Raw genomic sequence first — 279,717 nt, forward strand, 5'->3', positions numbered from 1 at the left:
TCGTGTTAGTGGCTTATTGCCTGCCCGTGGGCAGCTTTTCTGGATGCACCTGGCAGTGTTTAACCTGTTGGGGCTGTTCAAAGTTGCAGGTCCCTACGTGCTCCTAATAGTGAACTTCAGCCGTGCTCAAGTCCAACCTTGCCTCTTGCTGTCTGAACAACCTGCACGCCTGGTTTTTGAGGGTGGCCTTGGGCTGCCTGTAACAGGCAGGACAGGCAGGCTGGGGAGGGACAAAACGCCCAAGCCTTGTAAGCGGCATCCCAAAATGGTCTTGCAGCTCTGGGCTGCTTGTGCTGCACCTGCCCAAATCAAAGCTTCACCCAGCTTCTATTTCACTTCCCACCTCCCTGACACACGTTCTTCACCTCCCGCAACTCAGCCAACAGGCAGGAGCTCCCACAGGCCCTGGTCCTACTGTGAGCGCACCAGTGAATGACAATCGGGCCATAATCGTTTGCTCTTGTGCGAGAATTTAGTTTGCGTGTGCTTGGTCTGGGATGAGCTTTTTTGGGGTTTTTTTTGTTTTTTTTTTTTGAGGTCTGGAGAAAAGTCTGCACTAAGATCGGGGCTGTAGTATCTGGGCAGTGGCCGTTTCAGGCCGAGCCACCAGTGCCGCGCTGAGGGCTGCGCTCTCCCACCTCACGTTTTCTCCCTCGTACCGATTTCTGTTCCTCAGGCACCACCGGGGCCTCCCTCCGCTACCGGGGCACCGCCGCCCTCCGCGCCACACCGGAGCGCAGAGACGAGGGCGGAGGTGGGCTGCTCTGCCCAGAGTCCTCGAGGAAACGCCGCTCACCGCCACAGTAAGACGGGAACGGGTGTCGGTTCCACCTTTCACAGATCACAACTTCGGGTCGCGCCGCGCAGGGACCGCCCGGCCCCGGCAGCCACCGCCCGCTCCTTCCGCCGGCAGGCCCGCCTCCTCTTCCCGGCAGGCCGCGGCCGGCATGGCAGCGCCCGGCGTGTAGGGCCGCACGTGTGGCTGTCGCTGTGGGGCCGCGTCTGCGGGGCCCGGGCCTCCATCCGCCGCCATGAAGAGCAAGTCCTCAGCTCACAAGTCGGGGAACACGCACCGGGTGAGCGGCCGCCCGGCCGGGCCGCGCCGCGCCGGGTTTCCGCGGCCGGTGGCCGGGTCTTTAGGTTTTCGTTGTCGGTGTTAGTTTAATGGTAGTGCCCGGCTCCCGAGGCGGTGCTGAGGGAGGACGTGTGAGGGCGGGTGGTGTGGCGGAGCCGCGGGGAGCCGCACCGGGTCTCAGCAGCGCAGTGAGGGGGTCCGGCCGGGCCCCCCGCGCTGGCGTGCGGCCTCTCCCTTTCCCCGGCCCTCGGTGACACCGCCGTGAGTCAGGTCATCGTCCCTGTCGCGCAGCAGGCACACCACAGCCTTAGTGTAGAAAACTGACACAATTTAATAAAAAAAAAATCTACTGCGGGGGTATGAACTTAGGCGTTGTTTCAGGAGAGGCAAGAGCCGTCCAGTCTGTTGAAATCCGGGTAGATTTCTCAGCACCTTTTTCACTGTGTTGTGGAGACGTGGGGTGCGAGCCTTGCCAGTGGAGAGCGAGAGGGGAGAGGGCTGGTCCTACTCATGAGCCTTTTATGTATTTTTTTTGTCTTAAAATTCTGGTCGGACTGTTTACAGCCTGACAGGCACTTACCTGCCCACCCGTCTGTAGAAGTGGGGTTTCTTTTTGCAGTGTGCATGCTATTAAGAGGGACTTGGAAGGGCTGCTCTCAGAATAGAGCAAGAAACATGTACGTCCTTTTGTTTTACAGTTTCTTACCTTTTCGGAGCGCTTAAGCAATGTTAATATTGATATTATTCATCGGATTGACAGAACTGGAAGCTACGCTGAGGTGAGGACAGCAATTGTCATTTTCTGAAATCACATCACAAGTAGATCTGCTCCATGAAAGACTCACAAAATTTATTCAGGGGTAAATTGGAAACAAGCTCCTGGAAAAGTTGCCTTTCCCGGTAGAGCCTTGTTTCATGCTTTGTTCTTCTTTACTTGTTGACCTGCTTCACAGTATTGCTATAGAGACTCTTTTGACAGCGTCACCCTGATGGCTTCTGTGTGGCTGGTGGGCCTGTGGGTGTTTCTGAGCATGGAAGTTGCTGCTGTGGCAGTCAGCAGTTCTAGGGCTGGACCTGCAAAGACTTACAAGTTCTGAGTAGTTGCAATACTTGCAGCATGTATGCAAAGCGTGTGCATGTGTCTTTATAAATCATAAAGAAGGGTCATCTGTATGTGTCCTGTAGATCATCATTGTGAACATAGTGCTTTGCATGTTATTACCTCCTGGCCTACTGGCTTATTCTTCTGAACTTCCCACTCAATAGCTGTGAGGATGCCAAAAGAACTCCCAGAGCATTTATGCTGGGTGAGCATCTTAGATTATCAAGGCCAGTCAACAGAAGTCTAAAAAGCAATTACATAAACAAGTCCTGTCACCAGAAAATATTTTCAAATGTGTTTTGAGTATAGAAAGAAAAGTCTCTATTTTCAGGGAAATTCCATGGCACCTTTGGAAATGAAGTCCTCAAGATATCTTGAAATATTCTTCAAATATTGAAGAGGCATGATAGTTTTCTTCATTTGAACCTCTCATCTTTGCAGGCTACATTCATTAGGGTTGGTAGCTATTATTTTATCTTTGTTTTGACAGGAGGTTGAAACCTACTTTTTTGAAGGACTACGGAAATGGAGGGAACTGAACCTCACTCAGCATTTTGGTATGTCATTCTTATTCATGTTTCCTGCTTTCCTTAAACTGTTAAAATACATTTCTTCTGCATCCAGAACCCAATGGCAGATTTTCTATTGACTTTTTTTTGATTGGGCTCTGGCGGACTATTATTCTTTAACATCCTACATGTTTACCAGGAACTGGGCTAGTTTTCAGGGTTTCTCTTTTGTGCTTTGAACAGTGCAATTCTACAATGAAGTGGTCAACAAATGCCAGTCCTTCAACCAGCTGGTCTATTACCAAAGTGCCATTGTGCAGAGCTTGAAGACACATTTGCAAGTTGAAGGCAGTCTTGCTTATCAACCCCTATTAGAGTGAGTATATGGTGACAAAATGTAGTCAGAACACTATTACAAGTCAGCATGAATCCTGTTGTGAGTGTTCTTTTTCTTTATTGTACCTGAGAAAAATATAGCAATGGGATGCCCAAAGAGTTCGTATTTCCCTGATAGAGCTTTATGGTTCTAAGTCTTAAAAAAAAAAAACAACAAACAAAAAACTATGACAAGGCAAGCAAATCAGCCTGAGCTCTTACTGCGTATCAGACAGAATATTAATGTGCTTTGTTTTATGTTAATCGTTTATGTCTCCTTGTTTACTGTTATTTGCTTGACCTTTTTAAAAATCTTAAGATTCTTGCCATCCACAGCTGCCTAATAGGCATTATGTAAATAAAAGTGAGAAGTAAAGGTGATGCTCTCTTTCCTTCCAAAGAGACTGTGCTGGATTATGCAATGTTTGACTAGGTTTTTATTGGTTTGTTTTTGAAATGCTCTAACACTGGTGTATTTTCTGAAACACAGTCTAGTGGTGCAGCTGGCTCGAGATCTTCAGGCTGATTTTTATCCTCACTTTCATGACTTTTTCCTGGCCATCACCAAGTTACTGGACACACAGGACACAGAGCTGCTAGAATGGGCTTTTACCTCTCTTTCCTATCTCTACAAATACTTGTGGAGGTTGATGGTGAAGGACATACACAACATATACAGGTAAAAGCCATGTTTAATGTCTGTCTTGACCAGCGGTTATTAGATGCTATAGATATGTAAATGCCACACAAATACATGGCTTAATGCTTCAGTGTACTTGTTAGCATGCTTTCCATGCTTTCTGAGAGACTCTGAGCCATGTTAATCATACACAGCTCCTTTGAGATCCTACTGACTTTCATGGGCCACTGTATTGGAGGAGGGATGTGAGTTGGGCTGCATGTTTGGGCCTTTGGTCCTCTTTTCTTCTGTGTGGGTAGGAGAGGAAGCATCCACCTCAGCTGGGTAAACAAAGCTCAGAAAGACACTGGATTGTCAGAGTAATCTTGGAAACTTGTGTCCAAGTCTAAATTCAACAGGTCTTGAGTATCTGTCAAGTACTTAACCATAGTTTTATCATTTCTCTCTTTCCCAATTGCAGACACCTAGACTAACAATATTGAATGGATTCCTTTGAGTCCTTCCATTGTTCACTTTCCCCTTTATGTTTTTCCCTTCTTCCTTCCAGTCTGTTTAGTGAGAGAGCAGATAAGGTATGCACAGTTTTGTATGCTTTGAAACTCCTTGCCATGGAATGCTGTGGATGTGGAAGGTTCACATAGGTTCAAAGGGAAACCAGCCAAGTTGTAACAAGTTACCAAATGCATAGGAGCCACCTCTGGCTTGGGGAGTCCCTGAGCTGCAGGTGGTTGAAGGCTGATGTTGTATGTGCATGCCCTGTTTTTAAACCTTTCCCAGGCATCTGCTTCTGGCTGCTGCTGTAGACTGAATATTGGGCTGGATGGACCTGTGGCCTGATGCAGTATGACTGCTTGTTCAGTCTTACATTGCTGTGGTAGCACGTCTCTTCTTTTTGTCATAGCCAGTGGGTCCATGTTGCTTCCTCCTATTTTCAGTTTGAAACAGATGGAGCAAAAGAGGGGTTACAGATTTCCTCCCCAACCCAGCAACACCTGTCGGGCATATTGAAAAAACATCTGCTTGGCTGTGAATCTGAGGCACCAGTCACTCTGCACTGAACATGTGCTGAGCCACCTGTAACTGTTACTGATACTTGCCAGAGAACTGCAAATATTTATCACCCCTGTAAATTGTATCTTTAGAAACTTTTAAGTGCACAGGAGACCCTTTTGGCACAAACACAAATCTGGCTTGTCAAATCAACTTTGGTTTCACTTACTGCTGCTGAGTATATATGTTGAAAATCTTGATGCTGTAGTTGAATCTGTGTGGATACAGAGATTTTAGAGGTATTTCTGAATGCAGCTTAATTTGCCTGGCACTGTCCTTTGATCTTTTTTGCAAAACTCTGTCTTTTATCCAGGGAGAGGGAAGGAACCGAGTTGAGGAAGGTATTTGCCCTCTCTAGGAGGACACATACTTAGTGTTTCTAAAAGGTGGCAATGTAAACTGAAAACGTAAGTTTTAAAACCAATTGGTGGCAATTCTTGCATTGCCTTTAAGACAGTGGATTATTTTGTGTCTTTGTAGCATGTACAGCACCCTGCTGGCTCACCACAAACTTCACATCAGAAACTTTGCTGCCGAAAGTTTTGTCTTTCTAATGAGAAAGGTAAGTGAGGTGTTCGTACTTTGACGCTATCTCTATTCTGTGGTGGCTCTTGGATTCAATGTGCAGTATTAGCTTTTCTCCAAAGAAGGGTTAGCAAGGCCTGAACTGGCATTCAGCATGTCCTGAGTTGTCATTTTTATTGAGTATTTTACTGAGAATGTCGTGCACTTCATATCAGCAGTGGCAAATAGAAGCCTTAGCACTCTCTGTTTTAAGAGCAGTTAAACTAAATGTCTGTGGTTGTTTTACCTAAAATAACTAGAGTGTGTAAGGTAATCTTGCGAAAGGGAGACTTTAATTTGTAAATGCACATTTGGTCACTGGCTTTTTCACTAATGCTTTAAGGCCTTTGTAGAGCTGAAATTCTTGTGACAACCTTTTTGCAGTCCTGAAAATCACAGTACATAACGTTCCCAGGCAGATCAGGCAAGATCAGACAGCAGCCTTTCATGGAGTAAAGAATGAGAGGGATAGTTGTTGGTTTTTATTTTATGTATTTTCAAAATACACAAAAGCCAGGATTCCTGAGACTGGCTAGCAACTTTGAGTATACTCATTTTTGTCCTACATTGGTAAACCTTAATAAAGCACATTTGTTTGGTGGTTTTCAGAAATTGCTGAACTTCAAGTGAAGTCCTCAGAAATGGAGAGTTTTAAAATCTTGGGCCAGAAGTCCTTGCAATATTCCCAAGTGTGGTTATAGTTTTGGATGACTGGATTCTGTGTTCAGCTGATAACACATCTCTTTCCACACCAGTGCAGTGACCTTTGTGTTTCAGTTGGGACCAGTTTAGTGGTGCATTTATGCACATGTTTAACTCTAAAATCATAAGAATAATCAAAACCACATATTTTGGCTGCAGTGACCTGAGCAGACCTGTGTACGTCTTGGGGCAGGGGGGCTGTAGTGACTGAATAGCTGATCATTTTTCTCCGTTCAGTTTCCTTGTGTGGTTGCAGAAGTAATGAGTTTGAACTGTTACGGGAAGGCAGGACTAGGAAAGTAATGTGGTGCTATGGAGCCATTTAATTGCCTCAGTCCCTCTGGCAGCTCTGAATAGAAGATAACTTTTTTTTCTCCTTATTTTTTGTAGGTTTCTGATAAAAATGCAATCTTCAATTTAATGCTCTGTGACCTGGGGGAGCACCCTGAGAAGGTGGAAGGTGTAGGACAGCTACTTTTTGAGATGTGCAAGGGTGTTCGACACATGTTCCATTCTTGCACAGAGACGGTAAAGACAAGAAAAGATTGCCAATTTAAATGTTTCTGTAATGGAGCCTTAGGCAGCGCTCAGTGAAACCATTGAGTGTTGTCGTCTTCACCTCAGTGGAATCTTGGTCATAAGTATGTTGTTCATTACTTGCTAGGATCTGAAAGCCACCTTCTAAGAGTATTCTTTGAGATAGGAAGGTTGTTTTTAGTAATTCCTATGGAGTATTCCTATATATGGAAATAGTACTGCTTGCTGATATTCCAGATTTTAAGTGATGGCCTTTTTTTTCCCCTCTGTAGTCATTCTAGAAAGAATTGAGATCACTGGAATATTTTAGCACTAACTAATTTTAGGATTGCTAGATTGTATAAGGACATGATGTGCTCTTTTCCTGTGCAGGCTATGAAGTTAATTCTGTTAAAGCTGGGGCCTGTTACTGAAGAAGAAATTGAACTACCGTGGGTAACTGTAGGAGAAGCCTTTGAGCAGATGATCAGATCAGCTGTAGTGCATATTCATAAGGAGCATTTTGACATTGTCTTCAAGTGCCTGGAGGTACACTGAGTTTTTTAAATATTTTTTTTTATTCATGAGAGACTGAAAAAAAACCAAACCCTATGCACTTCTCTTGATAAGTATTTGTGTTTTATTGGACAAGAACTGTGCTTTTTTTCTGCTTTGGAAATATTAAATACAGTGTCACGTGCAGGGGAAAAACCCCATCCTTCTTTTCTAAGCTCAGAGTGGCCCTGGCAGCTGTGCTGTGCTGTGAGTGAGAAAGGAACTGCTGTGTGTGAGACTTGGAGCTCAGTCCCATGGCTGGGCCAGGAGGGTTTGTAGGATCTGCCTTTACAGACATCGCAGACCCCTTGCTGGGGTAGAATGCTGGGACTTGTTTTATATTGCCGAACTAGGTATATTAGTGGTTCCAAAACCACTTTGTGACAGTAAAGGGGAAGCTTTTTGCCCTGCAGCCTCTCTTTACAGCAAAGACCTGGGCTGAAGCTGGAGATCCAAGTTTAAGCCTTGGAGCCAAGTACTGAAAATCACAGAGTATTTTCAGTCTGGGTGTTCCTGTGTTGCTGCTTGGGGTTACACTCTGAGGTTTGAGGGAACACAGTTGAGTGCCATCGGTTTACTTTAGGGTAGTCCTTCCAGCATGGGTAAGTAATCCTATTTGTTCCTTCTTGGAACTCCCTCCCTGTGACCATAGTTTCCCAGAAAATCCCACCCTGTTCATCCTACATCATCCAGTATGATAGTCAGGCAATAACTACTGTCATTAGCTACAGAATTGTTTGCCACTGGGTGTTTTGTATCCCTGGGATCCGAGTCACTCAGCATCTGCAGTTGTGATGAAATCTTGGTAATTGGTCATATAATTCCCTTTATTTTTAATAAGCTTTGCTTTTTTCACCCTGGGAACTGGTGAGTGCATGGGTTATCTTTCTCAGAGAGAAATATTCACATAGTCTATGATAGCTCTCTAAATTGAGTTCAGTTTACAGGATCAAGGATGGGAGTTTATATCCTCTGGACAGAAAAGGACACTAATGGGAGTGATCCAGAGCAGCTCCATTGTCTGTATAATGTAAATGATATGAGTAACCTCTCAGCATCTACATTAGCATAATGATACAGAAAGTGTAAAAGTACTTAAGTTCTGATAATTCTGGTGAAAGCTGGGTGCTCCTATACCATTGTGCGTCTGGGGACAAGTATTTCTTTCTCTTCCTCTTTCCTATATTTCCATGTGTTGGCCTTTCAGGAGACCCTGGTCTTTGGAGGTATTTGTATTTCTGTCCAAGGAATCTGGGATGTGTGTTTTTACGTAATGGAAATCGTGTAGTGTTTTTGCAAGGTTTAGTTTGTTGAACATGAATGAGAGGGTCAACAATAGTTTTTTGGGCAGATGAGATGATTCTTTAGAAAGCTTTTCAAATAGCAGTAAGTGAAACAGGTCTGGTCATTTCTCTGAAACCTTTTGCTTTCCTTTTTTATTTGAACAGGAGTCACTCTTAGACTTGCAGAGGAAAATAACTAAGGCCAACTGCTGTATGGCTTCAGAGCAGATGGAAAGGATTCTACAAGCTTATCTGATCCTAGTAGAACATGCAAATGGATCCAAAATCTCACTGCCTGAAGATGTCTGTCAGGTAGGTCAGACCATCATTGTGGCTGATGTTCCAGAGAAGTATCAACTGAATATGGAAGAGATGTGGTCAGCTGAAGCACTTGTATAGATTTCTGATGCGTCGTTTGGCTTAGGATTTGAGTTGGGTGAACAGAGACATTTATTTTGAGTATTGCTACCTCTCCAATCCCATGAGTATTTACCTCTGTACCGTAACGCTGAGGTAGTCCTCCTTTAAGTGAGCAGGGGGAAAAGCAGGCTGCTGCTTCTAGAGACAAGTTCCTGCCTCTGTGGAGGAGACCTAGACTTCCATATCAGTGGTAGAGCAGTTCTACCAGCTTCACATACATTTGACCCCATTGGGTTCAAATGTAGGCTTAGTGCCCTGAAACTTCAACAGGACGATTAGGATTTGTTTCTGTGGGTTGAAGCTGAGAACACCATGCCCTTCTGATCTAGGGACTGTCCAGGCCATTCAGACCAGGCAATCATCTTCATAGATGAATATCAGTTCTCTCTCTTTCATTTCAGATTTTAATAAAAATGTTAGAAACACCAGATCTCTCATCATCTTGCTGCAAGACCCTGCTGAACACCATTTCTGCGTTCCTGTTGGCCGAGAATGTTTTCTTGCCTGATTCTTTGACCAAGGAAGCTGTTGAGAAGGTAACAAGGACTGCTGCTTACAGGAGAAATCCCAGAGTTCAAGTTTCCTAGAGCAGGCTGATTTCAGGACATTCCACTTCAGGTTGAGGAATATACTATAAGGTTCCCTTTAGCCTTCTTGCACAGATAAGGGGGAAGCTGCCCAATGCCTTAAATAACATCTGCTGAGGTCATGGGACTCCTTGTCAGTCTTACACGAACTGTTAGTGTCGCAGTGTCACTGTGGCAGACATCTTTGCAATGAAAACCAGGCTCTGATTCAAACACCTACAGCCTCTGTAGAGAAAGGAGGGAGAACAGAGAAGGGACATGTTCTGCCTTGGATTATAAAGCAGGTCAGTGGGTTGGACTTAGTGAAAATAGTATATTTTTCACTGAGCTGCCAAGCATTTAGTGAGCATGTCTTAGCCTTGTGAACAAGGTTCAAGCAAGTGCAGTTTGATGTAGAAAGTATGGGGGTAGGCATATTTCAGTACTACCATTGCTCCTGAAGCATTGACAGGATTAGCTCCATACTTTCCTATCAAATGCAGTGTTGCAAAGATTAATAGGAGATGCTACTGTGGAATCTGATTCTTCAGTTTTGCTGTTACAGTACATTATAATTTTGCAATTTACAGTGTGGACCATAGTTGTACTGTATATGTAAAAAAATATTTGAAAGAAAAGATGTCATGTGATTTACAATGGGAGAACAAGGCTCTTGCAATTGTTTAAAAAAGATCAAATTTCAGCTGGTCTTCAGTGTTGACTTGTGTTTAAATAAGATTGGTTCTGCCTGTGACATGATTCCAGTTTTGCCCAGGAGGCATGGTCCTTCTAACATGTGAGGATTTTTGTGTGGGCTCCTGTTAAACTGGACGAGACTAAAAGCTGTTGTTGTCTTCTGAAGGGTCTGGGAAAGGGAGATCTGGGTGTGTATTTCTATGTTGCACATCACAGTGTTGAGGAGCACTGATCCTGGGTATCTCAAAGGACTGTTCCTATCTGGGGTCCTTCAGAAGCAGAGAGGTTGGCCCTGCCCATGAAGTGGTAAACTTTCTGCAGCCTGCTACACAGAAAAATGCTGAGTTGAAACATCTTTTGTGTCTAAGCTTTTTCCTAACAGTTGGTGTGTCTATGCTGCAGTCCTAGAACTTTCAGTTTACATTTTCCACATCACACTAAAGAGATATCGAAGCCGTCTTTGCACAGAGCCAACTTGGATCCAGCAGCGTTTGTTCAAAAGGATTGTGTCAGCAGGGTTTGATAAAAAGGACAGTCACAGGATTGCTGTGTGTGGCTGAACTAACAAGCCCTGCTAGCCGTGAACAGACAGCCAGGCTAGGTGTCTCCGAGTTCAAAGCATGGCTGATTCATAAACCAGAAAAAATGTCCCATGGGTAATGGAGAATTGACTATGAAATGTCTTTTGTTAATGCGTTCCTGTCAACCTTTCATTTGCATCTTGCAGGTATTTGCAAGTGGATTTGAACGGCACTTTCTTTTGGACTTCTCTGAAGCAATGTTCACAATGAAGCAATTTGAGAGGGTAGATGGAAGCTTTTTTGCATTTTGATTATTTTTGTTGCCAAAGGGAGCAACTGGGAAATCCATAGTATGTTTACCTGCCTTGTATGTTGAAGCATTTTCATTTATTGACATGATGTTTATTTAAACTTCTGCCATGATCTGGTAACAGTGAAAGAGGTTACTTATACCATTGTATTGAAGTTTGATAGTGGTGCTCAGAGTTGGAGAAGGTGACAAGTATCTGTGCTCACAAAAGAAGTTTGTTGGGAATTGAAGGGGTGGGCTTGTTATGGATGGGATGAAGGGGTTCTGGAAAAGGTAAGTGGAAATGAAGAATAAGGGATGTCTGATAGGTCAGGCCTGGAACTGGTGATCTGAGAGTGGGAGGTGAAAGTAAAGTCAGGGATCTGGAATGTCCTGATGAGACTAGATTTGGGGCAAACTGAGTTTTTACATCAAATCACTGTCTCTGCTGGGGTAAGAGGATGTCTGTGTGCTGGTGACTTGGGGCACCAGGACTGGTAAGTCTGGTGCTTTGCTGGCTTGTTTGTGAGGTTTGGATTCCTCTGTGGCTGGTGTGTCTTTTTTGTGGATTTGATGGTGTGTTTTTTGTGGATTTGATCATGATTAAAGAGATTTACCAATCCTTGACTTTTTTTTTTTTTTTGGTCCCTTCAGCATTTTCTTCCATGCTTTCTAGAGTACATTGAGCATTGCTTCTCTGGCACAGATGCCATCACAAAGGATGAGGCGATGGCAATTCTGGCTAAACTCATTCTGGTCAAAGCAGAGCCTCCTACTATTGGTTCAATGGCATTTGAAAAGTATCCTCTTGTTTTCACTGAATCATCCATCAGGTGAGACTTCTCAAGTTTAACAAACACTAGATATGTCTGCATGGCTTCAAGCCTGAAGGCAGTGCAGAGCTACGTAAAAGTTGCCCCCCAGTATTTGCTGGAGTTGTGTAAATGGCAGTGTTGCTGGCAGATTTGCAAACCAGGTGATATGGTAGGATCCCATTTTTCTTTCTGAGATTATTTGAGAAGAGCTACTGCTCTGTAAAGGCTATAACTGATATAAAAAGACTAGCAAGTGTTGTGGTAGGTGTGTGATGGGGATTTATTACACCAAGATGCACGCCGCATCCTTGAGCAACTAATCTTGTAGTGAGTGCTGCAGTTTAGGTTCTCATCATTACTAACCTCCTGCCTATACCCCATCTTTCTTCCCTGTATGCATACTTCTTGTCCAGGAGCTTTCTTGGCAGCAGTACTGTAGTCTTACCACAGACCACAGCTGGGTACCAAAGGGCATGTAATTAATCCAGATACAGCATTGTGCTGGCACAGCTTGACTGCTTCTAGTTACAAAGCTAGCTTTGTTGCAGTGAAGGGTTGCTTTCCCCCTGGAGACTCTTTGGAAAGATTTGGGGGTAACCACTGTCAAGCACAGAATGATGGTTGCTAATCTACTGATAACGATTGTTCTAATCAGTCTAGCACAGATAATTGAAAACTTTCACCTGCAGAGTGGGGACTTGTATTGCCTTTTATGTAAGGTTTTATCTTTCCTAAAAGTAATCCACTCTGTGGGTTTTTCCTGCTTTTATTTAATAGAGTGGAGGTATTTGGGTTTAGGGAACAGAAGTTTGAGTCAAAATAATTGTTTTTCTTCCCTTTTTTTTCGCTGTCTGTTGTTGTCTCTGGATTTTCAGTGGTATGGAGTACATAGCTGGGAGGACCTTGGTCCTGCTTGGGACTTTTTTGTGCTCCTGCAATGTCAACGGTAGAAGTTAGGGCTGGGAGACATCTCAAGAGTTGCATACTCTGTCTCCTATCTAGGATGGAATTAGCAAGTCCTGAACCAGTCCTGAAAGATGTTTGACCAAATTGTTATTAAATACTTCAATTCTGGAGATTCCCAAGCTGCCCCTGGCAGTCTGTGCCAGTACTTTGCTGTCTTCATGGTTACACAGGTGTTTGGTTTGTTGGTTTTTTTTTTTCTTCCCAGTCCTCAGTGCATCAATTAAACTTCCTTTACTGCAGTTTAAATCCATTGCTGCTTCTCTTATCTGCAGGGAACATAAAGAACAGATTATTTCTTACTCTCTGCATCCAGCTTTTGCAGATAACAGGCTTTGATCATCAGAAACATCTGAAATCTTCTTTCTCTGGACCAATAATCCTAATTCCTTGAGGTTTATCTCGTAAATTTTGTTTCTTAAGCCTCTAATGATTCTTGATGCTATCTTTTTGTTAGCTTCTGTATTTCTTGAAGGGTGGAGCCTATGCAGCCTTCTAACTGTGGTCTTGCAAGCACTGGGTGGAATGTAAAGATTGCTCTCCATGGGGTGTGAAGTACTTTTGTTCATATGTTCCAGTATGGTGTCAATCCTTTCTTCCTGCAGATGGGCTTGTTGATTTAGGCTCAGTTTGTGAGTCCTTTTAAGTCCCTAAACCTTTACCTGACTGGTTGTTTTCTGTCATCCATTAGTCTATTGTCAGTGTGATCATGGTTTTTTAATAGTAATCACAGAGATGACTCTTAGGTGCTCCTAGAGGCTATATGTCCTAGTTGTGAGGGTGTCCAACTGAGAATTAGTGCGTTCCCTTCTAGGAATGTTATTTGAACTTGAAATAAAGACCTGACATTTCATGTGGGCCATGTTTTGTGGTCCTCAGCATGACTAGATGATATTTTGTACTGTGGAGGACATTAAAAAGAAAAAAATCCCTTGGGTTGTCTAAGTTCTGCTTGCTAGAAGTAACAAACATAATTTTTCAATATCATGGGAGGAAAAGGAACAATCTCTGATACGCAGTGGTGGGTTATTAAAAAGTTTGGTTTTATTTTTAGCTCTAATACAAGGCAACAAAGAAGTAAAAGACAAAGAGGAAAGGCAGAAGTACTGGTGTTGGATCATGTACTGTCTTTAATCCATTTACCAGAGAAGGAAGACATCACTGACCTTTCACAGCCTTGGGTTGCCTTGGTTGTACTGCCACATATTAGGTAAGCGATGTTCTAAGGTACTATTGTCATGTGCTTCTGCAATACTGCCTAGCTCACCATCTGTCAGAAATCATTTTGCTAAAGGAAGGATAATAATTACTAACCCTAGTTTGGGGAAACCAAGGTTAGAAGGCAAAAAAATACTGTGTGGAAATACTGAATCAATAGTAGAATCAGGAATAGAATATCAGTTTCTTGATTGCTTACTGCCTAAATTTAATAGTGTAGTACATAGAGATGTTCTTGACATGTTTCAGTGTTTGTGTTTTAAGCACTGTCCTCTCTAGCCAGTGGTTTTTTTCAATAATTATGATGATCTTGTATGGAAGGAATAGTTGGGAAGAAGGTGCAATGAATGCTACCACTTAAACTCTGAATCTGAAATAGCAAAAATGGTTTGCTGCTGGTTTCAAACTTGGGGTGAGTTATCCATAATTTAATACAAGATAGATGTGAAAGAAAGCTTTAGTATGTGTGTAGGTGTAAGTGTAACATAGAGATAAAAGTCTTCTCATTTGTTTTGGACAGACCAATGGACAAAGAAAACATTCTGCCCCATGTGACAAGTTTTATAGACTCTCTCTTCACAGCCATTGACAAAGGAAGCCTCTGCAAAGGTCAGTTACAGTGATTTCCTGTTTATTTGCTTTTTGATCATATATGAAAAAAAATATAAAGCAGTTTTTCTGATGACACAAAGTATGAAAATTAATAGCACTAGATTTGTATTGAAGTTTACTGACCAGCTCAGGTAAAACTAGAAGAGCAAAGCTTGGGAGGAAACACCCTCCAGGAAACGATTCTGCATTTGTTGTTGGTAATAATAATGGGGCAACAGATGTTCTGCAAAGTGGAGGACAGAGATAATTGGGAAGGAGGAGAAGAAAGCGAGGGAAAAAAAAAGAGGATGGAAATCAATCTAAACCAGATCCAGGCTGAAGCAGTCAAGTGAAGGAGAGACTGTTGACTCACAAGCTCCAATTATACTATTCCAAACTATAGTGCAAAGTTTGGGACATTACCATCTCTGACCTAAGTGACAGCACCAATTCTAGTATGCTGCATCTTTCCTCCAGTCATGGGTGGTCACTAGTTGTCTTTCCTCTCTGGCCAGAAAAAAAATGTTTTAAGTGTGCTTGCATTGGGCAGGGCAGTTGTTCCTCAGGGGGATTGCAAGTATAGGGATTGTGCCAAAGTATGAGCAGGTATTGGAATGCCCCAGGTTCAGTGTTCATCATTCTTTGGTTTGAAAGGACTTGTCTGGAGTCTGGCCTTTTCCCTTTATAATGCCCTTATTACCATTCCTAAATGTATCTGACAATTGGCTCTGTTGCTTTTTCTTCTCCAGTCTTTGTCAGGCATGGTCCTTTCTGATTTAGCCCTTTCTTCTATCCTGTTTGCAGAGTTTGCATGCTGTGATGATTATTTTAGTGGCAATGTACTACTTCTAAGAAAGTAATACCCAAACTTTTTTTGGGTCTCATCTTTGGTGGCAGTAGTAGTAAGCTGTGCACCAGCTCTGTGTTTGCGTAAGAGTCACGTTGCTATTTCTTTCTTTGCCCATAAGAGAAAAGAAAACAAATGCAACTTCTGTCCTACACTCCTGCCTCCTATTGTCCCATCCTACACTTCTTTCCTTGATTTTCCTCACCATACTCCCAAACTAGGGTTCCTGGACACTTTTTTCATCCTCAGGCATTCTTTCCAGCTCCACACTCTCTGCAGTTCCTTCAGCTTCTGCTAGGACTTCAGTCTCCTCTCACTGCCTGTGCAAGGCATACCGCAGCCCTGTGCTCCCTGTTTGACCTGCCTGGCCTCTCAGGCCTGAGGCAAAGTGCAAGTGCCAGAACTGGGTATTTTTCTACAGTTGCTGTGGAGTGCAGGGAAGCTGGCTTGTGAACTGGGACAGATCAACAGCAAGTTATGCCTGGCAGCTGGGGGTAACTGCCTGTATGGAAGTGCTTATCCTGTTGATCATATAGGTGTGTATAGTGAGGTGGGAGCCTCTATTTTTGTCCAGCACAGATGTACTACTACCAAATGATATGTAGATTACAGTTTGGGGACCTGTGCCCTTACACTAATAGATGCAGAAGGCTTCAACTTGCCATTACTTGCTGTTTCTTCTCCTCTCTTTGAGGAGCTCCTTATTGAGGTTAATGGTGAGCAGGACTCGGCACACACCTGGGGAATTAATCAACTTGGAATAGAGGGACATTTTCAAAGGAATAAATGGGAAATGAATGCTTACTTCCTCTTTTTTTTCATGGCACCTGGCAGCATGTAAGGAAATTATATCCTTTAAAAATGTTCTTCAGTTTAAGCCTGGTTTAAGAACAGTGTTTCTTCTGCTTGGGAAGAGATGATGGACAAGGGAATTTTTAAATTTTTTTTTTTAAACAACCTACTTGCTAATTTAGGAGTGTTAGGGGGAAGGGGTTGCCCTTCCCTTTTCTTGTCTGGAAGGGCTTTGGCTTTCCTGTGCTTCAGGGAAACCCTCCATCCCTAAAGGAGGCTGAGAGTTTAGGAAGGAGATGCGACTGCTGTAACAAAATTCAGCAAACTCACCTTCCGTTCATGAACAAATATACAATCTTTAAGTACTATGGGGCAGCTTTGAAAATCTCATACTGTAGTGCATTGCTGAAGTGCCAAAGTTTATAGGCACAAGTCATTGAGAGCTGAGTAAATATACAGGCTGTTCTTGTTCTCTCTTTGCTCCAGGAAGCCTGTTTGTGGCCTGCCAAGCTGTAAGTACCCTTCTTAGTTTGGCGGAGTCTTCTGAAATACTCCATTTATTACCTGTGGAGCGTGTCAAGAGCTTGGTGACGTAAGTAAATGCTGCCTGTTCTGTGATCCTTTGTGGTTCTCCTTGATACAGCAGAGTTGACTTTGCCTTTATGTAGGGGCTTGTTAAGCTTGTTAAATGCCTCTTTGTGTGTTGCCCGTTCTGTTGCGCTGATGCATTGCTTCATTATTGTGGTTATGTGAGGTAGCAATGTTGTAGGCACTGTTTGTTTGGAGAACCAGGTAGATGTAGTGCCTGTTCAGTGACATTTTCTCTGCAAACTGAAGCTTTCTTAGACAGCTGCAGGGTACTGTGTCAAATAAGTTAGTTCTAGTTTTACCTAGGAGTGCTATGCTTAGTAACTGTGTTACATTATAATGATAAAAGAGACAGGAACAGTGCTTTGAGTTGTGTGAAAAGCCTGAACTTCTGCAGTTTGCTTATGGCGTTGGGATTCCACTATGTCCTTACATACCAGTATGCTTTTTCCACAGTAGGAGGGAGGATTTTTATGCTCCATTTTATTTATTGTATCTCTATTCTCCTTATAATTAGCACACATAACTGAATGGATGGAGGGATTGAGGGAGACCATTGATGTCTCTCCAGCAAATTCTGATGAACTTGTCATCTCCCGTCACTGTTGGGCTGGAGCATCTCCAAGTCTTTGGCAACTTGAGCTTCAAAACATCCTGTTCAGTTAGGAAATCATGGTGCCCGTGTCTGAGGCACGACAGAGATGAAACAGCTTGCCCAGATCAGGCAGGGAGCTTCAGTTTAGTGCTTTTCTGCCAGCTTTGGGCTGGGGGTGTGAAACCCACTTGGAGCATGGGATATACGATAGCCGAAGGAGGTTTCTCTGTGGGCAGGTAGGATTCCTGGTGTCTCACCTAAGGTAAAGTAGCAGCAGCCCTTGTCTGACCTATGCAGATTTGTTTTCTGCAGCTATGGGTGTGGGGGTCCGGCCTGACAAGCCTGATTAATACAAAGGAAGAATCTCATGCATCTTGGGCTGTCATAGGTAATTGGGCTTCGAGGCTGCAAGCCAGTGTGCTGGTGAAGCCTGACTTCACTGGCCTGCTGGTGCCACCAGAGTCTGAAGTCAAGTGGAATTTTTCCCTCAGTATTGTTATCGTCACTACTGCCTTATTTTCAAATATCTGTATTGTTGCGGTGCTCTCTGTATGCTAATAAAACACTCCATTGTTTTAGCACTTTCCCTTCAGACCCCTCTGCATTGCTGCTAGCTGACCTCTATTACACGAGGTTGGTATTGTGTGGCTGCCAGGAACCGCTTTCCCGAGGGAATCTAATGGAGTTGTTTGAGAAGTTGCACCCTAATATTTCCACTGGTGTTTCCAAGGTAATCTGCTTTCTTGAGCACATGCAAGGTGATTTGTATTTTAACAATGCAATTTAAGTAACCCAAGTTAAATTACAAAGGCTAAAGGAGAAACAGGAGACTATGTAAAGCAATTACTTCCATAGTATCTTTTTAGGCCTTTGTCCATTTCTAAGAGGCTGCCGTGGGGCATGAGTTAACAGGTTAACTTTTAGCCCTAGGAGGCTTGCCTCTCCCTAGAGGTGAATCAGACCAGGAGCCTAATGTGTTCATTTTGAATTGCCTGCTAGACTGCAGGAGCTCATCCGTTTCCCAGCTCCTGGAGGAACCTAGTGAAATCAGCCTCCTGTGCAAAACGTTAACATCTCTGTAGGTGTGTATGTGCCTGCATATGTAGCCTGCATTCTCCCACATGCTTCTGACATACGTTTCTGCTTTGGATAGGTCCGACTGTTGACCATCCGAATTCTAAACCATTTTGAGAATCCACCTTCTACACAGATTGAGGTAGGGCTAGAACTTTTAATTTAACATTTCAAAGCCATCTGTGTTTGATGTTGTGTGTGAACTGTTTTCCACTTTGCAGAAACAAAGCATATGTCTGGTAGAGGTTGTCCTCTGCTTTTGTGCTTTCACATTCCAGTTTTATCTCTTTGTCCCCCTGATGCCTGATGTTTTCAGATGTGTGAGTTTTGATGCCTGGTGGAAACCAGAGCAAGTCTCTTGACTTTGTTCTTTGGTCCGTAATGGCTGGAACTCTGTGTAGTTTTGTTGAAATATCTTTCAATGAGAAAAGGATTCTTTAAGAAAATGCATGTCACTTGTTTGTTCAGGGTGATGGCACAGCGGAACTCCAGCCAGTATTTGCCATATTGCTCCAAGCAGAACTTGTGCCAGCAACAGTGAATGATTACAGAGAGAAACTTCTCCATTTGAGGAAACTAAGATGTGATCTAGTGCAGTCTGCAGTACCAAGTGGATCTTTGCAGGAGGTAAGTCGTTATTGTCAAAAAGCAGTTGTTGCATTCCTTTATTGCAAGAGAACATTCTTATTCCATCAAAAGGATTGCAGAGTTTTTAATAAGAGTTCATCAAAAAATCAGTTAGCTCCCACATTAGGTTTTAGAAAATGTACTTGTTAGTAGGGATCACAGCTCCCATTGTCCTTGGGACTATTGCGTTCTCTTGGCTATTCAGTAGAACAACAGTGCTCTCCAGATAAATGGCCCACAAGCAGATTAATCAGATTTTGATGGAAAGGAAGACAAATGATTCCAGGCAGAAGCAAGTCATGAGCAAATTTAAAACCATGACCTTGCCATACCCTCAGCATGGTTGAACGTTGGTAGGATTTCCATTGGCCACTGGAGAGCCTAGCTTCTGCATCTTGTTGCAGGGTGAAAATCTTGTATGCCTGTGACTTGAACCTCCTCTGCTGCTGAGCTAAAGGGGACCTCACCTTCTAGATGTTGGAAGGGTCACAATTTTACTAGTTAAATGATCATGGATTTGGTGGGAGGGGTTTTTTTATAATTTTTCTGGCTGTTGCTGTACCTGTACAATTTTTTTTTACCTTGACTTGTAAGCTCCTGTGAGGAAGGGTTGTAGGTCAGTCCTGCTGCATGTAGGTCAGCAAGAAACCAGTCCAGAGGACATGCTTCTAGGCCTAGTGCAATAAAGACTCCTCAGGGCAAACCTTCCTCTTTCTGAGGTCCCTAATGCTGCTATGGCAGCCATGAAGTTAAACAGGGAGGCAGGCAATCCAGATCATCTGCTATGCTGAACTGATTTTTGCACATTCATGGTATGGGGGTATGATGACTAGATCTCAGTGCAGCTTACAGTAAATGGGCTCTAGGTTTCCTCATGCAGCTACAAGACAAGGAATGATGATGTGTGTGACTTGCTTCATTACTTGTGGTACTTCTGAGAATGTCTTTGATCAAAGTTTCATCTTTGAGAGAAAGAAAGGTTAGAGGAGGTTGGTTGGTCTTTAACGATTGTTTTTTACATCTCAACAAGATGGTATTGTATGTCATTCTAGGTGCCTCTTCGGTATTTACTGGGAATGCTTTATATTAACTTCAGCCCCCTCTGGGATCCTGTAATTGAACTCATAACGTGAGTATATGCAGTTGAATTCTGCAATCTGTGGTTGTCTCACAGAACATTCCTTCCATTGTTCTGTGAACAAAAGCTAAGGTTAAAATGTCTGATTTGGAGAGACCTGTGCATGAGCACCTTTGTGTGAAATCTTCTGAAACTAATTGATCTCTCAAATAAATTGCAGCCTGTGTAGACTCTTACTTTGTAAGTTAGTTTCTGATTTTTCTTACTATTAAAGGGAACTTGCAACAAACAGAGTCAAATAGAATTTTGAGTCAAAGGTAGCAGGATTTGAGTAGTGTTTCACAAGTGCTTAAGGGAGTAAGAAGTCTCTCTCAGTTTCCCTGTCTCTGACTTTTCTGTCCTTACTGGAAAACCTCTAAAGCCTACTAAAGAGTAGGGAAGACTTACCATAGTGACAGCTGAACTAAATACAGAAATGAGTGTCTGCTTTCAGCATGACTTTATCTTCTTGGTTTGTCCCCTCTGTTGTATGATATAAAGGATGGGGTTTTCCCCTTCAAACTAGTAAATTAATAAAAAAAAAATTGAGCCAGCTCTTCAAAAGATACGTCCATGCTAATTCTTCCTTTGGTTCTATATGATGTTACTGTGCAGAAGTCAGTAAAAAACTTCAGAACATTTTTATGCAATTTGAGTTCATGAGATACAACCAGATTATTTTAATAACAACTGACATTTGGGATCCATGAGTAAAGGCAAGGAGTTGCTACAGCTGTATCGTGCAGATGTCCTGTCTTCAGACACTCACATTAAAGCAGTGATCAAAGCCTCTGATTCTGTTAGTTGTTAACTTGCTAGTGACACATGGCTTTTATTATTTTCCTTTTAATTTCACGTCTTATGCTTTGTTAGTTCTCATGCAAAGGAAATGGAGAATAAACAGTTCTGGAAGGTCTTATATGAACATTTGGAGAGGGCTGCTACCTATGCTGGTAAGTCACAGCTCCTAAACGTCATGACAGTAACCCAGCTAATTGTGAATGACATGACTGTGTTTTTATGTGCCCCAAATATAAGTGTGATGGGGGAATTCAGAACCAGAGCTCTTGACTATCAGCATCATGTCCTGGGCAGGAATGGAGAGGCTTGGGAAAAGACTGTGTCTCCTTCTGTCCTAAACACCAAGAAGTAGATAGAAAAGGCGCCTGCATTACAGAAGGGAGTTGAAGGTTGTGGGAAGCCATGCAGCAGTTCTGTCCCTGCTTACGGCTGGCTCTGCCCAGACTGATCAGGAGCAATGATAAAACCTGTACAATGGAGCTAACAATCTTTCTGCTCCATAAATTCACTGGAATTCCTGCAAACACTGTTTTTCTTAGGTGTGTCTTAAGGTTTACATATGGGTGTATGGAGTCTATGATTTCATGACAGAGCCATGAGCATGCAGCCATTTGTGGACTTCTCTGTTAGTCAAGAGAACTGAGCTTAACTGAGATGCGTCATGGCTATAAGGCATCCTAGAATACTTTCTAAGCAATGCAGGTCTTTCAAGTCAGTGTTAAATACAGTTATCTAAGCAGGTACACATCAACAAAAGTACTACTTCTGTAATGGGGGACTGATCCCTTGCTACTGCTGATTATGAAATAACCTGAAGAGATTTTCTTCATCTGTTCTATAGAAATGGAGCTGCAAAATGAACTAGATGAAGAGGAGGAAAGGATTTCTGAAACAGAAAGCGAGGAGATGCCAGAGGGAGGGGTGGGGACTGTCTTCCTGGAGAAGCTGAGGACTAGAACAGATTGCAGTGAGCGGCTGGACCACACAAACTTCCGTTTTCTACTGTGGAAAGCACTGGATAAGTTTCCAGACAGAGTGGAGCCTAGGTCGAGGGAACTTTCTCCACTTCTTTTGAGATTTATTAGGTAAGTAAGATTTATTTTTCAGTTGAGAGGACACTTTGCTTTCAGTGTGCTGCTAACTTTTAAGACTGTGTCTATCCCATTATAGATTTTATTTCCTGAATGCATGGCTGACATGTCTGTTTCCAGTTAAGATAACCTTTTGATTGAAGTGTTAGAAACATCATGCAAGAAGCAGGCTGAAATGAAACTGGCAGTAAGTTTCTGCTGCTCAGTCTCTCATTTATTGACTTGCGACTGTCACAGCCTCATTATTCCATTAGGGAGCGATTTCAATGGAAATAAAGATCCCCCCTTTTTTTTTTTTTAAGTGAAAATACATTTTAATTTGGAATCAGAAGACCAAAATATTTTCTCCCAAGATGGAGAAAATGCTGGTTTTCAGAGGCTGATGCAGTTTCCTGCCCCTGGAAGGACAGCAATGGTGTGCTTGTGTGTGCACATATCAGATAGTATGATACACACAGAGTAAATGTGATCTCATGGAAGGGGGAGGCTTCTGATACTCCTTTTCTATGATTAGAAAACCTATTTTTTGCTTGCATTCCTGGAAAAATTGAACCAAACTGTAGCAGGTAGGGTAGTTTCCTCACATGCTCTCTTACTGACATACTCACTGTTCCCCTGCCCACTCAAGCAAACACAACCCCTATGCCCTCCACATAACCTCTTTACAGACTGCTAGTAGTTCAGTGATTTGGTTTCTCTTCTCCTCTCCACCAGGTACCTCCAGTCTCCTTTTAGTGTATTTGGTCACTGCCTTATATCTCTGCAACTTGCAGGCAAAGAAGCATATACTTGCTGAATACGCTTCTTTGGGAATTTTTAGTCATATAGTGTCCCAAGACACAGTGCCATTAATAATGAGGATGGTAGATTGTGGAGTTTTTGGTTGTTCTTGCCCTGAAACCCTGAAAAATGCTATGCTTCTTAATTTCTTCCTTCCTCCTTTTGTTTTTTAAACACAGAAATGAATACTACCCAGCAGATTCATTAGTGGCTCCATCTCAGGATCTTAGAAAGAAAACTAGTGGTGCAGTAGCAGCAAAAGAAATACCTGGTGAAGAGGTGAATGATGTTGCTATGGAGGAAGAGGAGGAGGAAGAAGAAAAGGAAGAAGGGGTACTGATTACTGTAGGACTACCAAAAAAGAAAACAAGAAGAGCTGCTGCTAAGTAAGTATTGTTAGTTTTCCCTTGCTAGTGCTTTCACAGAAAGGCAGATTCAGCAGCTCATGTTGAGAGGAAAGCTATATTTTTATATATATTCCTTTTTCTTCTTTTGCTTGCACTTTATATCTTTTCAGTGGATTATAACACTTTAGAGTCAGAAACTCTGCCTGCACAGTACTAAACACCCAAAGACCCCGCCTGGATTTTATCATCATCTCATTACCTGCTGACAGTCTATGGTTTGTGTTACTTCAAGTAAAAATTGTGTGGTATTCTGAAGTTTTTGGAGGCCATTGTACCTGCATTCCACTGGCTTCTCTGCGTGTGCCTGTTGATCTTTTAAAACCATGGTCATTGCCAAACACTTTGAAAAATTAGACTATTCTTTTAGGTGTTTTAATACGGCAATTCTGCCATTGCCTACCTGTTATAAATCTCGGTCCCAATATTCTTGGGGACAAAGAATTTCATTTGGTGGTGTTTTAGACTGAAGCTACATGCTGATGTAATGTCATTGTTTGCAGTGATGAATACATGGAGAAAGTCACCCTCTGTATGAATTCTCCACAATTTCTCTGATCAGAGTCTTTTTAACCCTGACGACCTCTGTCAAATGTTCTTTACAAGTACATCACAAAGATTTGTATTTTGCCACTTCTTCTGCAAAGGATGGCCCTTACAATGACAGAGAACTTCAAAATGTCACCTTACATTTTGGAACACGAGTATTTGATATGTAAGCTGAATTGTCATTTAATCCCAGGTGTTTTATAGGTGTTCCATTTTGTTCCCAGATTCTGGCTTGTATCTGCAAATTAGCAGCAATTAAAATACAGTGACAGTCCAAGATTTTTTTTTTTTTTCCCCCCAACTTCCATCCCATGTCCACATATTTAAGTGGAAACATTAGTTCCTGGTAGCAGTAACAAAGGCATAAAAGATTTACCAGAGGTGTGTTAATGAGTTCTGGAGTGACCTCTCCATCTTCACCCTGGAAAGTTCATGCAGTCAGGCCTGTGCTGCGGTAGGAGAGACCTTGTGTGGCTGCACCCTGCGGCCCATGAGGTCTGGCTGAGGCAGCGGGAGGACCCATACCTGCCCCCAAGCTTGGCGTGGGGTTGCCAGAAGGTGTCATACTCATCCTTTGGCTGAGCCCAGCCATGGAGGAGGGTGGCCCAGCTAAGTCTGGAGAGTTCATTGTAAACTACCAGGGGGAGCAGCTGGATGAGGACAGCCTCTGCTAGCCCCACAGCACACATGGTAGAGGAGATCTCACACCTTCCTTATCCTGATCACCTCTCTCCCCTCCCACAAAATGGAGGTGGGGCAGATGTGGGGTGACACAGCCACTTCTAGAGGAACTGACTCCCATCTGTACTTGTAGTCTGGTATAAGTCCAGCACAGTCTGTGGCTAAATGCAGCGCTTCATGTTGATAGAAGTGAAACGGGCACCAGTTAAGCACAAGTGAATAAATACAGAGGTAAATTCACCTGTTTGGTGTTCCAGGCTGGGCTGGCAGAGAGAAGTAGGCTGCGTCCTGACTGTTTGTATTCCTTTCTCATCAAAAGCTGAGTCCATCTAGTGCTACTGAGGAAATGGCCTTCTCTGTGCAGTGAAGTGACATCTGGAAGGAGCTGTTCAGGAGAGGGAACAGGATACCTCTTGCTGTGTTTCTGAAATGGAGGCCTGTAGACTTGGGATCCTCATGTGTTGGTGGTGGTTTTTTTTTTTTCCTTGTTAATCAATTTTATTGAAAGTTCCCTATTTGTTTATGATAATGCAGGATTGTATCTTCTGTTCATTTTAAAAAATAATTGGTTTGTTTTGTTTTACAGGCAACTAATAGCCCACTTACAAGTTTTCTCTAAATTCTCAAATCCTCGTGCATTGTATCTGGAGCAGAAGTTGAACGCATTATATACCCAGGTGATGCTATTTGCTGGCTTTTAAAATTACTGCTAATAAGTGAACTCATTCTTACTTGAATGGAGTGTCTGAGACTGCAGAAACCTGTCATTTTCTGAACTCAGTCATGATACCTGAAAAAGCAGCTGTCCTTGAGAGGGCCTCCTAGCAAGCTTCACTTGAAATGAACCCGTTTAGTACAGACCTGCTTGAGATACCTGGCTTAGTTTGACAGGAGTGGCTCATGCAAACAGATTTTGCAGACAAGTAGTAGTCTTTGGCAAGGTGGAGAAGTGGCTGTAGAGGGAGTCTGTTCCACTTGCACAGCAGGATTTGGAAGAGGATTTTGAATCCAAACCTTAGGGAGGCCTGACGAGATTGGTCCTACAGTGTTGTGTCTGCAAAGAGTATGGTCCGTGTGAACAACAGATCATTTTTCATCAACAAAAGAAAACAGAATTTCTTCTTGAAGAATATTGAGCTTGATAAGATTCCTTTTTGAGGGATTTGCCTGAAGGAATGAATTGTCAAAAATATGACTGTGAAGAGGGTTTCTGAGTCTTTATCCTATTGTCCTTAAAAGGGTATTTTATTAATTTTAGTGGGTCCCAATTTGTATTCATATCACTGGGGTTTGCTCTAATTGTTCCCAGTTTGTGTTCTCTGAGGCTGCAGTCAGTGGGCTGTAGAACTGTATTAAGTGGTACAAACCTGCTAGTTCCCTGCGTTTTACCTGGCAGCCATTGTGGGAGTTCGAGGGTCCATTCATTAGTCCCCAGATTTGAGAATCTCTAATGAAAATCCACTCTGTTTTAGTCAATCTGAGAGTTTTGCTTAGGGAAAGAGTTGGCCCATGTGTTTGCTTGCCTGTATTCTTAGGAAATACTGAACAGATGTGTGGAGGTCAAAACAGTAGATGAAGAACAGCCTGACATGAGAAGAGCGATTACTTCATCACTTACTGTTTGCCATTTCTGTGTCTTAGCATATGTATTGTCATGGCTGGTGTGTCCATCTGGCATAGGGACATCATGGCGAAGTGACCTTTGATGATTCTAGCCTGTGCTGCTTGGTAGGAGACTGAAGAACTGATAAGGATGCCACTTGGGGAAATGATCTGTATTTCTTAGTGCCTGGGTTATGAGGAGTCATCTTCGAGAAAGGGTGAATCTCAGTGAGACTTTGCTTATTCAGGACATGATTTAGGGATCGTGGTGGCGCTGGATTAATGGTTAGACTTGATGATCTTGAAGGTCCTTTCCAACCTTAGTGATTCTGTGATTCTGTATCAAGTCTTACGAGTATTTTGTGTTTGTCATGGGAGAGAAATACAGGTGTCTTGGGATGGTTTGGGTAGTCTGCTTTTTAATCCAGTCTTCCCAGATGCACAACTGGTAACTGTTTTTGGAGGCTGAAAATGCAAGCTGACAATGGTCCAAAAGACAATTACGAAAAACCAGATATTATAACTATCCTGTGAAGATGGAGGGGGAAAAATACATATGAACTACCAGCAACCATGTCCGCTTTTTATGAAAGACAGTTGTGTATTCACATCTTGCCAGTGTAAAACCAACACATACGTTCTGTTTCCATTTTGATAAGTTAGTCCAAAACTTGCTTGAATTTGGAGCCGTTGGGTTGTTCCACTATTTTCAGTAAGCACTTCTGTCTTCTAGATAGGACTCATTTTCTTTCTTTTGTCATTTGCAGTTACTGTCTCATCAAGACCAGAATGTACAGAGAATAGCTCTTGACTGTATCATGACATACAAGCATCCTCATCTACTGCCATACAGGTGAAAGCTTTTGTATTATTTCAGCATTGGTGAATGAGCCTGCTGTCATAACAGAAGCCTGCTTGCGGTCAGTTGCCTCAAGGAGAGAGCCTTTCCTGTATTTGTTGAAGACACATGTATACATTTTAATTTTAGCCAGCTGTATATTTCCTATCTAAAACAGGAAATAAGATCTTGAGGTTGGTCAGTGTGTGTCTTTTGTTTACAGGAAAATGGCAACACTTTAAGTCTGTCCCACAATAGCATGTGCTTAGTAGTTGAATCATTTTGAAAGAGGTATTTTGTACTGATGATTTATAACCACCCAGAGAAAGTGACAGCATAAAGCTGTAGTTTGTGGCTGAATAATCTCTTCAGAATGTCCAGGAGGTACTTTCCTACATAATTAGCTTGAACTTGCTGGCTTTTTAAATATTTTTTTGATAAAAGGTGGGAACATAATACTTCAATATTTTATATACAGCATAGATTAGATACATAGGTAATTAATACAGATGCATGTGTATGTGTGTGTCTGTCTATTTTTATAACCATTACTTGCCTTCAAATAATGTTTATTACTCTCAGGGAGAACTTGCAAAGGCTACTGGAGGACAAGAGTTTTAAAGAAGAAATAGTCCATTTCAGTATTTCTGAGGAGACTGCAGTAGTAAAAATGGAGCATCGACCAGATCTCATCCCTGTTCTTATGAGGTGTGTCATGAAGTGCAGGTTTAAAAGTTTCTTGTCCAAGAACCATGAACAGAGATGTAATGCTGCTGCTTCTCACTTTAAACAATTGAGAAAAACCTATGGTTAAGGGTATAGTGTGATGACTTAGTTTGTGATGTTCTGTATGGTTTCCTTATTAACACATTAATGTAATGTGTTATGCAAATGCTGTTTTCTTTAAAAACATTTTGGTAAATACTGTTTCTGCTGAGGCTTACAGAGAACTGTGAGAACATTTCCGTTCACTCAGTATTGCCACTTATTTTTATTAAGATACAGTGATGCAAGTTATCATGCAGATAGTTAGTTTTATACCTGAAGTCTCCAGCAAAGTTTCCATTGTAGTAGCAGAAGCTGATCTTTCACTGGGTTGTTTTTGAGCAATGCATAGTAACTCAGTAGAGACCATGAAGGGGGGACTTCCACTCAGCTTGCTTTCACTAGAGAATATTTTTAAATGGAGTTTCTCCTGCATAATAAGAGGCTAGGAAACAGATGGCCTGCTAAAAGCTAATGCAACCTCTTTTTGGCTCTTGAAGAATTCTCTATGGCAGAATGAGAAACAAAACAGGAAGCAAAACACAGGGCAAGTCTTCAGCGGGCACTCGCATGTCGATCGTTCTGCGATTTCTTGCCGGCTCATTGCCAGAAGAGATACGGATGTTCTTGGATCTACTCTTTGAAGCTGTGAAGCAATTCAGTGATGGTAGGTACAGGCAATAGAACCGGGGGTATGGTACTTTCTGACCTGTAGAGATGTGGGAGGTTACATACACTTAGTACTGTTACGTGCTTCAGTTTGGCTCTAAAAGTGCCTTGGAAGGGTGAAAGCAAACTTTTGATAAGGACTAGGATTCCCCTGAGCTTTTCCTTACAAAGCACGATTGCTCTCTTTTACAGGTCCAAGGTCAGAAAAACTGAATGACTTGCCACAGCTGTGCAAGTAAGCTGTAGCAGGCCAGGAATGAGCAATCGCTGGCATTGTAGGCTAGCCTGTGTATGATGGCAATAAACAGAGGTTGTAAGGTGCTCTGATAATGTAGCAGTGGGAGACATCTGAGTGTCACAAAGAGATGGAGACCCAGAGGTGTCCTTATTTAAAAAGCTGAATGTGAGGATCTGTAATTTAGGGCCAGATTTTACTATTTTTCATTGAATATTATTTTTGGTCGTGGGTATCTTCATGGTCCTTCTGATAAGTTGCTGTCCCTTTGCCTGTTGTAGGGCCTTGCCAGACTGCAGTGCTTCGAAGTATGTCAGAGATGGATTTAAGTAAAGTCCTCCCTCTTGGGCGTCAGCATAGCCTCTTCAACGGTCTCGAAGTTGTGTTGAAAAACATGGGACATTTGATCCATCAGTACCTGCCTGAGATTCTGCAGATTCTGCTCTGCATGACGGCTGTGGTATCCTGCATCCTCCAGCAAAGAGAGAAGGTACGATATATGCAAATGATATACAAACAAACATGTAAATTAAATTCCTTTCCCTCCTCCTTCCCTTAGCTTGCACATGTGCACACACCTTCACTGCTTCAGGTAAAGAGAAGTTTAATGCCAGCATGAAGTGAACTATAGCAATTAGATGTCTGTCAAAATGGAGGCCAGTGATATTTGTCTGAAAGTGCTGCAGGGCTCAGGCAGTGCAGGCAGAGTTAATGTATTTAGAAAACTGCTTTGGACTGCATTTTTGACTGAGTTACTGTAGAGAGAGTTGGAGGTTGTCTCTGTGCGTTGCTACCTGCCTGCTCTGTGGAGAGAATCACAGAATCACTAGGTTAGAAAGGACCTTCAAGATCATCAAGTCCAACCATTAATCCAGCGCCACCGTGTCCCCTAAACTATGTCCTGAAGCGCCACATCCACATGTTTTTTGAACACTTCCAGAGATGGTGACTCCACCACCTCCCTGGGCAGCTTGTTCCAATGCTTGACCACCCTCTTGGTGAAGAAATTTTTCCTAATATCCAATCTAAACCTCCCCTGGCACAACTTGAGGCCATTTCCTCTCATCCTATCACTAGTTAGTTGGGAGAAGAGACCAACACCCTCGTCGCCACAACCCCCTTTCAGGTAGTTGTAGAGAGCGATAAGGTCTCCCCTCAGCCTCCTCTTCTCTAAGACTAAACAACCCCAGTTCCCTCAGCCGCTCCTCATAAGACTTGTGCTCCAGACCCCTCACCAGCTTCGTTGCCCTTCTTTGGACACACTCCAGCACCTCAGCATCCTTCTTGTAGTGAGGGGCCTTAGAAGGGCATGAGGGAGAGCTAAATGATTGTTGTAAGGATGTAGCAAGATCTTATGTCTGGAAGTTGAAAGTGCCTAAAAGATATAGTTTCTTGGCTGCAAGGATAAAATATTTGAGCAGGGAAAGGAGAGGATTTAAAATTCCTTGCCTGAGGACTTCAGAGCAAAACTTGTCTTTGAGGTGTTTTGTTGCAGTGCTCGACCCCAGGGGAGCTCAGCATTGTAGATGATCACAGTGATTATCTACAGTGATTGTCTCCTGTTACGGGACACAAGGAGAACATGGCTACCAGCCATGCTTTCAGCACACTAGAAGCATGTTCAGCTCTGTATCAGAAGTAGTCATGCTCATCCAGTGTCACAGTCTGGGTCTCAGCCAGGTATCTGCAGAGCACTGCAAATGTTTTTTCCCTTGCTGTGCAATGGCTGTGCATGCAGAAAGGGTCAGGTGAGGAAAACATTCTGTTAAAGATTCGCTGCATCTAACGACAGTGCTTGTTGGCTTACTGCTGCCCTGTGCCCAGGAGAGCAGTGCAGAGATCCCTAAGCTCTAGCCCATAGCTGTTTGGAAGCTATGACACTGAACCAGGCTTTTCTGTCTTTCTGAAACGAGTGCCTTTGCCAGGCTTCAATCCAAATAGGAAAAGAAAAACTCGAGTCTGTTCTGGTGCAGAGCCTGATCGCATATTAGGTGTGAAACAAGAAAACTGCACAGTCATCATCATCACTGTGGTGTTGAAAGGAATTATGAGATGATAGACTGAGAAGTGATGTTAGGTAATGAATGTTCTGTCACGATGCACGTGTGTGCTTGCCAAGACCCATCTGTGAGCATTCGAGGTTAGAACTTGCCTTGAAAACGATCCATCAAACAAAGCAAGCCTTCACAGTCGGGCAGCATCCAAGGTCCCGTAGTTGCCTGCAGGCTGCACAGAACCTTGTACCTCTCTTCATTTATGTAGGGGATGAGCAAATTTTAGGACAGCAGTATCCCACAGTCTGACTTAAGCAATGGATTGCATATGCCTACATGCTTTAGACTGGGAAAAGTGTTTAAAAGCTGCTTCATTCATTGCTGGGATAGTCACATTTTGCTGGGGTTACTACAGTAATGCTGTCATTGTTGTGTGATGTGCGCAGTGACAGTCTGTCATTTGTCTGAACTTAATTTAGCACTTCATTAGTCCATGAGATGTTAAAAGCTCAGGGAAGAGTGTGAGAAATCTGTTTATCTTGGCTAATGATTAGAAGACATTCTTGGAGTTCGAGAGTAATTTATTACAGACTGATACTGCCTGGAGCATTAAACATCAACTTTGACCATTTTAAGCCAAGTTATTAATTTACCGTTTCCTACTGATTGTGTTCAGTACTGAGTTTCTTTGTGCTCTCAAAGACTTAATCTCAGAGGACAGCTCTTATGGTGATTGAACAGTGGGGGACCCAAAATTATTTCACTTGGGGGTCACCATTAACAATAGCAGCCTGGTTTATGCTTTCATTGGCCTTTCAAGCAGGTCATTTGCTGCCTGGAAGGTGATTACACACCATTAGGTCACATTCAGCACAGCTTGGGAGGTCCTGGGCGAGAGCACGTTTGGTTCCTTTTCCACCATCTCCTCTTTGTCTTTTTACCTGTGATTTTGGGTGCAAAGGGAGTATAGAATTTTATTGCATGACAGAGGGTGGTGTCTTCAGAAGTCCATAGGTACATCAAATAAAAAAATTATGATGTCTTTCAGTGAGGCTTTGACACCAAAGCTGCTTTGTGAAATAAGAGATACAAGTGTTTATTCTGTGTGGTGGATCATGATATGTACTGGAGACACTGAGGAACCCAAGACATAGCTCCAGTCTCGAACAGAAGCCTTTACTTGCTCTGATGTGGCTCTGTTGTTTTGGAGATTAGAGTTCAGTACCTCTGCACTGTGGAGCTACCTCATGTGTTTGTGCTGTAATCTGCATTGCACAGTATGGAAATAATTTACGTTACTCAAGTCAAGACTCTTCTCAGGGAGACCAGTCAACATGCAGCAGTGCATGAATAACTTCATGATTAGCTGTGTGGCTGATTTCCTTACTGAAACGTTTTCCCCAAGAAAGGCTATGGAACGTAACCGCTAAATGGGCACAAGAAGCATCCTCCTGTAACCAAATGCTATACTCCCCCTCCCCGTGCCATTGGAAGAAGTGATTCACATTCTTGCCTTCTCTATTCTTCCCCCTTTCTCCTTTGATTTATTTTCTTTCCAGTAGATCTCAATGTACAAAGTACAACTTGGCTTTCAAGAGCTGATTTGGGTCCTTACCTGTGTAAAACAGAATTATTTAAATGTCAGGGCTGGAAATGTAACTGTGGTGTAGCCTTCTGTGTTTTGTCCAAAAAGGGCAGACACTACTTCAAACCTGTCAGCATGGATTTTCATGAGGTGAAGGAGTCCTCTTTAGCTGACTCAGTGCAGGCACCCTTTAGAAAAATTTAGGTCAGCTGTGAGAGGTACATTGCTACCATGAGCAAGTTACAGCAGAAAACAGAAGAACATTGTGATAGTTCCAGCAAAGGTTGTATCTGTGGTCATTTAAATTGTTGTATTTAATTTCAGAGCAAGTAGTTAGTTGCCCTGCAAAGGTCTTACTGGGGTGGGTTTTTTTTGTTTTGTTTTTACAGGTCCAACCTAGATTGATTAATCCACTGAAGAATTTGAGACGTCTTGGACTCAAGCTTGTGGGGGAGTTTTTTTCTGATTATGAGACCTACAGCTTTAGTGTGGAAGAGATTGATGCAGTTTTCCATGCAGTGGTATGGCCTCAGGTAAGTATTTCTTGTTTTTCCAAACAGTTTGTGTGTAAATGTACCATGCAGACAACTCCAGCTGCACTGGCGTCCATTGTGTCAGCTATGTCCATCACAAGATTGAGTGCAGCCTCAGACAGATTCTGGCATTCTGATGTGTCTGTGCCAGGTGAGTTTCTTGGCTCGTGTCTGATTAGTCCTGGAATAATCAAGTCACAGGCTAAAGTACAAATTGATTCATCTGAATAAAACGGATGCCATTTCTTTGTTCTTTAACCACAGAAGCAGACTTCTTCCCTGGATGCTTCAGGGAAACAAAATAATACCAGTCACTTCTAGGTGCATTTTCCCACTTTTCTGTGTGATAGTTCTTGGGCCTGTGGTTAGGGAACTGCAGAAACAAACGCTGCTGCAGGAAAGGAAGGACCCAGCAGGGGCTGTCAGTGGGCTGTGTGCTCTTGTGCATGCCTGCTGGGAGTCCTGTGTGAGCACAGTGACAAAGCACAGGGTTGTGGCCTTCATCAGAGAAATTCAGATCACCTATGAGTTGGGAAAATGCACTGTTGTGAGAGGAAGAGACAACACACAGTATTTAAAATGAAATTGTGCTGGCTTTGTCAGTGCACTGGACTCTGAGGTTATCAGGGAATTCCTATGCCAGCTGCTGGGTTGTCTCTGCTCTAAAGGCAGTCACCTCCACCCAGGGGGTAACTGAGCAAAATGGGCTGACTCCAACAGAGCTCTTCCACTGAGGCTTTTGAGGTATCCAAATGTCCAACTTCCTTGCAGCAGAAAAGGCTGTCAAAGAGCACCAGGACTAACTGCTGTGGTCTGTGAAACTCCAGGTCTGCTTCTCGAGACATTGTGTTTGTTTACTCCTACCCTGTTTCTCTGCTCTACCAGTAACAATATGTGATATGTAGTATGTGTATGTGGACAAACAGTAGATAAAATAGTTTCAGGCAGTGCATATAGCTCCGTATTGCACTGGGCTGAGCAACAGGGAGTTGTATGTTCCTGGTTTGTCCATGGAGTCTTTTCAAGGCCAGGGTGCCACATGAGCAAAGCAGTCCCAGAGCAGCTCAAGCACTTAAAGCTTTCAGAGGGCATTGTGTTTCGAAACACTGAGTGAATCTGAAAAAGATGTGAGGTGGTTGTTAAATAGCTAGAATTCCTGTTGTCCTTACAGACGTCAGGAAGACAGAGCTGGTTTTGGAGCTGGGATGGTAGTATGATCCCGAAGCTCCCTCTAGAGGGAGTCTCTACCAGCGAACTCCATTAAGATTCGGTTTTGGCAGAAGAATCGTCCAACTTGTGTGCTTTCCTTTTTTAAGGCTATGGAACTGAGGTGTATAAAAACTCGTGGAGAGAGCAAATTGTTTTAAGCCTATTGTACTTGGAACTGGAGTTTGCTGCTCTTCATACCCCAGGAGTTTGCTGCAGAGGCTCAATATCATTAGCCTGCACAGCAGCATTCCTGCAGGATTGAGTTAACGGTTTACTCTTCATTGTACATCATTCAGAAGAACTCTTGTTTTATGTAGAGCAATAACATCACCAGCCGTTGGGGCCATGAGAAGAAGCTTTCGAAGACCCTGGCTATGATGGTCAGACCTGCCACCTTTACTGTTATGCTCAGGTCTTAAGGCCAGACTGAGCTAGTCCAGACATCACATGTGCCATCCTGGCTATTGCCCACAAATGCATAGGAGCCTCCCCTGCCCGTATGTTCAGTAGTGGTGCCCTGCTGACAGTCCAGCTGTGGTCAGGGTGGAAACCCAGCTGTGTGACTTGCGTGTAGCCTGTTGGGTTGTGGAGTGGCAGAGACCTGTGCACTGGATCTCTTTTGCCTGTGTCCAGTCATGTGAAGGAGGAGCAGCTACGGTGTGGGGCTTAGGCTCAACAGCTCTTAGGTAGGGTTGGTTTGGACACAGATCCTTGTTAGGAGATCCTATTCCTGGGCTGTGGTGCAGTGCCTGAGCAGAGAAAGTGCTTTTATAGCAGTGAGTCTGTGGAGATATAGAGCAGATGCTGGGATGACAGGTGCTGTGGCCAGGGGACAGGAAGTGTGGGAGGAGTGAGTCTTGGGTGTTGCACTTGAGTTCTCATGGGCACGTCCGGGAGAGGATGCTAGATCTCTGTGACAAATGTGAGGATCCATGGGGAGCCAGTTTCAAGGGGAGGGCAAAAATTGTAGCTGGAATAGTGTATAAATAGGAGTAATATAATCTTAGAGTGATTCCACAAATACTGGAGGAAGCTGGAAAAATGATGAAATTACTTTCAAAAAAAAAGTAACTATAGATTGTAGTGAGGTCTTTGTTAGAGATGAGGTTTTTAAGTGGCTTTACCTGCTTGTGTTACATTGGTATCTGATTTTTATCTCCTTTAGGTCTGCAGATTGGCTTCAGAGAGTCAGTATTCTCCAACTTTTCTGCTCAAACTCATTCACACCTGGAGTAAGAATCCCAGGTAAGTGTAAGCATAAGTATTTCTCCTGACTACACAAAATTCAAGGAAGAAAGAGCACGCTAAGAGGTTATGAATAATTGTGTCAAAACCCATATTTTCTTTTTCCATTAGACTGTTATTCTTGTGAATAGCAGTCCAGATGCAGTTGAGAAGCTTTCCAGTTTATGCAAGTACTCTCTTTTTAGTGGTCTGGTTTTCCCATTTATTAACAACTAAGCACATATGTAGCCCAAACCCAGCTGACAGGTGAGGAGGAGGGCTGACTTCTTAGAATATGTCTGTGTCTTGACCAATGACTTCTTAGTCTTGGGAGGTGGGAAGTCAATTTTACAATATATAATTTCATTCATGTTTTTTGATTCCCTATTTCTTTCTGTTTTATGAAGGAACGTGGGTAGGTTCAGCACAGAATCTGACACTGAGATTCTAATACTGAAAGTTCTGAGAGTGCTTTTTTTAATGCAGACACTGTGAGAAGTTCCAACTCAGCTGCCTTGAGTGATTTTTGCCTCTTCCACAGACTCACTGCTTTTCCTTTGCTAAATGATCCGGTATCTGTTTTAAGACACATCATTTGTAGGCATGAAGAGCTTATATACAAACTTGTGTAAAAAATGGTACTGAATCATTAGGTTAGGAGCAAACTTAGGGGAAACTTGGACAAACATTGGTGGAGAAAGGGTTAGATTTAGATGATGCTATCTTGAAGCAAGAAAAAGGACTTGACCTCTCAACCTCCATTCATTCTATTTTCCATAATACTGTCATTCTGTAATTTTTTTTTCCACTTTTGCCTTGTTTGAAGTAGAAGATGTCATTATCTTTTGTGTGACTTTTTACACAAAAGAGTTACGAAGTTCTGAACTGAAATTATCACCCAACCTTATTTATTATCTTTCTCTCAGGTATTTCCCCTTGCTGGCCAAGCAGCAGCCAGATCACCCAGAGTGTGATATACTGTCAAATGTGTTTGCTGTGCTGTCAACCAAGAATCTGTCTGAGGCCACATCCAGTCTTGTGATGGACATTGCTGATAGCCTTCTCAACAGCCCTGATTTTGAACCCACGGAGCAGGTCTCCAGTTTGAGTGTGACTGACTGTGTTGTCATGGTCACTGGAGACGTGACAGAAGGTATGCCTGCGTAAGAGTCGTGAGAGGCCCATTGGATGCCTTGGATGGAGGTGTTAGATTATGACGAGGTTGTCTTTGCACACTCTGAGAGTACTGGGGAACAAGACCTCTCAGTGGAGATGGAAACATCAATGTACAAATTTGTCTTGGCATGCTCAAGAGCTGTCAAGTCCCGCTTGTCTAATGACTAGTGAAATCCACATTTGAGTGTCACGGTCCTGAGCATGGTGAAATTCCTTATGAAGAAGGAAAATGTTTGTGTTGTCTTTTCACAGACCTGTTTTGTCTGTGAAGTTTTGACTAATATAGCTTCAAGAACTGCATTGCTGACTTGACTCTGAGCCTAACACCAAGTTTTATATAAAGACCCGCTCCTTGTATGTGCATGGTCATGTATCAGTTTGATGTTCAGTCTGTGCTCCCTGACAAGAAAGACTTGCCACTGATTCCTTTTATTTTTGAGTGGTAGTAGACAGGAAGGGTGGTCTGCTGTGTTTGATGCTGTGGAGCTGTCTTTCCCCTGTAACACTCAAAGGTAGTGGAAAGGCGAGCAATTATAACTGTGCCCTTGTTATGGCAGCTTTGGTTTGCACAAGAGGTCAGTGGTAGAATAAAGAAAACTACATCTATAAATGCTCCAGCCATTTTAGGACATGGTTACTACCTTGAGGAACTTCCTTGGTACCTTTTGATAATCCCACGCTTACTGCAGCTGTTGCTGAAATCTGTGAGGAGAGCTTTTATTCTTTGTGTGTGCTTTCTTGTCTAATGCATCTGTCCCGGCTCAGATGCATTAGCCTTGGTCTCAGCAAGTGCTGGTGCATGTTCCCAGCAGCCAGCTGCCCTGCACCTGCATAGCTTCCATTGATTTTTTTCTCCCGCTGATGAAATCTTTGTGTGTGTTTCCCCCTTTGTTTGTGTAGGGTTGGGTCTCCCTTCTGTTGCTTGCAGCTGAGAGTTGGATGTTGCTAACTGTTTTATCCCTTACAGAGACCCTCAGCCTAGGTTGCCGCTTGGTTCTGCCTCATGTTCCTGCCATACTTCAGTACTTCAGCAAAACAATGTTAAATGTGGAGAAGGTGAAAAAGAAGAAGTATAGAGCTCAAGTCAGCAAAGAACTGAGTATACTTTCCAAGTAAGTGATTCTTCAGAGCTCGAAACAGTTAAAACGTTGGAAAGAGGGAGGAAGAAAGACTTTTTGTAATAGCTTCCAAATTAAAAAACATTAAGTCTCAAACTATTTAAATTTAGAACAGTTGAAAATACCTGGATCTGTCATTGACCTTGCAAGTTGGTGGTGACTGAGGTGAAAAGTTTTCAGAAATTGATTCTAGCTGTTTCTGTTGCTGATACTCAAAACCAATGCCTCTTGAGGGTAGGAAAAGATACAGAAATTCCTGCAGTCATGTGAAACTGGATACTTGGGCTGATACCACGGTTTTGGTGGGTACACTCTATTAGCCTGGATGGGCTGACAAAGCCCTGTGGTATGGCACTAGTGCTGACTGAGTTGTTCTTTGCTCTATACTGGTGATTGGATTGATATAAAATAGTAAATTACCTTGTCTCCTTGTGCAGGATCAGCAAATTTATACAAGAAAAGAGTCAGAATTCAGTGCTTGTGAGCCTTCTCCTCCCTTTCCTTTATCATAGTAACATGGAGCAGGTGGGTAGAAATTATTTCCCCCTCCTGTTAAACATATGTTTTTCTTTTAATAAAACATATTTGGTAAGATGCAGTTGAAGTTTTATTGATTACTTACCATTTCTCATGATTAGCCTGAAATCAAGTCTTCACGTGTTTGTAGTCTGCTCAGAGCACTGTGCCATTACGTGTTGAGGTGTACAAGTCACTGGATACTTTGCAGGGATGCCAGTGCCCAGGCTGACTCTGTTCCCCCTTTTCATGGGGAGGGTCTGCAGAAGTGTTTATGCAGTCTGCCTCCTTTGCCACTGCAGTCGATCCACCAAATTCCTTGCAGTGTTTGAAATAAACACTCTCTGCTGCGGATTTTATGCACCCCAAATCCAAAGCCACAACATCTGGACAACAGTATGAATATATACAGTTGAGCATACAGTACATGCTGTGTAATGGGCAGCGCTACATTTGCCTCTTGCAGGATGAAAGGCAAACTTTATAGAATCATAGAATAATTAGGGTTGGAAGAGACCTTTAAATGTTATACAGTACTATTAACATGCTCCCATATCTCCTGCTTTTATTCTGTTCTCCTTCCACTCTTAAGGAATCCATCTGTGGGTAGAGAAGTGTGTCTCAGAACTGAAATTTCCATAAAATACTAAATTCCTTAGGCATGCAAATCAGGGGCTGCAGTTGAAGGAAGCAGAGCTCTCCATGGCTTAGGCTTTTGTAAACTGTTAAATAAATCAAGCATTGAGGATATTGGTAGACTGTTTTGACTGGATTTCCCTTGCTGCCAAACCTTGTTTTCAGAAACACAGTCCCATCTAGAGTGCATGAATCTATTCATTATTCATCTTGATTTCCTGAATCCTTGGATCAAGGCTTGGGTCTTGTTTTTCTTAAAAGACATACAGTTGCTCAATAACAGATTTTAGGTTTGCAGAAATAACTGCTAGACAGCAACCTGTAGCTTCTGATTTGCAAGTGGTCATGTAATTGTTCATGGAGGTTTCTTGGGTTTTAAACCTGCGAATCATTAGGGGACCGTATAGGATTTCCATTCAGGGAGATTATACAGGTATATGGTGCGGTTAATGTTCGTTTCACAGGTTAAAGAAAGACTACTTTTTAAAGGTCTATTAGTTCTCCTGACCTTTGAGTCATTTGAGGAAAGACACAAAAAAGAAGTCTTCATCGTGATGGCACTCTTCTCTAACACTGTGCTTGTGTCTGATCGAAAGGTTGCAAGTGCTTCTGAGAGATTTGATGATTGCATTGAGTGTGTCCTTCTAATTCTTTGTTCTCATTCAGTATCTGTGGTCTGAATTAAAATACAGCAAAGTGGTTAAGTTCACTTTGTGTCTTGAAGTATTTCCCAAAGAAATGAAATAATCTCATGAGATTTCAGTATTTATTGACAGCTGTCTACCTCTTTCAGGGTACAGAGATTGACATTCTGGAGACAGTGCAGAACTTGCTGAGGCATTGCTCAAACCCCACAGTCTTTCTCAAACCACTGGCAAAGCTTTTTTCTGTCATCCAGAACAAACTGTCTCGTCATAAGTTGTGCTTGGTATTTCAGGTATTGCATTTTTACGTGTCTTTCTGTGCTTTTTTTACTTGTCCTAAGAGATCTAGAACAAAATAAATAGCAGTATTTATCTTGCACATGAGCTTAGAAACTTTTTAAATCTACATCATCTGTTAAGTGAAAGTAACAGAATTGTATATGATAGAAATTAATAGCTGCACAAAGATTTGTAAAAGTTTTAGCTTACAGCCTGGTTGATGTGAGCATCACCAGGCTTCTTCTGTGTAAGAGAAGCCAAATGAAGCACATTTTATCTGTAATGAATCCTGTATCTTTATGAAATAAGAATGGATTTCAGCATCCTGAAGGTGATTTTTATTTGTATTCTTCTCTCAGATTTATAGCAGTCAGGCTGTTTTGTACTTCTTTGAAGTGACTTACATAACTTTTTTTTCAGCAGGAAAACCCAGGATACACTCAGTGTAGGAACTTAAAACACACATCTTCCAGCTTATGGAAGAATGGCTCTTATTAAGCTTCTAACCAGAAAAAGGTTGATGCTGTTGCTTGCTTTATTTTTTGTCTCGAGTGGTAAAGTCTTGAGTTCTCCAAATGTTTAACAACGATAACAGTTAAACTATTTTCTTTTACGTTTCTTTTTAGACTTTATCTGATTTGGACAGTGAATTGAAGTATATAACTGATGTGGTTAAGGTATGCACGTTTTCTTTGCTCACTTTTCCTCCAACATTGTATTGTCATGTTTCTGGCCTTTTTCATGAATGACTTGTTGCTGTCTCTTAGCTGAATGCCTTTGATCAACGACATCTCGATGATATTGACTTTGATGTACGTCTGTCAGCATTCCAGTCAATCACAGCCCACATCAAGGAAATGCGAGCAGTGGATATCGACTTCCTCATCCCTGTTATGCACAACTGCTTCTATACCATCCAGGTTGGCTGAATGTTCCTTCTCCTACTTTATGCACCATGTGTCTGTGATGAATCTAATTTCTAAACTATTTCCATTGGCTATTTTTTGACATTGTGAAACATTCAACAAATATATTTGAGTCTTCTTACAAACACCTGTTTTTAAAGTTTTGTCTGCTTGCCTTTTCATCTGTGTATCCAAACGGGCAAATACAGTGCAGCAAGAAGTCTCACCCAAGCGCAGTGCACCTTTCTATCAGTGAGCCCTGGAACTATCTGGTCAATATACTGTATAAAAGTGTCCTGGTTTCAGCCAGGATAGAGCTGGTTTTCTTCACAGAAGCCAGTGTGAGACTGTGTTTTGGATTTGGGATGAGGAACTGTTGATAATGTGCTGATGTTTTGGGTTGTTGCTGAGCAGTCAAGGACAGTCCAGCTTCTTGTGCTGGCCTGCCAGCAGGCAGGCTGGGGGTGCACGGGGAGCTGGGAGGGGACACAGCTGGGACAGCTGACCCAGACTGGCCAAAGAGATATTCCCTACCATACGACGTCATGCCCGGTACATAAACTGGAGTTGGCCGGGGGGTGGAAATCGCTGCTCGGGGACGGGCTGTCAATCACGGGGTGGTGAGCAATCTCTGTATTGGGCCTCACTTGTTCTTGTACATTCCTTTGTTGGTATTATCATTATTGTTCCCTTCTTTCTTTCTGTCCTATTAAACCGTGTTTATCTCAACCCACGAGGTTTTTCCTAATTCTCTCCCCCGTCCCACTGTGGGAGGGGGAGTGAGTGAGCGGCTGCGTGGTGCTTAGTTGCCAGCTGGGGCTAAACCACGACAAAAAGGCTTATTACACTCTTGAAAGGCTGCTTTTCTTTTTGTTGCAGCATGTTCTGGTTGTGTGGGCCTGCTGGTAAAATCTAAAAGCATTTTCCCTGATTGGAAGGGTGGGCATTAATTCAGGACTGAAACTTCTACAGGAAGGGTCTCAAGAGTTACTGGCTCTCTGCAGGCCTTGTTTTGTTGTGTCCAGTGGTACTGTTCAGTCCAGTCTTTTGGGGAGAAAAGGTGTTGCATCCAGACTCACGTGGTGCAATTTCTTCATCCACTCAGCTAGGGGATATGGCTCTTAGTGACAACGCAAGCCTTTGCTTGACCAGTTTTATCCACCGACTGGCAGAAATCAACCACACCGAAGATGACTACAAGGAGCTAATCCAGCACACTCTCCTGGAGTCTGTGAGAAGGGGGCTGAAGAGTAAGACTGAGGTAAGGCAGTGCTGTCTGGTCAGACTTTTCCAGCTGCCTTCAGGATACCAGGGTATATGAAACATTTTATGGATGCGTTCTGAGAGTCCGTTGCTGGGATAAGCAGTGCAGATACCCATTGTAAACTTACCCTTCATTTGAAATCTTATAAAAATCTAAAAAGTTACAGAACTCAGCTGTCTTGTGTTTCTTTGCCATTGTTCAGCTTTTCTTAGTTGTAGCTCATTCTTTGGAGGGGAGACTTTATGTGCAGTCCAAGTGTATTTGCTGTTACCAAAGAATAGGACGTGTTGGCCTGAAACACTTGTGAATGGCAGCACTGCTATTCTGAGGAGTGTGTAGCAACCTCTCTGAGGGGTACTTAACATTCACTGCTTGCTGTTTGCAGAGCATCCAGCAGGACTACACATCATTGCTTTCCTGCCTCATTCAAACGTTCCCAGCAAATCCCGAATTCCGGGATTTGGTCCAGTTGACCAACCGCCATGATCCCGACATGGACTTCTTTGAGAACATGAAACACATGCAGGTAAAAGGCAACAGGCATTCCCCAGTGCCTCTCTTCCCCTGCCAAAGCAAAAGCGTTTTACTGTGGGGTAATGTTTTCTAAAGCATCTATGCACTGTCTTTGCAGAGAAATTGAACATGTGTCACGACATACTGTTAAAAAAAGGGATGTGGGCATTGTCCCATGGGTGATTGTGAATCAAAGACATATTTCTATCTAGAAGTTTTTTGGGTTTATGATTTAACAGCAGTGGTTTTTACCCCCTCCTAATTTAGCTAAAAGAATTGCTTCAATTTTAAGTGATTGTTCATGATCTTGAGCAGGCAACTCCACTCTTACAACCTGTGTGTGAGCCAGCAACAGTGTCCTGAGGATCCCTCTGGCATAGGGAGGGAACAGGTCTTTTTGTTTTTATTAGTCTGTTCCCTGCTGCTCTCTGTCTGGAGGCTCTGCAGCCCCTTTTCATTCACAGACCTCTGTAATATAGATATTGCACAAAGCCTGGTCTCTTGGTTCTTCTTGCAGTATGAAAATACAGCATTTCTCCTGCTTTCAGAGATGCAATCAGAGAGAGCCTTTGTTACATTTGTAGTTACACAGAGTCTAAATTTTTGCCTTGCAATTTTATCAGGCCTTCTCATCTTGTATCAGTTGCCTCCCTTGTCTGATACCTGAAGATGGCACAGTCTTATGATTGTGAATTCACGTGAAATATCCCATTGAGTTAGAATATTTATTGAGGCAAAAGGCTAGTGAAAGCCCAGAGACTGAAAGAAAAAGGCATGGCCTGTCCTTGGAAATGACCATAATATGTTTATGTCATTACTTAAAACTGAATCATTTTCAGAACTGCTGAAATGTATGCGCTCCCTCGTGATAGCTGTGATTCAAGCATCACCTCATTCACTGTCTGTCATGTTTGGCTCAGATCCATAGGAGGGCACGAGCTCTGAGGAAACTGGCTAAGCAGCTCACTGAAAGAAATCTTGTGCTGTCTTCTAAATCCCTGCAGAACTACATCATGCCTTATGCTACTACTGCCATTTTTAATGAAAAAATGCTTAAGGTAGGCTTTTAAATCAAATGCATCCATTTGAATATTTTCACCTTACTTGTATGCCATTCTCCTTAAAAGACTAACCACTTTAAAAGGGTGATTTTAAAGGTTTAAAGGTTTAAAAGGGTGAAAGATGGAGCGAGTGTTCTCCATCAGACGAGAGCACTGTGCTGCTTTTGGTGGCAGAAAGAGGATTTGGGAGGTGCAGATGCAGTCTAGGCCCAATCCTATATCTGCTAAACCTGTCCTGTTTCTTGTAGGTGGATCTCTCAACTGTTTGGGGATTGGTGGTTTTTTTTGTTTGTTTTGTTTTGTTTTTTTTTTACTCAGGGTTATGTTTGTTTCCATTTTTTATAATCAGGTTATTTTTTTCCCTCTGCCTCCAAACTGCTCTCTTCCTTGTTCACTTGTGAGATTAGTCACTGTTTGGCAGCAGAATGTATATGGTGGGGAACATGGGCTGTGCCTAGTAATTGAGGTGGGAATAAATGCTGTTTTCTCTGGACTTATGGGGGAACTGCAGGAATTGGCTGAAAACCTCTAAAATCATTAGCAGCTTTGTAATTAAAGTTTGAAGGGTGACATTTTGTTAGTCACTTTATTGAAAATATATGCGGTGAAATTGCTTGTAATGTCAATGTGGATAGACTTTCTACTTGTGACTTGGAAAAGCAAGTTTTCACACTTCTGTAGTTTCCTGCAGCCTATCAGGAGAACAGCAGAGCTGCTTATGTCAGACCAAGCAAATGTCTAATTCACTTACTGTCAAACATATTCTTCTGAAGCTGAAATAATTAGAGCTTAGGCACAGGACCCAGCACCTGCAGCTGTACAGACTGCGCCCATCAGTAGAGTGACTGCAGTCGCTCGTTGACCAATGAAGGGTAAAATGTGTTGATTGAAACTTTGGTGAAAAAACAAACACATTTTATTTCACATCAGAAATGGGTTAACAATGTGTATTTCTAGTTGATCAGCATAGCCTAGCAATGTGCCATGTTTCTGTGGTTAGATATCTTGACTGTTTTTTACTTCTTCACACAAGTGAGCCCATAGATTTAGTTATGTGAGAAAAGTTAAATGTGTGCAGAAATATTTGGAGGAAGAGGGTCTGGAGAGCTGCTTGGTGAGCTGTGATTGTTTGTTTGTTTGTTTGTTTGTTTGTTATTGTTGTTGGGGTTTTTTTGTTAACCTGGTGGTCAGGAGGAGATCTAAAAGAGCTGAATACCGAGCGTCCCCGCTAGACAGACATTATTTCTTTTGGCTCTTGTTGCTTTGAGTAAAGTATGCTTTAGACACATGTTCATCATGAATACTAACTAACAGCAACTGAATTCCTATCTTTTGGGCAGCATGAAAATATGGTAACGGCCTCAGTTGAAGTTGTTGGAGCTGTCTGCCGACATCTCTCCTGGTCAGCGTACTTATACCACTTAAAGCATTTCATCCATGTCCTGCAAACAGGACAGGTCAGTCCGAAGCTGGGAGTCAGGTAGGTCCTGTGAGTGATGCTGCTCTAAGTTTCTCCAAAGACTGCTAAGGCAAAATTTGGTGTCTTAAGGATCATCACAGGGATTTTAGCCTGTTCCCTGGCATGAAAGATTGCTGACTTTGAAGTGGGCTTATTCAAGTTAAAGTGGGCATGGCCTTGCAGCCTGCAACTCTGAAAGTCATTACTTTCTCACGCTGTCTCTCACTGAGTACATGGCAGCATTAGCAGCTTCTGCTTCTGTGAGTCTGTCACCGCTCCTGCGGTACCTCCATTGCTCCAGTACCACTGTCTGTGAGGTTTCACGGTGAGCTAGGTCACAGAATGCATCTAGCTGAAAAGCAACCAGTTTTTATTTCCTGGGTTGTTATTTCAGGGTAAACCTCCTTTTGCTGCAGTGTCACTGAGTCTGAAGTTTTCCAAAAAGTGCTTTTAAGATTTTCTGTTGTGATGGTCTATACAGCCTCTTCTTTTTGTGTGAAGGGCTGATCTTTCTTTGTGTTTTCCTTCCACAGCTTGTTAGAGACAGTGCTGGAAGCCTTTCACTTTGACCATGAAACACTTGAAAAGCAGCTTGTGACCATTGACAACCAAGGTGAGCTTTCTGCTCCTGACTGCAGTAACCCTACCTCTAACTGCTCAAAGTGCACGTAATTAAAATTTTGTGGTTTACTCTTGAGGTCACCTACTCCCCGCTTTTTAAAATGTGCATTTTGGAAACTAGTTTTTACTTACCTCCTTAGGAGCAATGCAGATTTGTCATCCTGTGTGTTGACAAAGTGGGGAGAAGTGGGGGGAACGATCTCGCATATTACCTCTCAATCCCAGGTCTACATAAGCCAAAACAGCCCCGGCTGGGTTTATGCAAATCTGGGTGGTTCTCCAAGATCTGCACCCATCTGTGTGGCTGCTGACACATCTGAGTTTTTTATCCTTGATGTTGATTGCTCTCATGGTTATCTGCAGCCTCAGAAGGGTGCTGTATGTCCTTGCCTTGCTTCCCCTGCCATTTCATGGGAAGGACTGGTATCTTTGGCTTCACCATTGTGGTTACTTGTGTTGTGGCCTTTGGGATGTCCTGAGGAAGGAGGACGATATCTCACAGCTGTGCTTTTCGGTACTACTTGCACATTGACCTTTGATAAGCTGTCTATGATGTTCAGCTGAAAAGTAACCTAGTCTTTGCTTTAAGTCTAGCCCTGAGAGGTGATTATCAGAAACCAGCATGCCAGAGCTTCTCTAGCCAGTAAAACAACTCTGATGCTTACTGATTGTTTGCTGTCACTGATGATAGGTAGGAGCTTTGTCCAGAACAAAGCCATCACAAGAGTTTCTTTTAAGGGCTCCATTTTTGTGGCCTCCTATATTTACCTGTGCTTTTGACAATTACTTGGCAGAAGCTGCTGCTGTGGAACTTGAGCCTGTGGTGGAGGCTGAAGAAGCCATGGAGCTGGAGCAGAGTGAAGGGGAAGAGGAGGTGGTTGAGGAAAAGAAAGGGAAGAATGTCCCTGAGGAGCCAGCAGAACCTGAGCAAGCAGCTGAGACATCTGAAGAGGCTGAGCAAGTGACCAAACCTGTTTCTTTCTTACCCCGAAATAAAGAGGAGCTGGAGTGTCTGATCAAACACATTCAAGATACAGTTACAGTCAACATCTTGCCTAAATTGCACAGGTGTATTGTTGCAAAGGTAAGGACTTGGCATTGTAAAGGTGTTTTGCAGGCCTGTGCTGCTACTATAAAGGTTGGGGTGCGACTTCAGAGCCCAGTGGAAACGCAGCACATGAAAAAAAATAGATGCAACTGGAGAGAGACCACCTGAGAGCACAAAAGACACTTCATCCCCTTTGATGTGTCATGGAGATTACTGGCAGACCTTCTGGTCATTGTGGGTGTGGTGTCTTTACTTCTCTGCTGAAAACTGGCCTGAACCACACAAGTGAAATGATTCACTTTGTGCAGCCTGTTGAAAAGTTTTCAGCCACTTGCTAGCACCCAACTTAGCTTCTGTATTGAAAACATAGGGATTCATCTCACCTGCCCTTTAGCTGTCTGGGTTTTTCCTGCAGTCAGCAGAGGATAGCAGCTTGCCTTGTTGGCCTCTTCTAGGCTTTGTTGAGAAAAAGCAGGATTTGTTTATGTATATTAAAAGTGCATTGTGTCTTGCTCTCTTAAAAAGGTTAAAAGAGATGAGGAGCACAAGCTTGTGAAATCCAATGTTGTGAATGATGATGAGGTAGTTCGTGTTCCATTAGCTTTTGCAATGGTCAGGATGATGCAGTGTCTTCCCCAAGAAGTGATGGAAGCCAACCTGCCAAGGTAAATCCCATCAGAGCTCCTTAAATGCTGTTCTTTGTGCTGGGAATGAGTGCAGGCACCTTTCTCAAGCTGTGGTGACATACAAGGCTAAATCTAAGAGGGGCCTCCTAACAGTCCTTAAATACTTTTTTGGGAAACTCATTTTCCTAGTGACATTCCCTTCTGTCAACATTTGACTTCTGTAAAGCTAAGACTGAAAGAAACTTGGTAAATCCATAAGTAAGGGTGGCAGAACTGGGGAAAGAATGATGTACAGAAAGGACAATTGGTCTCTTGAAAGACAGTAGGGGAGTGTGTGTGACGATAAAGCCTTTCTGTGAGGCTGGCTTCAAGTAGAGCTCTGGTTGTGAAACAGCCCTGAAAAGCAGCCCCCTTAGCAGTGTAATTAGTTCTGCTCTGTTTGGGGGTGAACTAAGCTGTCTATCTCTGTTTCCAGCATACTGCTGAAAGTCTGCACATTTCTGAGGAACAGATTTCAGGAAATCCGGGACATCGCTCGCAACACACTCACTAAAATCATGGAAGTGTTGGGAGTGCAGTACCTTCTGTACATCTTAAAAGAGATGCAGTCCACTCTCGTCCATGGGTACCAGGTAACGCTGAAATTCTTCCTCTCCTGCTCTCTGTAGGCTTTTTTTAATGTGTTAAGAGGAGAATCCAAAGGGAAGTTGCTGCTGCAATTGTTTTGCACTGGTAGAATACCTTGATACAATACAACTAAATACTATTGCTAGTGTCTACATCAGTCTTTGTTACGCCAAGTGTCAAATGAGGGTCTGTACCCAAAGAATAGTTAGGGTCTGAGCAGGGAAGAAGAGAGGATCTCCATTTTTCCAGTGAAGAGCTGTGGTGTGGAGGTGAAGGATGAATTTCTGGTTCCAATAAGATTAGTGGAAATCTTTCCAGTAAGGTCATTAGGGCCAAGCATCATCTGATGTGAGTTGCCACAGAGACTGCACAGGCAGTATGTGGTGATGTTTATTGAAGTCTTGCTTCCTAGATCCAGAGCCAAGTCTCTGACTATTAATTCATCTTTCCTCTTTCCAGGGTAGTTGAGGTTAAAAATAATTTTCTCTGTGGATTACCACAGTGGAATAGTGTGAGCTTATAGCTGCTATAACATTGAAAGTGCCAATTAGCACAGCCTAAAAATATCAATAAGAGCAATCTGGAAAGAGGAGATTCCAGCCCTCCTGCCAGTATGTGGAGGGACAGGTCATCTTCCTGCTGCTGGTACATGGATTCCCTTATTTTCCTATAATGAGAGCTCGGGTGTAGTGTGTGAATTGTGATGTCTCTGCTCTGGGAGTCTCCCCATCTTGTATTATTAAAGATGTCTATGCAGGGATTTGGAGACATGATCTATTCTCTTTTTCTCTAGCTCCATGTGCTGACTTTCACTGTGAACCTGTTACTGAAGGGCCTTACTACCAGGCTCAGTGCTGGTGATTTGGACCCCTGCTTAGATATCCTGATTGAGGTAAAAGTTATTCAAGATTGAAGGAAAAAGCATCATGAAGTATGTGGGGCAGGTTCTGGGAGGAGAAGGTTTTGTGTAGATTGTCTTGGACTTCATGGCAAACAGGGCTGATTGTGTGTCAAAAGGAGGAGACTGTTTTCTGTTGAGGCATCAGCAGACCCCTTGTGGAGTAGCTAAGTATCTCTGGGGCTGTATCCTGAGCCCTGCATCCTGAGAGGGAATAGGTTCAAGATTGTTGCGGTTTAACCTAACTATGTTTCTCTGTACTATAAATGGCTCAGCAAGTCAACAGACATCTAATCAGTGCAGTCCATGGAGTCCAGGAGCTCAGCTGGCCACCCAGATGGAGTATATCTGGATGTCTTGGTCTGATTACAGTCCCAGTCCTTGTATCACAACACCACAGGGGGGTGTGAGAACACCGTCCTCATACGGTATGCTCAAACTGGGGTGTTTTGTGTTGACAAAGGAAAGGTAGACGTGATTTGTGGGAAACCTGGAGAATTGCTTTTTCTGTGAGTGGAGAAAGATAGTGTTGTTCTGCTACTGAAGAAAATTGGCTCTGCTTTCCTGCTCCTCTTACTCACTTCTCTTGCCTGATTTCCAAAGATTTTCAACCAAGAGTTGTTTGGAAATGTAGCTGAAGAGAAGGAAGTGAAGGGAATTGTCTCCAAGGTCATGGAAGCGCGCAAGAACAAGAGTTATGATTCCTATGAAATTCTTGGAAAGTTCATAGGAAAGGGCCAGGTCACAAAACTTATTCTGCCACTGAAAGAGGTAAGAAAAGTCAACCAGAGTCTTTCTTAACTCTGAGCACTCTCAATTCTGTATGTCTTAAAGAAACTCCAGAGCCTCTGAGTGGCTACTATTAAACTACCTATATAATCCTGCTTTGGCTTCCCATTTTTCTTTTGGAAAACAGTATTCACCCAGCTCATAAAATGAGACTTTACTGTCAATGTCCAGGGCAGGGAATGGCATTCTGGGAAGCTTTCAACCCCTGCTAGAGAAGAAACATCCCACTATGAGTTCTTCATGCCCTCTCCATCTGCCTGCTCTTGTTTCCTCTGGAGCTCCGAAGTCCTGCAAGGCTGCTTTGTGGTTTGGTCTCTTATGTATAAAGGAAATGTCACCAAAATGTATTCAGGGTCTGTCCATGTGCTATAATTGCCTTTTCAGAGATGCAGTTTTTTGAGTGGAGTGCAAGCTCATGCAGAAATGGAGCCCTGGTTTGCTCATGTGCTTTTGAGTGTCCTGGTGGCGATAGGTGAATTGTCTGGAGGCTGAGAAGAGGCTGGAGGGAAAGGGAGGGATGTTGGGACAGAGCTGAGGCAATGGGATGCTGTTCTGTAGGAAGCTGGGGACTTAGCACAGCATGTGATGAGGGAAGAATTGCTCTGGCTTTTCCCATGATTTCTGAATACAGATAGCACGTCATTGCCCTCATGTTGCCCTCCTGACTCTCATGGTTGTGCCTTTGCAGATTCTAGAGAGCACCACAAGCTTGAAGGTAGTCCGGAAGGTGCATGAGGCACTGCGTCACATCATGGCAGGGCTGATCTTCAATTCAGACATGAATGCAGAATCCCTCCTCCTCCTCAGTCATGGTCTCATCAGTGAAAACTTGCCTCTGCTCACTGAGAAGGCCAAGTGAGTTCCAGGATGTTATCCAGATGGTCTGTTATCGGTTGGGAGGTTTGCTTGCAGAAATGGCAGCTCTCAAATCCAAACGATTAAATGGATGAGAATTTCCTTGCTTTCAGTTGCCTTTTGTTTTCAATGTAAGTGAATTATTTGGGCAGTCAGAGGGCAAGGAGGAAACTTGGAAATAGGACTGAGCACTTGCTGAACTCATGGGATTCTACTCCTGCAAGTGCTCAGGGCCTTCAGCAAGGCTTTTTCACCATCTGGTAAGCTGGTGCGTGCATTTGGGTGTTTGGATGAAGGAACTAGGGCAGCGTTTAGAATCGAGCTACAAACAGCCATATAAGACATGTTTGGGGTCTTGGACATTTCCATGGGGTCAGGAACAAGAGAAACTCTGGGCTGTCACTTTATCACTTTGGTGGTGGAGCAGATATCGGGGAGAACGATCAGACTTCCTCTCTGTCTGGTGGTGTCACTGCTCAAGAGCTGGGTCTGGGTGTCTTGCATTTCCTGTGTTATGTAGTCCAGCTTACTCTAGGATCTGACAGCTGTTTGCAGACTTCTTGGAGCAGTTTTTATAAGCCGTCAGAAATTGAAGTACATATCAGTAAATTAAGTGCAGTGGGCAGTGGCGGGGGTATATTTGTTTGAAGGACCCACCACAGTTGGTCTGTTCACTGAAAGAAAAAAGTGGGGATGTCATGCAAATCAGTGTGTATTTGTTATCTTCGTAATATTGATACTGTTCTTGTCTGAAATTTCCGTCTGTCATGCTGCTGTCAAGTTCATTTTATTTCTTTTTTTTCTGGCTGTGACCTGCTTTTGCTTGCTGTGTGGGTAGCAGCTGAGCACAGTCCAGCTCTTTTTACTCCTAACACCAAGCTTGTTGTGGAGAGGGTTGAAATCTGAATATTCTTCTTTGCTATACACTGCTTTTCAGAAAAAAAGTTACCCCTCCTCCAGATCCTCGGCTGCAACCAGAGAGCTGCCTGCTGCTCCAACCCACTCCCACAAGAGGAGGGCAGAAAGCATGTGTCAGCAGCAGGACTAACACGTATATCTTGGTTGATTCAGGACTTCGGGTAAGGATCTCCTCCGATACAAAGGTTTGCAATTGAAATTTTTAGAGTATTTAAAGGAAGATATTCTGGGTATATTGTGTTAACAATACAGCCACTAGCCTTAACCTTATTTTGCATGTGGTAACTCCGATGGTGCCTCTTATAGAGCTATAAAAAGCCCTCAGCCTGTTGCAGATATTTGAACGGGATATGGCATAAATTCAACTACAGCCTGAAACGATGTGGCATCAACCTTACTTGACTGATTTGAGTCCCAGGCTGATGAATGTCCTGTGTTTTCTACACCAGCTGCTGCACATGAGCCTGAAGAGGTCCAAAGTAAATTCTTCTGAGGAGCATGTTTTGGAAATGTTAGACCCTTTTGTTCGGGTCCTTATAGACTGCCTGAAATCTATGGATGTCAAGGTACAGTTCTGAGCTGGAGTCTGTCTGTTCTACTAAGAAGGGTGCTGCCCACAAATGTCATCTTGCACTTGATCTGCAAGAGAAGAGAAAGCCATCCCGTTTTCAAACCTCATTTCATAGGTGGGCAGATTAAGTTGTTTGAGGACATGATATCCCAAGATGGGAGGTAGGATTGTGGCTGATGGAGGACTGAATGCTCTGTGCCTAGTGCTGCAGGTTCATGTATGGACAAGTTCTCCTGGAGCATGTTCATACAAGGACTTCGCAGACTTTGTAGGCCCTCTGTGAGGAGGTTCATGAGGTCCTGTGGCTGCTGGGAGCACTGTTGTCACAGCTGTGGTTTCTTTTGATTCACTCTAATGTGTTTATTCCCAGCACCATAGGCAGCCTCCTTTTTGGGCAGCTTTGGGTTTGAGTGAGCCTAGGAGGGAATCTGTTAAACCTTGAGTTTCCCAGCAATGGAAGGCATGGCTCATACACTATCAGATAATTGGAGCAGGGCTTTCAGGTGACCTGGTTTTTAGCAGAGCAGCTTCTATGCCTTGAAGGCACCTCTGCTTCAGAAAGAGTTCCTGCCATCTGCTGAATCAGCACTGTGTTAATGTCTTTACCTAGTAAAATCAAAGTTGGAGAATTAGGAAGTGTTTTTTGAACTGAGAAACCCTTTGTATTACATATGGATGGTTTGAAAGAGATTGATTTTGTTAGCTAACTGCCTTTACCACAGCTGCAGATAGCTGACCCTGTCTGTAAGAGTGAGAAAAGTGTTCTCTCAGTGTCACTGTACCCACGTGCTGTCCCTTGGCTCTTTCTTACAGGTGATAACTGGTGCTCTGCAGTCCTTGGTATGGATTTTGAAGTTCCCTTTGCCTTCTGTCAGTACAAATCTGGAGCCACTGATCAAGCAGCTTTTCCTCTTGCTGAAAGAATTTGCCAAGACAGGAATAGCCAAAGGCCAGAATTTCCACCTGGTTGTGAGCTGTTTCAAAGTAAGTCAGACCCAACTCTTCTTTTTACTTTATGATTAACTTTGTAGAATGAGACTCTTCAAGCTGCAGATCCCTCCTGCAGCTGTCCCTGGAGAGGTAGTCTGGAGATCACAAGGTAGCGAGGGAAATGTGGCCTTGCTGATTCTTTCCCAAGTGCAAACTTAACAAAAGTTATTCCTAAAAATGCACAGCTTGGATCTGAAGAAGTGTTTTTATAGAAGCATATTTGCCTTCTTTCTTCCTTATAATAGTACTTTGTTACCACCTTGTCTTTTGAGACTTTGTACTTGAATAACTTGCTTTTAATACGATTCATTGGAGTAAACCCTGGCAGCTGAAGTGAGACAAGGGAAGTGGGCAATTAATAGTAGTAATAACTACACTTACCGTATGCAGCGTCTTCCTGTAGATGATTTCTAAATGCGTTGCTGAATTAATTTACAGCTTCATGATAATAAGTGAAAGTTAGAGTAATGCATGCTGAATGCCAGTGCCAGAAGAATTTTTCATTCTTCCTGGCTGTGTTCCTGCATCATGGCTCATGTCTGTGAGCATCCTCACGCATTTCAAGGACTAGTCTGAATTTGTGTATTTGCTTGTGTTCAGTTTTTGTCTCAAAATTGCCAGCTGAAAGTAAAACATGATGAGAACAGTGTTAGCTGCATGTTTCAGAGTAGCAGTTTGTCTTTCCAAATCTAAGTGGTATAAACAGAGTCAGACTTTTGTTGTGGGCTTGTATTTTATGGCACTGCATGTGTATTGACAAGGTGCAATTTGATTTTTGTAGTGTGTAACAATACTTGTGAAGAATGCAAAGAGTCAAATAACGAGCAAACAGCTCCAAGTGTTGCTTGGCTTTGCTGAAGAAGACATTTATGATTCATCACGCCAAGCCACTGCCTTTGGCCTTCTCAAGGTATTTATTTCTGTGCAGTAGGTGTATAGGTTCTGTGAGCTACTGGAACGGCAGTGATTCTTCCTTCTGGTGAAAGGCAGTACGATCTCATGTCAGGAACAGGCCACAGAATGCTGTTAAGGCTCTCTGTTTCAGTGGCAGGGGAAGCAGCAAAGCTTTCCTGTTTGACTTGTAGTCACTTTTTTTTAAATTGTTTGGGCGTCTGGTTTATGCACATGCGTATGAGGATGTATTTGGATCTGATGATGTTTTTGCTGAAGAACTGACATCCCTAATCATTAGACCAGTTTTGTGTCATCCAGAGGAAACAGATATGGATTTGTAAGCCACCCTTTTTTTAAGTTGCTCTGGCTATGTCTGAAGATGTGAAAAAGTCAGTGTTAATGTACCACCTGAGACCAGTGTAGTCCCAGGTTATAGTAATGCATCTCACACTGTGCAAGCAAAATGACATGACTCAGCTGTGCTTTCACATTTTTAGGCTATTTTATCCAGGAAGCTGATTGTCCCTGAAATTGATGATGTGCTGCAGAAAGTTGCCCAGCTGGCCATCACGGGTCAGAGTGAGCCAGTACGCATCCAGTGCAGGCAGGTTGGTAGAATGGGAAGTCTCTCACTTTACTTACAGCTCTCTAACAGGCTAAAGGTCTTAGTGTGGCCATCCCAGCTCTCACAGGCATGTGGCTTAGCCCTGCTGAACCCCTAAACCTATTTCCCCTTAATAATCCTTGTTCCCCTTGTTACCTGTCTGGCTTTAGTTCTTGTGACTGGTGCCTAGCAGAACCGCAGACCGCTTGCCATGGCGTACCTTCAGAGCACTGCTCAGCAGAAGTGACACAGTCTCTCCTTTGGAGGCTTTTAGGCCCATGTAACTAAGAGCCTTGCCCTTTTCTGAATCCCAGCAGAAGAGAATTTGGCATAAATCCATGATTCCTTCCCTCTACTTCCTCATTCTTTCCAAGCTAAAAGCAACTGAAAGGCAGAATTGATTGCTTCATTTCAAGCATGGAGATACAGATGCAGCAGGAGCTGTGTGAAACCAAATAGTGCATTTCCATAGTTACAGGATGAATTTTGAAGGATGCAGAATCTCTCTTAACAGAAGCCTGTGCAAATCACAGTAATACTCTGAAGACTGATCTGGCAGTTGTCAAATGCCTGCAGATCCTGTTCTGGGCACAGAGCTTGAGAGATTCTCAGAAACTTGTTGATCCATCACTATATTTTCTTCATAACCTTTTTACAAGCTTTCCTGAGTCTGTCTTCTAACTCCTCTTTGTTGTTTTTTTTTTCTTTCCAGATTTACTTAAAATATATTCTGGACTACCCTCTTGCTGACAAGCTGAAACCCAATTTGGATTTCATGCTCGCACAACTGGAGTGAGTTTATGTTCCCCACATCTCTGTCAGAACAGAACCTTGTTGCATAAATGTGACTTCAGTGGCAACCTTGTGTGCCGAAGGGCTGTTTGTGAGGAGCAGAGGGTGTGGCTGAAGTCTTGATTTTCCTACCTCTAGAACACTTCCCTTTTTCAGAGACAGGCTGTTTGATAAAGCAAGTCCTTCTTTTCCCTGTTTCACAGCTGGTTTTGTTATCCTTTATCTCTTTGTAAGCAAAGATTCTGTTGTTTGCTTATTGGTGAACCAGGTGGACTGGAAAATCCAGGAGGAATAAGGGAAGGTGCATTTAATGACTGCTGTCCCGTGGCAATGGTCTAACTGCAGTTGCAGGCACAGTTGAGATCAGCTGCACCAATTCAGCAGGAGCAGTGTGCCCAAAACCTCCTGAGCATGACCCCTCCCTTGCTCAAGGTGACAGTAGTTTACCATGTTCCCCAGCACCAAAGCACAGTGCGGCTGTGCTGACTCAAGTTGCCTGAAGCCTCTTTTTGCCTGTTTGTCTCCCTGTGCCCATTCTCTGAGCGATGAAGCTGGTGGGCATGCTGCTTCTCTTCTCCAAAGTATCAGACCAGGTCTGATAGCTGTTGTAGAAAGGTCCCTATCAGTGTGTGTTTCTGGCATTGGCCATTCTTGTACATTGTTAGCAGCTTTCTAGAGTTTTAACTGAGCCCTAACCATTAATCATTTCCTTTCAGGTACGAGTATGAAACTGGAAGGGAATCTGCACTGGAGATGATTGCGTACCTCCTTGACATGTTCCCACAGGTAACAAGCACCCCATGGTGTTCTGAGCACCCCTTGGTGTTCCAAGCATCAAGCAGTTACTGCAGCTTCCAGTAACAGCGTTTTCAGAGCACTTTATTTTGGAAGCAGTTGGTAGTTACTATTATCTCTTATCATGAGCAGAACGTTCACTTATCTCCAAAGAACCTGGCTTTGCCCCAAAAGAGAAATGACATGCTGGAAAGTCTGCAGTACTTCTTTATCTAATGTGCTCAGTCTGCAAGTAAAATAAAGCTCTGTCAGCTGGAGTTTGGATAAATTTGATGGTGATTTATGCCAGGAAGAAACACAACTAGTTTAGGAAATGGGGTATGAATAGAAAGTGAAGTCTAGAGTTTTCTCACTGTGGGGATTTTTCAATATTCATGAGAGATAATGTTGACTGAACCGGTATGTGATGTACCATATCTGTTTTGTTGGCCTGACTGAAGAGGGAGGGCTTCTCAGTGGGGTGGATCAAAATGAAAGCTAAAATATAACCATGCATCCATGCAGGATAACATACACAAAATGCTAAGCTGCCTTGAAGTTCTGCAGCTGGAGCTTGACTGAGCATTCAGGAGACTGAGAGAAGTACAATGAAGCAAAAATTTGGGAGGAAGGAAGAGAAATTCTGCACAGTAAGCTGTGCTTCACCACTGCCTGATTAGATTTAGTATCTTGACTTGGTTCCTGGCAACTCTGTAAAGTAGCAAAGAGCTTCTGTCTCTGAGAGAAGGGCCTTTGGGCTGACTGCTTCAGTGCTGCAGGACGTAAGCCTATTTCAGTGAGAGTTGGGCATGAAAATACCTTTTAAGGTTTGACACTCACGTTGCTGTCTGAGGGACATGTTAGCAAGTCAGAGCAGAGCTGAAGCTGTTGTACACTCCCTGTGAGCTCCAACAATTGGATCATCCTGTCCTTTCAGTTCACCTGCCTTGAAGTGGACCCCACTCAGGGCTGACATTGTTCCTGTATGTGGTGCAACAAATACCCCTCCTTTCCCCATTAAATGCCAGAAGCTCCTTGGGGATGTGCAGTTGATTAATGGTTGTTTCTTTCTAGGATCTCCTCCACAAATACTGCGGGCTGTTTTTTCTCTCTCTCTGTATGATGATGATAAATGATGACTCTGCAAAATGCAAAAAGATGGCGGCTTTGACATGTAAATCTCTCCTCAGTAAGATAAACAATGAAAAACAAGATCTGATGTTTTCGCTGGTCACAGAGTGGTTTCGCAGCAAGAAGGTACTCTTTGGTCTTCTCACTGACCAGGTCTCAACTCTCTTTGGGGGCTGAGTAAGAGGGGAGAGGTTGCTAGTACCAGGGCTGGTGGATTGGTGGGTTCAGTTGTACCTGACTTAGTAGTTCCAGGAGAGGAGTATGGGCAACACTCAGCTTAGAATAAAAGCTCTTTAAAACTGTACCCAGTGCTATAGCTCTTGCTAGCAAGAAGAGCAGGAAATGGTATAGCTTCATAAAGCTGCACGAATGTAGGGAACTGCTGATGCTGTAGGTCAGCCTACAGACTTCCAGGCTGCTTTCTAACAGTTCCTCTTTTGGGTCAGGTATTTTCACCAGGTGTAGTCTTTGCTCAGGTTAAAGATTTAAGCAAATTCCTTGAAGCTCTTCTGATCCCTGTAATTGGCTTTTTGCGCTGTCTTTAGCTCAGACTTTTTTCATTCTGTCGCCAGCAGCTGGAGGGTAGAACATCTAGTCTTACAGAACTCCCATTTTGATCTGGGTGCCTGGGTGTTTAGTTATTCTCAAACTGGACTCAGGTTCTCTCTCTCTACACTAGTAGAGTAAGTCGTCTTCGACATTTCATCCTTTTCATCTCTAATATGTTCAGTTCTGGTTTATAGCTGTGAGTCACCTGTTGCATTGTGAAGAATCAAAGAGCGCAAAGTAGCCCCCAGAGTTTTGCAGCTGGGAACTGGGCTGGGAAAAGCCTCTCAGCATTCAGTTTTAGGGTGTGTTTCCAGGGATAACTTGTGCTGCCAGGCACTTTTGTCCCTAGGCACTTTTGTCCCTAGCTGGCAGTGTCTCCTTTTTCAGTAGTACTCTGAAAACTAGCTTCTCTTGAGATGCTGTTGCTACAAGCAAAAGTAAGATTTGCACATGGGATCCTGCACCTCACACCCCCCTCCCTACAAGAACGACATTGAGTTGCTGGAGCATGTCCAGAGGAGGGCAACGGAGCTGGTGAGGGATCTGGGGAGCAAGTCTTATGAGGAGCATCTGAGGGAACTGGGCTTGTATAGCCTGGAGAAAAGGAGGCTGAGGGGAGACCTTATCGCTCTCTACAACTACCTGGAAAGGAGGTTGTAGTGAGGTGGGTGTTGGTCTCTTCTCCCAAGTAACCAGCAACAGGATGAGAAGAAATGGCCTCAAGTTGCGCCAGGGGAGGTTTAGATTGGATATGAGGAAAAATTTCTTTACTGAGAGAGTGGTCAAGTATTGGAACAGGCTGCTTAGGGAAGTGGTGGAGTCACCATCAGAGATGTTCAAAAAACGTGTAGACATGGCACTTTGGGACATGGTTTAGTGGGCATGGTGGTGTTGGGTTGACAGTTGGACTTGATGATCTTAGAGGTCTTTTCCAACATTATTATTCTATGGGAGCTGTAGGATTTGATTATCAAGAAGTAAAAAGGGGTGTTATTCTTTCTGTTGGCAGAGTTCACACAGGAGGTTGGCTGCCCAGGCATGTGGTTTGTTTGTTGAAGTGGAGGGAATAATGTTTGAACGGCGGCTTGAAGCTGTCCTCACCTTGATTGAAAAAGAAATCAACCCAATTAAATTTGAAAATGTAAGTAATTTTTGACATGTGTGAGGCTTGGGGAAAGAGAATTAAGAAAATGGGAAGTGTAGGAGAGATTTAACAGTTGGACCTACTGTTTGGGACTGAGGAAAGACAGAACACACACACATTTGTTCTGAAGGGGACCTCACTGACCTAGAACTATATTTTTTTGTCTGCAAGCCCAAATTTGATGTCATGTGTCCCAGTACAAGGGGCAAAGGGACTTTTGCAAAGCCACCTGGCCTGAGCCTGTAGCCATACTGTGTAACCAGCAGATATACTGCTCCATGCCCCAGCTTCTATCAAGATCTCTGTGGGTGGAAGGGTTCTTGAGACAGGCCTCAAGGTTTTGCTTTTTACCTGTATGACTTGGTGGGTTGACAGCATGTAGCAGTATGTATTTTGAGGTAGCTTTCCCTCCTTCTAGTCTTCCCTGTTGGGGAAGGAGGGATTTCTGTTTTTTGTATAAAGCGGAGTTATAAAAACCACTGTCAGAAAGAATGGCAGGGTGCACAGGTAGCACCGGGGTGGTTTAGAATCTGTTTAGTTGGAAAACAGCCCGATGATCACACTGACAACATCCGTTTAATTGGGAAACGCATCTGCTAGCTGCAGAGATTTGTGTAAGCGTGGAAGGTCCAGGAGTGCATCACTTGTGACTGTCTGCTTTGTTCAGTGTTATCTACAGCTGTAACTTACAAAAGAGTTCCCTTCCTGTACAACGGTTTTGTTTTATGGAAAGTCTTTTTAGTGCACATGATTAACTCAGACTAACAAGGCTGCCTCAGATTCTGCTTGGCATGTGATAATCCCAAAGGGATCCCAGTCACTGCACCTGGGGAGCGGCCACATATGTTACTAATGCGCAAGGGCAACATGCTGAACAAGAGAGAAGAATCTCGGGGTATGTAAATTGGCAAGAGATGAAAATAAAATACCTGCAGTGAGGAGAAATTCAGTGTAATCACCCCCTGTGCTGCCACACGTAGGTAAAGCACTGACTAGTTACATCAAGCCAGCTGGTGATTGCAGGCAGGGTTGAGGACCTGAAGGCAATTTAGTAAAACACAGTGCACACAGTGTTGTCGTAACAACTTGGGGCTTCCCAGGTGACACAGGCAAAGCTGTGCTCAGCTTGGCTCTAATAATGAGAATGAAATGTGCACAAATACATGTATATACGTAAATGATACACAATATGTGTAATTGCTTGCATTTAGAAACCTGTTACCGTAATGTCTGTATAAAAAAACAAGAAGAATGATTCTAATAACAATGTCCTGGAGAGGTTCAGTCTCTAGAGGAAATGCTTTAGTGGAGCTACTTCTGTTTATTTTGGGAATTGGGTATAAGTCAGTCTTCTGTTTCTTTGCAGGATTGATCTGAACTTTACCTAGTAGGGTAAATAAGCACTGTCTTCAGGTTCTCATAAGCATCTTTCTTGACTTGCTGATTTTATTAGATAACTGAAGAGGAGGAGGAGAAGGCTGCAGATAGGCTGCTATTCAGCTTTCTTGTGCTGGTAACAAAGCTAATCACAGAGTGCAACTTGATTCAGTTAACCAAGAACAGTGATGTTGTAAGCAATATCTGGGGTAAGTATCAAGAATTATTATAGCTGTGTTACCAGGAAGATTCTTTGTATGCCGTGTGGTTTTTTGCACCCTAATATAAACCACTGAACTTTGTTGTACAAGGTTTACATGCTTCAGGATGCTAATATACGGCAGTTACTGGGCAGTGAAAGAGATGTTAATGGAAAAGGTTACATAGGATGATGAAAACAAGACACCCTCTTGTCTCAGTTGCTGGCAAGTATTTTCTATTATCCCAAGAGCAAATACTTGCAAACTGTTGCGTGTTTGACCATAATTACATCCTCTTGGATGAAAACGTTCAGTTCTCCTGGGAAGATGAGATTTTCTTGATGAGATCATACATACCAGCCAGCAAGCAATGACACATGGTAATAGTGCTGTAAATACTGTGTGTCTGCCATGATGTTAAGACCTGGAGGTTATTTGAGTCAAGCAATTTCCCTGTAAGTGGGACTGTACAATGTCAGGCTGGCTTATTGGCATTTGTTTGGCAATGGCCCTGTCTTTGGATGTTTGGAAGTGCTATGGCTGCATTCAAAGACCTCGTGGTCACTGTGGGGACATTTGGCTACCTGTAGCTTTTTGCCGCTCTCTGCTTTGGCTGGATAGAGTTGCTAAGAAGTCTTTTGATTATGTTCTGAGCAGATGAGCACCATTCATTTCCTTCAACTTTTTATTGTAGCATGTGCTGTGATAATTCTTGGTTCATCTTCTGCTCTCACTGGACCAGCTCCTGTGCTGAAAGGTTTTCTTTCCCCCAGGTCATGTCCAGTCTCACCTATGGTATCCTCACAGCTGGGTCTGGCTGACGGCTACTGAGATCTTTGGCTTGTTGTTTGCATCTTACAAGCCAGAAGATCTTGTCAGCAAGTGGAGGGAAAGGAAGGCAGGGAAGAGGAAAAAAATGTCAGCAGAGCTGTCTGCATCCACAGTCTTCTTGACTGCTGAACTGGACAAAAAGGTAGTGTTGTCTGCACTGTGCCTACCCCCCTGCCCATGCCCATTCCTTGGCTGGGACATAAAAATAGTGTTACAGTTTAGCATGCACATTTCTTGTTTAGTTGCTTGTCTGCTGCCTAATCCTAATCACTTACAGCATTTGAGGAGGTGTCTCTGCTGCTGGGAGGGGGCTTCTCTGGGATCTTATTCTCAGCAGCACAAAGATTTCCCTCTAGGCTGCAAGATGCAGGCAGAAGTTGTGCTGAGCCAATCCCTTGGCCTCCCCTGGGAACTGCCTTTGGTGACTGCAAAACACTGCTTTGAGTTTCTGCTACTGGCTCCCTTTCACGGAGTAGTTTCCTTCTCCTTTTTCCTCTCCCCAGATGAAGGATCTTGTGTTTGCATTCTGCCATCAGCTGCAGTCAAAGTTCCTGGACCTATCTCTGGGAGAGCAGGTAAGAGCAGGAGAAGGTCTGGGGCTGCAGGAGGGCACAGGGCAGGCCCTGGCCCGTGAGGGAGTGTCATGTCCTAGTCACCACAGCAGCGCTGCTGGCTGGTGGTGTCAGATGGGACCAGCTACTCTGTGCTGAGGGCATCTGAGCAGGTGCATGTCTCAGAGGAACCCAGAAAGTCTGCCTTGTGGTGTCAGCCTGCTGGAAGGGCTGAGGGGTGGCAGGGGCAGAAAGGGGGGGCACTAAAGGAGGGCAGGACTGGGGTCCTTCCTGTCAGGGAGAGTCTGGCTCTGCAGCCCAGACTGGAGTAGGCTGGGCAGCCAGATCCTGGAGCGGGCATCCAGATCTCTGGTGCTGGTTCTCTGCAGCTGCTCTGGAGCCTTGCACTGTTTCCTGGGAGCATCTAGTCCAGCTTTATGCTGTTGCTTGAAGGTCTGACTCCATTGTGAACCTGGTCAGAGATTTCATTGTGGAGAGCCAGGGGCTGGTAGGGGTGGGGAAGACGAAAGGAGCAGCCCTGCCTTAGGGGGTGCTGGAGCCCAAATGGCATAGTAGCTCATGGGGAAAGATGCTCCCAAACTACAAGAGGATATTGAGGTGGGCCTTCCTGTTAGGAGCAACATGCAGGGGCTGAACCCATTACAGCCTCCTGGGTTGGCCAGTTCCTCTTTCAGATCTAGCCTTGCTCAGGTACTGCTGGTGCTGACACTGGGGGAACCCACAGTGACTGACTGTTTTTACACATCAGGTTATAAAGAATTTGCTTTTTGTGGCAAAAGTTGTTTACTTGCTAGCCCCTGCCTTAGAAGAAGGTAAAGAGGCTGAAGGAGAACTCAGCTGTGAAGTGGAAGAGCAAGAGGCCTCAGAAGATGAGGAAGAGAAAGACATTTCTGCACAGGGAGAGGGAGAAAGAGAGGACACAGAAGAGAAAGGCCAGCCAGCCACATTGCTATGGTTAATGAAGAAGCTCTCTCTCATGGCAAAGCGAGAAGCAGCATATTCCCCTAAGGTCCCTTTAAAGGTAAGAACAGGGTTAGACCAGCTGCTTTTGATGTGGTAGGCACTTGCACAGCCTGAGTGTTGCTCTGGCTTTTTGCTTCCAGGGGACCAGCTGTAGAGGGTGCTGGGACCTGGTGCTGAAGCAAGGATTAGTAGGTGCCAAAGAAACAGCAAGCATTTCAGTTCAGGGTTCTCGTGAAAGGCTTGTGCTAGTTAGTCTGCTGCTTCTTGCTGTTGCTTCCAGCCCGCAGGTGGGGTGGTGGAAGGGTGGGAAGGCCAAAGGCACCAAGCTGAAGGGGACACAGCACTGCCTTTGAAAGCCCAAGAGTGCTAGGTTTGTGCAGGCAGAGGAATGGCAGTGTGGAGTTACTTGCTAGGAGAAGGGGAGAGTGTGGGAGAGCATCAGGAAAAGCACTGTGGTTGCCTGTGGTGTGTAGTGACAGAGGCTGAGCTTTCATGTCTTCAGCTGCCTCAGTACAGGACAGTGAGAACAAGCCCGTTCAGAGCGTTAACAGCTGTCAACCCCGTGAAGTCACAGCTCACACGTTTACAGATCCCTTGGGGTTGTCTCTTCTAAAGGCTGTACTTGGCTGCAGCAAGACCTCGTAACAGCAGAGAATTTCTGACCGGGGTGTCTTAAACAACGTCTTGTACGTTTAACAGTGAGGCACAGCCCTGTTGCAGCAGTTCAGTTAGGCGGTGTCATTCCATCCTTCCTTATTTCATGTCCCACACATTCATTTTCAGAGAAGCTGCATCTTTAAGTTCCTGGGAGCAATCTCTGTGGACCTGGGGAAAGACAGGATCAAGCCGTACCTCCCAACAATTCTCACCCCTCTGTACAGGGAGTTGAACAGCACCTATGCAGAGCAAGGTAAGTGATTTCCCTCGCAAAGACTAGCAAAGAGGAAAGTGCCAGAGCTCTGCCCCGGCACAAGCACTGCCTGTCATGCCTTTTGCCTGTTGAGGCATAGGTGCCACAATCAGTGGATTTCACCTACTTGCTGTCAAACCAACATATCAGGAAAGGAGGAGAGTGTTTGACAGCACAAAAGGAACAAAAGTCTACACGTTGACGAAGAAAAAAGATTGGAGTGAAGTTAGGCAGTGTCGTGGGTTGAGCCTTGGCTAGGTGCCAGGTTCCCACCAAAGCTGCCCTATCACTCCCCTTCTCAGCTGGACTGGGGAGAGAAAGTATAATGAGAAGCTCGTGGGTAGAGATAAGGGCAGGGAGAGACTGTTCAGCAATTACTGTCACGGGCAAAACAGACTCGACTTGGGGAAATCAGTTTAATTTATTGCCAAAAAAATCAGAGTAGGATGAGAACTGAAACCAAGTCTTAAAACACCTTCCCCTGACCCCTCCCTTCTTCCCAGGCTCAATTTCGCTCTCAATTTTCTCTACGTCCTTTCCCCAAGTGGCACAAGAGGACGGGGAATGGGTGTTGTGGTCAGTTCATCACACGTTGTTTCTGCCGCTCCTTCCTCCTCAGAGGCAGGACTCCTCACACCTTTCCCCTGCTCCAGCCTGGGGTCCCTCCCATGGGAGAGTCTTCCATGAATTTCTCCAACCTGAGGCCTTCCCACAGGCTGCAGTTCTTCATGAACTGCTCCAGCTTGGGTCCCCCACAGGGTCCACAGGTTCTGTCAAGAATCTTCTCCAGTGTGGGCCTCCCACAGGGTCACAGCCTCTTTCAGGCATCCACCTGCTCCGAGATGGGGTCCTCCCCGGGCTGTACGTGGAGATCTGCTCCACCATGGAGCATCATGGGCTGCAGGGGCACAGCCGGCCTCACCATGGTCTTCACCAGGAGGTGCAGGGGAATCTCTGCTCTGGCACCTGGAGCACCTCCTCCCCCTCCTTCTGCACTGACCTTGGTCTCTGCAGAGCTGTTGCGCTCACGTATTCTCACTCCTCTCTCTGGCTGCAATTGCTGCATGCTGGTTTTTTTACCGCTTCTTGAGTATGCTATCTCAGAGGTGCTACCACCATCGCTGATGGGCTTAGCCTTGGACAGCAGCGGGTCCATCTTGGAGCCGGCTGGCACTGGCTCGGTCAGACACAGGGGAAGCTTCTAGCAGCTTCTCACAGAAGCCACCCCTGCAGCCTCCCTGCTTCCAAATCCTTGCTACACAAACCCAATACAGGCAGGCTTCCTACATGCACGTGGGTAAAGCTTGAGCACGTGCTGTAGTGAAAAACGTGTAGTAATCAAGGGTGGATGGTGGCAAGACTCATGGCGTCCTTGCTGAGAAGAGGAAGAGAGTGGGTGGTAAGGAAGCCAGAACACGGCTGTTGCTAACCGCCATTCTTTTTGAATTACAGTGCTAGATCTGCTGTGAGGCTCAGGGGCATGAAGATCCATGCCTTATGGTTAAAGCATGTTTCAGTTTTAATGTAAAACAGGGTGTCTTTTACAGCAGCTCGTGTTACTGTAGAGCAAGGGACTGTACAAGCTGGAATCACCAACTTGATGTTTTCCTCAAGCTCCCCCTTTTGAAATAGAGAAAATGACCTTTAGTGTGTGCCATGTCTGCACAGCGACTGAAAGAAAGTAACCTCTGCAGGCAGGGGGAGGGAGCTGTCTGCTGCGGGAAAGCCGCACGCGGTGTGTGCAGGCAGGCGTACACCCATGGAGCTGTGCACAGAACCTCCCTTCCTCCTAAATGAGTGCGGGTCACCCTGTCCCGCTGGATACTACCTGAGCAACACCACTTGTTTCTCCCTGGAGATCCGTGTTTGTTTAAAAGCTCTTAGCAAGTCATGCCTGGTGGGGGAAAGGCAAACAAACCAACTTCCCATTTAACGTGAGAGACTCTTGGCTTAAGAGCAAGACACTGGTGTTTAGATAGTTCATGAAAATGTGTTAAGTCAGTCAAACAAAATCCAATGTCAGGAAAAGAACAGATGACAAACCAAAAAGAGTTATATTACTCTAAATCTGTTTATGTATACATACACTCTAAATATGTAAATGCGATGAAAATGCAGCGTGCAGCACTGGGTCTCCACATCTCAGAAAGGATACAAAGGAACTGAAAAAACTTGGAGGAGGGCGGTAACATTGTTCTAGGTAAGCAACAAGCTGCCTGGGCTACCATTTGTGTTTTAGCTAAGCAAGTAAGAAAGAGATCTGGAAAAGATACATTAGAGATTGACAGTATTGCATGTGGATAAAGATCAACATTTTGCTTTCTCTGCCAGCACAAGAACCAGAGGCCTTCAAATGATTTTTCAGAATAACTGCAGAGATGGTTTTTCACATGATAGGGGGTGTAAGCCCAGGGAACTTGTCACTGAAGGTTGTTGTGGAGGCAAGCAGCTTATACAAGCTTCTCTCTATAAGTCTTCTTATAGACTTCTCTGGAGTCTGTACAAGGACTTGGAAGAGGGATCTGTTGGAAGACTGAGGGAAACATTTGCCCTGCTCTCAGTTTTCCCGTAGCATCTCTTTGTAGCCTTTTTTCCCTTCCCAGTAGGTGGTTTGTGGTTTTTTTTTTTCCTTTCAGTGATTGTAGGTAAGTGATCCTAACCATTAAGCCATTCCTTATTGTGCATACTGGAGAGATGCTGACTGACAAGGCTGGAATCATCTCTGTTTCCAATAAAGCCTATTCCAAAAGAGCCCTGGCAGCTATATACAGCAAGCCACTTTTAATAACCTCTGGGATGCCATTATCCTTCTAAAAAAACCTTTTGCCTCTCAGAAGCATTATTTTTTGTTTGCCTGTGTGAAGCACCACTTGTGGTCCTCTGCAAAAGCTGGTGAAGAATGAGCAGGTTTCACAAGCGCCTTTGCTCTGGTTTCCACAGTATATTGGGCAAGATGAATCAGTACAGCCATCCATTAGTAAAGAGCAATCCTTACTGGGCTCTTGGCTTTCATTCCATATGCTGAAAAGATTAAATGAGTTAATTTTTTTTTTGTTAGATCCGACACTGAAGAACCTTTCCCAAGAAATCATAGAACTGCTCAAGAAGTTAGTTGGACTGGAGGCTTTTTCACTTGCCTTTTCTTCGGTGCAGAAACAGGCCAATCAGAAAAGAGCAATGAGGAAAAAGCAGAGGGCTTTGCAGGTAAGAAAGATTCTGCTTTCTCTTCTGGGAAGAAGACTTAGGGTTTCCCCGAAGGCTTGAGAGCTGACTGGGAAGGTGAGTTTGAGGGAGAACTTCATCCTGAAGTGGGACAGTTTTCATTGTTTCAAACTTCACAAGCTGTTTAAGGTCAGCCTCTTGGGGAGGTTCTGGCTGACAGTGATGCTGTGCGTTCCCGTGCGCCTCAGGAGCAGTGGCAAGCCTGGGCACAGCAGCTGGAAATAATACCCTCAGTTCTGAGGAGCCTAAAGCAATCCTGTGCGTTGTCTTACCAGTTTCTTAGGAAGTACCTGATGTTAGTTGTAACTAAACAAACATACTGTTTTTCACTAGATTGTAGCAAACCCCGACATTGCTGCAAGGAGGAAGTTGAAGAGACATAAGAATAAAGCGGAAACCAGGAAGAGAAAAATAGAATCCCTGCGCCCTACATACAAAGCCAAGAGACCTCGAAGTCATGCACTGAAAGACTTAGCAATGGTGGAATAAAAAGGCTTTTCCTTCCTGGAGGATTAGTTTATAAAAAGTCATTTCAAGCTAAAGAACTAGCTACAGTTTAAAAAAAAAACACATATTTGCATATTTTAATTGTATTTATTAGTATTTTTTCATGTCCTCTTTTTCCTCTAGGATCTTAAATAAAAGCTTTTCAATTTTTTTCCAAACCTGTATATTTACCAGAGCATGTACAGTTGAATGGACAACCACCATGATCTTTTATATTAAATTTTACTTCATTTTTAAAAGATGGGTTATGTGATGACTGCATTTATGCCTATGAACATCCAAGCTCCTCGAGGGAAAACAATCTGCCTCCTGACCTTGAGCTGTCTTGCAGTTTCTGCAGCTATACTGAGCAACTTAACTGCCATTTCTGGCTAAGCTGAGAGTATGGCAGTAACACCTCATGAAGGTGGAAGTTTAATTCAAATTATGGCCCTGGCCCATCAGGGCAGTAGTTGGCTATTGACATTTATTTTCCTTTCAGAAAACCAATGCTGTGCTAGCAGCTAGAGCAAAGGTATTTATCTCTGTTGCTGTGCTTTACTGTAACATTGTATCCATGCTGAAGGATTCTCAAGTATAACATCATCAGCTCAAGGAAACCTCTTTTAAACGTTCAGCTACGTGGCTGTTGGAAGTGGCAGCAGTTGGACTTGTTCCTGTGAGCAAGCAGCCTCTAGCAAGCAACACACCTCTGCGTACAGCTGACAGTTTCAGATTTTATTAGTGTTTTAATTACACGAATATAGTAGCCACTCAAAGTTAAAACCACCAAAGGAGAGGGGAACAAAAAAACCTTTCCCAGCGAGTAAGACTTTCATACAAATTAACATTAAGTACATCCTTTAAACAGAAAGAAATAGAATATCATAATGTACACAGACAGTCACTTGGTTCAGTTTTACAATTCAAGAGCGGCATCCACATTACAGGAGTCAAACTCAAATCTGTCCTATTTACAAGTATTTGTGGCCTGAAAATACTTGACTGCAGAAAGAGGGATGTTGGATATAGCTGAAACTTCTTTGCAATGGTCAGCTTTGTGTCACTGCCTGCTCTTCAAGGCCTCCACCAACCTAGGAAAAAGGTTAAGTCAGTCTACTGAAAAGTCATTTCAGTTATGGTGAAATACTTTCAGGAGAAAGCTACTCTTTCATCTAATGTGGACTCTTTTATGTCAGACAGACTTTCCACAGATCCTGTCTTCAAAATAAAAAATACAGTAAAAGATATTTTTCTAATGAAGTGAGCATAATTGGACTGTTACTCACCATTCCATTGCTTCATCAAGCCCTGTGCCTTTAGTTGCAGAGGTTTTGAATATCTGCCATTTTCGGTCCTTCAAAGCCGGTAAACCAAGTGCGTTTGCCATTTCTGTGGGAGTCATGGCCTGTTCCATGTCCTGCTTATTTGCAAACACCACCAAGATGGCTTTCTTCAACTCTTCTTCCTAAAAAAAGGGGAAGCATGCAAGCTCTTGCGGACTTTTACCGAATTTATTTAAGCAGAGAAAAACCCATAGAATGAAAAGACACTTCAGCAGCTCTCATAATCATTTTCAGTTTGCCCATTTCTGTTCTTTCTTTAGAAAATTCTTCAATGAAAGAATGGTATTTACTTTACTTTCAATTCCAGCCTGAAACCACACAGGAGCAATTTCAAAACATGACTGCTTGTGCCTGTTACATTATCAAACAAGTTGGTAGTTGGATTTAACAAGGCATATCAAAGAGCTTGTACGAATTTTGGGAGGAAAAAAATAAAATTAAGTTTTGCTCAACCCATGTTCTTACTCCTATTACCTTGTTCTACATACATTCTTCAGCTTCAGAACATAGTAGGATACTAATTACTGTTAATCCTTCAGGGCCTGATTTTGCCACCACTGAAGTACTGAGCAGCTGTCCTTGCAGACAGATAAATTTTCACGTGACTAACCTTACATGTAGTAAGTTACATGTAACTATCTTACTGCCCAGACGATGCTGCACAAAACTGAAATATCTGCAGCGCATTTAGTGCTTTTCAGTCAGAAGTGCACGAGCCTATTCTGAGGGCTGAAGCTTGACAAATTAAGTTGAGCTTCACTGAATCAAATGTCACAGTTGCTCCAAAAAGATGGTCTCAATTTCTGTTCTACTGATATGATCGTCACCCTTGTTTTCTTACCTCTAACATAGCAACAAGCTCTGATTTTGAAGTGCCAATTCTGTCTCGATCACAGCTGTCCACTACATAAATGACTGCATCTGTATTTGAATAGTAACACCTCCAGTATGGCCTGCAGAAGAAAGATAAGTTCTAGTCATATAATCTGCACTTTAGCAGTGCTTTTTAGCCAGATAGTGAAAACCAGATTACCCAGAGGAAGTAAAAACTGTCTCTGGGGTGAAAGGCCCCAGGAAGCAAGTAGAAAACATCTTCAAAAGGCTACAAAAAGGAACAGCCAATGCACATACTTTCAATAGCTGGGGGGGGAGGCAGCTTGAAAACAGGGAAAGGACAGAAATGCTGGGGACAGATTTATGTGGGAATCAGCCTGTGGGACATCAGATGCATAACCAAGGGACAGTGAAGCAAAGGAAGTTTAAACACACAACCTTCTGACACAGATAATCATGGTCACCAGAGGAATCTTAAGTGACTAATTCAGGCAGGCAAGTAATTAGCAAGGATCAAAACAAACCACCTTTTTCAGAATTACCTTACTGAAACTGCACCTTACTAACTGCGCCTTACTTATTAACTAACTACACTGAACCTTGCTACCTAGCATTCAAAAAGGAAGAATGAAAAGATCATACGGGGTACTGAAGAGATTGCTACAATTATGCATATAATGACTCATTACAAAACTTGTAAAGCTCACTAAGAAAATTAGCATCTGTATCTAAATTCAAGTCCCCAGCTTTGCATTCTTAAGAATATTTAAATATTTAGCATCTGTATCTAAATTCAAGTCCCCAGCTTTGCGTTCTTAAGAATATTTAAATATCTTTTTGGGTTTACATCACTCACTTCCCTCTTTCTCAGAATGCTACACAATTGCCTACTACACAAGTAAGCTCAGTTTTCAAAGCAAAACTGTACACAAGTGAAAACATTCACTTGTTTCTTTCCCATCTGCAGTCCAAAACAGGTCTGACTAATTGAATTCTGTCACATGAAAGTGCTGTCCTGATGATGGGCAGTTTTTAAAACTGATTTTCAGAAGCGCCATCCATGAGAATTCCAAGAACTTAGCACTTTTTAGAGAAGTTTAATTGTATCTTTTGATTTTAAGAGATCTATTACCTTATGCTCGTCTGTCCTCCCAAGTCCCAGACTTGAAATTTCAGATTTTTGTATGTCACTGTCTCAACATTGAAGCCAATGGCTGAAAGAAAGTTAAACAATTTCACTGTTGGTGATTTTTCTTTATTTTTCTGAAGAACATTACAGCACTTGGTTTAAAATTTTTAGGCCTAAAAATTCTCAGTAGCTACATAATGAAGTTTATGCCCTTTGTGAAGTTAACCCAACAAACGTTTATGGCTCAAAATAATGCAGTAATGTTTTTCTCGGAACAATAAAAAATGCATTGTAAACATATTATAGAGATTTGTAACAAATGCTAAAGTTGTTAAAAATGCACAGAAGTGTGCCTGAAATCACCAAAAGAAACAGAGCAAGGGTTAAAGGAATGGCCTATTTTGACAACCAAATTGATAATTTGATAATTCCTTTTCTTGCCAGCCGAGAGAAACACAACACAGGGAAGTGAACAATGGTTGCAGACTGCCTAAAACTCAGAGAGGCTGAAATAGGCAGAACTCTCAGGCAAAAGGATTGTGGCATAGTAAACTGCTGGCTTCCAAAAGGTAAAAAAGATCTGACCAAAGTCAGTTTATGGTGGCCGTTCAGGAGGAACCCAAAAGACATGACAGGGAATCCAAAGCCAAGTGCCCCTTGTCCTTCACGTTACACGAGTGATTCTAGCCAGACCACCTGGGCACACACATCGGGATGTTTGTCCTGGGTGGATATGGCTGCGTGAATGCTAAGACAACTGGTGAAATCAGTTACATTTTTTAAAATAAGCATCACCTCCTTCCATGACATCTCACATCGAGTTTTGTTACACTTCCTACATAATGTAAAGTTAAACCACCTGATTTCTTCTTCTCTGTGTTAAACAGAAGTGTTTATATAACAAACTGAAGACCCTTGTCAAAAAAATAAGAAATTAAATAGGTACGATTCACTGACACCACCCTATGTAAAATTTTTTCTTGTACAATAATAATGATCTCTGGAATTTGCATTACAGCTATATTTCGAGACAAAAGACTTATACAGTCAACAGTTACCACTTACTGAATATTCACCTATCATGAAAAGCCTGCCAAATCATGGTAACAATCTTAAGATCAAATACTTTTTGCATTCAGCAGGGCAGCATAAAATATTCCTTTATGTAGCACTTCTATAGCATGCTGTAATACCATTACGCAAGAAAGTTCTTAAATACAACAGTGCAAGGCTCCCACAATGGAAGGTCCTTTTGTTTATGACAAAAGTGTGTAGCGAGTTCAGCTGACAAAGCTTACGTGTTAGAGCTACAGGTAAATCAGGTGTTTTCACTAAGGGACTGACCACTTACTTGGAATGGTGGTAACAACTTCTCCAACTTGTAACCTGTAGAGAATCGTCGTTTTTCCTGCTCCATCCAATCCCAGGATGAGTATCCTCATCTCTCGAGTTCCAAACAAACTGGAAAAGATGGTGGAGAAAAAGCCCCCTACAAAGAACAGAGAGGCGTTTGGATGTCAGCTAGCAATATGGAGGATATGGAAAGGCTGACAGACTGACCTCTTTCCTTACAGTAAGGAACAATATGTTTCTTTTCTCCAGTGAAAACAGACGAGTTCATGTTGTTGCCCAGATACCTGTGTGCTGAACCACATTCTATCTTCCTCGTTTTATGCTGCTATTTTACAATAGCTCAATCCAGCAAAATCATGTTGCAGCAGCATCAAGCTTCCCCACTGCGGTTAGGATTTTTTTTCCTTTTCTCTCACTTGTCAAAATCTGAGCCAACTTCTTTTTTGTTTGTATCGGACTCTATCTTTTCAATGCAAGAGACTATACAAGGACATACTGAAGCACATTAATGCTATAATGAATTCTAGGAGCTGATTTTAAATGCCACATTTATACTTTTTTCTTATTTTCCAAAACTGCCTTGCCCCAACATCTCAATCTTTAAATACATGTGAGAGTACTTCTGACCAGGCTAATATGTGATTTGTGCCTATCAGATGTTTAAGTGTAGAAAGAATACTAATGTTCCAAGCCAGTAACAATGACATTTTTTCCAATGATTTTTGTAACAAATATATCTAACGCTAAATAATAATTTTGTAAATCCACCTAAACCCTGTAAGAGGCAATCATAGAATCACAGAATCATTACGGTTGGAAAAGACCCTTAAGATCATCAGGTCCAACAGTCAACCCAACACCACCATGCCCACTAAACCATGTACCAAAGTGCCATGCCTGCACATTTTTTTGAACAATTCCACTGATGGTGACTCCACCACCTCCCTGGGCAGCCTGTTCCAAAGCTTGAATACTCTTTCAGTAAAGAAATTTTTCCTAATATCCAGTCTAAATCTCCCTCGGAGCAACTTGAGGCCATCTCCTCTTGTCCTATCACTAGTTACTGAAACAGAAAATAAGCTAGAATCATATTTGATAAATATATCACAGAGGAGACAAATTAGAGAAGGTTTGCAACTGAAATGTTTATTAAAAGAGGTTGTGATAAAAAATTATTCCATGCATTTGCCTTTCTAGGCACCTGTAATGCCTTTCCAGGGAAAGGAGATGGCAATGAGCTGCGTGTTTATGCATAAGAAGGAATTCAAACTGTTAACAGGTTGCTTTACTTCTCCTAAGCCCATCCCATCACAGAAGCCACACGCACTACAGACCTGGAAAACAGAGAGAAGGTATTAAGGGACCATCTGTTGCCAGTTTGCATAGTGCTGCTCAAGGCACTGTTGTTTACTGAAAGATAGGCAAATAAACTTAACAGAACCAAGCTCCAAAAGGTATTTCAACAGAAACATTTCAAGTAGAAGGCTACTGTGTTAAGTATGTTAAGATCCATGTAGGCCTAAGAGATGGTAACTCTTTCCCCTCAAACACTCAGTAACTTTGCATACTGCCAGACACCCCTCATTCCCTGTTTTTATATTCTGATACGTTTTTCCCACACTAAAACAATGTTCAAATACCATCTTTAGTAAGACAGATTGTATCAGTTTGTGTGACAAGGTTTTGGTAGTGGGAGGGCTGCAGGGGTGGCTTCTGTGATAAGCTGCTAGAAGCTTCCCCTGTGTCTGACAAAGCCAGCGCCAGCCGTCTCCAAGATGGACCCGCTGCTGTCCAAGGCTGAGTCCATCAGCGATGGTGGTAGCACCTCTGGGATAGCAGAGTTAAGAAAGGGAAAAAAACCCATGCAACAGCAATTGCAGCTGGAGAGAGGAGTGAGAATACGTGAGCGCAACAGCTCTGCAGACACCAAGGTCAGTGAAGAAGGAGGGGGAGGAGGTGCTCCAGGTGCCAGAGCAGAGATTCCCCGGCAGCTCCTGGTGAAGACCATGGTGAGGCCGGCTGTGCCCCTGCAGCCCATGATGCTCCATGGTGGAGCAGATCTCCACATACAGCCCGGGGAAGACCCCACGCCAGAGCAGGTGGATGCCAGAAGGAGGCTGTGACCCTGTGGGAAGCGCACGCTGGAGCAGGCTCCTGGCAGGACCTGTGGCCCCGTGGAGAGAGGAGCCCAGGCTGGAGCAAGTTTGCTAGCAGGACTTGTGACCCTGCGGGGGACCCAGGCTGGAGCAGTTCATGAAGAAGTGCTCATGAAAACCTGTGGGAAAGCCACATGTTGGAGAAATTCGTGGAGGACTGTCTCTCATGGGAGGGACCCCATGCTGAAGCAGGGGAAGGGTGTGAGGAATCCTGCACCTGAGGAGGAAGGAGCGGCAGAAACAACGTGTGATGAACTGACCACAACCCCTGTTCCGCATCCCCCTGTGCTCCTTGGGGAGAGGAAGTAGAGAAAATCGAGAGTGAAGTTTAGCCCGGGAAGAAGGGAGGGGTCAGGGCAAGGTGTTTTAAGATTTGGTTTTAGTTCTCATTACCCTACCCTGATTTGATTGGTAGTAAATTGAAACTAATTTCCCCAAGTCAAATCTGTTTTGCCCGTGACAGTAATTGCTGAACGATCTCTCCCTGCCCTTATCTCGACACACGAGCTTCTCGTTATACTCTCTCCCCACTCCAGTTGAGGAGGGGAGTGACAGAGCAGCTTTGGTGGGGACCTGGCATCCAGCCAGGGTCAACCCACCACACAGATTTATGTTAATCACTTAACCGCCTAAATTCAGGACCTCTTACTATCACTCTACTTTACTTACTATGCTACGAAACCTCTTTTCATAATTAGTTCCTTATTAGCAACCTATCAGGTACCTGGGTCAGAGTTCCCCTTACAGAAGGCTCAGGAGTACAAAAGCATTACGGTCTTTGACCAAACACATACTCCTGCTCCCGCTGCAGGACTCGCCATGCCACAGGTAACGAGGAACGACTAAAGGCGCCGCCTTGAAGCGCTCCGGCAGCGGCAGCCGCACGCCGGGAGAACCGCAGCAGCGCCAGGAACCCGACTGCCGGCGGGACCCTCTCCGTGTTCCGGGCTCAGGCTGAAGGCAGCCGGGCAGCAACCGCTCCCGCAGCCGGCCGCGCCCGCCGCTCAGCCGCGCTGGCGCTCAGAAGGCGATGCCCTCCCCTCGTCCTGCCTCGCTCAACACCGAGCCGGTCGGCTGCACCGCTAGTCCCCTCCCCCCACGTTTCCACAGGCGGCCGGGGGGGAGGGGGGCGCGGACGAGGCGCCCGCACGCTGCGGCCCACCGCCCCGCGTCCGCCCCGGCCGCCTCCCCCCGCCCCGACACGGAGGCCGGTGCCCACTCCTCACCCATGTCGAGTCGCTACGCCGCGCCGCGGGCACCCCGCCCCGCTGGCCCTACCGCCGCCGCCGCTCGCAGGCTCCACGTCGAACACCGCGGCGAGTAAACGAGGCGGTCCCTCCCCCACTCCCTCCGCGGCGTACGCCGTTTCGACACGGAACCGGGAGGGCGCCCGCCCGCCCTCGGCGAGGGAGGGAAGGGATGAGCGCGGGGGCTTCCCTTGCCCTCCCTGTGCGGAAGGGCAGGAGATAGGGAGGAAAGAGTTAAAAAAATAAAAGAGCGACTGGAAGCGAAAACGTGACGAATCTGCAGCGGCGAAAGCACGGGCCTGAGGGGAGGGAACGCGGCTCCGCGAGGGCGGCGCTTCCTGCCTCCCGCCGCGCTCCAGCGCGCCGCATCCACAGCGCGGGGCACGCCGGGACGGGCGAGCGCTGGTCGCGGCGGGCGCCACCCGCCCCCACCGTCCCCAGCCAAGTAGTAACTAAAGCGCCCCCCCCCCCCCCCCCCCCCGTTGCCAGCAGTATTTGCACTTCCGACCCAGAGCCCAGGACGACTTCCCGGCGCTGCGGGCCGTTAGCTACCTGCAGGCTACGGACCACCAAGGATAAAGTCACGGTTACCGATGTTCCCGAAATTTCACACACCGAGGTGTTGGGTACCGTGATGGTATTTTCTAAAATGCAGTGAATGCCTCTGAGCCAGCAGACTTCCAAAGTTACGTTCTTGTACTTAGTGAAAAACCAGGCATTGAGGTGGTAAAGAAACAAGAAAAACCCCTCTTGAGAATCAACAGCTCCACCTCTGTAAACCATTAATACCTAGGCTAACAGCCGAGACCTGAGAGCAGGGGTGTCATCATCCCCGCATAAAAGGTGATGTAATTTGTTTAATTAGTTTGTGCAATTGAATAAGTATGAAATTGTAAAAAACATGAAATACTAAGTGATGAAAACTCAGGGGAGACAATTCACAAGGCGCATACGGAGAACTGTAACAGGAGAGAGATCCAACAGTTCTCATGTTAATAATCTGTGCTTGCACTATTCTTTTTTTTTTCTTTATGTGAGGAGATATAAATACCTCTTACAAGAACAATCTGTAACTATAGAACCAATCTACCACTCAAGGATGTTGGGTTCCTCCTCATGCATTTTATTCTGTCTTTATACTTCCGTTCCAGCAAGAACAGCATAGAAAACTTTACTCCCCCAACCCTTAAGAACCAAGCGTAGGGCAATCGCCTTTCATAACTTTACCCATTTTTTTTTCCTCCTTATCTAGACTTGTCCAAACTGAAGAAGCTTGAAAAACTTCTGAAAAATGACAGGAGAGGGAGCAGAAACAAGCAGTTCACAGTGCAAAACCCACACCAGAGCGATCACAGCCTGCAAAGTGCTGAAACCTAAAGCCCATGTTTTCATTAAACATGTGTGTAAAGAAAGAATAGCACAGAGACGTTTTTCTCTGAAAGCATCCATAAATGTAGTATCATCACAGCTCCAGCACTTTTGTTTCCTTTATGACCTTCATTTGAATTCTTTCTTGCTTGAAATTTTATGTTAGCCGTAACTCAGTTAAAAACAATCCTTTATTTTTCCTGTCAAGTTGGGAGCAGTAGGAAAGAATACATAAAACTGACCCATAGGGATAAGAAAAAAAAGTAACAAAATATTTTTGACATTATTTAGAAAATGTATGATCTATAAAATCTGATGATCCAGAAGGCCTGCCCTAGTACATTGCTTCAAGGGGCAAGCAACATGTATCAGTCTTTTAGGTCCTTGATATCCTTAGGAGACCACGGATGCGTCTAACAAGAGCTTGAATAAAGGTGTATCGTGACCGAACCTTAGAATATAACCCTTCAATGTCCAGAAGCTTCTTCTGCAGAGATTCACCAAAGCTGTTCGTGACTTCAATCTGAAGCTGAGAAACAGATTTGTTGCAGTCATCAATATAAAATCTTCTCTTTCTGGAATACCAGCTTATCCATCATCAACTACTTGTCAACCCTTTCATGATGATTTATTCTCTAAATGACTTTCAAAACTTTGGTTTTTCTGACTCCCCTAAGTAAGTACTACTTGCATTCTTCCCTTACGTTTTTCTTTCTAAATTATATAATGGATAGCCTTTCTACAGAGGTTTTATGGGTGACTGAGCATTTACAGATTATCCAAATATTACCACCTTACAATGTCTCCAAGTTTTAGGAATTAAATTCCTGGTTTTGTAATTAAACAGTCATTTAATTCAGCTTCTTCAGTTATAGTAATACAAACATTTCTTCCAATTAAAATTTTCCCAGTCCTTTAAAGACTGTTTAGGAATTCGTGTGTATAGACAACATTTTTTTTTCTTTAATACATAAACAATTACATTCTAAGTATTTTAGCAATATATTACTGTATATTTTACTTTTGAACAAATTAGATACAGACGCTTCATCACAAAAAAACGCAACTGTTCTTATAATTCTAGATCTTACAAAAGTACTTGAGACTGCACAGGTTTTTGAGCACAGGTTTTTTTCTGCACAAATAGCAGCAGAAATGTCAGTGGGATTTATTAATAAAAATTCTTTTTTTTTCTGCCACCTCTACATCAAATTTACACAAGCTATTAAACTGCTGCATAAGCAGAAGTCACTTCTTTGCTAGCATTCACATTTTATAGTCTCCTCAGTTTCTGTTACCCTTTTTGATTTCTACAGCCTAGCTACAGCTGACCTGTAGTAAACGGCTAAAGAATCACAGAAAGCTGGGAATTCTGCCCTCATATTGCAAGTCTTTCAAGGATAACTGATGTTTTCAGAAAGCTATTATTAGAAAATACATACTGTTTGACTAGTTTACAAGAATGATTTTTTGGGTAAGTCTAGCTCATTTTTCATTTAACTTTTTATATTAAGACTTGAAAATACATATGCAGCAGCACAACTGCTACCTGCTTCATAATACTTTTAAAAAAAAGTTTGCAACATTTCATTAAACCTAAATTAAAGTTATATCCCGTTGGTGTTACCACAGGTTGTTTAGAGGTGGGAAAACTACAGTCAGACTGCGCTCAATAGCTGTATGGTAACCAAGCACATTCTGTACTTTTCAGTCGACTGTCACATCTCACCTGTTCTATATCATGCTGGCTCACTCGGTTCAGTCCGCTGCTGAAATCCAAGTTAGGCTCTGAACCGAAGGAATCTAGTGATAGAAAATGAGACGTTAAAATTATGTTGGCTGCTCCACGCTATCTTGTCCAGATCAAGTTATAAAATGAATTTAAAATGCAGTGTTCCAAACTGGTCAGCAAACTTGTGCATTAGAAATGACACTAGTTTTTTGACTTAAATGATTTAGAGAAAATTTGTTAAGTAATAGCCATAAATAATTTTGATCACACAACATGGCACTTTCAGCAAAAAGCTCGCCCCCAGATCAATTCTTCCTTTCTGACCTCCTTCCATTCCTAATTTTTATTTTTTTTTAAACTGAAATTCAAAAAAATTTAAATCTTCTGGTGAATCAATGGTGCCTATTATTCAAAAAATATTTTTAAAAGCACCAATATTAATATTATTTCTTAATTTTATCTTAGATTATTATATTGAAATATTTTCCTATACATTGGTTTTAATCACTGATCTGATTATATTATTTGAACTTCACTTGGTTTGAACAACAGAAATAACACAAACATTAATTTTACTTTCCTTTGGAAGTTATGTGTAATAAATAAAACCCAAAAGTCTATGACTCAACAATAGTTGTATTGCCAGTTCTCCAGCAGAAAATCCAAAAGTCTGCCAAATCCAAACAAAATCTTTCATTAAATATAAATGGCAAAATATTAATAGGAGCAAATCAGTTTTAAAGCTAACCATCAGTAGTTATTCAAAGGCACTTTGACTTTTGAGAAGTTTTACCTTGCAGCCTTCCTTTCTTAAATGACATCCTGGAGGACAGCAGTGGGTCTTGGGAGTCAGTGGGTGTGCAATGCAGTAGATAGTGTTCCAGATGACGCCAAAGAATGAAGAGGCATGTTTCTATAATATCTGCAGACACATCTAAGTGAAGGAGTCCAGTTTTGTTGTCTTTAGATTATACATTTACTATATGAGCATATTTACACACTTTGAAGCAGCTGCAGATGTTAGCTCAACCATCTGTCACCTCTTCCAGCAAAAGCTTCTCATCCCCACTGCGTCGCTTGCACTCTCCTTACCTGCTTCAGTGCAGTGCTGTCTGCATTACTTCAACGACTGCTACTCACCCTGAAGAGGCTTTAAACCAACACTCTGCACCAGAGCTCATGTGATTTGTAATGCTAGCTCAGTTGCAGAGACAGTGAATTAAAGCTGAGGTTATAAAGCTGGGGATGGCAGTAACATCTTAAGTTACAACAGGTAAGTCTGCAAGAGCACATCTTTCCCAAAGTAGGTTTCGGAAGAAAATTCTGATCCACTGCAGACAATTATTTTGTGTGTGACTAGTTATTTCCATTGAATTACTGGTGTTTATGAGATTAGGTTTATGCAAGGTTGACTATAAGACTGGCAACTCCATTTGCTCTAACAGGCACCCCAAAATTATTTTTTCAATTATTTCTTCCACCACACTTGTACATATATGAATGTTTAGTGGGTCTGGATACTGAATTGAACAGCTAGGCTGTTAACAACTCCTCCATTATAAGGTTGCAGAAAGTCCTAGCACAGTCTCCACAATGGGAACTACTAACTTTTTCTGCTATTGCCAGAATGTAAATATTTTCAATACCCTCTTACTAATTTAATTTTCAGTATTTCAAACTTCCTTCTTGAAAAAAGTGTTGTTCAAAGTGGTCAGAAATCCAGATAAAAAGAACCTGTTCCTATTTCTCTGCTTTTCTGGAGCATCACCTTGAGGGTCATTTCAATTTTAGAAGGATACAAGAACAGAGAGAAAGCAGCTTGGCTCGGTTGTTTATTAGCTTCACCAGGCGTCGCCTTGCCAAAACGTATTTTTGGGCAGTGGAGATTTTGTCAACCCCAGCTGGCATAACTGACTGACACAGCTGTAATAAGAAGAGGAAAAGCAAGATTGTAGCAAATCACAACGCATCAAAAGAAAAAAGCAAATAAAATTGCTTATCAATATCTAGAACTTGGTTGTCAGACACTATTTCTTCAAAACTGTGCTCTCTATTTTGAATCTGCATAATCTTGCTGACCAAAAAATAGAGAAATTAAATGTATCCCCAAGCAACTATAATGAAAATCACAACTTTTACAAAGTTAAGCCCAATATTTTTCCCCAAAGTTATACATCACTTGTTCCATGGACCCCTTCATCAACAGTAAAAAGGAATATGCACAAGAACTGGAACTATTTACTTATCTAAGATGCTTTGGAGTCTCTGTTACAGCTATGTTTAAGTTACAAACAATACAGAGACTACAGAGTCAGAAGAACTATTACCTCTTTTATTTCATCTGGTGGGAGTTGCTCCACATTTTGCAGTTTGTTAACACTCTGACGATGGCTATCATAGTAACTAAAGAAATCACTAGTACTTTGTTTCAGCAGATAGACGATAATGCCCAATCCAGGCAAGTGCCAATATGGGACCACTGGTGCTTGCGTATCTAGAAAAGATGATGAACAAGTTATAACAAGTTTAATAAAACAAAATAAAAAACCCAAGCAATCAATAAGGTATTTTCTCTGTCAACAGTGAAAGACATGAAAGCACTGGCAAGTTTATATTTTATACTTCTGTGTCAGAATACAAATGAAAGTCTATGCAAAAAGTTCTGTGGCTGCAGTACTAGAAGGCATTCAGCATAGTACAGTACTGAGTGTAACACGTAAAATGTAAGTTGACCAGAAGACTTACTATTTAAATATTTTAACCGCTCAGCTGCATAATAGCACACTGTAAACTCTTGCCATGTGGCATAATGAAGAGTTCCAGTCAGCATCAAAACATATTTTACACATCATAAATGAGGTCCTAGTTTCACATAATGTAATCCAGCACAGATGCTGAAAAAAAAGAAATCCTCACCTTCCTCTGTCTTGTGTTATTTATTTACACACACACTTTTTTTTTTTTACTGATATATGTGTTTCTGAGGCTGCCATGGGAAGTGAATTAAAAAGGATTTTTCGGTCACATTTGTTTTAACTTGGATTAGTTTCCTGATTTGTCTTAGTGCAAGGCTGTGCAAGCATGTGTTCCAGGATTAGAGAACGGGCAGCTACTGACTTAAAGCGTATGTGAAACTACAGCCTCTGGTTCATTATCTTCTACTAGCCCAAATGTCACACCCATTCAATCTCATAGAATAGCAAGCCAAAAATCTCACCCTGACGAGGCCCATCTCGGTTGGTTGATTCTGACAGGCTAGGAGTAAACAGACAAACAGCGTGCTGAAAACTGGGGGCACTTTGCAACATAAGTGACTCACAGTATTCCATCACATTTGCAGAGATCTGCCAAAAAAATGACAGCACGTCAGTTACAATATCTACAGGCTTCTAAGCATTAAATTTTAAATGGATGAATGTCAATAAACAACATGGTTTTCTCCCTCTCTTCTCACTAGAATGTGATGATTCTCTTTTCTGACCAGTTACAGCCTCTCTTCTATTTCAAGTCTAGGACTTGCAACCTTGCCTCTTTCCCAAATCTGCTAGTTAAAATTCCTGGTCAATTTTAAGTGCCCTTTGGCTCTAACTTAGCGTTAGCCATTGCCCTCTATACCCAGTCTTCATTTTGAAAATATCTGATCAGTTTAAGGCTTTGAAGCTAACAGAGTTTGTACCCAAAACAATAATGGTTGCTAATGCAAATTTAAGTAACCCAATTTTCAAGGTTTACTTTAAATATAAATAAAATGTGGGATCCTTTACCAAACTAAAAACAGTGTAGAGCATTACTACTATCATATGAAAGTATGACAACTAAACAAGTCTGCACAGCAGGTAAAAATGTCACAATTTGAGTCTAGTAGCTTCTTGTGTCCTTACCTGTTGCATGGCCAACTCAATTTCATCCCTCTTGTTCATTCTGTCTCCCTCTGTATTATCATCTTGCAGTTTAAACTGACGTAGCCTGTCTGAACCACCAAACCGACTTAGAAGTCCTAAGCACTGGCGCTGCCATAGAAATGAACATTTTAATTAGTATCTTAAAAAATGAAGAGCATGATTCTTTTCACTTGTGACACATATCCCTTAAAACACAACAGCAAGAGGGCAATGCAGATAAAACTTTCAAATTTTTTTTTACAAAGTGCTAAGTTTTTAAAGCACAATGTTTTAACTCACCTTTAATTAATTTAAAAATTAATGGCACCCTAAAACATTTCCTTGAGAAATGAACACAATTCAAAAGTGCACAACTTTGTCTTACATCTTTTCCAGACTATTATACTGACTAGTATCAATGACAGTTTAGGTTTACCTGTTCCTGCTTAACACACCTTTACCTACACAAACTAACAAAATCTGGATATGAAGATAAGTTCCATAAAAGTAGAGTGCAAAAACCAATTCAATAGTTTCATAAAAAGAGGTAACAACCAGTGCATTTGTTTTTGGTTTACATGTGGCCGTTAAGATCACTGAAGTGCCTCAGACTGTAAGTCAGTTTTGTGTGGAATGGCAAAAAAAGATATCAAGGATGAAAGATTCTTAGGTAATTACTTTTGAGGAAGAATAAAACACTTAAACCGTTTTATTACTTGATGAAAATAACAGGACAAACTAGGGAGAAAAGTTACAGATGACTGATTCGCAGTTTTGCTCAGAACAGCTCAGTTTTTGGTATAAGGATTTTTAATTAGTTCATCTGAAAGAAAAAAAAAAATATATACCTTTCCACATCCACATGGAAATTTCTTGCTGACATGATGCAGCAGAATAGCAAGTACCGCAGCATTACAGCAATCATTTAACAGCTTGCTATTTTACTTCAGGCTGGTTAGCCTAATGGCTACTATCAAAGTGTCTAGAGAACACATCCTTCTCTTGCAACCAGAAATATTTGATAGGACAGCCCTTTCTACACATAGTATTCAATTAAATATTTCTTCATGATAGTCCTTGCTCACATGAACCACAATGCTTCAAAAACATTGCTGGATGCTAAATGCTGAGCTGTAGAGGTCTGCAATGTTAGCTTTTGAGCAAGACTTAACTCTGTCTTGGCTTTCATTCTTGTTTCTAAGCCAGCATTATTTTTAAAAGGGGAGGAAAGAAATAATACACTAGCATGCTTGATACTCCAAATTATTGAGATGGAGACATGCCTGTGGAAAGAGTGGTAACAGAGTATTTCTGCATTACTTCACATGCTTTGGTGTTGACCTCAAATTATTCTTCTCCTGCACATACCACCAAATCACCAAAAACAGACACCACACAAACCACCACACTCACACACAAACTACCCCCACACCCCCCAAAAACACACCAACAAAAAAACCCCAAACACAAAAAAACACCAAACATTCTTCTTAATGGCGGAAAACATCCCTTTCGTAACGGCTACTATTCAGAGTGCAAAATTAGGAAGAAACTCATCTACATACACAATTCTAAAAGGACAAGTGTTAAATATACAACTTTATTACCTGAAATCGGCCTATATGTCCTTGTAGCTCCATCTGCGTCCCTTCATTAACATCAATGTCCAGCTCACTTAGCACTCCTGATAAGCCATTAAATTGTTTTCAAAAGAAAACAAATTTATGCAGTATATACATTTAAATATAAGCATCAACCAGAAAAATTTCAGCCAAACATACAACTTATATTTTGCACATTGTCTGAGGAAAACATTCATATATGAATGCAACTACTAGGAGATACATGAGAGCATGTAGCTTACTGTTCTGCTAAATAATTTGAAGGGGCGGGGGGGAGAAAGGGAGGTTAGCATCAAAATTGTTCAAAGCTCAGTATACTCTAAGCAAAGAAACATTTGGGCTCAACCTACAGCTCTGCATTCCTTTCTATTGTAGTCAGACATCTCTCCTGAACAAAAAAAGCCATTAAATCAAAATAGATTAGTTATTTTGAGATGGTAAACAAGTCTTCTAACATGCAGAAGAAATCACTATATCCATCACAATAATTATTAGTGCTCTGTAAGGATAAGTCACCCAAGAGAAATGTCAGTATGCTAATCCACAGTATCTCTCCCTGGAAGCTTTCTTTTTTAAATAAAAATAGAGAAGACATTAACAAAGATAAGGGTATGCAAACAATTTTCTGTCTTCATTTCCTCAGTCACAGAATTTGCTGAATGAAAATTCTTTAATTCTTTTAGAAGATACCACATGTACTTTGAACACTACTATTTGCGCTTCATCTCAAAGACAAAAAGTACTTACTATCAGGTAGCATAATGAAAAGAAAATGGGAAGTCAAATGCATATTGATAAGGGCACTATGTCCACTGCATATCCACCATACTTACTTCAAGAACAATTATTTAACATTTCTTTATTTTTCCCATAGTTCCACATTACCAAGAAAATTCTGTATTGTAGTAGATATTCCCTTATAGGTCTTACTATTTCTTTTTAGAAAACAAAGCCTGAGATTCATGCAGAGGGGTCTAAGAGACTTCAAAACTGCAGTTCCTACCAGGCAAAGCTGCCTTGCTGATTATTCCTGTCAGGGAGGCCAGCTCCTGGAGAGATCCAACACTAACATCTTGACATCTCAGGATTGCCTGGATAGTATCCGAATGGGAAATAAGAAACTGCAAAACCTGCACCACAAGAAGAAAAGGGAAGATATGAATGACTTAAAATTTAGCAGTGAGCAGAGAGGAAGCAATGCTTTTACTTTCAGAGAATTTTGAAGTGATCTCCCATTCCAGTGAAGATGGGATTTTAAAAAAGCTTCCTTTCAGAGCAAAAGGACACATAATTTCTTTGAATAAGCAGTAGCAGTGATACTCTAGCATCTTTTGGAACTTACTTGTCCTGCTGCTTGCAGGTGTTGTGCCATGCTGGATGTGAGGATCACTTGGCATAGCTGAAGAGCTGGAAGAAGAATCTGGCGATAACGTTCCACTGGAGCAGGAATGAAGACTGGGGGATCTCTCATTCCATATATCCTTAAGAGGTTTAAAAAGAAGAAAGAAAAAAAATGCAAGAAAAGTGAAGCCCACTAGCAAGGCAGAGCCTTACTTACTCAGAAGATTTGTGGCTATAAAAAAGACATCATATGCTTCCAAGAGTATATTACAGTTTCAAAAATCAGCCAGAGAACCAGCACCTACCCCTGATGATCTGTTTCGGGTCGCATGTCATACACTTGACACTGTGCCAACCTCACAATCACTCCAGACCGCAACAGCTCTAATGCCCCTTGCTGACTTTTAGCTACTCTAGTGAGGAATGCCTAGAGAAGGATAAATATTGGAGATGCACAATGAGACTTATGAATATTCTCTCTTGATTTTAACATCATTTCAAATACTATTATTTTAGTAAAATATCTCTGAGTACAATCAATGTGAAGTACAGACAAAAAACTTCTATTTAAAAAAAACAACAAAACTACCATACCACAAAATAGTTTCTGAAGTACTATTACCATTTTGGACTCATAGGTGTACAGTGCTTTAAGTAAAGGGGGCTGAGGTGTGAGCAAGCTCTGAAGAGTCAGATCATCATCTGCTAGGCTATCCACAAGCACCTTCAGGTAGCCACTGTTGGAGAGATACAACAGCCACTGCTGCTGCTTGTCTACCGAAACAATACGATCAAGCAAAGCCAATGCCAGCATCTGGGATGGGGCAAGAAAAAAAGAAAAATCAAAACAGAATTAAATCTTTGAGATCAATGGGATTTCTAACAAATATGAAATACTAATCAGTTCCTTCTTAAAAGCAGAATGCGTTTCTGCACTACATTCACAATCCTTTATGTGGATAATATTTTAAGATTTCTTGACATTTTAGTATAATATAAGCCAATTACCTTTTCTCTACTATTCTTTAAGAAAACATTACATTTGGCACAATAACTGTGCCAAAATATTTTAATGAAGGACTGATACAAGCCCTTTTCCTATTTAAAACTAGTTTGCATTCTGACTAGATTCCTGTCCTCTGAAGATAATATCAGAAAATATTTCTCCCTGCAGTCACCAAAACTTCCCAAGGTGGAAAAATAAAACTGGTAAGTCCATGATTTAAAAATAATAACAAATAAATGCCATAGCAGTTCATACTTACAGTCTTTGGCAGCAGTGGTTGCTACCCTTATTTTTAAACAATAGGACACTTTACTGAGAAAAAAAAAATTAATATGCATGTATGGTCCTACTTTCAACAGCTTAAAGGATGAGGAGGAGAACAGAAACATGAAAGAGATTAAGTATCTATAAAAAAAATGTTCTATCTCATGAAATTTCCCTTTTCTGCACAGTAGTAAAGTGTTCTTAAAACAAACCGAGTATCAATTGCAAAGCAATAGATTTATTTACCCGGCCTATCTCATGACCATCACAAGCATCACGACAGACCACCTCCATGAGAGCTGCCCCATAACTCTCAATAATCACCATGTTTTCCCGTTGCAATTTACTAAAGACATCTTCAGGAGCTGTCAGACGTTCCCACATCGTTTTTTTAGCTGTAAAAAGCAAGTAAAAACAAAACATGAAAAATGCAAAGATGGGCAGCTTCACATGCTTAGTCTTGGCAGGCTGGATCAATGGGCCGAGGCCAGCTGTATGAGGTTCAACAATGCCAAGTGCTGGCTCCTGCACTTGGGTCACAACAACCCCACACAATGCTACAGGCTTGGGGAAGAGTGGCTGGAAATCTGCTTGGCAGAAAAGGATCTGGGGGTGGCAGTTGACAGCCAGCTGAATATGAGCCAGCAGTGTGCCCAGGTGGCCAAGACGGCCAACAGCATCCTCACCTATATCAGAAGTAGTGTGGCCAGCAGGAGTAGGGAAGCGATTGTGCCCCTGTACTCGGCACTGGTGAGGTCACACCTTGAATCCTGTCTTCAGTTTTGGGCCCCTCACTACAAGACAGATTTGAGGTGCTGGAGCACATCCAAAGAAGAGCAACGAAGTTGGTGAAAGGTCCAGAGAACAAGTGCTATGAGGAGCCTCTGAGGGAACTGGGCTTGTTTAGCCTGGAGGAAAGGAGGCTGAGGGGAGATCCTAATTGCTCTTTACAAGTACTTGAAAGGAGGTTGTAGCAAGGTGGGTGTGGGTGTCTCCAAGTAGCAAGTAGCAATAGGACAAGCGGAAATGGCCTCAAGTTACACCATGGGAGGTTTAAATTAATTATTAGGAAAAATTTCTTTATAGGAAGAGTGGTCAGCCATTGGAACAGGCTGCCCAGGGCAGTGCTTGGAGTCACCATCCCTGGAGGTATTTAGAAGACATGTAGATGTGGTGCTTAGGGACATAATTTAGTGGTGGACCTGGCAGTGCTAGGTTAACAGTTGGACTTGAAGACTTGAAGGTCTTTTCCAACCTAAATGATTCTGTGATTCTATGTTTAGCTTAGCTACAATACATCTGCGGCTACATCCTTCAGAGCATTCTCTATCTTGCAAGAGAAATGCCCCAAACAATGAACATGGTTTTTGACTGAAGTGCAAGTATTTTGCTACAAATCTATTCTTTCCTGTATATCACACAGGTCAGCCAGCGCAAAAAATGTATGTGCTTGTATACATACAGCACCCTTGCAAATATATATGTTATATGTATTAAATCTTAAAATTATTCTAAGTAGACTATTAGGCCTAAGAACTTTCACTGGGACCAAAACACTCGGTTTTGAAGGGAAGTAAACAAGGTGAATTAAGTGGAAAAGGGCTGAATCCAAAGCCAGCAATAAACTACAAAGGAGTCATAACAAATTCAAAGGTATTTTTACTACTGTAGCTCAAAAGGCTGATCAAGTAATAGCAGTAAGAGTCTGCATGCACAGGTACTAGCCCTGAGTTTGTTTTTCAATCTTCGTCCAATCTCTAAGATGAAATAATAATTAGAAACATTGACAAATCAAGCATTTAAACCACTAACAGAGAGAATGTGATATTCACTGTAAGCTCTCTTGGTTAAGCAGCAACTCTGGCTGGCTTATGTTTTGCTTATTTTTGGGGGGGGTAGGGGTGATGCTTTTTTGTTTGTTTGTTTTCCTCCTAGGGGTCTTCAGCCAAGGAACAGAAAGAATATTGTTTGAAATGGGATCACTGTGGTAAGAGGTACATACAGATGTGGAGGCACCACATTTCTACAGCGTTAATTGGTCTCAAGTAGGTCCAAGTAATCTCTAGTCCTTTCACAATTTTGTAGCTATGATGCACAGCTTCAAATGGACACAAATGAAATATCTTCTTTAGCGCTTGGAGGTCAGAAATTTAATATCCTCATCCAAAACAATACATTTTGAATGCGTATCTAGCTAGACAGGTCAGAATAGAGGAAGATTTGCATCATTTAGCATAAGCAACTAATTTCAGAGGCTCTTGGAATAAGATAGTTTCTATCTATATAACCTATTTCCAGAAGACAACTCAGCATACAGAAACTGTACCACTCAGGGTTAAATAACAATTTTTTTTTTGTTCTTTTCCATAATACAATTGGACCATACCTGCTTCTAAAGTGTCTGGTTCATCTGGTCTCTGGGCAATCTGCAAATAATAAAGCAGTGATCCATAAAGGTGCGTTCTCACTCTCTGGAAGCCACCACCTGTTCAAAAGAACCATTCATAATTAAAACCAAATAGTTGTAAATTCTGTAACAACATCTTCCACCAGCACTTAATTTAACTTTCCTCTGGTAATGCTGGCAGAAATAAATAAAACAAATGGATTTCTTAAGTCAGAGTTCTACTGTTCACATAAAAGTGTATTTGTGAGTAAATTTAGCAAGTTTATGCTGCTCCAAAAGAGTGGCAGTATTTACACATCTTTCTTCTTCTTGTTTTTCAGATTAAAAAAATAATATGCCTTTATTATTTTTTTTTTTCTTCTTAGTAACATCACTTAGATCTATATTAATCATGTAAGAGCCTAATTGACTGTAATAAAAACCCTCACTGCAGTAACTGGAAGCATCTCACTACCACTAAACCATGTCCATCTTTCTACTCTTGGCAGCTGGAATTCCCACATATGCACTGCAAAGGTCAACACACCTGTTTTCAAAATGAAATCCAGCAGCTTTTTTAAGATGATGTGGAGGGAGGAGTCACCAATGGAAGCAAAACCCATGGATATGCTCTCAGAGCCAGGTGATGAGGTAAAAGAACCATCCAGCATCAAGACATATTGGGACTGTCCCGCCATAGGGAGTGCAAGTGGCTGTTTCTGCTCAGTTTTCACGGACTGACTCAGGTGGGCAGTCAGGGTGAACACAGCCCCAGCCACCACCGGCATCAACTCTTGAGCTGCATCATCATCTAGGATCTTAATACAGAAGAAGCAGCAAAAGAATTAAAAAAAAAAAAATGAAGCAGAAAAGTGTCTTATTTCATAAGCTATTAAAGCAATTAATTTAGCCTCTCACAGCTATTTCATTTATGTATGCATAAGGATTTCATTAACATATTACTATTTAAAACAAATAAAAATTAGTAGCGTCAGAAACTTGTTCAAAAAAATGAGTTGAACACATTTTAATTGAGAAGACCATTAGCCTTCTTTTTTTTATTTACACAAATCACAGGCAGTATGATCATTAAATATGGATGGGGAAAAAGGAAGGAACGTGCTGACATTTGAGTTGCTTTATTAGTAAAATATCTAAACACAAGCTAGGGAAAGAACAACTGACACCCTTTTGACTTTACAGCTATTTAAGAAAACTATTTCCATTAAAAATGTGAAGATACAATTTAGAAAACTCAAAGGGATGAGCAAAGAAGTAAGCATCAAAGCAGCATTTCGAACAATGTGGAAAAACACTAATGAGAAGTCAGCATTTACTACTTTAGTTCACTTCATAATTTAAAAGGTAAACCTGGTATCTTTGACACACAAGGAGCTTTGCTTTTAAGCAATATAGTTTAATACAAAAGATCAATTATTTTCTAATGAAGATAACGATAATTGTTTTCTCAAATAAACAAAATTAAAGTATTACAGAAAATTAGAGTCTGACATTTCTGCTCTGTGAAGATTCTAAGAACAAAATTCCTTCAACTAGCAAAGGCCTCCCTTGGGGTTTTTTTTGTTGTTTTTGTTTTTTATTTTCTTCATATAAAAACCAAAATCCAACACTCCACTAAAAATAGGTTTAAGTAACTACTACAGAAAGAAATAATGGAAACAACAAAAATCCAAAAGGTTACCTTTTGCTTGAAAAAATATATCATTTTCATATATATTTCTCAAAATACAACTTGTCTGATCAGAACTACAAACAGCATAACTCTCACAATAAAGAAAAAAAAAAACGTTTAAAAATGCCCCAGCAGCCTAAACCATACAAGGATCCTTCATTAAATTTTGTCTTTGAGAATGGTTGGGTCAGTAGTAACTGACTAGTCTGTTCCTAGACTTTAAATATTTTAAGACAAAGCAAATTCTCACATTTCCAAAAGCCCTTCTAATTGTAAAATCTTTTCTTTTTGTATTCTGAATTCAACTCTTTCATTTTTCAAAAGAAGCAGCAGTAGGATTTGCAATGAGTCATTTAAATGCAGTAAATCAGCAACTGCAGTTGCTTCATCCCTTCCATGAGTTCCTCTATGCTCCTCATCAAAATGGGCTCTTTCCTTTTCATACACCCTTTCCAGACTACCACCATACTGGATTATACTGAAATGTCTTTGAAATTTGTCAATATATGGTTCATAGTTCAACTGTAGCTATGCAAGAATAGAGAGTATACCCTCTGTCCACACTGCATTCAACTTCAGCATAGCAATCAGAAAACTCAAAAGAATACTGAAGGCAGACAAATTTTTTTTTGGATTACAATCAAGAATGCCACTTGAAGAGTAAATTTCTCTTTCACATAAGAAGATATGGCAAAGTTCAAGAAGAGGGTTGATTTGCAGTATAGCATTACCTTGTCATGCACATCCTGCAACAGATCGCGAATAATCAGTTGTCTGTCCTCAGCCTGTATGAGATCCTGGGGGCAGGCAGTAAGTATAATTTCCACCAGTTGTCTCCATGACTCTAAAGCATGCCTCTTAGCATGGAGGCATTGCAGCAGCTTGTTCCGCTCCACTACATACTGCAGGATAGTGTTGATCTCCTGAACACCCACAACAAAGAAATTGAGTTATAATATTCTAAGAGAAGTTAATGGCAAAGACAGATTCAAGATGACAAGTTTACCTGTTAGTAATAGTCTCTGTGGGGGGAAAAAAAAAGGTTAAGTCTTCAGATTATCAGAAACAAGTTGCTATTAATCATTTTAACAAGATAGGACAATCCATTTCTGAGCTGCTTTTACAAGGTCTTTCCATCACGAATATCTCAAGCTCGTAGTAACAGAAAAATAATTAACCAGGGAAATTCTTTTCTAACATACTCTTTAAAATCAAAACAAAAAACTATGAAAAAAAAAAATCTATTTGCACATTTTCTTCCCACTTTAGCCTGAGTCACTTCTCCTTCCTCTTTCAATTTCCAAAACCATTTAGCCAATTTCAACTACATTTAAAAGATGGCAGGAACCTCAGAAAATAATTAACCTCTAAGTTCACTGAAACTCTATCTGTGTAGAAGACAGTAGAAATAAATTGTCATCCCCTGTGAGAGAAAAGCAAGATGAACTTGGCTGCTACACACTGTACTTGTCAACAGTCAACTTTGACATCAGTATGTACTGCTTTCTGTATAGTGGGGTGGGAGCTGCAATTGTTATCAGTAATGGGGAGGGAAAAGCTTCAAGAAAAAAGAAAACAGACTTCAGGTCTGCTGTTCAGAGAACGGTATGTTAAAAAGTAGTTTATCTTAACAAATTTAATGTCTTTTTTTTTTTCCCCCTTTCAGAAATTACTAACTCAAAGTTAGGACTCAAATCCACAAGCTTTCATGGTAAAGCTTACCGCTTGACAACATATGAAATCCACCAAGAACAACAAACAGTAGTTCATTTTTTCTATACTTACCTCCATAAGTAAAGGTCTCTGGCCTATTGCTGCCATTCCTTGAAGGGCATTGACTTCTGCAACCAGAACTCTATGAAGGTACTGAAATTAAAAAGTTAAAAAAGAAACTTTAATGACAAGGAAGATGTATTTGTCCCTCCTAAAAGTATGTAGGAGATGGCTACACAATGACAGATGCAACTGAAGGACTGAGATTCAAATAAGTTTTACTCATTTTTTAGGTTTCTCCCATACTTCATTCTCTTAACTGCAGTACTTTTAGCTGTCTAGTCTCTCTTCCTGCTCACTGCACTTGCTCCTTTTTGCACTCATTCATTTCCTTCTGGTCCTAAGTTGTTCTGTCCTTTCATAAGTTCTTCTAACACAACACACTCCCTTTCTTCTTCAACCTCCATTACAGTCCTCTTGCACAGAAGAAAGGGTTTGTTTCCTCCCAAGTGTAAAATACATTTTACAGTACAGAATAGCTGGTTCCTAATATGGAATAGCTGCATTCCTAACTCCACCAAGATCACTTTTGCGTTACATTCTGCTCCTGCTCTGTCCCATGTCCCTCAGATCACAAATTCTTCAGGACTATTTATCATACACTTGTCCAGTACTCATCACAATGTGACACTATCTTAACTAAAGCCTTTAAGAACTACTGCAGTAGTACGTAATTGTGCACACATATGTAGTGCTACAGAGTTGTGTAGTGGAGACCAATGAAATACATAAGGTAGATGTCATATACATAATATCACTTGGGTGTTTCAAGATGGGAAAAACGTAAAAATATTTCCTGAAAGTGTCTTAAACTGATGCATCTGTCTATTGCAAATGAGAAGTTGGTGTGTGCAATGTGGAAGAAGAAATAAACTAACCCAAATAGTTTGCATAAATTATGCACATATCTGAAACAGCTATACTTTTCGTGTGAAAGTAAGTTTCACCATATTATTAATACACTGATAATTTTTTTATCATCAAGATATAAAATAGCCCGTGCAACTTGAAACATAGACCACTGCGCACCTTGACATTGCAGACCACTTGTCCACGTGCATTCTTGTGCTCACAATTAGCAATGACTTGCTCAATCTGAACCCGGTCAAAAAAATCCAGTTGTAAAGGCTCTGGAATGTCCTGACTGAAGTCAATTGAATCCAGGATACTTAAGATCTTCCTGCGTACTGGAAATGTAAATCAATTCAAATTGTATTCAGAAATACCAAGGGGAAAACAAAAAACCCCTGACAATAGGAGCCTAACAACTTTCTAAACCCAAATTTTAATGCGTAAAGTTTCAAAAGAAAACAGTAAATCTTCAGAAAGTTCTATCAACCTATATAAGGGTCTTAAAAACATTTTCTAGCGCCTTAAATTCTTAACTTCTGTTATACTGTATTGTTCTCCTGTTATGTATGCATGTAATCCAATATTTACAAACATGATTTTTTTCTCCTAAATAAAAGCAGGCCGGTTTTCAATGAGAACCATGCATTCTTTTGTTGAGACTTAGAAACATTCTAGGGAATCTGAAGTTACTTACTTGGGTTTTATATTCTTTGCCATGAAAATACAAGTATGTTCAGCCTTAGCAACAGCCTCACTGTTTCCACTGTTGGCAGTAAATTTATAGACTGCCACCATTCTATTCTGCCCTCCCATAGATACTTAAACAGACTCATCTAACTTCCTTTCCAGTATAGTATTTTCCACTCACTCCAATCATCTATGTCAAGGTTCTAAAATTCTTCCCCCTGCCAATAAAATTGTTCCATGTTTAGAAAGTTTATTATTTTGTTTTTCAAAGTGTCCTCTCTAGAGGTAGGCCGAACCTCATTTAGGATGAGAAAAACTTTACTGAGAAATAACCAATAGCCATAATGCTTACCTTTGGAAGCAGTGTCAAAGTGGAGAAACCCACTGACTGATCGACTTTCATCTTCCATCCCTCCTTCACCATCAGCTGAAGGTAAGGTAACGTAATAAATAAATTATTTATTTAAAAAAAGAAGATAAAAATACCACCTACTGTATTAATGCTGAAAGAGAATGATGGAGAGAGCACACACTGACAAATCTTTCATGTGAAAGTCTTCTAATACAAATACAGCCTTGACTGTTAATAAAATTAAAATAATACTTCTCTCACAGAATCTAGCCAATTATCAAATACAGATTAGACAGTACTAGTACTAGAAATATTTAAAAAGACACCCCACCCTGCAGTACGAATAATGCAGTTGGATGAACACTGTAAAATAAGCAAGATATCTGGACACAGTTTTCCATACTCCAATCTCCACAAGGATAAAGAGACACTATTCAGACCTATAAAAGTGAGGGAAAACACTATACTGCTGCAGCTTGTTATGATATCTTCTAGTTATTGTTTATTTTCTTCACATAAAGAGTTTTATTGCCACCTGTTTCTATTTCTTTTGATTTGCTTCTACTGTTCTGAAACTCTGAAATCTTACCTTTTTAAACACTGCATTTTATGGCACATTGGGATGAAATATCATTTTTGTGATGTTATAATGTCAAAAGTCAAACTGACCTGTAGCTACTATCATCTGTGAGAGAGGGTTGAAAATGTGTAACAGATAGACAGTTTAGACTGAGAAAACTTTGTCTAGAACTCTTTACCAAGAAGACCCTCCACCTTCTCTACACAGTGACAACTCTGGATAGAATCCCAAAATAAATTATTTTGTAATTTTAATTATTTTATGTTCCCCTCTCCTACCCCATAATCTATGCTTATTTTTTATATCAGTGTATACACTGAGAGATGTTTCAAAAATGAAACACAGACAAAGCAGAAATGAACCAAAAGATGCCCTGATTTCTTTTACTTTGGAGTCTACAACCATCATCATCTTTCTTCCCATCTCTTCAGTGGCAATTCCAGACCCGATAACAGAAACTAACTGTCACAAGCTTATAGACAAAAGAATTCAAATAAAGCCTCTCATGCTTCCTTTTATTCAAGTTTATTTACCCTCACAATAAATTCTTCTTACCCAAGTACGGTTTCACAGGCATGTCATCAAGCAGCAGATGCAGCAGTCTCTGTGTGTGGGAGCGCTGGCGGTTTAGCGATGTCACTCGCATTTCTATAGCTGCTGTCTTCATCAGCCAAGACATTTGGTTCAGTGTTGAAATCTCGTGTTCTGGGTGCAAATAAGGAAACAATTATAAAATTGAACATAAATAATATTACTTACTCCAAAGAAAGCATTTTTCATTTGGGAAAGCTTTTAGAGAATGTCATGACTTATTATCTGCTCACCATTTGTTTACAGGACAAAAGGATTGAAAGATCTGACAAAGCCATTAAATGAACATATGGTTATTGTGAAAACAAATCATAGACATACATGCAATTAAGAGTATACACGTACACAAAAAATCTGGATGTAGCATGTACTGACAGTCACTGTGGAATGCAGTGATTCATGACCAAATAGGGTCAGTTATAATTTCAGTGAAAATAACCAGACATTTACCCAAAATTAACTATAACTTTAATCAAAGTTGATAAGGCTTGAACGTGGGTCTGCAAGAATCTTCGTATTCTATATTCATCTAATTTAGATTCTTAAGTTATAGAAGAATCATCTAAATTGCTTTACCCATGCTGGATACATGTATTCAGATGCTAAGTTTACTATCATTTCACAAAGGACTAGTAGTCAGGCATCGTATAAAGCGAATAAGTACATTTATTCAGTTTAAGACACCTGAGAAATGTTGGTCTGAAACATTAAAAGCACATGTATTAAGTTAAAAGTTAATGATATCACCAAATAAAAGTTCTTTTATTCAAAGGCAGGGAAGATACAGGTGGTTACAACCACCAGCCTTCTATTCCGTCAGCTCTTCATAGCATTCCTACTTTTCAAAAATATAGGTTGTTTTTTTCTGTAGCATAATCTAACAAAACTACAATGATAATTGAAATATAAATAGGAATATGCTTCTGGATACTTGATCCATTCCAAAACTAACATTCTTTTACAGAAGTTCAGCACTAATAAGCTGAACTTCTGAACAGGCAGAGTTCAATCTTTGCAGAATTAAAAGGTTAGCAGAGGCAGTAATTAATTCAGTTTAATAATGCTACCTACGTTTCTTCTGTGATTACTAGGGAGTCAAAAGATGCACTGAATTTTAAGCATGTACAATCTTATCTTAGCATAAAAATTACCTTTGATAGAAAATGGCAAGTACTGCAGCTGAGTGAACAAGAAATCCTGACTGGTCCTCAGATATCTCATAGTTGGACCTGATGTTTCAGAGCATGCACACAACTGATAGATCACCTGACAATCAAAAACAGTATATAACTATTTATGGAATTTATTTTAAAAACTAACCATCCACCAAATCAAAAGATACATAACACTGTTTTACTGCTATTTACATGTATTTACAGTAAGTTTTCCATCGGCTTATGCCAAAGTTGAACATATTATTTATAACAGATGTTGAATTATGATATTAAAGGACTACCAGCATGTGGATGATTCCAACAACATGACACTGTATAAGTGTTTCTGTTTGTTCAGCTCACTTAAAAATGAGTGTATTTTTCAGTCTCCAGGTTCACCAAGGCAGGAAACTTAATCTTTTTTCTTTTGTCTTTCCTCCTTCTACAGCATGGCCTCTTTCACTTTTAATGTTTAAAATTCTTTCTAGAGTCCACAGATTTTCAACATGATACAGGTATGTAATCATATGGTTATATGACTTAAGTGCAAGGTAGCTGATGTTTGGCCTTATGTCTAATTCAGCTGTCTTCCCCATCTCACCCTCTCAGACATGCATACATACATTCTGTCACTGCTACAGAATAAAGACAACAATCTTACTGCCTTATTTGGGATTGTTTGTTATCTTATTTGCTGGCAAACTGCAGATCCAAAATTAAAAAAGGGCATATGGTCATACCAGATTCAAAGGCTCACCAAAACCAGAACATTAGTTTTATAAGTATGTCAGAACTTGGAATTGGGATATGAGTGCAGATTCTTTTATTTACTGTGTTGCTACAAGATAATACTTTCTCACACAGAAAAAGGTAGAATAGAAAGAGTTCAATGTATATGAAAACCTGACAGATACCTTTTAAAAATTAAACTATTATCAAAATCATGAACCATCTATGTTCATCAACTGAGAAGTAGCTAATTTTATTTAGAGCCTACTTTCAGTAGAAAAATGCCAAATACCTGGTAACAGAGTTCTGCGAGATGAGGAGATTCCTGAACTGCTGTAGGCCCATTCCTTGTTTCGGTACCTTTCTCCAGTATGTTCAAAATAGCATGAAGGCAAGTCCGTGGGCAACCTAAGACACCTTAAAATACAAAAATAATTTCTTAATATTCTTGATCTTACTTGCCTCAATAGCAAATACAGGTTAGTACACAGAATTATGGAAATGTTGTGGTTTAGCCCCAGCCAGCAATTAAGCACCATGCAGCCACTCACTCCCTCCCCTCCGCCAGTGAGACAGGGGAGTGAAACGTGGGTTGAGATAAGAACAGTTTAATAGGACAGCAAGAGAGAAGGAAACAACAATGATAGCAATAATAATAATACCGACAAAGGAATGTACAAGAACAAGTGAGGCCCAATAGAGCAGTTGCTCACCATCCGGTGATCGATAGCCTGTCCCCGAGCAGCGATTCCCACCCCCCAGCTAACTCCAGTTTATGTACTGGGCATGACGTTATGTGGTAGGGAATATCTCTTTGGGCAGTCTGGGTCAGCTGTCCTGGCTGTGTCTCCTCCCAGCTTCTCGTGCACACTCATCCTTCTTGCTAGCAGGCCAGCACGAGAAGCTGGACTGTCCTTGACTGCTTAGCCACAACTCAAAACATCAGCACGTTATCAACATTTTCTCATCCCAAATCCAAAACACAGTCTCACACTAGCTTCTGTGAAGAAAATCAACCCTATCCTGGCTGAAACCAGGACAGTAAACTAAACTGTTCAGATATTATTTTCTGCCCTATACTGCTCCACAGAGCTGCAGCAAGAGTATCTGGCAAACTTTTTTCTGCATTAAAATGAAAGAAGGAGCCATGTTTCAGCAAAAATCTAATGAAAACATTTTTTTAAGTTCATATTCTCATATATATTCATACACATGAATATATAAATATATATTATGGCTATATAAATATACTAATATACCTAGCAGTAGAATGAAAACCCGCATATTCTTAAAAGTTTTCTTCTACAACATTAAACAACAAAACTGTTTTTCTTCCCTATAGTTAATTTTAAACAGCTGTTGAGGAAGGACAGAACAGTAGTGGAGTAGTATAACTAGTTCAAAGTGACAATCTGCTTTGTAGAGGCCCATGTTGTCATATGTAGGTACTTCTTGGATCATCAAATCAATTTCTTTGTACTGTGAGTACAACCACACTGCATAAAATAGTAAATAAATCAATGTTTCGCTTCTAAATTATCATTTTCCCCCACAACTCCAATCTCAAGTTTGTTCCAAAATCCAACATAAACAAAGGATCAAATCCTGAAGCCATTTAAATGCTGCATTTGGCTATCAACGTATCTTTTTATTTAGCTTTTGAGGATTAGAACAAGGCCTGTTGTCTAATTCTTAAGATTAAGAGGAACTACTTCTTCCCATGAATTTTCCAATAAATATTCTCAGTGTTGGTAACAGAACTGATTAAATGCCAGATCAGCGTTTCCTCTTCATACCTGGATCTTGCAGATTTGTGGTGCTGACAGGTTTCTTTAGTTCGTATCCCAAGAGATACAGAGCAAGGCTGGGAGGACTACACTCAAGAGAGGTGATAAGGAGATTCAGAATATGGATCCTTGTTTCATGATGAATTCGTGCCCGCTTCTTTTCAGGCTCCAGCTCTTGATTAAAAAAAGATGAGGTGAATAATGAAGAAATCTATTTAATGGAATAATCCTCAGAGCCTTCAAGTTAACTATAACTAACTTCAAGCTTACAAGAAAGTTAAGGCATCAACTTATATTAGTATAGAGGGATACAACACCAAAATTTCAAATTACTATTAATACAGCTCTAAATAATACATCCAGAGCAATATGAAATACTTGTCTTTTGAAAACAGACTCAGCTTGTAGTAGGCTGACCATACTATGAACATCTCTCAACAAAACATTAGTGCTTTTCATTTTGTTAAAGGTCCAATTCTACAGAAAACACCACAAGAAAAGGATATTCCGACTTAAAAGCACTTTCTCCACCTCTTCCATTAATTTCATTCCATGCAAAAGACAACAATGTAAGCCAATTTTAAGAAGCCTTTTACATACCCTCATCTGGATTGATTAGTTCTTCTGCATCTTCATTGTCCAAACATTCCACAAACCCAGCCATCAGCTTCTGGCTAATACTCTGTATTCAGCAATGGAAGGATGGAAATGAAGAGGATTTTAAGAATATTAAAAACAATACCTTTCATAATTCCCTCCACATAAGTTGACAGCAACATTATGGAGCACCAGTATTTCTCCTCCAATTTCTCTTTCCAGATCCAAAGAAACTGGAACTTACCTGATCATGTGTGAAGTCACCAACTAGCTTTATCTGGATGTTGGAATTACATGAAATACAGCACAAAATCTTGGCACTTTCAAAAGCCAGTTCAGGATTGCTGTTTCCATGATAAAGATACCTTCAAAAATACAAGATTATTGGAATAAAATTGTTAGAATAAAATAAAATTTTACTACTTCAAGATGGTTATGTACAGATGAGAAACTAAACAGCTTTTAGAACAAAAACATCTACAAATCAAACTACATGAGAAAAAGTTAAACCTACAAACAAAATTTCACTCGACATGAAGCACTTAACACTCCTCCATCAAAAAGAGGGTAGGAGGCTGAATTTTGACCATTCTTTTTATACAATATCTACCTCAAACACTGTAGGATAAGTTAAAAAAAAATTTATTACAGGCTCACATAAGAAACATGGAGAAAATACCTTCAGATTATGCAGAAATGAGCATCACTGAAGACCAAAACTAGCTAAAATCAACTACTGCATGTACCCAAAATAGGCGAGATTTAAAAAAAAAAAGCATCTTAAAAGGCATGTTTTTTCAAAACTATTTATTAACTACTGTTATGTGAAAAAAGTAATATAAATGAGAGGCAAGACATACATAGAAAGAAATTGATTTTTTTTAGTGCATTCCATGTCAGAATATCACTGCTTTTTTATGCACTCAATTCTACTACTCATGAATGTTGGTTTGTCTGTAAAGTTATTACAAAAATCAAACAGTAATAGAAGGTGTCGGTGGGAAGTAGAAACCCTAAAGTTTCACATTTGGAACTTTAAATTCAGATTACTAGCCTGATACTTTTAATATAGTACCTAATGGACAATACTGTAAAACATTTAAGTGGCCAATTGCAACCAAATGAAGTTTTACTCTCCCACGCTATGACAAACAAAATCTGCGGCAAACTGAAAATTATATGCAAGGGAATCACTGCACATAAGGCAACACAGAAGAAATTGGGGGGGGGGTGGTATCAGAAAGAAAACCTCTAAATGCAGACCCTAGTCTTGCACTAGACAATATACAGGTACTACCACCTGTGAAGACACCTCCCCCCACCAAAAAAAATTTCAGAGATGCTCTGTGTAATGAGAATCATTGGCTAGTAAAACTAATCAAAGGACCAGGATCCAAACACTTCTGTGCCTCCAAAACTCCTCCATTCCGAGTACCTTGCACATACCTAGCGATATTCACCACATGATCTGCCTTTTTAGTGCGAGGATTGATTCCTTGAAGCAGCTGCTCCAGTGGCGTGACAATAAGGGAAAGGTGGCTCTCCCGCAATAGATCCATAAAAAGATTCTCTTTCTGCAGGGTTAAGTTTAGAAGTGCAAGGCAATACTGTACAGCTTTCTCTAAATGCTTCTTCCCTGCAGTGCACAAACAACAAAGAACCGTAAGAAAAACAAAGGGGCAAAGCATTCATCAAGCCCTGCACCAAGAAAGAATTTGTCAGTTGCTTACTACTAGGAAAATTCCCCCCAAAACACAATTTTTGTATGTGAGTGGAACAACATCAAGTTGAAGATATGCAATGTCAGCTTTAAATCCTATTTAGTATGCATTTTAACTTCAGATGAAAAATAAATTCTAGGCACATACCAGGAAATGGAGCATAAGTATCAAGCTGCTTAACCCCTTCTTCTAGCAAACTAAGGGACAGTTCCAGCATTGGGGACTCATTCAACAGATGATACATCATATTGAATCCAGGTGGTTTATATGCTATTATTTCTTCTCCTAAAGAGAGGTGCAGAAAACAAAAATTAACATCTAATAGAAAAAACTTGTATTACTCAAGCTAGCCTGAGCTACAAAACGTAACAGTCCCTGTTGTCATAACCAACATCTAAATAGATGAAACATACTGCATACAAAGTCTTCAGAGGTTTTCTTTACACATAAGCCATTCAGGTAACTTTAAAAGTTTGGGAAGAGTAGTAATGGCAATTACCATTAGTTTTCAATATCTAATAGCACAATTTCAACTTTAACCGGTTAGACTTTCCCTAAGTAGATCTGACCTTGGATTCAGATCAATGCTAGGACTTTTTATCACACTGGAGCTACATTAAATGGTTTCGCAAGACTGAAAAGTAACTGGAAAAACTTTACATCTCCCCAAACCTGCATGAAGACCCTGGATGAGCAGAAAAAAGCACTTCCAGAAATCAAAGCTGAGAAGGTCCACTGAACCCAATGCTCATAGTGTACAGATACTCGCTTGTCTGTTGCAAAAACATATGTAAAAATGAAACTACTAGCCTGAAACTCAAAGACCCTCCTAGAACAAAAGAAAAGGAAAAGTCAAGACTAATGTTTCTGGTTTATCTAGTCTAAACTGTGGCAGATAAAAGCAGGAGAGCAGTAAGAATCTTTTTTAATATGCAAGTGAGAATGAGAGTGAAGTTTCTTTTGGCATCAGCTTAAACAATCCCTTTCTTCTTCCATTCAGTCCGTGTCCGTGCTGCCCCCTAACATGCCAACAGACATGCCATGACATGCCACTGTGGAGACACACTGAATCAGTTCAAAAATTGGATCTAGTCAAAAAGATTGGTTGTAACGCATTTCTCCAATACATCATGTAACCCACAGATGATAATACAAGCTGAAGGACTAGCTGAGGACAGAAATGAGCTGACAAATTGCTGAAGCCAGTGAAGCTGCCAAGAACTGTTTGTCAAAAAACAGGGCACAGAAGCCTCCCAGATTGAGGCGAGCTCACTGGAAAGGTATATCTTAACGTTGTTGTTCACTTAGAAAGTGGTTCTTAAATCTCTCCACTGCTACAAGCAAATCCACAGGCATCAGGCTGGCACTCAATGTTAAAAAGAAACTTTGTATTAAAAAAAAATGTGCAGCCCAAATAAGCCTGCAGTTTCTTATCAAGCAACTGCCATCTACTTTGGCCTTTTAAAGAATACCTGTCCAGAGGTAAATGACTTCAGATCATAATTCTACTGCTACTGTCTGCTCAGAATAATTAATATATCAGTAACACTGACACCTTTAAATTAACCCTGTGAATAGTGGTAATTTAGATATAGACCAGAAATCCAGAGGAACATGCCCCAAACCAAGGTGGTTTTTAGGTGTCAAATGCTGCTCTTTAATCAAAGCAGCAATGCCAAGAGAGACAGAAGTCATCCTCCTAGTAGAGCTAGAGAAGTAGGAAATAGTGTACATAAAGCCCTACTCAATCAGCAAACATAGCTCCTGGTAGTACAAGGACATTTTTTGAACGTCTTCCTATCTTAAGGCCTTGCTCTAGCTTTCCACCAGCTTGCTTACAATATTAAACAAGGTCACAAAATAGAGGCAAGAGAGCAAAGCAAGTCACAAGTCTGTCAGTGAACTAATGAGCAAGTTAACCTTGTAACTCCACATATTGGTCCACAAAGTCTTCAAGTTGAGGTTCATAGTCCCGCAGCAATTTGTAAAACACTTCCAGAACTACCTCAGCTACTTCCCACTGTAAAAAAAATCACAAAATGAAGAAAAAAATCACACACAGAGTAAGACTGATACTGCAGCAACAAGACCAGGATGACAAAGAATACAACAGGCATTGCAGTGATGGATCAGAAGTATGGCATGACTATCCAATTCTGAAATACTAACCAACAACACTTATAATCCATCATGTCAAATAATTTGAAAGACCAAGCTTTATTTCTGAAGTAAAATGGAACACTAAAACAAATTTATTGCCTATTTTAGGCTCTATTATACAATATACATATTAGTATATTGAAACTACAGGCAATAAAGAGCCTTTAATAGGTATACAGCCAGTAACAGATGATTAATAGCTTCCAGTTTAGCATGCTCTTTCGTCCAGAAGGATCATAAAGGAAACAAATTCCTTGGTTCAGCAAGTCAGAAATATTCTCCGAATTAACAATGAGGAAAGGACAAATGGGGCTTGTAGGTCTGGGCATGTGATGTTCAGAAGTCATTAGCCATGTAGTAGAGTTCCAGAATATTGTATAGAAAATTGATATTTAGCAATAATATAAACAACTTTTTTTTAAGATACTTTATACATGCTCCTTAGAAGTTCATAGATCCTGATGACCCATGAGTTGAAAAAACACCTGTTTAACAGAATCAAAACACTGAACTGCATCAGGTTACCTCTGCTGCATCAAACTTATACAGCTTCTCAAAGCCACGAGAAGTGCCAAATCATTTTAACTACATACTATGACCAAAAAAAAAAAAAGATTTTCAAACAAAAATTACTTTTTCAGCAGCTCTCCGGTAAGCTCTGGTGCGGAATCGGAGAAAGACAGCATCCCTGAGGAACTGAAGATAGGGATCAAAGCCTGGTGGGCGGAGACCTGCTCCCAAGTTAGAGGGAAATGAGCTTTCCACTAGCGTGCTGATGAGTCGACAGAAGGCACGGGTTAAAGGATATTCTTCACATCGGGACTCAATCTCATTCAATTCAACCTTTCCAAGAGGACAGCAAAAACAGGAGAAAACCCAAAGTTTTTGAAGGAGGAAGAAACATGTGAGAACAAATAATATAAAGGCATCATCTGTGAATTACTTCACAGTGAATTGACTTTGCTGCATTTTTGTCTATGGTACACCACAAAGCAAAAGCAGTGAAGCAACAGTACTGTCATTTCAGTTCAGCAATACACTCTTCATTCATTTCTAAGCTACTAGAAGATATATCTCAACATTTACATTACTTTGCTTTTATTTACCACTTTCATTAGAAGTGAAGTGAGCTGTACTAAGATGTAGCAAAAGTGAGACCAATTTAGGAAAATAGGAAAATCTTCATAAGAAAAGCTTATAAGGAATTTGAGGGTTTACATGCTGCTCTGTTAGTCGTATGAAGCTGCACTAAATTCATAAAAAGATAAGATTTCCAGAAATTACAAGCAGGCCTAAGAGTAAATTAAGCAGCAGTAAAGTGACAGTGCCTATTCCAAGGGCTTCCCATAGACACAGCAGCAGAAGATGCAGCCTCTGCAAGTGTTTCCCAAACTCATATGCAGATGGTCAGAGAGGCTGCCTAGGTACAGAGAAACCCTTACCTCAATACCAATTGCTTGCCTCTGGCCTGGACTTCTCACAGTTTGTAGTATCTTCAAAACAGAAAGAGAAACGAAAACAGAGAATACATTTCACAGAAGTGCATCTCCATCATTTGTAGTCAGGATTAAAAGGTACTCATCACTTCTTAGCTGAAGAGGTTTCCTAAATCCTCTTGAAAAGCAAAAAACTAAAGATTTGGTTTTTTGTCTTGTTCAAAAGGCTGGATTGTGTGTTGTACACTTGTATGCTTCTAGCTTTACATCCTCAAAGATCTGCATCATGTTTATTGTTAAACGAAAAAAAGAGCAGAAATGCTTTCACAGTAATGATTTTTGTCTTATATTGGCTAGGGGAAAGACATTTCCCTTGTTATCTCTTAAAATAGTATGTGTTATATTTATTTCTATCATAAAATATAATCATATTTCTATCATATATGATTCTTATATTTATTTTATAATATCTTTATTTATTTTCTATCATAAATTAGGAAGCAAAGGTGGTGAGCATTTAAAACACTACTATTATAAGATGTTATTATTGTTAGGGTCTTTTTATTAGTAATTAACAACAAACCAGCAGTTGCAGCTCAGATGTCTCAAGTTCTTCCGAGTAAAACAGCAATTAGTCTGAACCATAATACAGACTATAAAATAAGCCCATGCCATTATGATTTTTGAATTAACAATACTGAGAGCAGTTTTCAACAGATTGGGATGCTGTAGTTCTAAGCACTGAAAATGCTAAAATACCTGTGTATATTCCAGAGATTGCCACAGCGAAGCAGCTATTTCAGGAGATTTTCCAAAAGCTGTAAGGGTTTCTAATAGCTCTGCTTTCAAAATAGGAGGAATGCTGCACTGCAGAAGTCCCAGAATGACCACTACTGGTGTCCACTGAGGGTGCTCACAAAGAGCCAAGCGAGCATTCTCACTCTATAGAGTCCAACAGAAAACAAAACTGCAGATTATTACTTTGAAGATTATTCATGTTTTACAATCTCTAACTCACAGTGCAGTATCAACAACTCTGCTTCGTACTTGAAGGAACATAAAACATAAGAAGAATGGCAGACCATTCCAAAGCAATCAATTATAATTAAACAAAAAGCCCAATGTAATGACACACAAGTACTAAAATTGTGCTTATCCATACAAAAAAAATTATACACATAATATATGCTTCTTATAACAACCCGAATTTTCTTTTTTTTTTTTTTTTTTTTTTTTAGTAGACACATTCATGGAATTAGTCTTAAATAATTTTAAGTATTTACACTCTAGACAACTTCAAGCACTCGTAGAGGGACTTTATCAATATTTCTATTGTGAACTTAAATTGCATTTGGACATTTTCTAGGAACTTACATGAATTTTTTTAAGTCTAAGAGCAGGGTCATCACCAGTGTAAGCTCATTTGAGACTCTCAGATGAATCATTGGACAGGAACAAGCTTCTAGCCTCATCAAATGATAACTCCTTGCATCCTTAGACCAAGTTTACTTCTTTCCAGGTTATGGTTTGATGATGCCAGGCAATATTAGTTTTAAGATTTCCTTTTCCCTCACACTTATCCAATGCCAATATGACAGCTCACATAGGAACACCCCACTATCACCACAACCAATGATGATTTTTAAAAAGCCTAATTAGTTTCACTGATCTGTCTTGCATTTGTGTCAGGAAAAACAAGGGTATCTCACTACATCACAGAAGTTTTAGGCTGCAGAGTAGGGTGGGTGGGTACCGAAAAGCTGAATTCCACACCCTCCATAATTACTCAGACAATTCACAATACAAAATCTGCATTGCAATTCTTGGAATCCTCTTCCAGTCAATTCATGGCACTTTTGGCTTGGGGATATTTTAAATCTAAGCCTGGAGGCAAGTTTCACAGTTCAAGAGTTTTACTTGCCAAATTTCTACCATTTCCTTGTAAATGCATCCATTATTTTTGCCTTCTCAATCTCATAATTAAATGCAAAGAACTTTCCTATTCTGAATTAATTTCTTCTGAATACACCTCTCTTCTGAAAGACATCTCCGTGACACCAAAGTGTCAGGAAAGCAAGAAAATCAGTATCACCAGCACCACAGGAAAAGGTGTCATCTCTTCCTGCCTCACCCGGACTGCGTGTTCAGTCATAACAGTTACTCCTGACGCTTCCCATACTTTTGAAGTTCACTAACTAAATGACAAAAACTGCTAGGTAAATTTGCCTGCCCTATGTATCTTTTTGGTCAAGTGAACATCACAGATGAATGATAATGTTTTGCAAGAAAAAGTACGTATTAACAAAGAAAACCAAATAAAAGGTTACTTACCCAATTTACTATAACAGTGGTCAGCTGTAAAAAGGCAATTAATCCATCCTGTTCTTTCTGTGTGATTCCTCGGAGAGGCAGGTGACGATACTGGACACTGTCTGCACTTGGCAAGTCTTTCCTTAAGTGCTCATGATAAAGCATCAAAGAGTGGAAGAAATGCTCCCAGGAGACAGGGCTGCCACCTGCTCCCTGGATGTTTTCTGCTAGAAAAACAAACAGATGACAAGATTTTTCCTTCTACTCTTTCACCGGGTGACAATCAGGGTAGTTAAATTTAAATGGAAAACTTTCTTATCTAGAGGAAAAAATAAAGTTCAAAGTAAAGCTACTGCTTCTGAAGTTAGTGGTTCTGGTTTGAGGGGTTTTGTTGTTGTTGTTGTTCTTTGTTTGGTTTTGTTTTTTTAATAGAGACAGAAAAGCGCTAATATGAAGAGCCAGTACAAATAAGTTTTCCATTTTATGATCAGAATGGTTGCAGCATTATTTATGTCTTCAAAGTAGGTTTTTCCCCCCAATTTGATCAATGCAAAATTAACACAAAACACAGGACTGACCAGCATCTCTTACTTTGAGAAAGTGCTATTATATTACATGTATCAAAAAATTCTAACAGAACAAAGTGCTTCTGAAAAAAGTCAGCTCAGGAAAGGTAACTATATTTACAAAATATACAACTTAAAGACATTACTCATTTTATATTTTACAATAAGCAATATTGATATTCTGCATCTCTTCTGGTGTTAAGACACAGCTTTTTAAAAAAATGCAGTATTTCATTACATGAATTACTTGCAAAGGTGCTCAGACATTTAGTTACCTAATCAGTCTTTTTTTTGCTAGATTACACTTCCAAATGAAGCTTTCCAATTTAATCTTTGTACTAATAACGAAACGTTAAAAGTATGAAGCCACAATCCATCTCAAATGAGTCTTTGTACTTTTCTAAAGAAAAAGAGCCAAGAAAGAGCTGAAGTGTCGCTTTTCTTACCATGACTACTGCCATTGACTTTCAGCAAACTAAAGCAGTAATGAGCACACTGAGGCCCACTAGCCAGTCCCCGCAGCATTTTCAAGTATGGGATGTAAATTGTGGAAGGAAGTAAATCTCCCATTTGCCTAACAAACTTTGACAAGACAACCTAGAGAAATAAAGATCAGTGTTTTTTTAAAAAAAATAAATATTTAAATCAGAGTATTTTAGGAAAACAATAGGCACCCAATGTCAGAAAACAGATTCTAATGTAATCAGAGCAGAGTAGAGGGGTGGAATCACAACTAAAAAAAAAAAAATCCTTCATAGACTGGCTTATTCACAGTTTCCCTGAAGGTGAAAAACATGTTTCAAAGAGGAAATAAACAAAAGAAAATAATTCACGCTATTGCAAAATATACTAACTCTCCAATTCTCTATTTCTAGTGATAAAATTTACTTCAGCTCACAAATGCTGCACAGCAGTATTGTTAACACATCTCACAGTGCCAGTTAATATTGGGAAGGCATTCACTATGGTTGTCATATCCCTGCACAGTAACTCACACACACAGAGCTTCCTCCCAGTGTCATATTTATTAGGGTGGTTGCAGATTGCAGCAGGCCCTAACTTAAGTTGCCTGTATTTCTGGATGGGTCTTGGGATGTGTCTTATATGTCTTAGATACTAGGTTTTGCCTAACACTGCATAGTCCTTCAAGAAGCATTGAAGGCTGACAGCATCCCAGATATCTAATGAGTTTTAGAACATCTGCTTCATCTGTTTAGATTGCTTCTTCATTCTGCTTTTAAGTTCAGTCTCTCATGAGCTATAACCTTTGGGCTTTAAATAATTACAATATTCTTAGGGATTTTAACTCCCCAAAATACTATTAACTACAGTTAATACAGGTTTTTTTTTTATGGTTAAGGAATTTAACTTCTCAGTTACACCAAAAAGGTACGTAGAGGTCATCAAGCAGAAAACACAAGAGCACTGTTATCAGAATTCATTTAGCAACTGCAACAAAATCAGACCTAAATAAAATTTTTGAAGAGGTTTGTTAGGACTCTTCCTTACTAAGTTTCTTGACAAGCATGAATGACTGGCAGTAGCTCATTTTCAAGCAAGCAACAATAACCATGTCATGCAGAGCAGGACACACGCAGATAAGCCATTGATAAAAGATACCGTCTTCGCAGAAGCTAGCTGTAAAAAGGATACCAAAAACTTTGTTGCCTGTTTTTTTATTACTTTAATTTCAAATTACTGGTAATTACTCAAGAAAATCTAGATAACCTGGCGCTGAGGTGGTCGCTGATGAGCTACTCCAAGGTAGGACCCCATGATGGTAGATGTCTGCAAAGGCTCTGATGGACACCAGTATTCAAGGGCAAGTTCCAGATTAAAGGGGTCTTTCCTATACAATTCAGCAATCTATCAGACAACGGAGGATATTGGAAAAATATCAGCTATATGAAGACAAGACAATTACTTCAACAATAAGCACTGCTTCTAGACAAGCTAAACACATCAGAGTGGCAAAGCATCCCACAGCTAGTGTTCCATTCCTTAAGACTCTCCGAAAATGACAGCTTTTAAATAGCTATATCAGAACAAATGACAATCAGAGAAATTCAAAATGCACATGAGTGAAACTTTCATAACTTTAAATGATACTTTCTACCTAATTATTATAGATTAAATCATTGCTACAAAAACAGTGGCATTTCTCCTTAAATAACCATTTCCATATCTTGATATATCAACTTAAAAACAAGTTAGCCAGTACCAGGATTAGAAATCTTAGCTGTTATCTGAACATACTAATTTCTCAATTCTCATTTCTAGTTCTTCATTTAAGTTTACTATATATCTCAGAGCTACTTAAGAAAGCATTTCACTATAAATTTTCCTGTTAATGTTCTATAACCTAAAGGACTACCTTTACAAAAGACAAGTAATCCCTATATTAAAGATCGCTATATTGAAAATTGCGCACTTGTAGCTTTCCGTGCTAAATGAGGGGAAATATACAAGTTTTTAATTTATTAATGAACAGAAAATATTAAACACACCAGTTCAATATGCTTTTCTGATGTGTGTGTTTTCTAAAAATGAAGCTAGGTAAACTTAATAACTAATATTTAAATAAAACATATTTATTCAACGTTTCTTTTATTTCAATTTTCTTTCTTTTATTAAAAAATATGACAGAAAAAGCTTTCTTTTAAATGTATGCTTGTGGTCAAAAAAGTCTACTGAAATTAGCAAATTTCTAATTCCAGCAGCCTTAATGGGGTCACCTTGCCTCGCCTACTCTACAGCAAACACAGAACAGTCTTCCAAAATTCTCATTACAAATATATCAACAGATGAAAATTATTTAAACATTTCAATTCTTTTTCAGAATAATTGTCAACAGTGGGGAAAACCCCCTAAAACTTGCATTTACCCACAGTGAATAGGGAGAAATTTGCAGACTTACAGAAACATAAAACACTGTGTAAACATTAAGGTCTAGGTACACAAAGGTGTTCCATTGCAAAGAACTTATATGCATTTAGCCAGATCTCAACTCCAGTGATAGCCTGTAGTCTTAAAATTCCTATTCCTAAGTTAACTTAAGCCATCTTATTTTAATGTAATAGATATGTTAAGATGATCTTATTAAAATTTAGATTTTAGTTATTTGAATATTTTGTAAAATAGCTTCAGCTCAAGAATTCTTCAAATATAAGAAACAATGCTAAACAAAACTTAAATGATACTTCATTAATATCAGAAGACACTAAATTCATTCCTTTACATGAAAAGTTATAGAAAGTGTCTATATTTAAGAAAAAAAATCCCTCTAATCCAAAAAGGGAAAGATCCAGCACTGTATGCTATCATTCAGATAAGGATTTTCTGATGAAGAAGGAAAGTCACAGTCACTTTTTGCCACAGTAGTTTATAAGAAAATAGGGCTTACTAAAAGCATTAAATGCTCCAGATCCCTCCGAAGGGAAATAGGTGGATCATTACCCATCTGAATACTCATGTGGATCATGCGAGCATCTTCATCAGCACGGTTCCTCAGCTGCTTCACCTACACAATTTATGAAGTGGAAAAAACACCGGTCTATATTTAGCTAAGAATGAAACAGAATAGAAACAACAAAATTGTCTAAACAGCCTATTAAAAATTAAGAAAGCAAATGAACTGGCACATATATGATAAGATTTTTTTTTTTTTTTTAATCCCTTCTTCCCCAAGAGCTTACATTCCAAGATATATTCAATCACCTTCTTACTGCCAAGGCCCTCAGTTCATAGCAAAAGCCCTGAACTTACACCACAGGAGTTTTTCACAACTTCACCAGATCCTCTGTTTGGCTGCAAAAGGTGGATCCTTTTCCTCTTTTTACTTCAAAAGCTAGACAGGTTAGCTTCAAACAAAGAGTTAGACCATTATCCACAAGGAGTGAAAAGAAACAGAAAACACTGTAAAATAATGTTTTCTGTATATAAATTTGTGGATTGAACTTTTCTTAGCCATTTAAGGCTACTTCTACTTACAACTACTTTATGTTTTGAAAAGTTTTGGATTGATGTAATTATTTTGGACCCAGTCTGTCGCAACTAAAAGCATTACCACATGTCAATAAATACAATAGGAAAAAAAGAAGAGAGGAGAGAGGGGAAGAACTGCAGCAATTTTAAAAAAAGGCCTTTAATCAACATCCTAAAATTCTTTGTGTTGAAAAAATTCATTACTAAACAAAAAACATCTGACATTTAATTTTAATGTCAAAAAGCCTTTGTCAAAACACCCCCCCAGAGGCTTATAGAAAGCAAACAGCTATGAGATGAAAAGTTAAGTTTCGTTAAATATTAAGCAGACATTGAGGAATAAGAAACAGAAATAAGCAACTAATTCAACACACCAAAAATTAAAATGTGGTGATGGTCAATAGAGACTGATTCACAGTCTGTAATATACTTTAATTTGCAAAATTGAATGAGCAGCAAAATAATTGTGTCTCATCAAGAAAAAAATAGTTAAAAATTATAAATAATTGTGGAAAGGGTCAGAGCAAACTAGCCATATTAGTATACTAACAAAATTAATGCAGGGACAAAATTGAACATTGATAAATGAAATAATGGATTACCTGAACTACTAAAGCTAATTTTCAAGTTCTGAATGTAACGCAGTCAGCCAGAAGATCTACCCAACTCCTCACTGGCAAACAGCATAAATGTTAAAACTATACAGAAGAGCTAAATAAAATGCTGACTTACAGATTAAATAAAACTGAACAAAGGTTATATATATATATATATATATACAAAAAAAATCCTGCAAAGCAGACACCTCTACCTAAAATTTGAAATTCAGTAGAAATAGCTGAGTATATAAGCCAACCACTAACAGCAGTTAAGACAAAAAATTGCCTTGTAGGCTTATATCCTAATTGCCTACTAGCAAAAAGTCTTTCCTGTAAAACAGCTATTACTGGCCTCTATCAAACTGGAGTACAAGTCAACAGTCAGACTTTTGCTTGTATCCTGTATTACAAAATTCTACTTGTAATGAAAAATATCTCTCTTCATCTTTAGGCATTAGCTACAATCAACTGCAGACGTGAACCAAAGCAGAAAACCTGAAACAGCAGAGAAATACTCTTCCCAGAGATAAAGCCTCCAATTCCACAATGCAATGAAGAGAGATGTACCAACAAACCAACCAACAGCTGTGGGATTTTCAGGCAGTTCTGTGGATACAGGAGACAGGGTCAAATCGGCTCTAAATCTAACAAGGCAGCATCCTCAGACTGGGTCAGTCTCCACCTCCTCCACCTTCATTCAAAAGTCTACCTTGTATCTCTTTCATAAAAACTGATATCATTACAGGGAGACATTTCATCTTTTGTAAAGCAACACCATCCAATGAAGAACTGGCTCATAAAAAAGTTCCCAGTTCCAAAGCTGTTTGCACTTGATTGTTCAAAGAACTACCATAAAATATACTTCACATATTCCTCATAAATTGAAAAGATTCCTAGAGGCTCTTGTGTCTGTATTACAGAAAACACCATTGCATGCAGCATTCAAAGGATGCCCAAAGCCTGTTACAACACGGTGTTGTATGCAGGCGGCCGTTGCAGCAGAAATATAGCTGTAACTTGTTTGAACTGACATTAAACTTGTTCTATGGATATTCTGTGTCTTAAAAAGACAGCCTGAGAAAACAACGTGCAATACCAACAGATTATAAATAAATTAGAATTAAACCTAAAAGCTGTCTACAACATGTTCATATACGCCCTCAAAGATTCTTAAGGCTCAAATATTTTTCTTCCTGCCAATATTGTTCTCATTCTGTGAGGTTACAATGAACAAAATACATTTTTAAATCCTTCTTTTGCACACTGAAAAAAAAAAAAAAAATTATTTGGCAACTCCAACTACAGCTCAACACAATAAGGGTCACAAAATAAAGCCTCCATCAATTAAATAAAAGCGTTTGCATAGAATTTTAATTTTCCATGTCTAGATACAAGGTCTTGCACAAATGAAACTGTAATTGCTTCAAACTTTTTTTAAAACCCTTTTGCAGCATTTCTGCTGTTCTAGTGAAAACAGCTGCTCATTTTCCCCAACAATTGATACTATTGAAAGAAAAAGCAGAATCCCTCCCCTTAAATATGGAAAAGATGATTAGCAAAAGAATAAATTAAAAATGAGAGACAAAAGCAGTAAGTTAATTTAGGTTACACTACTGTCTGTATCAAAAGAAAAAAACAACAACAAAATCAATACCCACATACATTACTATCAATTCCAGCATTCATTTAAATTTTAATCATGGAAAACAAAACAAACTCACTACCACCACAAAAGCTTGCACTGCAAATCTCACCACACTGAAGGGTTTTAAAAATCACATTCTACTTCATTGTGGAAAACAAACCCCAAACCATATGGGTTCCATAAAGTCAACAAGTTTTCTGAACTGCAGCACCTCAAGCTGAGGGTCATATCTGAACCTCTATGCTACCTGTCCTAATGTTAGAAATATAGAAGAGATGCCCACACTTCTCAAGAACTGCTATTCACACAAACAACTTACTTTCATTGGCATGAGTGCAAGGAAGTCTGTGACAAGGTTATGAATTTTGCGAATGTAAAATTCCTCTTGGTAGAAATTTTCAGACCCCACAACAGATTCAGTCAGGAACAGGAAGACATTATCAGCAACTGCTAGCTCTGCCATTGCTTCATCTGCCTCAGTGAATTCTGCAAGAGCTGGGCAACAAAAATCATAAGAGGGGAAAAAATAAATTGCAATCAGTTACCAAATGAAACATTTCAGAATACCTGTCTGACATGCAAATTGACATGGTTCTATCAACTATGTTTTTTCTACCATACAGAAAAACACTAGACTGGAAAAGACAAGTTAAGTCAGGTGATGGTCTCAATTTTCTTCTTCAATAAGTGTTAAAGTGCATAATCCATTTACCCAATCAAATCTAAGGCTGTGAGCTAAGAATCATAAACCAGCCTCATTTAAACATTAAAGAAAATGTAAACTTTATAATTAATAGATGTTCTGGAGTAGACTCAATTCTGACCTAGTAGGGAACCTGGAAAGCTTGTGATGTACAGAGAGAAAAAAATTAAAAGTGGATTTGTCCTCTCAAGATACTGAGGTTTGACATTTATAGATGTAAAAAGTCATAAGCAGAGATCTAGTCTTAATTTAAGCGTTGAAATGATATCAAAGCTGCTAAAATGCAATCTTTCACATTTTTCAGCACATTAAAATCCCTTTCACTTCAACAAGACACTATGCAATATTGCTGTTTAATAACTAATTATTTCTAAATCTGTGTACATTAAAGAGCAATTCAATTCTCAACAACCAAACTCATATACTGAGAATAAAGCTTTAAAGGAGTGTCAATGGTAACTTTATCATAAAGGTAAACACTAACACTCCAAAAAGGTAACAGACACCTTGACTTACACCATTTGCAAGCTCTGAATACCAATGTGCAGGAACTGCACTTTAGGGTAATTTACCTGTCACATCAGATAATTGGGATATTCCTCGTAATGCAAGCGCCCAGGCTAATCTAACAGTAGCTTGCAGGCCTGGTAGCTTCCAAGGCTGAGACTCCTGAAGACGAGTGTGTATTGTTGCTATATACTGTCTTTCTGCTAGCAGAGGTAGCCGGTGCATCAAATCTTGAAGAACAAAAACAAACACAACACCAACACCCAGTAAATGAATGTGAAAACAAACATGCAAAATCTTACCAATTTGTTATTGACCAATAACAAAATTGGTTAAATAACAATTTATGCATCTGCACAACATAGCCTCCTTGGAAAACCTGCCAGCATTACCTTCACGATCCTCTGTGCCTTGTTCCAGAAAGCTGACATCAAAGCAGTAAAGGAGAGCCATGAGAAGAGACAAGTTCACACCATCCAATGAGCCATCAGCTTCCACTGTTACTTTCTCCAGGTAACTTATGAGGATTAGAGTGTCATCCTTACTCAGTGGTGACTGACAAGTCCAGACAAACAGACTTTCAGCCAAGGACTGTCGGCATTCTTTAATGAGGTCAGAAACCTTTAAAAGAAAAAACAAACAAAAAATAGTGAATATCAATGTTCTGGCAATATGTTCAATTTGTTCTTCTCAGTCACTCAGTATGACTAGGTTAAGTTAAAAATTACTCTAAAGACAGCAGCTACAGAAAATGTTGGATTTTTTAATTGCTAAACAACAAGAGGCACATTTCTGCTTGTTAAATGCATTGATATTCCCAGGTATTTCATGTGAGACGTGAGTAGATATCCTGGAATATGACTATATGCAAACCAGCATCTCTGTCAAGGTCAGGAGACACGAATCTACGCAGAACATTTGTAGCTCAAAACGTTATCACACAAAAGTCACATTTCCTGTCTCTAATACACAACTGCACCGGTAGTTATATACAGATAAGGTCATAGTCTTTCCCTTGCCTCAAAAGAGATGCCCTCAACTGAGTACACAAATTACTAACTTTTAAGACATTGAGAAATATGAAAGACACTTAAAATTAGAACTTTCTTCCCCCAGACAAAATATTTGTATCAACTTCAGAACATAAAGGTAAATGAAATCTATTATCACCCATTACATATGGAACAAATATCATACCCAACATAAAGACTACCAAGTATTTTCATACTAATTTTTTTTTTCGTTTTTATTTGGCAGAACACCGCATGCTATCACGCAGTTAAGTACATTGACTCTTAAAAACAGTAAGTTTGTCTTTTTTCTAACAGTTACACCAAAGATTACCTGTTTTCAAACAAGGACAAACATTTATTTCATTTGTTAACTTCATTCCTCCACCCACACTGAGTTTTAACTGCTTTAAGTCTTATAAAAACAGTAAAAGTTGAAAAAACAAAACAAAACACCAAAAAACTCCACATAAAACCTTAAAAAATAAAAAACCACTAATGGTCTTAGATAATGGTCTTTGTAAAATTGTATTTAGCTAAATTAAGAGCTTCTAATAATGTTCTTGACCTAAACCCCTTGTATCCGGTTAATTAAAAAATAAAGAGCTATAGACATTCCTTCTCCAGACAAATTACATGCACAGTAATAAAGAGAAAAACTTTTCAACATTTAACACAGCAAGAGATTTGCGCGCAGACTCCGGCAGAATAACAGTTCTAATGAATACAGAGGGAATTATGGTGGTCCACCTAAAAGGACAAAAAAAATTTCTAACATTAAGCATTAAATTAATTTTAAGGTAAAATTGAGGTAAATTAAGGTAACTTAAGGTAAATCAGAAGGATATTCTTTGCATAGTTTCTAGATTAATAGCAAAAATGTAAAACTAGTTCTTTATTTGGTGGAAAACAACTTGATTATAACATAGAATAATTTTTAGACAGATCATCCATTAGAAAGAAGCTTAGAAATCAAAACAATAATGTTTAAAATCTTTGTACTAGAAACATACTCTGCAGTTAGTCACAATCTCAATTAAGTTCAAGGACTACAAAAATAAGAACTCATTTTCAAGCAATTCTCACTATTCACTATTAGAAATTCTGTTCTTATTAACAGAATTGGATTATTAAAAAGAGCATTATTTGCTTGACTAGACTTGATTTCAATCTGTTTTAATAATTTGTGCATTTTAGTTTTCTATTATTATTCCGATGGTGCTGATAATGATAGTTCTGAGAGCAGATGATTTAATATGCAGCCTTTAGAATGAAATTGCAAAAAAAAGAAATTTACAATTAGTGCAAACATTAGGCTTACTTTCTTAGTGTCCTTGATTATACTTCTTCACTAAAAATAAGATATGCCCTAGCATCAGGGAGCAACAGCCAAACAGAAATGCAGGAAATAATCTGGATCCCTCACAAGCTGTGGAGTAGTTACTATGATGCCTCAGATAGTAACAGAGCTTGCAAAAGTAGAGAACAGAAACCAGAAAGTAAAAAAAGAAAAACTACTCCAATATCTCTTGGCGGTCTAACTATATTGTGATCTGTGCAATAATTCAGAAGAATATTCACACCCAGCCCCTTCTTTACCTCTTTGCGATGTTTCTCGCTGCCCAATCCTCGCTCTCTCTGGAGTTTATCAAATTCGTTGTTCAAATCAATGTGAGACACAAGAGTGAGAATCTTCTGAGTCAAACCCTGCTCCATTAGGTCATCTGTAAAGCGTGTTGTCATGGACATTAACTCTTGACTATAATGGAAAGAACACAAGTTTAATAATTAGTCATACTGTTCCCAGTCACAGAGGAAGTCTCAAATAATGAATCCCATCAAATGTGTTTGCTGACAGAAAGTGTCTCCATTATATACCCAAAGCAACTAAACGTATATCACTAATTAGTAAGCGGTGCCCTCTCAAACATTATGCAGAATGGATACAAAAGTCTTTAGGTAACTGTAGGCTCAAGAACATGGAATACAAGAATACAACATGGATCAGCTCGTTAAGATTTCTGTCAAAAGCAAAAAGTACTGTAAGATGCACATAACTCACAAGCTTACATCCTCTTGCTCACCAGTAAATGCAATTGTCCAATTATGTACACCCTACTGAAAAGGTGGAGCTAGTTCTAAAGTAATAATTTATTTTACGTTTCAGAATTTCTATTTACACTAGAACACATCTTTTAATCTTTCTCTAATCAAGCAATCACTGTGCATTGGAAGTAAACAGTGCGTACTGTTTTCTTTTTCAAGTCAAAAAAACATTAGTGTATTACGTCCGCCAGTAGATCGTGCGTCCATTTTAAGTAGAGGCAGGAGCACAATTCTGTTTTGCAGGACACGGGAAGACAGAACACAGCAAAGGCAGAAGCTCAGTCCCTGAAGTACTGAGTAATCATCACTAGTCAGAGCAACACTGACTGGCAGGATGTCTGAAGTAAAACACTGCCAAAAGGTGAAGTAGCATGAAAGAATTGAAAGCAAGATGGATATCCTTATAAGCCAATAAAAATATGTGTAAGAAAAAACAATATTATGCTGAAAAAAACAAACATGACAGCAGCTGCATCAAGTTATGAGAAACAAACAAATTTGAGAATATTGACATTCCCCTAAGTCTCATCAGTCCTAAGAGCACTCAAAGCAAGGAGCTTTGATCAGCTCATCACCCTAACACAGACCTGAGTTCCAATGTCCACGTCTTGCCTTGGCGTGACTGGATGAGGGTTCGTAGTGAATTGGCAATACATCTTTTTCCATCCCAGTACAACAGAACAGCCACTAGACCTCTTGTAAGACCAGGAAAATGAGGTTGCTGGTGTTCTCCTATTGAATGAAAATGCAGAGAATAGTCACAGAAAGTTGAACGTACGCACTTCAATAACAGCTTTGTATCTTTACATTTCTGATTGAAATATAAACATGGCTTTCAAAACAAACATTGTTATCCACTGTCACAGATTTGTTTCAGGCACTTCCAAGAAATCACAGAAATTTTGGGCGCTTTTATGAAAATTCATATTAAAATACCCATAAATTTGAAACAAATAGAAGTTCAAGTCCATAAGTATCCTAGTCCAAATGATATTTGCAACCGATATCTACACATCTCCATAACCAACTCAAACTAATTATCAGCAAAATATCTTTTCTTTATTCAAAATGAAATTGTCTGTCTGAATTTACATTGAAAATTCATGTTCAGAATAGGAATTGAGGTTGACTTCAAGATGGCTTTCCAAAGGTGGCAAATAAGCAAACTGCTGCTTTAATGAATTTAAAAGTTAATAATGAACAGTAGCTAGTAATGATAACTAACAATTACACTTTAGTAACATGCAAACCAATTTTCTACAGGCAAAACATGTGTCGGTTCCCAGAGTACTTCCCTTAGTAATCAGTTATTAGATTATGATCCAAATACAGTCATATAACAATGTATAACTAATACATAGTTTGAAGAACCAATATCTATTATACTGCTTTATGGAAAAACTCTGAATCAATTATTTTTAAACTGTTTTTAAATTCAGTGATAGAGAAAGTAAATCATAAAAAAAATCACTCAAATTATTCCCTCTTTTGCAATAGCTGCATAAAATATGAACATCAAGGTTCAAAACACTGTTATCACATTACATCACAGCAACAGCAGATTTATTTTTAAGAACATTCTATGTTAGGAAGCTAAGGCCTTGACTGAATCATGCATTCATGTTAAGCATAAAATAAGAAGGCCCTATTTAACTTGTATTTCTCCAGCTCTTAAATATTTTCCCTTCTCACCAGCTAGAAGGAGCTCAACAGCTGCCAACTCTCCAATATCAAAGAGGTCACTGAGGATAAAGGCTTCTCTGATAAGTTGCTCTGGCAAAAGCCTAGTTCCCTGCTGACCCTGGATAGCAACCCCTTCTGTACTTGCTTTCTGAATTTTCTCATGCTGCTGAACATTCTTTGGCTGCAAGAGAAACAAGCATCGGAAGTTATTCAAAATGGCAAGATCAAATACTGAATAAAGCTTTACACATTAATCTTTCCTCACAAACACAGTTCTGACAGGCTAGGCTGTCATCATAAAAACAAAGGCAATGTTTTTAAACACAGAGATAGTAAGGGCATCCTAAAAATGCTTCACACTTGCACAGCAACGGTCTCTTTTACTATTCCTTTCAAAAAGCATTCAAATAATGAGAGAAAAAAAATGTTATAGATAAAATTATCTTCTACACGATGCAAAATAATATGTATCATTCAAGCTATTTGTATTTTTACGGTAGAACAAGATTGCTATTACACATTTGTGGTAAGCACTGTAAAAATGTAGAATGAAAAGAATGGCCAGGGCCTAAATGGTATGTAATACAACAAAACATGACAGACTAACTCATCCCACAAGAGAGCATTAGTCCAGTACCGGATTTCTGAAGAGAGAAATGAAATCAGATTTGTGTTTCTTTAAAACCTGGTCAAGGCGATGAATAGCTTCAGGTTGCCTTTTCCAAATGGCATTCATTATAGTCTGCCATATGTCTTTATATGGACCCCACAAGCTGGCAGCTAAAAGAAGAAATAAAACAAAAAAAGTGTTTGAAATGGAGAAAGAAACAAAGAAAACAAAATATTTATACACTATTTTCAATAAGTAGACTTTTTAAATTTACTGTTAGTCTCAGCTTGACAGTATAGACTGTTATGCCCATCAAGCAAAGCGTATTTTCCCTTTCTAAGGCACAAAAAAAATAACAACAGTGGTCTGATATAAAGCCTAATTGCATTTAGGGAGCTAGAGAAGCAGAAAAGATAATGTATGCAGCTAAGTTCTGGAGCTGAAAGTCATCTTATAAAGATATTTGATACAATCTCTGGGTATAATCTTGCATCCTTATATGCCTAAGAAATTCCACCCATTTCAGTAAGATTAAAGAATAACTAAGACCTGGACAGCAGACTTGAATCTGAATGTAACTCAGCAAGTCAAGCTTCCTGCTTTCCATTTTTGACAGAAAACAAAGAAACACCTAATATACGAGGGACTGAAAATGAACAGCAGTGCCACCACGATTTGGCGCACCATTGCATCAGACTGTGCAGAACAAAATATACTAGAAACCAGAAACATAAGATTAAAGGCAATATTACATAAGAAACAAAAATCATAAGGCTAAAGACACTTTCACATTTACTCATCTGATCCGTACGATGTACTTGCTGCCAATATTCTGCACAAGAGCTTCATAAAGAAACAAATTTCCTTTACTAGAAATAGATCAATATAAATAATTACCTCACTTCATTTAAAGAGACCAGATTATTTCTGTAAGCTAGCAAACATAAATGTACTATTATTTAAGATAAGTCTGACCCTATTCTAGAAATACAATCTCTCCTCCCCCTCAACACTGGAAAAAGAATTTCCTCTGCATACTTCAAATCTGAATTCAGTACTACAGCTGAAATCATCTCTTCCTCACTAGAAGTTGTATCATTCAGAACCCAAAGCGTGTAGCCTGACGGCTGCATAAAGTTTCCTTATTTGCACTGGGTCTCGTGAAAACAGTATGCCAAACTAGTCTTCAGATTTCTGCCAGAATCGTTGTCTAAACTGAAAATCTTGCAGATGGAAAATTATTCTTACCACCTAGTATTAACATCCTGTTTAAAAAAACAACCATTCAAAATTTTGATACTTTTGTTTAATGTGGGTCTTAAAACAATTCCCTTGTTAGGTATCATTTTTATTTGTGAGAGTTTCAGATTCTACACAAAAGTCACTGCTAAACATGCCAGATAAATTTATTACAAATTGTATTCAGTTTGCTTGCAAGCTACCACATAACAACCACTGCCTGATTATAGGTAGTGTTAGGTGTTTCTGAGCATCTACTGAGATGGTCCTTGACCCAAAAGATATTATAAGCTAGCAGTGGTTTTTGCATGCTGCAATTTTGCTAGTGGAAAAGCTGCTTTAAGAGGTTGCTGCTCTCCTTCATTCAGATCCACTTGTTCCCAACCGTACACATGCCTGTTTCATTACTTATGTCCCTGCAACTCTGATGGACTGCACTGTAAGTCATGTTAGCCAAGTGATCCAAATTAAAGGGGGAAAAAAACCAAAAAAGCAACATTTTCCAGAGTTCTCCCAATCTTGTTTTTAAAAATCAGTTTATTTCATTAACACAGGTTACAAAGTGGCCCTGCTAACCATTAAAACAACTAAAAGAGCAATGCCTGAGGGAAAGAACAAGTAGGTATTGAAAGGCAGGAACCTCTGAAATGGAACTATGCCTTGCAGGTTAGTCCATATAAAAATACTAGCATTTCACCAAAAACTGGCTTAACACCTCCCCCCTTCTTTTTAATGTACAAGTTAATACTATGATATAAAATCAAATATAGACGCAACATTTTATCTTCATGTAGCTTGTTCTAGCCAGCTGTATCCCTCAAGATAACCCTGACTAGGTGCAAAGTCAAACATATCCACACCTCATCTTTACCAGGCTGCATACATTAAGACAGCAAGCAGACAGCAAAAGGTAGCTACTCTGATGTGAAGATGCCCCTCTCTTTCATACAATCAAGACACCACCTCAAAATAATGCAAAACGCTACATGGATGCCCTGAATAATAAGGCAGCATAAGCCATGTCAAAGTGTAGCAAGTGAGCACGGAGACAAGACCAGGTCTCAGTGAGAGAGACCACTGGTTTCAGTCACTTTTACAACTACCTAAGGTGTCTTGGAAGCAGAAACAAACAGCAAAACTCCGCTTAGGAAAAAAGCACATAAAACAAAAATAATTAAAACAAACTCGCTCACCCCAAACTCAGCAACAAAAACTACTATCTCACACACTGCCATTTACAACACAATTAGCAGTGCCAGTATAGTTGTATCGGAGAGGACAGCCTGTAAAAAGGACAAATCCTCTGTCCTTTTTAAACATCAGAGTGTTTTAATCATACAGCGTTGCCTGTGCCTAGAAAAATGCATTAAAGACAGCTACTACTGGACAAATAATTTCACACTCCAGACTGTACTGGCTCTCCCACATAACTTCAGAGTTCAGAGATTTACTTCCATTCTAAATGCTCTTTTCACTCTTATTAAATTGCCAAGTCCAATAAACACCAGCAGCAATCCACAGTGCCTGCCAAAAGCTGTTCAACCATTTCCCTGGCCCATTTGTTTGCTGTTGTCCCTACAACATAATTGCTTTACACTAGTCCAAATACATGTACTGTAAGGCATTAAAACAAATTAAGGATCTAACTTTTCTAACTGAAAACTAATCCAAAAAGGAGTTTATTTTCAGCAGGATCACATCTATAACCCACTTTGCTCTGTGATGACACAAGTTATGCTAGCACAAAGACAGAGTATTGCAGAGAAAGGAATAAGCAATTGGGATGGAAAAAAGCTTGGACCATGATGACTTTTTCCCATGTATGCTGTTTCTATTATTATTACAGTTTTAGAAAGGCTGACCATCAGGGACGACACGGAAGGACAGGCTGTGTTGCTTCTTTTGGCACAACAGCAGTTGACACTTATGCCTGAACTTTTTGCCCAGCTTGGTAGACTTAACCACTTAACCGCTATGTCTGTCCCCACAAACAATATACTATACCTGAGGCAAATAAACTATAATATGAGGCAAAATCCTCATTAGTTCTAGTGCCACACCTGCTTTAATTTTTATCTCATCTTTTATGTACAAAACTCCTTCCTTCCCCTTTTTTTTAATTATAAGGCTATAGAATCTCTTGCCATGTGATTTATGCAATAAACTGTAATAAAGTGTAGTCTCCTTTGAACTACTCCAGTTTTCACTTTAACAAAGTCACATTTCAGATACTGTGAATGGTAGAAATAATCATCCTTCCTCCACCCCCAAATGAAGGGTCTTTGCTTTATTACTGCTTTTCTGTAAGAGAGCAGGGATGTAATTGATTCAGTTAGATCAAAGTATTTTCTCTGCAAAATTTACTCCTTGCTCGACACAGGAATGCAGCTTTTTAATTTTATTAACTAGTCACTATGACATACACCACCTTAGTTACAGACGTTTCGGCCACAGCCATATCCCAGTCATGACTGCTTTTCACAGAGTCTCCATTCTCCCTGTATTAACCTAATGAAGCTCAACAACAGCAAATGCAACGTCCTGCACCTGCAAAGGAATAACTCCACACAACAGTACATGCTGCTGACCAAGCGGCTAGAAAGCAGCTTTACAGAAAAACACCCAAGTGTCCTGGTAGATGGGAAGCTGAAAACTAGTCAGGAGCACACCCTCGCAGCAAAGGTGGCCTCACAGCACCAGGCTGTATTAACAGAGTTGCAGCCAGCAGGTGTAAGGGAGTGATTATTTAGGCATCTCTGAGGGTCCTTCACTCCAGTACTGTGTCCAGTTTGGGCTCTCCAGAGCAAGACACTGAAAAGGGGGGCCAAAGAATAGGATGAATGAGGAAAAGCTGAAAGAATTGACCTTGTTCAGTCTTAAGAAGAGAAAGCTAAAGAGGGACAGGAGCTGTGTTGTCTTCAACTACTGAATGGCACTGTACACAGAAAATGGAGACAGAGGTACCCCAGGAGAAGATAAGCAGCAACTGACACAAGCTGTAACACAGAAACTTTCAATTAGCCATCAGCAAAAAAAAGGAAGTCTACTCTGATGGTGGTGACGCATTGGAACAGAAAGGTCTCTGGAAGGATCTTCATCCTTACAAGTATTCGAACTAGTTTGGATAAGGCCCTGAGCCACCTGACTGAACTGGCCCAGCTTGGGGTTGACCAGATGACCTCCTAAGTTATCTTCCAGTTATCCAGTCATTTTTGTATTAGACTTATTACCCAGTTATACTGGGCAAGTGCACTCTTAGTAACCCAAAACTGCTCCTTGTGACAGGCTCTAAAAGGACCGTGGATGATCCTGATGCTCCTAATCCTTAGCAACACTCAATACTAGAGAAACCAGCTCAACATTTCCAGACTTGCATAGCACAGAGCAAAACTCAGAACTTACTTCTTTTTTGCCTTTCATTGCAGACAGCATTAAGTGATGTCCTGTGTGCAATACAGGAGTGTACCTTAAGCAAACATGCACTGAGTTACTACAATCCTCTCGAACCAAGGTGGCCTTTGCTATCTCATGTCCCCAGCTTCATGCACTCCTTGCCAGGATCGGCCAGGCACGGCAGCAGCTCTGACCGCGGAGCCCCACCATTAGGCACCTTTGCACGCCCTGAGCGCCTCGGGGACCACCGCACGGGAAGCGGCCCACACGGAGGCCGCTCCCCCCACCGCCTGCCAGCACCACCGCGGCCGCCACAACCCGACGCCCCGCAGCCCTGCCCGCCGGCCGCTCGGGCCGCGCTGCTTCCTCATGCCTTCCCAGGGCCGCCGCCCCCGGCTCCATGGGCTTTGAGGAAGGGCGCGGGGCCAGGGCCCCCCAGCTGGCTGGCGGGCGGGCGGGCGGGCGGCGAGAAAGATAACGAGCATCACCGCCGCGGCGGAGAAGGTAGAGCCACGGCCCCGCGCTCAGGTTCCTCTTACCCGAATTTACCGCCAACGGCGCCGCCATCTTGGCGAGAGGAAGGCGCGATCGCGGCGCCGCCGCCCGAGGAAGGCCCGCCAACACCCCGGGCTGCCCGAGATGGCGCCTCCCGAGGAGCGGGACAGCGTCCCGCCGGCTCCTCCCGCCGCGGAGGACAGCGAGGGGGTCCCACAGCTTCCCCTTGTTCCGGCTTTGGGGCAGCCCAGCTGGCGAAAGTTAACAAACGGCCATTTGCGCGCCGGCCAGTCCCGCAGGGGCAGGCCGATGACCACGGGCCCTGCGCCGCCGGCTGACGGGAGTTGTAGTCGCAGCGGGGCGCGGAGCCCCGGTTGCGGCTGGGGCGTGCTCCGCTTTTTCTGGTATGAACTGCAGATTGATAGTTCATCGTTTCAGTCAGCTTCGTGTTCAAAGCCTACCGAGGTGGCTGCGGAAAAGGGGGAGCAGCGGGGTTCTGCCTCCCCACGTTCGCTCCTCTGTCGTACCTAACACATCGCTTCGGTGCCGTTCAGTTTCTCTTTCCCCCTTCCTTTTCCATGCTATGCTGAAGGGAGCCTTGACTTTCAAGCCCTGCCCTACAAACCGCATGCATTGAATAAGGCAAAATACCTGAAGTCAGGCGCTGCACCGGGAGGTAAATGTATTAGAACGTCTCCAATTTTTTTTCAGTGAAAAAAAAAAGTGCTACTATTTTTTTTTTCCAAAACCAGAATAGTTTCTACGGTTTCAGATTAAAGTATTAAAAAAAGAAAAATTATTTGTTAATGTTTCAATGATGGATGATTCTTATTTAAAATGCAGATAGTTAAAACAGCACTATTCATTTAAAACCAGTAAACTAAGCTTTTTGTTCAACTTTGTTAGGAGGTGCGCAGCATTTAAATCTCATGTTTTTTGGGCTTCGGTTGGTGAACTAGGGTTTACAATCTTCTATAGGGAAAAAAGCAGCCTTGATAGGGGTTATTCTGTGAAGAAAGCTGCATTTAAACTCAAAGTACGTGCAAGAAAAAAGTACTAGGAATGAAGAAAAGACGCAAAAAGGGCATTTTTACATGTATGTATCTGGAGCTAAGGAACAAGTATCTTAGAAGTATCCCATATCTGAAGTCAATTTACCACCCTCTGTCCCAGCAGTAATCAAGTCTCCTCCAGAAATTCGCTCCTGTATTACCTTTAAGATAGAAGATTCCACCAGGAGTATGTATTCATTTTTAGTGCCAATAGTTTCCCCTCTTGAGCGTTATTAAAACAATATTTCACGGTTGCAAAACCATGTCTGATGAACTAGACCCATGGTAAATTGGCAAAAGAACTACCTTTGCTTCTCCAGATCTTCCCTATAATGGGATGGCAGGGGGGGCAATATAGAGAGAGCAGTGGTCCTGGGGTGAGAGTCAATTGGCAAGGCAGCTATAAGAAAAAAAGACACAGAAACCAGAGAAACAGTTTCACAAGGATGAGTCAGAACTGAAAAGGGAGAGAGAAGAGGGAAAATGACCGGGGGGGGGGTGGGGTGTCTGTCCTATCAAGAACAGCTCCTCTCACAATTCAACAATTCAATAGATTAAGCCATTCTCATTAATTTGGCCTAATTTGTTCATTTAGTCAAAGGGCTTACATTTCCTCGAGATTTCCCTTTGCCTGGTCTTAGCCATGAACCAGAACAGACCTATTGCAACGGGAATGATAGTGAATTATTTATTTTATTCTAGGAAAGGAAGAGTGCCAGACAAGAGGTGAAAGTAGAAAAGAAGTTAAGTTATACTACAAGCAGCAGAAATAATGCAGCCTGGCTACAACATTACTGTATCTTCTCCGATACACCCATCTCTGCAAAGCCGTAGCTCTGCTCCTATGCTGTCCACATACCACCCCAAGGCCCATGGCTATGAGAGGCAGGTACCATGATAAATTCAGACACATGTGCTGATCACCTGGCCACGGCAAGCCTAATGGATAGCTTGAGGTTTTGCTTCAGCGTCTTCAACCACGGGGATCCTAATTTTGATCTTTTTCCTTTACACATTCCCTGATTTTCACAAAGTTTGTTAGGACATAAGTTTTTGAGCCCTTTAGCCCTTGATCAGATTAGGTTGGACTTGGTTCAGGAATTGCAACAGGTTCAAAAGTTACTGAAAAAGTTTGGCAGACAGAATGTGATTTCCTAAGTCTTGTTTCCTTAAGAAACAAGACTTAAAAAAAAAAAAGAGAGAAATAAATAAATGAATCAATTTTTTTAAAAAGCCTTTCCCAGACATTAAGAACTGTCATATTTCATTTGGCATTCAGATGCAGCCAGATTGCACACACTTCTTTTTAATCTCTGTTGGAGGAAAAAAATCCTTTCTAACCACTGCAGATTTAATATTTTAAGTTTCCAGATAATTCTTTCCTCTCCTTGCCAATTGGCCAATGGTCACATAGCAACATGAAGAGAAAGAACCACCCTGAAAAAAGTGGATGGCATGGGGTAGGTCACTGGGCAGTTGAACTTCAGAAGAAAAATACCACATTTATCTCCAGCTGTACAGCTTGTATTATACCCTTTCTCTGTTGGCAATGTGATATTTTAATGCAAAATAGCTGTGACTACAGCTTCTAGTATGGATGAAGTAAGAGAGATATCTAGATACACCATACCATACATTCTGCACATATTTGTATTGGCATAACTGCGTCCATCCATGCTTTGATGAGTAGGCAAGTCCATGAGTTCTTTGCTTATTCTTGCTTTATTTGCTGTCCTTTAATTTAGGATCTTATTGTTTACCCAGGATCACTGGCTGGTTTGGTAGACTATTTTTGCCAAGTCACTATAGGAAAAGAATACCTCATTCCTCTTCCTAACAATAGCTCTCAGCAAGTTCTCCAATACAGCTGGGTTCAGTGAGGGACACCGGCTTCTTTCATCCTTAATTAGAAGATGGAAATCTGTGACGTATCAAAGGTAGGCTGACACTAAATACCTGGGATGGATATTAATTCCTTCTCTGGATTCCAGGGAAAGGAGGTCCCAGATCACCTGTAGGGTAGTGAATTCTGCTTGTGTGGTGCGAGACCTTCGTATAAGAGATGTTATTTTTTGTAGGCGGAAATAACTACTAGTAATAATTAAAATGAACTGCACAATGGGAACCTGCTCTTTGACTGGAACTTCTAGGTCCTCTGTGATGTACTACAGGTGTAACATTCTTAATTTTAATAATACTAAATTTAGTCACTGTGGTTCATAGCCAAATCACACATTCAAGATACGAAGGTAATGATGATGATATAATTTATTTTCTTTACATTTTATTATGAACAGGAAGAATAATTATTAGCAATAAAAAAGTATTATTCAAATGCCCAAGAGGCCATGCTTAATTTCCTACCTTTAATCTTGAGTGTCATTTGTGATCATATCCTGTGTGATGGAATAAAATGAAAATTAAAAGGCTTTTCTGCATTGCAGCTGAAAAAGATGCCTTGTAGAAATGCATCCACATATATAGACCAATCTTTACATTGTGAAATACGCCTCTTTATCGAAAAAGTCAAAAGGATTTCTGGCTACTGATTAGACCATAAAACATCCTTGAGTTCTTATTTTGACTGACACTAACTCTGCCTGTGCATCTCAGCTTACTGGTCTGTAAAAATGGGGATAACATTTCACAGCAGGCCTGGAATGCCGATTGACTGGATCTTTAGCCTGGCCTCATCTGAACAGAGAAAAAGAATGTGTTTTTTGGGTTGCATTAAGTTGGCAGAGTAAAAAAACCTGAATTCTCTTACTATGGCGGCTAATTTTCCCTGAAAACATCTTAGCTGGCTATAACTCTGTCTTTGTTGCAAAAAGTGTGTTTTCTACATCAAGATAGTTAGCTTGGCATCAAATCATAGAAGAAAGTCTAAGACCTTTCCCTGCAGCGATTCTCAACAAAATAACTTTGTAATTTCTCTGTCTTCCATCCTAGATATTTCTACTGTCACCATGGTATCTAAGCTCATCAGAGAAACTGCGTGAGGTTGTTACTAGCTTGGGTAAGTGGTTTATCTAGTCCAAGGCAACAAAGAGCTAAATGTTCCCAAAGTTAAATGAATACCTTCCTCAGGGTCTGGGAGCAGGGAGAGGGGAGCTCAGCAACAGCAAGTGCTACCCTTCCTGTGTAGGTGAGGACAATTATTGACTATAGGCATCTGACCAGAAATGAATGCCTTGATAAGCAGTATCAGTCATTTTCCTGCTTGAGAATTGTGTCTTTATGATCCCTGTTCAGGCTTCAGAGGTAAAATGAAAATACTGTTCTTGGCAATGTGATGTATTGTGAGGTAATTTTTTCCTAATTCCTGCTTCGGGGCCCTTAGAGCTATCTGTCTTGTTATTCTTTCTTCTCTATCCCAGAATGAAGAATAGCTTTTCTTTCTTGTAATACTTTCTCCATTCAGCTTCTGAAGGGAACGAAGCAGTTACTAGCCTGGGAGATAATCTGATTGTTGTAATGATGTAGCTGCTGGTAACTGACAACAAGAGATGGAGAAACATATAACAGGGGAAATGATGGAAAGACAAAGTATGAGCAAAGTGGAGATATTTGATGTAGTAAGTAGAAGCGTTGGCACATCAATTGCCTTATCGATATTCATTCTGTTCAGTGCATTCCGTATCAGACTTATAGATGGTTGATGTGTTTTCTAGTTGCCAGTCCCACAAATTGAGGCTTCACCCTGAAATTCATGCTGAGCTCTTTCTGAAGCATGTTGTTTGTATTCTGCAGGCTGAATTATACACTTGTTGCATCCTTTTGGGTTCCCATCAGAGAATGGATGTGTTGGAATAGGTGTAAAGCTACAGAAATGTAATGGGTCACTTGGGCAACACTGAAGGTGTGTAAAGTTGCACACAAATGTCTGTGCTAATAATGTAATGCACAGGGTTTCTGTAAGTGGATATAATACAGGAGATGGGAGAGGAAGTATCTTGACAGTCTGAGCTAAATTGGAAGAAATCATTACTTTATACTTACAAACTGGGTAAATTGGGTATGAGAACCAGTGAGACTCAGGAAAGACGGTATCTTGCCATGCCATCTCTACTGCAATGTAAAATCACTTCACAAATTATACTATCATTCTGTTAATTACCTTCCCAGCACTGTTCACTTCTTTGGAGTTCTCTGTGTACAAGATAAGAAGCTGCTGCCTACCAAAGATGTGTGCAGAATTTAGCTTGTGCACTTCTGCCAGTCCGTTACTGAAATACTTTCCCTGGCCTGATGCTCTGAGATATCTTATTTAAAGGAAAACCCTGTTTGAATATGTAGCATAAGAAAGTATTTGCTTTCTGCTCCACTCCATTTTTGGTTTTGTTGAAGTTTCCTGAGGATCAGGGAGAATTATCCTCAGGAGCAAGAACCTGAAGGACACAGACTGAACGAATCCAATTTCTGGAATAGGCAACTGTATTAATTGTCTCAGGTGTCAAAATATTTCACTGGAAGTCACATGTCTATTAAAGTCTCCTCCTACCTTATGTGATTATAACTGTTCTGCAGGAGGATAATGAGAAGCAATATTAGCTGTTCACCATTAATTGGGCAATTGTTGAGACCACATGTTCAATAACTCCTACCAAGGTGACACCTTAGACATTGGAGCACTAAACTACATTATGTGCTTGAGTGATCAAGGCTGGAGTTTATGGCTTATGCTCATTCAGTTGCTTCAGTGCTCGAGTAGAATAGTGGAAAACCTTTATCTTATGTGCAGGTTTCTGAGCTGCTTGACACGTATAACTCTCAAACCTTTCTTCTAGACGGTGTCAGATGGTCAAAATTAATTTCCCTCATCATCCAAGAACACTCTTATTCTAAATTAGACAAAGCTAAATCTCTGTCTTTGAAATGTAGTGCTGAAAAAACACCTGGTCAGCTAATCTGAACTCTCAGATAAAATGAGACCTAACCAATGGAGAAGACAGAATTCTCAGAGTTAATTATGTGTGTCTGTAGATGTCCAACACAGTGGAATGGTAAGCCTTTAGGTCCTTCTGCAAGCCAAAACTACTACTATTGTAGATTAACTTTAGTGGAATTATAATGAAGCATGCTTAGGAGAATAGTTCACTCCAAAGTTAATAACCTATTGAAAGCATGCATGCAAGAAATACTGATTTGATGAACAGAAATTCAAAGGTCAGGACCTACGTTCATCATTATGGTTGGTATCTGCATAAAGGGTCATACCAGTTCTCTTTAAGTAGACAGCAATAAATTATGGTTGTGATTTCAGGATAGCTTTACATTTTGTGCTATCTCTTTACAAACAACAATCAATATTTGCTTGGATATAAGACTCAGAATGTGTCACGGCTGCATTCCTAAGCATCTGCCTATTAACAATATAATTTTGTTTTTCTTATGCATCACTCTCAGTCTTACTTAATGCACAGTCTGTCTGCAGAAACAAATTGTGGTGAGGTCCAGCCCAGGAAAAGCTCGAGACACTGATTCATTCTGAGACACTGAAGGTAAGGTTTGCTTACAGGTATATTTAGGCTATAACTACACAAGGACACTAAGCTTATGAGAAACCCCTAAAAATCAGGTGGCCTTATTTTTAATGAAGATTTGATTGTGCCTTTTGGGTGGCTTAGTTTCACTTTTTTTTATACTGGCAGATGGTAAACGTGTTTCAAAGTGTAATTTCCCAGATCTTCTCAGAAATTCTAGTGTAAATTTTGAGGTGAGATCCAAACAGCATTATAGGAAAAATTAATGCCTCCCTTTCATTGGAGGAGTTTGGATCACTTGTTCAGGTTGTGAGAGGCTTGCTAAATTCTGCCCACCCCCAGCTTAACAGACATCTCCTACCTCCCATAAAGGTTGGAAGGGACTTTGGCATGTATGCTCTCAAACTCTCATTAGTGCCTCTTCATTTTGCAAAAATAATTAAACTTTCACTGGATATGGAACTAGAACCTGCCAGAAAATGGGGTAGAAGTAATCCCATTATTCAAAAGACTAATCTGACCACCAGGTAAAGAGTATTTCTCCTGCGATTTGTCTCAGTGATTAAGTGTTTTGGACAAAAGCATCATCAGCAACTGAAAGATTTGAGGGAAGCACAACCCAAGGCCCTCAACTGCCTAGAGCTCTTGCTCAAGTAATGTGAGACTCAAATACTAATTCACTTTCTGTCTAAATCACAAAGAAATGTAACTTAAGTGTCTACTACTTTGGAGAGTTCTTGAAAGTCTGAGCCATATGTGAAACAGGACACCACTTCCACCAGCTCTGTCATCCTGACCAGCTGTAACCTTTTTTTCTTCACAGGTATTCCAAACCAAGTCAATCTGTATTCTAAGGGTGGATTTTTTTTTTCCTTATCTTAGCAAGAACACAAACATGTTTTTATTTTTATTGATCAGAGCCACTTTTTTAATACTTTCTGGCTTGTTTGCCTACTCAGTGAGTATAAAGCCCCAGCACTCTCAGTAAACTAATTTCTTGTCTGGAAACTCTGTCTTCTCTCTCTATTCATGGCTCCATAAAGTAATGATCCAACACCAAGTCTTATCTCATACCAACTTTCATGCATAACACCAGAAAAAGGACTTTCTGAGGAGTTAGTCTCACTCTAGAGTTAACAGCCCTTTGCCTTACTAGGACTCCCTGTTCATAAACAGCTTAACTTTCTCTAAGTCTGTGTTTGCACAGTATTTAGAGAGGAGGTAAGGAGTTAGTATTAATTTTTGGTATTTAAAATTAAGGGAAAAAAATAAGGGGACATTAAGGACACACACAGCTAATATCAGCCAGGACAGTGTGTGCTCTTACTCACATGATGCTTCTCTGCCCACATCCTTTTTTCATCCGAGTCACAGCTGGAGTCAGCCACATCATAGTAAGAAGTTCAATGGAAGCCTGGCTGCCATTGCTAGAGCCAGTTGACACAAGGACTGCTATGGTAGAACAGGAGTAACCTTTTATCACATGCTGTGACATGAACAAACCACCCCAGCTCAGTCTTTTCCCCGTGGGGCATACCTCACTGGTAACTGCTACCAGTCTGCCCCACAGCAGTTGTGAGCCCTCAACAAACTGAGCTGCCAGGGCCCACTTTTAGAGCTTTTATTTAAAACAACTGCGTGAATTTCACAGGTGCAACAGCTTAAGCACTTGGAGCTCTTCCTAAAAAGAGTGCTTAGAGTCACCATCCTTTTGAACTTTTGTGTGCTGAATTTCTTGGAGACTTCTCTCATGAACTGGTTGCTTTGTGACATGCAGAGCTGTTTAAACCAGTTGCTTCATGACATGTAGAGCTGTTTTGTCTGAATATAAGGAGGACATAACATGCTATTAAACTTTAAAGATCTATACAAGATGCAGATGAGCCATGACAACCTAAAGTGGCTGTATTTATCTTCTTAATACCTTAGTTATCTGAGATGAAAGGTACCAATTAAAGGTGAATGCTGTGTCATAGCTAAGTTTCTTAAGGAAGTACACTACTCAGAATATTAGCCAAGCGCCTTTTACAGTTTTGATCATTCAGTCACATGAACAATTAGAAAGCGATGCCTAATAAAACTCAATTAGGCCATCACGGTCTTCTTTGTCTAGGAGTACAAGAGAACCACTGTTATTCTTCCAGCAATCTTACTTCGTGTTTTGTGACCTGCACTCTTTGTTTCTGCTCTTTTTACTTTTCATGAAAATAGTCATAACTCAGTAAATTGATACTGTAACGATTTAAATATTTTTAAATAAAATCCACAGGTGTATTTTCACTTATATTACTAAATTGAGATAAGTTTGGATAAGAAGTTTGGATTTTAACTAGGTCTTGAAGATTAGAAGATAACTCCCTTGTCTTTACTGAGATCTCAGCTGAGACTACTTACTGTTTACCTGTCCTGAAGTGAGAATGTATGACTTCACTCCAGTGAGAAAAGGTCTGAGAGTGCTCCCTCTGACTTCTGTGCCTTTGAAGTAGGCCTACAATGAGTCAAGGCATGTCCTGCTCAGAAGAATGAGGAAAGGTATATATTACTCAGAAGGAAGAAAGTCCAGTGTCTAGATTCCTAGCTGCAAAGAGGAGGAGTGAAAAAGCAAGCAACCAGCAACTCACTTCCCTCTCATTCCTGATTTTGGCAAAGTACTTTTACCCAAGTGGGAAGTAGCTGTCTGCCCACCTAATCTTAATGCTGTTACTCTGCTGCTTCTGTGCTGGAGAGTGGAGAAAGTGATGGCCCACCATGTCGGTTGAATGAAGGGGTTGCCTCTGAAGGACAACAAAGCTGTCCACGTGCTTATGGTGGAACCTACTGTTAGGCATCACCCTGTGCATCTTACTCTACGGTACATTCCCTACTCTCTTCTCTCAGGAGATTCTTCATTACCTACTGTTCTCTTTAGTCATAGCTTTACCCTGAAGTCTTTTCAAAATTTATTCCCCATATATTCCACATAATACACCCAAGAGAATAAACGTGGAAGATTCTGGATACATTTGGTAGAATCTGGTGGATGCTCACCTTTTTTTGTATTATAATACTATACCCAGTGTTTTCCACAGTGCAGGTCTAATATTCAATGTGGAAATCCTCTGTGGGAAACTTGCAGAATGGGACTGTCTTTTAGAGAAGATGAGTTTTCATTGACCTCGGGAGAAGTTGCGAATGCTCACCTGTTTTGGAAATCAGGCTACTATCATTGGATCCTGCACACTTATAAACACCTAAAAGTTTTGACAGTTGTGGCTTTTAGACATTACATTGTTTTACTTACTAGTTAGGACTAATACTGCTAGGCATGGACTAAAACCACACAAAAAACTCAGCATATCCTTCCTTTTCCCCATGTCAATCCAACAACTGTGCAGTACATCTTAAGGCTCAGCATACAGTCAGTTTGCATAAAACAAATTACAAGCACTTCAGGCTAGTGTGACACAATACACTGTCAGTGGAAGTGCTGATGGCACATCTGTGCTGAAGCTTTCCATGCAAAGTGTCATTTTGGTTTCCCAGTTGCAATACCAATACAAAGAGAGTAAGGAGAAGAAAACAAAATAAACGTAAGTTAAAGTAAAAATCAGCACATGATTTACATGGTTTAGCAAAATATGGCTCCTATCAGAGGCTGACTGGCTACAGTTTAAAATAATCTGTTTAAGAATCAGAGGCAATTTATCATTCCTTAAAAAAACAAGTGCTAGATTATTAGGAGTCAAACAAACTAGGTCTACGCAGGGCTTTAATTCTATGTCTGGCCTGTTTGCAGAAAATTCTCTTATTCATGCAGTAATGTGCCAGTGATTTTAAAATGTTGCAGAGGAAAACACAGTAAAATGTAAAAATGCATATGAAAGAATTAAAAAATATGTTAAAATAGAAATATATGTACCATCCTTTAGGTGTCTTGATTAACTATACCATACGGTCGGGATACCAGCCTGGTCTTTGCTGCCCCTGGATAGGATCCCTGCCCTCGGTGGCTCTCAGCCTGGTCCCATCGTGCTGCAGGGTGCTGGAGGGAAGATGGAGCAGAAGGGGAAAGAGCACAAAGCAGCATAAGGCACACAGCACAACCTTCGCTCTGTCAGCGTGTCAAGCACAGGCTGTTAAGAAGAGGAAATGTTCTCTATCAGAATATAAGGGCCCAATTTCTCTGTACAACAAGCACATCTATGTCATACAGAATCTCAGTTACGGTGCTGTCTATATGCAAGACTGATCTTATTATTCTAGGATCTCTCATTTGTCATCATTACAGTCGGGTTCCTGCAGCTTCTTAAGGAACATACTCATATTTCTGATTAACAAATGCTTCAACTTTCCTATTTAATCTATTATTTTGCCTATCTAACCTATCTAATTTCAGGCTTGTCTCTCTATCAGCATTATTTATATAGCATAAAATTAGCTGCGGTAGCTCACATTCCTTTGGCAAAGGGAAGTAGATCTGCCTGGAAAACTGCAAGGTTGCAGCTGGAGCTTGGCTGGTGCAATATATTTACAAGCATCAAAGTTCACTCCAGCCCTTTAACACAACATCGTACTTTCTTGACAGGTGAGCTCACATCACACCTGGCCTATGCAGAACATGAGCTCCAATGCCAATAAAGTCAGTTGAAATTCTTGTAACTGCCTCTGTTTATTATGGCCGCCATGGAATCAATATGTAGGATCAAGTATTGCATTTTCTCAAGCCGTGCACTTTTTATTTCGTCTCAGCAAATCCCATATGGCTGCGGCACTTTTATAAGAACACGAGCAATTTTGAGCTCTGTGGAAAATGTTGAGTGCTGTCGGATGCAGGCAGAGAAGGGCAGAAGAGAAAAAACGCATTCCTTTGAACACAGTAATATAGAAGGCAATTAAGGAATACAACAATAATGAGCAATCATTTTCTCTCATCATGTATGTTGCACTTTAAAGAGCAGGTAAGGACTCCCTGAAAAAAATACCAAGTAACATAATGAAGTCCTGTCTACATAGAGATGCTACTCAAGCATTCCAGATGAGTTGGCTTGAGTGCATTCACAAAGATTGTTGTAAAGTGACTGGACTTTCTTTTTGTATGAATGAAACCCAGGCTCACCAGCCCACAGGCTTCAGCTATGAGCTGCATCAAGCTTGTGAGAAGATTCTGTCCATTTTTTAATTATTTTCCCTTTTTCCATTTTGTATAGTGTGATACAGTTTATTTGCTGCCTGGCCTCTGAGTGCCCTCTTCTGTTACAAGATCATCTGGATTAGGTATGTTATCACTCGAGCTGAACGCTGGTGACTTCTTTTGCAATTGCAGTGTGTGTGTCCCCAGATTCAAGCTTTTTTTAGAGCAGTGCCTCTTTTCCTCCCCTGATGTCGTCTCACGGGTTGTGTGTAGCACATCCAGCCCCAAATCTAAGACAACGCCTCCAATATTAGAATTTGCGAGTGTTGGCCAAACTGACCACAAGAGAGAGACATTCCTGAGAAATGGACCAGCGCCACCATAAAGCAAAATAACGCTGGCTGCTTTACAAGAGCACAAGGGATGTGAACAGGACCTCCAGGACTTCTAGCTGTCCAGAACAGCATGAGCTCTGAAAGATTTATCCATGGGAAGTCACTGCTGAACCCCAGTATTGTAATGTACCGACGTGATTTACCATAGCTGTCAAATGATGTCACTTCAAATAGGGAGTTGTAGAGATAATTTTTTTTTTCAAACCACTAAACTGAATGCAAAGACTGAGGTTACAAAAATGCTGTTTGAAATCCAGATAGATAGTCAGCTTGAAAATGCTGCAGAGGGAAATAATGCTATCAGGTCCTGTATTGTATTGTAGCTCTGCATCTCAAAACCAGGTAGTATCTGGATGCTATCACCAGCGGTGGAAATGAGCTGTATGAACCATGAGCCTCTTTCCATCTGTTTGGCACCACCTTCCCTAGTGTGATCCTTGTGGTGCTCCACAACAAGAACTCAATTTTCCATCCCCACCTTGCCCTGCTTGACTACACATCTGGGCTCACTGCTGCTCTTCCCACCACTCAAATAACGTGGTAGCACCGCATGAGTTAAAGGGAATACAGATTGCAGGGCAGGCATATTTATTGCAACAGAGGATGCAGAAAAAAAGCAATAGCAAATGTACTTTGGCTCATAGTTTGTTCAGCACTCTTTAGTTCCTTTCACATTTTGTGAGACGGATGACCAAAATTAAACATTTCAAAATTATGAGATTATAAGACACTTACAATCACATCTTTAGCAGTATAAAATTATTGGATTCAAGCCCATTGCTCTACAGTCTGTTCCTTTCTAGTGCACATGATGCTGACCTGTATGGGTTATAGGAGATCTTAAGGCAAAGACTGCGCTCCATTTTACTCTGCACAGAGCAAAGCAATGTAGCCTTCTTGATTGCTTATCTGCATGATGTCTCTCACTTCTGCAATTGAATATATTTCAGTACCCTTCTGTGCAATGCTGTATATCTTTCTGATTTTGGTAATACTTTTTCTCATCTCTTGGAAACACACTTCAAGGTAACATTGCTAAGGTGCACATAGAACTACTGCAAAATTTAATCCTGTTACTATTCATCTCTCATTAGCCCAGCATCTTCTTCCCTCTTTCCCATTCCAACACCAGCACAGGATTTCTATAGAAAGGAGAGGTACAGTGGGAGGCATTTTATTACACACTGCTGGGTTCCCTGGGAACATCCATTTCCTAGGAAAGCCCAGACTGGAAAAAGAGATGGGAATGACATTCCAAAATTGATTAAAAAATTAAACCTATTATCATTGGTGCTGAGTTCAGTGTAGGAACGACAAATATTTGCAATTTGTTTCTGGCAACTGAGGCACTGTTATGATGAGGAACATGAGCCTTGCAAGCTGCTTGATGCATAAAAAATGTTTCAAAAAAGAAAAGGAGGACAGGAAGTAGAAGTCCAAGGATTCTGTGAATGGATTTCAGCACAAGAGCCAGAAGGCAAAAAAAGAGCTGGAAGGATGCTTGTGACATCTTGTGTTAACTTTCACGCTAGTGTCTAGATTCAGAGGAGTTTGGGACAAGGAAAACAACATACAGGAATATTTGCTGTAAATTGTGCAGAAGGAAACAGACCTCTGAAGAATATTAGGACATTACACTCCTACCACTACCTCAAGCGCACCCTGAGGTTAAACGAGGGTAGTGGTAGCTTCCCAGAGGTTCCCACTGCATCCTTTCCAGAAAACAGGACTGATTTCTGCTTTCATTTGCAAAGATAGGTGCACTTAGCAGATAAGGTGCGCTGTGCCAGAGTTATGCCGAGTAGGTAAAGATTATCATAAAAAAATGGGCTGACGCATACCACTAAAGTTCTTATTTTCCCCTAATAACACAAAAACATCAACAAAGATGCATCTCTCTCGTATCTTTGGCTATAATACATTCATTTTTCACCACTGTATTCTCTCATTTAAGAAAAAGCGGGGCAAGTCCCTCGTTCTGTTTCCCTGAGCAGCATGGACACTGCCTTCTGTCATGGATTTTGAACAAGACATGGTGAACATCTGCCACTTGCAGCAAATATTGATCAGAGTGTTTGTAAGGCTCCTCTACCTGCCCTTCAATTTCCGAACAAAGCTCTTCATTATTATTCTACAGCAACTCAGAACAGTCATACAGTTCCTTTCTCCAACACATTTGCCCAGTAAAAGGCATCATTAGCCAGAGAAGCAGAAAGATGTCTCTATCTCCCAGAGTGACAAAAGGAATGGACAGATTATTAACATCCATTGCAGTCTGGGGAGCAATTCTTATTTTTGTTGCAGTAAATAAGGCTGGATTTCTAAAAAACCTGTCATCAACTATTGTATATTGTTCTGCATTAACATATGTGAACTTTCCATAGTAATCCACAAGGCTTTGCAGAAGCTTCAAAAAAAAATTTTTTTTCCATTTGTGAAACCTGACTTTAAGTCTGAAATATAGGCACACACGTCCAGCCACTGCTTCCAGCACAAGTCAGGATCATGAACTTTCCAAATCTTCAAGTATTTTCTCAGTACCGGCATACTGAAACACACATAATACATATTTCCAGCACACACTGGTAGACCAGCATCAATCCAGTGAGCATCAAGCCAGCTGGATTGCTGGCAAGCACTGAGGCACTAAACGGTTACATGTGTCCACATGCAGAGGTGCTACTGTATTGGGTTTTTGTTGCTGAATACTCAGACTGCAGACTGTACAGATGCTTTGCAAACCTCACTATCCTGAAGTCCCAGCATAATTATTCTTCATCCTAACCAGGCACAGCAATGACTTCTACCTCCTCCTTTTCTGCCAGTATCAGTACACCACCGTCGTGTCTCTTTCTAATACCTTCTCAGGACACTCCACTGTCAACCTCCACTGCGTTTCCTCCATACGCAGCTTGGCAGCCATTTGAAATGGCGGTGATTTAATACCAGAAGAGTCCTGAAAATAGCTTGGTTTCACCTCAAACTGCAGAATCCTGGTAGATTCCTATATTTGTTCCACAAGACAGCAACCACGGTGCATTGCACGGGAGAACACCTTCCCAGCACGCAGTGTGAATCAATGCACAACAGTGCGTGTGCAATGAATCACGGGGAAATGGGGGCCGAACCATGATAAATAAATCATATTATAAAATACACATTTTTACTCTAGCTAGTACACATTGTTTATCTCCAAAAAAATGTATCTTAAAGCGTTTCCTTGTAGATATGGAAATGATTTCTTAGAAACAGTCCTGCTCTGTTATCAGACCTATTAAAAACAAATGAAAACCAAACATTTCCAAAAAGCAAATAAGGTGTCAAAATGTGGCTACGTAAGACTAATCTAATGAAAACAATTACAATTACTTAAAAGCAAGAAAATAATTAATTTAAGGACATCTTAAATCTTATAATGGTGACATGATGGCCTAGTGAATTATTCTTACCAGATTAAAGCAGAGGTGGAAGGAGGGCTATGGGTAACCTTCAGTAACATCAGCCAAAGTAATCTTCAGCAACGTAGATTTTTTTCTACATTATTATTGGATGCTGCTGAAATTGTGTTCATGCAAGGCTCAGCAAAGAGCTATCAACAGACTCTTACTAACCAAAAGTCTTCTCAGTACTAGATTAAAAGAAATCACAGAATTCACTTAATAAACAGCCTCACCTCTGACCAAGAATTGCAGCTTTTAGAGATATTATTTTTAATCTTTCTTTCTTTCCAAGTCAGAGTAATTACTTTTATTCAACAGGAAACTTTGCCAGGTATTAGGTGTGTCAGCAATTACATTACTTATATAAGTTAGTTACATAATAGTACTTCTGAAACCTAATGGTTTATACATAGGTTGATATGAAAACATGAAAACTATAAACTTTTTGAGAAATACATTATTTTAGATATATATTCACCTGAATCTGATTAATATGTAGCTATATATATGAAGTATATGTTACAGTTGAATACATATGCAGAGAAACATGGAATTTCTCGCATATATAGGTGTTTATATTCCATTGTATGTTTTGTTTTCAAAAGAACATTGCATTTGTGTTCACATGGCAAGACTACTCCTGAGAACAGCCTTTTTTTTTATGCAGACCTAGGTCTTGCCTACAGCCAGAAGTGGTAAAGTTAACTCATACAGCTTTCCTGTTGTGGATATACATATATCAATATAAAATGTAATATGCACAAGGTAATGTTAACTTGTTTTAGTGAGGAGAATAAGCTATGCCAACACAAGGCACTTTACTGTTAGTGGAACTGGCATATTGTACAATGTGGTACTAGTATAACCCTTCAATCTACGACCCAAAAGTAAAGAAGAAAAACATCATGCCACTAAACGAAATAGTTATGCCAGTGCATGCTGTGATGAACACCTCTCTTTCCTATCAATTGCTGAAATAAGTAAAATTATAAGGTGGGTATTGTCATGGCAAAAGTTGTAATAGCTTGTGCACTGAACATAACTGATTATTAAACACCCAGGGTGAGGCTGCTTGTTTGGAGAACTAAGGATGCCGGTGCAGGAGAGCCACTGGAGAGCTATAAAAGCGGTGAGTAAAAGCGTTCTTTTTGTCTGTTAGCTGAGGTGATGAGGTCCTTTTTGTGGCATGGGGATTACAGGAAAAAGGAAGAGTTACTGGTTCAATTTTAACAGGCCCATGGCTCAGGGTGTCTGTGATAGAAAGAGAAGACAGAAGCCATGTGGTTTGTATGAGTTTCTGACAATAAAAAAACAAAAAAAAGAAGAGCCTTTTTGGCAAGGGAGAGAGCCTCTCCTTTAGAATTTGCAGGAAGTTGCTTCTGTCAAAATTGCTTACAGTCCCTATGCATGAAAACAGATTTTGTAAGTGAAAAAAACAAGAAAACACCTTTTTCTGTGCCTTTGGCTTCTCTTCCAAATGGGGAATGGACCTGGAAAATCCTAATAATAAATAATAACAAAACTCTGTTTAGCAAAGGGGCAGCACCGTGTGAGTGCCTGCTGCCATGGGATAGCCGTGCCCGTACGGTGCCTGGGCACCAGGTCCTCGTGGTTGGAGCCTGTGAGGATGGTAAAAAAAAAAAAAGGTTGAGAAAAAGGGAAGGGTAAGGAAGGGTAAGGGGGGTTGGGTGGCGCGGGGGTCCCCTCCCGGAGGGACGGGGCTAACAAGCTGGGCCGATGGCAGGAGCCGCCGCCTGCGGGAGGGGGCCCGGGCCCGGGGCAGCGCGGAGGCACGGTCCCGCTCTCCCGGCGTGTGAGGGGAAGGACGCGCTGTGAGAAACCGCTGCTTCTTGTTGAATTTTATGGGAGCCGCATCCAGTCCCGGCCGGAACGCCGTGGCGGCTGCCCTTTGCTGGCAGCTGCCCTCGGGGGGACATCCCCTCCCCAGATGTTACAGCCAGCAACCGGTAAAGTCTGAGGGGGAGGTAGGCGGCGTCGCTTCGACTCGGCGGGGAAGAAAAAACCCCAAACCTACAACAAAGCAACATCAGTGAAGGGCGGGGGGGAGGCGGGGGAGGTTGGGGGAGGGAGTCAACCCGGTACTTTAAACCTGCGCAGGTTTAATGTCCAGCAACAGGTGGCTGAAATTGCAGCGGATTTACGGCCGGGGACTCCCCGCAGCGCGGGGCCGGGCGGTGAGGCGGCCCTGCCTGGGTAGAGAGGTTGGGGTCCCCGGCCCTATACCGGCGGCAGCGGTGGCGGAAGGGGACAGGCCGCCCCCCGGCTCGGGACTGCACAGCGACCACCTCCATCCGCGCTTCCCGGGCCGCCGCCTACAATTCCCGTCATGCCCAGCGCCGTCGCGGCCGTTGCCGTCGCGCCGCGTCCCCCCCGCCCGCCGTTGCTCCCCGCCCACTGTCGGCGGCGCAAGCGCAAGGGGAGGCGGCGTCCGGGGCAAGTCTCCCTAATGTAAGATGGTGGCCGGGCTGGCAGCGGAGCGCCCCGAGCTCGGAGATTACTCGTCTCTCGCTTAAAGGTCGTCGGAGCAGCCACCTAAGCGCCCGGCCGGCCGCTGCCGCAGGTCCCGCCCCAAGAGCGTCGCTGCGGTTTTTTCCTCCCCGCTTCTCTTCTCTTTCCTCGCCGCCTCTCTCCTTCCCTCCCCACCCTTCTCCTCCTTCTCCCCTCGCCTCCCCGCACGCTCACCCACCCACCCGCCCGCCCCCGCCGGCCCGGTCGCCGCCGCGCCGGGCAGCGTGAGGGAGAGCCGCGCACACGCACCGCGGGGCCGGGCAGGGAGGAGGAAGGCGGGTGAGTGCGAGCTGAAGGCCGGGCCGGGGGAAGGAAGGAGGGAGGGAAGGAGAGGCGAGGAGGAGGTGGGGGGGGGGGGGAGCCGGGCCGCTCTGACTACGAGAGCGCCGAGGCTTCGCTGGGACGGCGCAGGCCTCAGCCCACCCCCCGGTGCCAGCCCCGGCGGCGGGGGGGTGGGACGCGACGGGCCGCTACCGTGCGCGGAGGGCGCTGGGCCGTGTGGGGAGGACGAGGGGGCGAGCGGGCGGCTCCTCCGCGGGGGGCGCCGGGCAAGGGGGGGTCCCTCCGTGCCACTGCCCGGGGGAGGTTTTATTTAATTCTTCCCGGCCACCCCGGCGCGATGCGGGGGAGACGCTGGGCTGGGCTGGGCCCGGGCCGGGCCGCCGGCCGGGGGCGCGGGGGTACGGTGCCCCCCGGAGCCGCTCGCCTCTGCCGAGGGAGGCGGCGCGGCCGGGCGCGGGGATCTCGGCGTGATTCACTTAGGATTTGCGTGGAATTTCCTCTCTCCCTTATTCCTCCTCCACGGAGCCAGGCTCCATTTGTTCTTGTGATCTGTACTTTTTTTTTCCTGAGAGAGAGAGAGGCAACAGATGGTAAATGGCAGCCTCTTATTTTGGTGTTATTTTGGACGGTCCGTGTAACCTTCCGAGATTTGTCTGTCAGTAAAATAACCGGTATGTAACTTTCCGTCTCCTACTTGCAAAATATTAGAAGCTTTTTCCATTTTGTGCATTAGCAGAAGCAAATGACAAGGCTGCGTACGGGCTCTCATCCTACTTCCAGCGACGGTCGTACAGCTCTACCTGCCAGTCTGAAAGTGAGCTGACGTGCCTTCATCTATACAGTAAAAGGAGAGGGAAAATATGCTAGATAATTATCTTAAGATGCTTTGTTACCATACCTGAAAGGATTTAATTGTTCATGGCTTATATTTTTGTGTCAGTATGGTAATATCAAGTACATAGTTTATAGGAGAAGCAATTCTCTCTAGAGCATATGTCAATGAAGCAAAACCCATCAGCTTGTTAAAGCTGGGGAAACTCTAGGCTTGCAGATGTTAGCTGACTCCTGCCTAAAAGTTTTAGAAGCTAATGTTGGCCAATCACATGTTTACTGAGCTTGTACAGATTTCTAACTCATTGTGTTTTAACTGTCTGTAATTTGTTTTAGTTTTAAAATGTCTTGACTTCAACATCCCTGTACTTTGACGTCCTATTCTTGTAAATGTTATGACTGGCACTTACAGAAGAGAAGCTCATACCAAACAATGAATATGTAGAATAATGAAATTCCTTCTAGCTCCTTTCTTTCCTTACTTTAAAAAAAAGGAAAGAGGGAAAAAAAAATGAATGCAGGCTTATGAAGAGCAGAGGATAAAATAGCTGTTTGGCTTGAGAGGGTGAATTAGTTTCAGATGGCCTACAAATACTCAAATATAATTCTAGTTTTTTAGCATCTAATAATGCAGTGAACTAGCACATGGTCAGGATTCAGATGTGTTGTACCTTAGGCTTTTGAGATGCTGTGATAGAGTTTCCATTTCATAAACAAGATGAACACATGCAAGTGTTTAGAAATGCTTGGCAGTTGAACTTGGCTGAATTGCAAACAAAGTTCATTCTAGGGGAAAGGATTGTTTTGGGAAGGGGGAATACAATGATAAAATGATCTCTGCTTTTAACTTGTGTGTTTCTTCAGGTGCGTCTTTATTAGCTTTTAAAATGATAAGTCTTGGAGGATCCTAACAGCTTTGCTCTTACAGAGGAAAAGGTGGTGAGTGCTTGTCAGGAATAGTGCTCTGTTGATTTCTTGGTACCTTTTCTTCAGAAAGTTTAAGAACAGCTATACAATGCCCACTAAATAAAGGGCTTGGCTTAAAGAAGTTGATGAGAGAACATACACAAGTGTGTGGCTTTTTTGTTTAATTAAAAATATTCATTATAAACAGATACATGTTGTCCTTCTTGGCCATTGTTCAGGAAAGTTAGGATATTCTTTCAGAGTGAAGTGTTTTGAAATTACTCTGACCAAGATCTTAAGTATAGGACCTGAAGGTTTAACTATGGCAGCCATTTCTCAAAATTTTGCCTACCTCTTTGAAATAAATGAGATTCTATCAAATAGACTGTATTTTGTAAGCACAGGTAACTGCAAAGTGGCTGATCATAGATTGCATTTTAGGCCTTGGACAACTAAATTCGTTATTCTGGTAAGATGAGACTGATCTATAGGCCTTATAACAGGTTGGAAGGAAATTACTTGCTCAGCAAGACTGTTAGGGTCAAGGGTTCTTAAACTTTCACATGGTGATTGATGTCTTAAGTTGTACAAACCATGTTTTGTCCCACTTGCAGTTGTGTAGTATTGCTGTGATAACTTGAGTAAGTGTGTATGTGAAAGACTGCATAGCTTACCTTGCTTTAATGTCCTGAAGGTTTCAGCTCTTTAAAGATGTGGATGCTTTCTAGTGTGTATCTTTCTACGGGCTTTATCCTGTTCTCACTGGATGGAAACCGCATGAGGAGTCAGAGCTCTGTGAATACATAGAGCTCCCATTTCTCTGGGCCCCTCTCTTCTGGTTCCTGGAGAATAGTCCAAGCATTTATTCCTTTCAGGAGATTGGTTAACATTTGTTAACATTTTAACAACTGTGAACACTTACTGGACTTGGAAAATGAAGTATAACAGGAAATTATTTTGCATGGCTTGAGATGCTGCTCAGACCTTCTGGTTCTTCCTTGTAAGCAAGTTGTAAGGGCAATGTAAGTATCTAGCAGTAAATAGGGGTATAACGTCTGTAAGTAAAAGCATGTCTTTTTGCATTAAACTATTTGGACCAGTTAGATGCATGTTTTCATTGAACTGGGTTTTGTTATATTGTACCAGAAACTTAGATGATATGCTTATGTTTGTCAGATGGCATTTTTCTTGTGCAAGCTTGAAAAGGGAATCCTCATTGTTTTCTTACTTCAAAATTGTATCAAAGATTCTGCTAATTTAGTGAACATTCAGAATACATATTCTTGACTTCTGGGTAGCTGTTATTAGACTAGCTGCACCAGCTTAAGGGAAAGAATTAGTGTTTAGTGATTTAAACTAAACATACTTAAACTAGTACTAAGATCAAGTTGGTTTTATGATGGTTTTTTTCCCTTCCCCTTGGCTGTTCTGGGAACATGACAACTCCAGGGTATTTCTTGTAGGAATCTTATAATTTAAATGGAGCTTAGAAGTCTTTTCTAAACATATATGTACAAAATAATGCATTTATAAACTACCTTATGCATATGCTTTAACAATTTGAGAAAGCCTGCATCCAGAACCATTAGGACACTACAGGCTGAGAGAATGATAGTCATCCTCATCCCTTGCTGTGTACCCTGAAAGCTATGTACTATGTTTTTATTCTGGAGCAGAATATGTTAGTGTTAATTTACTAATGATTAATTAATAATTTGTGTATTTTTATTAGGTATTTCATCTCTTGCTGGTTTTCAAACTGGGGAAGGGTGGGTTGGGGCCAGCATAAGGGGGACTTTTTTTTTTTTAGCCACTGACTTAAAAATAAAGGTGGATGTGTAGTGATCAAGCAAACATGCTACTGAACTTGGTGGAAAGGGAGATTAGCTCTTGGCTGAGGCTTGTGCCCTGGCCAGTGCTGTCTGCTTTTAATCAGGTTCTGTCTTCTTGCAAGGGAAGAAAGGAAGACTTCAGCTGTCTGTGAGTGACTTTATAACATACTGTGATCCCAGCATCAGTTCCTCCTATCTTGCTTCTGTCCCGAGAATACTAGATGCCTAATACGAAGTGGGTTCCAGTTGACTGCAATATCTGATATAAAGTAACTGTACTTCTACATAAGACATGTAGATTTTGAGATGGAGAGTTGGTCCTCCATTGTATCATAGATCCTTGAACTGTCCCCTTCGGGGCTTGGGTTTTTTACTCGTAACAGCTTAGTAGTCTTTGTTTGCTGGAAGGTAACGCTGCAATATCATATTTGATTGCAACTATTAATTATTAGCATTAGGAATTTTGTTGGGTGTTTTTTCTTTTTTTGAAAAGAGATGAAGTGGGTAGAGAAAGAAGCTATAAAAATGAAAATGTACTTCCCTTTCTTGTCTTTGAACTTCTACTAATGAATTCCTCAAATTCTGAAGAGAATCACAGGAGCTTTGTAGGAATGACCAAGAAAGTGTGACAGTGTACTATGGTTTTAAAGTAGTGCTTCATCCCTGGTGTTGCTTTGGTGTATTTTTAGGCCTTGTTTGTGGTGGACTGCAACCTAATCTTGTGTTTCAGACTACTGAGTTCTAATGTCTTCTATGCTCAACAGAAGGGGCATTTACTTTTCAAAGTGTGGATGTTCTTAAGTGGTTTCTTCCACGTAAAATTTGATATAGAAAACTGGTAACTAAAAGTAGAAAGGTAGCAATCTTGCTCATTGTAGGACAAAATGCGCTGCATAGGAAGAGTTGTTACAAGTTTCGCAGCTTAATGCAGTGGAAAAGTGAGAAGCTGGGCAATTTCTTTCAGGAACACAGAATTCAACAGATGAGATTTATTTGAAAGCAGTCAATGTGTTGTGTTTTGGTTTAAAGTTTCTATCATCAGTGTAGATTTAATGTGAATCCTGTTTGAATGGTGTATATTAATTTTAAATTGCAAGATCTATGGGCTAAGACACCTAGAGTGTGAAATACTATACTTGCAGGTGGAGTAGTTTTATTACTTGTGAACCCATCTCCTATTACATGTTACAATAACTTATCTTAAAAAATAAACAGCATTTGAGTGCAGGAATGGGAGGTAATAATTTATATTTCTGTGTGCTTTGGAACTGTGTACTTGACGGCGTTTTAAGTGATAGAAGTTTTGATGAAGGTAGTGTCCCAGATAGGTAAGATGTGGTGGCTGTTGTTCAGAGTTTCTGGTTTGCAGTGCAGCCTGGAAATTTAGAAAAACGAGATGGGGAAAGAAGTATGTAGCAGTAATTGCTAGATGTGTGGAGAAAATGTTCAGCTACCTTTTTTAAATTTCTCTACCTTCTCTCCCTTCTTTCCAAACACAACAAATGAAGATAGGTATATGTAGCTGTCAATTAATGACTGAAAGCTTCTCGATGATCTGCAGAAGTTACCTTGGGCTGTTGGATGTTGCAAAAATAGAAACGATTCCCTCTCTTTGAATAGCTACTGCTTCATTACATGTGACTTCTTCCTTTTTTATTGAATGAAATCTAGAATTAGTCTTCAGTATCATTCATAAAAGGTGTCCTCTGAGAGTGCCTAAACTAGCATAAAATGAAAGGTCAAAATTTGCTAGGTCAAAATTAGTGTTTATGGGTCAACTTGCCCGGTAGTTAATTTGAATGCACTTCCCCCAATCAGTGTGAACTGTAGGGGCCCCTAAACTACTGGAATTATGTTAAAAGCACTGGTCTGAGTGAGAGAGGCCCAGTAACATTAATCCAATTTGTCTAGTGACTTAATCTTGCTGCCATTTATCATAAAAATGCTGCTCCTCTGAAGGAGCCTGCTTGCATGTGCTTCTGTTGGTTGTTTAGCAAATTGAATCTCTTTCCCTAAGAAGGTAAGCTTTCCTTGTACGAAACTTCATCCTAGGTTAAGGGTCAATGAAGTTACAACTGAGGAACGACATTTGAGAAATTATAGCTTATTCCCATCTTTGAAAGCTGTTTTCTAATACTTTCATTTAGTAAAGCATATATTTAACATATGAATATTGTGGTTTCACAGTTAGTGGCAAACTGGTTCTAGAACATCAGGTGGTAAGTCTGAAATTAGAGGATGATCACTTTTTTTTTTTACATAACTGTTAGCGTATGTTGAAAATATGGAAGAACAGCTGGGGAGTTTAACTCATCAAGCTGTCTTCTGCACATAGGTAGTGTCATCTTCTGGCTGGGTTACAGTTTCATTTTTTTCTTGAATAGTAGTTATAATTGTAAACATGCTTCAAGGTAGGTAGGACCATTCTCATGTTTTCACCAGTGTAGTGGCTTCCTGCTCTAATTGAGCCCTCCTAGAGCTATTAATTTCTTAATTCTTTCGCTCATGGTCTCATTCTGATTTAACCTTCCAGGCTGGTGATTCCCTGGGGGTGGAGTAGTGTCATACCTTGTATAAGAACTATTGCTCTGGTTACTATGGTATAAATACATGGCACAATGAGATTTGGTAAGAACCACCTGTGTTGTGTGACATCATATGAGACTCTGACAGTGTTAAAAAATCACAATACCTCAGTCAGAAACTGCTTAGAATTGATTCTGTAGACAACAGCATCTCTTTCTGGGAAAACAGCGAACTGCTTTCAAGTTCAGTGACCAAAAAGAGAACACTGTACAGCCATCTTCTTCAGGAAGCCTGCAGTGGCATGGCTTTTGTTTTTTAAGTGTAGTTGTATAGAGTATAATTAAAGTGAAGAATGAGGAAACAGGCACTTAGAAGTCAAATACTTATTCTGTCTCTACTGATAATTAATACTAGTTGCCATGAGTCTTTTCAAATTCTTTGCGCACACACATATATATATTAGATTATTGAGTAGACGTGAAGCAAAATTTGTTTTCAAACAAATGTAGTTTGGTAGGATGAGGTGAGACAGGCAGATTCCTTTTGGCACTTGCAGTATTGTAGTCATCCATGCTTAATAAATGAGCCACTTACTGGTTGAGAGGAGCAACCAGCTGCTGTTTCTGCTGTATTTGGTGTGTGCCAACTCTGAAAGTGGGGTGGAGGTAACTTCTACAGTGGTACAGTGCAGCATCTTTTGGTAGTACCATTTTTTTCTGAGACTTATAATGGACTCAGGAAAGACCCTAGTATATGAAGCACAAGGAAGGAGATGGACTCAGTGCCACTCTTTGGTTGTGGGTGTTTTTTTTTTACTAAATATGAAGCCAGATATTAGAGAGCATCCCCTCAAACAGAGCTGACACCAGCAAAAATGTTTCTGAGGCCTCCTTAATATTGTCTTAATTTTGTATTTTTTTTTCCCATTTCTTTAAACAAATCTAAGAGCCAGTGCTTCATTCTCTAAGGCAGTTACTTGAATTTCATATGGGTTGTGGTTAGTTTGTGTCTCACATGGCCTTAGGCTTTTCCGAAGGAACTGCATTCAGCTGCTCCTGATCAGTAAAAACCCAGAACTATCTCTGTTAGTATTAAAAAGTCACAGCATTTAAAGGATATGCTGGGCAAGGGCATTTGCAGTCAACTTGAACTTCTGTGCTTTTCATAGCTTATATTTGTCATAGTCTGACAGATTATTTGTTTGGGATTTCAGTGCTTCGTACATATCAAATGACTCCTGAACCTCACCTGCCTGAGTTAACGCAGCTCTGTATAGTTGAGGTAGCAGTAGAAGGAATTTATCTAAACCAGTACAACACATCCTACTTAAGTTTGTGGAAGGTGATGCTCTGCTTTTGAGTATTTTGCTAGATTAATTTAGTATTCTAAAAAGAAACAGTTTTCCCTTTTTGCTTAGCCTTTTTAGAAATGACCTGGAAAACTTATTTCCCCAGGATACTTCTTAATGCTCTCTCTTTCCTTTTTTTTCCCCTTTTTTTTCTTTTAAGACAATTGCTTTGTATGTGGTTGTCTCTAGAATTTGTTTACTACAACATACAGGTTATCTTCAAGCAGTTATACATTCTGTTACCCATTGAGATAAAGGTACTTCCCTGAATGCAGGTCCAGATCTTTCTCAGCTTTGTTGTTTAGTGACAAATACATATTTGCCCAAAAAGTAGAAGCAGAATATTGTAGCTTGTATACCAGATGTGTGGGAATTGGGATTTATGATGTGAGTGAATATTGCACAAAACTACCACCTTTCTGGATTTCTAACAGGTATGTGTAGTGAGTGATACAAAGATTCATCCATGCTCTGAAGTTTTCCTGTGCTTCTAGGTTAAGCGTTTGAACTCTGGTTTGCTTTTTGAAATTAATTTTTTTGAAAATACAAAACTTGTCTACAGTAATGCTGCAACTTATTTTGACCGGTTTTAGACTTGAGTATGTGTAAGTGGTTATACCTTGTTGCTATTAATTAGCGAATCTTTAAAACTTGCTAGTTTTTATGCCATTGGGAGATGCAACCTTCACTTGAAGGCAGTGATGCAAGATTCCTATCTGGAGTCTTTAAACTCCTGTGTTTAGGTATAATAAATATCAACTTTTGAATAATTTAAGGTCATCCCTAATTTTTGCCCCAAAGGAATGGAGTTTAGTTCCTTCTAATATAACTTTTACGCTTGGTACAGTCTTGTGATTGTAGTTTCTACCTTTATCTTCATTTGTGTGGATCTTAGAATTTCTTATCATTATTTCTGTCTAATAAAAGTGAACCGTAATCGATAATTTCCAAGAGTTGTTGCCTAAAATGCTTAGGCTTGTAGATCTGAGCTCTACGTTGTACTGATTTTTGTTTTGATGGCAATCTTGTTGGCTAAAGAATGCTGAGTTAAGTGTAATCTTCCACCTTCTGAAAGGTATATTTTATAGAGAGCTACAGTGTATGCTGAAGTAGATGAAAGGCTGGGAATGGAATGGCTACTTCTGAAGTGAATTTCACCCTGCAATTGCAAATATTTCTCCTTCTTGCCCCAGCAGTGTCTTCAGGGTGTGTAAGATTCTGAAGTACAACCCAGAAAAAAATTAGCATGGGGAAGACATTTAAGGTTTTTTGTTGTTCTGTTTTCCTGTTCTACGTTTGTGGGGTGGTGGTTTTTTGATGGCTCGCTTTTGGTTCTTTTTTCCCACAAAGTAATATTCTAAATACTCTCTTTAGAAGCCCAAAGTGTGATTGAGTGTGACTGTGATATGGTAGGCATGTACTATTTTCTGTTGACTCAGATGTTAGTGTATCTTTTAGCAGCAGCATCCTGCTCTTGTCTGTCCCAAGCAAGACAATGCCCTAAGCACAGTATTCTTATTTTCTGTACTTAAACTGAACTCTGAGTCAATGTTTTTTCTTCAGCCAATAGAACCAATATATCATTGGGTTTATTTGTTATTGCATTTTAATTAGATGTACTTTGTGTTTTATCCAACTCTTGTCTTTTTCTAAATTGCTAAAAGAGACTTTATTGTTTTGAATTATGTGTTACAGAATTCTAGATTTTAGAGAAGCATCACCCTTTGCCATTTGCAGCATAAAACAAGAAATAAGCCATAAGCCTAACTTCCACCTACTTCCTGATAGTGTCACAAATTTGGACACAGGATGTGTGCTGTATTTGTGATCAACTTTACCTTCCAGATACACATTAAAGAAAGCTGAAATGCTTCACTCATGTATTTTTTTCCATCAGTCTTTGCAGTTACTAGCCACAGGGCCTATGCTTTAGTTGCTTGTGCACTCTTGAAAAATTGTAAGTGTAAATCCCTCAGTGTAGACATTATGTCCCTTTAAAGTAGCAATGGGCTCATATATATTAAAATTCTATTGTAACTTCACAGTTCCACTGTACCATGTGGATTTACACACTAAGACTGCCATTGCACAATATAACAGTCTTTATGCTAGTGAATTGTTTTAATAAAGCTTAAATTTTTGCACCTAACATTGCCAATGTAGGCTTGGTTCTGTGGTTTAAGCACATTCTGTAATTTCATTATAGTTGATAGATCCATTTCCTTTGGGTAAAGTTTACTACTTTAAATGTTTGTAGGATCAAGGCCTTAATTTTTAGTATTTTGTTTTTCTGCCTTGAGCACTGCCTAAAATGCAGTTAAGTTCTAATGCATTGCTGTGTTGCCTTAGGTTTAAAGTGGAAAGTATAGGCAGATTCTTAGAATCATAGAATGGTTTTAGTTGGAAGGGATCTTAAATATCATCCAGTTCCAACCCCCCTGCCACAGGCAGAGGCACCTTCCACTAGATGAGATGGCTCAAAGCCCCATCCAACCTAGCCTTGAACTCTTAGATAGGGCATCTACCACCTCTCTAGGCAACCTGTTTCAGTGTTTCACCACCCTCATTGTGAAAAACTTCTTCCTTATATCTAGTCTGAATCTACCCTCTTTCAGTTTAAAACCATTGCCCTTCTTCCTATCACTACACTCCCTGATAAAGAGCCCTTCCCCATCTTTCCTGTAAGCCCCCTTTATGTACTAGAAGGCTGCTATAAGGTCTCCCCAGAGCCTTCTCTTCACTAGGCTAGGCAGCCCCAACTGTCTCAGCCTTTCCTCATGGGGAAGTGTTCTAGACCCCTGATAAACTTTCTGGCTTTCCTCTGGAACTGCTTGAGCAGTTCCATGTCTGTCTTGTGCTGGGGGCCCCAGTTAGTTATTCAGCTAATACTCTACCTCCAAAATGTTAAGTGTTCATTTGCCTATTACTTAAACTGATTTGGCTACGCCTCTGTGGTGAGAGGCAAGTGTTGTCACTTTTTGCAAAAGTCAAGTTTGCTCTCTTTCACTCTCTTGTGTAGAGGTATTAAGAGTGTGAATGTCTGAGAGTGAATCTGGGGGCAGTGACTGTGCTGTTTCCCAAGTTTTAGGACAAGGCTGAAGAGATTGACTGAGTCCTCCTCCTGCTGTGTGATTCTTGGTAGCTTCTCAAGGATTCTCAAGACTTTCTTTTTTTAAGCAGGTGCAAGGATTTAATTTATTTGTTTGGATTTTTTTTTTAAAGAGGCTAGATGAGGAGTACAGACCTTTCTCTGATATATTTGTTCCACTTCAGTTAAGAGTGAAAGGACAGACTTGGGTTTTCCAGAGAGATGTGAAGGTCTGTAGAGAAGATTCCTTTTTGCTGTTAAGGAAGCATCACTGTTTCTTCCAGTATCTGTAGTCTGTTGTCTGTCCCCCTCTCCTTTTGGAAAAAAAAAAAAAAAAGGCTGGGACACATCTCAATTATTGCTAGGAGGTCTGAAGTAAATCTTTGGATACATCTCTTCTCCCTTGCTCCTTCCTCTCTTGTTTCTAGGATTCTCTGACTGACTAGTCATGACGTGGATTTTCCACTAGTTAACAACTCCTGATGTTACTTGCTTCACCAGAGTGAATGTCTGTGTCTGAAGAGCTGATACTGTCCTGAAATATCTTGCCATTAGCTTGATAAGTAACTTTGTAGGACTGGATGGAGGATTTGGAAAACTGATGTAGGAATTCTTGCTTGTAATTGTCAGTAGGGCCCTATACCTTACCAGGAATTTACTTTGGATGTTAGAGTGCTTGTGGCTTCTTTGTTAATGTCTTTTTTCATAACAATGTAATGTTTTAGACAGCAGCCCTAGTAATATACTCTTATTCTCCTTCCTGATGTATTTCTGATCTACATACTTTGAGGTTTGTGGTGTGTTTTTTCCTTTCCCTCTGTTCTGGACATCTTCCTGTGTATCCAAGTGTAGATATGTATGTGAGCCTGTAAAACTTCTGCTCTATTCAGCAGAACTGCTGTTCCACTGTTTTTTCTAGAAGTTCTTCCATAACTCTAATTCTGTTTCTAAACTAGAGTTAGAACTGTTTAGAAAGTTAGAACAGGAGATGCTCTCTTTTTAAGAGTTGAGAGATGCCCTAGAGAGGGATTATAGTAAGCCTAGAAAGGCAGTGTACAACTCATTTCAGCTTGTGCTAGAACAGGTTTTAGTATGAGGTCTTTAGCTCCTGCTGTTGTGTCAGGGGTAGTGCAGGGATGAAGGATCAAAAGCCACTCTGAATCCAAACTTTCCACTGTAATAGAAGACTTTAAGTCTAGCAGATGCATAGAGTTTGCTCTCTATGAGCAAAGTACGTACTCTAAGAGAAGTAAGAGTTTGCTAAAATTCTATCAGTTATTAGGGAAAAGAGTTTTCATCCTGCAGAAGAGAAAGCTTTGGGAAGCAGGGGGAAATGATACTAACCTTTTGGTACCTGGGCAGGCTATTGAGAATACTGAGCCAGGCTCTTTATAGCAGTGTGTGGAAGGCAGGCAAGAGGCAGCAGGCGTGTATTAAAATAACTGCATTTAAAAAGAACGTGTTTCACTGTGGAGTGGGACAATCACTGGGACAGGTGAAAGAGGTTCTAAAGCATCCATATTTGGATGGTTTTACCCCCAACTGGATAAAACTCTATAGGTAATCTAAACTGATATTGCTTTGAGCAGGAGGTTGACTAGAGAACCCTAGAGATCCTTTCCAACTGGAATTATTCTATGATTCTGTAGCAAAAAATGTAAAAAATCTTCAACTTCATAAATATAAAGTTGTCCATGTTAGAGCTTGAAACCAAGTATCAGTAATGGGCATATATTAAAAGCCTTAATGTAGATAGTGTGGCTTCAGTGGAAATACAGTAAGGTTTTTAAACTTAAACGTACTCCTTGATGTAAACACTGAAGCTTATGGATGTAATACACAAGATAGCTGCATCTCTTGCACTGTCAAAGGATGTTTGTTTCTTTTCTTAAAGTTTGAGCTGGTTGCTTAAAAATTCAGTGATAAAATTCTTAGAAGTGAAGGAACTTTTCCATACACTGTCCGTGGTACTGCAGGTGCAGGCGTTGCCCTTCTGCAGTGGTAGTAAGTCTGAGAATGTATTGGAATAAAAATTGTTTAATATTGAAGTTGGGGTAGGTTGTGTGTTGGGTTGTTTTCTTCCTCTCTCTCCTGTCGGGTTTTTCTTTCCGTTTGTCCTTTGGCTAGAAACTTCTGTTCAAAGCTTCAGTAACAGCACTGTATGTGGCTAAATGCTCGTTCCTGTAGTTGTGTGTCTGAAAAGCAGGAAAAACAGACTTTGCTTATGTTTGCTAAAAAGCACAATTTTATAGTAGATAATCCAAAATAATTTCTGCAATTTATAACTGCAAGTATGCTATACTTTGTCTTATGGCAGAACTTAGTCTCAATATTCTGCTTAAACTAAGACCTTCAGGTAACTTAGAGAATGCAGGCAATGAAGGAAAACTGGTCCTAGCACTCAAAACTCTTATCTTTGCACTGTGCGTGTGGATAGTGTACTTTACACTAGTTATTTTAGATTTTACAGGTATTCTTTGTCAAGCTTGGCAATATTGTTTGGGTAATTAGAAAAGTGGGTTTTTTTAAACTAACCCTTTGTTACGTTAATATTGCTGTTAGATGAAAGCTGAAGGACACATCATTTTTCAGTATCTTAGTATTTGTATTTCCTTGAAAAACAGAACACTGGACAATAATTCTCACACTTTTGATACTAGTATACTAAAGTTTGTGGTGGTTTAATGGCACTTGCAAACTAAAACTGGCTAGAGACTGGTGAATTAATATAGGTGTTTGTAAACTATCCAATACCTTTATAGACCGCTGTAAAGAGAGAGGTGCGTTTGATAGAGCTTTTTGTGTGTCCAGTAATATTCTTCAGCTCTTTGTCAGTCAAACAAGTTTAGGAAGAGTAATATAAATAATCATAAAACGATACTTTCATTCTGGCCTTGGAGGAATGAGGAGGTAGTTCATTTTTCAACTTGACCTTTCTTTGGCTTCTCCCCACAACTGCTAACTTAATGTGGTATGGGCAAACGGGGTACTGCGGGCACTGGAGACCTGGACTCTATCTGACAGGTGTAATAAGTAGTTTACATGTTGTGGTCACCACTAACCCTGAGCTAGGTCTGGGTGCCAGCTAAAAGGTCAGAGTTCTAAAATATTCAGTGACTACTAGAGAAGTAGTGCTCTGCAGACAACATAATTTTGTTATTCTGCTCGAAGAAGAGTAGAGACGATGAAGGACAGGCTCTTCACCTAAATGTATGGTTTGTTTTTTTTTTAATTTCTTGGAAATGGGGAATATAACAGTACCTCTTCCGTTGTTGTAGTTTGCCACCTGTATGATTTATCAGTGAATTATCATTTGGTACTTTGACTGTTGCTAGATACATTGAAAATAAAATTTAAATAATGCCTTTATCCATCTAAAAATGCAAGGGTAATGTTTATCTTGAGGAAGATATTTGAAGGGGAGAGCGGGAAAGCTACTTATGCTGTATAAGCAATTCTGCATCACAGTCCTTTTATAAATAATAGGTATGAGGGAACCATTCTGAAAGACAAAATGCCTTAAGGTTGAAAAAAGTTGAGAAACAAACCTTGTATGTTTTGTGGGGAGCAGTAAACTCCTATGGCTTTTTCAGTTTAAGCTTGTCAGTTGTTTGGGTTTTTTTCTCTGCAAGGTGCATTGTGATAACAAATTCTAGCAGTACACGACTGCAGTTTCACCTGAAATGCTTGGCGTTATTTACATATCCATATGTAATGGATTTTGCCACCTATGTTTTTGTGTTGGACTGTGAGAAGAGACTAAATGCAAGGTTTGTAAACACACTGAAATAAGAAGCAAATGTAGTTGGGATGTTCAGCAACTGTAATGCTGGCTGTTACAGATACTGTGTGATGACTAATAAAAGGTACTTCAGGGATTTTTGATCTCTCTCAAACTGATGCAAGATGTGTATTTTACTGCTCAGATACAGTATGCTGAAGGCTCTATTTTTCTCCTTCTACCTTGTCTGAAAAGACTTTGGTATAGTGGGCAACTTACGTGTTTTGTTTTAAGAGTATCTTAAAGACCTCTTCTACCCTTCCCACCCCTCAAGTGTAGCTAGTGGTTTCCTCTGCTATGCCATAGCTGATCTTAATTTTTCTTTCAAAATGACCATTCTTCTCCCCTTGCTGTTCACTGATAATAGCAAGGTAAATGACTATTAATTTTCTTACATGCATTCTAAGAACAATTTTTAAACTGGGACATTGGAATTTGGGATTGAGTGCTGAATATCTTAAAGAGCCTATTTATAACTTAGTCAACAATTACTGAATTTTGGAAGTGTCAGATTTTGTTATCCTGTCCTGCTGTGCAAGACGGGGGATGAATAGAGTTAGTATCTTGTTATATGCAGAGATAGTATCTTGTATTAAACCAGTATGAGTTCATTACATGTGTTGGTCTAATAAAAGATACTATCTCATCCTACAAACCTTGTGGCTGCTTTGGAGTAGGATGAATACAGGAGTGTATGTGAGGCACAAGGATGTGGCTTCTCCATCTTTGGCAGCCTCAGGACTCTGCGGAAGAGTGCAATGCTTGAAGGAAGACAAGTTTTCTTTCCCTCCATGCTCACTCTCATCTTCCCTTGTGGCCATCCTTGATCCGTGTCCTGGTGTTTAAGAAAAGCTGCTGGGGGCACATGCTTTGTCTTTGGTATTGATACCTCTGTGTTCAGGTGTAACAAAGTGACTTGTGACTTGTCTAAAACCTTGGTTCTGCTTAATGATTTCTTACGCTATTTTATATGCTGTCTATGATTTTAATCTAGAGAGAGTATTCTGTGTGCTCTAGCATTCTTAGTCTTATGCATAGCCATGTGTCTCAAGAAATTAAAAAATCCTATGGCTATAAATATCCCTTTAAAAGTGTTTAGGACAGTTTTCAGGATTTCATTTAAACTATTTTCTTATGAAAGTTGAAAAACTAAACTGGAGTCTTCATTGAAAGATGATTTCTGCAAAGTAGTACTTTACCTTGGGACTCCTGGCAGGGGAGAAATAACGTGAATTCTGCATGTGGTCACTTTGGTGCTCTTGCCTTGCAGAGAGGGCAGCTAACCTGAGAGCTGCTGTAATCTGTAACCATAACGAATGGGGCAGTGGGAAGCATGTCCTAGCCACTGACCTCACCAGGCTTTCTTCCTCCTGTGGGAGGATGTTACTTTTCTGTTACTCTTGATGACTTTGGATTTCTTCTCTGTACTACCTACTCCACCCAATGAGCATTTCCTTCCAGAGGGTCTGGGAATCGAGTTGCTGACGTTCCACCAGCAGCAGGAATACTTTATCCCTTTCCAAAGGTTTGCTGTTTGTGTGAGAGCTGGGAATTTATCTGACTCACATTCTAGCTTAAATTTGGGAATGATGATGTAATTGAGACATGCATACATAACCAAGTTGTAATAAACAGAATGGAAAAAAAATGGAGGGGAGCGAGGGGAAACACCACAAAACTGAAGGTGCTATTTATTCACTCTGACTATTCGTTGTTAGCTATCTATTGCCCTGTTTATGCTTTAAGGGCAATCTGAACTACCTATGTCTTTCTACATGCATTATGTTATCAGCTAAAACTCTTGATAGCATCTGATTTACCTATCTATACACAATACTAATCACAAGCCTTTTCTATGGTAGTAGCTGAGGAGAAAATACTAACCTGCTTTTCAAAGACAAATGTCCCTTCTTATAAAGCAGATAAAATCTGTCATTTTATTGAGTCAGAGCAAAGGAACTTACTGTATATGGTGGTGTGGTCTGTACAGATTATTTTACACCCTCTTCGTATGGATCTGACCCTTATGCAGATGGGTATTAAAAGAACTTGGAATGTGTCGCCTGTTCCCAGTGAGATGGCTACAGCACTTGTCAGGAAGCAGATAACCTGGGTGCCATGTCCCTGAATAATATGATATGTCCTTCCCTCTCCAAGTCTCCAGGAAAGATGCTTCTATAATTATTTTGTTGACTTGATAAATGTTGAGAAATATCTTTTTAAAACCCAGGGAGTAAGTCTTTGGTGTGGTGACTTAGCATTATTTTGAAAGCAGACATTTCTATTAGAGAAACCACTACACTCTTATGTAGGAACACTAATAAAGGTTTTCTGGTTGCTCTTTGAAACACTTAATTACTATTAAGCACCTTGTAGATGAAGACTAAACCACACTGTAAAGTTTCTATTATAGGTTTGTAATCACACACTAGCCCACACAAAAGTGGCAGTGCATGATGACCCATTGTTTTATTTTCTTATTTCTGCACACATATTTCAAGTGCAGCTTCTGTGATTTTAAGGCTAATTTTGGAAGACTTCTCATGAAACTAAGCTTCATGCTTAACTGTTCTCCTGAAGCACATATAGCATGTCAGATACCAGCTAGTGCTGTCTGTCCTGTAGTTAATATACACAGTAAGCATAACTGTAAAAAGCACAAATTTGTATTTCATTCTAGTTCATTACTACTTGTCATCCTGATGCCAGGACCCTAGAAATTCTCAAAACTAAAGCAATAGACTGAGTGGATTATTTTTCTTGTTGAATGCAGCTGCTGAGCTGATTTAGGTTTATTTGCATATTAATATTTCAAATACCTTAATAAGTGGGGTATGTGTCTGTTTTTTGAGTCCAAGACTCAAATATCATAAAGCTTACTAAATGGAATGTCCTAGTGAAAAAAGAATGACTTTGTCAGAAGGGTAGTCATAAATGTTGAGCTCTGAAAACTGAAGGGCAAGAGCCAATAACAACACATCTCGGATATGGGATGGTAACAAGGGAAAAGGATGTTGTTCTGATGCTTGTTAGATTCTGTTCTCAGGGGCCTTGTACATGTGTCTGGACACACTGAACAACTCTGTCCTGAGGAGCTGCTGTACTTAGTCTGGGCTGTTAAAAGAATAAGGAAAAATAAGAGTGCAGCTGCTTCTTGGGTCTCTCTCTCTTGAGTTCAGGAATTACTGTTCGGATGCGTGTGTGAAATTATATGGTTGTGTTTCGTGTGAGTCGTTTGGAATATATTGCTCATTCAGATTGCTGTTTGGTGCTAGTGACTTTCAGAATAAGGAACCTGATACTTTTTTTTAAAAAAAACCCTGCAGCTGCTAACTTTTATTTCTTGATGACCTGCTTTGCTACATGTTTGTATGGCTGCAACTTCTCTGGAACGAATGCTAGGAGAGCCTCCCTGAGCCTATAGAGGCCTCTCTCCTGTGGCCAGTGTCTTGAAAGAGAAAGGAGCATTCTGCTCAAAGGCTTATGACAGACTACCATACTGATCAAGAAATTAAGATGTTCTTCCTGTGCTTAATCTTCTAGACCTACTTTGAGGCTTCTTCTGGGTCTCTGTTCCTGACTTTTTATCTGGAGAGGACCGTGATTCTTCTGGCACTGTTTTGCACTGAGGACTTTTGGTGATTATCACTATGCTGGCCATGTAGAGTCTGGCACTTGAACAGATCACAGTAAACAAAATTTTTTAGTTGTTTCTGAGAGTGGAGAAACTTGGAGCCAATATAAGGGTACAGTCTGAAAAATTCCTGTCCTAATGCGAGACGCTAAAGTCTCTGGCCCTGAACCACAAGCCCTCACACCGTTACTAGTGGAAGAAAGCTGTGTTTCACGCTGTGATAATCAAGCCAAGAATTTTCAGACTGAGCAATAGCTTTTCAGAGAAGTCATGATGCCATACTAGGTTTTTGGTTTGTGAATGGGTTTTTTTGTTGTTGTTGTCCGTCCTTTCCTCCCCTATATGTCTATATACAAGGTCTATAGACATAATGTATGATGTCCCCTTTATGTCTAATGCAATGTTTGAGCATGATGGACCTTTTTTACAAGCGATTGATTCTTCTGTAAAATGAACTGTGCAAACAGCCTACAACTCAGGGTAATATGGCTGACTTGCAAGGTTTATTGTTGCTGTTTCATAGCACCATGGGAAGGCAAGGAAAAGACCTCACCTTGATGCAAGGTGCCATTTAGCTGGTAGGGCTAACTGGAGCTTCTTAAATGTTAAAACAAAATTGTTGTATATTGACTACCCTTGTTAAGAGAAGTATCACAGAATTTCTCCACAGAATTTCCTTGTAAATGAGAAGTTTTGGAACACAGTTAATTTTATAGGTATAGGAATAGAACACAAAGAGGAGAAGCTTGCTCTGGCAGTTAACCAGAGGGATCACTGAGATGCAGGCTCTTGTAACTTGGCTGCAATTTACTTTATCGTAAGTACAGCATTACTGTAAAGTCCAGCCCTAAATTATTGGCAGAAGTGGGCTTGAACTCTAAATCTGAGCAAATATGTGATTAACTAATTGTCTTCTCAGAAACCTTATCAAAGGCAAAGTGAAAATACATGGATCTGAACTCCTGATTATATTGTGCAGCTGAGAGGATACAAGCAGAAAATGTTTGAGGATGATCTTTTTCCACCTAGTGGGAGTCTTGATATGATAAGATTTTGCTACCAGGTGATAAACAGGTATCCTTCTGGAGGCTGTTCAAACTGTGCTTGTGTAGCATCTCTTGCTTTTCCCTTCACATTTCCCACATAGCAGTACCTGTAATTCTTTGCAACTTGGAGTTCTGTGCATTTTGATGTTACTCTGACAGAACTGACTCCAGTCACTCTTTAGATTAAAACGGTACTCTCTCTGCTGTTGATGGCCATTTGCTAATAAGAAGAGACAGCACCAGTGTGAAAAACATTAGAAAAGAGTCCTTCTAACCAGGCAATAGTTAGAGGCCATGAAATCTACTGAATGTAGTTATGTCACTACTTTTTCTTCAAATGGTTAAGATTTCAGTTGTGGCTGCCACTACAGATTATATTTAAAGTTGTAGTACATTAGGAGGCCTGAGGTGCTTGGATGTGGTTATTTGAGATACTGCTGTGTCAAGAAACAAAGTTTTCTTTATAATAACAAGTAAACAAACAAAAAATAGCATGGTTGCAAACAGCTTGTTCCAAGTAATGATAGCAGTGGGTAAATTAGTCTCTTCTGTGAATGCTGAAGCTTTGGAGCTGGGTGATAGGTTTGGGTTTTTTCTGTACTGTTGTTCAAATAATACTAGAGAAACAGCTCTGTATTCCCACTTAGATTAAGATTGGTTTAATTTACTCAAACTGGTATCTTCCTCAAATTTTATCAGTTGCAAGAGTCTAGACAAGACTACTTATGGATAGTATCTCAGTGCTATGAGTAAGTGTTTCTCCATCATAATACCTGGTATCGCTGGACACAGAAATGCTTTTTGCCATAGATTTACTCATGATGCCCTTTAAAGGCTTGTAACTGAAATCATCACTAGACAGCAGTGAATTCTGGGAACTTCAGGTAGTACCTATAGTGTGAAAAAAAGTGATGCAGCTGTGATTCTGCTCTTGTATATGTGCGGTTACCTGGCAGATGCAGAGATTTGTAACATTAGGTTAGCTTCTCATAGGTTTTTTTTGTGAAAATTGTGGAATATTTCTCAGCAGTTCGGCATAATTTCCTGATGTACTTCTTGCAGAGAGTTCTGAAATTTCACAGGGTGTTTATCTGTTGTTTGGCTAAGTGCTGGTATAACCAGCTTCAGGTCCTCTAATGAAGTTATGGAGGGAGAACTTTTCTTGATTTAAGCTAATACTTGCATTGTCTCTTCTGTATGGTGCATTTCTTTCACTCTTCTGTTTAGTAGATGCTAAGTAAATAACTGCTTATGGTTTTAATTGCTCTGTCAAGTTGTAGTTGTCGTAAAAGCGTGTTTATAAGAAATGCTACAGTCAGCTCTAGGGATCGGAAATAAAATTAAAAAGATGTGGAAAGAATCCAGTGTGTAAAAAACACTCAAACTCACTGGTATGTATTAATGGTTATTTTCTCCTTTTATGTTTCTAAAAGTGTGGAATTTTGTCATATATTAGACTAATACCATGTGCAAAAACTGTTGTGCTGGATCAGAATGAAATTATCTAGCCCAGTATCTTGCTGTGGTTAGTGACTAGCAGCCGATGCTCTGGGGAAGATTGTAAGATCAGAGTGAACATGGTGATACTTCCTAGGATGCTTTCTGATAGCAGTCCCTAAGTCTGACTTCTCCAGCCCAGAAGTGTTTAGCCTGGCCACTTCCTTGGCAGTAGGAATATTAAGCAATTTTCTGCTTAGTGTTTGAGCTACTTGCTTTACACTGCATCTTCCACCCTGGTCAGCTTGTCTGATTATTTTTAAACTGTTGAAATTCTGTCATCTGCAACCTTTGATAGCAAGGAGTTTCACGGTTTAACCAGGCACAGTGTTATTTTTTTCATATATATTTTTAAAAAAACTAATGTGTGTAAAGGTCATTATATACATATTCTGTTTCTCTTCCATTCTACTTGTGTACCCACAGTACCGCTTTTCCAGTGGGTCAGTATTGTTTCTCATGATACATTTGATAATTCTTGTTATTCCTTCTGTACTTGCTAGTTCTTTCTGCATATGGTGAGAGAAAAGCAGAGTTGTTCTGAGTGCAGGGTGCAGGTGCACTGTAGACTTCTACAGTGATAACGTTTGGTGCTTTTTTCCTAAATTCTCTTGTATTTAGTTTGACTTTTGACTCTGATTACTGAGCTGATGTTACAGGAGGTATTTACGACAGCTCAGTGAGCTTGTTCCTTAAAATTACTAGGCGATTGGTGCATCATTGTCCTAATTTAGAAGTTGTTTTTCCTTGGTTGCATCATTTGGCATTTAGCAACAATACATTTCATACTATTTTATCACTCTTCAATCTCATGAGATCCTTCAGATTTCTGTGCTGGTCTTAAATGGTAAGTCCTTTGGTGTAGTAACTTTTGTCCACTTCCTCCTTGCTTTCTTTTTTAGATTGCTAATAAATAGAATGACTTATGTCTGTGATATCAGAGAATTGTGTGGCACTCCCATGGTTGACCTCCCTTGTTCCTTCTTTTGTTTCCAAGTTTTTAAAATCGATTCTTAATCGTTGAGAGGACAGACACTTCTGATGGCAGCTTAGTTTCTGTAGAGAGCTCAGCAGAACCCTGTTGAAAGCCTCTTTGAAATTTAAGGAGTAAACAAAAAATTGTTCTGGTCCACATGATCTGTGACTTTCTTCAAAAAAAATATTTGTGGGGGTAACTTATCCTACTGCTCATGGACAGACATTTTTTCTCTCTTTTTGTGTTGACTACTTGCTAACTCTAGCTCTAACTAGCATGGTCATCGGACTTGATTACAGACTAAAGCTTAAGAGCTCCAGGCTTTGAGGTATTTCACAGAATCATTAAGGTTGGAAAAGACCTTCAAGATCATCAAGTCCAACCATCAATCCAACACCACCATGCCCACTAAACCATATCCTGAAGTGCCATGTCTACACATTTTTTGAATACTTCCAGTGACTGTGACTCCACCACCTCCCTGAGCAGCCTGTTCCAATGTTTGACCGCTCTCTCGGTAAAGAAATTTTTCCTGATAACCAGTCTAAACCTTCCCTAGTGCAACTTGAGGCCATTTCCTCTTGTTCTATCGCTAGTTATTTGGGAGAAGAGACCAACACCCACCTTGCCACAACCCCTTTTCAGGTAGTTGTAGAGAGTGATAAGGTCTCCCCTCAGCATTTTCTTCTCCAGACTGAACAATCCCAGTTCCCTCAGATGCTCCTCATAAGACTTGTTCTCCAGACCCCTTACCAGCTTCGTTGCCTTTCTTTGGACATGCTGGAGCACCTCAATGTCCTCCTTGTAGCGAGGGGCCCAAAACTGAACACAGTATTTGAGGTATGGCCTCACCAGCACTAAGTACAGGGTCACAATCACTTCCCTACTCCTGCTGGCCACACTATTTCTGATACAGGTCAGGATGCTGTTGGCTGCCTTGGCCACCTGGGCACACTGGCTCATTTTCAGCTGTCTGTCAACCAACACCCCCAGGTCCTTCTCTGCCAGGCAGCTCTCCAGCCACTCCTCCCCAAGCCTGTAGTGTTGCATGGGGTGGTTGTGGCCGAAGTGCAGGACCTGGCACTTGGCCTTATTAAACCTCATACAGTTGACCAAGGTGAATTGATCCAGCCTGTCCAGATCCCTCTGCAGAGCCATCCTACTCTCCAGCAGATCAACACTCCCACCCAGCTTGGTGTCATCTGCAAACTTACTGAGGGAGCACTCGATTCCCTCATCCAGATTGTTGATAAAGATATTGAGCAAGACTGGCCCCAGAACTGAGCCCTGGGGGACACCGCTTGTGATCAGCTGCCAGCTGGATTTAACTCCATTCACCATGACTCTCTGAGCTTGACTGTCCAGCCAGTTCTCCAACCTGTCACTTGTTCACACTTGGAGAATCTGATGTGTTTCTGTTTATGAATGGATGCTTCTTTGGATGGTTAATACCTGTCTGGAAGCTGAAATAATGTGCAGTACTGAAAGTACCAGTGTACCTCTGATTCTGTAAACCCAGTGGGAGGAGAGGCAAAGAAATTCAATCTGCTTATTTTCTCTGAAATATCTTAATGCTTCTCTAAGCAAAACATTTCCTTTCAGTAAAGGACAAGTAGGCAAAGTCCCTTCTAAAATGTTTTTACTATCAATTCCTGTTCTTAAAAATCTGCTACTGCAGCTGCCTGTTAAAAAGCATCTGCGTAAGCTCATTAGCAGAAGTTTTGAAGTACAGGCTCAGCAGGTAAGAACTGTGCTCCTCCCCAGTTGCCTGATCAACATATATGACTGACCAGACTCTGTGAAAGTAAACCTGCAAATAACTTCTCAACTAAGCTTGTAGAAACAAACCCAATCAAACTCTTAAGCAAAATGGCTTTAAAAATAAATATGGACTAGGATTCATAGCACTTCTGCATAAAATGTTTGTGAAGAGATTTATCCTTTACCTCACTGAAATTTGATTCAAAATTGTCTGATCAAGCATTAATTACACTTGATTTTTATAAATTTGCACTCCTTGTCTGTAGCAAGTAGAGCTTGCATTGAAAAAAGTTATTGGCTTAAGAATGAATGTGCATGTATTGATGGCAGAACTCTTTTGCCAATTTTTCAGGCCACGTATATTAGCACATTGGGGCTTTTACAATTATATTCTAATAAGTGGAGGCAAGAAATCCCAGTTCTAGACTACTGCTTAATATATTACAGGTTTTTGTAATATTTAGTGATTGGGAATGGCAATTCACATGTCAGCGTTCTGTGACTGGTTGCTGGTTGTCAGTGTCTTTCCCGAACTGAGTGTTTTCCTTGAAAATTCAAAATGCAAGTTCATTAACTTTGGCTTGATGCTCCTAAAGAGAAAATTCTGGCTTTGTTCTTCCTGTGCTGAGTCTGGAACACTTTGAACCAGGGGATTTATTTGATTTTTTTTTTTTTTCCCCTTGCCTCTCCCAGCCCTGTTTCAAGAAATGACTGGACAAAATGTCATGGCTTATTTTCACATCAGATCTGAATTTGGAAATTCGCATTGTCATATATTGCAGTTGTCTGCATTATGTTTGCTCTGTACAAGTGATCTCTAGACCACAGCGTAGTCAAGATATGTGATGTATGTGAATAGAAATTACTACTGAGTAACCTAATTTAAAAAAAAAAAAAGGGAAAAAGCTATTAATCTTGGTTTGACCATATGTAACCAGAGTCGTTGCAAGGCAAAGTACTTGATTCAGGCTTGGAAATATTTTGAATGATATAGTACCAAAAAAGCTGATAGAGTAAACCACAGTCTCTATCGGAAGCTGTTACTGCTCCAGCAGTTTTCCTTGCACTCTCTCCTATACAGAGGAGTGGCAGCAGCTGCGCTATTGCTCCTATGCTGTATCTCTGGGTCCAGAAATATAAAGTGATTTAATAGTTTGAAAATACAACTTTTACTGTCTCTGTTCCGTTCTTGAAAAGGTCAAGAATGGCTTATGTGGCGATTTAGCGGTTGGTTTTTGACCCTATTATCACTTTTCTTACTCTCTTGCTGTCGTCTTCAGTTAAAGCCAAGAGGTCTAGTTAGTAGCCACCTGCTGAGTGGCTACTAGCCACCTACTAGCTTTCTAAGGGAGCAGTTTCAGCTCTGGAAGAAGGCTCTCTGGAGTTCTCTCCATCATTTTCTGACTCTTTCTAAAGAATATAGATTTTCTTATATACGCATTGGGCTGCTTTTCCCATACTTTTTTTTTTTTCTTTTGAGGTCTATAGACACTTTCAGGAGTGAGGCACATTTCCTGCTGATGCTGAATCTGTACCATTCGGGATATTCTGGTTATTGCAGTTCTTAGCTAGTCCTGTGAAGGCTTCGTTGCTTTATGGCATCCGGTAGGACACTGAATTGTCATGAGTAAAGCTACAGCCTGGAGGATCAGGAGATGATTGAGAACTTTGTGAAGTGTTCACGTAATTCCAGAGTAAAATTAAAATCAAGAATTACTATTTTAATTTTTTAATATGTTAGGGTTAGACTTAAAGTACAAGCTACTACTAGAACCGAGAGGAGGCATTGACATAGGTGCTTCACAGTTTCTGACCAGTGGAGTGACAAAGTAGTAGTCTGTGTTTTACTTGTGTAAAAATACTCAGGCATGTTCAATCTAGTCCTGTACAGAATACTTCAAGCATCAGTTGCCAGTGAGTTTCAAGATAGTCGTGAGCACTGAGGAGCGCATGGACTTTGACAGAGTTTTTATTCTTCTGAGCTCAATGCTTTGCATTATTACTTGATTAGCAGAAGCACTCAAGCTGGAATCACTGCTCATCCAGAACCTATAGATGAGCTCTATAAGGCTTTCTCTGTGCAAATTTCTCAATCTCAGCTTTTTGTTGCTTTTCTCCCATCTGACCCAACTAAAAAGTCTTTTCTTTCATGGATTATGGAAAAACATGGGAGACCTAATATTGTTGTTGCTAAGGAAACAATTATTAGACTGATATTATGTTCATGTTTACTGTTTAAAATGACTTGAAAAGCATGTAATAGGTCTGTCATTCTGTAATCCTTAAAGATCAAGTTATCCTTTTGTTTTCTCTTGAAAATGAACAACTGACGCCTAGAATAAATACACCTTAATTGGGAAGGTGGGGAGAAAACAAACCAACATTAAGTATTTGATCATCCATTTTCATGAAGGTTGTTTTAAACTAACTTTAAATACCTATATGAAGAGCTTTGATCAGAAATATTTAAAATGTGTTGTGCCTCTCAGATTCTCTGGTGTTTTAGTTTATCCTTTCCTAATTTCAAGGATGCTACTGGACGGAACTGAGGGGTTGTCACTGAGACTGGCTGCATCTCCTGTTCCCTATGTCTGAAGTGTACTCAGCTGTGTTATTAACCTTCAGACTGAATAATTCTTAGTTTTATTCATGTCTTCGTAACACTGAAAAAGGGTTACCTAGTACATTTGCTGATACTCTTTCTGTTCAAGAAAATTATCTTGGAATTAAGAACAGTGATCAAGGGGGCTCTCGGCTAGAGGCAAGACAGGTTGAGTGCTCAGTCCCCCCCTTACGCTTAAACAGAAAATGTACTACTTGCCTTGTGTGCTGGGTCAGTGTTTTTTTAATAGTACTAATATGTGGCTGATAGATGTTTCTGTTCTGTTATCGCGTAATATTGGTGTGACAACTCAGCAATTCATAAGGAAGAGTTAAGGAATTTTGAAGGTTCTTGAAATACTTAGCAGGTAGAGACAAGAAGCTACAACCTGCGATCATCCAGTCTTTCATTTTATACCTAGTTTTCTACAAGTCATTCTGGGAATTCTTATGAGCTAAGAATGTGTGTGTGTCCTTATAACGCATGGTGCTACAAATAAGAATGCATATCTCTTTGGCGTGATCAGCTTTTATCCCCCTTTTCCATGCTTCTTCCCTGCACCCCACCACTTTAATTCCTAGTGTTATTCCCAAGATAATTTCAGAAGTGTGTATGTTAACTACTGGATACTGTTCCCTCAAAAGCAAAAGATAGTGCTGCATTTTTAACAATTAGAGAGCCTTGAATATAGTAATTTGCCTTATGAAATTTTCTTTTTGGATTTTTTTTGTGTAGTGTGCCTTAGCTCCAGTGGCATTTTCTTTAGTTATGCTTTGTGTGGAAGATAGAATTTCTGTAACTGCGTCTTCAGGGGCAAATACCAGATAATACTTTTGCTATAGAGGAAGGTATTTATCTAATAGATTAAAAAAGAATCTCTGGAGATCTGTTTGCAGGAGATTTAACTGAATATTTTTTCCCTTCATTTGGGTAACATAAATATCCAGGAATTAATAAGAAAACTGGTTACAAGGTTTTTGCACTGGATAGTACAAATGTTGTAATTGCTGAGTACAGCTGGACAGGCAGGCTGGGACTTCTAAAGATACTGCAGTGATCTTGTTCATGCTGCACTGTGAAAATGTAAATGAGAGGTTTTTTTAATGTGAAAGCTGAGCTGTCCTTTAATACAATTAAAAAAACCACACACACTTCTTTCTGAGCGTACTGCATTGATGGTACTGTGTGCTAGATTGTACTTTCAGTGATGGTATGACTCTTGTTCTTCAGGCATCCTTTCAGATCAGCGCAGTTGTAATATTAAGTGTATGTGAACTAATGCAGCTGGGGCAGCAGATCAAAAATAAGTCCTTCTGGTAAATTATCCAGAAGGTTGACGGCTGCTGGCAGGATGTTGCGAACTGGGTCTTGCAACCTCAAGTGGGGTGATTTTTTTTTTTTGTGTGTGTGTGAGAATTTCTGGGTCGTCTCTCTTTAAAGGCTGTGGAGCTCTTCAGAGCTGAGCTTTTCTTTATAATTGGATCTGGGAATACTGGCCATTATTATTAAGTATGCAATCTAATACAAGCTAGCACAAGAAGTTTTCATTACAGAATGGCATGTTCCTACCTCTCTTCAGTGAAGAAAGAAACAGATTGATAAAAACTGCAGTAGCTGGAAGCCTGGAGCAAGTGCTGGTTTTCTTCTATTTTGGGTTAAGGCATCCTAGGAAAATGTGAATAGGCTGAATGGCACTGGGGGGGCAGATGAAAAATGGGAGATTGAGGGCTGCCTAGGAGACAGTCAGAGAGCTGAGCTACTTCACAGGAGAGGAAGGAGAACAGCATGAACTGCTGCACAAGGGCAAAGGGTAGCCCTGATGTGGTCTGTTGTGTGTTTTGGGTTGGTCTGTTTTGCTTTTTTTAAAGTTTTAAATTGGTCTGTAGGCAATGTCTCTTAAAACAAGTTAGTTTGCTCTGTGCCGCCCCTCCCCCCCCCCCCCCGCAAAATCAGTTTGATAAATGTTACAATGTAAGTTGTCTACTTAGTGATCTTTGTCACTTAAATTAGCATTTCCTCTAGTAGTCAACACATTCAACATATAATCAATACACATTGATTAATACTGAGTTCTAGCATTAACTAGTAGAGTTCACTGGCTGAAGAACTGAAACCTTTTTACTTGCAGTACCAACTTTTCTTAAAGGCACAGTCAGGCCATGTCACTTTAATTTACTAGTTCAATGAGGTGTTCACTTTCACTGGAGGAAACAATTCTCTTAATGTGAAAAAGCTTTTTTCTTTTTCCACACTCTGGAAAGGAAAATGAAGATATGCTATACTAGTTCTGAAATCTTGATGGACTTGGAAATATAACCTACTGTTAACATTGCTACTTTTAGATAATTGATTTCAAGTTTTGCGAACATTCGATGTTAAATTCTGAGCAAATCTAAGATTTTGTATGACTTGTCCACTTTGTTAGTTTAGAAATTCCATGTAGATTTTATTTTTAAAAGAATTTATAACTGTACCAGTGATACTGGATTAAGAAACAAACCCTCAAAAATCAGAGGAACATATTAGATACTGAAACAGCAACAGCTTAAGCGTGGGTAATGCAGACTTTCTGCTGGGTTAGTTTTTTTTTTAAAAAAAAGCTTTGGTTGTAGATCAGCTTATATAGCAGTTAACAATAGAAAAAAATAGACTTTGTAGTTGAAGAGGTAAAATCAGTTTAAATTGAGGGGAGGGTTAACTTGCAGTCGGTCTTAAAATCACTGATTTTTAAGTCATAGTGAGGTAAAAGGCAGCAGAAGGATAGGAAATTCCTAAGTGAGATGCTTCACTTGCACAGAGTCATGGTTTAGGGGGTTACCACATGGTACAAGTTGAAGCTTAAAGCTGTTCCAGCCAGTGTCCCCCAGATTTACTCGGGATAGCACCAATGCAACATCTGTGTTTAGGGTTTTTAATCTGCGTAAGTCAAAGCACTGGAAAAAATGGATGTTGGAAACTTCTGTGAAACAGATGGAAGTATGGATTGGTAAGGTCGAGCTGCCATCACTTTCCTGATCTCTGTGCCTTGCTGTGGGGATTTTGAGTGGCGGAACAGCGTTAGCCCATTAAGTTATTATTAAAAAACTTAGTCGGCTGGGGTACTCTGCACTGGTGCTGTGTATGCTTTATTATGTTAGTGACTACCTTTACAATTAAATACTGTCATATCACAAATTACTGCATGTATATGCATTAACAAAGCTTTTAATCTCTAAGTCACCTGTCTCTTACAAAACATTTTGTTTTTCCAAAGTACTGTTCCAACTGTCTGAGAGTGCTTCTGTGCTAGAATGTGAGTCTTCTACAGTGAAATCAATACGCTAGTCTACAAACAGAGAAAACTGTTATACTAGGACATGGAAAGAATGGGAGTTTTCCAATGCTAGTACTGCTTCACAGATTTACAAGGAGGACAAGTATGTGTTTGAGTATGTATCGTCTTACTAAGGACTAAATAGAAAACAGCATTATGGAAAAATTGGACTATGGTAGACTGATGTGTAGGTATCCTGACTGCAAAATGAGTGTTTTGTGCTAGTGTGCTGCGTGAACAGAATAAAGACTCTCCATTCCCTAAATAGCCTGTTTAATAGCTGCCTGTGGTTGCTGCATGATTGGCAAGCTGATCCATCTAGATCCTCTTTCTGAGTATGACTAGTAGCAGATGCTCTGAAGAAAAAGTACAAGAAATGGAGTAGCACCCTTTTTCCCAGTAGTGAGAGATTTAGGGAATTCACGGTAGTCCAGATGGAACATATTTCATGTTTAACAGGAGCTGATGGATCTATTATTTGACAGATTTTTTTTTTTTTTTTTGCATGATCTGTTATGGTCTCTGCAACATTATTTAACAACAATTTGTGATATGTAACTTGCTGTGTACAAATCTCTATAGGTATGGCTATTCTGTTTCACCTGTTACTTGAGCATCTCCTGCTTGTGTCCTGAGGAACTGGAAATAATCATGCTGGAATATGTATACCAATATTAGATGATCACTGTGACATAGGCTTTTAAAATATTAAACTAGTAATTGTATAGCCCACTTCTAATTCATTATCCAAATGCTTTTGGCATATCATGCCTATATATAGGTACGAAAATGAAATGGGGACATGCAAAAAGAGAAAAGAAGGAATACTAGCATTCAAGTTCTAACATGAATGAATGGGGGAAATTCATATAGACAATTACAGAGCAATATTATGCTACTAATTTCATTGAATGGGTTGACCTAGTTGCTAGGATAGTGTCGTTGTCTTGGATAATTGTGTCCAAAGCTTTATGTGCTTGTGGACGATGTGTCAGAAGCTTATTTGGCCTGTTTTCTTTCTAAATAAAACTTTAACACCTTGATTCTGTTCATGATTTGTAAGAAAATAATTTATTTGAGTAAATAATGTCTTTACTTGGCGTTCATGTGTGACTAATGGCATGTAGCCTTTTATGCATAAAAGCTCTGAGTGCTATAACAATAAGCTTACAGTGACCAGTTCTCTTCTGTTTTTGTTATTGGGATGCCTTGAAGGCATTAGGTCAAAATTTTGTGAATTCTTTGATTTTTGCACTGTTGCTGAACATGCTGCATGACCAGTTGCTACCCCTAGGTGCTTGTTTCTACATCTTCACCGTGCTGGTGCCAGCTTCTGCATGGCTGTGTGATGAACTGGGTGGAGGATTGATTTAGGTAAAATATGACCCAGCAAAAAGTTATGTTTTGGTCTTGTTGGTTCAAGTGACAGTCCAACTGCTTATGCTGGCAGAATTAAAAGTCTGGAAACCATGAGAGTGATCTCACTAAGCATCTGCAGGGAGACTTCAAGCAGAGGAGTCGAGGAGTCTCTAGAGACTTCAGTTTTGACCTCTTTGAGCTAAATAACTTGGGGATAATCCTAGGCAGTGTAATGCTGTTTTTAGAAATACTGAAATGGCCTGATTCCTGGGCATACTTTCTAAACATTCAGGACTTTGTCTACCTCTTACTTTTCTTATGTGGTGTTTGTACTGTGATCAAAATGTAGCTGTAGACCACAGAAGAATAATAAATGTTATTCCAGAGAGAAGACATAAGAGAAAAGGGACTGTGCTGTTTCTGGGCATGATTTTGCAATTAGTAGTACAGTTTCCTTTAAATGTTCAGCATGGTCAGATAAAAGAAGTAGAAAGTGAACTTTCCCTCTGTCTCAAATGAAAATTAACTTGGATGAATTCAAGAGCCTGCTTGCCTGTCACTGAGGTGTCTTTGTTCTAAGTCAGTAGCAGTGCCATAAAACTTAGAGAAGCGTAGCCTGTTTTCAGCATTCCTGCTGTCTCCTATGTCTCCTTGCTAACCAGGTGATTGTAAAATATTACTGCATTTTGATGTGAGTAAGGGTGGGAGACAGGGATCACTCTCCTTGTCTAGTGCTCCACAAAATGACAGGCAAGTAGAGCGTAGCATGTCAAAGAGGTGGCCTGGGGAAGTTCACCAGATTTCTTCTGAATTGTGTGGATGACTTCAGACATAAGACTAGGTGTTTTAATGACTAGACCATCCATCCATGATTTGGGATATGCATATGTGAACTTTCTCCCGTATGGGTTCTCTGTGGGGCCCTGAATGACTGACTGGATTTCCCTCAGTTGAGAGTGCTTAAAGTACAAAATGGGCCTTTCTCTGCAGGCTGCCTGTGAAAGGCTCTGATGTAAACCTTCCAGTGGTCACGGCAATGCAGTGAAGTGATAGCCTTTCATACATTCAGAGACTGAAGGAGATCAAGGTTGCTTTCCTATCAGCAGAGTCACTAGCAGGAAAAGGTAGTCCAAGCGTGGGCCTTGGCTTGGAGGGGAGAGCATTGTGCTGACAGAACTGCTGCTGCTCCACTAATTCAAGGAAGGGGTAACCCATTAGAGCTGCTGCTTGTAGCCTTTCTGCCTTCAGCTTGTACACAGGATCACCTCAGGGGTGAACTGTGGAAAGGGAACTGATCCTTCGGCAGGGTGGGAACAGGGTTTCAGGGGGCTGTCTTCCCTGTGGCATTACGCAGGCAGCATCCATGGAGACTTCTCAGGACTGAGTTTCAAAAAGTACAAGGCTGCAAAAAAAAGTATGAATTTCTGCTTGTGTAAGTCTAAAAAGCCCTTACTAAAGGTTCGGTGTGTAGACTCCGACCTGTTTCACTTCAAGTGTCAGGTATGTTTGAACTTCAAGTGAAACATTAGCTAACACATGTCTGGGTTTTTTCCTTCAAGAGGCCCCAAGTCTCCAAATATTTTCTGGGATGCGAGTCCTTTACTCAGGTTTTTCTTGACTTGATTTTGGCAATTTTTGGCTGTGACACTTTTTTAAGTAAGTACTTTAAGCAAGTAGCAAGGCTGGATTCAGCCTATTGTGTGAGGGGGCAAATGTGTCTGTATCCCCTGGAGCTAACTGCCCTCCTGGGGGAGGACTTAAAGTTTGAGGGACATGTTTACTAACACGAACTGCTAGCAAGTGGAGATGTTCTAGTGTCTGCTATGGGGAGATGGAGGGAAGTGTGTGTTAAGTCTCAAATCGGTGCATTTGAGGAAAAAAAAAAAGGATAACAAGCTAGTCGTTTTTTCCCTGCCTCCTTTTTTATAACCACTTTTAAAATTAAATAGGGAAGATAAACTGCTGGAAGCTAAATTTGCTCACCGCAAGTGAAAAAGGGAATGGCAACGTCTGCATCCTAAACGGGCTGAAATCACTAAGCTGTATTAGAAGTAAAATTGTGTTCAGGTGAGTATCCTCAAATAGTAGGATCTCTCTTTCCTGACTCCAAAATTTGTAGGATTTCGTCAAGAGAAACAATTTTACAGTGAAGCTGATCAGACACAGCTGTCAAATCCACTAAGTAAGCACTTTTAAAAAAGTTAATGAAAAATTACTACTTTTTTTTTCATTTTGCATATGTGTTTGGAAAAGAAAGAACTTACTAGTTGCTGTGTTGGAAGAGATAAGACACACACCTATATATTTCTATATTTTGGTTGTTACTTATTACAAAATCACTAAATCTAGAAGATGCTGCTGGGTATTGTGCACCTCTGCTCCATCCCAGTGTGCATGGATGTTTTGACAGTGTCTCCTGTAAACAGGATATGGAGCTGTCAGAGCTCTGATTGCAGTTGTCAGTGTTTTGGAAAGTGCATGGACAAATTCTAGCTGCTTATATTGCTTGCGTACATGTGCGCAACCTTCCTCCTTTTCTTCTCCTGAGATGCTATTAATTGGATCTCTTTGTGATCAAGTTCAAAGACCAAATACTCTGGATTAAACACAGCATGTAATACTGCCTTTTGCATTTTTTTTGCCATTGCTGTGTTACTTTTCCTGTGACGTTAATCTTGAATTGTTTGGAATAGCCTTAGAGCTGACTAGTTACTCTGTGTTTCTTGGTAGCAGCATATGAACACTGCATTAATGATGCCTTACTATGCATGTTATTTTGGTTTTGAAAAAACAAGCATTGTTCTGATGCACCCTTGAGACAGAGACCCTGGTATATAAACTCTCCAGAAATGTAGACACACTTCAGTGGAGAATCCCTAAATGGGATGCTTGGATGGCCTTTCCCAAGTAAATAAATATTGCCTCTTAGTTAGTTTCAAGAAACATGGCACACAGCTGCTCTTTACTCCTTGTTGTAAAATAATGGGCCATTTGCTGACTGAAGCAAGCTATTGGCATTATTGCTAGCAGCTGCTGAACTCTTTCTTAGTGTTAACTTAAACAGCTCATAAATGTTAAATCATGTTGCAGTTTTGTTAGAGCTTGCCTGCATATCCCAGAGGCACTAGCTAATACGTCAGACACTTTTTCACATGAACAGATGACATTTCTTAGGAGATTCCAAATAGTAATTCAGTAGTTTTACTGTGGTGGCTGAAGTTTCTTCAAAACTGCACTTTTAACTACAGCTTCACGAGTACTTATACAGCTTCATTTAGATGTGTTTCAGTAGGCTCAAAGCTGCTGAGCACGCTGTGGAATGACTACGCAGTCAAAGGGAATAGGCTGTCTGCTTACTGACCTGTTGTTTGGAGAGCTGTGACAAAGTCAAATCCAAATCTAAACGGAACAAAATCTGTGCAGTTTATCCTGTGCTTCGGTTTAAAGTCACTTTCATATTGTAATGGTTTTGCTGCCATACAAGTGTGAAAAGCTTACATGAAATGTAAGGGTTTGCTGTAGAAATGTGTGTTATCTGCATAATAAGCAATTAAATAATGTGCTGTGGCCTTTTAACAGTCCCTCCCACTCTTCAGCCAGTGGGAATGTGTTCTTAAAAACAAGACAAAGCTCCCAAACAAACTAATCCTTTCCTTCCTTCAGGTCAGATTCTGCTAGTGTTCTCTGTAGAAAACACTGGTAAAGATGCCAGAACCTGGTTTTTGAGCCTGTCAAAATGATTGTAAATATAGCACTAATGAAAACATTAGGTAATGAAGTAAAAGCTGCTGTATTATTGTAGGAGTTCAACTTTTTAACTTTTTGATTTTAATCATTGTGAAGGTCAGAAAGAGGGCAATGTTGTTGCTAGTGCATGCCATATAGAGAAAGTATGCTTACCGCCTCTCAAATCCATTCTCACATCCTTACTTTTATGTGAACATCCAGTGGAACTTTTTCTCTCTAGGGCAGTGGTATATGCTTACCGGAACTGTACTTTGTGCCTACCAAACTAGTCGAAACTGCAGTTAGTCTAGGCTTCTGGTATCAGCCTGTGAACCTAGGTTAACCTAGCTACAATGTGACTGTTCCCGTACAAAGATATATATTCTCTGATGTGAGTTTGAATGGTGCTTTGGTTGTGTGTGTGTCTGCTGTTCCTCTTCAGGGTTCTCTCCTGGCTACTTGCAGAGGAATGTCCCTGAAGAGATGTGTAGAACAGGGACAAGTATTGTGGACTGATGTTACACGGATCCTATCCTGTAAGATGGGAGGTCCCAACTTGAGCTGGAACTTCTTGGGCCCTACAAGACATACTTCATGCAAGGACCTATGGTTTAGAGTGCAGAAGATAATAAACAGGACTGTTTTCTGTGGTGGTTAAAGTATGAAACAGAAATAAGTCTAACACTACAACATATACAAATCTGTGAGCAAGGGTTTAATCTCAAAACATTCAGTCATTTTATTTCCAAGGACAGGAGTAAATGTCACTCTTCAGGTAGGTGGATGTAAGAATTTGTTTCTGGACTTGTTCCTGAAAGCCTGGAGAAAGATTGGGTAGTACACAATCTAGTCGTTTTTAGTTAGAAATGAAATGGAAAACTCTCTGGAAAAGTAGAGGGGACTCCAGATTTTGTGTGTGTGATTAAATTATAATTGCATGACTGATGTGTTGGGGAAGACAAAATTGTAAAAAGAATTTGGGATTTTTCAAAAACTTTTGAGCTCACTTAATTGTAAAGAGTGGTGTAGTTCATTACAGATAGTATGACCATCCACTATCAGTTCTGGTCACATCTTTTTCAGTGCATTTCTAGTTCCTACCCCCCCAGCCCCAAGGTCCACCTAAAAATTCTACTGTTGCCCTTTAATTCTCTCCCGCCTACATGCATGTCTCATGCAGCAGATTGAGACAGCTTGCTGAGATTAGATACATCTTCAAATATCCAAAGTTGTACTTAAATGAAAAACGAAAGAAAAGAATCCTCAAACTGATTGAATATCTCAGTGAGGACTGTATGTGCCTTACTTCGAGTCTGAAAGTAACTTTTTTATGCTGCATTGTTAAACTGACAGAATGGAAGCCTATTTAAGTGTTTGAGCTCAGGAAATTAGTTATGAAAATAGTGAGGTGAATTTTGATTCTCTTCAAAATTCTGATCTAGCAATACCTTATTGTGGCTGCACTCTAGGTTAAAATCTAGGGTTTTTTTGACCACGTGCATATATTTGGGCTATGGTGTGATTTGGATGCTGATGAAAAGCATAAATGAGTTGAAGGCTGTCTGACACATACAGAAGGCTGTGTACCTGCCAAATCTTGGCTAATGCTGTAGTCTGAAGGCTGATCTCAGAGACCAATCTCTGGACCCAAAAATGGGATGGACAAAGAAGTGAATCCCCCTGAGTAAGAAGCTTTCCTTGGTTTTATTTGATAATTCTGTAACCCTACTGAAAAGTTTGAATGGATGACCTAAATGTTGTTCCAAATCTAATTGTTATGTGTCTCTGAGCAAAGGAATAAATTGATCTTAAACACTAAGTCCTGCATTCAAGGATTTGTCTTTGGATTTGTAGATTTCAAGAAAGCAATAGCTACAGGAGCTGGCAGAACTTAAAAGCAATGTATGATGAACACCGTTAAGCATTTCTTTGCAACTGCAGAGTTTGACATCCAAATAGGCTAGTGAACTGCCAAAGAAGTGCTTGCTTATCCAGGTAGGGATGTACGTCACCAGTACCATCTTTCATGTTATTTGTGTGGCTCATAAGTAGGCAGAGACACTCAGGTTTATTAGGGAGTAACTTCTGTGTTAGTAGGTAATTTGTGTGGGGAGAAGGAAAGCACTGAAGAACGGAAGTATTAAAAGGTGCAAAAGAAAGTTGTCAAAAGTACTAATCACTCTGTTTTTTTTCTCTTGCAGACCTTCAAGTGCTGACCTTCTTGGTCTATTAAGTTATTATAAACTTTTGCTGCTCTGCGAACATATAAAGATGTCTCGCAGCCCTGATGCTAAGGAAGACCCTGTGGAATGCCCCCTCTGCATGGAGCCTCTGGAAATTGATGACATCAACTTCTTTCCTTGCACCTGTGGCTACCAAATCTGCCGTTTCTGTTGGCATCGTATCCGCACTGATGAGAACGGACTTTGTCCTGCTTGCAGAAAGGTAAATATCCTGGAACAGCGGCTTGTCTTGCACATATCACAAGGCTCTTGCATTGTGTTGGTACCAAAGACATCCTTTTCCTTCGGGGAAACATTCATCTAGTCATGGCCTAGATCAAGGGTGAGGTGTTGGATCTTTCAGATTCTGTCTGCATATGTGTCGAAGCTGTTGTGCAACGGCTAGTCTTGGTTTGTTAAATTCAGAACTGGATTAATAGGGGAAGCTGTGGATCAGAACCAAGGGATGCTGATGCTGGGAGAACTGCCAAAAAAAAAAAAAACAAACCTTTGAGTTGGGGTGCTCATGCATTGTCAAAATCTTTTCAGGAAGGACAGTGAGGATTCCAGCATCAGGGGTTTGTTGAGGGCCAAGGTTCAGCTAAATGAGCAGAGCTGTCTGAGGCAAGCTTATAAAGCACCTGCTTCTTTTGTTTGTGGCACTGGAGCTTTTAATCCATATTTTTTTGGACACTAAACTTGTAAAACCTTTTGGAAAATATATCCAATGGTGTTAAACCATAAAGCATTAAAAAATCCAGGCTAAGTCTATTTGTCTAGTATTCTGATCTTTTTTCCAAATGCTTAAAGGTAGTACTTTGAGAGTCACACTTAATTTCTCCCTCTCTCTTAATTGATGTCTGACTGATACCTTGGTTGGCTACAACTATAAACTTCAGCTTCACTAAGTTGCCTTTTTCCTTTGAATTATTTTCCTCCTCCATTTAGTGTTTTGCTTAACCTCATTATTTCCTTATCCTCAGTGTTTAATAAAATTCTTTCTCAGTATCTTCTTCTCTTTAATAACTTCCCGTGATTGTAACTTTCTTGCCTGGCCTTCTTCTCTTTGTAATTGCAGCTAATTATGTCCCCTCATTCTCCTGCTATTTAATCGTGGTCCTATCCTCAGTTTATGCCTTTGTTGGCTTCCTGTCTCATATTACAGCTCCCTCTTCAGACCCTGAGTAATCTTACTTGCTCTCACTATCTTTATTCACTGCCACAGCTTTCTATAAGCACTTCCAGTCATATTTTCTTGCTGCTCTTTTGGGCTTTGGCTACACTAGAGCTATCACTGCTAACCTGTGTTTGGATGCCTCTGCAAGCTTGAAGGCTATCCCACAGCAGCGTAACGTTTGTTAAGAAATTGCTCAAATTTGCTGTGATATTTGAGCTGTATGTACTACAAGGAAGATCTACCTGCCAATCAGCCAAATCGGTCTCCGCATGTGATACCTGCTGTAGGTCCTGACACGTCCTGTATAGTAATTTTCACAGTACAAGAAAACTACTCTGCTGGTACAAACGTGAGATTTCTGGAATTTCCTTGTCTGTGTAAGTCGCTTCATTTACCTGGATTTATTACACTACTTTTTGCCAACAACTGTTTGATTCATCTCTGCCTGTTCGTTATTGGAAGCTTATGGAATATATCTGAAAAATCACAGAAGCGGCATGCTATTCGCTGCCTCTGGGTGTCTGAATTCTTTGAAGTACGGATACTGCCACAGCTGCACTTCTTAATGTGGAATAATCTGGCGTATGATATGTGCAAATATCTTGTCGAATTGGATACAGTTTGCTTAGAAAAACAGTTTTGGGAGAAAAGCTAGAATGAGTGCTACGTTTGGAATGAAGTGCACAGACCGTTCCAGGAAAGGAAGGAGACCACCTCTTTTGCAATGGATGAGGATTATGTTCTTGATACTTCCTTCATCCGTGGACTGCAAGATGTTCTTGAGTAGAGTTGCAGCTATATCGCTGGATTGTAGGAGATTTGTATGGAGGAGGCTGAGGAGTACACTGCTTTCATGGCATAGACAAAGACATTGTGGCACAGAGTCCCCATCAGGATCTTGGGAATAACTCATTTTGAGCTACACAGTTGATGGCAGCATCAAATAAGTCTGAAGAAGCCGCCTTTTGAAGTGTGCTAGACCTTCTGAACCAGGTATGTGTGTTTGTGTGCAGTGTGTCTAAATAGCTCCTATCTGTGTAGCAAGGTTTCTGGGGAAAAGATCTAATCAGTTTTCTAATTCATATCTAGTAAGGTGTGTATTGTTGGGTTTTTTTTGTGATAGCTTAAAATGCTGAAGTGCAGACAATGGCAAAGCAACAAAAATTTTCCAGGAAAGTTTATAGTAGGTGCTATGCTTTCAACAGGTACATCATGTTTATAATGTGTATACTAGTGCAGAATACTTAATGCAAAATGGACTGTGAATAAACATATATTAAAGCAAGGCTGAGTGTGTTATGCACAGTTACGTAATACAAAATTGCTATTTGTGCCAAGGGTGTTAATGCAATGCAAGTTCTCCAGTGGTTTGATCACTAGTCTGTGGAGAGGAGCAACGAAGTTCCCTATCAAGGGATTTTGTTTGAAAGGTTTGGGGGAGATTTTGGAAAAGTCTGTGATAAAATAGTTTGGCTATATACTATAGTGGCACCTATGCCATTAGTTTGAAAGGCCTTAAACTGTGCATTGCATGTATACTGTTATTTTCCTAAGCTTCTCTAATTTATCATAGAATCATGGAATCATTAAGGTTGGAAAACACTTTTAAGATCATCAAGTCCAACCGTCAACCCAACACCACCATGCCTACTAAACCATGCCCCGAAGTGCCACACGTGCACGTTTTTTGAACACCTCCAGGAGTGGTGACTCCACCACTTCCCTGGGCAGCCTGTTCCAATGTTTAATTCTAACCCAAAAGATGTTAGCTTGCAGGTTTATTCTACCAAGGAGAAAATAACTTCTATGTGCTTGAACTGTTACATAGCTTAACATTTGCACATGCAGAATATGTTCATGTGGCTGCAGTCAATTGAGCTAGTGTGTCTTAAGCTTCCTCCTGTTAGTAGTGGTTGTAGACAAACATTTGCTTTTTGATTTGTGAAAATAAGTATGAATTTAACTTGAATGCTGGTTGGGGACTAGTACTTGTTAGTATTAACACATTAAAAGCTTTCTAAACTTTATTTGAATCTTCTGAAATAGACTCAGAAATTGTTTCTGTTTAATTAATTAACTACAAAAAGTACTTCCTTAAAAAATAGAACTGATGTGCTTTGAGTTCCTGATGCCTTTCAGAATTGTAGGTGTAGTCAATTGTAAGATGCTAAGCAAGTCTTCCTGTTTTTTCCAGTCAATTGATTTCTTAACTGTGAGTGAAATAGCTGCTAACTAGTCAAATTAGAATGAAAATATGCTGTCCTCAAAAGAGAATTCTATAGCCAAAAGCTGGTTTACAGGTCAGCAGGTTCACTGGTTCTGGTTGTAAAGCCAGTGATTTTTCTTTGCAGTGATTTTTCTTTTTTCTTTAAAAATCAGTAGCCTAGGTAGTGTTTGTCATAAGAATAATATGTACCATTTCAGTTGCTTCTGTTGCTTTTAATAGAGGATAGCACTCAGACCTCAATGTCAGTTGTTGCAATTTAAAATCCAGCAATAAAAAAGCCTAGCTCCTTCACATTTCTTAATTGCTCTGCCCTTCCATCAAATAACATAACTTTATACACAGCTGTTTCTGTGGTGCGGCTTTGCCTTGTTCTCCAGTTCCTGGACTTTAGTGAGCTTTATTCGTGCTAGCACCTTGTGTTAGAGATGGAGAGAAACAGTAAACTTCTACATTTATGACCAAGAAACTAACATGTTTTAAGCACATGTTTGTCCGTGTTTCTCCTACTCCTGCCTCTGTAAAAGGAACACCTGCTCTTAATGCACAGTCTCCAAATGTCAGTCGTTTTCTCTGGTGCTTTTAATCCGACAACTGAGTAATTTGGTGCAACAATTTATATTTCAAAATATATAGGAAATTGCTATTTTTAATTTTTTGTTATAAGCAATATGGTGTATACTATGCATAAACCTTATTGACTCTCTCTGTATTTCTCATTTCAGAACCTATTCGGTAGCAAGGCAACAACTGGGAAATGTTGGTGCATCCATTGTGTGGAATGAATGTGACCCATCTGGGAATGACAAAAGCAAAGTGCTTGATAAATCCCAGCTCAGCTTTCAACGGTTGGGAAAATGTGGGGGAGAAAAATCTGAAAGAAAACAAAACTTAAATGACAAGAGAAACTTAGTCAGGAAGACTGAGAATTCATCAAGGGCCATCTCTGATTAAAGAAATGAGACTACAGAAGAGGCATTCGAACTTTTCATGAAGTTCTTGTAGGATTACCAGCAACTTGCAGTTAGTGTAAACAAAGTCTGGTAATTTTTCCATGTTGGCACTTCTTGTTCAGGTGACTTCCGTGGTTTTTGCTGAAGAGCATTTGTGTAACTTAAGTGGAGGGTATCAACTAAACTTAGTGGATCAGTGATGTTGACATCTCTTAATGTCTTGCATCTGAAAATACATGAGACTTGATGTAGCTACTTTGCTTGGATCTCAAATCCTCTACCAGCTAAGGAATCTGTGGTACTTGTTTAACCTACTATCTTATGCTTCTTGGTCATCTAGTCCCTTGTTTTATGCCATGCAAGGCAGAATTGCTTTAGGTATGTATGTCAAAGGGGGAAAAAAAGGTGGTCATGTCAGTAGCATTGCCACTTCAGCTGTTGCAAGACCTGAGAGCTTCTGGTATCTGTGGTCTTCCCCCTACCCCTATTACGTAGGGTTGGACAGAATAAACAACAGATGAAATGGTCCTGTGAGATATACCAGCTGTCAATCCACCTTGCTTGGCTTTCAGAGCCATATTCCACCAGCCTTCCCTGCATGTGTTCTGTCTGTGGTTAAACTATTATCTGAGTTCATGAACTTCAACACTGGGGGAAGCAAACACTCTAAAGCTGAAATAATTTATTGTCCTATTTGTAGACTGACTTTATGTCCTTATTTGAAAGGAGCAGGATTTCTAATACTTACTACTTTTTAGAATTAGCTTCTGAAATGTTGGTGCTGTGCTTACTTGGCTTCCTCCCTCCTTAAATGCACAATCTTTCTTATCTGTCATCATGCCATACATTATATACTGATAGGAAAATCATCTATCACTTCTTAGGATTGGGTTTCTGATTTATTCTTGGGATTCAAGAGGTGCATGCAGATTCATTTACAGGTCCTGCAAATCGGGTATCCAGCTACTCCTGTTTCTTAAAAGCATTAAATATGTCATAAGAGTGATAGACATATATATGAAATACTTCATGTATAGTACAGCTCTACAGTATCTAGCAAGAACTTTTGATGATACTGTTGCTCAAACAAGTGCTGTTATCAATGGTGGCAAATCAACTGCTGCTACTTCCTAATGATTGAAGCCTTATTCAGGCAGTTTTATACTTTCTGCTGACATGAAGATGTTTCTCTTCCCTGGTTCTGAAGTTGCTGTTTAGTTGGGTGCCTCCTAGCAGTTCTTGTTTTCTCGTGTATAAGTACAAGTTTTACTACAGACAAGTAAACGTTCTACTCAGGGTTATGCTTGAGATACATGGGATGTTTCATGACTAATGTTCAGGACCTCTGGCAGCAAATAGCTGTACAGAGAAGGAATATACTGTCTGACTTCTTGTTTGAGAATATGCTTTGAATGTGGCTGTACTTTGCAAGAAAGAAGCTGATGAACTTTGGCACTGTTTGCTGTAGTTTTCTTGGACCTTCAGAAGCCTTACTGAACCTACTGAAAACCATGAATTCATTTGTTGCGCAGTAACAGAGAGCAGCATGCTTGAATATCTTGCATAGTATGGGATGCGGAGAAGGAATTAATCTGTGGAAGGATGGATTGTGGGTATGATACCACATCACTTGATGTAGGGCGAGCCATTTTATTTTTGGAACCATATCTACCCTGTACTGGTGGACTGGTTTTCTTCCCATTCCTCCCTGAACTCAGCTTGACTGTGATAACTGAATTAACTCTCACTTTGCTGGGCAGTCTTTCTCTTCCCTAAAACAAAACAATATCTATTCTTTATTCTACATGATTGACTAACGTAGACTTTGATAAGCTCTTTTAAGGAGTGAAATGTTTTGTAGAATTATTCTGCATCTCTGAAGTCCTCATGTGTACATGTGTTAAAACTTGAGATAATCATTGTCCATACCTAATCTCAAGTGACATCACTAACAGATCATTGCTCTTCAAATACATTGTGAAATCTGTATAAAGTTTTCAGCATTACTTGTGAATAACATAACTTTATAGGAGACAGTACGGTTTTAACTGTTCTTCAAGGATAACATGAGTTCTTACAGTGTTTTCATGTTAAGGACTTAGTTCTGTACCTTTAACTACTGCTAAAGTATCTTAGAAGTTTAAATTCCTTTGTGCTACTAAAAACATGTTCCAGAGAACTTGGTGTTTAAACATGAGATGCCTTCTGCTGAAGTCAACTGCAGTGTGTTTTCAGAACATGTCTCAAGTATAGCATAATGATGCTGAACTCCAGACTCTTTAAACTGTAAAATGGATCTTGTTTTGTTTGGAAATGTACTCAAACACTGTCAGGTCTGAGTGCTTGGTGGCTCTTTCAGTAGCATCATGCACATATGAGGAATACATGCTTTTAACCTAAGCCTTATTTTCATCTGCTGCTGTAGATTTTCTCTGGTCATTCAGTATGACAATTAGTTTTTTATTCTACCATTAACAGAGGACAGTCAAATTCATTTTTGTTGGACTTCCACACCAAAACCTTTGCTTATGGTAGTACAAGCAAAGAACTTAGCTCAACATACTGGTGAGCTTAACTTCTTTATCTTAAGTCTTTATCTTAATGCACATCTACTGTACTTTTTTTTTTACTTCTCAGTGTTTAGAAACACTACTTTTTGTTTGAGATGTATTTTATATATATGTAAAAAATAATTATATACTTACATATTTATATACTTGAGAAAACTGGTACAGGTAAGGAATATGGGACTGCTTTGAGGAGTAATCTGGGGCAGAGGACAGTGCACTATAGTGTACAAGATCCGGCTAAAATACTGCCTTTATAGCAGTGCTCTGCATGAATAGAGCAATCTTTCTAGGCAACTCTGAGGGCACTTGTATTTCTGTTAGATGCTTTTGAGATTAAAATCTACAGTGTCACATTTGTGTTGGAGGATTTATCTGTAGATGATAATCTTGAAGTTAAAACTGCATCTGTGTCCAGGAAAGACAAAGCCCAAGTTTCAAACTGGTACACAAGCATGGCAAGAATACTCTTAAATCAGTATGCAGCAACTGTATTGCAATCTGTCTCTTCACTAGAAGTTAACCATGTAAAGATTGAGCTGTGTAATGGTGTTAGCTGTCTTGAACTTGGTGGGCCTCTGAAATTACATTTGTATTTTGATTTCTTCTCCTATAGTTTTTGTTGATACACTTAAGTATCCAAATCTGTGACGGACAACTAAAAATAAAGTGAATATGCAGGGCAGACTTTCACCCAGCTTTACTGTACTATGTTAGAGAAATCTTAACAGGATGTGTTGGCTGTTGTGTTGCAGCTGCTTGTAGTGTTACCAAACTGACTAGGCAGCTGGGTTAGAATGTGGCTATTTCCCAAATCCCTATTATGTCTATAAATAGGAGAATTCCATGAAAATATGCAAGATGTTCACTTTCCTCAAAGGACTGAACATGCTACTTCTATAATGTGGCTGGCCATAACAATCAGAACAGTAAAACAGAAGGAAGAGGTTTGTAAAACATCAGGATTAATGATTTTCAAATGCATTTTTTCTTATATGGGTTGTTTTTAATGGTATTTGTTATATTTAGCCATATCCAGAAGATCCAGCAGTGTACAAACCACTCTCCCAGGAAGAGCTGCAAAGGATAAAAAATGAAAAGAAACAAAAACAAAATGAGAGGAAACAGAAGATATCAGAGAATCGCAAACATTTGGCCAGTGTACGGGTTGTACAGAAGAACCTTGTCTTCGTGGTAGGACTCTCTCAGCGCCTAGCAGATCCAGAGGTGAGCACACTTGCAGATCTTGCTCTTAACTTACTGTCAACCATTGGAATACCCTTGTCTGTCTCCCTGATTGGTGTAAAATGAAGCAGCATTGAAAAAGTTCACTGATGGTGAGGCCCCCTCTTCTTAAGGGAACCTACACAGCTTCTGCCTCCAAAATAACCTCAATAAGTGTTTATGTCTTTGCTTTGGAGAGTATGGATGCTGTTTTTTTAAAGGAGACTGTTCTTTGTTTAAAAATGGCTTGTTGTTAAGCTAAAAATAAGCTTAGGGATTTTTTTTTTTAGATACTCATTTTCCTAGGCTGGATCTGGTGTCATGCAGCACCAATTCTAAAATGGGAGAACAAATATAAAGTGTAGCACAAACCTGTTGGGACAGAAGAAAAGCCAACACTTGAAGTGTAACTAGGAAGGAGCATAAAGGTGATGTCAGTTGAGGAAAAAAAAATTCGTAAGAGGAGGACCTAGGAAAGAGTTGGCTTACTACTCTGCATCATCAAAAAAAGCTTTTCATTTGAGAAAACTGGTTGTGTTTAAAATGATTTATTTACTTCCATTATGAGTCAGCTGCAGGTGGGTAATGGACTTAGTGCTAATGAGTAAAAGTACTTTTGAGTTAAAATTTGGAGGGAATGTACTACAGGATAAGATAGATGTCTTCAAAACTACTGTGTGAAGTTCAATCCACCTGATTGGACTAAACTGTCTGGAGAAATCTCAAATAGAAGTGGCTGTTTCTGAGGTCTCGGTATGGGCTGCATTTTGGTTCATTTTTTGAACCTCAGAGTTGTGCACCAAATACTTGAAGTAATTAGAAATTGGTTTATTGGTGTAGAAAATGGGGCAGGGGGTGTGTGTACTAGGTTTGGTGGTAGCACTATTCTCAGTGATGTACCAGAGGGTACTTAATGGTACATGGGTACATAATAATGCATATAGCACAAGATGACTTGATTTCCAAGAAACCTAGCCTGAAAGAGGGACATCAGCTAAAAAAAAATAAAAAATTATGCAGTATATTCAATTTACATCTTTCACTTAAACAAGGAAATCTCCTGCACAATTAAAGACGATTTGGAAGGTGAGATTGGCTGCTATTTGCTGTTTCTGGAAATAGATCTGTGGATACACTTCTGTGACATGCTCTTGTGAAAATTGTGAAGGCCATGCCGCCAAATCTTACCAGGAATATAATCTGCAAGACACTTTAAGAAACTTCTGCTCTACTCAGGATTGTCAGTCTCATCTGGAATGATGCCGGAGGGTGGGTGTAGGGTCTTTCAAGAGGGGTATAGATCAAGTGAAGAGCAGTCAGAGACCAGTGAGTGACTGGTTGTCTATACAACATGCCTTGTAGTTCTACAGGATGTTACAAATGATCTTGAAGGCGTTGATGCTCCCTTGAGAAGGAAGAGGAGGTGGTTAGGTAAAGAAGTTCTTGGAGCAGTACACTTTAACTGTACTATCCATTGTTAATATGAAGATGGAGCTGGGGAAACAGATCTTCCTTTTTAACCTCCCAGGTTATTGTCTAGAACTAGAAATACCCTTAGCTTATGTAGCTTCAATCTGAGTAGTCAGTACTTCTGCACCTCCTTCCATCACGGGGAGAAAAAGAAAGGCTTTTTGGTACCAAATGGGTCAGATACATTGCCAGTTCCATTGGCACACAGGTAACTTATTCAACAGAATTGCTTAATATGCTAGAGATGTTCCTGCTTTGCACAGGATCCTTAAATGGTGTGTTATTAGTAACTGATGCAGGGAAGGGTAGGATAGGAGGGTTTTTTTTCCTCAGGGATGTGATATTTACTCATTCATTTCAGCAAGATGTTGATTCTGAAATGTCTTTTCTTGCCCCTGGGAAGTATCATATGTTGTCTTCCCGTATTTAGTCTGGTCTTCTGAAAACTTGAGGCTATCTCAAGCTAACTGGCTTACTGTCTTTGGAGTGGGGCAAGTGAGTCAGGATTCAGCATTTTGTTCCTAGCAGTTAATATATCTGAATGCAAGTTTAAGGTGGTCATTTTAAAACTGGAATAAATGTCACTTTTATTTTTTTCCCTTAGATTATACAATAGATACATACAGGAATATTTCATGCAGAATGGGATGTATCTTGCAGGGGTAGGCTTTGCGTACCAAAATTACCCAGTTGTACAAATACGACATAAAATGTGGAATATAACTCATTTAAGTTCTTTACTGCAATGGCAATGTACTCTGTATTGCAAGTAACCTTGTTTTCTATTGGAAAACAAATCTGTATCTATATTCTCTCCTCCTCTTTGTAAAGAGACCTGCTTTTTACTAGTTAAAGCTGTTAGTTGCTCAGTTGCACAGAAAAATAAACAGAGTCCTGTATGAATTAACTTTCCAGTGTACCACTTTAACTTTCTTTTCTTGTAGGTTTTGAAACGACCAGAATATTTTGGGAAGTTTGGTAAAATACATAAAGTTGTTATTAATAACAGCACATCATATGCAGGCTCACAGGTAAGTCAGAGGCCCTGGTGATTTTTTTTTTATTCATTTAGAGAAAGTACATGTGTGCAGAGTGAACCTGAGGCTTTCTATTTCTCATTAAGTAATAGGTTAGAGAAGTAAAAAGAAAAAAAATGATATTGCAGAAATCAAATTACTGTTAAGTTACTGAGGTATTGTCCAACTAGACACTGAAAGTTTTGATGCAAGATGCAATGTAGACAGATTAAAAACTGGGAGACGGGATGAGCCCCTTCAAAGAAGCAGCAGTGAGGCATTTACTCACTATTCTGCATTTCAGGGATAAAATAACTAAGTATTTTTAAAACTTTCAAGGAACATTTTAATGCATTTCTTCTTTTCCCCATTTTTTAGCATAGCATCTAAATTTTTATGAATTCTACTGTTTTTATCAGTTTTTCTGTTAAAAGCATCTAGCTGTGAATGTAGCAATTTATGAAATGAGCTGCTAAAAAAGCAACTTAATTTTCTGATCTGTCTGGAGGAATTAAAAAAAAAAATATGGTATGTTTTTCTTTCTAGGGTCCAAGTGCCAGTGCATATGTAACCTATATCCGGTCAGAAGATGCTCTCAGAGCCATACAGTGTGTCAATAATGTGGTGGTAGATGGCAGAACACTTAAGGTGGTAATATTTTTGCATTCTTATGTATATGTGCTAGGACACCTATATTGGTGGATAGTATAAAATTTTATTTGCATAGATATGCTTGTATGGCTGAAGAAAAATGTCCAGTTTATTGGATGTTAGGTTTTGACGTATTCTGGTAGCATTAATCAGAATGTGGAAGTTCAGTGAGCTTCCAGCAGGCAATGTTGTAGGGGGTTAGCGGGTAACTTAAAAGTTTGAGACGAAGACAGAGATGCACCATCTCTCCCCTCCCACAGTGGCTCTTTTGCTGTATAGCTTAATAGCACATTGTGAAAACCTGGTTATTTGCTTTTACAGAGCATTTCTGTAGTCCAGACCCCACACCTCTCAAAAGCTCCCTGGGAAATGCAAGGTTTTTTTCCTTTTGGTATCTGTGTAAACAGGTATTCAGGCTGACTTGGCCAAATTGGTGGCTATAGAAAATAGTCTAGTTAATATTAATTTCCTGACCCTGCTACAAAACATTAACCAGTTTCATGTAATACAAACTCATAATTATCTTATTTGGCTTCTTATGATTATGAATGCAAATATTTACTGAGGCTCTTATTTTGGTGTTTATTTAGATTGGATGAAAATAGAAATACATCTTAATTAGATAATCCTCCAGTATATAGGTTTCTTACAGTTGGACTTCCTAATCCATCTGCATTAAAATTGCATTATGATGGAACTCCAAATCTTGGGAAGGAATTTTTATGTTTTGCAAATATAGCTTTTTTTTTTTTCTTACGTTGTAAAAGGCATTCTTAACCTCTAGTGCTTAAGTAATGATTTTTTTTTTTCTGGTTCAGGCTTCATTAGGTACAACAAAATACTGCAGTTATTTTCTGAAAAATATGCAGTGTCCAAAACCAGACTGCATGTATCTACATGAGCTGGGAGATGAAGCAGCCAGTTTCACAAAAGAGGAAATGCAGGTAAGTGTAATGAATGGGAAACACATGAAATGTGCATGTATGTATCTTATTGTGTATAATGTAGCCTTTTGCTGAATGTTGTGGCAGAGATGAATTTTGAAATCTAAAAGGTGATTAACCAGTTGGATATTGGAAGTGAACAGTTAAATTTTTTCATTGCATGCTGATTTTAAAGGCTGAGAAGTCCACTGGGTGTTCATGAGTCAAAAAGATGGAGGTAAACTCTTGAATTCAAATAACCAAGATAAACCAAGAATTCAAATAACCTTGAATTAGCTACTTGCCCTTTGTTCATACCAATGCAAGGTAACATATGTTACTTTAAATCTCTATGAAAGAAGTTAGTGCAGATCTGGGTTTTCATGTAAGTTTTGTGTGTGGCCAGTTATCATGGCTTAACTACTGTACTGTCATTTGACTATGCTATCTGAATTCTAATATCCCTGTTAGCCTGTGAACAGTATAGAAACTGTTCTGAAATAAAACATTGAGGGTTACTGTAATAGAGCATAAATACTGATGCAGGGATTTTTTTACTATTTCAACATCAAAATGCTTAATATCTAGGGTAGGGATGCAAGTAAATAGATAGCTTTACTTTCTTATCTCTGCATCCATACTGTAATTTTTCCATGTGGTCTGTCCATGAAGCAGGTGGTCCCCACCCTTAGTGCTAGCACAGATGTTGTACAAGTAGATTTTACTACTTGTGTTAGGCTGATGTAAGTGAGAGAATAAGGAAGAATATCCATATTAAATATTTCTTCCAAAAATTAGCAGTTATTTCTGACCTTTTCAGCTAGGTTTTCATAAATTAAAAAAAAAAAATACCCTGCTGGTTCAGATGAATAGTTCCTGTAGTATATATTGTTGCAGATGGTGGCAATAGAAGTTAAAATTCAAGGAGAACTTGCAAACCAGGCCACCCTCTCTGTTCATTTCCCTGTATTTCTCCCACCATCTAGATACGTTATATTATACATGCTTGAGGGTTCCTGTCTAGACTTTTTAGCTTGTTATAGAACTGTCAGCCATTAATTTAATCCACGTTTTGAACCTACTGACACTGTCAACCCTATAGTCTTCTGTGGCAGCAAGCCTCAGAAGTTCACCAGATGTTTTGTGAATTGCTTTTTTTTGCCTGTGTTAAACTGATCTCCAGTTAGTTTTGTCAAGTGTCCTCTAATTTTGCATTGTAGTACTTGCTGAAAGCAAAACCCTTATTCACCTTATCCATTGCCTTTGTAATGTTGTAAAACTTCATCTTATCTTTCTCATCTTTCTCTACAAATCACACAGTTTCTGGGCTTTTAAACTTTTGTAAAGCAGTTGCTCCCTTTCTGTGGTAATTTCTGTTGCCCTTCTCTGTAACTGTGTCTTCCTTGAGATGCAGAGGTCAGATGCATCATACTCATCATGTGGGGGAAGCAAAGTTTAATGTAACAGTCCTCAGTGTTTTACGTGTAGTGTGGTGTGGGTGGGTTTTTTGGTTTGTTTGGGTTTAAGTGCCCTTTCTAATGATGCCCAGCACACTTTTTTTCTGTTTGGGTGCCAATGCATAATCAACTAACAACTTCAGAGATCTGTTGGTAGTAATCTCAGTATCTCTTCTCAGACTTGTAACAGCCAGTTCACGTATAAATAGAGCATTAGTATGGTTTAGGCTACTTTCTCTTGGTGTGTTACCTGACATGTCTCTGAAGCTTATTTTCCATCTTTTTGCCTGTTTCATGAGTTATCTGGGGTTCTTTTGGAGTTTCTCATTATCAGCATGACAAATACCAAAGAGCTTGGTATTATCAGCAAGGAACTTGATTTTCACTCCTTTCTCATGCATACCAATGGTATTGCATAAAACTGATGCCAGTCATCAGGCCTCTTTGCTTTCCTTCTGTACCCTAAAAGAGTGACCAGTAAGTCTTACCTCTGCCTTTCTATCTTTGAACCAGCTTCAATCCTGGTTGAAGAACAGAAGAACCTTCCCTCTACCCCAGGGCAGCTTTATAAATAACTTCTGGTGTGAAGCCTTATCAAAAGCTTTTTTTAAAATTTTGTGGATCCTCTTTATTTATGCTTACTGACACTATCATAAAATTCCGTCATGTTAGTGTAGTAGGATTCCCCTTTACAGAAGATGTTCAGATTCATTCCCAGCAGACTGTTTATCTGTGAACTTTGAGTGTGCCCTCAGTAAGTTTGCAGACAATACTAAGTTGGGCAGGAGTGTTGATCTGCTGGAAGGTAGGAAGGCTCTGCAGAGGGATCTGGACAGGCTGGATCGGTGGGCTGAGGCCAGCTGTATGAGGTTCACCAAGGCTACATGGCAGGCCCTGCACTTGTGTCACAACAACCCCATGCAACGCTACAGGCTTGGGGAAGAGTGGCTGGAAAGCTGCCTGGTGGAAAAGGACCTGGGAGTGGTGGTCGATGGCTGGCTGAATATGAGCCGACAGTGCCCAGGTGGCAGAGAAGGCAAATGGCCTCCTGGCTTGTATCAGAAATAGTGTGGCCAGCAGGACTAGGGAGGTGACTGTCCCCCTGTACTTGGCACTGGTGAGGCTGCACCACGAATGCTGTGTTCAGTTTTGGGCCCCTCACTACAAGGAAGACATTGAGGTGCTGGAGCGCGTCCAAAGCAGAGCAGCAGAGCTGGTGAAGGGTCCAGAGAACAAGTGCTATGAGGAGCGCCTGAGGGAACTGGGGTTGTTTAGCCTGCAGAAAAGGAGGCTGAGGGGAGACCTTATCATGCTCTACAACTACCTGAAAGAAAGTTTTAGCGACATGAGTGTTGGTCTTTTCTCCCAAGTAGCAAGTGGTAGGACAAGAAGAAACAGCCTCAAGTTCTGCCAGGGGACGTTTAAGTTGGATATTAGGAAAAATTTCTTCACTGAAAGGTTATCAAGCATTGGAACAAGCTGCCCAGGGCAGTGTTTGAGTCACCATCCCTGGAGGTATTTAGATGTGGCGCTTAGGGACATGGGTTTGTGGTGGACTTGGCAGTGCTAGGTTAATGGCTGGATTTGATGATCTTAGATCTTTTCCAACCTAAACTATTCTATGACACCTTTTTTTAAGGTAGACTTTATAATGTTAGGAGGGATGGAGGTTGAACTTAGCAGTCTGTAGTCCACAGGATCCTTTCTACAGCCCTTTTTATAAGAGGCAGTGGCAACCTGTCAGCCCTCTGGCCTAACTGCCAGTTAAAACTGGTAAGCTACATACCTTTGCCAGGAATGCAATTTCACATATGAATTCCTTCAGAAGTCTTGAGTGGATTATACTTGATCTTGGTGACTTAAATGAATCTTCCTGTTCCTTGTTACATTCCTTAGACTTTCTTCTTGATTTCATATTGCTTTCTTGGAAATCATTGGCAATTACACAACTATTGAAAAGTGCACATGCTTTCAGTGCACCAGCTTTCTGGAGTTTGGGTTAGTGAATGAATTTACATGTCCATTTAATGAGATTGAATGTTCATTGTCACAGACTTTGATTCTTTAGAAAAAAATTATCAATGCATGAACTTCCATTCTAGGTTCAGTAATTGTTAATAGAGCTAAACATCGTGAGAAACTGTGAAGAACTGGTAGAAAAAGTACTACAAGAAGGACATTGAGTTGCTGGAGCCATGCCCAGAGCAAGGCAACAAAGCTTGTGAAGGGTCTGGAGAACGAGTCTTATGAGGAGTGTCTGAAGGAACTGGGCTTGTTTAGCCTAGAGGAAAAGGAGGCTGAGGGGAGACCTTATCGCTCTCTATAACTACCTGAAAGGAGGTTGTAATGAGGGGGGTGTTGGTCTCTTGTCCCAAGTAACTAGCAATAGGATGAAAGGAAATGGCCTCAAGTTGCACCATGGGACATTTAGATTGCATATTAGGAAAAATTTCTTTACTGAGAGAGTGGTCAAGTATTGGAACAGGCTGCCCAGGGCAGCGGTGGAGTCACCATTCCTGGAGGTGTTCGGAAAATGTGTAGGTATGGCACTTTGGGCCATGGTTTAATGGGCATAGTGGTGTTGGGTTGATGCTTAGACTTGATGATCTTGAAGGTCTTTTCCAACCTTAATGATTCCATGATAACTCCAGGAAGTTTCTGGAAGTGAAGTTAGGAATTTAGGTAAGGTAGGTTGGAGATGCTAAGTTTGGCCTCTGGATTGCTTCTTATAAGTGAAATATCATTAGTGCAAGCTCCTATATAGGATTTTCATTTTGTTTGTTTCTTATATTTATGTGACAAGTGAGCTTAGGACCGGCCTGATGTTCCTGGCCATGACGTTCAGTCTTTTGCCACTGAAGTTTTAAGCAATGAGATATCCAGGGAGGTTTCTTTTTACTCAGCTGCTTAATGTTTGCAGTGCAGATCTGTGCATCTGAGCTAGTTCGCAGAATCACATAATAATTAGTTGTTCATATTCTGTTCACAGCGGATGTCAAGAAGCATTTCCAGGGTGCAGTATATCTCAAAGTTTGCATTTAGGTGACCCACACTCTACAACCACTGTCTTACTGTAGGTAGTAGATTGGGTGTAGACACTGACAAAGTTGGGTAAGAGAATGTGTACATCAGATGTTTCATTGTCCTTTTTGAGGGTTGTGTAGGTTGGCTACATAGGGAAAGACATGTTCAGAATCAACCAGTAATGGAGAACTGGAGATCTAAGTAGCAAAAATCTGAAGATATTATAGTGTTTTCCTGATGGAGTATTCAGATGGAATATGCAGTTTTCTTTCTAAAGGAGCCTGTAAGGGAATTTAGTTTCTCAGCAGTACTGTTTTTTGAATTTTATCAAACATTCCTGCTTACATTTTTTTAAATAAAGCATGTAATAGGGTTTTTTTAGGTTGTAATATTTTTCTGGGAGGATGTTGAAACAGGAATGGAATTGATGCACAAAACATGTATAAATGGAATGGATTAAGTAATGTACAAATGTGAAGTTTTAGGTGTACAAGTAGTTTGAGAGCTTTTAAATCAATACTGAAGATGTAATAGATAATAGCATGTGTGTTCCACACTTAAGATTTAGGCCTGACCATAAATCTTGGCGCTTGTTTCCTTTGCTAAAGTACATCTCTTAGCTTTTATTTAGAGTTTTCAGATACTATCAACAACTTCAAATTCACTTTTTTATTTTGCATCTTGATTCAACTCATTAGAGTACCTAACTTGCAAATAGTAATTTTTAGATTGGAGTGGTATAACAACCTACAAAAAATGTGAATGCTCATCTTCAGTTTGTTTCAGATGTCCTTTTAAATGTTAGGGTGTGGATCTTGCTGGTTTTGTTTTAAATATTTAGCCACAGAATGTTAAGGATAAGCTAGACTGAAAAAATACTCTCTTCCTTCATTCACCAGATTCCATATTCTGGAGTTGGTTTGGGTCTTCTCAATTTCTGAAAGCAAGAACTTGTTCTCAGTTAATTAATTCAATTAGTTAAAAGAATATTTAATTTTTTCAGTTATTGAAAAGAATGATTTATGAGTTATTGCTCAGAATGTACTCCTTGTCATGTTGTAGTTAACAGTCTGAGCACCTCATCTATTTTTATTACGCTGATATAAAATTACTTCCATTTTGAAACTTTTGGTTTAAAAGAGAGACTCTTTGCTCCTTCCCATCTTCTGGAAAGCTAGTATGGTTGATATATCAAATGCAGACTACCTTGGAGATTTTTAAAAGGTATAGTGTGAAACTCTTGATTGAACTGAAGAGCAAGTTCTAATAAGACTGTAACTATTTTTCTGCTTTAGGGAGTCTCCAAAAAAATTACAAATTGGTAAATACATCCAAATGATTTCTAGGCAAGCTTTAGATTTGTTGAGATGACATACATACTGAGATGGAGAAGCACTCTTGAGTTTCAGTCAGGACTGACTCATTAAGTTGTTAAAGCTTAATTACTAAGCTTTGGGATGTACATATGTACATTTATATATTAAAATATTTTTGATATCTATAAAATACATATTAAACCAGTATTCATTTATTGTGAGTGTCTCTTTCCTTAGGCGGGTAAGCACCAGGAATATGAACAGAAACTACTGCAAGAATTATACAAATTAAACCCCAACTTTCTCCAATTATCTACGGGTACAGTTGACAAGAACAAGAACAAAGTGACAGCACTGCAGAGGTATGATGCGTAAGTACTGCTGCTAGATTGTGTGGCTATGCTTTCTTTCTGGTTATTCCCAAAGAAAACTTTGTTATTCCTGTTGCGTCCCCTAAGTTGCCTGCTCTTTTTAGTGCCTACTACCTGATAAACTCTGATACCGGTTTTCTCTGTGCACAGACGTGTGTGCCATTTTGTCCTAATACAAACGGAGTGTGAGTTCTAGTAAAGAAATGTTTTTTTTCTGCTGTGTGCATTTGGATCACTAGTTTATAACGAGGTGTTCTTATTCTGAAAGACCACCTTGTATTTTATATTTGCATAAACACATCTTGTAATATTTATTAAAGACCAGATACCAGCTTTTTCAGTATGGTATCATGATGAATGCAGTCTGTATTCTCACAACTGAGACACCTTGTAGTCTTGATATGTGTGGGTTTTTTAATTCTGTTTTTATGTTATGATTTATAGTGCAGTCTTTACATTATGTGAAAGAACCTTGGAAACTGAAAGTAAAATCGGTTTCTTTTGTGTGAGTAAGAATTCACAAGATGTGCTTAAAAAAATTTTTTTTGCTTTCATCTCATTAACTTTAATACATTTTTCACTGTTTTAATTGTCGATACCACTTACTACTGCTTGTTAAAATAGTATTTTGTTGAAGTAGTTGATTCAGTAAGTTATGAAAAGATTTCTGTCCATATGAGTACATAGGCTTTCATTTATTTTTTGTATGACTAAGGTCATCGGTCCTTATGTGAATTATCCACTCAAATGTCATATTTAAGATAAAGAAATAAAAACTTTTAACGATTTTTCTCCACCTCTTTTTGTAGGATTTTCATAATGAGATGGGTAGAGTGGAATGTAAAAGTTAGATTGCACTTTGTACACACCTTGGCCTTGTAATCAGGGTTTGTGCTGTAGGCCAGTTTTTCCACTACTGAATTTTTCAGACAATTTGCCACTGGCAGCATCCCTGCACAATGGTTTTAGCAAGAAAGTGGGTATTGTGGAGTTTGAATAAGCAGAATATGATTCTGAGAACTGGTATTGCGACTGGTGTTCTGGGGTTATGTTCTTTAACTTTTGGAGGAAGTGTCATATGCTCTTTGACTGCAAGTAGTCAGGACCTCCAGTCCTTCTTAAGGACTGTGCCACCACTTATTTTTTGGGCACTGGTCCAGTATTGACTTGGAAGGAAGAGCGCAATGAGTAAAGTGAATAAACCACTTTCTGCATTTGGGTATTGATTATTTTATGTTCAAAGTCTGAACTAATATTAATTTGAAACCCAATTAGATCCCAGCAAAACACATGATACCAGTGAGGAAAGAATGCTCTATCTGAAACTGCAGCAAGCTTTTAAGCCTTCAGAAAGCAATTATGAATTGGAGCTTGGCCAGTCTGTGGTGCTAACATTTTGGCACTTGTGGAAAAAATGGTATGTTAATCTAAAGGCAACAAGTGGTCTGGAGTTAATTTCTCCTGTCAGCTGAACAGCATCAATACAACACAGACTGTCCTTTGCTAATGGCTAGGCAACACCTTTTGGGTTGCAAAGTGAACTTCTTCTTGCACCTGGGATTTTGAAATGTTTCTTAGTCCCATCTCATCAGTACAAAATGTAGCTTGTGAGCTGGTGAATGCGTGTTGTTCTCCTTCACAGCTTTCTGCCCAATTGGGTTCTCGGTTTTGTCTGATTCATTGATACGATATTAATATTTCTGGCAGTTTGTCAGAGCCTCTGACAATTTTGTGGTTGTTCTTGTTTCTGGGGTGCAGGATTTCAGTTTCACTCTGGCATTGAAAAGAAGTTGAATTCTAAATAGTAGATGTAGCTTATAAATATCAAATAGTAGAAAACAGTTTCTTCAACTTTGCTTAAATGCTTTTCCACAATTGTGTTCCAATTTGAAAGGCCCTACTCACAGACTTTTTTTTTGCTTGCTGCTGAAGGCAGATATTAAAATCTCCCAGTGTCACTTGTGTATGTGGGTACTCATCTCTTGGTATGTCACCTGATAGTCATGGTGACTGTATTCTTTTAAAATTAGAGGTATTTCCACATTTAAAACAGGTCAAGCTCCCCCTGACCTTTTCCTAAAGAACTGAAATTATATGACAAGTGGGAACACTTGTTAAGCACTTGCTGGTCTTTTAGAGAACAGCCTTTTAGAAGCATGCAGCTTTGAACTTAACCAAAACAAAAAATCCTACATGCACAAAAACCCACCCCAAAACATAGTACAGTTTCTTTATCCTTAGATGCAAAAATGACTTTAACTGTGGCATTTTTAAGTTTGTTTTTAGTATAGAGATGGCTTTGCACTGCAGCAGACATAAATTTTGATATTTAAAATGAATCTGTTCATGGACTGAAAGTCTTGTTATATGTAGATTATAGCTCATTTTTGTAAGATTGAGAATATTGACTGACACTGCACTGATGATTATGTGTCTTCATTCCTTGATGCTCAATATCTGATCAACGCGCGCTCTCTAATGTGTACAATGCAGAGATGAGATACGTGAATCAGGTCAAGGCTTTCATCTGTGTACATATTATATTGGTATATGAGAAAAGGTGGAGGTAGAATAGCAAATCTTACAACACTAACTGAGATTTGAGGGCAGCTAGTAATACCAATTTTATCTGATTAGGAATAGGAAACTTTTGTTGCTGCAAGCAGCTGTAGGAATTTCCAGTTTCTGACTGTGAAATTACTAAATTGACCTAGAGATGTAGGATAAATGTTGGACCATGTAATAAGAACATATTAATGAAGAGGGACATCAGGAGGAAGGTATGTATTTAAAAAAAGTTTTCAAAGCTTCATCCTTATAAGGCAGCACTTGGACCCTAAAACCAGCATCCTAATTGAAGCAAACGAAAAAACTAAAGTTCATATAAAAGAACTGGAGAATGCAAAGGCAAATCTTTCATAGTAAGATTGTAGGGTTGGCTGATGACACCATGAATGCATTCAGTTATAGGTAATAGTCCAGCTAGCTTCAATTTGTATAGAATACAACTATTTTCAGCAAAATCTTGGGCTTTGAGTCCTCTCGAAGTTTTTTTAGATCTAATGTGCACTCTGAAATTTAATGTTACTTTCTAAAAGGGAAGTAACGATGGCTTTAAAGTAGAAGTGAAAGGAGCAGTAACTTGAATGAACAGTGGGTTGGTCTGACTGGTCTCATGGTCTGTTAGTAAAGCTGTGGACTCTTGTGTAGGTGTGAAACACAAACTTCATCTCTTGGGGCCAGGCTTGAGGGGGCCTGGAATATAAGGCATTTATTTAAATTAAGAAAAAAGTTATTTACTTCAAGATTTGCTTTATCCCATAAGTATTTGTAAGTTCTGTAAATAATCCTAAAGGAGATGAGTGGATGAGTGTAGGTTTGGCTACTTGAAGCTGTTGATGGATTATTCCGCCCCCCCCCCCCCCCCCCCCCTTCTCCCCCAAATGGACAAGTTTGGACTTCAGTGTTGGCATAGCAGCTATCTATTCAGTGAAGAAAACAGAATTCCCCCACTTTTTCTCTCTCCCCTCCCTACCCCACTAATTCTTTTTTTTTTTTAAGTCATCACCATTTAAAATCTGAGAAATAATATCCAGATAAATCTATTCTTACGGATTGTCTGGCACAAGGATTCATTTCCCCAGTGCTTACAATTTTTTAAAAACACTTTCTTCATAACTTGAACTCTTTTTTTTTTTTTTACTTTTGCCTTTTTCCAGACCCAACAGTAATAACAAAGATGCCTGGCCATCATTACAGAGTTCAAGTAAATCAGCCAACGGTTTAACAATGGAACACAGGAAAACGCCTCCTATGTTAGAAAATGGCACAGACCCAGAACACATGACTCCAGATGGTGCAGACTCAGATTTCGGGTAATTGTGCTGCCTTTTATACTTCAGATAGCTTGCTTTCTCTCTCACTGATTGGTGTGGAGGGAATGATTCTCCAGTCTCTCACTCTCTCTGGTTTTGGAGAACTGGATTCAAATCCTGATCAGGTCAGAAAAGCTGGGCTTAGCCTTGCCCATGTCAAAAAGACTGATTGGCGGATTGTGCAGGAGAACCCTAACACAAAGTTAGTAAGTGGTGGTACAGGTAAGGGCTGAGGGGAACTGAATAAGAGAGGGATCAACAGCTTATATAGCTGCATGGTCCTAGCCAGAGCTGAGCCCTTGATTTCTATACAGAAGCTTCCACAACAGTAACATGCTAGTTGCTATATACATCAGGAGGCTTGTCAAAACCTTCAACAGAAGGTGGCTAAATGTTAGGGCTCAGTATCTGTCATCTTTTTACAGTGGTGTGTTCCAGAAACACAACTGCAGAGGAAAGGGTTCCTTGATTATCATTCAGTAACAGGGACAACAAGGCAGCAGATTCAACTGAGGCTTCTTTGTGCAGAGGAAATAATCCATCTGCTTACAGTAACTTCCTTATTGCTAACCAACATTTTTTCCTCTTTGGTGCCCTCTTTGAATAGAACCTGTGTCCTCTTCCATTGTAAGCATCACTTGTGGTTCTGATGGTAGTCTGCAGTCATACTGTTTTGTTTTTTATGGATGCCCTTAGGTAATACAGGTTGGGCTTATTCAGAGGTTGGGTGGGAAAATAACAAGGTAAACCCTAATATTTCAAGAAGTGGTGTTACCCGTTAGGTAGCTGATCTTCCTTTTAAATCAGTATTGAACTGATGCATTAACATTGTGAGTGCTGTTGAAAGTGATACCTTCTTGTTAGTCTTCGTAGCAGTCCTGTTGAGGTGTGATCAGAGATCCCATGGCTGGATCTCAGTATGACATGCAGCTTCCTTACCTTTTCTGAAAAGAAGGTAATAAATGTAGGTAAAAGTATTGTAGCCAGTAGGTAATGAATCTTGTTCATTCCTAAGGGCTGGAAGCCTGTCTTACAATTAAAGGCTCCTTAAGCAGGTTCCAGTATAATAAACATTATTTTCAGCACTTAAATTGTCATTACATACAGCTTTTTAAACTGACTTTGTGTGTGTTCTGACTTTGTGTCAACGGCTTTGGGAAAATAATTTGTCTGGGATATAAGCTCTACAGTCAGAATGATTGTGCAGTGAAGAGTCTACAGCAAACTTTTGTGCTATAGGTATTCAGAAACTACTAATCCAAGGCAGTTTGTTCCAAACAAGAACAACTTTATTCATGGTGTTCAACCACTGAGTAGAAAGTATTTGTAAGTCTTCACTGGAGTAGTGCTTGTTTGCAAGTATATTCCTCTGACTTTTCTTTTACGGCCATAAATACTTCAGTTATCTTTTTGAGATACTGACTCAATCGGTGTTCTTTAGCACAAAAATTGTTTGTTATTGACAAGTTACTCTTACACAGTTTCCTTAGAATGGAGAAGAATTAATTCTGCTGGGTTTTGACTAGTTATTCTGGGTTGGGGACAAATATGAGTGGAAGCCATCTTACGGATTTTTGACCTTGATACGTGGCTCTATGCAATATTTAAACTTTGCAGTAGCAAGGGGCATTTGAAAACAAGGTGTAGCTAGAATCTGAAGTCTGCACCCAGTTAAAATAATTACTATATCTATATTTGTCTTGTGCTAACAGATCATGCCTGTAATTTGACTTGTATCACATTCTGGCCTCGTAATGGAACTACAATTCATGTTCTTGGTTCTTGTTTGCAGGACCAGTGTTTTGGGCTGATGCTTGTACATTTTCTCTCATGGGTAGATAAAAATGAAAGTACCTTGAAGTTGTAAAGCAGAGATCTTAATCTGAACTTAATCTAATACTGTTTTATTAGTGTGATATTTAGCATAATTAAGGCTGCTCACAGATGCCTGTCAATCTTGAATCCTGAGATGTGCCATTTCAACCAAGTCATGTTAATTCCCAGTGAATAGCTTTCTGAGGTGGTTTTCTGGTGTATCTTAACTTTTATTCTCTAAGTTTGTTGGCAGGTTTTTACGCTGTGTCTCTTCCTGCATTTTTACCCTTCTGTCATCTCAAAACTCAGTTTTCTTCACCTTGGAACTAATTTCTGCTAGTTAAAGCTTGAAGGCTGGTGGGAAGCTTAACTTGCCACCACGACTAAATAGTTCATTTAATGTCTTATCTCTCCCCAGATTTATTTAGGACTTATCTGGGAACTGACAATTTAGGTATTTGGAAAACAACCTGTTCCCAAGTTTCTCTCCAGTAGTAGAATAGATGGAACTGACTACAAACAGAATACTGCCATAGTACAAGAGTCCTGGGGTTTTTTTGAATGGCATAGAGTTACTATGGACATGTTTAAAACTTTACTTTTCCTTAACAGGGCAGTCAACAAGCAGAGTGGAGAGTGGTGAGAAGAAGTATTACAGTATATGGCAAATGATTGGAATGCTTATGATATAAAAAAGTCTAAGTGGACTTTTTTCCTTCTTAATTCCTTCTAATTAATTTTGATTTGTCTTTATTTCAAGGCTTTTCTACCACTAAGAAAGCAAATGTTGATTTTCATGTTAAATACTTGAGTGTCTTATTGTCTCTTTTCCCCTCCCACTTTTGCAGCCCTATCGACAAACCTTCAGATTCCCTCAGTATAGGAAATGGTGACAGCTCCCAGCAGGTGAGACACAAATGCTGTGAAAGTAAGAATTGAGTTTGAGGCCTTGGTGCAACTTGTATTTAGAGAAGCAAGTACTTTCTGAAGTTTATCAGAATTTTAAACAAAACTAAAAAATCCTACTGCTAAGTTGATTTTTATGTTTGACCTTGTACTGAGCTATATATTAGCTAACCTAATTGCAGACAAAAGTTTTGAGGAAATTTTTCAACTGTATTAGTTAAGAATATCTTGTATATAAACACACATCCTAATTGTTTCTCTTCCTCTCTTGCCTGTAGACAACAAACAGTGACACACCTTCACCACCGCCTGGTTTAACAAAACCCAATCCAGTCATACCCATCAGTTCATCTAATCACAGTGCACGGTCTCCTTTTGAAGGGGCTGTAACAGAATCACAGTCACTCTTCTCTGACAACTTTCGGCATCCTAACCCCATCCCTAGTGGGCTTCCTCCATTCCCCAGCTCTCCACAGACTTCAAATGACTGGCCCACAGCACCAGAACCACAGAGCCTCTTCACATCAGGTATGTACACAGGTTACATGATTGGGTATTGCTTGCTTTTGCAACTGATGTCTAACACTGTGTAGAATCAAAAACTCTGGGACTTGCTCCATACTGTTTTTTTCCCCCTTCACAAATGATTAAAATTTGTTGCTGAACTACAAATGAAATGAATTGCACTGAGGTAAGGGTTTCTTCTAAAAGAAACTTTACAGAGCTTTCCAGCTGCATGGCTAAATTATCAGACTGTTTAGCTTAGTTTTTCTTAGCCATGTGCCTCTCTAAATAGTAGGATGTGACATGTATACATAATATTTAACATTACAGGTTTTTATTGATGATGGGGAAAACATGTGGTGTCAATATATATTGGTCTAATAATCTATTATAATCTGTAATTCTAACATCAGAAACTGTGCAGTGGAATTCAGAATTTTCTTTAGTATCCTACCTGGTTATCTGAAGATGCCAAATCTTTCTCTTTCTGAAGTGAGATTATATACATTCAGAAAAGATAAAAATATGGTTAATTGCATCAACTGAAAGATATCTCTATTTTCCATATGAATTAAATGTTTTTAGGTGTATTTATATAGTCTTGGGAATGGTTAACAGTATTTGAGCTCACAAATTATAAATCTGAGGGAGGTGTTAGAAAATTAAATTAAACAATATCAGTAATTAATAGAATGTAATTTATGCTTTAGCACACAGTTGGTTTACTTAGTGATTAGTTGTCTTTTGATGTTTATCTCACTTCCTGTTTGTAAACAATATATATTACCAAGGAAATTACCCACTGCTAAGGTACTATATGCACCAATTTTTGTAAGGATTAAGTAGCAGTGAGAGACAATTTCCAGGTAGTAGAGATCTCGTTTGTTCCATAATTAATATAAAATAATTAATATAAAATAATTAATATAAAATAATTAATATAAAATAATTAATATAAAATGTATGGTTGCTATTTAAATAAGAATACAAAGGATAAGTTTTTGTCTGGCTGGCAGCTCTTTTTGAGTGAAAATAGAAGTGTAAAAGAAACTAGAAGTGTACATTTGTCTTCCAAGAGAGGATACTGAGCTTAATTTTTACTGCTTCAAGCAACAGATCAGGTTCCCTACCAGCAGAGGGAGTTAATGTTGTGAGTGATACTACCTTGTACTTACCAGCTGCCTTACCACAGTTTTGAGGAAAAATACTGTGAAACTAAACCCAGCATTCACGGAACCTGAATAAGAAACTTAAACAGTATAATGAAATGAAGTAGTGATTGAAAATGCAGGGAAATTGTGATAACCCTTTTTTTGCAACAGTGCCTCAAAATATTTAACAATATCTTGTAATGCAGTTCCTTATTGCCTTTTGTTTTATCAAGGCATTTACTTCAGAATTTGGCTTGTTTTTCTTCATAATGGTAGACAGTTTGGGTTTTGGGTTTGTGTTTTTTAACTGCTTGGAGGTTCCCCCTTTGAGAGGGAACATCTCCTACCCCCCTTTCTTGCATAGCAGAGATGAAGTACAGCATTAATGCTGAAAACAAAAAACTGAACGGAATAACAACCTTATTTAGACTCTGCTTGGTCACACTTCCATCAAGTAATATGGATGTAAATGTTCTAAGGAAGTGTTTATTGGTCTCTTTCTACTTGGTGCTATTACTGAAAATACTTCTTTGACAAGGCTTTTCTGTAATTCGGGAACAGAACGATTCTGCAGTAAAAATACTATTTGCTGGTTTTACCGCTTCACCTTTAGATAGAAATCTATGCAATTTGATCTGAAAATGGCATTCTAAGCTGATTTAATAAAGTGTCTTTGGGGAATGTAAAAAGAAATATTATAGGAAAGATAACTGGCAACATAAATTCACTGAGGCTGAAATTTTTGTGTGGATAAATACTAATTCTTGTTGTAAATCCTGTTACTTTCATCTCCGACAGAGACTATACCAGTATCCTCCTCCACAGACTGGCAAGCGGCTTTTGGGTTTGGTTCCTCCAAACAGCAAGAGGACGACTTAGGGTTTGACCCCTTTGACATCACCCGCAAAGCCTTAGCAGACCTGATTGAGAAGGAACTGTCAGTCCAAGACCAACCTTCCCTCTCGCCCACATCTCTTCAGAACCCTACCCCACACACTACAGCTGCCAAAGGGCCAGGCTCTGGATTCCTGCATCCTGCTGCACCCACAAATGCCAACTCTCTCAGTAGCACCTTTCCAGTCATGCCACAGAGGTTCCCACAGTTTCAACAGCATCGAGCAGTTTACAACTCCTTCAGTTTTCCAGGCCAAGCAGCTCGCTATCCTTGGATGGCCTTCCCACGCAATAGCATCATGCACTTGAACCACACAGCAAATCCCACCTCAAATAGTAATTTCTTGGACTTGAATCTCCCACCACAACACAGCACAGGTCTCGGAGGGATCCCTATATCAGGTAGGTGAATCGGGACAGCTGTGAATATGACTTAATGCTTTCAGCTTCTTTGAGCCAGGACAGGAAAAGGGAATAGCCGGCTACAAGTGGTAGAGTGGTATGTTTTGACTGTCATACTAGGTTTATGAGCTGAGGGAGGAATATTGTTTCAAATATGTCCTTTGCATTTTTAAAAAAAATTAATCTGGATGTTTAGCCTTGTAATATTGAGCTTTATAAGGAAGGTGGAGTATTCTGTGCCCGCTTAATTTTGTGCCAAAGCAGATTGGTATGTTCGTTCTTCAGTCTTGCCAGACTGGCTTTCCTTAAGAGTAGGCCCTGGAAGTGCATTGTGACTTCCATGTTGACATGCAGGTGCTGACCAGAGTTATTAAAATTATGAAAAAAATCATAATGATGGTAATTTGTGCCAGATGTCTTGGCTGGGTTGTTCCCTTTTGCGCATAACCAAATGGCTACACAATAAAACATTCAGTGCTGTTCGTTTCTGTACTTCACATGGCCTTAATATTATGCTAATCTTTCACTGAATGGATGTTTGCAGTGTATGTAAGAGGATTCATCCTGATGGTGAGGGTTGTGATGTTGGAGGAAAATAAATGTGCAGTAAGGCTGCCCTGAATGAATTGACAGGCTCTTGCAGTAGACGTTACAACTAAGGAACTAATTTTAGCAATAAATGTCTTGATTAAACATTCACTTCTGGAACTGGAAGTCCTTCCATGCTTCCAATTTAGCTTGGCCCAAACAGATTCTCTTTTCCTAACAGGGGAAAAAATTGTATTAAGTGTATAATGAACTGCAGGTAGAAAGTCTCTGTAAGCTCTGTAGCCTTGAGATGGAGAAAACTGCTTCTTGATGTTGCCAGTGTTATATTCTTTTCATGTGTTTTGAGAAATACTACCTATACTATAAAAAAGTGACCTAGAAAAAGTCCCTGTGTGTTTTTGATGCTGCAGTACAAGAACTAATTTTGGCTGTTACTTCCCTGTACTTTGTCCGCTTTGAAGGCGTGTTGAAGCTACAATACCGACTGCTGTAGGGCCCTTAAGCTGATTCATACTGTAAACACTAGGTCCAGACTACAAATGCAAGTAGTTCAAAACTATTTATACTGGCAGTGACAAAGTTTTTAGAGTAAAATTACTGGTACTGGTTACATTGAAGTGTCTTGTAAAAAAAATTTTCCTTTTTTTTTATGGTGTCAAAAAAGCAGCATCCATAGCACTGCAAATTGCTGCTCACTTTGCCCTAAACTACACAGAACTTCCAGGAACATTGCAAGACATCAAGTGTTGCCTTTAACACTTAGTTCTAAAAATTGCTAGTTCAAGGGGCTGGTGACAAGAATATCTTCTGGACTAGGGAGACCAGAAAAATCCTTTACTGTTGAAAAAGATCTGTTTGTAGTACAGGTTGATGCTAGGTTTGCAAAAGTGTTGCATTACTTTTTGGCAGTTTGAAAGTGAACCTCTTCATGTTTGTAGAACCGTCGTAGATCCTTGGTGCAACTCCTGAAGAACTGGTTGAGTGGTGTTGGTTGATGCACAGCCCATGCCATGTACTTCCCTGTATGCTTTAAGGCAGCAGAGTTGATATTTAAGTATAGCCTTTTTTGTATGCAACTGCTAGAACCAATTAATGTCACAATATTTTTGGTAGAAACAGTACTAAAGTCAGAAAATAAACATCTGCTGTAGTCTGTATGGAAAGTTCCTTTGAGATGGTCTTAATCTCTTGTTACAGAAAACATTGTTAGTTGCCTGGCTGACAATTAGATAGCATTAGTTGCTTCAGTGGAAATACTGCTTAGTGATCTACATGTCAGCTTTGATATATCTCGGGGAAAAAAAAAAAAGTCATTTGCACAAACACAGATTACTCCTTTTTCTTTTCCTGTTGTCAGAAATCAGCTGAAGTCTCAGATACTTCTGGTTTTGTTCACTGGGTTATGGATTTGTATGGTATTTGAGCCTATAACTTGTTCAGAAGTACAAATAATTTCAAAGTCAGGAGATGCCCTCATACCTCTTCTTTGTGTCCTAACTTAATCAATAAATTGGAAACTATTTTTCTGTCTTTTCAAATCTGTATCTTGTATACAGGTCTCTGAATGAATTCCTTTGTTTTTTTTTTTTTTTTGAAAGAAGAATTCCTGTTCTTTATGCTTGCTTTTAATCTCAGTAGCAGGTATATAATTATAGAACTTTCCTAGTTTCCTCATTTGATTTAAAGATACAGCTGTCTGGTGGGGTTGGGGGAGGAAAATAGTATACAAGTACACAGAAATCATGTTGATGGTGCTTTACAACAGACTCTAGCTGACCTGCTAGAAAGGCGGTGTGTATCATAAGAGCTGTTTAGCAGTATGGAGAGATTAGTTGTAGTATACCTGAAGCTGCTTTTTGTTAGTTCTTCTGTTAGTCTATATTAGGGTGTTCTAGAAAATGTCATCAACTCAGCTCTTCCAGATTAACAGCTAAAGAAACCTAATGCAGGTGAAACTTCATGTTCTGTCTTCTAGCAGAGACTCTCAACTGCTGTCAAAGCTGAATGTTTCCTAAGGTCTTTGTGCACAATTTTTTTACAGCACTATAAATTTCTAAAGCAGATGATAGCACACCAGTCATTTTTTTAAAAACAAAGAGCCCACAAGAAACTCCATTCACTTATTCTTTGTGCTTGCCTGCTCTATTTAATCAACCCTTTTCAACTTTTCTATTTCACATATGTGAGAACAAGCAGATCTGAAAACTTTTATAACTTCATATGAAGTTAGTGTACTATTTTCTAGGCTTTCTAAATACAATTTTAGTTTTTTTCACTAAGGATATTTATGGTTTGGAATCTTATATGAAGAAAACTGTATCTTTTAAGCTGCTGCTGCTTCTACTTTAGATGGGCCTTAGTATTCACATGAATTTGAAATGCTCAGATGTGACATGTTAAATGTAATGTTCTGAAGCTACCCTTTGTTTATTCGAGAATTAGAGCTGTGCTGCATTCATAATCCCATAGCTCCAGGTAGGGCTGTTTTCTGATGTGCACCATATTTAAATGGAGGGACACAGGCACTACCTATTTTTTTCTTTAAGCTCTCATTTAAAAATAATTTCTAGATGTAATTTGGTAGCCTATTTCTCAGAGGAAGTAGTATTTATTAAACTCATTCTGCAGTTTCCAGTGAAATGACACAATGACACATGATTGACTTAATAATGTTGTTATGCGTATACTTGAAAGTGTCATATTGATCTGGCATACATTTGTCACCAGCCCATATTTAAATGAACTTTTTGATTGACTGATTCCCAAACTAGCATTATTTTTCTCCACCCACCATATGATTTTGCAAACTGTAGCAGATGTGTTCTCATTGTAAGGGACAATTTAGGCTTGTTGCAGTTCTCTGGCATGAGATGGATTAGATGATTTAATGAGTAATTATAACTGCATAACTGTGCTTCAGGAGAAAAGTTCAGTGACTTCTTATTCATGGACAGCATGATTGTTGCTAAAAGTAATCTTACCCTAGATTGTGTGCAAGCTATCCTAAGAATACAGGACAGCGGCTATCCGTTATTCTGCAGATAATGCCAGAGGAAAGATCCACTGACAGCAATGTGAGTGAGTGTGTGCCTTTATGTTACTTGAGGATGACAGGAAAGTCGTTGTAACTTGATAGCCAATACGCTATCATCTTTGCTACCCTACTGCCCGGTCGTGTATTCTGACATAGTAAATATAGTATTGGATCACAGAGTAAAGTAGGTCTCAGATTAACAGTGTGTTTTGAGACAGATGCTTATAAAATGAGATGTATGCATATTTATAATGGGAAAATAGAAATAAATAGTTTTATTTCTTGAGTTTACTCAGTGGTTCATAGTCCTTGATTTTATTACATAGAAAAAGTATAAAAAAAAAATTCACACAGGTAAAAGTATGAGGAAGAAGCTGTAATTGGTTAGTCTACCTTTCTTGTCAGTGCTATGCAAGGTGAAATACTTGACATTCTGAAACGCTGGCTGTTTCTTCATTTATGAACTTCATAATTATCCTGAACATAACTCCAAATGAGAAAAAGCTTAATTGTAAGAACTTATAAATTCAATAATAATGAGATAGGTTGAAATCTGAACTCGTCCAAGACTAAGGTACACAATATTGTGTGTATGTTCTTCCCACATAAATCATTGAAATCCCTTGAGTTGGAAGGGACCCTCAAGGATCATCGAGTCCAACTCCAAACTCTGCATAGGGCAGCCTAAAAATTAAACCATACATCTCAGAGGATTGTCCAAATGCTTCTTGAGCACAGACAGGCAATTTATGTATATCATGCATATATTAGAAATCTAAGATGGGGAAATAGTCTAGTGGACACAGAGACAGATAGGAAGCACAAAGAATTAAACTGTGTTTAGGGTAGGAGAAGAAAAAGGTTTTGCCCAGTGTCCTTGAAGATAACCACTGTAAAATCCATCAAGTTATTTTAACCATGAAGCCCATTGATGTGGAGATTGCAGTAGACTTCTGTGAACCATTCCTGAAACTTAAACAGGGGGCTTAAATGTCATAAGTCTTTGTAGTTGGATATAATTGACAACTCAAAATTTTGTTCTCTCAAAGACATTTTTGTTTTGATGTTGTGTCCTGTATCTCTTGAATATGCACAGACGAATTGATAGAATTATGCATATTTAAAGATGAGGTTGAGATGATAAATACGTGGACAGTTCTATTAAGTTTGGGTGTCATCCAGCAGTCTTTATGGTAGTGGTGTTACATTCCTTATCAAGACACTGATTAGCATGCACATTCTTGACTCTTGCCTGCGTTTAGGTTTTTGTGAAGCAGTAGCTGGTAGCAGGGAGATCAAAGCAATCAAGGTTATATTAAGAAGGTCAAACTTCTTCCCAGTTAATTTAAGTCCTAAACTCTTTCATATCTGAACAGCTTATGGTGTTGTATCTTCTCCCACTTTAAACTTTCTGTCCCCAGCTATTGAACTTGTCCTGAACATCAAATCCTTTCTTGTGTAATGCTACATTTTGGACAACGTTTTACTAAAACCAGGGAAGATCCCTATATGTTGCCTATGAACATATTGTTTAAAAGATTTTTATTTAGACCACAGAGAAGAGTGAAATATCTGAATTAGTGTTGACGTGCTCTGCCTTTAATACTGAGTCCTTGTCTGACTTGGTATTTTCTCAAAACGTAACCTCATTTCCATTTGGGACACACATTTCTTACTTGATTGTTGTCCTTTTGACTGTCTCCTCTCTCTCTGAGTTGATTCTTAATAGTTGATTCTGTCTGTCTTCTGAAAAAAGAAAAACACAGCTTGTTTTATACAGTTGTGGAACCAAAAAAAAATTAAATTTGCAGCATAGCAGCTGACACTTTTCTGTGGTCTCAGGATGATAATTTGGTGTGGGGTTTTGAGGAGGTTCTGCTTCTGCTGCTGTGCCTTTTTAGAAGAGGGTCTGGCTCGTGTGGTATGGCTGTTGAATTCAGCATGTTGTAAAGCTTAAAATTCTCCAAATGCTGTGTACAAAATGCATTTAATCCCATACCCTAGCAACAGGCAACATGACATAAACAGTGCTGCCTCACATCCCTTTATTTGGATGCAGTGGTTGAGCGTTTTGCTACACTTTTCCTCTTGACCTGACAATGTGGAAGGTTTAATGCCACTTAAGTATTGATGGCCTTACTCTTAACAGTGAGAGACGTAGTAACCCATTAATTTTCTGTCCTAATTCTTTAAAGACAACTGCTTGCTCACTTCCTTGACGTTTCGCTTTCTGACAGCAGCTAGGCAGAAGCATGGCAGCTGAATGTTGTTTTTTCTCTGCCCCTCGTTAGATCTATGGCTGCTTATAGCTGAAGTCTTTCTCTGATTACGTATAAAAACATGAAATTTGTTGAAAATCTTGGCTGGTACAACTATTAGTTGTAAGTGCCACGTGTGGCACCTCTGAAGGCCTGTACCTTTCCAGACTGCAGAGCAGCTCTCCTCAGAAGTGGATGTGTTACCCTGGTATTGAGGTCGCTACTCATTTGAAATTACCATTTGTAAATGACCCTCAAGCTATTTCCAGTACTGCTTTTACAGACCCTTGCATAGACCCTGTTTGTCCTGTTTTCCTCAACAAAAATGACTCCATTCTTAGTGTGGCCTTTGCCACTGAATATTTTGTTCTTATCAGTCCTTATGCCCACTGTATTCCATTTCTTTCCATGGAGGTTCTTGGGCCTGCACCCCTTTTCTTTAAGAAGGTGCTTTGTGCCTGTGTGCATCCCCTGCCCCTGAAGTTCATTATCCTTTTGTTTCCCTTCATAACTAATTTTCTGTTTCATTTGTGAAGAGGTGAAGTGTTCAGCACAATATGGAAAAAATTCAATTTGGAAATAAACTTTTGATTATTGCTGGTTTCCATTGCTCTGCAGCTGTGTCTTTTTTAATGTACCCAGAGAGGCGCTGCTAGCTTTAAAGTAAATGAGTGGGATTTCAGATTAATTTCTAAAATATTAAATCAATGTCAAGATTGAAGTCGCACTGTTTGAAACCTGTTATGGATATTTCTTGTCATGACCTCTTGTATCTTGTCTTTTAACTCCCTTACCTTTTTTATGTTTACTACTAAGGCCTGCCTGCCTTAATGTAATCTTGTCACGATCTCTGAGAGAACTTCATCTACAGCACCTGTCCTTTAAGTCTTCCTACTTCTCCATCTGTTCGAAAATCTCATCTCACACACCCACCCTTCCCTCCCAATCCCTTTTCAGTGCTAATATTGCAACTGTTTTTAAAACCCTGTGGATTTTTTTTCTTATGATTGTATAGGAGATACTGTTCCAAATAGAGCTTGATTTATAAATATCTGTGCCCTCATCTCTGGGAGCTTGGTTTTAAGTTCTTACAAATTTCTTTGATTGTAAGGTTATTGGAGATGGCAGTGAAAGACAGGCATCCTCCGTTTTTGAGTAGCAAGATGCCTATTTTTAAATGTGTAATTTTATTTCAGAAGAAAAAATGTGACAATAAATGCAAAGAAAAAAGTGTAAAAAAAAAAAAAATCCTCTAACTTCTCTTGGCTGCAATACATCAGAGGAATGACTAATCACATTAACACTGCTAGACTTGACATAAATGCAGTGTTGGCTGAAACAGGTGACCTGAGTGGCTGACCCAATTTGCATTCTGGACCATCAGTCCTGACAGCTCTTTTGGGTAACTTTTCCCCAGAAACAGGGGGAAACAAGCACACAGGAGGCATTTGACATCAAATTTCCTGACTCTTTGTGTCTGTAGTAGTGTCCCCAGATGAGCTTCAGCTGCACTAAATGTTGGGCCTTTGCCTGTGTTTTAGGGATGAAAGACTGTATTTATTGCTTATTAGAACAAGAACTTTTCCCTGCTTAGCTCCTTAGGGCTGGTTCACCCAAAGTTGGAAAAAGCTGTTTCCTTTTGCAGTAAGATCCCATAAGATCTTGGGACAGCTCTGCAGTAGTGTAAGAGGCAGCTCCACTGGCTGGTGTAGCATCCTCCTCCAGCAAGCAGGTGCTTAGCTCAGGGTGCTGTGTTCTCTTGGATGCTTTTCTAAAATACAAACTAGTGCTTCAAAATACCACTACCATGGGTTAAAAGATGTAATTGACTTAGTGATGTTGAAAGACTGGTATTTCCCTTTAAAGACTGGAAAGTCGCACAGTTGGCAGTGCCACCTGTTAGTAGCAGTGTCTAACAAGAGTCTGTGCCTTGGGCATGGACCTGAAACTTCAGCTCCTTCTGGGTCAAGTCTGTCTCAAAATACGAATTATGACTGATGAATTTTAGCAAAAACCACAGACAGTTCATAGGCTTTCTGTGTAAACACATTTTGAAAGGTGCCACCTGAAGAACCATTGAGAAAGGGCAAACAATCTTTTTAAAAATTGTATTGAGGAAGGAGTGTGAATTAAATATCCTGAAGGGATAACAGCAATTAAAAGAGCAGCTTTACAAAAATGTTTCTCCTACCAGTGATACCAAATCACATTTTGGGGGGGGACACGGACACATACCTGATCTTTTCCATCCTTTGCCATCTCTTGGTTCCATCTACATCACAACCCGATCTGAACTACAGCTTGTTCCCAAAGGTGTTAATTTAGGGAAAAAAGTATTCAAAAAGTGGGTCACCTCTATTGGAAGACAGCATTTAGTAATTGGAAGGAATTGAAGGTTTTTTTTTTCTTCTCAGCTTTTTGGTAGTTTATCTAATCTTCCCACAAAATGATTGAAGTATCTATAAATATACATAAGGCTTAATTGTTTCAGATGTGGGAAAATTAAAAAGGAATTTATCATTTCTCAGAATACGCATTCACTGTGCTAATGCTGGGGTCTCAGCTTTTGTCAGAGGATTGGTTGTATACTCCTGGAATCCAGAACCTTCCTAACTAGATAGGTTCTTGCTAATTATTGAAATAGCTTTGAAGATGTGATTTTTCTTTGTCAATTCTAGTTATTGCATTGGCCATAGGGCAAATTCCACATATTTTGCTTTTATTTATGCATATATCTGTGCATGTACCCACAAGTACACTTGTACATTCAGGATTTTCATTTGAGGTCACAGCGTTTTATTAATTGACACATAGGGTAACCTGATGAGGTTGAACCCTGATGCAGGATCTAAGAGTAAGCAGCAGGTATACTGAGGTTAAAATGAGCTTTGTTTTCTCAGATGAATGGAATTGCATGTCTTCCTGAGCTTTTTATTCAAACTGTTCTGTATCAGGTATCTAATTTCCTTCATTTCAGTATCTTAACAGTCTTTGCAGTCAGGTTAGGTTTATGTTATATATTTAAGATTATCAGTGGTGAGAACTGGCGTTTTCTTATGGGGCTCTCTTTTTCAGATGAGAAGCATCATGTTAGCTCACTTGAAAAAAGTTTATTTATTGGCTAAGGTGGAAGCATTATAGAACATACTGTCTTTTTTGTATGCAGGACAGCGGGCCCCAACTTGATTGAAGTCCTGCACTTGAGCCCTATATGTTTTTAGCAATAAATGATTAAAAAGTCAGTAATAAAAAATGGTGGGATACTGTGGAAACATCTGATATGAAGCCAAGCATGTTTTTCAAAGCAAGTTATAATCTCAATTTGAAATTTACTTATAGCTTAAAATTGGGTGGCTGGCTGCTGTAATTATTTATTAGATTTGGTCTCTTGAGCCATGGTAAGGGTAAGTCAATCACAGGCACTCCCCAGAATACTTAATGTAAAGTTGCTTTTCTCAAACCTAATAAAATTCTGACACTGTAACAGACAAGCAAGTATGAATTTTCCTATTGAATATCTAAGACGAGCTGCCCCCTCACTGGTGGTGTAGAAGGGATTTCCCCTGAAAATAAATTTAATTTTCTGACGCTTAACACTTGTTTAGTCACATAAAGCTTAAAAGTTGTACTGTCAGATCTTCATCAAAAAGGAAAATTATTTAGAAAAACTTATTTTCCCCTTTGAGGTATATACTTTAAAATTTAATGCATTCCTCTTCTACTTGATAGGTTGGCTTACTGGCATGTTAAATTGCACTTGATTTATTTTAAATTGAAAAATGGTGCTTTTTTGATTTACATGGCTCTCTTAAATTGGGTACATGTGGAATTAATATAACCGTAGAAATCAGTGTGGAATCAAAACAAAACCTGCTTTACTTGCATTATTTTAAAGCTGAGGGCGAACTGGTGTCTCTTGACTACCGAAGCCAATTTTGTAGGTGTGTATATGTATGTACCTATATGTGCGTGTATGTATACTTCTTTTGTTTCCCTAGCTCTTAGAGGTCATGACCATAAGACTTTCATTTGAAATCTGCACTGTGGAATGGCACTTAAAGCTGTTTTCATGGATTGCCAAGTTGCTTCCTGTGCATAGAGAATGTCAGTGAGGCTTTTAAATGTTCCCTTCAAACAGCTTTATCTTCTAATGCACCTGTCATTTGATAGCTCCCTAATATGAAGTGGCTACTTGTATTCCTGACAGGCAGCGCTGCTGTTTAAATGTGGACAGATTCCATCTCCTTTAATCTGTCAGTGATGCTCTCAGGCCTCTGTGAATGGATGAAACTTTATTTGATTTAAGCAACGTGGGATTCCTAGAAATCATAGATACACAGAATCAGTGAAGTCTGAGAGTGAAATCCTTCAGACTGTAGGAGTTTAACTGGATTTTACTCATGGTTGTAAAAATTCCATGAGGAAACAAGCTTATTATTCATACTGAAGTGACACAGGTACAGTTGTTATCATAACTGTTTTGTTGATGGTTAATTATATAAGCATTGGATGAAAGACTTTTTAGTTTATCTGATGTGATGGGAATCATTTCATTTTAGAATGTAGCAAAACATCCTCTCCTCTTCCCGCCTCAGAGTGAAATATTGGACAACTTTTTTGCAAAATAGAAATACCAATAGTGGAAAGTCACTTTGAGACGAAAATAGAGAAATCCCAGTCACTTTTCAGAACTGGGTAATGGGCTGTTTCACAGAAAGCACAGACTATCTGTGGTATCTGTGAAAATGGTAGCACAAAGTACAGGCAGGGACCAACAGGGATGTCACTGCAAAGGGTATGCTTTTCTGGTGGCCCCATTTGTTTCTAATCAAGTTGAAAGACTCCTGGTGAACTCTTTCTGGTAGTCTTTTCTGTTCCTCCTCTCCCCTCCCTCCCCCTGGGTGCAGCTTTGTCATTCTGGTTGTCTTGCCAAGGCTTCAAAGCTAACTGTTACTGAACAGTGGCCTTGAAGATTTCACAAGGGCCTTCTTACAAGCAGGTCACTGCAGTAGCCATTCTATTACCAAATGCACCTTGATAGTCTCTTCACTTCTTTTGTTGCTACTCAGCAGTCAGGTATGTGACATTGCTAATAAGTTTGTTCTTCTCCCATATGATGGTTTTCCTCTGAATTCCTTTAGCTTATTTGAAGCTTTTCTGTATCACTATTGTGTGCCTTGGTCACACACATGGCATGCTGATGGGCTCTTAAAAAAGAAATAAATAATTTCAACCTAGGTTTGCAGGACTACTTGCTTTTCAGCACAACTAGAATATTTAGAACTCTTAGCATAAAGATATTTAATGGTTTTACACAATTGATACCAAATCAGGCTTTTGTAATAGCTTGGAATATAATTTTGGCAGAGCAAAGAACTACACTTGCTTTACATTTACTTAACGTGATGGTCTTGTGATCTTTGCTATTAGTCATTTATTAAGCATGTACTGCATGAATTTTGATATGGTTTTGAACACAGACTTGTATCAGAATTAGGGTGGTAACTTGAAATGGTCTAGTGTCTGTAGGACTTTCATTTTAGTGGGCTTTTCTCCTGACAAGTAAATGTAAGACATGCTATCCCATTACCCTCAATATAAAAGGTCAGGTGTGCCAGCATCACAAATGTGGTGCAGCCAAATCTGAAACATCTTTGGGTCTACATTGTGGTGTCAGTGTCAGAATTTATGAAGTCGTGGAACAGCCCACGTCAACACAGCTGATGCTTGCGCAGATGTCTTCTAAAGTACCCATTATCGGCAACAGAACAGTTTCTGGCTTGGCCATCATCCTCTTTGCCCTCTCTCCCCCAAATACACACTGCTTTGCCAAGTTTGAAGGAATAATGTTAAGGTGTTGCAGGTAGAGGATACTGAGCACTACCAAACTGTCTGGTAGAATGTCAAGATGGGGCAATGACTTTATTAGAAATTCATTAAGTGACCAATTTTTATACAGATGCATGTTCAGGCTTCTCAATCATATTCTGTTTTAAGCTAACTTTATTTTTTTATTTAAATTGGGTGGACAGGTTGTGATGAAGCTTTTTTCTTCCTTTTGCTCACTTGAAGACAATGGTTGACTTAGAAGTTTTACATACAAGTGCTTTTATTTCATATTGGCATACTACCTCAGACACATGAAAAACTTCAGTGCTAGAACTGTGGGATCTGTTCACCTCTATAAACACAAGTTTCCCCTGGACCGGATAGAATTATGAAATGCACATCAAGGGAAGACTGGAGTTCAGGGTGTGTATTTGTGCCTATTTTTCATGTGAATAGAGGTGCTTTCAGTGTGCTTCACCAGATTATTCTCTTGTCCTAGAGGCAAGGCTGGGGCGTGGTGGGAGGATTGTTCAATTTATCTTGGTGTATAAAGTCTTTTCATTGCAGTCAACATTTTTTTTAACTTGTTTTTGTCTGTTTTCCTGCTGTCTGTGGATATACTGCTTTAAACTAGCATGAGGCTGTGGAAGGAGACAGTCTTTCCACTCCTTGAGAGAGGGAAGGAGTGGTGTATTGGTTCTCATGTCCCTAGGTTGTGATGTCCAGCTGAGAAGTCTGCTAGCTAGTCAAAAAATTATTACTCCCTTCAATTAAGTTTAAAAGTAGGGAAAGGTAATAGCAAATGCCCTTTTTAATAAATCTGTATTAACTGAAAGCTAACCTTTTCTCATTCTTAACTATGCTACTAACTTCATGATGAAGCATAAACTTTAATTAATGAAAAGGACAAACTAGCTGAGGGGTGAGGAGTAATGTGTTCTGAAGATACTTCCACCACCTGAAGAAAATAAGCAACTCCTGCCTCTGGGGTGGACTTGTATTTTCACTTAAGCTCTTGTTTAAAACTTGTCAGACTCCAGGACAGACATGGTGATTTAATTGTTTGGTTTGGGTATTGCTGTATGGTGCCTGGAGATTATTCCATGTACTGGGTTGCATCAGGACTTATTTCTAATGGGGTATTTTACCTATTATAGCAGTAACTGAGGCCTCAGAGGGCAGTGCAGGGAGTGTTGTAGAGCATTGCATTCTCTATTGATCCCATCGACTTTAACCCCTTAATACATTTTAATCCCTTACCAGATCACATATTACAAGAATAATTGCAGCATTTTTCTTTAGAGGCTGGGAGTCTGACAAAGCTGTGAAACTTTGGTCATGTTGGTTTTTTTTTTTTACTCTGTTCATTTATTAACCAAGCTGGAAAGCCCTGTTACAGACACCTGAGTAACGTGGTGCTTGCTTTTTCTTTGGTGTCAGAGGGCAATGTTTTTGTCATAGTTTGCCTGTCAGCCCCACAAATCCATCTGTCTGGGAAAGACAATAAATCTTTTGGAATTCTGTTTTGTCACTTTTGTACCCAGGAGCACAGGATTTTATTTAATAAACTTTCTTATTGCTAGCAAATGATACAGTTTTTATAGATACTGAATCCTTTTAGGCCTTTCATCTCTTCACTTCTGTGATTCCAAATGAATTTTGTACTGACAGTTGAGATAAAGGACAATCTTCCTCAATTTCTTATTTTCTTTTGTTCTGTGTTAGTGCACCATTACTGTGTACCCTCTCTATGCTTGCCTCACAGATTAATGTCTCCTCACCAAACAGTGCCAGTATGTATGGAATGTATGCTGTATTATATCTTTTTTAAAAATGGAGAATAACATGACAAAAATCATTGTTTTCTTAGCCCAAGATGGCCTAATGCCCTATTATATTTATTTTCCTATCCTGTTCCTTGTAAGTGTGACATCTTGGTGGCTTTGTCTTCATTAGATTTCCTGAATGACATGTTGCAGGTGTATAGTTTAGTACATGTGTTTATTTCTTGCACCTAAGCTTTGAGGGCATATTGGGGTTTAGTAATGTCCATGATTAAGATCATAATGAGCTTGAAGATCCCCAGCTCACAGGTATTGTGATGACTATATTTATTTGTGTGTGGTCCTAATAAGCATCTTGTGTGTGCTTTTTGCCCTGTAGTAGAAGCAAGTAATTAAACAGCTGCATTTCTTTGCTATAAGCTATTAGAAGCAGCAGTGAGAAAACTAATGGTGTCCCATGCAGGATCTGTTGCGCAGATATTTGTGATGGTGAGCCAGCTATTTTTGTTCCAAAAAATTAATTTAGAACTTGTCTCAAATAGGCTTATGGATGTTCAGGAGAGTTGTGATCAAATATCTATCAAGGATATTTTGACTACTACTTTTTAAAATTTTGTGGGGTTTTTTTTAACCCCAGGATCATGTACCTAGACTACTTGGTGTTTTTAAATGTTTTTCATTGGTTGGAATGAAAAATGTAATGCACCAAACTCTTAAATAGTTTATTATGTACATTTGCATTGCAAAGAAAAAAGTGGGAGCTCTGTGAGGAAATATGAAGTAGATTTGATATACAGTAAAAGAAATAAATGAGAGTAAAAGTGAAAGCCAGTTGTATGCACTATGTCTCAATGCTAAATGAACACAGAACGAATCACTAATAAGCCTTTTTTTTTTCCTGCCCAAATGATTTGTGCACCAGGCCCCACGGAGCACATTGCTGCACACAGTGTATGGATATAGTCAAACTGGTGTCAGGAGGCTTGATTGCTTCTGTGCACAAAGGTGTTCACTAAAAAACTGATCTTAAGTTACTTGCTTGAGGGAGTGCTGCAGTTCTGTTACTGCTGTTTTTTTCTCCTCTGGCACTTTACATCTAAAGATAAAATTTTAACATGGTGCGTGTAGTAACGGGCAGGCTTTTGGAATTACCTACACTACCTGATTTTTGCCCTGTCTTTCTTTGCTTATGGGAATGCTTGCGAGTTGTCTGTCTTCCCCATAGAAGTACCTCATGCTGTGACCTCTGAGGAAGAGTGATTCTCCAGCCTCAGCTAGCGAGTGGGGATAACAGCAGTTGACTATAAACCTTCCAGAGTCTGTGGTCAAATGTATTCTGCAAACTTGCCCAGGCACAGAGGATGATTTCCTTAGTATGCTCCTTGCTTCTGTGCTGTTATCCCTGTCTGGGGTCCATGTGCAGCATCAGTCTGGCCACGGATGTTCTAGGTGTCAGCTGCCATCCTGCTACATGGGAACATTTATGCATGCAGATGGATGCTTGTGCTGGAACAACTGCATTAGGCATGCATAGGGTTAGAAATGGATGCATTGCTCCAACAGCTGTCATAAGCAAAGTGGATATAGCAGATTTGTGTAATAATTTGTTTTCCAGTTCAGTTGGTGATGTGGACTGAGGTATGACTTGCTGTGGTTAGTGATTGAAGTTGCTTGCTGCAATTCTGTACAGAAGCAGACTCTTATATAAAGTTTATTATAAAAAAACCTCTGGCTTGGGGAAGGAAAGTTCTGCATGAAAGCATAGGATTTCAAGAACTCTCCCCCCCGCCCCCAGTTGCAAAAAGGCATTAGTTCTTTCTGAGCATTCAGCTTTACAAAAATTGCCAAGGCAGGTTTTGATAACAAGTGAGACTGCTTTCTTCACTCTCCAACACACAGTTGCTAGTTAGTGATATCCTCTAATTTGGAAGACTAAATCCATCTTCTAATGGAAGACTTTGATCTCTTCCATTGTTGATGAAGTAGATGTGAGTATCTCACTGTAACACTTCTGATTGATATCAGGATCCTTTCTTCAACTAGGACAGGCAGAGATGGTTTAAAAAGAAAAAAGTTTTTTTTGTCAAAAAGAGTGTACTGTCAACGTACTACCCAACACTTCCTTTTAAAATTATTTGACCACAAGTTAATTATGACTTTCTGTATTGGTTGGTAAACACTAGGATGCTCTGGTTTGCTTTAGTTTGAGATGCCTAAAGCAGGAGATGGATTGTAGAACCTGATAGTCTGTTTTAGATAGTGGATTAAAGTTTGCGGTCAGGGATCATTTGCTGTAGTGCCAATAGCCACGTTATCCTGTTGTCCTTTTTCAATATGTGCCCTGAAACAATTAGGCAAATAGTTGAGGCCTGAGTGTTTTGATGTCCAGTTGGTTTGCTTCTAACCAAAGTTTTGAGGCTGTTGCTGTGTCAGGAATTATTTTAAAAGGTCTCTAAAGAATTTTCACTACTGTTCTTCAACTGCAAGAGGAAATTGCACTCCCTCCAACTTCATGAGAACCTAATTACCATTTCCTTCGGAAGAACATCTGTAGGGCTGTGAATGAGCGAGCTATAACAAAACAAAAATCTTTTGTGATATTCTTCTACCTCCCTGGTTCCTCATGTTTGGTTTCTATTGCAAAGCCCTACCTAGCTGCCTTCATTTTAATATACTTCAAAGAAAACAACCCTTTTGAGCCTGCTGCCCATTCATAAAGCAGCCGAAGTGGGTAATCTAGCTTACAACAGAGGTATTCTCACAAAGGATCTGGTAGGTCTTCCCCCCGATAGTAATAGAGGAAGAGCCACTGTGCCCTTGATTATTCAAGTCTCTGAACTGAAAAAAAAATGGGGAAATATGAGTTGGGGGAGGAGTTAAATCTTTCTCCCACTCCCTTACACTTGGTTTAAAACCTGCCAGCCTCTGAGTAATTCAATCATATAAACATTGACCCTAGTTTTTGGAAAGGGAAAGTATTAAATGCTTAGCTTAAAAAGTAAAAACAAAATCCCATACCCCACCAAAGAAGGACATCTGTTTCTAACTTCAGCTTTTTATTTTTTTATCTTTCATTTTTTTTGTTGGTAAATCTCCCAGACAACAGCAGTTCTGTAGAGAGTTTAAATATGAAGGAATGGCAGGACGGGCTAAGGGCACTTCTACCGAACATTAACATCAACTTTGGTGGACTGCCCAATGCTTCTTCCCCCTCCAACGCCAACCACAGTGTACCAACGTCCAACACTGCCACCACCGACAGCCTGAATTGGGACAGCCCTGGCAGCTGGATGGACCCCGCAATCATCACAGGTAACCCTTTCTCACTCCTTCAGCTCTGCTGGCAAACCATCAAATGGGTATTTGGCACAAACTGATTTACAACTGGAAAAAAGTCAGTATGCGGTGGTCTCTTCCAGCTTCCATCCACAAAACCTCAAGGGTCCAGGAATTTTTGTGGAACCACTAGGTATAACAAAGTGTCCCTGTAGGCCTTTGCAATGCATGCCTGGGACTTTTGCAGGCAGTCAGGCAGATCAGCACTTCATCTATAGGGTCAGTGTAGGTGTCCCTTCTGCTGGATGGCATGTCCGGTATGTGCGCTGCTGGTCCTGAGGCACTGAAGGCATTCACTGGACTTTGTTATTTAAAAAGGGACGTACTCCACTTGTTTATAAAGCTCTCTCTTATCAGGCTGTCTGGTTGTGTTTCCCTGTTAGGGAGGCTAAAGCATGATTCAAGTAGGCAGAGTAGGAGGTGAAGCATGCAGTGTACTGGTAGTGTGGTGTGGTAAGGTCACGTCAACAGGAATGCAGTCCTTGTCAGGAAGGCTGATAGAAAAATGTGTATTTTATGAAGTGCTCTGAGGGGGAACTTTCTTTTATCTGGATTTAATGTTAAATGTTTTGTGGGCAGGGTAATTGTGTATAATAATATAAAATGCATTCTCTGTACAAACTAATGATGTTTTCTCACTGATGCTTTTTGTTAGGTTAAATTGACCTCCTTTGTGCTCAGCTTTGTTGCTTCTGCTCTGACTTGCCTGTATCCCTGTTTGGTTTTTTTTCTCTTTGTAGGTATCCCAGCCTCCACAGGAAACAGTTTAGACGCCCTTCAAGATGACAATCCTCCACATTGGCTAAAATCTCTTCAGGCCCTCACAGAGGTGGACGGCCCCAGTGCAGCGCCATCACAGACGCACCACAGTAACCCCTTCGGCACACAGATCCCTCTGCACAGAGCCAGTTGGAATCCCTACTCTCCTCCTTCAAACCCCACCAGCTTCCATTCCCCACCCCCAGGCTTTCAGACAGCCTTCAGACCCCCCAGTAAAACCCCCACAGATCTACTACAGAGCTCAGCGCTGGATCGTCATTAGGAAAGGAGGAAAAAGAAAAAGAAAAAAAGAAAAATAAAACCCAAAACGTTAGAAATGCAGGAAGTGTCCCACCCTGACTCCTCCCCATGCCCACCTACTGTTCCCTGTCATATCTTTCTTTCTGAAGAATCCAGTTCCTGATCAAACCTCCCCCCCAAAATGCAATGCCATCACAGGGTCATGACCGTATCTTTTCGTTAAGTTTCTGCTGAGCCAGTGTTTGAAATACACTGAAATATTTTCTAACCATTCTAAGGTGAAGAAAAAAAAAAGAGAGAGAGAGAAATCAAAATGCAGTCTCAATGCTTAAAGAGAATATTATTGTCTTATGTCTTTTGCACATGAGTAGTTCTGCCTAGTGGAAAAGTGTCAATCTGCAGTAGGGGAAAATTGCAATGCAGAATCAAATGCAGAAACATGAAAAAGGTATTTAATTTAAATGAAATTACTGAACATGTGGGGCAAGCAATGGCCTAGCATTTATTTTGCATTCAGTGTGGCACTACACAGGTAAATTGCTATGTTGGAGGGTTTTTTTTTTTTGAGAAAGGGATTTTATTGTGTCAGTCAGTTTGACATGAAGTGTGTTGAAAGACAAAACACTTAAAGCTATGAGTAACTGGCATGTTGCTAAAGAGTGGTTTAAAGAGGGGAGAATAAGATTTTTCTTTAATTTTGGCTTTAGATTTAAAGTAAACTTTAATGTTTTAAAAGTATTCACAGATTTAATACCTAGCGTATACATAATATAAGCAGCTGAAACACGAGTGATATTTACTTCAGTCTTTCTGTCTCCTCTGTCAGTCTCTCTTTCTTTTTTTTTTTTAAAAAAAACCACAAAGATTCACCTGATTAGGGCACTCTGGGATAGCACTGCATTGGGGCCACATGATCACCATCAGGAGCAACCTCTGACCTCCTCTGCCTGCAGCTTTTACTTAACCCTGTAGTTTCTGGACGTTTGTGCAGTATTGAAAAGACAGGAAAAAAGAAACAGATAAATAAACATGGTTATAACCTGACGCTAAAACTAAAACCAAGGAAATGTACCTCTTTCTTCAGAATTAAAACTAAAATCTTAAATAAAACAGAAAACTTGATGATGACTTTGTTTGCTTTTTGTTTTGTTTTTGTAACTGGGATTTTTAATTACTGTATCTGGTAAAACTGTGTCATTGCATGGGTATTTTTTTCTGTTCATCTGAACTGGAGCTACTTTTTCATGGAAATATTGCTTTGCATGGTGACTTCTGTATTGAAGGGTGGAAAAAGCATACACACTTTAAATTTTTAAAGGGATTCTGTTGTCTTTACTCATGGCAATAGCTAGAGGCTGTCTCTAACCTTTATTGGTGATATCCTTTTAAATCTGAAGCATTAAAAACTTGTCCCATGGCAAGTGGGACAGATAGCATGCAATCATGTGTCTGAAGGTGTGGCAGAGAATTCTAGCTACAACTTGTTGTTTCTATCAGCATCCTCACTTAAAAGTGTAAAATATTGTCACTACACAGCAGGGGATGAAGAACTCATAACATACGGAAGGCCTCCAACAAGCTCTTATACTTCCAACCAGCAACCTGATGATTGGGGTGCTGGATTGATGTAGCTCATGAGGATGGCAGAGAGCCTGAAATCCTCGAGATGCCTGTGCAGGAGGGTTTCTCTCACCTGGTGTGAGTGTGTTCAGGCTGGCTGCCTTCCTAAAATGTTTGCTGCTGGCAGGGGCAAGGGAGGGAATTCACACCGCTGAACTGTGGGCACCTAACCGGGCCTTTCACGGTCTGGGGAGTGGGAGCAAGTCCTGCATGGATTGCTGGACAGGGGAACCAGGCACTGAATCTGTATAAAGTGACTGAATATCCTGCTCTGTAAAACATCACTTGTTGGCAATTGCTGCTTTTGCTTTTCCCTTACCTGTGTTTGCCAGTTAGCACTGTGTTTACCGTCTGCGTGAAGGAACTGTGTGTACTCTTTCTGGACAGGCACCGTTGCTGCAAATGAGTCGTGTGCCCTGGGTACCTGGGGGCATGTGTACACCCTTTGATGCCAACACTGGGAGCCTGGGAGCACTCCCTCAGCAGGCTGCGGCCCCTGGCTCTGGGGACCAACCCAATGGTGAACGGTTTGCTGGAGGCTCTGGAGAAGCTGCAGTGGGCTTTTTGTGGTTTTTTTTTTTTTTCTTCCCCAGTTGTTAGACATTTTTTGACCTTTAACATTTCTCTTTCAGGAGGGTGCCTTTTCTGACCCTGAAAATAAAGCAGGTCTCCCAAAGCAGCTGTAATTGCTTCCCATGTACCACAGCAATTCCTGAAGCTGACACCTTCTTTGGTTCTTGACTTGTTCTTTGCCGCAGTTCAGGATGTGCTGAGGGAAACCTGTGTTCATGGTCCCTTACCAGTGGAAAATGGGCTTCAGCTGCCCAGGACAGCCCTTATTCCCTGCTGCCATACAACAGCTTCTGTGGTCAGCCTACTGACTAACTCTTAACCTTAAGGAAAAGGTTTGCAACTAGAATGATTTTTCTCTTTTGTGGTGCCATTCCCACCCTTCCCCCCCCACCCCCAAGAAAGACTTCTTGTTGGGTGACATTGGCATTAAAACATTAAAATACAGGTGTTCAGGTTGATGTGTGGGGGTGCAGCTCCTGCCTCTTTTAGCCTACTCTTATCTACTGTCTGATGCTGATTCCTGTATTCCGTCCCAAGCTGGGAAGTCAACCTGGCATTTCACTCTGTTCAGCCATGTGGAGCTCTGTTTGTCCTGAGGCTTTTGCTGTTGATGGACTGTTCCTGCAACAAGAAATGCCGTACAGGAGCATGTATTGAAAGGAGAGCATCCATGCGTCTGCTTTGTCCATCTGATCATCTGTACATGGTCTGTGGCTGTTTTGTATTTTGTATGGATACATGCAGCTCTTCCTTGCATTAAGCCAAGAACAATGCTTGACTGAAAGGCTGGTGATCCAGCACTAACACATTCGGTAGATGGTGCCTGGCAGAAATGAAATAGGAGAAAGCGGATGGGCCAGGCTTCTCCTCCGTAACAGATACGAAGGTGCGTTGATGGAACTAGCCATGATCATGTTGGTACAAGAGGTTCTCTTGCATTTTCAAAGAATTCGCAACAGTGCTGGACTGATACTAAGGATTCCCGACTCCTTTTTTTTTTTTTTTAATTTGAAGCTCTAATCAGGCAATGATGCTTCTCTGGAGTGCAGCAAGGAGTATGATGTCGCCTTCTAGGTGAGGTGAAGAGCATTAATTCCTTTTCCTTTTACAACTTCCATTTCCTACCTGCAAGTCAAGTGTGAGCAGGTGTTTGTCCTTAAATGCAGTGTCTTGATAGGACTGCTCTAACTATAAACACCATTGCCAACTTCCATGACAGTTTTTAATCACGGAGTTATGCAGCTTGTGTTCTGGTTCTGGAACTCATAATTTCAGTTTTCTTTCCCCTCCATCATAGATTCTGTCCTCCAAAAAGTTTTTATCTGAGGCGGTCATTTAATCATAGGCATTCAATACGTTGGGTTTTAGGGAAAATGAGGTGTGTTTGGGTTTTCTTGTGTGGGATGGCTTTTTTGGTGGTGGTGATTTTGGTTTTATGTGTTTGAGTTGGCTTTTTTTGGTTGGTTGGGGTTTTCTACAGCTCTGTAGAGATGGCCATGCTGCTGTGTGGATTTCTTTGGCTTGAACATCTTTTTTTCTTTGCGGGGGGACCATTCACCAATTTCCTCCTCCATTCTTGCAAGGGAGCTTAGAAAAACACACTTGAAAAGATTGTAGAACAGTTACCTGGGTGCCTGTTAGTCCCTCTCCTCAGGATGCATGGAAGTTGCCTTAAGTTGCAAAAGAGCTTAGATTTGGTGATGGTCTCCAGCATATGTAAACCCACTGCGTGGCAGGTACTGTATCGCCTGGGACTAATTCCCTCCAGGGGAAGTTGTGTGCTGGAATAAAAAGTCTGTCCGAGAGGTGACACAGTACTTGAAGGTTTAGGGGACTGGAGTTGTCACCAGCCCTACCTGAAGGGGTTGTAGATAGTCCTAACCTCTTCAGAGGAATGAGCTCTCCTTCGGTCCAGCTGGCCAGCTACTAGTGACACGAATTTTTAGTGCGCACACAAAGCAAAATCATGTGACGTGCCATTTGACATGAACGTGTGTCTATTAAGAGTAGCTGTTGCCTTACATCTTCCAGCACTGTGTTTCTATATGGCTAGGTAGAGAAGTGCTTTCTACTTCACTGATTTATTACCAGGTGTTGGGGCTGAATGTGGATGTAGTAACTGTAAGAACTTGTGCTCCTTCCTTTCTCCCAAATCCCAGCATCTCTTTCCCTGCTTTCAGACGTTCCACTGATGGGAAATAGCTCTCAGGTCCTCTTCTATTTGTGGATTTTGCTGCAAACAAAGCTTCTAAAAAGAAGAAAGAGGTGAAGTGTTGTCATAGCTTTGGGATATAGTGTAAGAAATGGCGTAGCCTCAGTATGCTCTGATCTGTGTGAGAGCACTGTGTCTATAAAAGCAACATCATCTTCCTTTTTTTCTGGGGATTGCCTTTGCCCTAGTCTTTCTGCTGTTAGGTTTGTGGCAAAATGAAGGTTCCCGAGATGGAAACTTGCCATACAAGTACAGGGAGCTAGAGCCACTTGTGGGGATGCAGGTATCTGAACTTCCGCATGGTGGAGCTTTGAGGCGAGTTGGGTGATCCTAACAGCAACAGGTTTGTTACCGGCTTCGCTGATGGAGAGCGCTGGTTTAGGGTGGTGCTGATGCGATGATACTAGGTGTGGTAAGTTGTTTGAACAGAGGTGATGTCACTGTGGAGGACAATGGTATAAACGGTCCTCGTTAATCCAGTGAGAGAGCGATCTGCCTGACCTGCGGTGTTCATAAGGAGCCCATCTCCTGCAACACAGATGAGGTGGGTCTTCCAGAGAGACACAGCCATTGCACAGTTACTGTTGCTTTCTCCTGTGAAACCTTGCTAGGTTACTATTTCTTTCCCTCTGTCCTCAGAGTTACGTATTCGACAAATTCCTCTCCATTTCAGAGATGCCTGGAGAGAATGGTGGGACTTGCTCAGCTCTCTCCTCTTCCTAGCAGCACTTAAAATAGTAATTTAGAAAGCTTGTACTGGCAGAGGGTTGCCATTCTTTTCGAGATCACAATGAATATCTTTTTTGAGTTTCGTGGCTTTAGCGTTTAAATGCTACATGTCCCAGCATTAACCTTGCCCAGATCTTCAGAGAGGGTCTGAAACATCTTCTGTCAGTGCTGACAGTGCTAGGAGGCTGGTATGCAGAGCCTCACTGAAGAGGTTAAAGTTGTGACCAAAATTTGTTTAGCTCTTTCTAAAAAAACATGTAAGCTGAGGTTTCCAGTGTGGAGTCTGAAGCTTAAAATCCTGTTTTTACAAAAAGCTGAGGGTGCTTTTTCTCCTTGTTCAGACACTGAGCAGGCAGCGGCTGCTTGTGAGGTTTGCCTAGTACTCAAAATGTCAATGAGCTGGCCTTGTAGCTATTTCCATCTATCTACAGATGATTTCCTCCAGTTCCAGGTCCCACCTTTCTTTTGGATATTTCATGCATATAATTTAAATAAAATAAATAGGAATGTGATATGTAATATATAATTGGATATTGTATTTGGTGTTGCATAAAACATTACAACTAAACTTCTCAGAGCTTCAGCTTCAGTTGTAGAGAGGCCAGGATCTTCGACAGCTGGAAACCCCGTTCCCTAGCATGGAGAAAGCCGGAATTTCTCTGGTGGTCTACAGGAGGGAACTGGTGAGGAGGGCCACAGCTCATGTGCTGCTCTGATGAAGAAGGGTTGGGTTAGCTGGTAGCCCAATGGGAACTGCTGAGTGATGTGGCAGAAATGTGTGGGATTATAGGCTTGTGAGGTCTGTTTCTTCTTAATTTGTAAATGATTACTTAAAGCTTCTACATAGTTACCTTCCTTCTCCTTCCTCTTTTGGCAAATAAATGCAAATGGTGCTTCCTGTTGCCTTGCTGATGGTGCCTCCTTGGGGTGAAGCTGAGCGTGGTTCTTCACGACCTTAACTCGGCTCTTTGCCATGCTGGTCCAAGTCAAGAAGGAATTGAGGCAAAGACTAAGGGGTTGGTAGGGAAACTCGTGGTAGAGTTGGGCTTCCTGCCCTTAACCCATCTTTCTTCTGTTGGTTTCAATCTCCTGCAGCTCGAGATGACTTTTAAAGAAGACTTGGCTGTGCTTCCCTGCTGGAGGAACTTGGCTAAGTCTATCAAGGTTTTGGGGTCAAATTTTTGTGGTAGGAAGCTTAACTTTGCACACAAAAAAACCTCAGGACAACCTTACTCCAAAGAAACTTTTCAATTTTGTCAAGTAAATAATTTTTTAAATATCAGTTGTATAAAATGCTGGTTTCATGTTAACATTTTTCTCTGTATGAGAAACTATTCTGTCAGATTTTTATTGAAAAGGCTAACTTTTTCTTATGAAAATCTAAAAGCAGCATCTTTCTGGACATGTTTGGCAAAAGATTTTTATATCTAAAATGCGTCATTTCAGTTTGCAGTGAAAGCAGGTGTCAATCTCTAATCTTACATAGCAAAAACCCCACACTTTTGGGTTTAAAGCCTTGCTCAGATGGAGGGAACAGCAAACTCTGTGTCCCAATTCCCCCCCCCAATCTCCTTTGAAAGGGGGGAAATTGTAGTGAGTCTTTATTTGTTTCCTTCAAGCATGACAGAGGAAAGGAACTGAGAAGGAACAGATCGGAAAAAATTCATTCCCATCCTCTTGTTTCCCTTCTGTTTTTTCCTCGTTTCATCTCTTAACAAGAAAACTCCTTCCTACGCAAACAAGAAATTGGGCAGTGCTGTTCCCAGGGCAGATCCTGGGCTGAATCCCCAGCCATGAAAATTGTTTTGGTGAGACAGGAATGGAAACGTAGTCCATAGGTATGGCACCAATGTACCCGTGAGCCCAAAACGCCCGTAGCGCTGTGTCCGAATTCACGGCTGGTGTGTCGGCAGGTACCCTGGGCGGCCTCCTGAGTGTTCGGAGGGGACTGAAGAGCAGCTTACCCTGAAGCAGGATTATTCCCCTCCCTGTGCATTAAGACTTGGTTGGAAAAAGAGGGAGGAGGAGAAGGTAAGGTTAGGATGTGAGCTGAAGGGAAACAGAGCAGGTCCTGTTTCTCCTGTCCTTTCTGCAGCTTCAGTTGTAGGAGAATGAAAGGGATTTTTCCTTCTTGTGGTGCAGTTGCTGGTGAATGGCCACTGCAGGTGGTGGTGTCTTCTGTGAGGGAACTGAACTGTAAAAGCTTTACCACCTGCTCCCTCCCCCATCAAAAGCCAGCCCCCATGCCACTCTTTCCATAGCTTGGTGATGTGAAAAGGAGAGAGAGGAGGTGGAATGGGGAGAGATTCCTTTTATTATTATTAGAAATAAGGGGGGCGGGGGGGGAAGTGTCCCTAGCCCTCTTTCCAGGGAGGAGAATCAGCAGCAGCGTTTCCCAGACATCCACTAGTAGGTCTTGCCTTTATCACAAAAACATGTGCTACCTTGCATCTTTTAAGGCTTCTTTCCTTGAAACGTGATGCAAATGTTAATGAAAATGAAGCCAGGGGACTAAAACTCCTAGCCCTTGTAGCAGGATTGTTTGAGTATCACAGTTTGCATCCTCGAGCGCTGGGTGATGCTGGGGGTTCACGTCCTGGGTGCTCGTTCATATTCCTTGCCCTGTGCATGCAGCAGCTCTTGGGGCTTGCAGCACCCCTTCTGACTAAGGCCATAACGCCTCCCGAGGTACCAACAGCATCTCTCTGCACACATGATGCCCTCTTACTCAATAAGCACCGTGTGCCCAGGCTGCGTCAGGCATGCTACACGTGCACAGGTCTGCGCTGTGGTGCGAACCGGGGACCGAGGTGTCCTGAGGCTGCTGGCCAGGCTCTGCATGCACTGCCTGGAATGCACCCCTGTATTTCCAGCCAGGAAATCCTGGACAGAAATGTGGGTGTCATTCCTTGCTGAATGCAAATGATAGCACTTAGACTGGCTTTTCGGGTGCTGCTGTAGGTCCTGATGCACCTGATGTGAATTTCTAGTGCAGGAGTGAAGGGATGAAAAACCCCAAGTAGGGTTTTTTGGGGGTTTTGTGTGTTGTTCCCCCCCATCCCCCCATGCTAGGTCCTTTGTATTAAAGATAAATTCATGTTTTCCTCTTGACTGGCTATCTTTGCACACTTGTCACGGCATCTTGTAAGTCTAAGATTGTCTGTGTAGAAATGGGAGGATATGGGGAGTTCTGAACAAAAACAAAAAATCTTTAAATCTCAGCCTACATTCAAGTGCAATGAATTGTAAATGCTTCCAGTTATCTAATGACATAGATTCCTTGTTCCTGGTAACTGGCTGTCTTCACTTTCAGCCTTTAAAAGAGCCCTAAACAGAAAATGGGACTCTTGCGTTTAAAACCTGAAAGTCTGCACATGCTCAGCCTGTAGGTTAAGCTGGAGCTGCTCAGACTTGGCTTTATGCATCTCACCAAAATGATCAATTAAGGAGTTTGTAACGCAAGAATTCGTGTTTGAAATGTGCGCTTCTAGATATGGGGGGGAAATAAAAGGATTATATCAAAAAAGCCTTTCAACATCAAGTGTCAAATTTTCTCCATTTGAAAACCCAGGTGCGGTAATTGGCTCTTGTGAAATTCTTTCCTGAGGTCTGCAGAGTTTCAAGGAAGTGATGGTGTTAAAAGAAAAAAGGAAGAGGAAAAAAGAAAGTTGAATGGCAGTTTAAATTTTCAGAGTGGCCTCCCGAACTTGTTGAAGAGCTTATGTTCCTCATAGCTTCTGTAGAGAGGGAGGAGGTCCCTGGGGAGATCGGCAGGGCAGGGCAGGGCAGGCAGCATGTTGCGGGGCGGCTGGCTGGGCAAGGCGGTGATGGGAGCCGTGCCGGGCTGTAACACCAGCCGGGGTGAGACTTGTGCTTCGGGGCACCAGCTCTGCAGGGGCAGCTTTGGCAGGTTTTCGGGGCTCCTGGTAAAGGCAAGATGGAGAGGGGGTAGTTAAGAGGGGGCTGCAGTGCTGATGGGAGCCCGCAGCCCACCCAGTTGATGCTGAGGCAGGGCAAAGGGGAGCCCTGGTCCTCTGGCTTGCCCCCTCCTTGCAGGTGCAAGAGTTTTTTTGCTGTTAAGTGCTAGGTGGGGAGTGTATATAAGAGGGTGAGGCAGGGGACTGACTGCCCAAGTGATGTGGGCTTTTACATCTGCTGCTCCTGCCTCCACGTAGTCTGGGAGCTGCTCTTGCCCCTTGCGTGAGGGGCTGGGGGGCTGAGCCATACCTTTGGAAAGCCAGGTTATTGCAGCCTGCGAATGCGCCCGGGAACACGGAGCTGGAGAGGGCCGAGAGGTGGTAATCACGCCGGTGGTAGTGTTTCAGTCTCCCAAAAGCATTCCTCCCCCTCTCTGGGGCAGGGATGTCACGTTTCCGTCCTCCTCTGGCTTTCCTCCTCCGCTGCTGCCTGCAAGGTGGAGAGAGAGATGCCCATGGAGACGCTTTCTCTGCACTTTGTGGGCTGGCTGCCCCTGCCCCTGAAAGACCGGACATGTTTGTATCCTAAGCCAAGGTTGTCACCCAGTGGCTTTGACCCCCTCCCTCTACCCCCAGAGGAAAGCACCAAAGCTGTTTCAGTCCTGCAGAAAAGGGGTGCTGGGGAGGCTGGACCAGCAAGGCCCCAGCCAGGGTGGGATAAGAGCAGAGCAGAGGGGAGAGGTGTAGATGATGCCTGCTAAAAGTCTGTTAGAGGTTGTTCTGGGTTTTTTTTCTTTAACTCCTTTTACTTGTAGACTTCTCGTAATAAGGAATTGGGCTCCCAGTTAAAGCTGTGCCCTAGGTACGCTCCTGCATGGTCCCTGTCACTGCAAATCCCTTGTCTGGGGTGCCATCGCTCTCAAAACTGAAGGGATCCTACTAGACCACATCCCGGGAAAACCGGGAAGTGCTTCTGCCGCGATGCTGCTCTGAGCAGGCTCCTGGCTGGTGGCACCTCTGCTCCCCCAGTCCTGCTCCCCGCTCTGGCTTCTCTCCCAGCCCTTGACAGAGGAGGATGTTCCCCCTTTTGCCCCACCGGGCTGTCAACACACAGTTGTACTGAACTTGGCCTCAGAAAAAGGCCCGACCATCCTCCCTGCACTGTCTGTTCCCTTCTTCCTCAGTTATGGACAGCTTTTTGTAAACCACCGAGCGAAGAGCTTTGCGTGTGCCGCAGGTTTCCTTGCGGGAGCCCTCCCGCCAGCACCAGCAGCATCCCTGCCGCTGGCACCCCTTGCAAAGCCTCTCCGGGGCCAAACGTGCCTTCACTTCGGAGCAGCGGTTTAGCTTTTTTGTGCCCGATGGCGCTAAGCTGCGGCTGGTTTCAGATGCGTGAACGGGGAAAGGTGGGTCTCAAGAGGCCGGGTCCCGAGTGGGTGGCAACCCTGGCAAGCTGCGTGTCTCGGCAGATGGCAGCAGCGACTCTCCTTCAGCTCCAGCAGCCCCCACCGCTCCTCGTCCCCTACCCCCCCCCAAAAAACCCGTCTCACCCCCCCGCCCTTTCTTTTCTACTCACCCCCCGAGGTTCCTCCTCGCTCTATCCCGCCAGCAGCAGACGGCGAAGGAGACGGAGAGGGCTAAGATGACGGCTCCGCTGAGCAGCGAGGCGACCACGGCAGCACGGGAACCGGTGCCCGAGGGCTGCGGGGCGGCTGCGGGGCAGGGCGGTGAGGAGAACCCGGGGGGGACCGGAGCGGGGGGGGGGCGGCCGCAACGTCCGCGGGCGTTGCGCCCCGCCCCCCCCTCCGGCCCTGCTCCCCCCTCCATACCCATAACCTAAACTTATGTTTCATGGTGTAATTTTAATGAAAAATAAGCATTTAATAAAATACTGGTGAAAGTAGGTGACGCGGCACCAGCTCAATAAACAAGAAAGTTAATGGGGGGCGGGGAAAAATCTTAGAAGTTAATATTCAGATAATTAAAGTAACTTAATTGCATGGGACAGAAAGGATAAACAAGTCCGATGTGTCTTGTGTAAAGCACAAAGATAAAGTGAATTAAGCCCTGAATAAAAAATAAAATAAAAAAAAAAAAGAGAAACGATGGTAACTCGGTGGGTTAGTCTTTGGCTGGTTGGTTTTTTAACTAGAACGTGTATTTTTGCTTGACTGTGCCTTGGGGGAAAGGGAAGAGAAAAGGTGGGGGGAAAGGAAGAAAAAGGTTGGGAGAAAGGGAAAAAAAAATAAGTTAGGATGGATTAAGGAAACATGAGTATTTGGAAGAAAAATAGGCTTGTAAAATTAAGAAAAAATATAATTAAGAATTAATTGTGAAGTTTGATGGATGTAATCACAGAATAGTTTGGGTGGGAAGGGTCCTTTAAAGGCCATCTAGTCCCACCCCCCTGCAGCGAGCAGGGACATCTTCAACTAGATCAGGTTGCTCAGAGCCCCGTCCCACCTGGCCTGGAATGTTTCCAGGGATGGGGCATCTACCACCTCTCTGGGCAACCTGTGCCAGTGTTTCACCACCCTCATTGGGAAAAATTTCCTTCTTATATCTTGTCTAAATATGCCCTCTTCTAGTTTAAAACCATTACCCCAATTTTCTTGGATGGGTGTACCGTCCATCCAAGTGCATGATCCCTACCTGCCGTTAAGACTGATGTCTGGAAAGAGCAGATGAATTACATCCTGATCAAACCGTAAAGGGAACCTGAATGACGTTTGTGGTGTAAATGTCTAAAGTTAGGGACATGGCTCCCATCCCAAGGGCAAAATAATATGAAAGAATTTGCTATCATCTGCAAAAATGGCATGTTTAGGTTTTCAAAACAATAAAATACACAGATTCAAACCAAACCCAACCTTATGACACTTGCAAAGTAATCAAACTAAAACGTCTGAAAGTACAGAGATTTGCTTTTTGTTTCCGAGGAAAAAAGTCCATGGTGATTTTTTCCTTAAAACTTTCTTAAAAACTCTTTATTTTGGGGTGCCCACCATTTGAGGTTTGAGGGGTTTTTTTTTGTTCAGCCTAGTTGTTTCTGCAATAAGCACTGCACAAAATTCAGCTTCTATTTAGGGCTGAGAATACCAGGTCTGTTAATGAGCTTTATGAATCTTTTGCCACGCAAGTACTTGTAACCTATTGCAACAAAGTTAATTGCTTTTATTTTGCTGTGTTTACTTTTATGAACAAAAGGCACTCACTGACTCTGTATCCCCAGTTTTTACAGCTCTGAATTGAGGTGAATTGCTTTATTTTTGTTTTTATTTTTATAGCAGAAGCTGCCTGGGGTGCTTCTGGGGCTGAGCTGAAGCACTTGCTGGGGAATGAAGGGATTGAGAGCAGCCCTGCTGAGAAGGACTTGGGGGTACTGGTGGATGAAAAGCTGGACATGAGACGGCAATGTGTGCTTGCAGCCCAGAAGACCAACCATATCCTGGGTTGCATCCAAAGCAGCGTGGCCAGCAGGTCGAGGCAGGTGATTCTGCCCCTCTACTCCGCTCTGGTGAGACCCCACCTGGAGTCCCATGTCCAGCTCTGGAGCCTTCAGCACAGGAAAGACATGGACCTGTTGGAGCGGGGCCAGAGGAGGCCACAAAAATGATCAGAGGGATGGAGCACCTCTCCTGTGAAGACAAGCTGAGAGAGTTGGGGTTGTTCAGCCTGGAGAAAAGAAGGCTCTGGGAAGACCTTATTGCAGCCTCCCAGTACTCAAAGGGGGCTTATAAGAAAAATGGGGACAGACTTTTTAGCAGGGCCTGTTGCAATAGGACAGGGGGTAATGGTTTTAAACTAGAAGAGGGCAGATTTAGACAAGATATAAGGAAGAAGTTTTTCCCAATGAGGGTGGTGAAACACTGGCACAGGTTGCCCAGAGAGGTGGCAGATGCCCCATCCCTGGAAATATTCCAGGTCAGGTTGGACAGGGCTCTGAGCAACCTGATCAAGTTGAAGACGTCCCTGCTCACTGCAGAGGGGTTGGACTGGGTGACCTTTAAAGGTCCCTTTCAACCCAAAGATTCTATGATTCTGTGTCCTATGGTTGAAGCACTTTGGTTTCTGATTTGATCTTTGTGAGATGCTACCTTTTTAAAATGGATTTGCACATCTTGAGCAAGTGAAAAAGAAGCAGCAAAAGCGAATGTGGCAGACCTTTTCCATTTCAAACTTTTTTTAGCCAGCCATTGCACCACAGGTTTGCCTGTAAACTGTTTCTGAAAGGGCTCCGAGACTTTAATTCTCAGTGTCCGGCACAAGCAATGTAACTCCTGTGTAAACTGTATAGTATTTACAACTTCTGTGGTTTTGCTTGCCGCTGCAAAAATCTATAACTTCTGGGCAATTTTCCTGAAATTATTTTACGTACGGACACAACACGCAGTGCCTGAGAGAAAGCTTTTAAAGCAATAAACTTTGTTCCTTTGACATGAAGCCATTCATTTTCGATGAGCTTATACCACAAAAAATGTGAGGGCCATTTGCAACTGGCACATGCTCTGCATGGGCTTTCATAAACAGCACGTGCTGGGTTACTACGGTGTTCAGCTTTCCTCCTGCTGAAAGCTTGTGGCTGTGCCCAGGGTGAGCGTCAGCTGGTACCAGGTTTTGACCCAACTTGGCGACTTCTGTACCAGTTACTGGGAGCCTGGTTCTCTGCTGAGCCCACGCCAGGTGAATTCACCCCTTTGGCACCCCTCCTGCCTTATGCAGCTCATAAGGCTTGGCCAGAGTGAGGAAACCTGAGTTGGCAAGTGGGTAGCGATCACCTGCACCCCACTGAGACGTTGTGAGTGAGTGGGCACAGGGGCTGGGCCACGCCAGCAGGCTCCTTACCCTGGCAGTGGGGCGGGGGGTGGCTCCAGGACGAAATGCTCTCCCGGCGGAGGCAGGAGAGCCTCTCGCTGCCCACCAGCTGGTACCCCTCCTGGCACCAGTACACGAGGACCGAGCCCAAGGAGACGCCCGAGCCTCTGTCCACGTAGTAGTATCCGTAGCGTGGCGGGGGCAGAGCCGTGCACGGCGCTGGGGGAGAAGGGGAGATGTTAAGTGGGGGTGGTGACGAAGTCCCCGCTGGCGATGCTTTTCAAAAGGCTCCCCAGCTCCTGTGTCACCCCTGGGGGTCCTGCAAGTCTCTGAATTTTTTTTTGCATAATCTTAAAGGAGAGACGTACGCAAGTCTAGTGGCTTTATCTGGAAAATAAGTCTTCTAGTTGCAGACTCTGCAATGTGAGCAGCTATTGACCAGCAGAAGTGGGACTGGAAAGGTACAGGATGGGAACAGTGTGCAGGGAGCAACCCTTAGGAGGGAAAGGAAGAGGACAGGCATTTTTTAATACCCCAATATTCTGGGAGAATATTGATGGCTGGAACTCAAAGCAACATAAATACTACTCTATGCTATAGAGAGATACTTTTTCCATCCCAGCCTTTATTTTTCTTTTTCTAGTTTGCTACCCACAACTATTCAGAGCTACGCGGTTATCCTGCTTAGATCATCCTTTCTGCATTGCACCCTTTGCGTCCTGAGTGCAGACCTCATTCCAGCTTGCTAGTACCTGGTGATAGCCAGGAGTGAGGCAAGCTCCAAAAGGGATGCCAGTCTGTGTGCTTGCAAAAAAACCCTGGATATACTAACAGAAGGCCAAGAAAATGTGGATGAGTAGAATCTTGTGTAACAGGTATCACAGGTACCAATATCCTGAATTAAAAGAAAATACTCTGATCAACTCTAGCTAAGCCAAGCTTAAAACCTGCAGGCAGAAATGTGCTAATGCAAGAGAGTGGTTTGGTTTGCCTCTGCTTTTGCTGAGATGGTATAGGCTTCTCCTGCAGAGGGGCTGACAAGAAACAAATCAGGTTAAGTAAGATCAGACTTTCTCCAGGTCCAGCAATACTGTTAATAGGTAGCAGAGATGTCTACATAAGTAAATTCAGCAGTGCCAGGGAGGCTGCCCAGATGCCTGGACTGGATCTGTTGTGCAGTTAAATTGTCTGCCACTGCCTAGCACCTTCCCCAACAATCCCTCACCATGATTTGGAGATAAGGTGGTCCAGGGACTGTTCCCAATGGGCATTTTGGAAATAACATATAGTTCATAAAGGTTTGGGAAGGTGAAGGGTTTAATAATGTGGCACGGGCTGCTCTGTGCCGCTGCCCATACTGGGCAGGCGGTCACCTTGCGGCAGCCCCAGTGCCGTGTCCCACTTGCTAGGGAATGGCATGTGCTCTGCTCTAGGAAGTGGAATAAAAAATAATCATCATCTTCAGCATTTGGAGATTATTTGTGCTTTTAAAAAATCTCCGTCCTCATTTCTTCCCAAGGGTCCCAGCTCAGCCCTTGGGGACAGGGATGTGTTCAGTGTGCCCGTACCCTGGCCAGGGAGCTGGTCCATCGTGACAGGCAGAGATTAACACGGAGGAGAACTTTACTCTCAAGGGCAGACAGTCAAGTGTTAAACGTCCTTCCTCCCTGTGCCTAGTGACTTTGCCTCTGACGTGACATAACTCTCCCAGATCACAGAAGCTGCTGTGGCCGTGAGGACCACACAAAGCCCCGCAGCCCCTGCGCGTGCCCTAGCCGTGCCTCTGCACCCGCCGGGAGAAGCACCGTCGTGCCATCGTCGCCACATCCCCGCGCCCTGCACCCCATGTGCCTGCACAGTGGGGCCCCGAGCAGCCCCGCGGAGGGAGAGGCGGGCAGTCGCTCACTTGAGTACCTGAGATGTTGCTGTGCACATAGGTCCCGTTGGCGACGTCTCTGGGCAGCCCCTTTCTGACGTGTCCTGCCCCAGGCGAGGCGGTCCCGGGCCCACCAGCATCACTCCAGGCGAAGCTCAGGCAGCTCCAGGGCAGCAGGCAAAGGGCGATGCATTTCCCAAACCTTTGTCCCGTCATGGTTTGGGGAAACACAGCATCGCCGAGTGCCTGGCGGTCGCGAGTGCCTGCAGTTTCCTTCTGCTTCTGAGCAGCAGTCAGCTGGGCTCTTAGGGCATTAAGCCTTGAGCAGCAAAGCTAGCGGCCGCTCTCCCCCGGGGGCTTGCCTCTCCTCCGCGTCGGCACAAACCCCATGTCCCCGCTCCTAGCACTGCCAGCCCTGCTCTGGCCACTTGGCTGAGTGGCTCTGAAGCCCCACAGAGAAACGGGGCATATGAAAGGGAGCGAGAAGCAGCAAGCGGTCGGGATCCATCTTCTACAGCTCCCTCCTGCAGGGACTGCCTGTCACCACCTCTCTGGGTGCTGGAGCCACACATCAGGCACCGTCGTCTTCCTCTACCTGCTGAAATCCACGCTTGAGCTCGCTGCTGAGGCTCCTGAGCTGCAGACCCTCCCATTCTCATCTCTTCCCTCCTGCCAGAGCCCAGGGCTGATTTTCTGTAAACAGCAGCAGAGCGGGATGTGTGCCACAGAAATCAAAAGGGTTTAATAGCAGCGACTCCGCCAGCTTCACTGCTGTGGGAACCACAGAGAAATCTGTTTTCCCTTTTCCCTGGTGTTCCCTTTGTGTAGAGTCTCTCTGCCTGTCACTTCAGACCATGATGTTTTCTGATGTTTTATCGCCGGAGGGGCTACAGCAGTGACCAGCTGTTGCCTCATGGGGTGTAGGTTGCTCTTACCTGCCCCTACCTGCCTGGCCCCTTGCACGTACCCAGGAAGAGGTGACGTGCCCCACATTGCCCAAGCACTCAAGATCAAGTTGTTTTGGTGCAGGCAATGCCTCTGTGCCGAGGCTTTCCCCAGCGGCCAGTACACCAGCTGTGTGACAGCAGGGCTTTGTAGCGGGTTTTGGAGCATTCTCTACTGTGGCTGTCTACTCCCCTTCTTGCACCCCTCGGAGCTCCCCTCATCCTGTGGGTCTCCTTTACCCATCCTGTGCTGCACCCTTGCCAGTCCTGGGGGAACCTGGGACTTACTGCCAGTATCAGGGTTAAAGCCCAGGCCACTATTCATTAATAGCGTTGGCACAAATATAGAGGCCTCAGCAGTTGGGTGTGAGGACATTTGCAAGTGCTCACAGCTTGGCAGGGAGATGCTCTGGCTCTGTGGGTCAGCTGTCATTTGCCTCTCTTTCATATCATAGTCTGTAGCTGCAGCCAATGTTCTTGGCTGAGCATGGCTTCTCGAGTGGGTCTGGGGGACCAAAATGTTGCCATAGATGTGTGGGCAGCTCCTGTTTGTAAAACCAAACAGCATCTTATGGTCTTAATGTGATTTACTGCAGGGCATAAAGGGGAAATAAAAATGTCAGATGGAATCAAACCCCTGTCCCATCCCATCCCAGGGATGCAGCTGAGGGGGTCTGTGGCAAGAAGGGGAGCTGTGGGGCCAGGCAGTGGCTGGACCTTGATGCAGTCCCCCCCAGCACCGCGACCCCTCTCACTCACACCCAGGGTGGCTCAGCCCTGTGCTCCGGCCCTCCTTGCACGAGCAGAGAGGCTTCTTGTCGCTTCTGTGGGCCTTTGGACCTGGAAACACCTTAATCCTACTCTGTCTGTCTGTCCATCCATCTTTCAGATGCTCCTTTTTGGTTGTGCTGGTACTTCTCTGGGCTTCTCTCCAGGGGGTTGACTTGCTTTCTCAGGAAAACCTGCTTCAACCTCTCATGACTCATAATGATCTTGCTCAAAAACTACTTTAATTTCTTCTCTTTCCTGGTTAATCCTTCTGAAACAGTGAGCTTTCCTTGGCTCCCCTTGGAGAGCAGGCTGAGGAGTGGGGGTTTTCTCTGGCTCAGTGAATATTGCTGGTTTCTTGTTTTGTTGTGTTTGGGTTTTTTTTTTTCCCCCCTCTTTCCTCTTCTGACTGCAGGGATTTTGCTGTTTGCTTGTGCAATGAAAGTAAGCTTTGAGGCAGGCCGGGCTGTTTGAGAGCGTAGCGCTGACAGCAGAGGAGCCGGCCTCGGGGCATGCCCTGGGTGCAAACACAGTTGTCTCCTGGCAGCCGGGAGCTGGCACAGAGGCAACCTCATGGGCGCTGGGGATGCACCTGTCTGCTCGGACGGGACCGACCCTGAACTGGACCCTCCACTGAGCCCCAGCCTGGTGCTGCGTGTGCCTCCTCCTGCTGGGGCTTACGAGCTGGCCCCACGTCCACGGATGCCTGGGGGATGGTGGGAAAAGCCAAGGGCAGTGCCCTCTGCCCCCTCCCTGCTGCCGGATGTGTCCCAGCGCTAAACCGCGGGGGACCGAGCACGTGCCGCAAGCGTGGCCTTCAGCGCGGGGCTGGCGGTGGTTAAGTCCTATCACATGTGCCGGGGAATGAATGGGCTCAGCAAAAGCCCCGGGGACACAATAACCACACTTGAGCTTGTGCTCAAAATGCCGAGTAGATGACATGGATTATTCCCTTGCTAATGCTCTTAAGAGCTATTCCTGGGGCCAAGGGAGATAAAGGGGCTTATTATTGCAAAATCAATATCCTGCCGAGGTGAGATTTCAACGCTGTTCCCTGCACCCTGCCTTCTGGTGGCGGCCGTCTGCCCAGAGCCAGGCACCGGGCTGTGCGAGGCAGAGGCAGGGGATGACCCCGGGCTCAGGTGAGGAACATGTCCATGCCCCAGCTCACCTCAGCCCTTTCCTTGTGGGGAAGGCAAGAAGGAAAGGGGAGCTAGCAGGGGAGCTGCTGTAGCCGAGGGGCTGCAGGTCTCCCAGCCCCAGGGTCTGGGCTGGGGCCGCCCACCTTGCCAGTGGATCACCTGTGGGTGATCTACTTCAAGGGCTGCTCCTCCACCACAGCAGCCTGCAAGGCAAAGCTCTGCTGATGTCTTTCAAAGTTGGCTCAGAGGCCTCTCTCACCTGCACTCAAATCTCTCTGCTGGCTGATGGGCATCCACTCAGGGATGAAGCTTTGCTGACCCATGGTGGGATTTCACCCTACCTTCTCCTGTGCCTCTTTGAACCTTTTAAACATCGCCTTTGCAAAAGTGCCCCTCTCACATGCTTCCCACCTGCGTGAGTGCCACCCTGCCCTGAGCAATTTTCTCCTTCAGTCCCTGCTCTACAGCTTCAAATCTGACACCCCAGCTCAGATCAGCTGCTGGGGCTCTCCTTTCTCCTCTCCCACAGCCTCACTGGGCCAGGATGCCCCTGGCCCTGGGGCTGACACATAGCCACCCTCCACCTTGTCCCGTCCCTGTGCCCTGTCCCCCTCATGCTGGTGTGCCCGGCCAGAGAAAGCAGCATCCCCTTCCTGTGGCACAGGCAGCCAAGCAGAGGTGTATTGGCATCAACACGGCACCACGACGCTTAGGAGATCCTTCCTTTAGTCTCCTGTAGGTGTGTTTTCCATCTTGCCATGGCCCACACATCCTGATTTTGGCACAGCCCCATCAGTTTTGCAGTTTGTTATTGGGCTGCTTTTACACCAAAAAGCACTAGTCCTGGAGAAGAATGAGCGCTTTTCTTTTGCCTCGTGACACGAGGATGTCTGGAGGAGGGTCTTTGGAGGAGCGCAGGTAAATGAACTGTGAGGATAATCAGAAAAGGCTACGTGGCTACTGCCGTGCGGGGTTTTGGTCGCAGCGCACCCCAGGGTTTGGCCCACATGGGGGCTGGTCATGGTGGGCAGGAGAAGCCCTGCGTGGAGAAGCGCTCATCCCCTGGGACTGATGAGCTCCCCTGGCAGCGGCAGGATCCAGGACCCGTGCCCAGGGCAGGGCTGTGGTGCGGCTGGATGAAAGCAACAGGAGGAAAGAAGAAGAAGGGACTGGGTCAGGGAAGACTTGCTGGGAGAGCTGGGGTCTTCCCAGAAAGGAGCCGGGGAAGCGCTCATGCCTTGCACTCGGCCCGGTGGGTGTTGCTGGCTGCCTGCAGCCTGCGCGGTCTCCCTGGGACACTTGCTGTTGCTTACATGAGGAACAGGCAATGGGAATGGCGGGGTGTGCCTCAGCGCCTCAGTTGTCTTCATGTGTCAGGTCCTTTGGAGGAGAAAAGGCAACCAAGAGACGTGGGAGGGGGAAGGTGAAGCAGACAGGTAATTCTCTGTCTAGGACTCTGCCTTCGGTTTCCTGCTGTGCCGTGGAGATCCTGGTGCAAAAATAGAAAGCAATGATCCCTGACTATTTAAGGGAATTTACTTTGGTCATGTTTGTTCCCCTGTTGTGTTTTGATCAAGCATTCTCTCAGCTAATCCTTGTTGTATACCCCAAGTACATTGCAGTGTGTTGCACTGGTTGCACTTAAGTGATTAGACTTGTTTCTCATGGGAAATAGTGTTTGTGCACTTCAGCAGGACAAGACTAAGAGCACTGGGCTTACCCGGGTCCACTAGTGAGCAGTGCAGAACTTTTTCTGCAGAAGCCAAACTTCCATTACTGAACACACAAGTGCTAATTTCAAGTGGGTGGCCATGGGTGATCGTCTTTGCTTGGAGAAGGTTCTGCAGACCCAAGGACATAGAGGTATTTTGTGACTAAATTGCTCATTGCAAGTCATTTGCTTAGCTCTCTTGCTAGTCTATCCTTCATGCAAACCAACCAGGGCTAGCTCTGTGGAAGAACAAACCTTTCTCCAGAAAGATGATTACCGTGTTTTTGGCGCAAGGTCTCCATGTCATGCCTCTTCTATTTCATGGCCCTGAGTTCCCTCTAAACCCACTTTTTCCCAGATGCAGTAGCTGGGGCTTAGTGCCACAGGTTTGTGAGAGCACTGTGGATGAACCTGCCCTCCCAGCAAGTGGCTTGGTGTGACTCACCAAGTCTGTACCTCCCTGGGTTGTGTGTGGACAGCCCCACATGGAGAGACTCCTCTCACTCAACTTTAGACATCTTCATCTGAGTCAGTTACTCTTGGTTGTTTCATAGTTTGGGAAAGAAACAGGACTTCCTTTATCTAGCCCATTTGGGACTCCTGTTTTAAGAGGCAGCAGAAGTTTTAGAGGTGCCCCCTGAATGCAAGGGAAACTCATGTATCAGTGCCTGCATTGCAGATGGGTAAGGTTGGTGGGAGGACTCTTCAATTACCAAACCTGCCTGTAGCTGCTGGCAGTGGAGGGAGCTACCACCGTGATCAAATTTGTCACTACCTTGATTTTTTGGGGATTGCATGTGGCAGGCACTTGCCACATCTATATCAACCAGAGGGCCTTCAAAGTTGGCATGCTGGTGCCACCCCAACTGCAATTAGGTGGGGACACCTAAGGAGTGCAGGAAGCTCTTTGGTCATGGAGGCATAATCAGGGACAGTTCAGGTTTGCATCAGGGTGGCATTTTAAATTAATCCATTATGAAACACACCCTGGGAAAGACTTTGAGTTTCAGGGAGAAATGTAGCGTAAGAGAGAAAATTACCCTGTCAGGAGAGTCAGGATACAGATGGCCCAGGCCTTCCTTGTGGTTAGAGGAGACTTGGGGTCGAGCCTGAAGGTTTGAACTTGGTCTCTCATGTCCCCAAGCTTTTCCTTGATTAGTTGTTTTTAACAGTCAGTTGGCTGCTTCTGCTCCCAGGGGCATAAACCAAGACAGCGTTTACTGACATGACCAGCTGGCTGGGTAGCTTGACTGATAGCAGGAGATATGCCAGATACACAAGCCTAAAGGGAATCCATATTAATTTTTTTTGTTTGTTTTCTTTCCTAATGCATCATGACTAGCTTGAACAGGTGGATACCTGCCCATTTATTCCTAAGAGCTATTCATACAAAGATTAGACTGTTGTCAAAAACCAGCAATTGACGACATTACCGCTTAAGCATGCATCTTTGCTAATTGAATAATTCCTTGTTCTGAAAAACCCGCACAATTTAGTAATTTATTGTTAATCCTGTTCTATATACAAAAATATACACATGTACATACACATACGATGTACACAGGCATTTACATGCACACAGAGACTTCCTACATGCTTTGCTTATTTCCAAGGGCAGGATGTTCCAGGCTGGGGCACCTCACACGGACTCCATAAATTTCTACTTTGACATGCACATTGTGCTATTTCGTAACCTTCTTCTAGATTCCAGATTATAGCATTACCTTTTTGTTGGCTAGAGGCTGGTACTGTTAAATTCTTCATTCCTAACAAGCCTACTCTGATGTCCAGGCTTTTGGCTAGGTAAGAGTTATTTCTTGCATTTTTCATGAAAACCTGCAGTCTCTTGGTATTCTTAAAGCACATTTTTGACACTTCAGAGTTTCCCAGAATGACAAAATTGTTTTCTGCCCAGCTTTTTTGAGGAAAGGGTTTGTTATTGTTTACTGATTTTTTGTTGTTGTTCTTCTTCTCATCCTGTTCACCTGCTAGTCTAGATAACACAGGCATTGTCATGCACCTCTGCTACCTTGAAGTGCCTCTACACCAATGCACGCAGCACGGGCAACAAACAGGAGGAGTTGAAAGCCACTGTGCTGCTAGAAAGCTACAACCTAGTTGCCATTACTGAAACTTGGTGGGACGAATCCCATGACTGGAGTGCTGCTATTGAGGACTACAGGTTGTTCAGAAGGGACAGGCAGGGAAGGAGGGACAAAGGGGTTGCCCTCCACATCAAGAAATGGATAGAGTGCAAAGAGCTGTCTCTGAAAAATATCCATGAGCAGGTTGAAAGCTTATGGGTAAGAATCAGGGACCGAGGCAACAAAGGGAACCTTGTGGCTGGTGGCTGCTACAGGTTGCCTGATCAAGGGGAGCCTATTGTCGAAGCCTTCTTACTCCAGCTAGAGGAGGCATCGTGCTCGCAGGCTCTCGTCCTGCTGAGGGACTTCAATCACCCTGGCATCCGCTGGAAAAGTAGCACAGTGAGCTGTAGGCAACCCAGGAGACTCCTGGAATGCATTCAGGATAACTTCTTAAGCCAGGTAATAGACAGCCCTACCAGAGGAGATGCGATATCGGACCTGTTGGTCACCAGTGCAAATGAGCTAATGGGTGACATCAAGATTGGAAGCAGCCTGCGCTGCAGTGATCAGGCATGGATGGATTTCGCAGTCCTGAGGGATATGGGTCAGGTGAAGAGTACAGTCAGGACCCTGAATTTTAGGAAAGCAAAATTCCAGCTCTTCAAGGAGTGAGTCAATAGGACCCCCTGGGAAACTGCCCTCAGGGACAAGGGAGCAGAACAGAGCTGGCAGATCTTTAAGGACACTTTCCTTAGACCGCAAGAGGTCCCCATCCCCAGATATAAGAAATCAGGAAAAGAAGGCAAGAGACCTTTGTTCAGCCTGGAGAAGAGAAGGCTCTGGGGAGACCTTATTGCAGCCTCCCAGTACTTAAAGGGGGCTTATAAGAAAGATGGGGACAGACATTTTAGCAGGGCCTGTTGCGATAGGACAAGGAGTGATGGTTTTAAATTAAGAGAGGGTAGATTTAGACTAGATATAAGGAAGAAATTTTTCCCCAATGAGGGTGGTGAAACACTGGCACAGGTTGCCCAGGGAGGTGGTAGATGCCCCATCCCTCGAAACATTTCAGGTCAGGTTGGATGGAACTCTGAGCAGCCTGATCTAGTTGATGGTGTCCCTGGTCATTGCAGGGGGGTTGGACTAGATGACCTTAAAAGGTCCCTTCCAACTCAAACTATACTGTGATTCTATGTTTCTATGACCTTTTTGATGGGAGGTCTCATAAAAGTCTACTGGGAAGATAGACTAGCCCCAGAGGAATATTATGCCATGGCTTGGCCAAAAAAATCACAACAAGAGAGATTATGAGGCACAGAGAGTGGCTAATTTGTGGAGTAGACTAGGGTTAATGGAGGATATCAGAATGGACAGATTTAACTGCTCAGAGAACTGCACTGTACCCATTGAGAAATGCAAGCAGGAATGTACCTTCAAATAAAGGAATGGAAAAATATGATGCTCCTTCTCTTAGAGCTTTGCAATAGTGCATCCTCACTGGTATTGCATCCTCACTGGTATTGCTTAATGGACACTGCTGATATATAGAATAAAAAGGATAACAACAGATGAGTAAGCCTGTACAACAGGGAGTTTTTGTGCTGCTCCCTCTGCTCTGGGAATTGGTAAAGTTGAGAGTGAAAGTGTCCAGGGTAGTTTGACCAGGGAAAGGGTTCTCATTTAAAGCTTGCAGAAAAAAGTGGCCTCATGCCAAGATCAGTGGGGCTTGAAATGCACCCGCTGAAATAAAAATATGGGGACATCCCTATATAATGGGAGTTCAGAGAGGAGATCTGGCAAAGTCGTGAACATCTGGTGATTTTGATGCCTTAAGATTTGGCTGTCTGGCAGCTCATAGCTTCACTGATGGTGTTGAGGGCAAGGTTTTCTTGCCCTGTAATGCAGTCCTGGTCTGAAGAGAAGGTCTGAGAATACCAAAGCTCTGCAGGAGAAATAGGGACCAGAGTTTATTTCTGTTACGCTGCTTCCTGTGGTAGCATGCCCCTCTCCACAGGAGCTCTCTGCAGCTGGTCTGGGAAGTTCACTGCTTCGGGAAGACATTAAATTATATAGATACTTAAATCTGAAGAGGGCTACGGTGGGATGGCTAGAATGGCTTGATGGAGCATTAACACTGTTTGCTCATTTCTAAGAGAAGGGTAATTGTGCTTCAGGCCATCTGATGATCACCATTCAGATGATCCTTAGCTGAATGGAAATAATCAGATGGCCAGAAAGTAGTCCTTTTTCAATCTTATGTCTTTTATACTTCCCTGGTGTCATGTTCTGATGACTTGATTATTGGTTGCTGCCTTAAATATGTTCCCAGTAAAATCCTCATTCTTTTTATGCTGTAATAGGATTATCATACAAGATGTCGACGTTTGTACCTAAGCCAAAATACACAGCAGTTTACATGCAGAACAAGTGAAACCTTCTAGAAATTGAATTTTCTAAAGACGAGCACAAAGCTCTTCAAATAGGCCCAACCCACACGGAGAATGCAAGTTGCTGTTGAATCAATAATGAAGCAACAAGTTTTAAGGCTGTGCCAGGAAAACAGGGAAATGTCTCACCTCTCTGATACCTCCTCGCATGCTTACCTACGGAGGAAGTTTTTTCTGCCACCAGTTACTGATTCACTCAGTCCAGGGAAGGGCTGCTTTCCAGTTTGGTTTGAATGCCAGTCCTCTAATCAGCTGGAGAAAAGGAGTCCCTTATATAAGCCAAGGGCAAGGAAATGCTGCTGCGATACGGCTCACATGAATAGCTAGGACTGAGTGCTGATTGACTCCTGAAGTCCAGCTTCTGCGTCTCCTCACCCCGTTTCTTTAGGGCTGTGTTGACTGGGACAAGTGGCAATTTGGGAGGCTTTCCTCTTCTCACTGGTCTTTCTTTTTCAAGGCAGTCGGTGAAGGCAAGTAGAAGGCATGACCCCCTCCTCAGACAAAGAGCTCAGCGGGCTAGATAACCCCAGCTTCGTGGTGAGTCTGCTCCTCTCTGAAGGGTAATTTTTGCATAAACGGGTGCGAGCCCTGCGAAAGGAGGAGAAAGGGATAGCCAGGGCGCTCGACTGGCTGCGAGGATGCTGGTGTGTGGTAAAGGTCTGTCTCGGCTCCTTCAACAGGGATCTGAGGAATGATTTCCTCACTACAGCCTGCTGCTGCTGCAGACTCTGCAGACTACTTTCCACTCTCTGGCATGCTTTTCACTTCTTTTCTCTCCATTGTTTCTAAATCGGTAGCGTAGGTGAATGGCAGTGCAAATGTACCTGTACTGAAAAGCAAGCAAGATCGTGACTCCTTGTGGCTGCATCCCTGAACGTTTTATGTATTAATTAGTAAAATTACAATAGAAATTTAGCCTAGTGAAGAACGTGTTTCTTTTTCTTCTGGATCTGTTTCTAGCGGGGTGAATTCTCAGAGAGGTGGGTAAAAAAGGGATTTGGGAGTCAGTGGGGGAGAGCACCCTGTAGAGTTCTAGCAGGGTGGTAAAAGCTGTAAATGATGTGTCAGTTCAGGGGTGTGCAGTGCGCTGGAAATGCTGCGGGCTGTAACAGCCATAGGGCAAGGGCCTGGGGCATGGCAGCCCCCCTTCCTATCTATCTCACAGCAGGGGTCACCTCCATTAGAAACTAAAAGAGCTGCTTATGTTCTGAGAGCAGGTGTGAAGGAGTGGGGTCCTGCAACCATCTTGGTACAGACCACCCGCCTGGGGGGCCTTGGAGGAGGCATTTAAGCTCTCAGTGTGCAAGTCTCCCATTTCTTGGCTCACCCTTGGTGAGCTTGCTGTGAGCTGTGGAGGTGGGTGTGCTCAGAGCAAGTCAGAGGTTTTCTTTCACTATTGTTAACAGTCTCCGTTTCTACCTGTTCTGCCGTAACGCAGATCAGGCTCGTGACTTCCTCTGCTTTGAATCACCCCAAAGGAGGTAGCAGACGGGGGGCTTTTACCTGTGGTTCAAGCAGTTCAATTTCTGACTGCCTTCCTGATGTGCGTATGTAAGATGCTGTTGGGGGCCCTGATGCTGAGCCTGGAGCCTGAGGCTCACGGAGGGTGTCCTGGTCCCCCAGGTTCATGGGAGCAGCTGGGCTGAGAACCACCAGCGGTGGTTCCCCATTCCCACTCCAGACTGCTCTTGCCTTGCCCTCCTGCCAGCATCTCAGTATCACAGGCAGGCTGAGGTTGGAAGGGACCTCTGGAGGTCAACTTCTCCAAGTCCCTGTTCAAGCAGGCTCACCTAGATCCAGTTGCCCAGGACTATGTCTAGATAGTTTTTTTAATATCTCTAAGGCTGGAGACTCCACAAACTATCTGGGCAACCTGTGCAGTACTTGTTCAACCTCACAGTGATAAAGTGATTCCTGATATTAAGATAGGACCTCCTGTGTTTCAGTTTCAGCCCATTGCCTCCAGTCCTATCTCATCCTGTTATCTCCACTCCATCCTTCTCCCACTGAGCCCTGCTCGCTTGCTGTCCTCCAGCTCCTGGGAGGCTCAGGCCTTCATGTGATGATCATGTGGGGCTGTTGCTGGCACAGGCTCTGCCTGGCTGGAATATGCCTCCTGGTTAACATGGGAAAAGTTGCAAAGCAAGGAAAGGAGCTTACTGCTGTCAGCTTAGGATTCATCTACTCGTGGTGTTATTCAGGAGTAGCTGTCCCCAAATAACTCCGTGCATGGGCAGTCTTAAGTACCTCGCTGTACATTTGTTAATGCACGGCTCAGGCTCTCTTGTTCTGAAACGAAAATGTCTCCACAGGGAGTTTTTCAGGAATGCCTTTTGCTCTTGAAGTTCATGCCTGAGTTCAGTTTGAATTAACTCTGCCTTCGCCTATCTATTTTGAAGTGTCTGTAATGCTTCCAGCCTGCCTAGGCTGGATAAATACACTGCTTTTAAAAGGTATTACATAGCACATTTTCAACGGCGTTATCTGAAATGGGACTTCGGAGACTCAGCCATGAGAATGGAAACCTGGAGGTTTCAGGCAAATTATGAAGTCCTTCAGGATTAGTCGGCCACACCTGCAAAATTTACAACTGAACGTAACATTCGCAACCCTCTTCCCTGACCGTAGCATTAGCTGCTTGCCTCCGTCGGGAGGTAGGCCATGAGTGTTACTGCAGCTGCCTCACTTTGCTGGGCATTTCTGTGTCTTCGGGTTCCAGCAGGACTTGGAGGATCTAAAAAAAAAAAAACAAAAACAAAAAAAACCCCGCATTTGGTGCTGACAAACTGGTTGGCCTTCTCCTGACAGCAGGTCTCCGTCCCTGCCCTACGGAGCAGGGCATCCCAGCCCAGAAAAGGCCTCTGCTGCCGGTGTGGCGGGGACTCGCTGCCTGGAGAAGGGTCAATGAAACAAATGGTTTGGGATCTTAATTAGCTTTGGCATTTGCCTCAAAACGTTGTGGCTTCCCAGGCAGCCTCCCTCTGCCGCGTGCGTGTGTGCGCAGGGTGTGCGTGTGTGTACACGCAGGCGGGATGTGTGCGGGTGTCGTGCGTGTGTGTGCGTGTGCGTGTGTGTGCGAGGGGTCAGGGTGGGGTGGAGGGAGCAGCTGACAACTGGGAGCGTTTACTCAGCTTAAAAACCGGGGAAGCAAAGCAATATTTTTCTTTCCTTGGCAAAACACATCTCTGTATACAATTCCGCAAGGCGTACAGCTCCCCAGGGAGCCCTGGGGCTTCTGGCTGCCTGGGAGCGGATCTAAGCCTTTGTGGGGAGCTATTTTGGACCCCACCACCTCCCTCAGGCCCCAGGCTGTTTGCCGGTCCCCCGTGCTGCCCCTGCCCTGGGGCAACCCTCTGGGTGCCATTCCCCACGGCTGGCGGCCAGGCTGCGGCAGCACCCCGGTAGCCCACGCCGGGGGCAAGGTCTCGCCTCACGCTGCTTTTGCCAGTGGGCTCCTTTGAAACGGGCGCCGGGATGCCCCATCCACTGGTGTCCCTGGGTTTCGCCTGGTTCCTCTGTTCCTACAGTTTTCTGGTAAGACAAAGGGCAGGTGTGTTTATCGAGGTAGAACATTTGCAAGGGTGAGTGTAAGGAGATAGGGAAGAGAAGGCTTAAGAGAAGAAAATGAAATATAAAACATGCTTCTACTCTGTAACGGTGATGGCCAAGTTGTTTTAGGATATTTTACCAAAAGCGCTGTTTGGGTGGGACAGCCAGGAGATCAGGGGACAGTGCAACTTTCATGCATTAACCCACTGCACACTCCTTGCTTTTGGTTGCAGTTTCTCCACCTTTAGCTAGACATTAATGATACTAATGTGCTCTGTCCAGATGTCTCTTTGAGGCTGAGACATCCTCTAACGTTTGTTCTGGTCTAGACAGACACATGCATGTAAATAATTTCCATAGGTGTTTTTACGTCTGTTTTAAATTTCCCCCCTTGCTCTTCTTTTTAATCTTGGCCTTGTTGAAAGCTGTGAGTTGTTCCCACAAGACATGGAGTGCGGCTGCAAGAGAGGCGGCTGCTGGGTGCCTCTGGGGCCGGGCTGTGGCTAACAAAGGGTCTCTCCTGTTTGCCAGGGTGAAGATGGGAGCCACTACTGCTCCTCGCAGGACCGTGCTGCCCGGGGCCCAGAGGAAGGTGGGGACGAGGGCCACGGCAGCAGCAAGCTTGCCTACGCCGTCACAGACGTGCCCCCCTGGTACCTGTGCATCCTGCTGGGCATTCAGGTGTGAGGGGGAGCAGGTGGAGGCTGGGGGTGGGTGGAAGTTTAATGGCTGTTCAGCCAGTTAATGGGGGTGAAACCTGAATTTGGGAGTGCTTTGCCTTCACTGGGCATGACTGGAGCTGTGGGGCTGGATCTCGGTGACCTCAAGTCCTTCCCAGCATGGACAGTTATCCTTGTGCCCACAGCTACACCGTGCCCTTGAAGTGCAAATGAGAAGGCAGAGTCGCCGGGCCGGGGCCAGGCAGTTAATAAGAACAGGTTGGATAGCTTGGCTGAAGTTAGCCAAATGTCTAAGGGCTTCTGAACTTCTGCCTTCCCATGGCAGTAACAACTAAGCAAAAGGGCCCATGCTGCTTTGGTTGGTGTTGGTGCCCAGGCGTGTTAAATGACCCAATGCCACCAGTGCCACGCTGGGTACAGAGCCTCAGGGAAGAGAGACCTCGGAGAGATTAAGGTAACAATGGACTGTGCTTGGAGCTTGGTGGACATTTTGTACTTTGTTTCCTTAAACGGTCATCTTAGATGTAGAGTGTATTAAGACAAGGTTTTCTGAACACATCTGCATCATAATTTTAATAAAACATTCCTCTAATGAGCATAGTGAGTTTCTGAGTGCCACCAGTTCCACCACTGCAGTCCTGTGCTCTGAGCCAAGAACTGGGAAGAGATACTGACTGAAACAACCTTGCCTTGCCCCTTTATCACCAGAATTAAGGTTAATATTTGAAGGGAAAAAAAAGTTTGAGAAATCATTTTCACATTTAGTAATTAACTGACGGTCATTGTAGTTACTCTTCAGAAACATGCAATGCCTGATTTATCCGATTTTTATGGTTATCCATAATTGCACTGTATGATAAAAGCTACTGATAGCAAAGAATGGGCAGCTCAAATCTGCCAACTTTTTGTTATCCTTTGTGGTGCAAATGAGATGGACTGAAACATTTGCATTCACTTTGCCCAATCACTCTCTCCCCCTACCTTGGGACATCCCCACCTTCCTGGAAGAGTAGCCCCAGCAGCTTTGTGTGCAAGTTCTGTGGATAAACTGGTTGTGTCTGACAACCGTCTGGGAAGTCCAGAGCACTACAAAAGGTCTTTGGGCACGGAAAGTGGGAGAAGTTTGTGGGGGTGCATTGCAGTTCTTGTAGGTGCTTTGGAATAGCCCCTAACAGAGCATTAAAGTTGCCAAAAAAAGAGAATGGGTAATACTAGTATCGCCCAAACACAAATCTGTGAGTTATTTTTTTTTCCCTCAACAACATGGGGATGATATACAGCCAGTTCTGTGTCCTTCTTCACCCAGTCTTTCTCTGTGGCTCCTAGCATTTCCTGACAGCCATGGGAGGTCTCGTAGCCATCCCTCTGATCCTCTCCAAAGAGCTTTGCCTCCAGCACGACCTCCTCACCCAGAGTCACCTGATCAGCACCATCTTCTTTGTCTCAGGGATTTGCACCCTGCTGCAAGTCCTCTTTGGAGTCAGGTAGGCCAAATGCAAGAAATGAGACACGTGACAAAACAGTTTGTAGATGCAATTACTACGTGCTTGGCCACCAGTCTGCTGTAGAGTTTATCTATCAGTGAGGGTCATTTGCTACCCTTGGGCAATCAGGGCACATGCCAAAGCATCCTGAAATCACTGTATGTGATAACTTTGCAGGGCTACCTCACTGTTCTGACTTCTGCGTCTTCTGGAACTTGATGCGCCTTTGCTTGGGCTTATAAGGAATCTGTCCTACAAAATAATAAAGCACTGAAACATGCAGTAAGCAGTATCTGCTTACTCCTTATCCCAGGGATCCTCCAGCTGAGGCAGGACCCTTCTGTTCTGGGCCCAGGATCAAAGGAGCACAGAGCCTGTAGGAAACTCTGGGGCAGGGGATAATTGGGAGAAACTGGAGCCCATCTGCCACTCCTTAGGGACTCCTTAGGGAGGACCTCTGCAGCATATCCTGTTAAGCAGTACCACTTCCCATGCTCAGGGATTCATGGCACGATCTGAATGTAAGCAAGATAAATCCTCTTTGCTGCTGAGCTGTTGAATAGCTGGTGGTGAAATGATCATGGAGTTGCCATTCACTACCCGTACAATGAAGTACTTAATAAGAGACATGACTGCAAGCACCCTCCCTTGCCACCAAGACCCTGCATCTTTGCTGGCCTTGTAAAATTTCTTGTATTTCCCTTGCCATAACTCTGGGCTGCCTCTCTCTTTCCATAGGCTGTTTTTTCCTCCAATATGGTGGGAACCTGTGTTTCTTCCTTCAAAGCCCAAAATCCCACTTTGTTTGGCTTCCAAATCCAAGGGACCTGGTTAAAACTCTTCTACGATCAAATCACTGGTCAATTGCCACCTCCACAAAACGTTTTTACTCCTGCTTCTCTCCCCAGTGCAACTTTTCCATCTCTGCCTGTCTTAAGAAATGGCTGTAGACAAACATCTCCCCTTCTCCTACATTGCTGCAGAATTAGTGTAAGAGGGGGCCACCCTGGCCATGAAAAAGAGAGAATCTGTTTCTTCTCAGTTTGGTTAAATTCAGGCTGAGGTGCATGACCCGTGGCTGTGGCTGCTGGTGTGATTCAGGCTGGAGTCCTCTCAGGCACCCCCCTGAACACCTCGGTGAATACCCAAGAGCTGTGACGTCCCCCGCTCACTGTTAGCTGAGGATGAGAGAGTAGCAGGGAGCCTCTCCAGTGGCTGAATAGCTAAACAAGGAACAACAGGTCAAATTAAGTGGCAAGGAGTTGTTCCTGTAGGGTAAGCTTGAATAGCTTTTGCTGTGCTGAGGACGCAATTGCCTTGTTGCTGGCCTCAATTACAATGTGTGAGGACATTCCTGCCGGAAAGGGGGGATGTGGCACTTCAGAACATGGTTTAGTGGGCATGGTGGTGTTGTGTTGATGGTTGGACTTGATGGTCTTTTCCAACCTTAATGATTCTATGATTCTGTGACTCAGCCTGTGGTGTGGCCAGAGGCAAACCAAACCTGAGGAGACAATTGGAAGCAGATTTTTTTTTTCTCCTTTTACTATTGTCTGAAACCCTGTAGTAGTTGATAACCATAAGTCACCAACAAGACAGCCAGGAAAGTGGTAAATACAAGTTGGAGGGGATGCCTTTTCCTGAAGAGCCTTCAGCTGAGCGCTCTGCACATTTCCCAGTGTCTGTATTATAAGAAAGACTAATTCAGAGAAGAGGTATGGACATGATCCGTTAATGTGGCATGGGGAAGGGAGACCGTTCATCTTACAGAGTGGCAAAGTGGTGGCTCAGAGGGGTACGGCTGCAGTCTGCAACTAGTCTGGGAGAGAAATGGGGGGATCAGACAAGAAGAAACCATTTTGGTTAAAAGGCGATGTTGGCACATGAATGAAAGAATGTGAACTGGCCATTGAGATGGGGAGGTTCCCACCAAGAGCGAGTGCAGTTCAGGAGCAGCCCTCCAGAAGCAGTAGTCAAGGCAAAAGCCTGACCCACTGCAACCTGCAGCTCAGTTGTGTTACACAGCATAAAAAAGCAATGACAGGTCCCAGATGGTCACTGGACAGATTATCCAAGAAGCTCCTGAGGGGAGACACAGGTTGCTTGCCATTATGGTGAGCCTCCCTTAGCAGATGCTTGGACATCATGTAGTGATGATCAGACCATAACTTTTCCTTCTCTAAACCTCTGGTTTTCCCTGGAAAGAGCTCAGCATGACCCATATGCATTGCCTGAGTCCACCCGTGCCAGCACCGGCTGTGAAAGAGCTTGAGACTCAACATAGCGGGACCTATAAATTTATTGTTAATTCAACAGTGGTGGCACTGGGCCTTCTCTGTTTATTTTTGTTTGGTTTTTGCCTTGCCCAGCAAAATCCTTTGAAGGCTGCAACATGTTTGGCTGAATGCCGTAAGTAAGTGACTCCACGGGTGACTGATATTCAAATATAATTTACTGGCAAAGCACCAACAGTGCTTCGGTTGTGCATGGCTTGAGTAATTTCAGTGGTATAAATACTTGGTTTAGGTGATGGAGATGTGGTGCTGTTACAGCTGTGTCATCTCTTATTTTCCAGTGCTTCCCAGAGAATGGTGGAAACTCTTCTGGTTGAGGGAAATCCATGCCCTGTCGAAGCACTCACCCGGCTCGCTGCCCTGCTGCTTTTGTGAGCAGGCACCATGAGAGCTCCTGGCTCAAGGAGAGGTTGCTTTGGGGGCTGCTCCCAGGGGCAATTTCTAAATGGAGGAAGCTGAGGCACCTCAGAGGTTTCCCTCAGCTTGTTCAGAGCTGCTGTGCCAGCTGCGTCCTTGGGCAATTTTGGGTTTTTCAAGCACGCTAGAGGAATGGCCAAAACAACTTGCACTGCAACGGGCGCTTAATGCCTGTGGTAGCTTTTCTGTCTCCATTTTTCCCTGCGTGGGAGGAGAAGAGGCTGGTGTAGCTCACAGGAGCACTGTCTCCCTTGTACAAAGCTCTGTAAGAAGCCAGCGCTGAGCGCCTCTGAAGGTGCGAGCTCCTTGTTAGCCTGAGGGGTTTCCAGAGTGAGGTTACTCTAAGACAGGAGACACGTGGCATTGGGGGAGAGCTGAGGTCTCACCCAGCCAGTGAGCTCAGCCTTGTCCATGCAGGTGTCCTTCCCAGTGTCGGTGGAAACAAGGCAGAGTCATTAGCTTTAAAAAACTGTACTAAAAGCCGAGTCACATTTTCCACTGCCCTCAGTCTGAGGATGGTTGTGACATGGGGAGTAGCCAGTGCATATCCTTGTGTTCATGAGCCTGTTGTGAAGAAAACTGAGGCAGCTGAAAGGGACAGAGCAAGCAACTGGATATTGGCAAGATTTGGGCCTTGGTCAATGCTGAGCTTTTCTTCAGAGTCTCACCATCTTTCTTCCTTGGTCTCCTCTCCTCCTCCAGCTTTTTCCTTTCTTTGTTATTTTGCTATGTGCAGCTCTGTAGTCTCGTCACACCTTAGGAAGACTGCTTTTTCCTTAATGTGGGGTAGCAGAATTTGACTTTAGCACCAATGAGCACCTCCATTGCCAATGTTTGAACCTTAGCTCTTCCTCCTGGGTCATTGCTCTTGAGTGCAATGGGCAGCAATTCCCAACTGTGGTCAGTGATAGAGATCTGCCAGAACATTTCAAAAGATACTTCCAGAAGCCATGGGCAGAGTGATTTCTTAATTTATTTCACTTTCCTTTCTCTTAACTCTGTGGAGCTGGGTTTCTAGCATTCTCACTTGTCATCTTTTCCCTCTGCTCTCCTTCCAGGTTGCCTATTATTCAAGGAGGGACTTTTGCATTCCTGACCCCCACCCTGGCCATGCTATCTCTCCCCAAGTGGAAATGCCCTGCCTGGACGCAGAATGCCACCCTGGTGAATGCTTCTTCACCAGAGTTCATCAAAGTCTGGCAGACGCGGATGCGAGAGGTATGTTACATTTTCAGTGGCACCTGCTCTGTATCAGGGCTGTTTGCTTTTAAGAAAGCACCTGACCATGTCAGGGCCATCCGTGCTGGAGAACCCACCATTCCCAATGGACCTTGGCCCTCACCCTGTTGCAGCTTCCTCCTAAGATCAAGTCTCTGGCAGTAAAGTGAGTGCTTCACTGCTGCTGGACAGGGGACATGCAGTCCTCAGGTGATTTATGGTCCCTGCAAAGTCTGCACTAGTCCAGCCAGTTCCTTTCTCCATGAACCATGGCTAGCCTTGAGGAAGGAAGGCAGGGAAGATGTTTCCAAGGAAGCGACCCTGTCTAAGCACAGGAAACCTAGTAAAAAAGAATGCAAGGGCAGAACTTGCTGTAAATATTAAGGAAAAATGCATTCTTAGGTAGTCAAAAGAGGGGAGGAAAGGTCAGGGATCTCGCTGCCTTGTCCTACATTTATTGCCTTATCAGAGTAAGTGGCTAAAGTTGCCTCTGTCAATCCCTATGTTGGGGTGCTTTGCAAAGCGCTTGGGGAGCGTTGTGAGCACATGAAGGATTTGCTGTGCAGCACAGGCTGCCCTCCCTACTGATACACATAAATCTATCACAAGGGCACTGCTGCCTTCTCCTTTCAGGCTGGGTGCTTCACCCCGGCCCCTGTGTTTCTCTTCCCTTTGGAGCCAGGGGAGGGAAGGTGCTGAGCATTGCAGAGGACCCAGCCTGGGTCCAGTCTCCAAATCTGCGAAGGCAGAGAGCAGCCTCACCCGGAGTCCCCAGCCTGGAGCTGACATGAGCAGCTAAGGGCATTTCAGGACGTAATTGCTGGCTACTTAGCAGTGATGGTCAAAGTTCAGGGTGATAAATGTGTCTCTGGAGGAAAACTGATACTCAAAAAAACCCAGAGGCTGTAATAACCCAACTGCCCTACCATTGTGCTGAAGTGCCCCAAGCCCTTCCCAGAGAGGAGATGAGTGGAGTCCGTGGCCCTGCTCCCATTTTTGGAGCAAGAGCTTTTCTCCTGAGTTTCGGGGGAGCAAGAAGAAAGGGTGTGGGGAAGCTGATGCATGCTTGGGTGGCCCAAGAGGACGGGGAGGAGGGGGTCTGTGGAACAAAATTAGTCCTGTTGAGGACTAAGTCCATCAGCCAAGGGGGAAGTTGGTACTTTGGTGGCTGATTCTCCATGCGTAATACTCAGCCAGGCTTTGCTGTAGTCAGCAGGAAACCTCCATGCTGGTCCATCACTGGAGGCTGAGCTTGGCTCTCACGCTCTTTTTGCACTGACTTATTAAGAAAACCTCAACAGCTGGAGCTCCTTTCAACCTTTATTTTTCCAGGTACAAGGGGCTATCATTGTAGCTTCCTGCTTTCAAATCTTCGTTGGATTTTCTGGCCTGATTGGATTTCTGATGAGGTTCATCGGCCCCTTGACAATTGCCCCCACCATCACCTTGGTTGCGCTACCTCTCTTTGATTCGGCTGGGGATGAGGCTGGGCAGCACTGGGGCATAGCATTCATGTAAGTCTCACTTCTCTGTGGGAAAGCTGAGTGTACATAAACCACCTACCTCTAATACAAAATCAAGTGTTGCAGTCTGTATGTAGCAGGGTTCCTCTGGGTCGAGATTTATTTATTGAGTGCTAACATGCGGCAGGCTTGTGCAAGACAGCAGCATGGCATAGTTCCCTACCCTGACCCTAGGAGGTTAAACCCCTCAGCAACGAAGCAAAACTCAAAAATTACTTTAAAAATCTGATTTTTGTGAAAATCCAAAGTTCATAAGTCAGTAGCGAAACAAGTCTTTCCCCTGTGTGGTTCCTGGGGACAGTCTCTGACACAGCTGTCTGTGCACGCTGTCTTACACATCCATTATTTAAGTTAAAAAAAAATTCCGAAAATGACCAAGTTGAGCACTCAGAGTTAGGTATTCCTTGAGTTAATGTAACTGGTGCTTTATCTATTGTTTTCACGTGATGAGGAGGAATTGTCTTCTCCACAGAGGGCCTGGGGGGCTCTGGAAATGTCTGTGCATGTGGCTTTGCAGCACCGAGTGCTGTTTCAGGGATATTTGTATGCGTGCACTTGTGCATGAGGGTACAAGTGTGCTTGGTGGCAGGATTTCCTTGGTATTTAAATAACTAATCCAAGAAGTAGACATGCCACTGCATGGCTCTCCTGCATATTTGGCACCTTCAGATCCCTAATGCAGACTTCAGCTTGGGATAACAGGCAACAGGTGTAGGTTGTTATCCTCTTTATGGGCTCCCATCAGTTTGCTAGTTCTTTTGTTGTCCCAAATAAGGGTTCTTCTACCCGGTGTGCAGAGAGCCCAAAAACACACGGAGACGAGATATTTGCTTTTATTCCAAATCTGCGCAGAGCTGGGTGCTAGATGGTAAGCCCACAAAACTAGCACACCTCGGTTAACACACAGAAAGTATTTATACACTTCGAGCAACAGTTATCAGTATTTTTTACAAGTTGGCTCCATCACCCTTGTTCCCACTGATTCTCACCAGCCTCCTCTCCACTTAGGGTCACAGCATCCTTCTTTTTTCCTAGGCATGCTCAGGGAGAAAGGAGCTTTCGTGAGGAGGGGGCTTTCCCCACCCAGGGGCAGGTTGCTAACTATATGTTATTTACACGTTAATAGGGATAGTTCACTCAAGGTTCGGTAGTTTTGTTTCTTTTGTGACTATGTTTCTTCCCTCAAGGTTGCACCTTGTTAACTACTCACAGACACTAAACAATACCCCCAGCTTAATTCCTTGCATACCTTCAACACTTTCAGAGCTGCCTTTGGAGATTCTGGGGCCAAGCCTGACAGCAGCCCCAGGAAGGCAGCGTGCTGTTGTGGGTATGTGCTCCAGTCCACCTCCAGTTCTGTTCTCCTCCCTGCACCTGCCCTCCAGGCCCCAAAGGCCACCTCTCTTCTCCACCTTCAGTTCTTCACTTAACTGGTTTCTTCCACCAGCACCCCATACAACCACAAACCTTGCCTGCCCCCAGCTTTCCTTTCACGATTGTTTCTCTCATCACATCTCTGGCTTGTTGTCCTTCAGCTCTGATGATTTGTCCTAGCCCCTTTGCTTAGTCAGTCTGAATTTTCCCTTCAAAATGTACATCCTCAGTACATACTGAGGCTCCTAACCTCAGTTCCTCACTTGACCTCTTTGCCCAGCTATGCTCCTCCATTAATGGGGTCCCAGCCCTCCAGCCCATGTCCCTGTTCTCAACCTTGGTCACTCTCTCTGCCCTGTTCATTTGTGCACCTGTGCTAGTCCTGGTCCTTTCTTTCATGACTCAGACACCTTAGCCCCAACCTGATCATTGTGCTTTGAGCTGTCTGAGTTTGTGTCCTCTTTTGCTGCCTCATCCATGCTCTGTGAGTGCCATTAGGGAAAGGGGGAGAGGGGTGATGGAGAAGGCAGGAGACATGACCCATGTGTTCTCAACCTTGCTGTCCAGCCCCATCACATCCCAAAGCTCCCATGATGGGCGATACCCACTGTTGCCTCAAGAAGCTGCTCAGTTGCTCCCTGGTGATGATGCATACACAGGTCATCACTGGGCAAGGCCTGGACGTACTTAGAAAGCTCAGAATCTTCATGGACTGCAAATGCTAAAGCCTGAGATGCCTCTGCTGACTGCTTGGGACCTGGGATGAATGATCGTTGTTAGAGACTGATCATAGTTGAGCAGATTTTTGTGAGAAAGAGCAATAACCCTCACCCCAAAGAACAAGTTCTACTAAATCTCAAATTTCTGCTCCAGGTCATAAGCAGACCCTGATACTGCTCAAAGCAAAATGACCTCAAGGCAGACTGTATACTATGTCTATTTCCTGAACATCACTCTTTGAAATAGGTTTGGGATATACTTTTCGAGAAACATTTGGCCTGAAGCAGACGTTTTCCATGGAAATTTTCGTCCTGAATGGGTAAAGTTAGGCAGAATTATAAGCAGCTGAAAATAGCATTTGGCAATGGAATGTGTCAGGCAACCTGAATAATAAACAATGACACCTACTTGAGATAGATGAGGGCTCTGCAGTGATTCATAAGGCTGCTGAACACCTTTGTTAATGCAAATGCACAAAATGTGCCCTGACGCAATCTGTCCAGGCTCTGTCGCTTTAGAAACCACAGATGGAAACAAGTTCCTCCTCAGACTTTCTGCCTCCAGTCATTCAGTACTTTGAATCATGATTGATAGACAACCTCTGGCTGTATGTCATGGCCTGTATTTGCAGAGAGGTGAGGTTAGCGTTTCCTTTGCACTGCTGGTATTCTGCCTGCCCATGAATATATCACCTATATCACCTATATCACCTTTTCACGCATGGAAAACCACCAGTTTTCCGTGCGCTGTTAGTGCACTTCAGCTGGTGCCATCGATTTCTCATCAAATCCTATCCAGATTAATTCACTCCATGTATACAATTCAGGTGTGTTACAAAAAATGAGGAGCCCTTCAGAGGCCTGGTTAACATAGGAGGAAAATGTCCAAGGTCTTCTACCAGCTCAGCAGTCAAGATGGGGTGCCCAGTCCCTGCCCTCTTGCCGCATATCGCAGCCTCCAGCTTCCTCTGGTTGTCCTTTCTGGGGGGCAGACAGAGCTTGCTATGAGCTGTGTTGCTGTTCACGGGAAATATGTCTTACATGAGGGATGGGAGAGGAGCTGCACCTCATGGTTGCTTCTGCCTGAATGAGCCCAGGGTGCTGCCGGGGGCACAGGTCAGCACCCCTGCCTTGGAGGACCCCTCCGCTGCACAACCCTCACAGACCGGGTGGCCGTGCTTTTTCCCCTTCTTGGCTGGCTGGGGGTTCTCTGTGGGCACTACGTGCAACCCCACACTCCCACTGGCCTTTTTTCTTTCAAAACAGGGACTTGCACAACCAAAACAAATCATCTTTCTTTTCTCTGTGCCATGTAGGAGCTTTTTCTCACTTGGAGAGCAGCATAGGTAAACCTGAAATCAGGAAACAAATAAATCCTGTATTTTTGATGAGGAGTGGCTGAGGGAACTGGGGCTTGTTTAGCCCGGAGAAGAGGAGGCTGAGGGGAGACCTTATCACTCTTTACAGCTACCTGAAAGGAGGTTGTAGCGAGGTGCATGTGGGTCTCTTTTCCCAGGTAGCAAGTGATAGGACGAGAGGAAACGGCCTCAAGTTGTGCCAGGGGAGGTTTAGACTAGATATTAGGAAAAAATTCTTCACTGAAGGAGTGGTCAGACATTGGAACAGGCTGCCCAGGAAGGTGGTGGAGGCACACCAAACAATGTGTAGACGTGGCACTTTGGGGTACAGTTTAGTGGGCTTGGAGGTGTTGGGTTCATGGTTGGACTTGATCTTAAAGGTCTTTTCCAACCTTGATGATTCTGTGATTCTGTGATCTGAATTACACAGAGGTTCAGGGCCAGTTTCTTACATAGCCTGCCTTGCACATCTCTCAGGTTTTTCTTTTACTCACGTGCCATTTTTAAGCTCTGGCAACTGTGTCTACTCAGTGATGCACCATCTGGGGGCATCGATTTTGAAACAAAAGGGGAAAAAAATATTTGCAAATGCAACAGAGCTGTCGGTAGAATGTGATGGAAAGCTGGTTCCACTCCAGGCTTGCTGGAATGGGGAGCCACCCTCTGGTGCTGAGAGGTTTCTGGGGTCCTCTGGAGTCCTGGGTCCTCAGGTAGCTGGTCTTCAGTTCATGTGGAGGAGGAGGAGGGCAGCTCAGCACCCACTTTGTCTCATGGTCTGCTTTTCATTCCTCCTAGGACTATTTCTTTCATAGTTCTGTTCTCTCAGTACCTGAAAGATGTCCCTGTGCTGCTGCCATCTTACCAGAGAGGCAAGAGGTGCCACCTCTCCCCGGTCTACCTCTTCCAGATCTTCCCGGTACGTTGGGGTTCCTGGAGACCCAGTGGCTGTGGCAGAGGCACTGGCCTCACCCGCCCCGTCTGCCTGGGCTCTTCCCACTTGTGTCCAGCCGAGTTAAGCGCTTCCCAGCCCAGACTGCACGGCAAGAGGACAAAGGAGGAGGAGGTCCCCATGGCCCTGCATGTGGGGAGGGAATAAGGGATGGAGGGCCACAGGGAGCCCCTGCCTCTGTCACACGTGCAGGGGAAAGGGTCAGGCAGGGAGACACGTTGTGCCCCACAACCGTGCTGCAGATGCAGCCACGCCCTAACTGGCCACCACTGCTGCGTGTGATGGGCAGGTGCTGCTGGGGCTCTCCCTGAGTTGGCTGCTCTGCTACGTGCTGACGGTGGCTGATGTCCTCCCTGCGGACCCCACTGCCTATGGCCACCTGGCCCGGACGGACACCCGCGGGGACGTTTTATCCCAGGCTCCCTGGTTTCGGCTGCCTTACCCAGGTACCACTGCCCCCCCGCCCCCTTTCCCCATCCCACCGTGCTGCTCCCTGCTCCAGCTTGCACCTCTGCTTACGGCTAGCAGGGGGAGATGAAATGCCAAAAATCAGGCAAACACCCACAAGCACCCTTGCTGTTCTTCCCCCCTGCAACAGATTTCAGGGCAAACGTGCCCCACCGACCTGAACCGAACTCTTTACTTGCAGGCCAGTGGGGAGTGCCAACCGTCAGCCTGGCTGGGATATTCGGCATCTTAGCCGGGGTGATTTCCTCCATGCTGGAGTCTGTGGGAGATTACTACGCCTGCGCCCGCCTGTCTGGGGCCCCGCCGCCACCAAAACACGCCATCAGCCGCGGGATCGGGGTGGAAGGCATCGGCTGCCTCCTGGCCGGGGCCTGGGGGACAGGGAACGGCACCACATCGTACAGCGAGAACGTGGGGGCCCTGGGCATCACCAAGGTGAGCCTCGCCGCAGCTGTGTGGCTGCGGTGCCCTGGCCCTCCCGCCGGTTTCCCCCGGGGGTGTATTTACAAAGGTGCGGTGCACATGGGTACCTGCCGGACCCGGGATGTGATCTGAGCCCACCTCCTGCAAGGCACGCCGGAGAGATGTGCCCTGGCACGTTGGTGACCGCCCCAGCAGCACTGCGAATCTCCTAACCGAGGGGGTCTGTCCCTCTCTTGCACTGCTTGTGGTCTGCACGCGGGACAGGTGCGTGTTGCTGCTACTCACGGCACCTGGCTCAGGTGAGACTACGGAGAGTATGTTATATCTGAGCTAACCTGAAAACTTCCCGAGGACTGACTTTATCAAAGACTGTCTGTCTGTCTGTATCTCTTCCTGTCTATCTGTCTTCCTAACTATATTTATAGAGGGGAGGGGAGGGGAAAAGAGAGGAAAGGAGAGGAGGGGAGAGAAAAGGAAAAAGGAAAAGGAAAAGCGGAAGAAAAAGAAGAAGAAAAAGAAAATACTTAACAGGACTTCAAATTTCACAATTTTTATAAACCAAGAATGGCAATCATGTGAAAGGTAGACTATTTCTTTGGGATTATAAAGTGTGATGGCAGTGTTATGTTTTTACCTCTCTACAAGGTTTTGTGCATCCCTTGAGTATCTTATTGCTCTTATAAGGGAAAGAAATTTCCAGATATGAGCTTGACAATCAGATCAGAGATCTTCACTAGGCTTTACAGCCAGGGGATGGGTACATCCAGCAGCCAACCAGAAAATTATTGTCAAATAAGCAATGTCATGTCAGCAGAGCTGTGAGTCAGTAAACAAATGCAGATTATGAGTTACGGCTCCCACTCTATAATGCTGCTTATTTCACTGGTTTTTATAAACCTCACTCACAATAACCATTTTTCACAGACTGAAGCATTAGGGCTTGACCGAGGTGGCTGCTTCCAGCAGCAACAGCTGCCTGGATGTCTGCGTGGAGCCCAGTTTAGCCTGACACCACATGTACCTTGTCACTATGAAATCTGTGTATCCTGACCATATACCTGAGCCCATTCTTCGCTGACATGCAGTTTGCTGCATACGTTGTGCGTATGGGATGTTGCATAGTTCAGAAGTGCCCAGACTCATAATTATCAAATTACAGGACATGTTCTTTCTTCACTGAGAGAGTGGTCAAGCACTGGAACAGGCTGCACAGGAAGGTGGTGGAGTCACCATCTCTGGAAGTGTTCAAAACATGTGTGGATGTGGCACTTCGGGACATGGTTTAGGGGGCATGGTGGTGTTGGGTTAATGGTTGGACTTGATGATCTTGAAGGTCTTTTCCAGCCTTAATGATTCTGTGATTCTGCGATTCTCCCCATGTAAGCGAAGTCCTTCAGGTGGACATGCCATCCTTGCTGATTCTGGAGAGGTTTCCCTTAAATCCCATCTCTGCTCACCTTGTTCACAGTCAAGAGAGCAGAAAATACAGTCTTATCTCAGCCAACCTTAAATCAGTGTAAAGGCTTTGGCTGGGATAGATGGGAATGCTGAGAGCACGAGGCAGATTTCCTTTTGGTTTTTATGTGGGAAACACATTTTTCCGTAACAAATGGAAACGCAAGGGACTTGTTTCCCCTGCTTCAACAGAGGTGTCCAGCACTACCTGAAACATCTTTGGAGATCCCAGATATCCACAGGGAATGTCAGGTAAGGAAAAGGAGAAGCTGCCAGAGGCTGCCAAGATGCAACATCTTGAATGGCACCAGCCACCTATGTTTATGCTGCTTGATCAAGCCCAGCATGAGCTCTCATTTTCAATAAAAGAAAAAGAGGATTTTAAGGAGAGGTAAGGACCTCAGAGTCACCATATACATAGCAGGAAACCATGCAGTTTTTTCAATCTTAAAAAAGAGAACTGATTTTCTTGTTTTCCTGACATAATTGAAACAAACTATAAACTAGAGGCTTTAGCAGCATATGCTCACAGTTGTGGTATCAGTGGATTAGTTAGTTTGCCTTTAAGGCCAGCTCCATGTACTGGGTAATTTGACATTTTGGCAAATTAAAAATCTGAAGCTTCATTCTAATCCTGGAACAAATAGATCTGTTGCCTTTTACTAAATTACAGCTTTGATGGTAATGGTGTCCCAAGGTTTTAAGCCAAGGAATATAAAAAGCTCACCTGAAGGCAATGCATGATTTTATTTTGAAACTCCCCACCAAATCTTTTTCATTTATCTTTCACAACCAAGTAAGGCTTAAAATATTTTAAAGGGACATGTTTAAGAAATACTTAAAAAGAGACAGTGATAGTTACGGGGAATGTTTTTGTTGAAAGCATTCACAAAAAGACCTTCCTGTAAACATGACATTCTTTGCATATTTAAAGGCAGGGATTAAAATATTTAATTGAATTATGAAATATTTGTAGAGGATTACAGAGTTTCCCTGCCTAAGACACGAATATTGTAAAGCTTAGCATGAATCTTTAAGCTGTCCACGTTTTGGTATGGCAAAGTGTATCTTGAATTGATAGTCTAATAAATATTGCTGCTTTTCTTTTTAGTTTCCATAGTCTGTAAGTATCTCTTTCATCCTCTTGTTTGGCAGATGATACTCTTTTTCTTTCCTACTGACATGATCTAACAGATCTGAATGAAAGGCATGGCTTGGTGCTTCATCCTATCTTTGTTGTAGTGCCCAACCAAGAAAAGGCCACCCTGGCTCATCATAGGAAAAAAAAAAATGAGAAGAAAATAGTTTTACTGAAGCTAGATGGGTGATGGGAGATAGGGGCAGACCCAGAGACTTCCCCACTTCTTATTATCCATCTGTTGACCATGGAAAGTATATATCAGATCCCAGAGCTCAGGATCGAAGAAGCCAGCCTGGCCAACTCTGCTCTCCCAAATCTTGGTCTCCAGGGAATGGAGGAATTGGTGTGGGCACCTAGTTGAAAGCCATTATTAGATGGCAATCCAAACCCTGGTGGAAGGATTGTCCGGTGAATTGACTGCGTGGTTGCAGTGCCAGCCTGTGGGTCTGCCAAGACATTTCTAGGCTGGAGCAAGAACAAAGCTGTCTGTGGGGATTACTGCGCTCTTAATTTAATAATAAACTTCTTGTTTAACAGCAAACTGTTAAAGTCCTGACAACAGTAGGAAAGAGCATAACATCAAGTACACAGTTGTGGATCCATGGTTGCTCTCAGGGTGCCTTTCATGATAAATAATTACTGGTGTGCAAATACTGATGCTTCCCATGCAGTGTGAGCATCCCAGCTCACCAGCAGCTGCACTTGAACCTGTGACCGAACGTGCCATTGAGTGCTTGGGCTGGAGGTGCAACCCCTGCCCGGCAGGCTGGCGCTGGAGCCCGCCATCCCTCGCCTCTCTGTGCCCGTCGGTCTGTGACTGCCTCCTCTTCCTCTTGCCCCAGGTAGGGAGTCGAATGGTGATCATTGCCGGTGCCTGCGCCATGCTCCTGAGCGGGATCTTTGGGAAAGTCGGGGCGATGCTTGCCAGCATACCCACCCCCGTGATCGGAGGCATGTTCCTTGTGATGTTTGGAGTTATCACAGCGGTGGGGATTTCCAATTTGCAGGTAACAGCTGTGCGAGTGCCGTTTCATCCCTAGGGACGGGGACTTTGGTTTCGAGCCAGGTTCTTACCAGGCTGAGTCAGACATAACCACGCTGCAGTAAACGCAAACATTTGCGTCGGCAGTACCTTGGGTGAAGATGAAGGCACGTACCCGGAGGGGCTAAATCGCAGAGGGCTCACTGGACGGGGGAGGGCTTGCTGGCACCGGGGGCAGCAGGATCACTAATGCCCCAGCAGCACCAGCACTGCTGCTCGGGTCCACTCCTGCGTGCAGTGTTTACATCCGAGCACGTCTCATGAACATAATGGTAATTCACAGATTTGGGTAGTTGCAAACATAATGTATACAATTTCTCTGTGCAGTACACGGATATGAACTCCTCCAGAAACACCTTTGTCTTTGGATTTTCTGTATTTGCTGGCCTCACGGTTCCCAGCTGGGCAAGTAAAAATAGTACACTGCTAGAAACAGGTAAGAAACAACATCAGAAGCATTTTCTGTAGCATAAAACTGAAGCAAAGGCTGTTCCAAAGAAATCTTTTAAAATGCCGTTTTTCCTGATAAAACCCTGAAACCTGCGCTTTGGCTGTTGCCTGTTTCTTTCTGGGAGGGCTGTTCTTGCACTTTGCTCTGATGCACAGCTCTGGCGTGGAAATCTCTGCTCTTGATCAGTGACTGCACCTTGCCAGATTCCTGTCAGGCTACGGATTGCAGAGCTCTTCCTTGGGATGTATTCCTGGGATGGGGCTTTGGGCAGGAGAATACTCTAGGGCTGAATCCTGATCAAGATCTCAAAGAATGAGGCTTGCTTACATGCTCATACACAATAAAACCTTGTGCTTCCAGAACACAAGAGCAGACTCCTCTACTAAATTCCACCAAGTTCCCGTTATTGAAATTTCCAGCTCTCTAACAGTTATGCCCTCATTGTGTCTCATGAGATAATGTGTTTGTCACAAACGCTGTAGTGTCCTCACTTAAGGTATATATGGCATGCTGGGTGGGCTGTTGAAAGAGCTGGGCCCACAGATCACACACTCTGTAGATGGTCTATCAGATGCTTTATGTCACTGGGCTATTTTGTTCCTGTCAATTATCCCTCACAGTGAAACAGCACACCTGATTAACTTGTGGTGAAATCCCATGCTAAATATACCTGTATTTCTTTGGGAACTGAAGCTTGTGCTTTTGTAGGGAACTGCTTGGTGTTATGTTGTGGTGGTGCAGAACATGCTTGGAGCAGAAGGCAGCTTTTTCTGGGACAGTGCTGTGGTCTGCACCGTTAATAGGCTCTTAATGTTTTTATGAGTCATCTCTTGCCCACTGGCAGCTAGGTCAGTGAGTAATTACGCAGAATAAAACTGTTAGGTCTGAAACTGGCAGTGAGATCAATCTCCTTTGCATTGCCAAATCTTAAGCTCTGCTTTGGGATTTGCAAGTCTTGTCTAAACAAGCATGCAGCTTGCAGCCTCTTGGCACTGGGTATGTTGCTGGTCAAACATGCGTCTCTCTGCACCACTATCCAAAGCTTTGTACTTCTGCTAGGAATCGTCCAGCTGGACCAGGTGATCCAGGTGCTTCTCACCACTGGCATGTTTGTGGGCGGAATCCTGGGGTTTATTCTTGATAACACCATTCCAGGTAGGATTTGCTGAAATGAGCTAACCTACTAGTTTGTGCCTGCCCTAGGGTTTTTTCCCTAGTTTTTTTTGTCTTCATGACTCCAGCTCTATGGGGGGGAGTTGTGCTAGCAACCATGAAACACCATGTGACTGAACTCCTCCCAGAGAGGGGAGAGGAACAGGAGACATCGCTGAAATGGTCTCTGGTTGGAAAACAGCAGCTTGCAAAAAGCTAACTAATTTTTCAGGAACAACTCAGTCTGAGGAAAAGGTTTACTTGGGAAAAAAGTCTTTTAGGGAAAATGCCAGCCTAGAGCCATGTTGCTGGTTGAAAGGAGAGATGAAGGCAGCTACAAGAAGTGGAAGGAGCCAATGCATGCCTCCTTATGAGAGCTGCTAAAACTGAGGCTGAACTGGTGCTACAGCAGTGGAAAGCAGTAGGAAAGGCTGATGACCAAAGACAGAATATAGCACCTGCAGCTGGCCCTCACAGATGGCAAAAAGCCTACAGAGAGTCTCTGATTTTCATTGAGCCTGGGGAGGGATAGAATCAGAATAGGAGAGGAAACCCTCTTTTCTGCTACAGACAAAAAGCAGAAAGGACACTCTGTTAACCAGGTTCTTTTACTATCTTGGGCTTCTTGGAAAGCCAATCTCCTTTTGGCTCATTCATTTTCTTGTAGCACTTGATCTCCAGCTCCTCCAGGCAGAATTTCCAGGTATGCTCACTCCCTTTCCCAGGAGGGACTCAGCCACTGCAACAACGACAGGCACTTAGCAATTCCTTGGCTGGGGTAAATGCCTGTGACTGCCTAGTAATTGCTAGCTAAACCTTACTCCCCCACTCCACAGTATCCAGCCTTGCTTTCCTAGCACTGTATGACCCCCCGCCTTTGAACAGTTCTTGGATGCCCCATGGCTCATAAAAACCTGTCTTGGTATACTTGATTCCTGTGGAAAGCAGTGGAGAAGGCTGCTTATCTGGAAGATGTTGCAGGAACATGCGTATGGTCTAGAAGCTCGTTAGTGAATTTTTGTAGAGAGCTTTGGAGCTAGAGGGGTTTAAGTGCAAGGGATCTGTATGTTGTGCTGGGTCTGCAGGGATCTGAGAAGCGGGTGTGAGGCACACAAGGTAGTCCTATGCTGAGAACACCCGTTGTTTTAAACACAACAATCTCATTTTTGCTGTTGCAGGAACACAGGAGGAGCGGGGGCTCCTGGCGTGGAAGAACAGCCACAAGGGAGAGGCGGGCAACTCTCAGCTGGTTTCGAAGGTCTATGATCTTCCATTTGGCATAGGCACCAAATACTGTGCTGTCTCTTGGTTTCGGTATCTCCCCGCTTGCCCCAAAAGACTACACGGCAGCAAGAGAATGCATGAACTGAAAGCTGCTGGACAGGCAAGCAGTGTTAAAGCAAGCTCAGAAAGAGACTCTGAGATAGGTGCTGATACAAGGATATAAGCACCTGGCCTGCAGGTGAACTCGTCGCAGAAGCAGAGGTCTGAAAAGTGTGTCTGCAGCCCCCATAATTTGAACATGAGCTGGCAGCTGTTAGAGGCTGGAGCAGGAGAACGATAAGGTCTTTCTCTTCCCAGCTCTGCCCCCTGCACCACTGGTGACCTTGAGGGAGTCATTTTTCTCCTCTCCGCTCCTGCCTGCCCAGTTCTAGGAAGAACATAATCCCTCTTTGGGGAACACCAAAGCCCAAGAAATGCCTGGGAAAGATATTCAGTTTCTTTCCTTGCACTGAGCCTTGGGGACCCCAAGGAGCAGCTGTTTAGCTGAAGCAAGGCTTTTCCTGTCCCCTGTCCTGGCTGCTCAAGGGCCCACAGGAGAAGACATCCCTGAGGTGGGCCCTGTACCACTCTCAGGCATCCCTTGGGCTGAGGCTAATCCCCAACACCTTAAAGATCTGTAATGGCAACACTCACTTCTCAGCTTGTGGTTTACACCTCATCCTGGCCAAGGGGAAGGAGTGGGAACTTCTAGGTCATGATTCACCTCATTCCACATTCCCATAATTTCAAGTCAGTCAAATGAATGTTGTTGTAAGAGAAGTGTCTAAGGTTGGGATGGATCGTCTTCTGTATATGCCTCTCCTACCTTAGACCGCAGAGAGAATCTAGAGACCTTACTTAGGTTCTTGACCTAACAGAAAAACCCAGGTTCACTGAAATTAATCCCACCTGGGGTGCTGGGAGCAGTCTCAGGGGAGCCAGCTTCCCCAGGGCACCAAACCCAACAAAGATGAAGGAATCATCATCAAACATGAAGGAGAAAACTCTTCTGCTTGCAATCTGATGCATCCCTGCTACTGCTGTGTCCTGTGTCCCCCCCATTGTACCTGTTTGGTTTGGTGTGGTGACTGTGAGGTGACAACCACTTCTCTGGAAAACAGCTTGCAGATTCTTGCTTCTTTCCATTATCAGCAGAAACAGCCTTAACCTATATGACCATATATAATGTGATTGCACATGGTGCCGGTTGCCGGTGGTAATAACATTGTTGCTGTAGCATAAGCTTGTGTTTCCTTCATTGAGATTTATACTTAGATATTTTTTTGGGAAAAAAAAAAAGTACAGTGTAATGATATTTCTCAGGGTGGTTGCCATAGTGAGTGGCAAGTAGTATTCAAAGAATCACAGAGTAATTCAGTTGGAAGGGACCTCTGGAGGTCATCGGGGCCAGCCCTTGCTCAGAGCTGGTCCTGTTAGACCAGGTTGCAGAGGACTGTGTCCAGATGAGCTACAAGTGGAGAGCCATAGGCTCTTTGGGCAGCCTGTTCCAGTGTCTGACCACCCTCACGGTGAAAAGCATTTTCCCTTGTGTCTAACTGGAATTTCTGAAGCTTCACCTTGTGTCTGTTGCCTCTCGTGTCACTGTTCCCTTCTGAGTAAAGTCTGACTCCATCTTCCCTGTACCCTCCACTGGACAGCTGAAGGCCGCAATACGATGCCCCCTTAGCCCTCTTGCCCCAAGACTGAACAAAACCTGTGTGGTTCCAATGAAAAACCTTTATTCCTCATGCCTGTTACAGTCCTGTTCTTTAGTCCTGTCCTGCAGCTGTAGTGGTATGTGGCTTGTTTTATCGGTAAGGGATGTACTGGTTTTTTTGCTTTGGGAGTGAATGAAGGCTGAATAGTTCAATTGTGTGAGAGCTCGGATCCTAAATGAGGAAACATTGTGGTACAAATAGTTTGCTGTTACGGGCAGGTTGGAATGCCTCTGTTGAAGACTGTGGTTGTTATGTCTGGCAGAAGAAATTATTTGCACATTTAAGTGTATCTGATTCTGCCCCCACCATCACAGATTTTACAGAAATGACTAGTCCCAGGCATCTCAGCTCTGGTATCTTTTTCATCCTCCACAACCTTGACCATGTCTTTAAGCTTATTTAGAGCCATCCTATGCTCCCAGGGGATCTAGCAGGCAAACCCATGGTCTTACCCATCAGACCTTTTGAATTTACTTGTGCTGTAGCACGCGTGTGAAAGCGAGTTGTTAGTCCACATCACCCTGTCCCCGTGTCCTGTACTGAAGCTGCCAGGCTGCTGCTGGCCACGCTGGAGGAGTGGTTTAGATGGGAACAGGACACACAGCTGATGAATGAGGTACACAAGCCACAGCAATAGGGCCAAAACCTACTGTACTAGTTAGCCTTCAGATGCTCCATCTTCCGTGTGAGACTTTTTCCTTTGGTGCTACGGCTGGGATCCCCACATGGAAAAAGAGAGGTGGGAAGCACAAATGGGGAACCCTCAGCAATTTTACTGGCTCTGCGTCAGCTCTGTGGAGCCTGCAGTTGTATCTTTTTGCTTCTCCTCCTAAGATGTGTTAGGATGCTGTCAAGTGCCAGAGGTTTGTATTTGCTTTAGCTCTGTCAAAAAAAAAAAAAATTTGGCACAAGTTTCCTGCAAAAATCGTTCTTCAGCTGGCTTTTTTGTTCCCCATTGCTCATCTGTTATGCCACTGTCCTGCACCCCAGCCTGCTGCTGTGTCTGTGTGTCCCCACCTTGTATCTGGCCCGCAAGCTCCCCAGCGCAGAGCTGGGCTTGGCTTTACAGCTCTGGCGTGGGGGGGCTCTGGTGCCCAGCGGAGCCTCGTTCGCTACCCCAGCACATCCCACAGCCCGGGAGCAGACATGTGGGTCTGGGGCAGCTGTGTCTGCTGTTGCTAAGGCTTAGAGGCAGTTTTTCAGAAGCTGTTTACAGCCCTCTTTCAAGCTCAGGCTCCTAAATGTCCTTTAAAATTTCCCCTTTGGTGTGTTTGTTGTGTATTTAGGAAATAACCTTTAATTTGCCTCAAGGGGACACTTCCAAATTTTCAAATGAACTAGGCAGGGGTTAGGCTGCAGGGCCACCACTCCTCCCAGCTGTGTGTGGCCACCTGAGGTTTGGAAACAGCTTCGGCTTTGCACTGCAGCGACACAGCTTCTGTTTACGTGCTCCTTAATGAAAATAAATGAAAATCAGAGGAACCTCAAGCGTAGAACTGAACACCTGGGGGCTGTTCTGGATTGCTTGGAGAACAGCCAGCTACCCGTCAGCTGCATTACCCTTTGTGCTGCTGTTGAGTCCCGAATGCACCCAGACTTACTGATTTCAACCAGGTGTGGGGTCATCCTGCTTGCAGCTTTGCAGAGGGGCGGACAGCTAATTGGGAAGTCCAGGCAGATGCTCCTGCTGTTCTGGCCGAGGAGATCCAGTGATGGGTATTTGTTTGCACTGGCTCTAGAACAGCTAATCAGTGGCCTTTTTCACAGCTTTCTCACAAGAAGGTGTGACCTGGGCAATAGGTCTGCCCTATGTTATGGTCACTGTGTCATACAGTGAGGGCTGCCATGCTGCAGCACGGCTGTCATTAACATACCTGGTCCCACCCTGCCCCGTTCAGCTTGGTCTGCCCAAACCCCTGCAAAGGCCACGCTCCCAACGGATGGGTTCATGCTTCCCACTCCTCCCTCCCTGCTGCCTTTCTTCCTCCACCTCCTTCCCACCACCCTGCCCCGGTGGCCTGCTACCCTACGTTTTCCAGATTTTTTCATTAAGTTTCTACTGGACCAACCACCCGCGCACACGTAGCAGCAACACACCCAGGATTTAAGGGCGCTTCCCTGCCAAGGCAGAGCAGACCTCACGCCCGCCAGGGCAGAACAGCTACTGCCTGTGTAGTGTTGGCTCTGCAGGAGAGGAAACTGCCTTCCCATGTTACACGCTGGCCTGTGCTCTTGTAAACTAGCACCGTGTGACAGGAGGAACCAAAGCAACGTGCTCGTCATCTTCTCCTTAATGCCGTAACACTTCCCACAAAGCTTACCACCATCCGGAGGAGTTGTTATTTTCACAGTACCTGAACATACCTGTTGTTTCACATCGATGTTTCAGGCAAAGCATCAGAAGCTCTGACGTGTGATGATCGAGAGAATGCATCTACCTAGTGTATGGTGTCCATTCAAAACTGTCTTCTCTGGTAGGTGGTAGGCTTAAAGTAATTTGAAAAATAAATATTCAGCTGTTTAACTTTTGTCCTGTCCTGTCCTTCAAAAGGGTGGGGATGAAAGGCTAATAAGAAAAGGTTGTTAACCCTTGAACATCATCTACTCCCACGGCTGTCCTACGGTAGATGCCAGTATTGCCAAGTTTGACCTCAGCTGATGCAGTAATTAAGAAAGACATGGTGAAAGAATCATTAGTGTAACAAAACTGACCAAATGTTGTTTGGCAAATGGAACTGGAGATGAGAGAAATCTGTAAGACTTCTACAGCTAAAAGCTTGTAGAAAAAGTAGCCTCAACACTGCGAAAAAACAACCTATTTCCCCCTGCCAAAACTACACAATGATGAGAAAACACAGGCAGAACACTTAATGCAAACATTTATTACTGTAGGTACGTATGTATCTTGGACTAGTTAAAGGAAAGAATGATTTGACCTTGGATCCCCTGCAAAGTCTGTACATGTATTTCCATCAGCGCGTGTCCCAAAGGGGCAGGGGATGCCCAGGGGATGCACATGCTTGGCATTTTGGAATGAGAGGGAGAGAAGGAGGAGGGAGAGCCAGCACTGCTTATAGTCTCAAAGCAATGATAGCCTGTACACATGAAGCACACTAGAAAGGCGAGGGAAAGGCAAGGCTGCACCCTGGAGAAATCAGGGGCTCTTAAACCAAAACAGGACCTGCAATTAGGACCCCTCCAGGCCCACTTCCAAACACAGCAGCATGGCAAACACCCAGCTGGGAGTGCTACCACAGCCTCAACCACAGGGACAAGAAGGTGCTCTGGAGGAATTGTTCTCCCCTTGTACTTCAGTACTAGTCTCCACATGTGTTTGCTTGAATACAGCTGCATGTATCATGCTCTTACACACCAAGCCAGTGTTGGGCCACAGCCCAGCCCTCTTGGATTCACCCTAAAATCCTGGCTGCTGAAGACTGATGGATACCTGGGCATACCAGCCTTAGATTTAAAAAAAAAACTTCTAGCCTTTCTGTTTGCCATGGCTCTTAGCACGACCTCAGCATAACTATTGTCAGAACACCATTTGTTCAAGTCCACAGAGAGCCTCTAATGATAACTGAAGAGATTTGAAGGATTTTATTCATCTTTGCAGCAATTTTAATTCCGAGACACTATCTGAGCAACACTACTCATCAAAGAATGAGATGTGGCAGAAGAGCACAGGGCTGCTCACTCAGCTTTACTCCCTTCGCAAAAGTAAATAATCCAAAGTGTATTATTGTGCCTGCACTTCTCTGGACAATTTGGGAGTGGCTGGCCACTGCTGTTGCCCTCATAAAGAGACAGAAGAGCCTCATCTCACTCTCTGTGAGAAAATCCCTCTTCCCTTGTCAGCCTGAGCTGAAAAATTGTACAGGAAAAGTGATTACTGCCAGGGTGCAGGACACTTGGTGATTTTTGCAGGTCGCAGTTTGAGATCTGCATCCTATGGAGGTGTGCAGGCTGTCACTGATGTGACCTCTCTGCAGCTCTTCCACAGCTTATGCTAGGCAAGGTCACCTAACTGTACATGCCTCAGTTTCCTTGTGAAGTGGGGTTAAACATTAAAAAGCAAAAGACAAGAGT

General features: G+C 41.9%; 5 protein-coding genes across 14 annotated transcripts; 3 read left to right on the plus strand and 2 right to left on the minus strand.

Moving 5' to 3' along the window:
* Window positions 1-917: 917 nt before the first annotated feature.
* UTP20 (UTP20 small subunit processome component) lies at window positions 918-67,016 on the plus strand (the record flags this gene model as incomplete). 2 transcript variants are annotated; one of them, XM_082011665.1, is made up of 62 exons in its annotated part: window positions 918-1,076; window positions 1,774-1,854; window positions 2,668-2,734; window positions 2,930-3,062; window positions 3,552-3,740; window positions 5,232-5,313; window positions 6,408-6,545; window positions 6,927-7,082; window positions 8,537-8,683; window positions 9,193-9,327; window positions 10,781-10,858; window positions 11,518-11,696; window positions 13,696-13,851; window positions 14,380-14,468; window positions 16,576-16,681; window positions 17,852-18,002; window positions 18,426-18,488; window positions 18,815-18,973; window positions 20,026-20,102; window positions 20,964-21,043; window positions 21,733-21,976; window positions 22,942-23,148; window positions 24,983-25,073; window positions 26,766-26,851; window positions 27,419-27,544; window positions 28,102-28,268; window positions 28,787-28,995; window positions 32,474-32,617; window positions 34,992-35,071; window positions 35,977-36,213; window positions 37,204-37,338; window positions 37,782-37,869; window positions 39,290-39,433; window positions 40,046-40,096; window positions 40,187-40,339; window positions 41,430-41,585; window positions 41,974-42,114; window positions 43,022-43,159; window positions 44,503-44,642; window positions 45,155-45,234; window positions 46,037-46,326; window positions 46,816-46,955; window positions 47,392-47,548; window positions 48,337-48,435; window positions 49,045-49,212; window positions 49,919-50,085; window positions 51,023-51,164; window positions 51,453-51,569; window positions 52,388-52,558; window positions 53,346-53,474; window positions 53,956-54,066; window positions 54,775-54,854; window positions 55,571-55,640; window positions 56,703-56,885; window positions 58,318-58,449; window positions 59,906-60,038; window positions 60,803-61,002; window positions 61,364-61,435; window positions 62,181-62,453; window positions 63,179-63,305; window positions 66,364-66,509; window positions 66,861-67,016. In XM_082011665.1, the coding sequence occupies exons 1-62, from the start codon at window positions 1,032-1,034 to the stop codon at window positions 67,014-67,016; spliced, it is 8,391 nt and encodes a 2,796-aa protein (XP_081867791.1). In that variant the 5' UTR covers window positions 918-1,031. The 2 variants fall into 2 exon arrangements, with proteins under 2 accessions (XP_081867791.1, XP_081867790.1); XM_082011664.1 differs by having other exon boundaries at window positions 35,977-36,203; window positions 37,194-37,338.
* Window positions 67,017-67,842: 826 nt separating this feature from the next.
* On the minus strand, window positions 67,843-75,861 carry ARL1 (ARF like GTPase 1; the record flags this gene model as incomplete). Its single annotated transcript, XM_082011840.1, has 7 exons — window positions 67,843-68,107; window positions 68,303-68,481; window positions 69,201-69,312; window positions 70,326-70,407; window positions 71,674-71,811; window positions 75,110-75,278; window positions 75,631-75,861. The coding sequence occupies 7 exons, from the start codon at window positions 75,859-75,861 to the stop codon at window positions 68,077-68,079; spliced, it is 942 nt and encodes a 313-aa protein (XP_081867966.1). The 3' UTR covers window positions 67,843-68,076.
* A 961-nt stretch (window positions 75,862-76,822) lies between these two features.
* NUP205 (nucleoporin 205) lies at window positions 76,823-125,712 on the minus strand (the record flags this gene model as incomplete). Of its 2 annotated transcripts, none has more annotated exons than XM_082013704.1 (43): window positions 76,823-76,975; window positions 78,176-78,249; window positions 78,972-79,100; window positions 79,978-80,101; window positions 80,506-80,672; window positions 81,396-81,522; window positions 82,060-82,188; window positions 83,667-83,743; window positions 84,685-84,811; window positions 85,024-85,162; window positions 85,328-85,449; window positions 85,645-85,836; window positions 86,539-86,687; window positions 88,679-88,777; window positions 89,226-89,496; window positions 91,103-91,294; window positions 92,157-92,237; window positions 93,174-93,331; window positions 94,036-94,110; window positions 95,171-95,320; window positions 96,358-96,472; window positions 97,382-97,506; window positions 98,886-99,050; window positions 99,477-99,558; window positions 99,718-99,838; window positions 100,920-101,109; window positions 101,342-101,479; window positions 103,115-103,214; window positions 103,988-104,197; window positions 104,797-104,847; window positions 105,550-105,732; window positions 107,122-107,327; window positions 108,113-108,263; window positions 109,395-109,532; window positions 111,070-111,186; window positions 114,214-114,389; window positions 115,170-115,334; window positions 115,497-115,725; window positions 117,714-117,873; window positions 118,808-118,952; window positions 119,913-120,084; window positions 120,541-120,683; window positions 125,685-125,712. In XM_082013704.1, the coding sequence occupies 43 exons, from the start codon at window positions 125,710-125,712 to the stop codon at window positions 76,823-76,825; spliced, it is 6,045 nt and encodes a 2,014-aa protein (XP_081869830.1). The 2 variants fall into 2 exon arrangements, with proteins under 2 accessions (XP_081869830.1, XP_081869829.1); XM_082013703.1 differs by having other exon boundaries at window positions 115,488-115,725.
* A 54,716-nt stretch (window positions 125,713-180,428) lies between these two features.
* Window positions 180,429-226,302, plus strand: CNOT4 (CCR4-NOT transcription complex subunit 4; the record flags this gene model as incomplete). 8 transcript variants are annotated; one of them, XM_081999641.1, is made up of 11 exons in its annotated part: window positions 180,429-180,602; window positions 188,330-188,527; window positions 190,939-191,025; window positions 191,557-191,658; window positions 192,480-192,605; window positions 198,619-198,752; window positions 205,291-205,348; window positions 205,627-205,876; window positions 207,802-208,299; window positions 224,853-225,065; window positions 225,830-226,302. In XM_081999641.1, the coding sequence occupies 11 exons, from the start codon at window positions 180,429-180,431 to the stop codon at window positions 226,129-226,131; spliced, it is 2,142 nt and encodes a 713-aa protein (XP_081855767.1). In that variant the 3' UTR covers window positions 226,132-226,302. The 8 variants fall into 8 exon arrangements, with proteins under 8 accessions (XP_081855767.1, XP_081855768.1, XP_081855769.1 ...); XM_081999642.1 differs by having other exon boundaries at window positions 198,619-198,743; XM_081999643.1 differs by having other exon boundaries at window positions 188,330-188,461; window positions 198,619-198,743.
* A 25,131-nt stretch (window positions 226,303-251,433) lies between these two features.
* LOC309416958 (solute carrier family 23 member 1-like) lies at window positions 251,434-274,094 on the plus strand (the record flags this gene model as incomplete). Its single annotated transcript, XM_082014345.1, has 12 exons — window positions 251,434-251,487; window positions 255,031-255,180; window positions 256,506-256,663; window positions 260,433-260,592; window positions 261,925-262,106; window positions 266,362-266,482; window positions 266,805-266,961; window positions 267,165-267,418; window positions 270,845-271,009; window positions 271,372-271,480; window positions 272,555-272,650; window positions 273,826-274,094. 12 exons carry the CDS (start codon window positions 251,434-251,436, stop codon window positions 274,092-274,094), a joined length of 1,875 nt encoding a protein of 624 aa, XP_081870471.1.
* Window positions 274,095-279,717: the final 5,623 nt, after the last annotated feature.

Source organism: Phaethon aethereus (genome assembly GCF_964289735.1).
Source record: "Phaethon aethereus genome assembly, chromosome: 1".
NCBI lineage: Eukaryota > Metazoa > Chordata > Aves > Phaethontiformes > Phaethontidae > Phaethon > Phaethon aethereus.